This window comes from Hyperolius riggenbachi, chromosome 3 (genome assembly GCF_040937935.1).
Source record: "Hyperolius riggenbachi isolate aHypRig1 chromosome 3, aHypRig1.pri, whole genome shotgun sequence".
Lineage (NCBI taxonomy): Eukaryota > Metazoa > Chordata > Amphibia > Anura > Hyperoliidae > Hyperolius > Hyperolius riggenbachi.
The window spans coordinates 491,802,283-492,090,640 of record NC_090648.1 but is presented as its reverse complement, the minus strand read 5'-3'; the positions used below and the strand labels follow the sequence as shown (position 1 = coordinate 492,090,640).

At 46.8% G+C, this 288,358-nt stretch overlaps 4 protein-coding genes across 7 annotated transcripts in view; 1 reads left to right on the top strand and 3 right to left on the bottom strand.

Annotated features, from left to right (window-relative positions):
• Positions 1-18,358, bottom strand: part of FBLN1 (fibulin 1) — a 112,885-nt gene extending 94,527 nt beyond the window's left edge. Inside the window, exon 1 of one of the 2 annotated variants that reach the window (XM_068278207.1) lies at positions 18,245-18,358. In XM_068278207.1, coding sequence (XP_068134308.1) covers positions 18,245-18,302 — 58 coding nt within the window. In that variant the 5' untranslated portion in view covers positions 18,303-18,358. The remainder of the gene's footprint in view (positions 1-18,244) is intronic. The other variant, XM_068278208.1, reaches the window with a different exon arrangement.
• Positions 18,359-65,231: 46,873 nt separating this feature from the next.
• On the bottom strand, positions 65,232-98,915 carry RIBC2 (RIB43A domain with coiled-coils 2). 2 transcript variants are annotated; one of them, XM_068278204.1, is made up of 7 exons: positions 98,528-98,915; positions 91,127-91,208; positions 89,058-89,402; positions 87,029-87,147; positions 77,654-77,881; positions 74,320-74,486; positions 65,232-65,626 (listed from the first exon to the last, which is right to left on the bottom strand). In XM_068278204.1, the coding sequence occupies exons 1-7, from the start codon at positions 98,642-98,644 to the stop codon at positions 65,545-65,547; spliced, it is 1,140 nt and encodes a 379-aa protein (XP_068134305.1). In that variant the 5' UTR covers positions 98,645-98,915; the 3' UTR covers positions 65,232-65,544. The 2 variants fall into 2 exon arrangements, with proteins under 2 accessions (XP_068134305.1, XP_068134306.1); XM_068278205.1 differs by lacking the exon at positions 98,528-98,915 and adding an exon at positions 98,376-98,453.
• Positions 98,768-225,807, top strand: SMC1B (structural maintenance of chromosomes 1B). Its single transcript, XM_068278203.1, has 25 exons — positions 98,768-98,988; positions 117,278-117,463; positions 123,183-123,295; positions 124,389-124,592; positions 127,856-128,094; positions 132,776-133,034; positions 141,372-141,512; positions 149,897-149,979; positions 160,918-161,125; positions 163,710-163,895; positions 164,155-164,334; positions 166,776-166,922; positions 169,353-169,490; positions 171,021-171,137; positions 190,229-190,335; positions 192,318-192,459; positions 197,355-197,500; positions 200,349-200,502; positions 200,663-200,761; positions 202,642-202,798; positions 209,380-209,534; positions 216,973-217,124; positions 219,960-220,029; positions 221,082-221,192; positions 224,758-225,807. The coding sequence occupies exons 1-25, from the start codon at positions 98,880-98,882 to the stop codon at positions 224,842-224,844; spliced, it is 3,690 nt and encodes a 1,229-aa protein (XP_068134304.1). The 5' UTR covers positions 98,768-98,879; the 3' UTR covers positions 224,845-225,807.
• Positions 225,808-239,850: 14,043 nt separating this feature from the next.
• Positions 239,851-275,559, bottom strand: UPK3A (uroplakin 3A). 2 transcript variants are annotated; one of them, XM_068273077.1, is made up of 6 exons: positions 275,453-275,559; positions 261,404-261,538; positions 258,616-258,865; positions 254,977-255,056; positions 244,646-244,778; positions 239,851-241,317 (listed from the first exon to the last, which is right to left on the bottom strand). In XM_068273077.1, the coding sequence occupies exons 1-6, from the start codon at positions 275,505-275,507 to the stop codon at positions 241,185-241,187; spliced, it is 786 nt and encodes a 261-aa protein (XP_068129178.1). In that variant the 5' UTR covers positions 275,508-275,559; the 3' UTR covers positions 239,851-241,184. The 2 variants fall into 2 exon arrangements, with proteins under 2 accessions (XP_068129178.1, XP_068129179.1); XM_068273078.1 differs by lacking the exon at positions 275,453-275,559 and adding an exon at positions 274,470-274,524.
• Positions 275,560-288,358: the final 12,799 nt, after the last annotated feature.

Below are 288,358 nucleotides of genomic sequence, written 5' to 3'. Positions count from 1 at the left end.
CAAGGATCTGCTCATTTCAAGAGACAAAGGTCAATGTTCCATCTTGATTTTGCTTGACCGCTCAGCGGCTTTTGACACAGTTGATCATGAAATTTTGCTTAACATGCTACAAGAGTACTTTGACGTAGATGGCGTTGTTCTCCAGTGGTTCAACTCCTTCCTGGCTGACAGAACACAAAGGGTAGCCTTCCTCTTCAACCCTGTACCACTAAAATATGGTGCACCCCACGGCGCAATATTATCCCCTGTACTGTTCACCATATACATGCTGCCACTTGGAGAAATCATACAAAAACATGGCCTGACATATCATTGCTATGCTGATGACACCCAGCTTAGTTATCATTCAAACCTGGCGTCACAGACCCTACCCCACAAACGCATGTTTAGTTGAGCTTCAGGAGTGGATGAATAATAACTGGCTAAAACTAAATGCTGACAAAACTGAGGTTCTTGTTATCGAAGGTCAGCACTCGACTGCAAAGCAGCTCCAGTCCCAGCCAGCACCAGATAGGAAGCTCAGACCTGAACCACTCAGACTGTGTGCGCAGCCTGGGAGTACTGATTGATGGGAAATTAAGCTTCGGGAATCAAATCTCAGCTGTTGTGAAACATTCCTTCTTTCACCTGAGGGCTCAAACCCACTAGCAGCCTATTCTAAGCGCTAGTGATTTGAAAAAGCTCTCACTAATGCAATGCTAAGGGGGATTTCTATAACATCACATCGCTCAAGTGAGATCACACCCATAGCATTACATTAGCAAGAGCTTCTCAAATCACAAAGCGCTCAGAAAAGCGATGCTAGTGGGTTCCAGGCCTATGGAATATTGCAAGGATTAAACACCTCATTCCTTCAGAGGATCTTCCAACCCTAGTTCATACCTTCATTACATCTAGGTTGGACTACTGCAATGTTCTCTGCACAGGCCTTCCAAAGATAGACTTACGCCGCCTGCAATTACTACAGAATGCCGCCACAAGGCTGTTAACGAGCCAACACCGCCATTGCCACATAACACCAACCCTGAGCTCACTCCACTGGCTACCGATAACATGGAGAATTTTGTTTAAGATTGGCTTACTGACATTCAAATCCTTGCACAATCTGGGCCCTGAACACCTGAACTGCAACTGCATCACACCCCCCACAATCTTAGATCAAAAGGATATAATACCTTGGTCACCCCCATGAAAGCAAAAAGTGGACACAATGCAGATTTATTGCAGAATTTGTATCCGCTGCAACAAATACATGCTTTTCTTTAAAGGTTACTATGCTGCTGCTTATCTTTTAGAGCAGAGAGGAAGCTCTGAGTTCAGGTCCACTTTGATGACAAAATGACAGCAGGGAGTAACTTTGAGAGGCTCTGAAGAGCTGCATTTGGTCAAATTGGTCTTTGGGGGATTTTTGTCACCCAATCTGTTTACACAGAGAGGTGCTGAACTGACAGAAACATCAGGAGTATTTACTTTCCTTCTCATTCCAACCACACATCAAAGCAACACTTGTGAGAGCGGCTCCTGTCCTCAAACTACACAAATGTGTTCAGGGGAGGGGGGGGGGGGGAGACCACATGGGGGTCAGCTTCCGGACAGTGGATTCCTGGCGGATTCCCTCCTAGCAGATTCGATCACCTTGATCAAATGTGATGGGAATCGATTCCTCTGAAAAATCTGATTAATCTAATTTCAATTGATTTTGACCAAAAATTGTCCGAAAGTATCAATGGGACAGGATAAAAAAATCTGATTCATTAGTAGGCGGGGCAAAAGTCTATTGATGGGCCATAGCGGTGAACAGTGCATGGCTGCGGTTGGATCAGTTTGTAATGGATTACCTGCTAAAATCAATTGAAAATCGATGAGCTGTGTGTGGTAGGAATCAGTCCTGCTCTGAATCGATCTCTATTAGAGAGGAACTGATAATTTTGCCACATCTGGTGGCAATCTCTTAGGGCCCGTACCCACCACAAGATTGTTCCGGCGGCATTTCGCAACTAGCGACCATTTTCCATGGTATCACGCAACATATTGTAACATCCTTTAACTTAAATTAGTTGAACAATGTTTAGCGATGTGTGGTGGCAATCATGACCATCATGACGGTCGCGATCGCGGTCGACCTTTCCGATCCCCGTAGACTTGCACTTGTCTTGTGCCGTCGCGCATACCCACGGCAGAAGATGGATAGGGGAACAATCGTTCGTCAGATCGCGGGTTGCTGGTACTTCCCCAATCCATCTTCTGCAGTCTTCTTGTGGGTACACATCTTAAAGAAACCCAGAGACGTCAGCTATTAAAGCGATTAATGGGAGGACGGCGCATGCCTCCGTTAAGTGGCAATCAGTTCCGGTATTTGGCTCAGTCGGGTTCAGTCTGACTTAGTGACGTCAGCTGGGGTCTTCTGCACATGCTTAGAAGGTTCAGTCTGACTCAGTGACGTCATCCGGGGTGTTCTGCACATGCTTAGAAGGTTCAGTCTGACTCAGTGACGTCAACCGGGGTCTTCTGCACATGCTTAGAAGGCCCCCTGCTGACATCACTGAGCCAAATACCGGACCTGACTGCCGCTTAACAGAGGCATGCGGGACGACGGTGAGGGATGCATCCATGCTTATGGGGCTGGAGGAAGCCCTAAGTAAGTAAAAAAATAGCTGACGCCTCTGGTGCACTTTAAGAAGAACTGTAGTGAAAATAACTTAATAAAATTGCTTATTTTTTATAATATTCATTTATAGATTATTTAGTCACTAGTTGACCTAAGCCCGTTTAAAAATGGGCTCTAGGTCTCTTCACGCCACCGCCGCCAGTCAGTGTTCAAGCGCACCCGCCCGCCCTGCTCCCTGACCCATCATCCTGTCCCAACGGTCTGTACTGCGCACATGCGCCGTACAAAAAACCCACGGACACACAGGAAGGATGACGCAGGGACAGTTAGGGATTATTATAGAGGATTGTTTGCCCATTGTAAAATCTTTCCTCTCCCTGATTTACATTCTGAAATTTATCACTGGTGGTGACATCTTTAGTTCTACCAGGTGATCTGCACAGAATGTTCATTACTGAGAGTTCTATGCACAGAGGGAGATACTGCTTGCTTGGCAGATGGAAAAAGCCGTTATTTCCTACAATGCAGCGAAGTTCACAGACAGGAAACTGTCAGGACCACGGTCATGACATCACGCTGTGGGAGGGGTTTCCCCACAATATCAGCCATACAGCCATACAGACCACCCTGATGATCTATTCAAGAAAAGGTAAAGATTTTGTCATGGGAGAGGAAGTGTCGGAAACTGATTGGGATGAAGTTCAAATATTGGTTAAAGGACAACTGAAGGGAGAAGGATATGGGGGCTGCCATATTTATTTCCCTATAAGCAATACCAGTTACCTGGTTATCCTGCTGATCCTCTGCCTATAATACTTTTAGCCGCATAGCCCCTGAACAAGCATGCAGCAGATCAGGCCCGTATGCAATTATTATTTTTTTCTCCTCAGTTTTCTCCTAGATGATATTTTCAAACTTGTCAATAAAATGCCTTTTACGCCACCAAAAAGCATGAAAATACTTCAAATAAAGCACTTTTTAACCTATTTTAATTGCAGAGTCCTGAAAAATAGTTTAAATAGAAGATTAAAAATTAAATCCTAGGAGAAAACTCAGGTTAAAAAGTAAATTGCTTGTGGGCCCAGGCGTTTCTGACATTAGTGTCAGATCTGACGAGAGTAGCTGCATGCTTGTTTCTGGTGTGATTCAGACATTACTGCAGCCAAATAGATCAGCAGGGCTGCCAGGCAACTGGTATTGTTTAAAAGGAAATAAATAGGGCAGCCTCAATTTCTTCTCACTACAGTTGTCCTTCAGGCTGCATTTCCACTTGTGCGGCGCGAATCGCCGCAGTAAAAATTTGCATGCGGATGCGAATTTCGCATGCGGGTCCATGCGAATTTTCATGCGATGACGATGTATGCGAATTTAACCATGGCAGTGCTGGTGTGCTTTTCCATTGTTTCTATGCGAATTCGCATGAAAATTCGCATACCCAAACCTCATGCGAATTTCCTATTAAATGCATTGTATGCGATTCGCATAGCTGTATGCGGTATGCGAATTCTGATGGCTCTGCCATGCGAATTTTTTCTGCACAAAAAACCGCAAAGGAATCCTGACAAGTGGAAACAGTCCCATCCACTTGTATTGCTATGCGAATTTGCATGCGAAAAACCCATGCGAATTCGCGATAGTGGAAATGGGCCCTTAAAGGGAACCCGAGGTGAGAGGGATATGGAGGCTGCATTATTTATGTCCTTTTAAGCAATACCGGTTGCCTGGCTGTCCTGCTGATCCTCTGCCTCTCATACGTTCAGCCATAGCCCCTTAACAAGCATTCAGCAGATCGGGTAGTGACTCAGCTCAGGTGCTACTGGATTAGCCATATGCTTGTTCCAGATTTTTGATTCAGCCACTACTTATGCCAGAAGACCAACAGGGCTGCCAGGCTACTAGCATTGTTTACAAGGAAATCAATATGGCAGCCTCCATATGACTCTTACCTTGGGGTTCCCTTTACGTGTATGGCCAGCTTTAGGTGATGCTTCCATAGCCCTTAAAGTGCCCATTCACTCTGCAATATTCTCAATAGATTAGTTACGTTAGATTAAATATACATATTATTATTAGTAGTAGTAGTATTTATATAGCACCGACATCTTCTGCAGCGCTGTACAGACTATATTATCTTGTCACTTAAAGAGGAACTCCAGTGAAAATAATGTAATAAAAAAAAGTGCTTCATTTTTACAATAATTATGTATAAATGATTTAGTCAGTGTTTGCCCATTGTAAAATCTTATAAACCACTGATTTACATTCTGACATTTATTACATGGTGACATTTTTACTGCTGGCAGGTGATGTAGCTGCTGCATGGTTTTTTTGGCAGTTGGAAACAGCTGTAAACAGCTATTTCCCACAATGCAACAAGGTTCACAGACAGGAAACTGCCAAGAGTACTTACTCAGAATTTCTTTGTTGGAGGGGTTTCACCACAATATCAGCCATACAGCACCCCCTGATGGTCTGTTTGTGAAAAGGAATAGATTTCTCATGTAAAAGGGGGTATCAGCTACTGGTTAGGATAAAGTTCAATTCTTGGTCGGAGTTTCTCTTTAACTGTCCCTCAGAAGGGCTCACAATCTAATCCCTGCCATAGTCCTATGTCTATGTAGTGTGTGTCGTGACAGATAAAAATAGCGCACAGCGCCAGGGGAATGAAAATGGTGCCGCATAGACTTACATTATATAACGCTATTTAGCATTACAAGTGTTAAAAAAATGGCGCAGGCAGTGTGCCTTACACTTATAATGCTAAATAGCGTTATTAGTCTTAAAAAATGCAGAGACCAGAGGGGGTCGGTGGGGAGAGAGGCAGCGGACACTGGAGGGAATAGGCAGCGGGGGAGGATGTGTGCAATACGCATACATTACCTTGTCCTGGGCCGCCGATCGCTCCTTCCCTCCGCTCCTTCACTTCTTCCATTAGTTTGCTGTAGCCGGCCAATCACCATTGTGGTTACAGTCCCCGCATGGTGATTGGCCGGCTGCAGGACTACAGCAAATTAACGGAAGAAGTGAAGGAGCGGAGGGAAGGAGCGATCGCCGGCCGGGGACAAGGTAATGTATGCATATTGCACACATCCTTCACCTATGCCTATTCCCTCCAGTGTCCCGCTGCCTCTCTAAAAAATGCAGGGACCGGCTATAGGCAGCGGGGGTTGGGGGAACCCCCGCTGCCTATAACCGGTCACTGCATTTTTTAATAGCGCACCGTTCTGCAATAAATGTATCATAAAACGCTATTTACCGTTTTAATGTATTATAGCGTTTTATAATACATTTATTGGCAGAACAGTGCGCCATTTATCTCCCTGCGCCATTTTTAGATGGACGCGTGTGTGTATCATAGTCTAGGGCCAATTTAGGGGGAAGCCAATTAACTTATCTGTATGTTTTTTGGGGGGTGGGAGGAAACCGGTGTGCCCGGAGAAAACCCACACAGACATGAGGAGAACATACAAACTCCTTGCAGATGTTGACCTGGCTGGGATTCGAATTGGGGACCCAGCGCTGCAAGGGGAGAGCGCTAACCACTATACCACTGTGCTGCCCACTATACCACTGTGCTGCCCACTATACCACCGTGCTGCCCACTACACCACCGTGCTGCCCACTACACCACCGTGCTGCCCACTATACCACCGTGCTGCCCACTATACCACCGTGCTGCCCACTATACCACCGTGCTCCCCACTATACCACCGTGCTGCCCACTATGCCACCGTGCTGCCCACTATGCCACCGTGCTGCCCACTATACCACCGTGCTGCCCACTATACCACCGTGCTGCCCACTATACCACAGTGCTGCCCGCTATACCACCGTGCTGCCCGCTATACCACCGTGCTGCCCCCTATACCACCGTGCTGCCCACTATACCACCGTGCTGCCCACTATACCACTGTGCTGACCACTATGCCACCGTGCTGCCCACTATGCCACCGTGCTGCCCACTATACCACTGTGCTGCCCACTATGCCACCGTGCTGCCCCCTATACCACCGTGCTGCCCGCTATGCCACCGTGCTGCCCGCTATACCACCGTGCTGCCCACTATGCCACCGTGCTGCCCACTATACCACTGTGCTGCCCACTATGCCACCGTGCTGCCCACTATACCACCCTGCTGCCCACTATACCACCGTGCTGCCCAGATATCGAATCTATTGAAAGTCTAAAGAAACTGACCTTCTCAATCGATACTACAAACAATATACTACGGTGAAAAGAGATGCCATAAACTTCCTGCTCTCTGCACACTTCGCAACCAATGAAACAAAGACATAGAGACAGGGTAAATCGGGGTATCTAACACCAAACCACATACTGTTTCCATGGTTTCCAGCAACAGCTATAGCAACTGCAGTCTGAAGTTGAGAGACGATATTTAATGACATTAGTATGAGAATGACTATTATAGTGAGGATATATGTTCTATAGGTTTTGCAATGAACTGGAGTCACCCTTTAAAATACACCTGAAGTGAGAGGAATAAGGAGGCTACTATATTGATTTCCTGTTAAACAATACCAGTTGCCTGGCAGCCCTGCTGATCTTGTTGGCTGCAGTATTGTCTGAATCACACACCTGAAACATGCATGCAGCTAATCCAGTCAGACTTCAGTCCGAAGCATCTGATCTGCTGCATGCTTGTTCAGCGTGTATGGGTAAAAGTATTAGAGGAAGAGGATCAGCAAGACAGACAGGAAATGTGGATTATTTAAAAGGAAATACATTTGGCAGCCTCCATATTCCCCTCACTTAGGGTGTGTTTTAAAGGATACCCGAAGTGACATGTGACATGATGAGATAGACATGTGTATGTACAGTGCCAAGCCCACAAATTACTGCTGTGTTCCTTTTTTTTCCTTTCTCTGCCTGAAAGAGTTAAATATCAGGTATGTAAGTGGCTGACTCAGTCCTGACTCAGACAGGAAGTGACTACAGTGTGACCCTCACTGATAAGAAATTACAACTATAAAACATTTTCCTAGCAGAAAATGGCTTCTGAGAGCAGGAAAGAGATAAAAATGGTCAATAGTTCATAGATTTTAGCTCTGGCATACTTCAATGAATGTGTCATTGAGCAAAAATAATAAAACAGTTAAAACTTAAAAAGTAGATTTAAACATAAAATAAAACTGTGGAATATCTTAAAAAGTCATTTTTATTTCACTAGTTTATTTTTGCTTCGGGTGTCCTTTAAAGAGACACTGAAGCGGAAAAAAATATATGATATAATGAATTGGTTGTGTACTATGAATAATTACTAGAAGATTAGCAGCAAAGAAAATATTCTCATATTTTTATTTTCAGGTATATAGTGTTTTTTCTAACATTGCATCATTCTCTAATATGTGCAGATTACACAACACTCAGCATTCAAAATGATTCTTTCAGAGCAGTCTGTGAAGTAATGACCTCTCCTCTGGCAGAGAAAAAGTAAAAAATTAACTAACAGTTGAGATAATAAAAGTCAGAAAACAGCCCTCTCCACGACTTTGAAAGTCGTAGAGCTTAATGGCTTGTTTGCATAGAGATAACTGGAGTTTCTTAAATCTTCCTGTACTGGAAACAATTAGACTGATGTATCTGATCTTAATGTTTTATTTCTTAGCTGTACTACACATACAAATCATAATATAATTTTTTTTCCGCTTCAGTGTCTCTTTAAGTTATATCCCCCCCCCCCCCCAAAAAAAAAAAATCTAAAGTTTGGAGGAAAAATAATCTGTTATGAAGCAGGTGAGCTGATTACTGACCGATGGAACCCAAGCTGCTAACTGGGAGTGTCCACACATGAGCCGCGCAAACTCTGCTGAGGAAGATTTGAGGTATGGTGTTCGCCAACCATTGTACGGTTGTCATGGTTACAGGTAGGCATGTTCTGAACCAGCTGCCTTGTCTGGAGAGGCAATTGGAGCCCCAGGATGAAGAGGAAAGGTAAACATGCTGCAGAATAAGTTGTGCGACACAAAAAGTTTAGCTTCCCTTTAAATGAATCAGTTTCATATTTTTATAACTTCCAGAAGCCCCGCCTGCGAGAGAGTCTTCAGGAAGTTGATGTGGAGGATTCAGAATAAACGACATTTCACTAATAATCTATTTTTATGAAGTCCAGGAGCCGCGCGGCAGAATTCCTGAATGTTTTGAATGAGTTACACCCATCTTTCCAGCGACGAGACTCGGAAAATACTTTCTAATGCGGAAACAAAGCTTAGAGCACATTTCTGCCCAATGAACACAAATAAACTCTGGGGGAATTTTAAAGGGGTTGATGTCTGTAAATGATTCATGTAAAGCCCAGGAGGCAGCCAGTGTCCCCCAGACCATGCTGGCAACTTCCCAGGATGCTCTCCCAGGTATTGACCCCTTACTCTGATTCCCAGTACACCGGCAACTTCCCTCAACCCTCTCCCAGGCACTAACCTCCTTACCTTGACCCCTGGTACAGCGGCATCTTCCCAGGGCCTTCTCCTGGGCACCAACCCTCTCATCCTGACCCCCATATACTGGCATCTTCCCAGGGCACTCCCCCTAGCACTGACCCCTTGTACATTGGCAGTGGCTGGATAGTGTACTGGTTAAGGGCACTGCCTTTGACATGGGAGACCAGGGTTTGATTCCTGGCTAGGGACAGTACCTATTCAGTAAGGAGTGTAAGGCAAGACTCCCTAACACTGCAGGGTGGCCTCCTGACCACATCCCAGTAGCTCTTGAGCGCTTTGAGTCCGACAGGAGAAAAGCGCTATACAAATGTTCAGATTATTATTATTATCTCCCAGGACCCTCTCCCAGGCACTTACCTCCTTACCTTGGCCCCTGGTACATTGACATCTAGTCAGGACCCTCTCCTGGGCACTGACTCCCTTACCCTGACCCATGGTACACCAGCATCTAGTCAGGACCCTTTACCAGGCACTGGCCCCCTTACCCTGACCCCCAGTACACCGACAACTTCCCTGAACCCTCTCCCAGGCACTGCCCCCCTTATCCTGATCCCTGGTACAGCGCAGGGGTCGAGTCCTGCGTGGACGCGGGTGAACAGCGTTCACCCACTTTTTCTTCAGAGTGAACGCCGTTCACCCTGGCTTGTGTGGAGGGAGCAGAGCAGAGAAGGCGAGCTATGGGGACAGTGGGGATGGGCGGACATCTCCCCCCCCCCCCCATCCCTCACCTTTGTGCTCCCCTTCCTGCCTCTCCCCTCCAGCGTTGTTAAGTGTCGGGCCCGGCGGCGAAAGTGGGCGGAGACTTTCCGCCTTCTTCCAGCCGCAAGGGACGCTCCGCTCTGTGTGCGGCTAGAAGACCAGACTAGCCGCACACAGAGCGGAGCGTCCCTTGCGGCTGGAACGAGGTAAGTCTCCGCCCACTTTCGCCACCGGGCCCGACACTTAACAACGCTGGAGGGGAGAGGCAGGAAGGGGAGCACAAAGGTGAGGGATGGGGGGGGGGGGGAGATGTCCGCCCATCCCCACTGTCCCCATAGCTCGCCTTCTCTGCTCTGCTCCCTCCGGGTGGGGGCACACCTGGCTACCTGGGCACATATACACCTGCCTACATCTACTGGGGACATATACACCTGCCTACATATACTGGGGACATATACCCCTGCCTACATATACTGGGCACATATACCCCTGCCTACATATACTGGGGACATATACCCCTGCCTACATATACTGGGGACATATACACCTGCCTACATATACTGGGGACATATATACCTGGCTACATATACTGGGGACATATACACCTGCCTACATATACTGGCCACGCTGGGGAGATCGCCTGCACCCCCTGGCCTCCACCTCCGGGGTGCCGCTGTGTGGGTTCCAGGCGGTGAGAGTGCCTGGGACCCCCGCGGCCCCCCGCGGCCCCCCGGTTGTATGGGGGCAATGGGAAGCCTCCTCGTGGCGCCCCTGGATAGTGCTGTATAGCATGAACTAATTCCCGCAGGGCGATTGTTTTGCGGTTTTTGGTTTTGACCCTGCATATTTAGGCATGCGAAAGCAAATGCTTATTTGCATGAGCAATGTCTCGTGATTAGCCAATAGGCCAAATTTGCAAAGCCAGATTTGTCAGGTTCACTTGGTTGATGCACACATGCTTTTTCTCTGATTATAGTTAGCATTGCATTTCTTTCTTCTGAGGGCAGGTAGTGAGTGGCTTGTTTTAGGAGGTGAGAGCCCTGGAGCAGGCTATTTGCGCCTGTCCGCCCCTTATGTGTCGCGCCCAGGTTATGCGCATATAGCAGAACGCAATGGACGTTGAGGTAAGTGCCTGTTTTTAATCCTGGGAGGTGTGTGCGGGCGGCTCTTCCCGGTGCTGGCCACGCTGGGGAGATCGCCTGCACCCCCCAGCCTCCACCTCCGGGGTGCCGCTGTGTGGGTTCCAGGCGGTGAGAGTGCCTGGGACCCTTGCGGCCCCCCGGTTGTATGGGGGCAATGGGAAGCCTCCTCGTGGCGCCCCTGGATAGTGCTGTATAGCATGAACTAATTCCCGCAGGGCGATTGTTTTGCGGTTTTTGGTTTTGACCCTGCATATTTAGGCATGCGAAAGCAAATGCTTATTTGCATGAGCAATGTCTCGTGATTAGCCAATAGGCCAAATTTGCAAAGCCAGATTTGTCAGGTTCACTTGGTTGATGCACACATGCTTTTTCTCTGATTATAGTTAGCACTACATATACTGGGGACATATACCCCTGCCTACATATACTGGGGACATATACCCCTGCCTACATATACTGGGGACATATACCCCTGCCTACATATACTGGGGACATATACCCCTGCCTACATATACTGGGGACATATACCCCTGCCTACATATACTGGGGACATATACCCCTGCCTACATATACTGGGGACATATACCCCTGCCTACATATACTGGGGACATATACCCCTGCCTACATATACTGGGGACATATACCCCTGCCTACATATACTGGGGACATATACACCTGCCTACATATACTGGGGACATATACCCCTGCCTACATATACTGGGCACATATACCCCTGCCTACATATACTGGGGACATATACCCCTGCCTACATATACTGGGGACATATACACCTGCCTACATATACTGGGGACATATACCCCTGCCTACATATACTGGGCATATATATCCCTGGCTACATATACTGGGCACATATACCCCTGCCTACATATACTGGGCACATATACCCCTGGCTACATATACTGGGCATATATACCCCTGGCAACATATACTGGGCATATATACCCCTGGCTACATGTACTGGGCACATATACCCCTGGCGACATATACTGGGCACATATACCCCTGCCTACATATACTGGGCATACATACCCCTGGCTACATATACTGGGCACATATACCCCTGGCTATATATACTGGGCACATATACCCCTGACTACATATACTGGGGACATATCCCACTGGCTACATATACTGGGCACATATACCCCTGGCTACATATACTAGGCAACTATACCTCTGGCTACATATACTGGGGACTACTATACTCATGGCTACTTATACTGGGGACACCTATAGACCTGGCTACCTGGGGGTACTTATTTTGGGGGAACTGCTGTCAGATTTTCTGCATTTTTGTGCAACCGCTGTTATGTATTTTGGGGAACAGCTGCCAAATTATGTGTATGTTAGGGGAACGGCTGCTGCTAGATTACGTGTATTTTGGGGAACTGCTGCCAGATTGTGTATGTTTGGGGGACCACTACTGCCAGATTATATGTCCTTTGGGTGTTACGTGTATTTTGGGTGATCCGCTGCTAGGTTTCGCGTATTTTGGGGAACTGCTTCCAAATTATGTGTATGTTGGTGGAACTGCTGCTGCCACATTGTCTATTTTGGGGGAACCACTTCCATATTATCTGTATTTTGGAGGAACTTCTACCAGATTATGTGTCTTTTTGGTGAAATGCTGTCAGATTACATCTATTTTTGGGGGATGCACTACGCAGAGCTCAAACTTCCTCGGCAGACCTTTTACATCACTGCTAAGGTCATGTATATTTGGCCCCACCCATGACCACGCCCACAGTGTGCTTGACCACGCCCGTTTTATTGGCGCGACTGACTCCTTTACCAGCGTACCCCTCATACAATGGTATCTTCCCAGGAATCTCTACTTGGCACTGACCCCCTTACCCTGCCCCCCTGGTACATCAGCATCTTCCCAGGACCCTCTCCCTGACACTGACCCCCTTATCCGAATCCCTATACACTGGCATGTTCACAGGACCCTCTCCCTGGCATTGACCCCCTTATCCTGATCCCTGGTACACCGGCATCTTCCCAGAACTCTCTCACCGGGCACTGACCCACTTACCCTGACCCCTGGTACATTAAATCTAGTCAGGACTCTTCTAGTACACAAGGGTGGCCATAATCGGCACTGACAGACGGGTCCTTATGAGCTGAGACAGATCTGTGATAATTGCTTCAAGCAAGTCGCCTCTAATCACTACCTGAGGGGCTCTCTGTTCCCTAAATTGTGACTTGCCTTTGAAGATAAAGTAACTTCACATCTATTTTTTTGATCAGAGAGACAAGTCCAACAATGAGGGAGTGAAATAGTCTTCCCAGCAGAGTGCTCCACTTTAACACACTTTATCAAAGGGGGCTTTGAAGTGAGAGCAGGAAGTAAACACTTAACCCTGCCTTTAATTTTGCCTGGTATGAAGCCTGGATTTCCTCACTGATGGTGGTGGCATGTGGAGAGGGGTCATCAGGAGGCACTTCTCGCCCCTCCACCTCCCCAGCCCCCTGAGCACACACTGGCTTATGGTAATTACACACTGGGGCTGGAGAGGAGGACAGGGATTAGGAAACTTGTCACATTACATGGGTGTCATTCTTGGGGGTTTTGATGTGTGTAATTGGTGTGACAAGAAGATCACAGAGGCCACCAGAAGAAGAAGAAGCCATTAATTATGGGCAAGAGCTGGGCAGGGCTTCTGGGTAATGGAAGGGTGGTTGGATGTTGTTTGAGGCTGAATCAGAGGTTGCATCACCTGAATCAACATGATGCACATCACCTATTCCCATTATCCAAAGACATAACAACATAAGTTGTTTAGGTGAGACCTTGAATGACTAGACAATGACAAAGAACTGTACAAGAGTTCTTTGCAAGCTTTCAAAACTTGAAGTTTCTTCTTCAGGTATGTTAGAGAACTGGATCAGAGAAGAAGAAACTTAACGTTTCGAAAGCTTGCAAGGAAATCATGTACAGTTAGTTAGTCATGAAAGGTCTCACCTAAACAACTTTTGTTGTTATGCCTTTGGATTCTCTCCATGACTAACACAGGACCACACTGGCTATTTCCATTATTGCAAATAAACGAATGGCCTGTTTGGTATCAATAACATTATTATTTTTATTTAGTATTTACATAGCTCCCACATCTTCTGCAGCACATCTTCACTGCGATCAAGGGAATTTTCCGTCCTCCATTTTGAAAATGGCCATTACCAATAACAGCTTTCTGGTCAGCACACAGTTAAACTGTAACATTGCCCACTTGAACCATAGGGAAACATGGACATTACCTGGTACATCAGTTTTCCTCTCAGCTATAACTGACAGCAACTGATATTTTACTGACAGCAACTGATATATTTCAGATCTGACAAAATATTGTCAGAACTGGAAGGGATTATTGTCAGAAGAAAATGGTGAGCTTCTGAGAGGAACTGATGGCAAGGTAACTATGTAATGTTCATTTGAAGTTACCTCATGTGTTTATTTTAAATATTTTTACTCAGTACAGGTTCTCTTTAACTTTCCTTCAAAGGAGCTCACAATCTAATCCCTACCATAGTCACATGTCTATGTCTGTATCATGATCATGTAGTGTATGTATCCCAGTCTAGGGCCCGTTTAGGGGGAAGCCAATTAACTTATCTGTATGTTTTGGGGATTTGGGAGGAAACCAGAGTGCCCGGAGGAAACCCACACAGACACAGGTAGAATATAACATTAGACTCTGAGTTCTACCATGTCCGTCACAGCCGATGGCATCTGCATCAAAACTACTTCAGTACCGGAATACCAGCACCAGGCCTCACTTTCTGCCAGTGCCAACATTACACAGTAGTTAGTTTAGGGCCCTTTCACAATCGGGCGGCGCAGTGTGGTAATTTTACCGCAGCCTAATGAATGTCTCTGGGGCCGTTCATACCGACTGGGGTGCAGCACGATGCAATGAAAGTGACGTTTTCACCACATCCCTGATGCAAGGACAGATCTACGTTAGCACGCGGTTCTGCACCAACCTGCGGCAATGTGCGGTGGACCGTAAGTCATGTATGTCTATGGCGATGTAGGGTTGCTTAAAAATGTACGCACCAGCGACCCTCATATGTCTTCCCATCTCTAGACCCGCATGCTACTTCCCATCTCTAGACCCTCATCCTTCTTCCCATATCTAGACCCTAATCCTTCTTTCTGTCTCTAGACCCTCATTTTTTTTCCATCTCTAGACCCTCATCCTTCTTTCTGTATCTAGACTCTCATCCTTCTTCCCATCTCTAGACCCTCATCCTTCTTCCCATGTCTAGACCCTCATCCTTCTTCCCATCTATAGGCCCTCATCCTTCTTTCTGTCTCTAGACTCTCATCCTTCTTCCCATCTCTAGACCCTCACCCTTCTTTCTGTCTCTAGACCCTCGTCCTTCTTTCCATTTCTAGACCCTCGTTCTTCTTAGCATCTTTAGACCCTCATCCTTCTTCCCATCTCTAGACCCTCATCCTTCTTCCCATATCTAGACCCTCATCCTTCTTCCCATATCTAGACCTCATCCTTCTTCCCATATCTAGACCCTCATCCTTCTTCCCATATCTAGACCCTCATCCTTCTTCCCATATCTAGACCCTCATCCTTCTTCCCATGTCTAGACCCTCATCCTTCTTCCCATATCTAGACCTCATCCTTCTTCCCATATCTAGACCCTCATCCTTCTTCCCATATCTAGACCTCATCCTTCTTCCCATATCTAGACCCTCATCCTTCTTCCCATCTCTAGACCCTCATCCTTCTTCCCATGTCTAGACCCTCATCCTTCTTCCCATCTCTAGACCCTCATCCTTCTTCCCATCTCTAGACCCTCATCCTTCTTCCCATATCTAGACCTCATCCTTCTTCCCATATCTAGACCCTCATCCTTCTTCCCATCTCTAGACCCTCATCCTTCTTCCCATATCTAGACCTCATCCTTCTTCCCATATCTAGACCCTCATCCTTCTTCCCATCTCTAGACCCTCACATTTATTCCCATATCTAGACCCTCACACTTTTTCCCATATCTAGACCCTTATCCTTCTTTCTGACTCTAGACTCGCATACATCTTCCCATGTCTAGACTATGCCATGGAAGGGTGTTGTCACATATGGAAAAGGGAGGCTGCCAATGGGAAGGAACACATGGAAGAGAGGGGCTGCTGTACACGGAATGGAACAGAGAGGTTACTGTACATGGATGCTAGACATGGAAGAGGGGGCTTCACATGGAATGGGAGGGAAAGGTTGTTTCACAATGATCAGACACATACTGTAAAAGAGGGGGCTGCTGTACATGGAATGGTAGAGGGACTGCTGTACATGGAAGAGTGAGGCTGCTGTACATTGATGATACATATGGAAGAGGGGGGGCCGCACATGGAATGGGAGTGGGCTGCTGTACATGAATGTTACACATAAAAGAGGGGGCTGCACATGGAATAGGAGAGGGCTGCTGTACATAGATATTACACATGGAATAGGAGGCTGCACATGGAATGGGAGGGGGACTGCTTACATGGATGTTACATGTGGAAGAGAAGGCTACAAATGTAATGGGAGAGGGGGCTATACATAAATCCTATAACCATCTCCTATTGGCTATACATAAATGTCACACATGGAAGAAGGGGCTGCACATGGAATGGGAGGGGCTGCTGGACATGTATGTTACACATAAAAGAGGGGGCTGCATATGGAATAGGAGGGGCTCTGTACATGGATGTTACACATGGAAGAGGGGGCTGCACATGGAATGGGAGAGGCTGCTGTACATGGATGATACACATGGAAGAGGGGGCTGCACATGGAATGGGAGAGGGCTGCTGTACATGGATGTTACACATGGAAGAGGGGGATGTACATGGAATGGGCTGCTGTACATGGATGATACACATGGAAGAGGGGGCTGCACATGGAATGAGAGGGGCTGCTGTACATGGATGATACACATGGAAGAGAGTGCTGCACATGGAATGGGAGGGACGCTGCTGTACATGGATGATACACATGGAAGAGGGGGCTGCACATGGAATGGGAGCTGCTCTACATGGATGTTACACATTGAAGAGGGGGCTACACATGGAATGGGAGGGGCTGCTGGACATGAATGAAGAACCCATGGAAGAGGGGGCTGCACATGGAATGGGAGGGGCTGCTGTACATGGATGTTACACATGGAAGAGGGGGCTGCATATGAAGCAGGAGCAGCTACTGCACATGGTAGTATATGGTTCAATTTTCCATTTAATACAGAATTACACAGAATGATAAACCAGCTGTGATAATGGCAGTTTCCATATAACTATAGTTTATATTTATCTGTAAGATCAGGTTCTGCGCACACCCCCTGCTGCACTAATCTCTGCTGCTGTGCAGACGCTTATCTCCAGGACACACTGCAGCTCACAGAGAACGATTGCAAAGATCGATCAGCATGGCCGATGATCAAGTGGCTAATGACATCACGATCGACCAACCAAAAAACAACATTGCGGTTCATTGTTTTGATGAGAAACATTGATTATTTCACTATCAACGAAAACAATCTGTACTTCCTATCCATCAATTATAAAAAAAAATTCCAATCCACAAAAACTGCCGTTGAACACTCTCTTTAAGAATCATTCTCGGTCAACCGGGCATTTATTTTCTGCCAATCTGACCACAATTATCTGATTATTTGAAAGATTATTTGCTGAAAATTGGACCATTACTGACCGCTTTAAAATGCGATCATTCAATTCGATTTGTGGGATCGTCGGTGATCGGAAGTTAATTATCGATTGTTGCCATAAACGGGTGGATTAGGACACTTCCTTCCGACAATCCAATCGACCAAATTCTATATTCCAATGGACCACAGAATCGTTTTCTCCACAGATTGCATGGTTTCCTGTACAATTTTCTGTAAAATTCGATTGTAAAAATCTGATTGAATGATCTCATCTGAGGGAAGCATTGTACCGCTATCGAGCACCTTTCCATTCCCTTACTTCCTAAAAGTTTTCCCGTCTCCGCTCCCCAACATCCCCTACTGATTGTTCTTTGTTCACTTCTATCATACAGTACTAGGCACTGTTTGTGTCACTCTTTTTCCTGATCAGATCATTAAAAAAAAGTTCACTAAAAAAGTTATAAAGTAAGTTTATCTGGGGCAGGGAGGAAGGGGGGGGGGGGGTACTCTACAAAGGGGGAAGATTCCTGCAGGGATCCAGCTGGGATCCTCCTCACCCCATAGATCTGTGAGATCCCCCCTGAAGGAAAGAGCACCCCCCCCCTACCCCCCAGCCTCTGCCCCCTCCAGCTGCCCCTGCCCCAGGCACTCACCTCTGTGCAGCAGGATGGGCAGCAGGCTTAGTAGCAGCATCCTTTGTGTCAGGCTCATGGTGAGAATCAGTCCTGCCAGAGCAGAGAGTCAGCAGAGATTGGGCTGGGAGGAGGAGCTGCAGGGAAGAGGGGGCTGCCCAAAGCTCTCATGATTGGGAAAAAGTCAGGAGTGGTCTGTGCTGGGGGGACAGCCTGGGGTATAGCTGCCCTCTGGGGGTCTGACACCCCCTATCCCCAGACCCCCTGTTCTGCTACAAACTCACTGCACACCTAAACGCAGGACTTACTCCAGGTATCCTTACTAACAGGCAAAAAGAAGATTTTTATGGAGGGAAAATGCAATCCATGTGGTTCAGCTCTGCATTCTGAAAGGGTAGAAAACATTTATACCTGTATTTTGCCCTGCTTATTTTGTTTAAAGTGTGCATAAAGCACAGCCGTTCCACGGTGTTTCCAAAACAAAACCGGTAGTCAGGAGTTTTTAGATTTGCCGCCAGTCAGTAGATTGGTGCAGGTATTAAACGTGAAAAGCAATGGCTCCTGCTCTGTGTAATGTATTATACACCAGTACGGTTGCCATGGTTTAATATAAGAAGATTGAGCAGCAACTGTTTATATCTATAGGAACTTAATAATAAAAGTGTTATTAACCTTAAAATAAAGCCATTTCTGTCTTTATATTTTCTGCCTCTATAACCCTGTTCACACTCCTCTACCCCCCACTCTATAGCTGATTGTTTAAAAGGAGCATCCTGAAGTTGAAGCTCTAAAGGTACCCATACATCTAGCGACTTGTTGGCCGATTGACCAGTCTATAATTATTATTGAATCGGACCAAAATAGCTGCCGCCAAGTGCATGCCCGATCAACGATGCAACTGATTTCAAGACATGCTGCAAGATGTGGGGACGGCGTGGCAGAAACAGCAAGCGATATTGGGAGGAGCAAACGTGATGAAACACCCAGACGCTGTACCCCTAATGTTCAATGTGCCTTATACACTACCTATCCGCATCCGCCGCTGGCTCCTGGCTCCGTCCATACGCGCAAACCATGTGGTTGCCGGGGTAAACATGGGCGCTTGTGTGACATCACACATGCACCCATGTTACTCTGGCAACCACGTGGGGCACGCGTCTGCATGGAGCCCGGAGCCAAAGGTGAACACGGACATATAAAGTATTGTTCATAGGGCACGGGGAGGGGGGAACGCACAGTGTCGGGTTGGGGAGGCATCGGATGTGGCGTCACAAGGCTGTTTCTGATCGATTTCAGCATGTAATTGATCAGGAATCAGCCTGCAGTGTATGGGCAGCCGAAAGATCTCTCTCTGATCAGATTCGATCAGAGAGAGATTTGTCTCTTGGTCGAATCTGCCCATCATCATTAGATGTATAGCCACCTTAAAAGCGCTGTACATACGCTCGACCACCGTCTCCCAAAACAAACAAAGACGGGTCGGATGAGAATCGTTTAAAAAAAGTGTCCCAACGGTGGTAAAACACAGCGATTTTTATATATGTAGAGTAGACCGATCTGTCCTGGGAGATTGGTTTAGACCAGGCTTTCTCAACCAGGGTTCCTTGAGTACTCTGCAGGGGTTCCGTGGCATTTCCCCCCATCGTAAGGGGAAGTATGATAGAGCACAATAAAATAGGGGATACTGTAAAAAGAAGCACTAAATTGGGGGCAAAATAATAATAAGCACCTTAAGGGCTGGTTCAGACGGACGTTTGGAGGCGTTGCGTTTGCTGGCGTCGCGTTCAGCAGCGTTCGTGTGCGTTTGGATGCGGTCGCGTTTTTTCTTCCCCTAGGGGGACATTAGCCGTCGCGGTTAACCTCCCCTGGAAGCTACATGTAGCTTCCAGGGGCTCCTTGAACGCCAGGGAAAATCGGGACCCAAACGCCGCGTTTGTGTAAACGCGCTTGAAAGCTTGGTACAAACGCTCCCATTCACTTGAATGGGAGCGTTTAACACCAAGCCCTGAACGCTGGCTGTAAACGCTCTGCAAGCGTCCGTCTGAACCAGCCCTAAAGAGGAACTGTCGCGAAAATCTTAAAATTTAAAACACATACAAATAAGAAGTACATTTCTCCCAGAGTAAAATGAGCCATAAATGACTTTTCTCCTATGTTGTCATCACTTACAGTAAGTAGTAGAAATCTGACATTACCGACAGGTTTTGGGCTAGTCCATCTCTTTGGGGGGGAGGGGGGGGGACTTGGGATTCTCAGCATGGCCTTTATTCTTTATAAAGACATTCCCTGAAAAAGATTTATACAATGATGCTGGCCAGCTGCCCTGCTCACCGTACACTTTTTTGGCAGTTGGACGGAGCAACTGCCATTCACTAAGTGCTTTTAAAAATAAAGGAAACTCTAAGAACCCCCCTATGAGGAGATGGGCTAGTCCAAAATCGGTAATGTCAGATTTCTACTACTTACTGTAAGAGACAGCAACATAGGAGAAAAGTAATTTATGGCTCATTTAACTCCAGAAGAAATGTACTTCTTATTTGTATATGTTTACATGTATTTTACATTTTAAGATTTTCGCGAGGTCATTTGATAAAATGCACTAAAATAAGGAGACAGTATAATGAAGGACAGTGTAATGGGGGGCAGTGTAATAAACAGCCACAGCTATATTCTACAGTCCATGCCTCCTGCAAAATAAATGCAGGCGGTCCTTGAGATCCAAAAATTATTGGCAGGGTTCCTTCAGCATCACGCGGTGGGCAAAATAGGACAGAAATGTATAATTGCACAGACCAAGGGTGGTGTGTGTGGTGGGGGGGGGTGTACATTTACACATTAAAGAAAACCTGTAACAAGAAAACCTCCCCTGGGGGTACTCACCTGGGGTGGAGGAAGCCTCCGGTTCCTATCGAGGCTTCCCCCGCCCTCCTCTGTCCCACGGCGGCGGCGATAAAGCTCCCTGAATAGTGGGGATGTAAATATTTACCTTCCCGGCTCCAGCGCAGGCATGGCCACCTATACGCTTTATGCCCCACACACACTAGACAATTTTTGCAGAAACAATCGATTTGTTAAAGGATTGACTCACAGCCATATTTTGTGTCATCAGCAGCTGCTGAATCTTTGGCAACAAACAACCAGACGCCAAACGATTTTCCCCTAACCACAAAGCGAAGACTCCTGACTACATATGGCTTGGCTGAGCCCACCATGCAGGATTGTCACAGCATCTGCCTGCAGACTGTCAGCTGAAACGCTCACGAATTATCTTTTCGCTCAATAAACAGCAATGGCTATACAAGGCTTTACTGTGCTGTGTGATCAGTGAGTCACTGATCTGTCCAGCCTGCAAGGGTGCATACACACATCCAATTATGATTGGACTATCAATGACCAATTTTACCACCTCCATGTAATATAAGCGCCAACAGACTGAATACTATGAACAGGACAGAAGGAAAACAGAGAGAAATCCGCCCTGTATGTATTTAGAGAGTGTAGCCTGTCTAATTTCCCCTCATCTGTGTCTAATCACAAGTGTAATTTGATCTCTCAGCTGTGTCAGCTCAGGAATCCCAGCAGTCCTGCTAATTTTTAAACACAAGATGTTAACAATATGTCTGCTTTCATTACAGCAGGAAGTAGACACACTGCAGATTTATTGCAGGGTTTGTATCAGCTGTAACAAATAAATGTTTTTCTTTAGGTACAGACTAACCAGCAAGCTCATGGTGACCCAGAACTCATTGGAGTGTGTAAGGGACTACAATGGTTCTAAAAGCCCCCTTACTAAAATGCTAAGAAAAACAAAAGTTTGCTTTCTTAAAACAGAAAGAATTTGCGATAATTCAGGTTGGAGTGAGCTCGAGATGTCTCCCAGGGCATCACTGCTGGATATATGCAAATTAACCATTCTACCCTTAGAAGCTAAACACACCTCCAGAACCGCTGGAATGCAATGATGTGTCAGCTTGTTAATTAGTACAGAGCCATAATAATCCAACATGCATACAGACTGTTTCGGATTGTTTGAACCTCATCAGTGCATGGCATGGATTAATTTGGCTCTAAGGACCAGGGGTGTTTTGCAGGATCTGTGCTGCGTGGGCTCTCCAGCCCGCAGCACAGATCAGGATTTAGCCAGGGCGATCAGACTTACCCCCCTTTTTCCCCACTAGGGGGATGTCCTGCTGGGGGAGTCTGATCGCCGCTGGCTTGCTGCGCTTTGCGGGGGCTCTTCAAAGCCCCCCTCCGCAGCGTTTTCGGCGCTCCCTGCCTTCCCGTCCCTCCCTCTCCCTCCATGGGCTGTGCAGGACAGATATCCGTCCTGCGCATTGAAGGATAGGCTACAGCCTATCATATGCCGGCGATCCCCGGCCAATCAGAGGCCGGGGATCGACGATCTACGTCACGGCGCTGCTGTGCAGCAGCGCCGTATGATGTAAACAGCGGGGATTTCTTCCCCGCGTGTTTACATTTTGCCGGCGAGCCGCGATCGGCGGCTCTCCGGCTGCTCACGGAGACACCCTCCGTGAACTGACATGGAAAGGCCGCTCGATCGAGCGGCCGTTTCCATGGCAAACCACTTAAGACCTGCCGACGCCTATGGGCGTTAGCTGGTCGTTAAGTGGTTAATAGAGCCAAATGAATCCATGCCATGCACTGATGAGGATCAACCAATCCGAAACAGTCTGTATGCATGTTGGATTATTATGGCTCTGTACAAATTAACAAGCTGACACATCATTGCATTCCAGCGGTTCTGGAGGTGTGTTTAGCTTCTAAGGGTAACCATGGTTAATTTGCATATATTTAGCAGTGAAGCACTGGGAGACATCTCAAGCTCACTCCAACCTGAATTATCACAAATTCTTTCTGTTTTAAAAAAGCAAACTTTTGTTTTTCTTATGTTTTTCTTTGAAGCAGAGCCGGGACAAGGTCCTCCAGCACCCAAGGCTGAGACCCCAAAGTGCGCCCCTCCATCCCTGCCACCCCAGCCGTCACACACTGATTGCTATTAGACTAAGAGGCGCCACAGGGCCCACAACCTCCCCAACACCTTAATATGTAGTTATCTGGCTTGCAGTCACTTCCATGTATCCCCTTTTCTTATTTCTTTCTGCTTCAAACACTATTAGGAATGACAGCTGAATGAATTCTGCGCCCCCTTACACTGCGCCCTGAGGCTGGAGCCTCTCCAACCTATGCCTTGGCCCGGCCCTGCTTTGAAGGTTGTTATGCTGTTGCTTATCTTTTATTGCAGAGAGGAAGTTCCGAACTCAGGTCCGCTTTAATAGGTGAGTTTGTTTACCGCTGTTGGAATGTTATAAGTAAAACATCATAATAATAATTCTGTGAGTAGCAATTGTCAATGACATGCCACTAATACTGACTTACATGCAAATGTATGCAGCTGGGATGCTGGGCTAATTATTATTATTATTATTTTTTATTTATATAGCGCCAACATATTCCGCAGCGTTTACAAAGCACAATAAGACGACAGGGGGAACATAGATACTATTAACAAATGTACAGCAGAGTTCCAAGCAGCACAAATATTGTTACAAGAACAGTAAACATTAGGAGGATGACCCTGCCCTTGCGGGCTTACAATCTAATGGGTTGTGGGGGACACACTAGGTAAGGGGGTGGAGGATGGATGAGGCAGTGATTCTTTGCCTCTGATTACATTGTGACAGATAAGTAAATAAGGGCTATAGAATGTTATAAGCTTGTCTGAAAAGGTGTGTTTTAAGAGTGCGTTTGAAGATGTCCAGGTTTGGAGCATGACGTACAGGCTGTGGAAGAGAGTTCCAGATAAGGGATGATGCTCGTGTAAAGTCCTGGATGCGAGCATGAGAGGAGGTGATCAGCTTAGAGGCCAGGAGAATTTCTTTGGAGGAGCGGAGGTTGCGGGAGGGACAATATCTTGAGATTAGTGAGGAGATGTATGGAGGAGACAACTCGTGGAGGGCTTTGTATGTTAGAGTCAGGAGTTTGAACTGGATCCTCTGGGTAATGGGTAACCAGTGGAGAGAACGGCACAGTGGGGCTGCATCGGAAGAGCGTGTGGAAAGGTGAATGAGGCGGGCCGCTGAATTTAGAAGGGATTGGAGAGGTGCTAGCCTGTTTTTTGGTAGGCCACAGAGCAGGGTGTTGCAGTAGTCTAGGCGGGAGACGATTAAGGCATGAACAAGCATTTTGGTGGCTTCTTGTGTGAGGAAGGGACGGATACGGAATATATTTTTGAGCTGGAAATAGCAGGTGGTGGTTAATGAGGCAATGTGAGGTTTAAAGGAGAGCTCTGAGTCAAGTATAACCCCCAAGCAGCGGGCCTTAGTGGTTGAGGTTATTGGTGTGTTGTCTACCGTTATGGTTGCAATTGGTGGGGGTGTAGATAGCGATGGTGGAAAAATCACAATTTCCGTTTTAGTCATGTTGAGTTTGAGGAAGCGGGAGGACATGAATGCAGAAATGGCACGTAGACAGTCGGGGACTCTGGATAGTAGTGAGGACAGGTCAGGAGCTGAGAGATAGATTTGGGTGTCATCCGCATAGAGGTGATACTGAAAGCCAAAAGAGTTGATTAGTTGTCCCAGGCCACGGGTGTAGATTGAGAAAAGAAGTGGCCCAAGAACAGAGCCTTGAGGTACACCAGGCCTTGAGGCTAATCCAATGCTCTTCCACTGATTTTGACTGGCGCGATTTTCAGTATTCCCCTGGCCTCAGGAAAGATAGTATGATCCCAGGTCACATAGGTGATATATACTAGGGCTGCTCAAATCCGGATCCGGGAGACACCCGGATAGTTCTATCCGGATATCTCCCAGTTACCTGTGCGGGGTGGTCTATCTTACCTGTCTGACGTCTTCTTCGGTCCGTCCCTCGGCGCCTCCCACGATGCGTTCCAAGCGGCGGTCACGTGACTACAAACACTTCCTCCTTCCGGGTTGAAGGAGGAAGTGTTTGTAATCACGTGATACGCGTGGAGCGCATCGTGGGAGGCGCCGAGGGACGGACGAAGCAGACGTCAGACAGGTAAGATTGACCCCCTCCCCCGCCCACCTCGCACAGGTTTACTGGGAGATATCCGGATAGCAACTATCCGGGTGTCTCCCGGATTTGAGCAGCCCTAATATATACTGTATAACATGTATTACTACTAGGGTCTCCTCCGGGTGCCGAAACATCAGACAAAAAGCAGAGAGAAAAGCAACTTGTGACCTCAGACCCCAATTATCCCCAGATTTCCTGTTCCCCGCTGTGTGGGCGACGGCTGCCGGTTATACGCGGTGACCCTGAAAGAGCAAAACGCAGAGGATATATTGTGTGTGCAGAAATACCGTATGCAGGAATACAGTGATGGCTGCCTGGCTACACACAGTAGCAGTGGGGTATTGTACCGTGTTAGCCATCAGTAAGAGCAAGAGGTTTTGAATCAGGATGATGCCATTTATTGGCTGACTAAAAGGACCAATATCACGAAAATTGTAAAATTTAAAATACATGTAAACACATACAAAAAAGTGTGTTTCTCCCAGAGTAAAATGAGCCATACATCACTTTTCTCCTATTTCCCTGTCACTTACAGTTGGTAGTAGAAATCTGACAGAACCAACACATTTTGGACTAGCCCACCTGGTCATGGGGGGTTCTCAGAGTTTTCTTTATTTTCAAAAACACTTAGTGAATGGCAGTCGCTCAGTCCAACTGCCAGAATAGTGTGCAATCCGGCATTTTTATATAGATCCTTTCCAGGGAGTGTTTTGTAAAAAATAAATGAAATACTGAGAATCCCCCATGAAGAGATAGACTAGTCAAAAACCTGTCGGTTCCAACGGATTTCTACTATTGTAAGTGACAACAACTTAGGACAAAAGTTATTTATGGCTCATTTTAATCTGGAAGACACATACTTCTTATTTGTACGGGTTTACATGTATTTTACATTTTTCACGATAGTGGTCTTTTAAAAAAATAAGAGTAAGCTTTCGGTTATTCATCCTTCAAAAGACTCGAATCCTGTATGCCGACAAGTTGTTAGAGCACACAGCTATAAACAAGCAACATCAAACGGGGATACTTGGATCTTTTTGGAAACATGAATACACGTCATTACGATGCCTTAATTGAAACTTTGGAATTGAAAGACATCCAAATAGTGTCTTGAGAGGATGTTAGCTGATTTATGACAAATAGATAAGATCCTTTGTTTAGCCAATCTTCACATAACTGATACATCTGGCAAAGAGACATTTTAAATTCTGTGTCCAAGAGTTAACTACAAGCAGAGTGGATACAGTTTGGGCTGAAAAACAATTATGACATTTAAAGCGGAACTGAAGATTATCTTAAAACAAACAGTTTCACTTACCTGGGGCTTCTCCAAGCCCCCAGCAGCCGTCCTGTCCCACGGCGGTCCTGCACGATCCTCCTTTCTCCCGCCGCCAGCTAGTTTTACTACCGTTGACTTGTAAGTCAATGGCAACTGCGCCTGCACGCCCCTGGCCACGCGTATCCTTCTTCGCGTTACCGTCCTGCAGTTGACGAAACATGGCAGATTACAATTGTGATTAACCACTTCTGGATGAAATCTATGCCATTTGGGATCTGTTATCCCTGCCAGGGCGTATATATTTCAACTTTTCCGCTGCTACTGCTGATTGCCCGACTCTCCTGTTGCGAAAGCCCACTTGTCCTGCTGTCGGTATGACGGCAGAGCTCTGTGAGTTGGTCAGGAGCTGATTTCACTGGCTCCTGACCAGAGGCATAGCTAGAAACCATGGGGCCCAGTGTAGCGCCGCCTTTGGTTCCCACCTGCAATAGCATCCTATGCTATTAGCGCAGGATGTTATTGCGGGCTGGGACGCCAAGAGAGATATGTGTGGCTCGGGGCACGTAGGCGCAGTTGCTGTCGACTTACAAGTCGACGGTATGACCGAACCGAAAGTAGCTGGCGGTGGGAGAACGGAGGACCCCAGACAGAGCACCGGACAGGAAGGCTGCAAGGGGCTGGCAGAAGCCCCAGGTAGGTGAAACAATTTGGGTTTTTTTAACCTTTCAATTCCGCTTTAATAAATCCGCTCCATAAACTTCATAGGAACCCATGGTGAGGGCAGTGAGATGCTGGACGTATTTTACTAGGAGGAAAAAAAAATCTGGATCTCTTTAGCTTTTGGCGACACATCATAAAAGGTGAAGAGAGAGCTTGTAGGAAGTGGTGTGTCGCTCTTGTAGATGACATTTCAGTAGATGGCTCTCTGCGGTTGTAAAGATGTGTGTGAGGGTCTCAGAGCAGCGTACGCTGATTCTCCACGCCTGCCCCCCTCTCCCAGCTCATATTATAACCCTGAACCTCCCCGATCATTGCTGAGAGCAGAGATGGAGCCTCCAGATGTGTGTAATTGGCAGCAGACGCTGAGGCCTGACTTGTGGGCTGCTGAGGATTTGTAGAATGAAGCCCACTGTGTCATTAATGAGGGGAGCAGATGGACGCGGCCTGCCGGACTCTTCAATGGACACAATTTAGTCACTTCTGCAATCCGCTCTTACAGGAATCATATTAAAGACAGGGGGAGAATTTTGCAAGACTTACAGGGCCGCAGTTACAGAACTACAGTCATGCTTTTCTCAAACTATGCTTAAAGAGAATCTGTATTGTTAAAATCACACAAAAGTAAACATACCAGTGCGTTAGGGTACATCTCCTATTACCCTCTGTCACAATTTCGCCACTCCCCGCCGCATTAAAAGTGGTTAAAAACTGTTTTAAAAAGTTTGTTTATAAACAAACAAAATGGCCACCAAAACAGGAAGTAGGTTGATGTACAGTATGTCCACACATAGAAAATACATCCATACACAAGCAGGCTGTATACAGCCTTCCTTTTGAATCTCAAGAGATCATTTGTGTGTTTCTTTCCCCCGGCTTTTCTCTCATGCACTGAAGTTTCAGGCTGCTCTTTTCTTCCTGCAAACAGCTTTGCCCTGGTCTGTAATTCTTCAGTATGTGAAAGCCCAGCCAGCTCAGAGGACGATTTATCCAGATTGTAAAAGATAAGAGAGAAGAGAGAAGCTGCTCTAATCTAAATAACACACAGGCAGTGTGCATAGAGGGTCCTGGAAGGGCGGAGTTCATAGCAGAACCACAACACTGAAGAACTTGGCAGCCTTCCAGACACAGGCTGACAAGTCTGACAAGAGAGAGATAAGTTGATTTATTACAGAGACTGTGATAGTACAAAGTGCTGCAGTAAGCCAGAACACATTAGAATAGCTTTTAGAACTTGTAGGATGATAAAAAACAGGATGCAATTTTTGTTACGGAGTCTCTTTAAAGTGAACCAGAGACGAAGCACCCTCATGTATTTTACCATATATATCAGTGGGAACATTAGAGAAAACACCTACCCTGCTCTCTGCTTCATCCTTCACTGCTCAGTCTGCTTGTTATCAGCCCTGATAAAATCCCCTACTGAGCATTCAGTCTGGCTTTGCTCAGGAATCATTATAGCTGAGTCATTATAGCAGAGCCAGAAGGGGGCAGGCTTGGGCTTGAAAATACATCAGAAAAGACAGATTCGGCTATAATGATTCCTGAGCAAAGCCAGACTGAATGCTCAGTGGGGGATTTTATCAGGGCTGATAACCAGATAACAAGCAGGCTGAGCAGCGAAGAATGAAACAGAGAGCAGGGTAGGTGTTTTCTCTAATGTTCCCACTGATATATATGCAGGGCCGGATTTGTACTCTTTACCGCCCAAGACCACTGTCACCAGCCACCCCCCTTCAATAGCCTTTCCCTTCCCCCTCCCTCCAGTATAGGTAGCCAGATGACCATTCCCCCCTCCTCCATTTTAGATACCCTGATGCCCCCCCCCCCCTTCCCTCCAGTATAGGTATCCTGATGAGCCCCCCTCTCCAGGTTAGGCAGCCTGATTACCCTTCTAGTATAAAAAGCCAGCTGACCCTGCCCCCTTTTCCATATAGAGATAGCCAGATGACCCCCCTCCCTCCAGTATAGGTAGCAAGGTGACCCTTCTCCCCCAGCATAGTCTGCTGCCCACCCACCCTTGATCCTGTGGTGCCCTAAGCCATGGCCTATGCGGCCTTGGCTCAAATCCGGCCCTGTATATATGGTGAAATACATGAGGGTGCTTCGCCTCTGGTTCACTTTAAAGAGACTATAACAATGGCTTTCCATGTCTTCATGGCTTCACAGCATTACACCGCATTCCAAATTTTATTTAAAGAGGGGCTGTAGTGAAAATGACATAATGAATAAAATTTCTTACAATATTCATTTATCGATTATATAGTCAGTGTTTACCCATTGATAAAAATCTTTCCTCTCTCTGATTTACATTGAGAAATGTATCACTGGTGGTGACACCTTTAGTTCTGCCAGGTGATCTGTACGGAATGTTCATTACTGAGAGTTCTGTGCACACAGGGAGAAGTTGCTTGCTTGGCAGTTGGAAAAAGCCGTTATTTTCCACAATGCAGCGAGGTTCACAGACAGCAAAACGTCAGGACCATGGTCATGACATCACACTGTGTGTGTGTGTGTGTGTGTGTGGGGGGGGGGGGGGGGGGGGGGGGGGTTCACCTCACTGTCAGCCATACAGACCCCCCCCCCCCCCCCCCCCCTGATGAACCATTTGAGAAAAGGTAAAGATTTCTGGAGGGAAAGGCAGTATCAGCTACTGATTGGGATAAAGATCAATCCTGGGTTATAGTTCCACTTTAATAATAATAATTCCAGCATTTGTATAGCAATTTTCTCCTGGTAAGCTCAAATTCTCTTTAGCTGAAAACGAATGGTGCTTGTAGTCAGCCCAGTCACGTTTGAACTCTGGATTTACGATGTCTCCACATCACCCCGAGTCTGCTTTAAGTTATGTTATGTTAGTGGTTGGGTAGTGTAATGGTTAAGGGCTCTGCCTCTGACACAGGAGACCTGGGTTCGAATCTCGGCTCTGCCTGTTCAGTAAGCCAGCGCTTATTCTGTAGGAGTCCTTGGGCAAGTCTCCCTAACACTGCTACTGCCTATAGAGCGCGTCCTAGTGGCTGCAGCTCTGGCGCTTTGAGTCCGCTTGGAGAAAAGTGTGATATAAATGTTCTTTGTTTGTTGTTTGTATGTTTTAGGAAACTGGTGATCTTATCTATTTACCTAGCATGCCTGTGAGATCCTCCTGAAGTAGCAATTAAGGCATTTAATTACATTTGTTTATGTTTGCAAATGTTTCTCCTCTGAATGCCCAATGATATAAGCTGTGTTTTTTTACGTCTAGTCAGTATATCCAGGAACCAAGTCCGATGAAGGCTTATTAGCCAAAAGCTTACTTTTTATTTACCTCTAAGTTAGCCAATAAATGGTATCATCCTGATTGAAAACTTCTTGTACTTTCTTCCATGGTACAAAAAGAAGAAGCATGCTTTCCGTGACAATATCATCTTCGTGCATGACAATCCACTATCTCATGCTTAGGCCCCGTTCACATTACAAACGCGGACGGGCACGCACGTGGAACGCAACGCGTACGAACGCACGCCATCCGCGTTTGTGTGCGTTGCGTGGCTGATCCCATCACTGAAAAGTGAATGGGACAGCCATGCGTTTTTACAAAAAATGCATGCAGCATGCGTTCCCGGACTGCACAGGTCCGGAACGCATGCAGTGTGAACATCAGACATTGCACTCTATGCAATGTCTGATGTCGTGCATGTCGGCCACCTGCACGCATTTCCAAAACGCGGCTGGAAACCCGTGCAGTGTGAACGGGGCCTAAGGAATGTCCCTGCACCATAGGCTGCTAGCAGCATAAGGGCCCGTTTCCACTAGGAGCGGTGTCCTGAAACACATGCATGGCAATGGAAGAGTTTCCACTGCGTGCATGTTGTGCGGAGCGGTGCGGAGCGATCCGACAATCTGCAGCATGCTGCAGATAGCTGCAGATTCTCGCATCCGCCCGCAGTTGCGTCCCATCTCTTCAATTCACTTCCGCATCTGGAGATGCGGAAGTGATGCGGCCAGCGGCGGAAGTGATGCAATGCGGCTAGGTAGCCACATTCACATCACTTAGTAGTGGGAACGGGCCCTAAGGGCTGGTGCACACCAGAGTGGTTCTGAAGCGTTTTTTAAAACGCTTGCAGGGGAAAACCATTTGGCTAATGAAAGTGAATGGGCTGGTGCACACCAGAGCGGCTCGTTTTTTCCACAAACGCAAACTCGGGGGGCTGCAGCATTTTTTCGATTTCTGAGGCGTTTCTGCCTCAATCTTAAAGTATAGGAAAGTGGAAGGGCCATTTCACACCTAAGCGGGAATCGTGCGATTCCCGCTAATCGCTAAAGCACTAGCGTTTTTATAAACGCTAGTGCTATATTAGTCTATGGCAGTGTTCACACTTGAGCGATTAGCGATAATCGCGGGTGTTCCACGATTATCGCTAATCGCAAACGTGTTGCATGCAGCATTTTTCCGGCGATTTAGGAGCGATCGCCATTAGCATATATAGAAACGTTAATCGCAATTGCTCCAAAAACGCAAATTTGTACAGTGATTTTTCCACGGGAAATCGCAGAAAAATCACCCACAGAAAACGCTACCACAAATCGCTAGTGGCTAACTATTTTAGGTGTGAATTGGCCCGAAAACTGCTCTGAAAAACGCTAGATCAGAGCGGTTTCCAGGCGGTTTTGTTACAGAAGCTCTTCTGTAACAATATTTGAAATCTGCTACACAAAAACGCTCCAAAAAACGCTGGAAAAACTTTCTAATCATGCCTAGAATCGCTCTGAAATCTGCTTCAAAAACCTCTAGCGTTTTGCAGATCTGCTAGAGGTTTTTGGTGTGCACTGGGCCATAGTGTGGCCCTCATCCTCCCCTATTGAGAACCTCTGGAGCATCCTCAAGCAAAAGATCTATGAGGGTGGGAGGCAGTTTTCATCTAAACAGCAGCTCTGGGAAGCTATTCTGTCATGCTTTTTTAAAAACATGTCATTATCATTAGGAGGTTTGTTCAGGAACATTTGAATTATACTCTAGTGGTTAATGACTCAAAACTGATGCTGACGTCCACTTGCGTTGACTATTTAGGAAAATCAGAGAAAAATACCATTTGCATAATAATTTGGAATGCGGTGTAATGGGAGCACTCTCATGGAAGGGACTACAATGGGGGCATTATAATGGAGGAGGCTATAATGAGGGCACTATTATTATAATTATTACTACTAAACTTTATTTATAAAGTTACGCAGCACTGATATACGGAGGCAGCCATGTAAGCTCATGAAACAGCCAGGCCCTCGTCTCGCTCTGTTTCTTGCACTCTGATAATTATACTCATGACTTCCTGAATCCGTGCTCTGAATTCTCGCTGTGGTTGGGCTGTAAGGAGGATTTATTGGCGGGCGCTGCCGCTGCACAGGCCCCATACTGGTGCTGATGTCCGCAGTCCATAAATCCCCGGCACACATGAAAGCGCGCACATGTGCTCAAGACTGGTGGGCGACATCGGTCTGCATACAGAAGCAGCGCTCTTTATGCATTGCACAATCTGCAGCCACAAGCCGGACCCCTGCAAGCACTGATGAGAACAGGCTGCAAGACCGCCCGTCTGATGGAGGCATTTACAAGGTTTTCTAAGTAACGTTTTATGGGGTCCCTCCGCGGCTGTCAGCTCAAGTGTGAGAGGGGGAGGGTCTGACAGGCCGTTATGAGCTACCAGTGTATACCATTTATGATTTTGTAGGCATGCATAATTATTCTTCCTTGCTGCTATAACAACAGAACACTGTTTGGTGTACAGAATAGTGTTGTCCGGATCATGAACGATTCGGATCTTTGATCCGAATCTCTTTTGTGAGTCGAATCATCCAAATCATCAAAATGAGTGATTCAGATCGCAAAGGGGGTGGGGCCAGGAGCGACACGCCCCCTCGCAGCGGGGTCCTGGAAGCAGACCATAGATGGATCGCTCTGTTGGAGGGGAGGCAGCCTTGCAGGGACAGGTATATGAGAGAGAGGGGACATCGGTGCCACTGCCAGATATGTGTAGAGCACACATACTGGCTATAACGTGCTGCTGATTATAGGCTGTCTGTTCCGTAGTTGTGCACAGTGAACACATTGGAAGCTTTTGCCTCAGCTCAGCACAGCTCAGTAACTTTGCAGGCACTGTGATTGCAGCGCAATATGATCAGCTGCACTTCACTTCTGGGAATGCTTTGGGGAATGGGAGTTGGGAGTACACAGATGAACATATAGGTGACATATACCTAAAGCATATGATTGCAGCATGTGGGTATTGTGTGGAAACAAACATTTCTGCTCTCTGCTCGTCCCTCCTCCCATCTCTGTCCACTCCCTGCCCTCTGTCCATCTTCTCCCCTTCTCTGTGTGTCCACTCCCCTCCCCTTCTCCTGTCCTGCTAGTCATTTCACCCCCGAATGCTTCCCTTGTAAAATGATCCGAGATTCGGATCAAAGACTCGGATCTTTTCAATGATCCGATTCGAATCATCCGGATCATTGAAAAGATCCGAACTTCGCATCTCTAGTACAGAACATCTCCAAGTCTTCATTTCTATCATTGAGCGATTGGAACGGTTTAGGATGCGGAAAGTGAACCTTCTGGCACTCCCAGTATTTAGGGCTTACCCTGAGCAGCAGCTCCTTCTTTTTCCACTTGTTACAGCCCACCTCTTTCACAATCAGGCCCCCTGAAAAGCAGCTCTCTTAGGCCACAGCCTACATGTCCTTTGCTGAAATGCAGCAGTTTAGAGATTAGCAGACTTGCCTCTCCTGAGTGGTACTTTACAATGGACCAGCAGGATCCACCTAGCAAACTGTGGGGATCCTGCCATATAAACCACACCCCTATCCCACCCCCTGCAGACTCACACCCCACTTCCCCCAGCAGTAGAGGTTTTCAGCAGTGGCTACTCCCCTCCAGAAATCACCACTGCCCTGTAGGAAGGGGGAGGAGACAAGCCCATGCAGTAATTGACCGCACTGCTAATCTCATCACCTTATCTGCCACTGGCGGTTTCAGACCTGCTGACTGCAGTATGTTTCTGTGGTTATATCTTTCCTCTAGCTGATCTCTGCTGCCTCTTTGTCTTGCCTCTGTGTGTAGGCTGCCATTTTGCTGGTGATGTCAGCACTGTGCTCAAAACAGCGTACATGAAATGGCCATAAGAGATTTGCTGTTCTCATCAGCAGAAGAGCCAGAGGCGTCGCTAGGGTTGGTGTCACCTGGTGCCAGGGACGGATCTAGGGGGGGGGGGGGACAGGCGGGTCTCTTGCCCCAGGCGCAGTTTGTTGAATTCTTAAAAAGGCGGCAAAATTTGGATGGGGAATGGCAGTTTAGGCACCAAAACCTGACCTTGCCCCAGGCGCAACTTGGTCTAGATCCGTCCCTGCCTGGTGCAGAAATTCATGGTGTCACACCTCTCTTACCTTATGAGCCTCCAACCTCACCAGGCTAAACAAAATCAAGAGTACTTTCTTATGTAGTATCGTTACTTGTTACATTTCCTGAGAATGGGGTTGGGAAGGGGTTATACTGGACCCATTTGCTATAGGAGAGAGGGGAGTTGAGCAATAGCTTGATTTATATTTACATAGCCCTACTCCACTGATCTTTAGTCTGGAGCTTGTGTCACCCATCTCCCGGTGAGACTTGGTTCAGTCCGCACCTACCGCACCCCCATAGTGACGCCACTGACAAGAGCTGCACTGATGACATAATGAGCATGTGTATTTGGTGTGCAGTGTTATCTGAAATGTCATGTTGCTATTTTAAATTTGTAAAGTGACAATACATTTTGTTTTGCAGCACTTTGCATTGCTGTCACTAACTGCCCCTCAATTCTAATCTCTTACAATAGCCTTGGGCTAGTTTGAGGGGAAAGACAATTCAGGTAGCAGTTTGGAGAACATACAGCCTCCAGGTAGACAGTGTCCCGGCTGAGGACTGTATCTGGGACTGCAGCGCTGCAAGGCTCTGGCGTTCATTCATTCATTTATTGGGCCAAGTTGTTTTTTTTTTTTCTGCTTCGGCAGCAATAGGAAGACTCTGATGATTTCAGTATGTAGTCACCCTTCATTCCTGCAGTGACTATTCCGAAACTCAGGAGATTTATGACTCAGCCACTAGCTTATTATGTGAGGCTGAGGTTGGGGCCTCAGTGGGACTTCGCCGCCTGCAGATTTCACCTGAAAAGTTCTGAGAGGCTTCCGAGAAACATAGAGATGTGGCAACAACAGCTGATGTCATCTCCTGGCCTCCACACCAATGGGAAGGGGGGGATGGGGGATTATAAGTCCATAGTTGGATTGTTGTGGTACTAATGCTGCTGTATGTTTATGTGCAGCAATACTGTCATCCTTTGTATATACAGAAGAATATGAGCCATTGTATAGGATCAATAAAGTGCACACTTTATTACATTCTGAATTTCACTTTAAGAATTTCAGACTACGCTCCCCTGTGTGCCTGTGTCACTGTACTCTGCTGCATGTCCAGCTTCCCTGAGCGAATCCATGATATACCATGATATTAGGTCAGAAACTCCACAGGGAAGGCGCTGGCTTGGGATAGTCAGAGTGGGAACAATGCTAGGCAGATCCGTAACGAGACACTCTGTCCATAGCCCCACCTTCCAGGAAACAGGAAGCTCCCCATAGCTTCGCCTTTAAAGAAACAGGAAGCTGCCCATAGCCTCACCTTCCAGGAAACAGAAAGCTACCCATAGCTCCAACTTCCAGGAAACAGGAAGATGCCCATAGCCCCACCCTCCAGGAAAAAGGAAACTGCCCATAGACCCACCTTCCAGGAAACAGGAAGCTGCCCATAGCCTCACCTTCCAAGAAACAGGAAGCAGCCCATAGCCTCACCTTCCAGGAAACAGAAAGCTACACATAGCTCCAACTTCCAGGAAACAGGAAGATGCCCATAGCCCCACCCTCCAGGAAAAAGGAAACTGCCCATAGCCCCACCTTCCAGGAAACAGGAAGCTGCCCATAGCCTCACCTTCCAAGAAACAGGAAGCAGCCCATAGCCTCACCTTCCAGAAAACAGAAAGCTACCCATAACTCCACCTGGCTTCCAGGAAACAAGAAGATGTCCATAGCCTCACCTTCCAAGAAGCAGGAGGCTGCCCATAGCCTCACCTTCCAGGAAACAGAAAGCTATCTATAACTCCACCTTTCAGGAAACAGGAAGATGCCCATAGCCCCACCCTCCAGGAAAAAGGAAACTGCCCATAGCCCTTCCTTCCAGTAAACGGGAAGCAGCCCATAGCCCCACCTTCCAGCAAACAGGAAGCTGCCCATAGCCCCACCTTCCAGCAAACAGGAAGCTGCCCATAGACCCACCTTCCAGGAAATATGAAGCTTCCCATAGCCCCAACTGTTAGGAAACAGGAAGCTGCCCATAGCCCAAGATCCTGGAAACTCATCAGGGGGAGAGGTGGATGAGTAAAGCAGCAAGTCAGTATGGACTGGAGTGCTTATCAGGAGGTAAGGCGGGCGAGTACAGCATCACGTCACTATGGACTGAAGTGTAGAGCAGCTGAGTCAGTATGGACTGGAGTGTTCATCAGGGGGAGATGTGGATGAGTAGAGCAGCAGGTCAGTATGAACTGGAGTGCTCATCAGGAGAGGCGTGTGAGTACAGCATCAGGTTAATATGAACTGCAGTGCTCATCTGGAGGTGAATTGTGTGAGTGCAGCATCAGATCAATTTGGACTGCAGTGCTCATCAAGAGGTGAGTATAGCAGTGGGTCAGTAAGGACTGGAGTGCTCATCAGTAGGTGAGGTGGATGAGTATAGCAGCAGGTCAGTATGGACTGGAGTGCTCATCAGAGAGAGGAAGGATGCTGCAATACAAGGATGGAACGTGCTGGGTTTTCAGTTGCATCTGTGCAAATACCGTAACAGGAGAATGGAAGAAAGGTCTGTGAGACAACAGAAGAGGATTCACATGTTAATGACACGCCACAAATATGATCCGCTGTGAATTATTGTCGGTGTGGTATTACGACGGCATTCTTTATCTTATGAACCCTTTAGTGATCAATCATGATGACTGAAACAACCAAACCCAGTTATTAAAGGGGGCGTCCGCTACTATTGGCCACACAGCGTAGGTGGACGTCAGCATGGAGGGTTTACATCTGCGCAGATTTTCCCTAACTCTGAGTGATGAATGGCGTGCTGTATAAATCCATTCTCAAGCTGATGTGTGTCCGCACGCATCAAATCCTCTCTTCCCGAACTTTCCTTGGCTCTGACACCCCCTCCGTCTAGCCTGTGTTTACATCTCCTCCGAGCCAACCGCTAATCAGCCCTCCGGATCACGTCCAACAATTGTGTAATCCGCGGCCCAGCTTGAAGCGCTCAATGAAATTATACAAGCAGAAGTCTCTGGTGCATTCTGTCCAGATAAGACTTGAAAGAGGCAGAAGTGTTTTGAGGGGTAAAGTAAAAAATACTACCAAGACTCCTATTACAGCTCAGCTCGTTAACGCTTGCGACTCCGGTGTGGTCATGAATCCGCTCAGCTACAGCTTGTTAGGCATATGGCCTCGATTCATCATTCTCTTTGAGATAACTTTTTCCAGTTTGTTAAATTACCGAATTCGAAGTTTAGCGATTTCTAGTTGTATTCATCAAGGTTTTTCCTCATTCGGTGTGAATTCGATAACAATTCGGTAACCATTCGGTAACGTGTCAATATTTCCATTTTACAGTGGTACTTTAACACAAGGCCATAAGATTCCCATGGAATTGTGGGTAAAAGGCAGTCCTTTGAGCACTACGTAGCAACATTCTGAATAGGGCTTTACACCTGGACCAGGATTCTGAAAGTGGTTGGGACAATCCCACAATTTGATAGGAGCCTTTTCTAAAAAATTATAGTGCAGCTAGCATATTAGTTAACCCTGACACTGCCTGTGTTCTCTTACAAGATGATTCAAGAGAAATGCAGATGTCGTGTTATAGCAAATAAATCTATTCTCTTACAAATTTATATGGTTGCAGACCTTATTCTTGCCCTTCTGTGCCTTTGAATCACTTTCAGCTGATACATAACCACTTCAAATGGCTCCATCTTCTCGGTCAGCAATGATCTGACAGGAATAACGACAGAGCAGTGAAGGAGATAACTAATCCTAAATGGAACGCTAAACCACGCCCACTTTCTTTTTCATGAATTGCACTTTATTACGTTTTAGCGAATCGTTATCGAATCGCTACCGAATGCTCGCTAACAGCTGTAGATAACTTTGATGAATCCTGAAATGAAGTTAACAAATTCGGTATTTTACCAAACTGTTGTTAACAAATTTGCGAAGTGTTGATGAATCGAGGCCTATAGTTTGGCAATTTCAATTCGTTTTGACAAGCTCTCTTCAGCATCACGCATCACCCACTGCTGCAAATTCATTGCTCAGCCTGTGGACTGTGTGGATTTAACTCAGCTCTGCAGCCAAGGCCAGATGTATACTTGTTGTGCCCCTAGGCAGGCCTGGATTTACCTCACAGGAGCCTATAGGCACAGATGTCCTGGCACCATAGACTTTGCCTTCCATAAAACCTAAAAACCCCATCAAACTGCACCGCAAGTGTTCCGGCTGGCCCAGCTGTCACTTCTCCCTTACTTACCTTGCCTGTCATAGGTAGCTAGAGGTGCCCCTTAGTGTTACGTAGCCAGAGGTACCCTCAGTATTAAGTAGCAGTAGGGGCCCCAAGTATCATGTAGCTAGAGGAACCTCAGTATTAGGTATCTAGAGGTGCCCATGACAGGAGGGATTGTAATGCCAAGAGCTGGGAGAGAAAAATCTCATTAGGTCTCTGCATAGGGAAGGAGGGAGGGAGGAATTTGGGGAGGGTGCCTGTAGGCTTGTGCTTATAGTGCCTTATGGTCAAACCAGCCCTGCCCCTAGGGCTAGGCCAAGTATATTGTGGTTCCCTTTTCTTGTGCAGCAGTGCCCCTCCCATTCCATGTGCAGCCCCCTCTTCCATGTGTATCATCCATGTACAGCATCCCCTCCCATTCCACAAGCAGCCCCCTCTTCCATGTGTAACATCCATGTACAGCATTTCCCTCCCATTCCATGTGCAGCCCCCTCCTCCATGTGTATCATCCATGTAAAGCAGCCTCTCCCATTCCATGTGCAGCACCCTCTTCCATTTGTATCATACATGTACTGCAGCCCCCTCCCATTCCGTGTGCAGCCCCCTCTTCCATGTGTAAATTCCATGTACAGCAGCCCCTCCTATTCCATGTGCAGCCCCCTCTTCCATGTGTATCATCCATGTACAGCAGCCTCTCCCATTCCATGTGCAGCCCCCTCCTCCATGTGTAACATCCATGTACAGCAGCCCCTCCTATTCCATGTGCAGTCCCCATCTTCCATGTGTATCATCCATGTACAGCAGCCCCCCTCCCATTCCATGTGCATCCCCCTCTTCCATGTATATCATCCATGTACAGCAGCCCCCCTCCCATTCCATGTGCATCCCCCTCTTCCATGTATATCATCCATGTACAGCAGCCCCCTCCCATTCCATGTGCAGCCCCTCTTCCATGTGTACCATCCATGTACAGCAGCCCCTCCCATTCCATTTGCAGCCCCCTCTTCCATGTGTATCATCCATGTACAGCAGCACCCCTCCCATTCCATGTGCATCCCCCTCTTCCATGTATATCATCCATGTACAGCAGCCCCCTCCCATTCCATGTGCAGCCCCTCTTCCATGTGTATCATCCATGTACAGCAGCCCCCTCCCATTCCATGTGCAGCCCCCTCTTCCATGTGTAACATCCATGTACAGCAGCACCCCTCCCATTCCATGTGCAGCCCCCTCTTCCATGTGTATCATCCATGTACAGCAGCCCCCTCCCATTCCATGTGCAGTCCCCTCTTCCATGTCTATCATCCATGTACAGCAGCCCCCTCCCATTCCATGTGCAGCCCAATCTTCCATGTGTAACATCCATGTACAGCAGCCCCCTCCCATTCCATGTGCAGCCCAATCTTCCATGTGTAACATCCATGTACAGCAGCCCCTCTCTTTCATGAACAGCTCCCTTGAGAATCAGTTTCCCTTTTTCACGTATAGTTCCCATTTTAGCTTTCTCTTTCATATGCAGCAACCCCTATTTCACATCCAGGTGCCCCCTGGGCTGCAGCCACCCAAGGCCCGGGCCTTTGTGGCATTTCCAGAAATCCAGCCCTGTCTGCAGCCTTGGGTCTGTTGGGGTTCTTCTCTGCTGAAAATGGCTAATGAGATGCAAGGAATCCAGGCTTGCATGCTAATGTAATGTAAATTGTATGCAACTTGGGAAGGGGGGGAACAGTTTTAAGTAAAATGTCGCCCCCGCTATATCCCTCTTTCTTTTTGGAATCACTCCGGCCTCCATACCCTTCAGCGCCTCTCCTCTGTTCCCCGCAGGCATGGAGCTACGTATGTAACATGCAGGTGGGTCACATGGACAGAGGCGCTGCTGCGGGGGTCATGGAGACCGACACCCCGAGGCCTTGTTCACATCTAGGGCATTGTCAGCCTTTTTTTAAGCGCAGGCGATTTTCAGAATCGCCCACAAAACGCTTGTGCAATGATTCTCTATGAGAAGGTTCACATATCAACATGTTTTGTCTGCTTTGTGCTCCGCAAACCGGTGCCTGTACCATTTTTGGGGCGATTTTGCTCTAATGGAAGGTATAGAAAGAGCGATTAACGCTCACAAAATCGCTTTGTGCAGCGACCATGTTTTTAAGAATAAATACATTGCATTTATTTTTTTCCGGGTTAAAGAGTTCACATCCTAACTGAGGTCAGGAAGTGAAAAAACAGAATCGCTCTGCAAAAGCGCTTTGCACAAAATCGTAGCGCGCAGTGGAGCGTCGGGAGGGGGGGAAAAAACGTGCAAAAAAAATTGAAAATCGCTGCCGTCAGCAATTTTATTTTTAGATGTGAACAGAGCCTGAGGAAGGAACAAGATTATGTTCCATTGTGCAACAATCGGGGGTTACCATCAGATCACGACGCACCTCCACAGTGACTCCCTGTAATGAGGGAGACTTGGGGGAGGCGGGTGCTACAGACTCTAGGGCCCTGGGCAATTTCCCCATACAGGCATCGGTCATGGCTTAAGCCCCACACACACACTCAACAGCGGTCTTTTATGCAGCACAATTATTGAACAACTTTTGTTCTGAAACAAGTTGAACAACCCAAAAAATGTTGCTTGCTATTGTTCAAAGAACTGATAAGACGTCAATCCAACAGTTGGATTGACGTGACGTCTTATCAGTTCTTTGAACAATAGCAAGCAACTTTTTTTGGGTTGTTCAACTTGTTTCAGAACAAAAGTTGTTTGATAATTGTGCTGCATAAAAGACCGCTGTTGAGTGTGTCTATGGGGCTTTCGTGGACCAAACAAAATCAACAGGGAGTGCATTTGCATTTCCAAGATGAGTTTGATAATGTGTAAGGATAGTGACTGGATAGTGTAACGGTTAAGGGCTCTGCCCCTGGAGACCAGCGTTCAAATCTTGGCACTTCATGTTCAGTAAGCCATCACCTATTCATTAACCTATTTTGGTTCCTGGACATAGAAACTACGTCCAGGAACCATGCGCGCTACTGCGCGCTCCCACGGCCGATCGCGCGCGTGCACGCGCACTCCCGGCCGCAGATTCGGTAGCCAAGGAATCAATGTATCGGGCTATGGTGCCCGATCACTGATTCCTCTCCCCCGCTGAAAAAGCGACAGCTTCTCTCGGAAGCTGCGCCTTTTCTGGCCGTTCCCTCCCCGATGAGTCACTCTAAGCGTGTGTTACGCTTAGAGTGACGTCATGTAAACAAACTCATGGCCGCCATCTTGTGGCCAAAAAGTAAAACTACAACTAAAATTAAAAAAAAATTAAACATAACACACATTTACATTATAAAACTATACTTTACATCCCACCCTCCCAAAAATACCCAAATAAAATGTTTAATATAAAAAAAAAAAACCATTACAATAAAAAAAAAAAAAAACATGTAAATATTTACCTAAGGGTCTAAACTTTTTAAATATCAATGTAAAGATGAAATATTTCTATTTTTTTTTATTTTAAACTTGTAAATAGTGATAGATGCAAAACGGAAAAAATGCACCTTTATTTCCAAATAAAATATTGTCGCCATACATTGTGATAGGGACATAATTTTAACGGTGTAATAACCGGGACATATGGGCAAATACAATACGTGAGTTTTAATTATGGAGGCATGTATTATTTTAAAACTATAATGGCTGAAAACTGAGAAATAATGATTTTTTCCGTTTTTTTCTTATTCTTCCTGTTAAAATGCATTTACAGTAAAGTGGCTCTTAGCAAAATGTACCCCCTAAAGAAAGCCTAATTGGTGGCGGAAAAAACAAGATATAGATCAGTTCATTGTGATAAGTAGTGATAAAGTTATAGGCTAATGAATGGGAGGTGAACATTTCTCAAGTGAAAACGACGGAACCTGAATGGGTTAAGGAGTTCCTAGGCGAGACTCCCTAGCATGGCTACTGATGACTGAGCGAGTGTGGCTGCAGCTCAAGCGCTTTGAGTCCACCAGGAGAAAAGTGCAAAGGCAAAGCTTACCCTTGCCGCTGTATCAGCTGATGAAACTGATCACATGACTTCTCATGCAGACCAGCATCACTACTTTCAGCAAGCCTAAAGTGGCCCATACACTGATCGATTTCAGCCATCGATAGATTCGATGGAATCGATCGGAAATCTATTCTATCTAATCAGCCAACTGATCGATTTGCGGCTGATTTCGATCGATTTGATCTATATGACTGGACGGAAAATGTAGGTTGATAGTAGCATGGCCCATAGAGTTGCATTAGATCTAATGTTCCAATAATGCATTTAGAAATCTGTTTCTAGTGTGTAGCACACATCAGATAGATTCCTGTCAGATTTTACTTGATAGGCATCTGACAGAAATCTATCTGATGGTCGAATCTGCTGCAAATGTATGGCCACCTTAACTTTTGTCATCTAACAGCAGAAATATCCTGACTAGAGCCTTTAAAGGGGAACTTGGCCCAAAAAAAACATACTGTCATTAAGTTACATTAGTTATGTTAATTAAAATAAGATAGATAATATAATCTCTTGTTTTGCGGTTTTTGACCCTGCATATTTAGGCATGCGAAAGCAAATGCTTATTTGCATGAGCAATGTCTCATGATTAGCCAATAGGCCAAATTTGCAAAGCCAGATTTGTCAGGTTCACTTGGTTGATGCACACGTTCTTTCTCTGTTGTAATTAGCATTGCATTTCTTTTTTCTGAGGGCAGGTAGTGAGTGGCTTGTTTTAGGAGGTGAGAGCCCTGGAGCAGGCTATTTGCGCCTGTCCGCCCCTTATGTGTCGCGCCCAGGTTATGCGCATATAGCAGAACGCAATGGACGTTGAGGTAAGTGCCTGTTTTTAATCTTGGGAGGTGTGTGCGGGCGGCTCTTCCCGGCGTTGGCCACGCTGGGGAGATCGCCTGCACCCCCCAGCCTCCACCTCCGGGGTGCCACTGTGTGGGTTCCAGGCGGTGAGAGTGCCTGGGACCCCTGCGGCCCCCCGGTTGTATGGGGGCAATGGGAAACCTCCTCGTGGCGCCCCTGGATAGTGCTATATAGCATGAACTAATTCCCGCAGGGCGATTGTTTTGCGGTTTTTGGTTTTTGACCCTGCATATTTAGGCATGCGAAAGCAAATGCTTATTTGCATGAGCAATGTCTCGTGATTAGCCAATAGGCCAAATTTGCAAAGCCAGATTTGTCAGGTTCACTTGGTTGATGCACACATGTTCTTTCTCTGTTGTAATTAATATAATCTCTTACCCACCCTGTTTTAAAAGAACAGGCAAATGTTTGTGATTTAATGGGGGCAGTCATATTTTTCATGGGGGCAGCCATCTTTTTGGTTGAAAGGAGGTGACAGGGAGCAGGAGACACAGTTCCAACTGCCCTGTGTCCTGGTCACCCCTCCCAGCTGCGTGCGCTAGGCATCAAATCTCAAATTCAAAATAAAAAAAAAACAAATTTGCACCAAAACAGCAGAAGGAGAACTACATCAGAAATCCCATCATGCTTTGCTGAGCATCAGGGGGAAAATGCCCGGGCAGTTTTCTTCTGTGCAGCTAAAAATGAGGCTTGGGTAAGAAAAACAAAGTTCTGATTCTGTGAAACAGTTAAAGAAACACCAAGCCTTTTCAGTGCTGCTGAGTAGCTTTTTTAGTCTGGAGGTTCACTTTAAGATTCCTCCTGACTAGAATCTTAAAAAAATCACTCCAAAGGTAAAAAATAATACAAATATGGACATTTTTTTTAAGTTTCTCATTGAAGCCCTGCGTACGCCTTTAGACAGTGTACAGAGCCCCCACCCCAAGCCTCTTCTGAGGTCTCTCTTACATAACTTCCAAAATTCTAGGAAACAGACTACATTGAATAATAAAGACCTCACGACCTCCAGTTCCAGCAAACACATCTTGACATGGCCAGCGAGTCTCAGCTCCAATCTGAACGTTTATCTTAAACGAGTGATTATGTTAGCAGCTCTTGTTGTCTGGTGAGGTGGGCCAGGGGGGAGATACAATTTCACGGTCATTTTGGCTGCCTGTGAAATAAAATAAAGCATGTGGATTTCACAACTGTGTGGGATCGAGTCATACGAGATGGGTGAAGGCAATGTTTCTACTCCCAGCAGAAGTTTATTTTACGTTATTAATGACTTCTAGTTAAATTGTTTAATGGTGTGAGTGGCTGGATGAGGATCCAGAAGTTGCTGTCGGTGGAAGAAAAGCTTTGTCAGAGGTTATAGTGAATTTAGATAACTTGTCTTCTGCTGTGGTGGGACTGCATGTTCCAGTGATGTCTAACAATTCCTGTAATCAAAGCTATGGTCTTTCTGTCCACAGATGTCTTCCACCAAGTTTGAAGGACTTCTCTGAAGCTTCTAAAGGTGCCCATGCATCTAGCGATGTATAGGGCAGATCAACAACTCTATCTGTGATTGAACCTGATCAGAGAAGGATCTGTTGGTTGCCTATACACTGCAGACCGATTTCCAATAGATTTCAGCATGAATTCTATCCGAAATCGGCCTAGTGCCACTGCCTCGGACTACTGACTGGCTGTCCCTTAAGTATGAAAATGTTCCCCTGTGCCTATGCTTCCTAAAATCTCAGCTGTCTGCTGGCACGATTCCTAGCCTCCTCCACTGTCAACACCGTGTCCGCCTTTACCACGAGTACCTGTACCACGTGCCACCAAGCCGGCATGTCTGGTCACATGAGGCACAGGCACTCGGGGTAGAGTCGGACAAGTCGATGACGGCGAGTGGTGAGATTTTAAAACGCTGCACATGGGCACGAAAGGCATTGGCCGGGGGATCGTCAGGTACGTTGGTCGCCTCAATATTGAATGCTGCTACCACCGCGCATCCAATCGAGCACTTGTGACCGAGATTTTCCATTATGTCTAATTCATGCTTGTGGCCCAAAATCGATCAAATCATCAATTGGACGGACATGTTGCAACATCAATTTTCCAGCCTTGTACAGTAAATAGACAATGAGCCAACATACAGTATATAAGTACAAACTATATCACAGAGGGAGAGGGGAGGACCTGCCCAATCCAGCTACAATCTATGAGGGGGAGAACATAATAAGCAATAGGAAGGGAAAATTGTCGATAGACTGAGAAAAGTGGGTAGGTGAGTTTCAAGAGGTGGCATTTGAGGTTTTTTTTAAATGTGTTGAAGGTAGGAGCACAAGCCTAGCGGGATGAGGGAGAGGATGTGCATGTGGAAAAAAGGTGCCAGGTAATGCTGACATTTTACTATCACTTATTTACTATTCATGCCTAACCCTACCACCCCTACCTACACCTAACAGTTACCTATAGCAAAACCCCAGGTGCCCACTGCCCAGTTACCTACCCTCACCGCTGCCTCAGCCGATATCCGGTCTATTTTCGGTGCCCAAATTAATCTTAACGTAACACCGCTCATTCGACCGCCGGTGCCGTTACCATTAGCGCAATGACGTTGCTATTCGGAGCTTGGCCTAAACAATAGCCTCAGTTACCGCTGCATTCCCCACTGTTAGCCAGAGTTTGGTTATATAATAGCCAAACTCTGGCACATTGAGCCCAAATGACCCTGCTGGCACTGCCATAGCCGCTAATTACATTGTGGGCTACGGTGGTGACCTAATCACCAGGCTCGCCATTGCCCAAATCACCCATTTCAGGAGGGAAAGCCATAGAGAGGTCTAGGAAGAAAATTTGTATTGTCTTTTTCAATATTCCAGGTCTCTTAACTCTAGAGATCCAGGTCTCTAGTGAACTCCTCTAGCACTCCGTTTCAGATCAGTATATACCTTACTGTTATCTTTTTGCACTTTAACAGTCTTAGCAACTTAAAGGGAACCTAAACTGAGAAGTATATGGATTTTTCCTTTTAAAATAATACTAGTTGCCTGACTCTTCTGCTGATCCTGTGTCTCTAATACTTTCAGCCACAGCCCCTCAACAAGCGTGCAGATCAGGTGCTCTGACTGAAGTCAGACTGGATTAGCTGCATGCTTGTTTCAGGTGTGAGATCCAGATACTACTGCAAACACAGAGATCAGCAGGACTGGCAGGTAACTGCTATTGTTTAAAAGGAAACATCCATATCCCTCTCAGTTTAGGTTCCCTTTAAGATCTTAGAGGCACTAGACGTTGTGGAAGTTGTATGTCGGCCATAGATGGTGGCGCTTTCGTCCGTTACGTTCTTTCTGGAGGAGGGGTTCTGTATAAAGACCTCACGCACCTAGCCAGAGGGGGTATGTCCTAGACCAGGGCTTTTCAACCTGTGGTACGTGTACCACCAGTGGTACTTTGCTGTTGGCCAGGTGGTACACACCAGGTTTGCCTGCCACTTATCATCCCATCCTGCCTCCACAAAGTTCAGCTCCCCTCGCTCGCCCCTCGCTGTGCTGCCCTGCGGCATACTTCAGACCTCAGATCAGTGGTGAAGAGACAGCCAGGCAATCGGTGCACAGTGACAGTCGGGTTACTGCGGATCTGAGGTCTGAACTATTCTGCAGGGCAGCACAGCGAGGACCTCAGGGGCTAAAGAGGCTTCCACCTTCCTCCACAGTAGAGGGGATCCAGCAAAAGGACGCCCAAAGATCTCCTTGTCAGCATACCTGCATACGCCGTAGCAGCTCTCCACTTTGATTTTGGTGGAATCAGCAGAGCCTGATCGGGTCCGCTCTACTGCGCAGGCCCACGGGTGGTACTTCTACATTTTCAGGTGATAAAAGTGGTACAATTAGTGAAAAGTTTGAAAAGCCCTGTCCTAGACCACTGAAGAAGCACTGCGACAGATAAAGGACTGGGACTTGTTGGGACATGCTATTGGCTCTTCAGCTCACCAAAAAACGTAAATGTAAACTTCCAGGAAACAAATCTGATGTTGGCAGCTCTCCAGGAGGCCCCGTCCACTGCTGGTCTGTAGCTCAGTGGAGTTTACTCTAGCCTGAGTGTTTGCATGTGGCGTGACGGTCAGTGAGTGATGAGCCAGTAAGTGATTATCCCGTGTATAGCGTACATCTGCGATGACACATAACAAGTCTGTCTCCTCTCCACCTTGCCAAGAGTGAGAGCGCTCTTCTGGCCTGGAGGAGGACTGACGTCATTGGCCGGCTACGGTTTGTCCATTTATAGTAGTAAAGAACCCCTCAGCAATAATACAATTCTGCATAAAGGACTGGGGAGCGCTATTGGAGCCAAATTTCTATCACATCGAATAATCTACTGGTATATTGTGTTTTTCTTCCTAGAATTATATATATATTTTTTCCTTTATCTGATGGAGACGGAAGGCTGCAGAGCTCCATTGCAGGAAATGGTAAACTCATGCCAGATGTGAGGACTGAGGGGATAATTCTGGGACTCGTAGTGCTCCGTTTTGCCAAATGTCTCCTCGCTGAGTGAAGATGAGAACGTGCAGTGCGCTCAGAGTGAACGACCTGCTGAATCTGACTGACCTAATTCCAAATAGCATACAATTTGCATGCGAGCCAGAAATCTTACCACCTCACTGACCATGGCTGGTGGTAAGGCGGGACACCACAAAGCAGAGAGCATTTCTCCTAAAGCATACATGTCAAACTCCGGCCCGCCGGCCAAATCTGTCCCACACAGCCATCAAATTTTGCCCCGAAGTGGTTTCTCCATTTTGCATTATGTTTGGCCCACTGTAGGCCACCAGAAATGCTATATTGGGGGTGAAGCTCTAGATCACAAGGGAAGCAATATGGAAGAAGGAGGGGGAAAGCACTAGACACCAGGGAACAGTATAGGGGAGAGAGGACCACTAGACACCAGGGAACTCTTTAGGGGAGGATGGGTCACAAGACACCAGGAAATTGTATGGAGCAGGGGGGCCACTATACACCAGGGTACTCCATAGGGGAGAGAGGGGGCAACTAGACACAAGGGAACTGTATAGGAGAGGGAGGGGGCCACTAGACACCAGGGAACTGTATAGGGCAGTGGGAATCATTAGACACCAGCGAACTGTATGGGGAGGGGGAGACCATTAGACACCAGGGATCTGTATAGGGGAACCATTAGATACCAGGGAACTGTATAGGAGAGGGAAGGGGCTACTAGACACCAGGGAAGTGTATAGAGGAAGTGGGGGCATTTGACACCAGGGAACGGTATAGAAGAGGGAGGGGGCTACTAGACACCAGGGAACTGTATAGGGGAGGTAAGGGGCATTAGACACCAGGGAAATTTATAAGGGAGGGAGGCGGCCACTAGACATTGACGCTGGCCTGCAACTTGGTCCCAGTGTCATTTTTGGCCCAATTTGTATTTGAGTTTGACACCCTTATCCTAAAGTAACAGCTCATGTATCTCTACTTCTCTGACTGACTGGCCATGGTCATGTGATCACACCTTAGATTTGCTCCCTGGGTGGGCTGATGATGATCAGCCAATCAGAGGCTTACAGATGAATCACCTGATAAACAGACCATGGGCTTCTCCACAGCTGCTCCCACAAGGAAACATTCTTTGAGGACAGTGATCAGCACTACTGTGTAGCACTCTTACCAAAAGGACTTTACAAGCTCTTAAAACAGGACAGGAACGGGCAGCCATCACCGGGGCCATATTGGGTTATGGTGAGGGCCACTGAATGGTCAGTCAGTTAACAGTTGTATGGTGGCAGTCATGCACACACCCTCAGGTAGGGGGAGGCAGTACACTGTTGTAGGCGGTTTTTAGGGATGGTGGGAAGGGGCACCCTGCCATCTAGTTTCGCTCCCATACATTGCTGTTAGCTCCACCCATAGACAGATGAGACGCCTGGACTCCAGGAAGTCTGTGGTGGAGAGGAGTTGTGGAATCTGATTGGGGGTGGAGGAGTCATGTGATCCTCAGGGTTGTTAACCCCATGTAGGTGTATATGAGGTGGGGGACTTTGTTTTCAATGGGGGGGAAGGAAAGGAATGATAATATTTCTGGATATGGGGTATTAAATTTATAATCATTTCCTCTCATTCAGAAGCTGAACAAGGGTGGAGCAGTGAGGGTCAGAGACCACAATACAGTGCTTGTGTACAGCAGGTTTCAGAGAATAATTGCTAGATAATACAATTACATCTATGTAACAGCTACAAAATGTCATCCCCACCATACTGAAACCCGCATGGGGACTTTTCCCTGGACAGATTTACACCTTAACCTTCTGGGGACCGGCTGCCCCCTTAGGAGACCCAAGCAATTTACATGCGGGGGGGGGGGGGGGTGTCGGAGGGTTTAGATAGCCGGGTAGCCATATCGCCAGTATAGTTAGCTAGGCATCAGTGTCCCCAGTATAGCCAGGTGTACCCAGTATTGCCAGCAGCCACTACTCACCTCCCAGGGTCCTGCGATGAGCAGCTCAGCACCCTCCGCTCTGCCCAGCATACCCCTTCGCACTGACGCTAAGTTCCGGGTCCCGGCTTGATGAAGTCATCAAACCGGGACCTGACAGAGTCAGAGCAAGCAGGGATGCCGGGCAGAGCGACAATTACCATGGGAACGTTAGGAAGGCGAGTCCCATCCTGTTCTTCCCCTCCTACCGTCGCTGCTCAACAGTGATCACTATGATCGGCCGGCGATCGTAGTAATCACGTGACCAGGAGCCAATCGCTATAGTTCCTGATGAGTGAGGGGAGCTGTCATATTATAATAATAATCCAAACATTTGTATAGCGCTTTTTCTCCTGACTCAAAGCGCTCAAGAGCTGCAGCCACTGTGACGCGCTCAAGAGGCCACCCAGCAGTGTTGGGGAGTCTTGCCTTGAACGCCTTACTGAATAGGTACTGACCCTAGCCAGGATTTGAACCCTGGTCTCCCATGCTAAAGGTGGTGCCCTTAACCAGTACACTATCCAGCCACTGGATATGACAGCTTAATCTCCCCTCTCGGGTGCTCATGATCCTGGCGGGATCAGGTAAAGCAGGTGGCGTAAATCCTACGCAGCATCAGCCTAGGGCAGCCACAAGTGCAGCGTAGGATTTACTTGTGGCGGTCCCCAAAAGGTTAGAGAGGAACTGTGGTAAAAATATAATGAATAACATCGATAACTGTTTATAATATTCATTCATAGATTATTTAGTCAGTGTTTGCATTGTAAAGTCTTTCCTCTCCCTGATATACATTCTGAAATCTACTGGTGGTGACATCTTTAGTTCTGCCAGGTGATCTGTACGGAATGGTCATTACTAAGGGCCTGGGCCCACTAATGCAGTTGTGTCCGCTTCTCAGCATCTGTAACATTGATGTATAACTGAAAAGCGTACACAACTGTGTCAGTGAGCTAAGGCCCTAAGGCCCCTTTCACACTTCATCAGTTATTTTCAGTTAAAACTGAAAGAAAACTGTGCCATGTTTTCCTATGGCACAGTTCCCACTATACGTGGTTTAAATCTTTTTCACAATGCAATGCTATGGAAAAAACGCATACTAACGCACACTAACGCATACCACCTTATTAAGTGTAAAAGGGTCCTTAGAGTTCTGTGCACAGGGGGAGATACTGCTTGCTTGGCAGTTGAAAAAAAAGCTGTTATTTCCCACAATGCAATGAGGTTCACAGACAGGAAACTGTCAGGACCATGGTCATGACATCACACTGTGGGAGGGGTTTCACCACAATATCAGCCACACAGAGCCCCCTGATGATATATTTGAGAAAAGGAAAATATTTCTCATGTAAAAGGGGGTATCAGCTACTGATTGGGATGAAATTCAATTCTTGGTTGACGTTCCTCTTTCAATACCAAAGTTTAACCTCTAATCATTAGTTTATGTCACAGAGCACAGCCGCGTACCCTAACCTCAGAATTAATTAGCATCAATTTCCTGAGAGGTTTATCCTGAGCGGCGACTGCGATCTGACGGACTTTGTTCTTCCCTTATTAAAGAGGCCTCTCGGACAATTCATTCTGGTAAAAGGGGCTTTAATACACAACAAGAAGATATTTACTGACCTACTTTCTATGTGAGAAATATGTCTGTAATCCCAAAGTTAATTTCCTGCTCAGGATCAAAGGCCGATGTCATGTGACATCACAGTGATTAGCCCCCACTGCGCTCTGCCAGATCCAGAGATGATTTGTCAGGAGAACATGGACCGCTGACAAGAATCCGCGGGACGAGACGGCAAAAACAACCACCTGTGAGTACGCTGGGGCTTCCAGAAACCGCAGAGCCCGCCGTCACATGAGACACGCAGGGAGGAAGGGAGGGGGGGGGGGGGGTCACTGTCTGCAGCAAGCAGGTTCTTCTTATACACAGCTGTGCTCACTGTCTTACAATGAACTGATTTTAGCCCTGTTTTCAAATACTGACACTTTTCACTGAAGTGCTGATCTGCACAAGGATAATAAGGAGTGTAGAGCAGAATGTAAGAGGCAAGGAAGAAACACTTTAAGGGGCCCATACACCTAAGGATTTTCCCGCCGATGTACAGCCGTTTTCGATCACAGTGATCGAAACGGCTGTGAAATCGCCGCGCACACCGCTGACAGAACGATTGATTTCCGTCCGAAATCAATCGTTCCCGTCGCCCCATCCGTGCGGAAGATTTTTCGCGGTCGCCGGCGGGTCGGGAGTGCGTCGTTAGCGGCGTTCGAATGCCCGACGACCGACGCAATACAGCGGGTATACATTACCTGTTCCGGCCGGCGCGAGTCCCCTGGTCTTCTTCTCCGCTTCGGGCTCCAGACCGTTTCTTCTCCGCTTCGGGCTCCAGAGCTACACAGAACTTCCTGTCCCGGCAGGACGTTTAAACAGTGGAGCGCCCTCTACTGTTTAAACTTCCCCTGGACAGGAAGTTCAGTAGCCGGAGTGGAGAAGAAGACAGCAGGGACTCGCGCCGGCCGGAACAGGTAATGTATGCAGGGGGGGGCAGCAGCTCCACAGATTGTGATCGGTTTCAGGCTGAAATCGATTCACAATCTGTTTGCAGTAAAGGTGGCCATACGATCCCTCTCTGATCAGATTCGATCAGAGAGGGATCTATCTGTTGGTCGAATCTGATGGCAAATCGACCAGTGTATGGCCACCTTTAGAAGCAATGGCAACATTTTAAAAGCACATTATTCAAGCACTATGGGCACACCCTGCAGCTAGATTAGATCAGTACAGGCACAGAGTAAGGCCTTGTTCACATTATAGACGTTTTTGTAAAATTTTAAGTGCGGGCAATTTTCAAAATCGCCCTGAAAGCGCTTGTGCAATGATTCTCTATGAGAGAGTTCATATCAGAACGGTTTGTTTGCGATCCGCTTAGAAAAGCGGTGCTTGGGCCATTTTTTTAGACGATTTGCCTCAATGGAAGGTATAGGAAAAACGCAAAACGCTCACAAAATTGCTTTGGCAAGCGATTGCGTGAGCGTTTAAAAAAAAATAATACATTGTATTTTTTTTTTAGGATTTTTTTTCGGATGAAAAAACGGAAGCGCTCTGCAAAAGCACTTACAAAAACATAAAAAAAAAAAAAAAAACGAGCGAACGTGCAGAAAATTGCCGGAAACGCTTTAAAAAACGCGGATAGAAAAGCCCACCGCGGATGGACACGCAAGCCAAACGCAATGTGAACAAGGCCTCACAGCTTATGCTGTACACACTGGAGGCAGCAGAGTTCAGCACTAGTAGCGTAATGACCTAATTACCATTATGCGAAATTTCGCATAATTCGGGAATTTACGATTATAGCTGTAATCGAAAATGTGTAATTTCACAAGATTACGTGAAATTTTGCGTTTATGTGGAATTTCGTAATTACGATCGTTTTTGTAACGGAAACAAATCAGAATTTCGTGTTGAACGCGGAAATTCGTCCGTTCTCGAAATTGTGTTCCAGTCCAAAGCCTCCAGATACATTTAAAGTGACAACAGGTGCAGCGACCTTTGCATTGTCAGATATTGCAAGGCCCAAAACCAAGTGTCTCAGCATGATGCATGACCGCTAAGTGCACCTTGGCAAAGAGCACCTGTCTTAGAAGTGGCTGCAGGTAAAGCCCCCTGAGGGTAGGAATACACTAGGCAGAATCGCATACGCGTTTTCCATTGCACATAGTGGAAACCGTATATGCGATTCTAGTGTGTTTTTACCATGATACATTTAGGGTAGGAACACACTAGGCAGTTCAGAAAAGGTAGAGTTTTGGTAGCGTTTTGCTGCATATGCGGTTTTTATGTGTTTTATGTGCATTTTCTGTGTGTTTTGTGTTTTTGTTTCACACACGCATTTTTCTTGCTTTTTGCGTGCATTTTAATGCGTTTATGGTTTGAATATATAAATTGCATATTCGTTTTGTATGCATTTTGCATGTGTTTTTTATGCATTTTATGCAAATCACTAGAAAATCAACAGAAAGTGGAAATATATCATCAAATTTGATTGCCTTGCATTATGTGCATTTTCCGCAACGCAAGCGTTTCTGCCTAGTGTGTTCCTACTCTCAAAGCGGCAGCATGTGCAGGGGCCTTTGCATTATCAGCAATTGCAATCAATCAGTGACTTTCCTGCGTTTAGTAATTACTTACATTTGCATAATTACAAAAAAAATGAAATTACATCCATTTTCGTAATTAAAATAACTGTTTTTATAGAAAACATGAAATTACAAAATTTCAAGGTAAACACGAATTACGTGATGGAAATTTCGCTTACAGAATTCCGGATTACTGTTTGTATGGCAATTACGAAATTACGAATTTGCGACGTAGTGGCAAAAATTGGTGTCCGTAATTACGGAAACATGAAATTACGTAAATTTCGGCTCAACACTAATCAGTACACGCTGCAGCTAGTTTACTATCAGTACAGGCACAGAGTAAAAACTTATACTGTACATACTGGAGGCAGCAGAGATCCGCACACACTGCAGCTATATTACTATCAGTACAAGCACAGAGTAACAGCTTATACTGTACATACTGGATGTAACAGAGATAAGCACTCACTGCAGCTAGTTTACTATTAGAACAGGTACAGAGTAACAGTTTATACTGTACATGCTGGAGGCAGCAGCGGTCAGCACACACTGCAGCTAGTGTACTATCAGTACAGGCACAGAATAACAGCTTATACTGTAAATACTGCAGGCAGCAGAGATCAGCACACACTGCAGCTAGTTTACTATCAGTGCAGACACAGAGTAACAGCTTATACTGTGCATGATGGAGGTTTTATACCATTATCTCAAAATGTGAGTAATATCTATAATACAAATAGATGGCAATAATGATCAAGACCCCATGTTAAGCATGTGTAAGATTTGGTAGTACACTGGCATATTAAAGGGTACTCCACTTCCAGAGCTATAGTAATCATAATTTATAAATTATGTCAAGTAAATGTCAGTCTGTCACTGCTACAACTTTCTAATAATCACAACGAAGGAAAAGAGGCGCCCTGGTGTAATAAAACAGCTTAAAAATGAACGGTAATGAGGTAGCTTACCTCAATGACTAAATCTCTGTAATTAATACAAAAGATTTTTATTAGCACAGGCAACGCATTTCGCGGGTCTCAGCCCGCTTCATCAGGCCAGGCCAATAGCAGTGCCAAATGAAAAAATCAAGTGAGCGTAGGGAGCCTATCCTGTCCGAGGGGTGGTGCCAGACCACTAGTGGATTCTTCCACAGTGGATTCTGTCCCTTGTTTTCTTCTAAGAGAGCGACCATCCTTCTGGTTCTGGCTAGGACCACTCCGAGTGGAGTCGGGTTTGTTGTCTCCACCTGCTTTCTGTGGTTGGTTGCCCCGAGCAACCTCCCTTTGTGAGTAGTGCTTTTAATATGCTTACTTCCATTGTGACTACTTACATATTGCACTACTGGGCTCCCGTTCTTTTGTCTCCTGTACCTTTTTTCTACAGGGTGCTGAACCACCCCTACCACAAATCCTTTCTAATAATCAGGGAAATAAAAGTAAGTGAACCTCACCCTAGAGCATATCTGCATATATATTTACTGTATCTGTATATCTGTGTAGTACAGCTGGATAAAATACGAGGGGATGCTGATAGGTTCCTGGCTTTGCCTAGAAAGGAGAGAGACAAAGTTATGAAATGGCACACTTATTCAAAATATTCCCCCCTGAGACTGATGCACTTGGTACAGAATAGTTGCAGCTTTTCCAGACAGTTTAAATAAAAGTCCTTTGGTTGGGCCTCAAACCAGCTATCTGCAGCCTGTTTGATGTCAGAAATGACCACAATACGTTGCTCTGCAAAAAAAAATAAAAAAATGGGATCCTCTTGGTCAAAGTTCCACAGCATTTTGTCTTAAGGTGAATGGGAATCGCTTGTAACAAAAATAAACCAGATACCTACCTAAGGAGAGGGAAGGCTCTGGGTCCTAGAGCCTTCCCTTTCCTCTCCCGGTGCCCGTTCCTGCGTTGGCTCCCCCCGTAGCAGTATTCAAAAATTTGGTCAAATACTACTGTCTCCAACGCCAAAGGGAGGCTTCAGAAGTCTTCAGGAGCCCGAGTGCTCTCGAAGACAGACGACTCTATACTGCGCACGCGCGAGCGCCCTCTCTTGTGCGCGTGTGCCGTATGGAGCCGTCTTTCTTCAGGAGGACTCGGCTCCCGGAGACTTCCAAAGTCTTCCGCAGCAAGGGATTCAAACAGTGGAGCTGCCCCTGCAATGAGGGGACCGGGAGAGGAGAGGGAAGGCTCTATAGCAGGGGTCCCCAACCTTTTTAAGCCCGGGGCCCACTATCCCGACCAAACTTTTCTCTGCCCCCCCCCCCCCAGGGGGGGGGAGGCGTGGTTAGTGGCGGTGGCAGCCCCCCTCTTTCCTCTGATTTTGAGTGTAGTATATAGGCAAGTAGGTATTGCCCCCAGTATAGGTAGCTAACACAGTTGCCCCTGTATAAGGACTATAGTTGCCTAGTATAATTAGTTAGGTAGTATAGTTACCCCAGTATAGCAAGTACAGTTAGCCCAGTGTAGCAAGTACAGTTAGCCCAGTGTAGCAAGTACAGTTAGCCCAGTGTAGCAAGTACAGTTAGCCCAATATAGCAAGTACAGTTAGCCCAATATAGCAAGTACAGTTAGCCCAATATAGCAAGTACAGTTACCCCAGTGTAGCACGTACAGTTAGCCCAGTATAGCAAGTACAGTTAGCCCAGTATAGCAAGTACAGTCAGCCCAGTGTAGCAAGTACAGTTAGCCCGGTATAGCAAGTACAGTTAGCCCGGTATAGCTAGTACAGTTAGCCCAGTGTAGCAAGTATAGTTAGCCCAGTGTAGCAAGTATAGTTAGCCCAGTGTAGCAAGTATAGTTAGCCCAGTATAGCAAGTATAGTTAGCCCAGTATAGCAAGTATAGTTAGCCCAGTATAGCAAGTACAGTTAGCCCAGTATAGCAAGTACAGTTAGCCCAGTATAGCAAGTACAGTTAGCCCAGTATAGCAAGTACAGTTAGCCCAGTGTAGCAAGTACAGTGGAAGGAGGCGGGGTAGCGGCTTCCTGTAGCGGCGATACGCATCACCGTTACCATGGGAACCGCTGTCTCGGCTCCCTTGGCTCCTTACAGCAGCCGCGCAGGAAGCGCTGCTGTAATACGACATGCTGTAAAGAGGAGAGCCGCAGCTGGAGGAATATAAGGAAGGAAGCGGCCGCCCGCTCATAATGTAACAGGAGTGGCGGCCGCGGGGGGAGAGGTAGAAGCCGCGGCCCCCCAGAAATCTGCCCAAGGACCCCCAGGGGGCCGCGGCCCCCAGGTTGGGGACCCATGCTCTATAGCCTAGGTTCTCAACATGCGGTACACGTACCCCAGGGGGTACTTCTGATGGGTCCAGGGGGTACTCGGACTTGATATATTTAACCAAGAATAACAAATTTAGAGTTTTAGAAAATGATAGATCTTATTTAAACATCACTAAATTAGTATTTTAGCTAATATAAAGCAACCGTAAATTCTTGGACATTGTTTAGAACCAATTAGCATGTACTATAATTAAATGTATATTTGTCAAGGGGTACTTATGATAATATTTACTATGCTAGGGGGTACTTGGTGAGTACAGGGTTTTAAAAGGGGTACATACCAATAAAATGTTGAGAAACACTGCTCTATAGGACTCAGAACCTTCTCTCTCCTTAGGTAAGTATCTGCTTTATTTTTTTCACGATTCTCAATGACTTTAATTGCCTCCTTCAGCTGGTCCAGGAGACTATCCGCTGATACTAGAGCCCTGAGGTAGGTAGTCCACCAACAGAATACTGTCTTTGTACCTGAAAAAGGAATGTCATGACTTTTGTGGAGGATCTCTGGGTGTGGGGGTGCATGGGCACCCACTATGGTGCCATTTGTTTGGCTGTTCCTTGGTTTCACGATCATGGATGTGCAGCCAGGTTTCATACTCAGTCACTACACTGGCCAAAAACTCCTGTGCAGCTTCCAAATGGGCCAAAATGGCTTTGGATGCTTTAACTAGTTACTTCCTGTGATCGCTGTTCAAGCATTTCGCCACCCACTTCACTGAAAGCTTACGCATGTCTAGGATAGTGGCGATAGCAACCCCAACACGCTCCCATAAGATGTCCAGTATCTGGGCGGATATTTTTTGGGGGGGATACTTTCTGGTCCTCAATCAGCTCGTGGATTTAATTGCAGGTTGGTCAGATGAGGTTGGTGGGCGCTCACTGCAGAGCCGATCTTTAGCGGTGAAATGACCAGGCATGAGACAGGATATCCAGGCTGTGACAGTGCTGTAGGAAGGACACTTCTCCCCCAGTGTGACATCTCAGTGTGGATGTCCTCAGTGCTGACTTTCTTGGAGAAACAAAAACTTTGTGACGGCCCGTAACTCCAACGCCATGAAACTTGCTTGTGCCTCATCGCAGCTTCTCGCTAAAGGAACCGCAAACACCTGATATTTGCACAGTTACATACGAAGATATTGGCTGTCATATATCCCCACACACTCGCTTCTCTGTTTCATCTGGAACGGGGCGAAGCCAGGAACTTATCAGCACCCCTGGTATGATGTAAACTGGTGAGGACAGTTGTTTACTTAGCTGGATATACACTTTATAACCTAGCCTAGAGTTGTCCAGCAGATGCTGCCATGTTTAGGAGAGGAAGTCATGGGTGCGTGACCTATAGTTCTCCCTGGACCCGTCAGATCAACGCGTGATGAAATTCTGCACTGCAGTCATCCATTCCAGCATGCAGCTATATTTATTGTGAAATGAGATCACGTGATCAGTCCTCCGACGCGTTTCACAATGCTGGGATTGCCGGTTATATATTAGCCATGACTATTAACAGCCCTAGAGGTTTGCAATGTTGGTGGTGATTTTATTTGTAGCCTAGTGTAAAATACAATAAATGTCACAGTGAATTATTGGCATATGAATTTTCTAACACACGTCCCCATCCTACCCAGTGCCACATGTCAGTATGAATTGCAGCAAACACTGTACGATGATCTGGGACTGATATTCACCTTGTTACAAGCCTACTCAGAAGTGACGTCACATGTTAGAGAGCCACTTTGACCCACTCTTTCAGCGGCTGCACTTCCTCTTCAAGTTCAGTCGGTTGGTCTATGGCATACATGTCAAACTCCGGCCCATGGGCCAAATCTGGCCCTCTGAGCCATCAGATTTGGCCTTCAGCTGGTTTCCGCACTTTGCATTATGTTTGGCCCACTCTACACCACCAGGGAAGCCATATTGGAGGGTAAGCTCTAGAATTAGATCACCAGGAAAGCCATTAGGGAAGAGGGATAGCACGAGACACCAGGGAACTGTATAAGAGAGGGAAGGGGAGCAATAGACACCAGGGAACTGTGTAGGGGAAGGTGGGGCCACTAAACACCAAGAAACTGTAGGGAAGGAAGGACCACTAAACATCAGAAAACTGTACATGGGTTGGAGGAGGGCAGTAGACACTAGGGAACATTATAATAGAGTGAGGTGGCCACTAGACATTGAGGTCGGCCCACAACTTGGTCACAGAGTTCTATTTCGGCCCACTCTGTATGAGTACGACACCCCTGCTCTATGGAAAATCAGTAGAAGCTTCTTGTAGCAGCTGGAAGATTGGGGGAGAGAGGCACATACACTGAGATTTTCCATTGGGAAGTTATGTACAAGATTTTCAACCTTGAGGGCTGTGTGTGATCTGCGATACCCAAGCAGCAGAGTGCAGGGAGGAGGGCTGTGTGTGAGCTGTGAGGCCTGAGCAGCAGAGTGCAGAGAGGAGAGCTGTGTGTGAGCTGTGAGGCCTGAGCAGCAGAGTGCAGAGAGGAGGGCTGTGTGTGAGCTGTGAGGCCTGAGCAGCAGAGTGCAGAGCTGTGTGTGAACTGTGAGGCCTGAGCAGCAGAGAGGAGGGCTGTGTGTGTGCTGTGAGGCATGAGCAGCAGAGTGCAGATAGTAGGGTTGTGTGTGAGATGTGCGGTCTGAGCAGCAGAGTGCAGAGAGGAGGGCTGTGTGTGAGCTGTGAGGCCTGAGCAGCAGAGTGCAGAAAGGAGGGCTGTGTGTAAACTGTGAGGCATGAGCAGCAGAGAGGTGGGCTGTGTGTGAGGTCTGAGCAGCAGCGTGCAGAGAGGAGGGCTGTGTGTGAGCTGTGAGGCCTGATCAGCAGAGTGCAGAGAGGAGGGCTGTGTGTGAGCTGTCAGGCCTAAGCAGCAGAGTGCAGGGTGGAGGGCTGTGTGTGTGTGTCTCGCCTCACCAGCAGAGAGAAGGGCTGTTTATGAGCTGTGAGGCCTGAGCAGCAGAGAGGAGGCCTGTGTGTGAGGTCTGAGCAGCAGAGTGCAAAAAGAAGAGCTGTGAGGCCTGAGCAGCAGAGCACAGAGAGGGGAGCTCCACTGTGAGGCCTGAGCAGCTATGAATTATTAGCCCTTGTCTTGAACGGGGACGGGGCATTTTAGTTAAACAATGAGAGAGAAAAGTGCAAGGGGTGATCCCTGGGCAAGTTGAGGAGAATCTTAACTACAAGAGTACCAGCGCTCTCTGGCTCCTTAAAGGAGTTCTGTGGGGGGTTGCGGAGGAGAAAAACAGACACTTACCTTGGGCTTCTATCAGCCCCCTGCAGCGGTAATGTCCCACGCCGTCCTCCTCCCATCTGCCGTTCTCCGTCGCCGGCCCCGGTCTAAGCGGCATGGGATCCAACTGCGGCTGCGCTACAGTGGCCGCGCCCCCACTTGCTTCCGCCTGCATCATCGGAAGCTTACTGCGCAAGCGCAGTGCAAGAAACCGTTGTACTGCGCCTGCGCAGTAAGCCTCAGATGACGCGAGCGGAGGCACGGCAACGCGCATTATTCATCTGTGTGTCAGATGAATAATAGCCCGGTGCCGGCTGCGGGGAACGGCGGATGGGAGGAGTACGGCGTGGGACATTACCGCTGCAGGGGGCTGATAGAAGCCCCAGGTAAGTGGCAGTTTTTCTCCTCAGAAACCCCCACAGAACCCCTTTAAGGACCAGAGACTGTTGGTACAAAAGCCGGGGCTTACCGATGTCATGCGTCACTCTCTTGTCGCTGAAGCCCACTCGCTCTGCCGACGCTAATACTGCAGAGCTCCGTGAGCCGGTCAGGAGCAGATTTCATTGGCTCCTGACCCTGTGAGCCAATGTGATCTATTACAGTATATACATACCTGCCAACTTTTTGAGATGAGATAGAGGGACACTTAAGCCACACCCCTAGTCACCCCTTTCTATCCTGGTTCATTTTCCTTCATATTAACATTTTAAAATTAGTAATATATCAATTTAAAGGATGGGAATAAAATTTAGAGTCAATCAACACACATTTTTTAGTAGAGAAATATATATATTTACATAGAAAGAGGGACAAAGTCCTGAAATAGGGACATGTGAGGAGGAAAGAGGGACGGAGGGACAGAGGGACAGTTGGGAGCTATGGTATATATATATGAAGCTATGTGTGGATATTTTAAGGAATTGACTTGTTTCCATTGCAGGGCAGCTGAAGGTTGCGGTGACGATGGCTCCAGTTGGGAGAAGACTTCACAAGGGCGATGGTGTGCTCTCCTGTGTGTACCTCCTCCTCCTCCTCACTCTCCTCCTCTGCACTGTGGGATTTGTATGTGTGTTTATCTATGTCTATACATCTTATCTGCTGGCCAGCATCTGGTGAGATCACACTAACCTCTCTCTATATATATAAGAATATTATACTGAAATATTAACTCTGTATCACCGTTGTCAGGTCTTCACTGCCACAAATCTATACCTGTGTAACAGAAATCATGGAGATCTCCACTTGGTCAGATTCATCAGGCGATGGACTTGGAAGGCTCTGATTGGCTAGGATCACTTCCTGCTTTAGTTTACACAGGAAACAGAAGTGACATGTGACCATGAACAGCAAATCACAGCCTCACAAGTATCATGATCACATGTAGATCTGCTACATGACAAACAGGAGCTATCCACAACTTGCTGATATTGTTATAGCCATCTCCATCCAAGAAGCTGATATTACAAGGACTTCTTACCCATATGGCATCATTACCTCGTTCCATCAGTGCCGCCACATTCTACTTAATGCATCCATTCCACATCAAGCAGTTCACTCAACAACCTGTGTCGTATATCTCACTTCACTCATTGCAACTCACATGGCTCAATCTGCATTGCTTAAAGAGACTCCGTAACAAAAATTGCATCCTGTTTTTTATCATCCTACAAGTTCCAAAAGCTATTCTAATGTGTTCTGGCTTACTGCAGCACTTTGTACTATCACAGTCTCTGTATCAATCAACTTATCTCTCTCTTGTCAGACTTGTCAGCCTGTGTCTGGAAGGCTGCCAAGTTCTTCAGTGTTGTGCTTCTGCTATGAACCCCCCCTTCCAGGCCCCTCTATGCACACTGCCTGTGTGTTATTTAGATTAGAGCAGCTTCTCTCTTCTCTATTATCTTTTACAAGCTGGATAAATCGTCCTCTGAGCTGGCTGGGCTTTCACATAGTGAGGAATTACAGACAAGAGCAAAGCTGTTTGCAGGAAGAAAAGAGCAGCCTGAAACTTCAGTGCATGAGAGATGCAGGGGGAAAGAAACACACAAATGATCTCTTGAGATTCAAAAGGAAGGCTGTATACAGCCTGCTTGTGTATGGATGTATTTTCTATGTGTGGACATGCTGTACATCAACCTACTTCCTGTTTTGGTGGCCATTTTGTTTGTTTATAAACAAACTTTTTAAAACTGTTTTTAACCACTTTTAATGCGGCGGGGAGCGGCAAAATTGTGACAGAGGGTAATAGGAGATGTCCCCTAATGCACTGGTATGTTTACTTTTGTGCGATTTTAACAATACAGATTCTCTTTAAAGAGACACTTAAAGAGGAACTTCAGCCTAAACAAACATACTGTCATTAGTTATGTTAATTAAAATAGGTAATATAATCTCTTACCCACCCTGTTTTAAAAGAACAGGCAAATGTTTGATTTCATGAGGGCAGCCATATTTTTGGTTGAGAGGAGGTGACAGGGAGCATGAGACACAGTTCCAGCTGTCCTGTGTGCTGATCACCCTCCCAGTTGCTAGGCAACATTAACAACAACATAGGAAATCCCATCATGCTTTGCACAGCATCTGGGAAAAAAAAGCCCGGGCAGTTTTCTTTGAGGGGGGAGCTTAGCCAAAAATGCAGCTAAAAATGATGTTTTGGTAAGAAAAACAAAGTTCTTATGCTGTGAAATTGTTAAAGAAATACCAAGCCTTTTGAGTTCTGCAGAGTAGATTTTTAGTCCGGAGGTTCACTTTAAGCCTGCAAAATAAATAAGTCTTACTCACCTGGGGCTTCTACCAGCCCCCTGCAGCCGTCCCGTGCCCTCGCAGTCACTCACGGTTCCTCCTGTCCCCCACCGCCAGCTACTTTCACTTCACCGATAGGCCCGACAGGCATGGCCATGTGTAATCTTCTTCGTGTTCCTGTCCGCAATAGCGTCCTGTGCCTGTGCAGGGCGGTATTGCAGACGGGAACACGAAGAAAGAGACGCGTGGCCAGGCCTGCACATTAAAGGAATACTTTCGATTCACATATTTTTTTCAATTGACACAGGAATTGTTTGGGAAGTGCTGCTAAGTACTGGTGTATACATTTTAGTAGCAACTTCTTTGTTTACTGTTAGCAAAATACATTCAAAGTTTACTGATGCCAAAACTGAGGGCTGACTGAGCCATGAGGAGAGGGGAAATTGCCCTCACACTTGATCAGTTAACTCTATGTGTAGCTCTGTGTGTGACAGAGAAGAGAGCTCCCAACAGCTGCAGCTCCTGTGTCCTGTGTTTCTGACTGAAGTGTCTGAAGAGAGCAGAGGAAATGTAACTAATTGTCACAGCTTTTTCATATTGTTTTTGCTTTCAGAGTTTGATATGTTTGATATGTTTGATATTTGCTTCCTGTAGTCTGATATGCAACTCTGGCTGTGCATTGAAGCAGACACCCCTTCTGCAATTGATTTGTCCCAATATAGCTAAATCCTACCCTCAATAAATTACAGCTTTTGCCTCTGATATTTAACATGAAAAGTAGGAAAATGTTTACACAGCTACTTAGACATTATTTGTACATTGTCATTTTAGAACACTTGGGTATCAATAGTATTCCTTTAAGCCTGTCGGACGAAAACAAAGTTAGCTGGCGGGTGACAGGAGGAGCCGTGAGTGACTGCGAAGGCACGGGACGGCTGCAGGGGGCTGATAGAAGTCCCAGGTGAGTAAAACTTATTTTTATACACAGCTGAGGGATCAAATTACAATTTGTGATTAGTCACAGTTGAAGGGGGTATTAGACAGGCTAAACTCTCTAAATACATACAGGGTGCATTTCTCTTTGTTCTCCTTCTGTCCTGTGCAAGAGTTCAGGTCCACTTTAAAGCAGACCTGTACTCAGAACTTCCTCTGTGCTCAAAAGATAAGCAACAGCATAATAACACTGAAAGAAACACATTTCTTTGTTACAGCTGATACAAATCCTGCAATAAATATCTGCAGCATGTCTACTTCCTGTCTTCATGGAAGCAGACATAGTGTTAACATCCTGTGTTTACAAATTAGCTGCTCTGCCGAGGCAAAGAAGATTCCTGAGTGGCCACAGCTGAGAGATCAAATTACAACTTGTGATTAGTCACAGATGAGGGGGAATTAGACAGGCAAAACTCTCTAAATACATACAGGATGCATTTCTCTCTGTGTACCTCCTGTCCTGTGCAAGAGTTCAGGTCCCCCCCCCCCCCCTCCCGATCTCACTCCACATTTATTCACTAAACCCCACCCACACACACACACACACACACACACACACACACACACACACACACACACACACCATCTCACTACATCAATTCCACTGGTGCAACAGGAAATATTCAAACAACGACTCAGTGAATACACGATGCAGATGTGTAATTAGTGCTGAAGCCATGTTTCCAGTTGCACTCAGACATGTCAGACAAGGAGTTGTACATCCCGAAGTCTTCAGTATATCACGTCACACACATGGTAGAGATATCTGAAGAACAACGAGGGAAACAGATGTTCTCTATCGATACAGAAGATCCCTCACCAAACACTGAGCTTTGAGAATCCGCAGTCCTCTGCAGTAAAAGGACACTTATGCTGGCAGGAGCCGCACTGCCGACTACCGGTGACATCACTGCGTGCCAAGGACGCGCCGCATGTCAGAGCTACGCACTTCATCTTCATCGACTAGTCGTGTTAAACTGACCAAAGTAATTGTCTGATGGGGGGTTGGAGAAGACCTCTTTGTCGTAGTAGTTTTTTCTATGAAGAAGAAGAAGAAGAGGTCAGCATTGTTAGATATTGTCCATGAAGAAAACAATGAGATTCCTGTTCATTGAGTCACAAACAATATAAAGAGGACCAGTGAACTGACTAAGGCCCTACACAATATGTTTGTGTGATGCTCATGGGAAAAATTCCAACAAAAAATGAAGTCTAAAGATAATTTTGGACTATTTATTATGAAGGTGTGTTTGGTAGCTTAAATCATGCCAGAAAATGTATGTGTGAGACAGCAGACATAGCTCCTCCCTCCCATACACTCCCTGCACTACAAGCAGCTGAGGTTCTCTCACAGACCTCCGACCACCCATAAACTCTCTGCAGCACCATCAGCTCCTGTTCTCTCACAGAGCTCCTCCCTCCCTAACACTCCCTGCAGTACAAGTAGCTGCTGTTCTCTCACAGAGCCCCTCCCTAACGCTCACTCCCTGCACTACATGCAGCTGCTGCTCTCTCACAGAGCTCCTCCCTCCCATACACTCCCTGCACTACATGCAGCTGCTGCTCTCTCACAGAGCTCCTCCCTCCCATACACTCCCTGCACTATCAGCAGCTGCTGTTCTCCCACAGAGCTCCTCTTTCCCACTCTCTGCCCTACAAGCAGCTGCTGTTCTCTCACAGAGCTCCTCCCCCATACACTCCCTGCACTACAGACAGCTGCTGTTCTCTCACAGAGCTCCCGCCATACATTGTGGTATAGGAAAATAAAAGATTTGTGGACCAGGCAGCACCTGTTATATAATGGCTGCAGAAATGTCTCTTGACAAGTATAAAGGCACAGCATGTACAAATTGCATCTGCTTGTCAAAAGATGCAGGGACTAGACTAACTATACTGCTCTGCCCTGCAGGAGCCGGCCTATGCAAATTAGTTTGCATTTCAACAGGGGTGCCGTGTGTAGGCCTCCTCCTGCTCCCATGGAAGGGGAGCTGTGCAGCAGCACCCCAAGTACGCTCCTTGCCTGGAAGTTCCACTACTGTATCCTTGGGGAGGGAGCAGAGAATTGCAGACAGCCCCTCCCCCGAGCACGGCCACACTCCTTCAGACTATGGCAGGTATAGTTAGTTTAGGCCCTGCCTATTCTGGCAAGCAGATGCAATTTGCACATAGACATATCTGCAGCTATTATAAGATGCTGTTTGGTCCAAGCATAGGCCTCTGTTCCTTCTATGGAGTAGTCATTAATTTTCTTCTTTCTTGGTGGTGGTGCGGGGAGGGGGGGTTGTGGGGACGGCTCCCCTGGCTGGTGGTAGCACCCAGGAGGGGGCTTGCCCACGCGTCCTCCCCATCACTTTTGACGTTGTCACTCAAGTCATGCAGTTTGCATACCTTTGCAGTTGGATGTAATTCACAATAAGGTAGGGAATCTTTCCGTTGGGGGGCAACCATGAGCATCTGGATGGTGGCCGCTGTCTGTGTTTCTCTACCCCCACCCGGGGTAGAGTTGCAGTGCTTACAGGCAGCGAGAGTGTGCATGGGGCACTGGTAGTGCTGTCCCCCCCCCCCCTTCTTGGGGGCATTGGAGGCCTACATGCAGTGCCCTTCTTGAGATGCAAACTATGTTGCATAAGCTAATTCCTGCATGGCATACCAGGTATCGTTCGAGGCGGCTAATTTCGGTGCAGAGCTGCACCAATGGCTGGTGGGGCCCATTTGGGTGATCAAAATCGATGTTTGAATGGCGAGCTTTAGGTATTTTTTGCCTAGCTCAGGTGATAAAATTAAGACTAACTACTTCAGCATTAAGCAACAAATGTAAACATCAAAAACAGAACTCAGCGGCTTTTGAGCAGAGCATATTGTCCAAAGGATGGTGCTATTATTGAAGAAAAGTTACCTACAGATCTACTTGGCTAGTCTAGTTTGCTGGCATGCTTTTATCCTTACTTGCTAGAAAGCTGCTCCTGTGTGGACAGATCACAGACCAATCATTCCAGCCCCCAGCCTGTGGCTCACAACTCTACAAGCAAGGAGAGGGGGAAGAGGCAGGAGGGAGAGAAACACTGTGTATAATTCCTTAGTAGCTAAGCATTGCGGAAGACTAGAGCTTACATTTTACAGACCGGACACACCGAGCCTGGAAACACTTAACTGTATGTTACTGAGCAGGGGTAAGGCACTTGGAGGGGCACAGCGATTCCCAGTGCCCTAGTGTAGCACTACAAGCAGCGACTCCTGTCTCTCAGCCCCCCCCCCCCCCCCCTCCTTAGTCCTCTGTAATCCTGCCTGACAAAGACAGCCTACAAGCTAGTAGGCCCAGCTTTAGCCGCAACAATTTCACAGCAAAATACATTTTATTCTACAAGTACCAAAACATACTGGCAACAATGTACCACTATATTATTCTACAAGTACCAAAACATACTGGTACATCGTGCTTGCCTTCTCACACCGAATGGAGAGTACAATAAAATAAATAAATACTAGGACCACAAGATCAGCTGATATGACTTCTTTGATAACAAAGGAACTCTGCAAATTATACTGTAAATGAAACCCATTAATCAGAGGGTTATTGGAAAATTATGCAGCTTGATCTAAAATGCCCTCAGGAAAGCAAAATATGACACGGGATGCACAGCTGAAATATAGACAAGTGCCAAAACATTTGTAAGTTTGCTATGCCTGCGCTGCATGGCCGGAGGGAAGGGTGACACCGCTAGTTACAGCCTGCAGATCTGGGACTTCCTGTGTCACCGCCCTCTTTCCACGCTCTGTGTGTCAGCAGCTGCTCTGATCCCCGGCCAAAGATCTTTCTATTTCTCAAGTCTCATCACTCTGGAATCAGTCAGGTAAACGAGAAGCGAAGGATTCATCTAACACGATGACTGCATGAACTCTGATAAGAAGTTGTTGTATTAAAGCTGATCTGAACCGTGAGATCGTTAAGTATGTCAATGTAGATGTTTTGGCTTCAGCAGTTTGTTAGTCACATCTGCTACTGGTATTCAACCAGGGGTTTTTCCACAGGTAGTGATGTGTGTGGCCTCTCCTTCCTCTCACCAGCAGGGCTGTAACTATGCTAATGCTCCCTGATGTCCTAGCCAGGGCCGGATTTGTAGTCTTTACCGCCCAAGGCCACTGTCACCAGCTACCCCCCTCCTTCAGTCTAGGTAGCAAGATGACCTCTCTCCCCTTCCCTCCAGTATAGGTAGCCAGATGACCCTCCCCCTCCAGTATAGGTAGCCAGATAACCCTGACCCCCCCCCCCCCCTCCAGTATATAGGTAGTCAGATGACCCTGACCCTCCCCCTCCAGTATAGGTTGCCAGGTGACCCTGACCCTCCCCATCCTGTATAGGTAGCCAGATGACCCTGCCCCTCCCCCTCCAGTATTAGGTAGCCAGATGACTCCCTTATTCCCTCCCTTTCCCACCCCCCCTTTCAGTATAGGTAGCCAGCTCGCCTTCACACCGCAGCAGCCATCAGTGTCACTCACATCTCTGCTCGTCCCTAGCACAGAAGCTTCCTCTTCCGCTCTGTGTCCATCAGCCGCCGCTGTGCATCTGTCTCTCCAATCAGCGTCTCTCACGTTTGACTCACCGGCATGTTACAAGCGAGTCAGAGGGGAAGAGGAAGCTTTTACGTTGGAGATAAGCGGAGATGTGAGCGACTGGCAGCTGCTATTCCACTTCCTCCACTTGTTGCTTTGCAGTGCTGCCCAAGTCTGTAGCTGCCCGCCACAATGCCAACGTGCACAGAGAGCAGGCCGGCCACTGCACAGGTGGCTGGCAGCAGAGTACCACAGTCAGGCGCTTGCCTGATCTCCCTGCATTGCAGCATTTGCAAGCTAGCAAATGCTGCACCAGTTTAGCCTGCTGCTTTGGTGCACTTGCTTTTGGCAACATATCGGGGCGGCTACACACACTAGATTCCTGGCAGAGACTGGGTGCCGAGTTGAGACCAGTGTGTGCACCAGCCATACAGCTGTCTGCAATCTACTTCTTTCCTTTCTATATAAATATCAGACCTGATCTGTTGATAGCCGCTCATAGATAAGTTATGCTGCAGAGGGCAGAGTGTGGAGCGCAGAGGGCAGAGTGTGGAGCGCAGAGGGAAGAGTGTGGAGCGCAGAGGGAAGAGTGTGGAGCGCAGAGGGAAGAGTGTGGAGCGCAGAGGGAAGAGTGTGGAGCGCAGAGGGAAGAGTGTGGAGCGCAGAGGGAAGAGTGTGGAGCGTTGAAGTGTGGAGCAAAGAGGGAGGAGTGTGGAGCACAGAGGGTGGAGTGTGGAGCACAGAGGGTGGAGTGTGGAGCACAGAGGGTGGAGTGTGGAGCACAGAGGGTGGAGTGTGGAGCACAGAGGGTGGAGTGTGGAGCACAGAGGGTGGAGTGTGGAGCACAGAGGGTGGAGTGTGGAGCGCACAGGGTGGAGTGTGGAGTGCAGAGGGTGGAGTGTAGAGTGCAGAGGGAGGAGTGTGGAGCACAGAGGGTGGAGTGAAGAGGAAGGAGTGTGAAGTGCAGAGGGTAGAGTGTGGAGCGCAGAGGGCAGAGTGTGGAGCGCAGAGGGCAGAGTGTGGAGCGCAGAGGGCAGAGTGTGGAGGGCAGAGTGTGGAGCGCAGAGGGAGGAGTGTGGAGCGCAGAGGGAGGAGTGTGGAGCGCAGAGGGAAGAGTGTGGAGTACAGAGGGAAGAGTGTGGAGCATACAGGGCGGTGTGTGGAACACAGAGCATGGAGGGTGGAGCGCAGAGGTTGAAGTGTGGAGCAAAGAGGGAGGAGTGTGGAGCACAGAGGGTGGAGTGTGGAGCACAGAGTATGGAGTGTGGAGCACAGAGGGTGGAGTGTGGAGCACAGAGGGTGAAGTGTGGAGCACACAGGGTGGAGTGTGGAGTGCAGATGAAGGAGTGTGAATTGCAGAGGGAGGAGTGTGGAGCACAGAGGGTGGAGTGAAGAGGAAGGAGTGTGAAGTGCAGAGGGTAGAGTGTGAAGTGCAGAGGGTAGAGTGTGGAGCGCAGAGGGAAGAGTGTGGAGCAAAGAGGGCGGAGTGTGGAGCAAAGAGGGCGGTGTGTGGAACACAGAGCATGGAGGGTGGAGCGCAGAGGTTGAAGTGTGGAGCGCAGAGGAAGGAGTGTGAAGTGCAGAGGGAGGAGTGTGGAGCACAGAGGGTGGAGTGCAGAGGAATGAGGTGAAGTGCAGAGGGTGGAGTGTGGAGCAAAGATGGTGGAATGTGGAGCACAGAGGGTGGAGTGTGAAGTGCAGAGGGTGGAGTGTGGAGCGCAGAGGGAAGAATGTAAAGTGCAGAGGGTGGAGCGCAGAGGGAAGAGTGTGAAGCGCAGAGGGAGGAGTGCAGTGGAAGGAGTGTGAGGTGCAGAGGATGGAGTGTGGAGCACAGAGGGCACTGTGTGGAGCAAAGAGGGAGAATTGTGGAGAGCAGAGGGTGTAGTATGAAGCGCAGAGGGTGGAGTGTGAAGCGCAGAGGGTGGAGTGTGACGCGCAGAGGGTGGAGTGTGACGCGCAGAGGGTGGAGTGTGACGCGCAGAGGGTGGAGTGTGACGCGCAGAGGGTGGAGTGTGACGCGCAGAGGGTGGAGTGTGACGCGCAGAGGGTGGAGTGTGACGCGCAGAGGGTGGAGTGTGACGCGCAGAGGGTGGAGTGTGACGCGCAGAGGGTGGAGTGTAGAGTGCAGAGGGTGGAGTGTGAAGCGCAGAGGGTGGAGTGTGAAGTGCAGAGGGTGGAGTGTGAAGCGCAGAGGGTGGAGTGTGACGCGCAGAGGGTGGAGTGTGACGCGCAGAGGGTGGAGTGTGACGCGCAGAGGGTGGAGTGTGACGCGCAGAGGGTGGAGTGTGACGCGCAGAGGGTGGAGTGTGACGCGCAGAGGGTGGACTGTGGAGTGCAGAGGGTGGAGTGTAGAGCGCAGAGGGTGGAGTGTAGAGTGCAGAGGGTGGAGTGTAAAGCGCAGAGGGTGGAGTGTGAAGCGCAGAGGGTGGAGTGTGGAGCGCAGAGGGTGGAGTGTGGAGTGTGAAGCGCAGAGGGTGGAGTGTGGAGTGCAGAGGGTGGAGTGTGGAGCGCAGAGGGTGGAGTGTGGAGCGCAGAGGGTGGAGTGTGGAGCGCAGAGGGTGGAGTGTGGAGCGCAGAGGGTGGAGTGTGACGCGCAGAGGGTGGACTGTGGAGTGCAGAGGGTGGAGTGTAGAGCGCAGAGGGTGGAGTGTAGAGTGCAGAGGGTGGAGTGTGAAGCGCAGAGGGTGGAGTGTGAAGTGCAGAGGGTGGAGAGTGAAGCGCAGAGGGTGGAGTGTGACGCGCAGAGGGTGGAGTGTGACGCGCAGAGGGTGGAGTGTGGAGGGTGGAGTGTAGAGCGCAGAGGGTGGAGTGTGAAGTGCAGAGGGTGGAGTGTGGAGCGCAGAGGGAAGAATGTGAAGTGCAGAGGGTGGAGCGCAGAGGGAAGAGTGTGAAGCGCAGAGGGAGGAGTGCAGTGGAAGGAGTGTGAGGTGCAGAGGATGGAGTGTGGAGCACAGAGGGCACTGTGTGGAGCAAAGAGGGAGAATTGTGGAGTGCAGAGGGTGGAGTGTAGAGCGCAGAGGGTGGAGTGTAGAGTGCAGAGGGTGGAGTGTAAAGCGCAGAGGGTGGAGTGTGAAGCGCAGAGGGTGGAGTGTGGAGCGCAGAGGGTGGAGTGTGGAGTGTGAAGCGCAGAGGGTGGAGTGTGGAGTGCAGAGGGTGGAGTGTGGAGCGCAGAGGGTGGAGTGTGGAGCGCAGAGGGTGGAGTGTGGAGCGCAGAGGGTGGAGTGTGGAGCGCAGAGGGTGGAGTGTGACGCGCAGAGGGTGGACTGTGGAGTGCAGAGGGTGGAGTGTAGAGCGCAGAGGGTGGAGTGTAGAGTGCAGAGGGTGGAGTGTGAAGCGCAGAGGGTGGAGTGTGAAGTGCAGAGGGTGGAGAGTGAAGCGCAGAGGGTGGAGTGTGACGCGCAGAGGGTGGAGTGTGACGCGCAGAGGGTGGAGTGTGGAGGGTGGAGTGTAGAGCGCAGAGGGTGGAGTGTGAAGTGCAGAGGGTGGAGTGTGGAGCGCAGAGGGAAGAATGTGAAGTGCAGAGGGTGGAGCGCAGAGGGAAGAGTGTGAAGCGCAGAGGGAGGAGTGCAGTGGAAGGAGTGTGAGGTGCAGAGGATGGAGTGTGGAGCACAGAGGGCACTGTGTGGAGCAAAGAGGGAGAATTGTGGAGAGCAGAGGGTGTAGTATGAAGCGCAGAGGGTGGAGTGTGAAGCGCAGAGGGTGGAGTGTGAAGCGCAGAGGGTGGAGTGTGAAGCGCAGAGGGTGGAGTGTGACGCGCAGAGGGTGGAGTGTGACGCGCAGAGGGTGGAGTGTGACGCGCAGAGGGTGGAGTGTGGAGTGCAGAGGGTGGAGTGTAGAGTGCAGAGGGTGGAGTGTGAAGCGCAGAGGGTGGAGTGTGAAGCGCAGAGGGTGGAGTGTGAAGCGCAGAGGGTGGAGTGTGACGCGCAGAGGGTGGAGTGTGACGCGCAGAGGGTGGAGTGTGACGCGCAGAGGGTGGAGTGTGACGCGCAGAGGGTGGAGTGTGACGCGCAGAGGGTGGACTGTGGAGTGCAGAGGGTGGAGTGTAGAGCGCAGAGGGTGGAGTGTAGAGTGCAGAGGGTGGAGTGTAAAGCGCAGAGGGTGGAGTGTGAAGCGCAGAAGGTGGAGTGTGGAGCGCAGAGGGTGGAGTGTGGATTGTGAAGCGCAGAGGGTGGAGTGTGGAGCGCAGAGGGTGGAGTGTGGAGCGCAGAGGGTGGAGTGTGGAGCGCAGAGGGTGGAGTGTGGAGCGCAGAGGGTGGAGTGTGGAGCGCAGAGGGTGGAGTGTGGAGCGCAGAGGGTGGAGTGTGGAGCGCAGAGGGTGGAGTGTGGAGTGCAGAGGGTGGAGTGTAGAGCGCAGAGGGTGGAGTGTAGAGTGCAGAGGGTGGAGTGTGAAGCGCAGAGGGTGGAGTGTGAAGCGCAGAGGGTGGAGTGTGAAGTGCAGAGGGTGGAGAGTGAAGCGCAGAGGGTGGAGTGTGACGCGCAGAGAGTGGAGTGTGACGCGCAGAGGGTGGAGTGTGACGCGCAGAGGGTGGACTGTGGAGGGTGGAGTGTAGAGCGCAGAGGGTGGAGTGTAGAGTGCAGAGGGTGGAGTGTAAAGCGCAGAGGGTGGAGTGTGAAGCGCAGAGGGTGGAGTGTGGAGCGCAGAGGGTGGAGTGTGGAGTGTGGAGCGCAGAGGGTGGAGTGTGGAGCGCAGAGGGTGGAGTGTGGAGCGCAGAGGGTGGAGTGTGGAGCGCAGAGGGTGGAGTGTGGAGCGCAGAGGGTGGAGTGTGGAGCGCAGAGGGTGGAGTGTGGAGCGCAGAGGGTGGAGTGTGGAGCGCAGAGGGTGGAGTGTGGAGCGCAGAGGGTGGAGTGTGGAGCGCAGTGGGCGGATTACAAAGGGAGGGGCTGAAGGAGCCACAGCAGAATGTTTGCAGCATACGGTCTACTGAGGGGAAATGTTAGTAAGCAACAGGGAATCAGGGAGACTGCGTTCACATTGGCAATAAAAATATTCCGTTTAGCAGCACTAAACAGAATGGATCCTATGCAAAGCAATAGAATCAGACACATCAGTCCGTTCGTTCCATTAATACACTAATCCTATCCTATCCGTCTTGCAATCTACACAGCTGATATGAATATTCTGCTCATTTCTCCATACACGTGGAAGTTCCCGTACAGCGGCCCCCGATGGTGGTACTCACTGGGCTTTGTGGGCCTCGGCCAGCTGCCGGTTCATGTGGTCCTGTGCTTTGCGGAACTCCTTCTCCTGGCGCTTTTGTTGTCTCTCCAGCAGAATGACGGCCCGATCTTCCTGCATCCTCTGCCGGTCCCAGTCCGCCTGCCGCATCCTCTCCTCCTCCTTAAGTCTCTGTTCAATAAAAACACCCGCTCATGTCAAGTGGCTGAATACGCCGGAATACAATCTGTATTGTATGCCTCTGAAGAAGCAGGGTTCATCCTTGCAAAACAGCTGTCAGGCTCTTCATCCCCACGGCTTGTGACCCCTGTGTCTACCCAACTGGATTAAAGAGCTTGTACAGCAGTGCCTCACTGTCTCATTTCTTTCTCATTTCTTTATAATCTGTACTCCAAACAGAGAACTGTCGCCATGGTTGCGAAGAAAAGCAGTTTGAGCTGACTGTTATGAAAAGGGGCAGGAAAAAAAAAAATACATACCCTCCAGCTTGATCGCTTCATGGTCATCTCCCCCCACCCCCGGCTGGATCATCTGCAATTGGCCCAGGAAAGTCCTCCGGTCCTGGGCCAGTCAGGGCAGGTGCAGTCCAGCCATGCGCGCTCCCACGACGCACTTCCATCGCCGGTGCGCTGTGCACCTGCGCAGTAGTATTGAGCATTTGGCACAGGACCGGAGGACTTTCTGGGGCCAATTGCGGAGGATTCAGACAACGGAGGAGGACGGTGAAAGAACGATCAGGCTGGAAGGGGCTGGAGGAAGCCCCAGGTATGTATATTTTTTTTCATGCTCCATCTCAGGTTTACTTTAAAGAGAACCCGAGGTAGGTTTGAAGAATGTTATCTACATACAGAGGCTGGATCTGCCTATACAGCCCAGCCTCTGTTGCTATCCCAAACCCCCCTAAGGTCCCCCTGCACTTTGCAATCCCTCATAAATCACAGCTACGCTGCGGACAAACAGCTTGTCAGAGCTGGCTGTGTTTATCTCTATAGTGTCAATCTGCTGCTCTCCCCGCCTCCTGCAGAACTCCAGTCCCCGCCTGCATCCCTTCCCTCCCTGCTGATTGGAAGGAAGGGACAGGGGCAGGGACTGGAGCTCTGCAGGAGGCGGGGGAGCAGCTGAGACTGACACTACAGATGTAAACACAGCCTCACAGCACGGCTGTGATTTATGAGGGATTGCAGAGTGCAGGTGGACCTTAGGGGGGTTTGGGATAGCAACAGAGGCTGGGCTGTATAGGCAGATCCAGCCTCTGTATGCAGATAACATTCTTTAAACACACCTCGGGTTCTCTTTAAGGTGCTCATTAACGCTATAATATTTTCCTCAGATTAAATCAGATTTTTACAATAGAATTGGACAGAAAACCACACGGTATCTGAAGAAAGTCAACGTGAAACGGTTCTATGGTAGAATACAGAACTTTACACCATATAGAAAATTATATCTGGCCCTGTTCTTTCATATCATTAAAACCGCTTTATTCTAAACATGCTATGTTCTCTCAACATCACATATAAAAGTCATCTTAAGCAGGAGACATACCGGATGACGTGACCAGCTGTGGGCGGTAAGGGTCCGCCTGACAATTGTTTTGCTGTAGTGCGTCTTCAGAGGCTATGTGGCTATATAGCTTCTAAAGACACATCATCCGGTATGTCTCCTGCTTAAAGCGGTATAAAAGCCCGACATAATATTCAATAAAAACATGTTTTCCTACTTTTTATATGCCATACGGTTATCATATTTGCTTTTGTGCATACATATTATTTATTTAGAAATTAAAAGTTCCTAAAGTACACTTTTTTTTTTTTGCTCTGAGAGCTGACTTAGCATTTTATTCATAAATGTTGTATTCATCTTGTAATTTAAGCAGAAATGCTTTCTGATTGTCTGACTGTGTTCAGGAGAGTCTGCAGTGTCAGAGAAGTGTTTGTTTACATTCCTCACTTGATACAATTAAGTAAACACATGATAACATTATCTACAGTTCTGATGTGTCCAGCTTTCCTGGCAGGGAACTTCTAAAGGTGGCCATACACTGGCCGATTTGCCATCAGATTCGACCAACAGATAGATCCCTCGCTGATCGAATGTGATCAGAGAGGGATCGTATGACTGCCTTTACTGCAAACAGATTGTGAATCGATTTTAGCCTGAAACTGTTTACAATCTGTGGTGGTGGTGCTGCTGCCGCCGCTCCCTCCCCCCCCCCCCCCCTGCATACATTACCTGCTCCGCTGGCGCGACTCCCCAGGTCTCCGATGTCTTCTCCGCTCTGGTCTGGTCTCCGGGTCCGGCATGCTTCACTTCCCTGTGTGGGGGAAGTTTAAACAGTAGAGCGCCCTCTACTGTTTAAACTTCCTGCCGGGACAGGAAGACATGAAGCATGCCGGACCCGGAGACCAGACCAGAGAAGACAGCGGAGACCTGGGGAGTCGCGCCGGCGGAGCAGGTAATGTATTGCAGCTGTATTGCGTCAGTCGTCGGGCACTCGAATGCCGCTAGCGGCGCGCTCCCTACCCGCGGGCGATCGTCGGTAATTTCCCGCACGGAACGATTGACGGGATCGATCTATTTCGGGATGAAATAGATCGAAATTTTGCGTGTAGCGTGAACGATGTGACAGCAGATTCGATCCCAGTGATTGAATCTGCTGTCGATCGGCAGGGAATCGGCCTAGTGTATGGCCAGCTTTAGTCCTGTGTTTAACCCTTTGAATGCTGTTCTAGTAAAAAAAAAAAAAATGGTGGTTGAATATAATATGCTGTAAATAACACCCCTTCCCTAGTCTCCCCCTGGTACCCTTCTCCTGGCCTTAGGGCCCATCTCACAAGGGTCATAAAACAAGCATGGCCATCATGATCTTCACACCCATAACAAGTGTAGCCACAAACACACCTGATCAGAAGTATAGTCCCCTGTCCTGTATCGGAGGAAGGGAATTTTGGTAGTTGGGGCCCCCCACAGCTCTGGCCCCCTAGGATCACAGGGGCTGCTTCTCTCTAGTTACACCCCTGATAGAAGGGTTAGATTACTTGGAATGTTCTAGGAGATGGGAGTTCCTCTTTAACACTCATTTGTCATTGCTTTACTTCTACATTATAAATAGAGATGGAGATGCTAGGCATTCCGTCCGGATTGCATGCACACTGAATGCTGCATGGAATTAGACCAAACTAAAGTAAACTAGCAGGAAATGCTGTGATTGGCCCACTTTGCTTGAATTATCAGCATCTCGTTCACCATCTAGAATAATGAGTGAGTACATCACAAAGTATCTCACACGCATAACAAGATGTAAAATAGCAGAACGCCCTCATTATTTACCCCCGTACCATTTTTTCCTGTATCTGTTGCTGCTGAGTATTCTGTACGTCCTCCAGCTGATCCGGCGTCATTCCCTTCCAGCGGTCCGGCACTACGCGATGCGGGCCGAACGCGCTTGTGGCCTGAGCAGGATCTTCAGAGAGAAGGTCTCCTCCTATGAGATTGGAGATCTCCACCGAGTTGTCCTCTTCTTGCTGCTGTTTCTCAAATCTCCTTCTTTCAAAAGATTCTTCTGCCTAAATGTCAACAGAAAAAATGAGGCCGACTTTGTTTATGTCACAGAAGTCGTGAAAACAGTGCAAGCCAATGTAACATGCAACAAAGTGGCCAAGCCTAGAATAGCTGCAAAGTTACAGAAAAACCATCCATTGTGTTTTGCCTACCAAGACTATACTGATAGTAGCAGGAGAGCAGGAGAAATTTCACTGATCTGAGAACACAAAAAAACGGAGCCAATCAAAAGCCAATAGCTACTCTTCTGATAGTTGGCAGCCATTTTTTGTTTTTCTGTTTTGTAAAAAAAACTTTATTGAAACAGCTAAAACTGAACAAGGACACAGTCTGTCTCTGGGCCAGAACATACTCTGCAAACCATTAGTAGCTTTGGCTAGGAGGATACATCTATTTTGTTTTCTGGAGTTGAACTTGAAATGTCACAAATGAAAATGCGATATTTGTTTAGAGCAGGCATGTCCAAAATTCTGTCCGGGGGCTAAATGTGGCCCACTAAGCCTTCTCTGGTGGCCCCTGAAGCTCTCTACAGTTGTTAATTCCATGGGGCCTGCAGAACGTAGCTGAAGTGCCACATGCAGGGGCCACCTTGTATGGCTGCAGTGCCTCCCCCTTTGCTCATCACCACTGTAGCAGTAACAGCCACTCATTAGCAGCTACCACTATGCCAGCAGCAGTAACAGCGCCGATTAGCAGCCGCCACTGACAGCAGCAGTAACAGCCACTGATTAGCAGCTGCCACTGTGCCAGCAGCAGTAACAGCCACTGATTAGCAGCTGCCACTGTGCCAGCAGCAGTAACAGCCACTGATTAGCAGCTGCCACTGTGCCAGAAGCAGTAACAGCCACTGATTAGCAGCTGCCACTGTGCCAGAAGCAGTAACAGCCACTGATTAGCAGCTGCCACTGTGCCAGAAGCAGTAACAGCCACTGATTAGCAGCTGCCACTGTGCCAGCAGCAGTACCAGCCACTGATTAGCAGTCACCACTATGCCAGCAGCAGTAACAGCCACTGATTAGCAGCCGCCACTATGCCAGCAGCAGTAACAGCCACTGATTAGCAGCTGCCACTGTGCCAGCAGCAGTAACAGCCACTGGTTAGGAGCTGCCACTATGCCAGCAGCAGTAACAGCCACTGATTAGCAGCTGCCACTGTGCCAGCAGCAGTAACAGCCACTGGTTAGGAGCTGCCACTATGCCAGCAGCAGTAACCACCACTGATTAGCAGCCGCCACTGTGCCAGTAGCACTATAGCTGCATATTGAGGCCGGTTTTACACCTGGCTTGTGCACTGTGTGATGCCACGCCCCCCATTGCATCACACAAAATGTCAATTATATGACCCTGTGGCAAAGTGTTGTGCACTCCCCTCACCCAGTGATGTACTCCCGTCGTATTCCCGCCACCTCCAACATGTTTACATTTCCTGAGTCACCCATACACTTACATTACTTCCGTTGCTGCGGAAGTCTGAGGGTAACTGCGGATCAGGCAATTCTGGCGCAACGCGACAAGTGTGCTAGGCCCCATTGCCTTGCATGGCTGTTTACGTTACTCCGCGGTAAAACAGGGTGACGCACCGCAGGTTTGTAAGGCAGGTGTAAATGCGGCCTCAGGGACATGCTAACTGCACATGCTATTTATTATTATTTCTGGGGAAATGTTTTATTTGACAAAATGTCAAAGGCGTAGTGTATCTAACGGCCAGGGTTGCCATCTCATCCCTTTAAATACCGACACATATGAATTATACATGCTTTGTGCAGCTTAGGCACTGATTATGTGTGAGTAGCCCCAGAACCTGTATAACCTAGATGTGAGGGTATTTAAAGGGATAAGATGGCAACCCTGCTAAAGGCAACCGACAAAATTGTGTATAATTTCGCTAGTTCAGCCCCCTAGCACGCTTAAAGGAATCATCAGCCAAAATCCCCAAAATCCGCGTTACTTACCTGGGGCTTTCTACAGCCCCTTGCAGCTGACATGTCCCACACTGATTGCTCCATTCTCCGCCGCCGTCCCAGGGTCCCCGCACTGTGCAGAGGCCGACCTCGATGTCGTCCTTACTGCGCCTCTGTGAAGGGCCGCTATCAATCATGGCCACTTTGTCCGCAGCGTACTGCGCAGGTGCAGAACTACTGCGACTGCGCGGACTATGCACAATGTTGGCTTGATTGACAGCGGTGCATCATGCAGGCGCAGTAAGGACGACCTCAAGGCCGGCCTCTGCACCGTCCGGGGACCCCGGGACGGCGGCGGAGCGGTTAGCGTGGGACATGTCAGCTGCAATGGGCTGGAGAAAGCCCCAGGTAAGTAAAGCGGATTTTTAGGATTTTGGCTGATGATTCCTTTAAGAATGGCGAGATGGACCTTGGCCTCAAAGTATGGACACGCCTGGTTTAGAGTTCCTCCGGCTGTAGAAGCAAATACAAGAAAGGCTTAGATCAAACGGTTCCGCGGTGAATAGTAGTTCAGTTAAAGGACAACTGTAACAAGAGAAACATGGAGGCTGCCATGTTTATTTCCTTTACTCGTTTATCACTTCACTCCAAGGCTGTTTTTACCCTAACGAACAAGAGCGATTTTCCCCTTTCAGCGCTCATCCCTTTCATTTGCCAATAGCTGAACCGTCCTGGCGGTAAGCCCGAGCTGAGCTCGGGCTATGCCGCGCAGGAGGATTTCTCAGGCCCTGCTGGGCCGATTTGCTCACTTTTTTTTTTGCAACACGCAGCTAGCACTTTGCATTCCGATCGCCGCCGCTCCGCGCTCGATCGCCGCTGTTCGCTGCCCCCCCCCCAGACCCCGTGCGCTGCCTGGCCAGTCTGAGGGGTGGATCAGGTCTCCCTTAGACGTCACGACGTCCATGACTTCGGTGACGTCATCCCTGACGTCAAGCCCTTCAGGAAATCCCGTTCTTTGCACGGGATTTCCTGATCAAAGATCGCCGGAGGCGATCGAAGCGGACGGGGGGATGCCGCTGTACAGCGGCTATCATGTAGCAAGCCCTAGGCTCGCTACAGGATTTAAAAAAAATTAAAAAATTCAAAATAGTGCTGCGCTGCCCCTTGGCGGTTTCTAATAGACCGCCAGGGAGGTAAATCACTACTAATCACAATTAAATGATCTATATCTTGTTTTTTTCACCACCAATTGGGCTTTTTGGGGTTGATATTTGTTTTCAGTAATTACTTTATTTTCTATGCATTTTAAAGGGGAAAACAAGTAAAAAATGAAAAAAAAATACAGTTTCTCCAATTTCACCCCCTATATTTTTAATATAAACACTGCTACTGTACATAAAACCCACACATTTTATCTGCCTATTTGCCCTGGTTATCACAATATTTTAATTATGTCCCTAGTACAAAGCATTGTGACAATATAGTATTTGGAAATAAAGGTGTTTTTTTGGGGGGTGCTTTTTTCACTGTTTTCACGTGCACGTGTGCACGGGAGCGCGCACAGAAGCAGTGCATGACGTTTTAAAACGTCCTGGAGCCATTAAGAGGCTCCAGCAGGACATTTTAATACGCCTGCATGTCACTAAGTGGTTAATCAATACCAGTTGCCTGGCAGCTCTGCTGATATCCTGCCTCTAATGCTTTTATCCATAGCCCCTGAACAAGCATGCAGCAGATCAGGTGTTTCTGACATTATTGTCAGATCTGACAAGATTAGCTGCATGCTTGTTTCTGGTGTTATTCAGACGCTACTGCAGCCAAATAGATCAGCAGGGCTGTGAGGCAACTGGTATCGTTTAACCACTCTACAACCGCCTAACGCCAATTGGCAGTGGCAGACTGGCTCCCCCAGAACCGCCTAACGCCAAAAGGTGTCAAGTCCTGGGGAGGAGCTTAACGTGGATCGCACGTGCATCCCGCTTTAGTTACGGAGCTCCACTCCATAAACAGCCTGCTTGTCTGCGATAGTGGCTAGCAAGCTGATCGAAGAAAATAAACTTTTTTTTCTGTTTACAGTGCTGCGATCTATGCGCAGTGCTGTTTGGGGACAGCTTAGTGACAAAGTTGTCCCCTTGAGTGGCCCACAATGTGATCCCCTCTCATAGGCTGATGCCGATGAGAGGTGATCATTGATTGGATCTTGAAAGGAGCGAGGGAAATAAGTAAAAATAAAGAAATGTAATAAATTAAAAAAAAAGAATAAAATTAATAAAAGAAAAAAAAACAACAATCGCAGCAGCAATCAGATGCCACCAACAGAAAGCTCTGTTGGTGGCAAGTAAGGAAATAAAATTAATTTGTGTGCTCAGTGTTATGGCTTTGCAGTGAGCTGTTAAAGCTGAAGAGCACTGCATTGTAAAAAACAGCCTGGTCACTAGGGGGGTATAAGCCTGTGGTCCTTAAAGAACAAGCGACACCCATGCTAACCTAGAAATAAAAAACACATATACTGTATAAGTCTTCAGACACTCCCACGGAGGTCTATACTAGGAAGTGTGTTGTCTTATGTCATTAGGAGGGGGAAATAAAGGGAAGAGGAGGAATCCATTATAGCTAAAAAGACCCCCCAGCATGCGACTGTTTTGCCAGCCGTCGGCAATGGCAATTAAAGGGCCAGTGCTCCGAAGGTATGTGATAAGTCCAAACCATAACAGCAGAAAAAGTTTTGAAAGCAGGATTAGCCTCTTTATCACTTGATACACTCAGACCAGTTGCTGTTGAAATTTGATTTCTATGGTGAAAATCACACTTTAAGCGGTTAAAAGGACATAAATATGGTGGCCTCCATAGTCTTCTCACTTCAGTTGTCCTTTAAGCACCTACTTTTCAGTGCTAAACACACCATGTAGTGCAGGAATGGTGTTTTCCAGACAGCTTGAGAAAGAAGAACGTGTAAAGTTTTTACACTGGAGTAAGGAATTCTGCAGTCCGCCAGCGATTGGCCGCGTCTGGTAGAAGCTGCTCCGGCCGCTGTTAGCAGGGAGTATGAAAAGCGGACAAATGTTTCCATGGAAAAAGCGAGGAATGATTTTGCAGCGGCATCTATCGCGTCTGATAATGAGCATGCTGGAACGTTTAGGGTTTATGAGCAGCCGCAGGGCAGGAGGCGCGGGGGGCTGATTATAGCGCGACGCAGACAGACCTGGGCTCTGGAAAGCTTTTTGTTTATAGCTGACTCATTGGATGTAATTGCTGTTACTCTTTAATTACAAATACGTTGCCTGTTCTCTAGAAGAAAACAAGCAGCGTTGTGATCTTGTCTGCGCTCTCTCATTGGGCTGTCACTTCAAAGCGTTCCGCGCCGCACTAAATAACCTATTCCTGTGCGCGGGAGGGGAAGAGTGTGAGCTATAAACTGCCGCACACTGTTATCCTGAAATCTGCACTCCTCCATGCTGTCATCTTATAAACCAGAAGTGGTACTGAAACACACAATGCTTTATTATGGATTCTGGCTTCTTCTTTCTATTGACTGAGGGAACCAAGCACCACTTTACCCCCTTGGTTTCTAATAGCTATAGGGGCTGCCTTGTTCCCCCCTCCCCTTCTGGCTGCCAATTATTTATCATGGGGAAGGTGTGAAGATAGCATCTGTGACTTCTGTAAATCATTTGAAGCACAGTATTCTATCTACCCACCCCCAATGCTGATGAAAGCTTTTGTTTACTCTCTGCTAATGTATGCAATAAAATAATTACATCAGCCCTTATCTGCCTGAAACTTCTGTGGTGGGACAGGCATTGGAAATAGGATAATAAAAGCCTTTGCTAAACGTTTAAATGTAAAAAGAAGAGGTAAAATTGAAGCTTTTTTTTATTAATGAGTCACATTGTTAGTGTGCATATTCATTGTGCTACTGGGATGCCCTGTGTGCTAAAAACTGTGCTTGGCTCACTTTAACCACTTTTATTCCAGATGGAATTCATCTAAACAGACCTAAGCTCCAAGGGAAGGAAAGCATACTAGCTTATTGCTGAGTCTGACCCCTAAACTAAACCAGAAGTGTCATGGATAGGAGGACTGACAGGCTGTACTACTAAATTCAGAATTTCCTCTCTGCTCTAAAAGATTACCTACAGCATGATAACCTTTATGGACAAAGTTTAGAATTTGGTTTCACATTACAGCGAGCTCTGAAGGGGTTAAGCATCTGTGTTTACTGTATAGTGGAGAGCTGCCTAGGCAGAGCTCCTGCAGTCTATTTACAGCTTCTGATAGGAGCTTATTAGGCACTTTGATCTGGCTAAACAAGCACAGGAACAGAGCATTTCATCAGCAACTATGTGTAATTAAGAATTTTCATTGTGTGCTGTGCAAGAGTTCAGTTCCGTTTTAGCAAGCAATCTAACTGTTTCAAGGGGAGGTTTACAGTTTAGCAGTGGCTGTGAGGACATATAAAGGTGGAATTTGGGTATATAGCATGAGCAAAATTTGCCTTAAAAGCCATAAATGGCGCCCCCATCTCTCCTGACGTAGATCCCAGCTACACAGTTCTGACACCAGTGCTTGCATTATAGTTCACTGAGCAGTGGTCTGCTACGTTGGTGCCAGTGAAATGTAGAGAACAATGGAGGCTGGATCCTGTGAATGAGCAGCACTGCTTATCTACAATGACATCACTGGTGGCCACAGATCCAGGGGGACATGCCCATGATACGAAGGTGACAGGACAGGAAGGGACTCTGAGTGACAGGACTTTAGTGTGGAAGTGCAGATATCCTTCAGTGGATAGTTGATTCTAGTGTCCAGCCCTGCAAGTGACTCGATGTACAGATGTTAATGGGGTGACAAATGTTAATGGGGTGAGACTCTCTCATTGGCCAACCGCCACTAGATGTAGGTCCGTTCTGCCCATGATGCCAAGTGATGCGACTTCCTCAGGCAGCAGATATCTGGGGACAGCACCAGACAGAAACAGGAAGTGAAGAGAGTGCCTGGCCAATCTATACTGGGGGCAACTGTACCTGGATATCCTGTACTGGGGGCAATTGTACCTAGCTAACAATACTGGGGGCACCTATACTTGGCTACTGAGGGTGTTTTTTGGGGGCTCACCGCAGCTATAACGTGCCGTGCAAATTGTCTGGTGCTGTACGATCATTCCAATATGGGGGGGGAGGGGGGCGTGCTGCGCATCCTCGCAAGTTTGTCTCAGGCAGCAAAGAGTCTAGTAGAACCGTCCGTCACTAGATGGGTGTCCAATGACCCTGTTACAGTGGTGGCTCCAGGAATTTTTTTAGGGGGTGCTAAGCAGGTGCTGGACCAATTTCCGGGGGAGCTGACGACCCTTCGCGCGCCGCGGCAAAAAATGGGGGTGGCTACAACCTGCGAAGCGCGCCGCAGCGGAAAAAAAATGGGCGTGGTCATGACCGGATGAGGGCGGGGCTAACTGTAATTTAAAGTGAACCCAGGGTGAGAGTGATATGGTGGCTGCCATATTTATTTCCTTTTAAACAATTCTAGTTGCCTGGCAGCCCTGCTGATCTATTTGGCTGTAGTAGTGAACTGAATTACACCAGAAACAAGCATGCAGCTAATCTTGTCAGTTCTGACAATATTGTCAGAAACCCCTGACCTGCTGCATGCTTGTTCAGGGTCTATGGTTGAAAGAATTAGAGGCAGAGGACCAACACGGCAGCCAGGCAGCTGGTATTACTTAAAAGGAGATAAATATGGCAGCCTCAATATTATTCTCACCTCGGGTTCCCTTTAAAAGTGCAACGCAAAGACAGAGGGCCCAAGTATTGGTGCCCCTTTCCCCAGAAAATTCACATAATTGTGCATGTTTTCTCAAGAAAATAGACGTAATGTGCGCAGATTTGAATAAAAAACATGTTCAATAACCCCAATATGCACAACCGGTAGCAGATATGGCCCCAATATGCACAATCGGTAGCAGATATGGCCCCAACATGCACAATCGGTAGCAGATATGACCCCAATATGCACAATCGGTAGCAGATATGACCCCAATATGCACAATCGGTAGCAGATATGACCCCAATATGCACAATCGGCAGCAGATATGACCCCAATATGCACAATCGGTAGCAGATATGACCCCAATATGCACAATCGGCAGCAGATATGACCCCAATATGCACAATCGGCAGCAGATATGACCCCAATATGCACAATCGGTAGCAGAAATGACCCCACTATGCACAATCGGTAGCAGAAATGACCCCAATATGCACAATCGGTAGCAGATATGACCCCAATATGCACAATCGGTAGCAGATATGACCCCAATATTCACAATCGGTAGCAGAAATGACCCCAATAGGCACAATCCGTAGCAGATATGACCCCAATATGCACAATCCGTAGCAGATATGACCCCAATATGCACAATCCGTAGCAGATATGACCCCAATATGCACAATCCGTAGCAGATATGACCCCAATATGCACAATCCAGAGCAGATATGACCCCAATATGCACAATCCAGAGCAGATATGACCCCAATATGCACAATCTGTAGCAGATATGACCCCAATATGCACAATCCGTAGCAGAAATGACCCCAATATGCACAATCAGTACCACCTGAAAAAGAAAAGAAAAACCCATTTACTCACCTACAGCCAGAAGACCTTGTTTCCCGACCACTGGCACGACCTCCTTGTGGCGCGAAGCGCCCGCGCGCCCACGATCCTCTTCCTTCCCGACGTCACGACGAGACTTCCTGCTTGCATGCTGAGAGCAGGGCTACGGGAAAATGGCCGCCCGAAGTCTGCAGAACAGGGCTTCGGGCGGCCATCTTACCGTAGCCCTGCCTGCTGCTCCGTGCTGCCGCTGTGTGAACTGACTTGGCGTCTTTTAGACGCCTGAAGTCAGTTCACTCCAGGGGGTGCTTTGGGGGTGCTTGGACAATTCTAGGGGGTGCTCGAGCACCCCCAAGCACCCCCCTGGCGCCGCCCCTGCGCCTGTTACCAACATCACATGAATAGAGATAACGAGAGCTGTCTGGTGGGAGAAGTTTAGTGAGGAAGGAAGCGGGGGGCACAGTTAATATCACCCCATGCACGGTGTACGGAGACAGTCATGGAGCATTCATGTACACGGAGCGGCCAGGTGGACGGTGATTGGAGTCGGACACCTCTGTTATTTGAAATCAGTACCTGTGCTTTGTACATAGGGCGGCCCGGAGGAGTGTGATTGGAACCCTCTGTTATCTGAGATCAGTACCTGCGCTTTGTTGAATTCTTTTGTGAAACCACAAATCTCTCGTCTGGTTTGTTCTTCCATTCTCTGCAGTTCCATGGCTTTCTTGTCCAGCTCAATCCTCATTTTACCATACAGATCATCTGAAAGAGGAAGGATCGGAGGAGTTATACTAGGTACACACCATTCAATTTTCTGGCAGATTGTATGGTACAAGTCCGATCTGAATTTCAATCGATTTTTCGATTTTCCAATAGTTTTTTTAAAAAAAATGTTCAATCATGTTTTTATCGATTTTCATTCAGTTCTATGGAAATTGATAAAAAAAATTAACGAAAAAACTATTAAAAAAACGATCTGAAAATCGAAAAATCTATCGAAATTCAGATCGGACATTTTGGAAATAATCAATTGTATGGTGTGTACCTAGCATAAGTGACGGCAGTAAGGAAAATAACATTGTATTACCTGAGAATATAGCTTCTCCAAAATAATACCTCAAGCAGGCAGAGACCCCCCCTCTGTGCCAAATCTGATGGCTGGTACACACCGTACAATTTTCCTGTCAGATAAACAGGACATTTCCTGTTGCTTGAAAAATTCCAACATGTCTGATCTGCTTCTGATCAATAAAGGGATCGATTTCGAGATCAGTACTGCACAATATTGATCATTTAATCAATCGGCAGCAGATCGAGCAAGTTGGACTTTATCGAACAATGGGAAATTTCCCATCAATCTGATGGGAAAATTGTATCGTGTGTACCAGGCATAGCCCTCATTGCGGGTTCTGTGTACAGGGAGGGGGCCGGATTCAATAAACTCAACAATAATATCTTCAGCTTTCTGGACTGAGAGGTAAGCCACGCCCCTTCCTGCGCCGACTATGCCACTCCCACATAAAGGGAACCTCTGAAGTGAGAGGAAAATGGAGGGTGAATATGGAGCAAGCTCGGAACAGATCAGGCCCGGGGAGGATTGTGGAATAAACAATCTGCCTTTTAGGGTGCCTATCCATTATTCGATTTTTGCTGGCCAATCGACCTTTTGATTCAATAATTTTATCGGATCGAAGGAGAATTGTTATTGCAACATTGCCACCTGATCAATCTTTCAATTTATTTCTGGTTGGAATTGGTTGGCTGGATCAATCGGGAATGATGAAAAATCTCGGACACAAGGGCTCAATGGGGTGCACGGCAATAACAGCGTTCAATACGGACGGACGCCCAGCCGGTTTCCCCCGAGTGTATATGTGTCACCCCCCTGCTCATGTGCAGTGCTGAAGGCTAACCTGTGCTAATCCTGGCCTTCAGTGTTTGGCGTCACAGCGAGCGCCTGTACCATGTGACACTGGTGCATGTAGCTGCAGACACTTGGTACAGGTGCTTGCGGATACGCCGGATACCAACCAAGATTATCAGTGGTGGACAGATGAACTGCTCATAGGCACCGGGGGGCAAACTCTGTTAAAACAGTGCAGGAGATTTGGGCGCAGGCGGTGCCACCATAGACTGTAATAGGAATTAGGGCTAAAGCGGCGCACACTGAGTAACTACTGCGCTGTCAGAAGACTGACCTGAAGTTACTTTTAAAATACTGTAATTCGGCCGTCAGCAATAGCTGGAAGCCAAATTACATAATTCTCTATCATCCACGTGGACCTAGAGGAGGAATCATAATTAACACCGCCGGGACTTGTGCAGGAGCAGGGTAAGCTGTATATTGGCTGTATCCTGCGCCCAAATCTTCCGGCGGCGTATTCATAGGTACGCCAGGGGCGGGGGGTTAATAGCAGCAGAACGATTTCCAATAGATTTGTATGAAATTGGATTGCAGTGTATTATCAGGCAGAAGATCTATCTCTGATCAGATTCAACCAGAGACGGATCTATCTGATTAGTCGATCTGGTAGCAGTTCGAACAACTTATGACCACCTTTAACGTCCTGAGGTACAGTAAATCCTGTTTGCCATCTCTGTGTAGCTATTGTTCTCCACCTGTCGCAGCACTATGAGGACAGAAGGCTGCAGGACTCCGCCCTCTGAGTTACCTGCAAGCTTCTTGTCTTGCAGCGCTTCCTGCAGCTCCCGCTGTTGCTGGAGGCACCACTCCCTCAGCTGCTCCTGCTGCTGCCTCTTCCTCTCCTGCTCAAATAGATCCTCTCCCATCAGCCTCTGCACCCCAGAAATGCTGCAGCGGGGGTCATCATCCGACACCCGCGCAGGGAGATCCTTCTGTAACGCCTGCGGGTCGTACAGATCGAACTCTCGCCGGTCCTCCTTCTTCTGGAAGCATTGTTGGAACTCCCCGGTGGCTCTGTTCAGGTTCCGGATGTCCTCCTCCTGTCGCTCATCCAGTAAACAGGCGATCTTGTCATTCTGCACCATCTGGGAACCTGGAAGGGGAGAACAGCCGTGCCGACATTATACACACAAATGATTTCAGGCTGGTATAACTGTGAAAGTGGACTGCACATCAGGGAAGATGTACCAGAACCAGTGCAAGGAATACTGGAGCAGAGGCAGAGGTGGAGCTCAGATCCAGGACTCTCAGCACCTGGATCACTTTGGCACCAAACTTAACCTAATTTTCCTTGCACTGATGTTGACAAATCTCAGCCTGTGCGTCTGCATAATATGTTAGCGCTTTTTAAAAAAAGTTTAAATAATAAAAATAATCTTAACTAGTTGAGACTAAAGTTGTGACATGATGTGGGCCGGAAGTCTCCTGTCTGGAGAATATGCTGTCTAAACCATGCCCCCCACTCCCTGCAGTCTCAACCACTCTCCACACCACGCCCCAACTCCCTCCAGTCTCAACTATTCCCTAAACCAGGCCCCCCACTCCCTACACTCTCCACTACTACCTAAGCCACACCTCCACTTCCTACAGTCTCAACCATTCCATAAACCACACCTCAACTCCTTACAGTATCAACCACTCCCTACAGTCTCAATCACTTCCTAAACCATGCCTCCCACTTCCTACAGTCTCAATAATTCCCTGAACCATGCCTCCCACTCCCTACAGTTTCCACTACTACCTAAACCACGCCCCCACTCCCTACAGTCTCCACTACTACCTAAACCACGTTGCCCACTCCCTACACGCTCAATCACTTTCCAAACCACGTCACAACCCCTACCGTCTCAATCTCTCCCTAAACCACGCCCCCACTACCTACAGTCTCCCTTACTACCTAAACTACGCCCCCACTCCCTACAGTCTCAACTACTACCTAAACCACACCCCGACTCCCTACAGTCTCCACTACTACCTAAACCACGCCCCCACTCCCTACACTCTCAACTACTCTCTAAACCATGCCCCCACTCCGTACAGTCTCAACCACTCCCTAAGCCACTCCCCAACTTCCAACAATCTCACCCACTCTCTAAACCACCCACCTCTCCCTACAGTCTCAACCACTACCTACACCACCCCCCTCTCCCTACAGTCTCAACCACTCCCTAAACCACCCGCCTCTTCCTACAGTCTCAACCACTCCCTACACCACCTGCCTCTTTCTACAGTCTCAACCACTCCCTACACCACCCGCCTCTTTCTACAGTCTCAACCACTTTCTAAACCATACTCCAACTCCCTACAGTCTCAACCACTCCCTAAACCACGACCCAACCTCCTTACAGTCTCAACCACTCCCTACATTCTCAATCAAATCACACCCTACTGTCTGCTTTATACGGGCAAATGAACCAATGCAGACAAACTGGGAGAGGAGAATTGCATCTTTTACACCATTTTTTTTTTACTGTTGACATGATTTGCTGCAGGTTGACTAAGAAAGTTATACCAGCTGCAGACCATAGGTAATTTTATCCAGTAGGATTCTGTTACATAATGATTTTTGGAGTCATTATATTTATGATATAGATTGTCCTTCACATGACCATTATGAGTGACAACACTGAGGTCATATCTGCAGGTATCTCGGCCAATCATGCGGCAGAACATGTGTCAGATAATCAGCTCGCTGCACGGGATTTCTGCCGTGGTGACGGCTCGCTTTTAATATAACCGACCAGGATAAATAAGTTACTCTCAAACAGAGCATGCTATCGTTTATTCCTCAATTGCGCAGATCAAGCGGCTGCATACCAAACTCTTCTCGTCGCTTCTTCTCAATCTCCTCACGAACTCTCCGATCATGAATCTGGGCGTCCAAGGCATCCTTATCAACCTGCAAAATGACAGGAACAGAATAACATTCTATTACAACCTGACAATGAACACTCTCCATAGAGTAAGCATATTGCTTTCCAATGCTGACCACACATAACACAATCTGACTGTACAACTGCTGGGCAATCTTACCGCATCTGTGTAATGTGAAGCCTCACACAGGACACTTAGATTGCAAGCTGTGTGGCCTGTAGTACGTGGCCCCATTAGTATTATCAGAATACTAATCTACTGCATCTTTTTTTACAGACATAGGACAAGATAAATAAATGGTTTACTAAAAGATCATGTATTTATATAGCACTGACATCTTCTGCAGCACTGTACAGAGTACATAGTCATGTCACTGACTGTCCTCAGAGGAGCTCACAATCTAATCCTACCATAATCAGTCTAATGTCCTACCATATTATAATTATGTATTTATATAGCACTGACATCTTCTGCAGCACATTACAGAGTACATAGTCATGTCACTGACTGTCCTCAGAGGAACTCACAATCTAATCTTTACCATAGTATTCATACCTTAATGTCCTACCATATTATGATTATGTATATTTATTGCACTGACATGTTCTGCAGCAATAGCCCTGTCACTGACTGTCCTCAGAAGAGCTCACAATCTAATCCATCTAATCCTACCATAGTCATAGCTCAATGTCCTACCATAGTATTATGTATTTATATAGCACAGACATCTTCTGCAGCACATTAAAGAGTAGTCATGTCACTGACTGTCCTCAGCGGAACTCACAATCTAATCCTACCATAGTAGTCATTGCCTAATGTCCTACCATATTATGATTACGTATTTTTATTGCACAGACATCTTCTGCAGCACTTTACAGAGTACATAGTCCTGCCACTGACTGTCCTCAGAGGAGCTTACAATATAATCCATCTAATCCTACCATAGTCATAGCCCAACGTCCTACCATAGTATTATGTATTTATATAGCACAGACATCTTCTGTAGCGCATTAAAGAGTACATAGTCATGTCACTGACTGTCCTCAGCGGAACTCACACTTCACAATCTTACCACTTAGATGTAGTACATAGTAGGTAAACTGGGTGAATATACTGTGAATGGATATTTTAAGTAGCCCCATATATTACAAAGAAATGGTAAGATTGTACAACATTTTTGGAGGAACCAATTAAAGCGGACCTGAACTCAGAACTTCCTCTTTGCTCTAAAAGATAAGCAACAACATACTACCCTAAACATTTTTTACAATAAATCTGCAGTGTGTCTACTTCCTGCTTTCATGGAAGCAGACATAGGGTTAACATCCTGTGTTTACAATTCAGCTGCTCTGCAGAGACAGCCAGCAGTCACAGCTGAGAGATCAAATTACAACTTGTGATTAGTCACATATGAGGGAGAATTAGACAGGCTGAACTCTCTAAATACATACAGGGTCACTTCTCTCTGTTTTCCTTCTGTCCCGTGCAAGAGTTCAGTTCCACTTTAAGTTATCTGTGTGTTTTTGAGATGTGGGATGATGCTTACATGAATGTGAAAACACGTCAAATGTGAAGTACTCTGTGGGCTGTTGTTGCTAAGAATAAATTTCTACACTATGGAAAAATGTAAATCAACACATGTAATGAGAATGAGCCCCGAAGACAAGAATTATTATTTGAGAGTAGAATAACGGTGTAGCTCGCCAGTGCCATCTGCTGTTTAAAAATTCAGTTTCTCATTTTGGAAAAGCAGAACTTGTCTTGAGGCATTGAAAACAAGAAATATATACTGTAGAAGGAAACCACTATAATAGAATAGCTTTATAGTATCCTCCAAGGGACTGGTAAAAGTAGTTTACTGTATGAAAAGTTTACTGTATCAGAAATGGGCATACTCCAAGCACACAAAGTAAACCATAGTACTGGATCTTAATTCAGTCAATAAGGCTACATTTTCACTGAAGCATTACATTTTGGCATCCAAAAAAATCTTATAAGATTTTTCTGATTGCTGAAAATTCGCTTGTAAATGTTTACGCGTTTTATGCGAATTCTTGTATACGAAAATTCACATTAGTCAAATATAACATAATCTGCCTAGTAACAGCTTAGTCATGACTGCTGACAATTTCATGTAACCATAGATTTAATGTGAATTTCCAAAATTTGCATTGCTATGCGTTGCCCATGCAAAGCATTGTACGCGAATAGTACACGATATCCGGAAATATGATGCAGGAGATTTTTTCACGTGTACGAAAAGTCGCATTGCATGGAAACAGCCCAATTCACTACCAGTTGCCAAATCAATGCAAATTTTCTGAGAGAAAAATCTGACACAAAACGCACAAGTGGAAACCTAGCCTAATTGGGAGTCATTTTTTCTTTTCAATGCTTCAGCAAGCGAGCACAGACAGCATAGGTCTCACTAGTTAATGCAGATACGGTACTGATACTATGCTCCTCTGTCCACATTTCTGTGCAGCCTGGATGATGCTGTAGCATTGCAGCCATGCACAAGCAAGTCACAGATGATAAGCAATTCCCTCAGTAATCAGGCAGCGGCTTGCACAGGAAGCATAAGTCTCACCTGCTGGTGCTTTTAATTCAACCCACCCAGGCCCAGAGTAGCGCGCAGATAGCGAGCAGGCTACAAGTGGTTGCCAGCTCCCCCACCGACCATGTCTCATGGGTCTCTGACTGACGTATGAGGCATGCCCCCACCCACTTTCCACTATAGCAGGATACAGAATACTGCAGGGGTCAAAAAACAGGTTTACTATACAGTGGCGTAGCTAAAAAGCTGTGGGCCCCAATGCAAGTTTTACATTGGGATCCCCCAAGCACTCTATACATAACAATTGATACGGCGCACCAAAACCTGCCAAGGGCAACACAGTGTCAGAGATGCAAGAAGTGGAAGGGGAGCAGCTAGTAAATGATTACCACTATTCAAAGTATCTATAGAAGTGATTATTACTAGCGCAGGACCAATAGAGAGCTAATACTGCAGTTGAGGGAGGGCCCCTCCTGCCCAAGGGCCCCGATGCGGTCACAATCTCTGCACCCCCTATTGCTACGCCCCTGTTCCTATAACAGTAGTTCTAATATATCAGTTTACTATACCAGGTGTTACTCCCATATACTTAATGGTATATATAAAACCATAATACCAATATAAATAATGGTGCTTGGCTGGGACCTGGACACTTAGTTTACTAAACCCGAATGTTTACTATATCAGAGTTTACTATAATGAGAATGTACTGTATTGTAGTCATTTTTTGCTACGACTACGCTATGACTTTTGCTATGCTATAGGACTATGGTAAATGATTAGATTGTGAGCTCCTCTGTGGAACAGTTACGTGACAAGACAATATACTCTGTAAAGCGCTGCGGGAGATGTCGGCGCTATATAAATACTAAATAATAATCAAAACACTAAAAAGAATAAGAACAATACAGCAGGGGCATAGTAATGAATGAGCAACAGGCCCTGGTGATATAGACGTAACAGCAAAACCAAGGTATCATAAGAAATGACCATTTACAGTTAGAAATGCCTATATAAAAATATATCCTAAATGTAGCGCGGAGGGTGGGTAAAGTGGTAGTCCATCAGGACCAATAGCAGCAGGTAGCAGTGGGGTGACAGCAGCAGGGACCATTCTGCGTTTTGGGTTTCAGCCTGTCATTTCAGGACAGGCTGTCTGTCTCAGGCAGGGGACACGCTTGTCTTTCAGTTGTCCCCACGCGATTTCTGCACACCATGGGCTTGATTCACTAAGACAAATAGCATGCCTTATCCAAGTTAACACGCCTCGTCAGATATAACATGCCTTATCAGAGTAGCATAGCAAGCGCTACAAACTTATGCCTGCTAATTGCCAATGATGAGAGCTCCACTCGTCCTGCCCTGAGCCACTGCGGGTTAGTAGCGCTCGCTATGCTACTCTGATAAGGCATGTTATCTCTGATAATGAGTTTTAACTCGGATAAGGCGTGTTATCTCTGATAAATTGGCCCTAGACTACAGTACTTACACTACATAATTCATACATAGACATATGATAATAGTAGGGATTAGATTGTGAGCTCCTTTGAGGGACAGTTAGTGACAAGACAATATCTATCTATCTATCTATCTATCTATCTATCTATCTATCTATCTATCTATCTATCTATCGTACAGCGCTGCGTAAGATGTCGGTGCTATATAAATACTAAATAATAATAATAAGACGTGTTAAAGAGAGTCTGAAGCGAGAATAAATCTCGCTTCAGACCTCATAGATAGCAGGGGCATGTGTGCCCCTGCTAAAACGCCGCTATCCCGCGGCTTAACGGGGGTCCCTGATCCCCCAAATCCCCTCCGTACAGCCGGGGAGCGCTTCCGCATTGGGGCAGGGCTAACCGCTGAGAGGGGCGGGGGAGAGGCGGCGATGCGCCGCTGATAGACGCGACTGGAGGCAGGGCTGCAGCCGTTAGCCCTGCCTCCAGGAAAACGAAAATCTGCAACCAAGAAGACGACCAAGGTTTGCGGGGGTGAGTTTGGGGGTGAAGGGACCCCCGTTTAGCTGTGCAATAGCGGCGGTTTAGCAGGGGCACACATGCCCCTGCTAACTATGAGCTCTGAAGCGAGATTTATTCTCGCTTCAGAGTCTCTTTAACCTCCTTGGCGGTAATCCCGAGCTGAGCTCGGGGTATGCCGCCGGAGGTCGCCGCTCAGGCCCTGCTGGGCCGATTTGCTTTCTGAAAAAAGCAGCACACGCAGCCGGCACTTTGCCAGCCGCGTGTGCTGCCCGATCGCCGCCGCTCCGCGGCGATCCGCCGCGTGCAGCGGCGAAAGAGGGTCCCCCCAGCCGCCCGAGCCTAGCGCAGCCGGAACAAACAGTTCCGGCCGGCGCTAGGGGCTGGATCGGGCGGCTCTGACGTCAGGACGTCGACTGACGTCCATGACGTCGCTCCGCTCGTCGCCATGGCGACGAGGAAAGCGAAACAAGATAGGCCGCTCATTGCGGCCTATCTTGTTACTTTCGATTGCCGGAGGCGATCGAAAGTACGCTTCCGGAGCGCCCTCTAGTGGGCTTTCATGCAGCCAACTTTCAGTTGGCTGCATGAAATATTTTTTTTTTAATTTAAAAAAAAAACCCATTTCAGCCTCCCTGGCAAAATAAATAGACCGCCAGGGAGGTTAAGTCGGATAAGACATGCTATTTGTCTCAGTGAATCTTGCCCCATGTGTGTTTGTATGCAGAACGCATGTGTTTTTTCACAGCAGCTAACTGATAAAGAAAAGTGACAAAATGTGCAAAATAATACTACAGGATATAAGGTTTTTTTTTTCCTACCTGTGAAAAACGCATTCAAGTTCTCAGCTTAGAAACAGTTTTTCTGTGCAGAAAACGCACACAAAAATAGAAAAGTATTTCCCCTGCCTAACTGTCATGGCACTAAATTGCACTGCTTCTTTTAGTGTTTCTATTATGGACAGCACTTCATTTGCTACCAGATTCATCCCCATACTGCACTTTCTATTGATCCTGATGCACTAGCACTTTACCTACCCTCCGGGCTGAACGTGTGTGTATTTAGAGAGTTTAACCTAATTTCCCCTCATCTGTGACTAATCACAAGTTGTCATTTAGGCTGCTTTCACAGTGGGACGTTACAGGCGCACGTTAGTGCAGCCTGTAACGCACCCCACCGCACAGCAATGAAAAATCAATGTGCTGTTCACAGTGCCCACGTTGCGTTACACAGTAACGCTGCACGTTCGTTTGAAGTGCAGCATACTGTGCGTTCTAGTGGCTTAAGCCGCGTTAGACGGTTTGCACATTCTCAGTATGGGTGTTTTTTTTTATTTTGTGGGCGGAGAGGAGGCGGGGAGAGTCCGCTACATAACCAGGCACATGGCTACTTATTATTCACTGCACTTGCAGTGTTTACTTCCAGGAGCGGCCGTTGATTGGCTGGCGGGACCAGGTGATGCGGAGAGCTCCGCTCACGTGGTCTCCGCAGTGCATCCGACAGAGCAGGCGCACCAAGAGATGCTTTTAATGCGGCTCTTGGTAGCGTCCTGCTCCAACACCACCAGGCGTTGCGTTAGGGGCACGTTATGCGCCCTATAACGTCCCCTAAACGCAACGTCTTGGTGAGAAAGCAGCCTTAATCTCTCATCTGTGTTAACTGGCTTCCTCGGCAGAGCAGCTAATTTGTAAACACAGAATGTTGACCCTACGTCTGCTTCCATGAAAGCAGGAAGTAGACACGCTGCAGATTTATTGTAAGATTTTTATCAGCTGTAATGTTGCTTGAACCAGTCCAGTCCACAACTATGATTATAAGCTAAAGATATTAGGAAGTATGTTTCTGTTTTAATTCAAAGCCTGTTATGAATGTCCAGAACAGAGAGAAACTGAAAGTTCTCTTCTTCATTGTCTTGGAGTGGAGTATGGACTGTCCATAGCCCCCCATCCAATGATGATGTGCCCTCCACTTAACGGGGTTCTGTGGGGGAACCTGAGGATAAAAACCGCCACTTACCTGGGGCCTGTATCTGCCCCATGTAGCAGTAATGTCCCACGCCGTCTTCCTCCGCTCCGCTGTTCCCTGCCGCCGGCACCAGGCAATTATCTGTCTGTCATAGCCGAATAATGCATGCTGCCGTTCGCATCCTCGTAATCTTACTGCACAGGTGCAGTACAAAGTTTTCTTGTACTGCGCCTGCATAGTAAGCTTCCGTTTACACGGGCGGGAGCGAGCAGGCAGCGGCCACGTCCGCACAGCCGCAGTTGGACGGTGTGCTGCGCTAGACCGGGGCCGGATCGGAGGACGGTGTAGGACATTACTGCTACAAGGGGCTGATAGAAGTAAGTAAGTGGTGTTTTTTATCCTCAGACCCCCCCCCCCCCCCCCCCCCTACTGAACCCCTTTAAGCAATACCAGTTGCCTGGCTGTCCTGCTAATCCTCTACCTCTACTCTCAGCCATAGCCCCTGAACAAGGATGCAGATCAGGAGCACTGGCTGAAATGTGACTGGATTAGCTGCATGCTTGTTTCAGGTGTGTGATTCTGACACTACTGCAGCCAGAGATAAGCAAAACAGCCAGGCAAATGGCATTGTATAAAATGAAATCAGATCCCCTTTAATTGGAAATAAATATGGCCCCCTCCATATCCCTCTCACTGCAGGTGGCATCATTCTGGGAAGAGGGGGAGCAGTGATGGTGACCCCATATACATCACTCCTCAGCACAATGGTCACTATGGTTACAGTCCCAGTGAGTGATGATGACCCTCCCCCTCCTGATAGTTGCTATGGTTACACCCTCTCCTCACCCCGATAGTCCGCTCCCGGGTGTTGAAGACCCGGCTCTGCCTCTGTGTCTCGGCATTCCTCCTCCTCTGCAGCACGGCGGCTTCCTGCAGGTCCACGCTCCGCTCCAGCTTCTCCATGCCTGTCTATTCCTGCCCGGCAGCGTTACTATGGAGACCAAACACGCGCATCTCCTCGGCGACGCTCACGTGATCCGCCGCCAGAGCCCTGTGCCTGCGCAGTGACGTCACAAGAGAATGGCGGGAAGTGCGCTGTTGCCAGGCAGACTCTCGACGCCGCGTTCTCGCGAGATTCCCCGCCCCGCCCTGACAGACAGACAGACAGAGGCGGACAAAGAGACAGATAGTGGCAACTATGGGCTTCCTCAGTCGGCTCGTTCTGGAGAACTTCAAGTCCTGGCGGGGCCGTCAAATCATAGGGCCCTTCCGGCGCTTCAACTGCATCATAGGCCCCAATGGCTCAGGTAACCCCTCCCCCGAAGGTACTAGAAACTGCTGAGAGAGCCTTATCATAGGCCACAATGGCTCAGGTAACCCCTCCCCCTGGAGGTACTGGTAACCCCTCCCCCTGGAGGTACTAGAGTCAGCGGGGAAAGCCTTATCATAGGCCACAATGGCTCAGGTAACCCCTCCCCCTGGAGGTACTAGAGTCAGCGGGGAAAGCCTTATCATAGGCCACAATGGCTCAGGTAACCCCTCCCCCTGGAGGTACTAGAATCAGCGGGGAGAGCCTTATCATAAGCCCCAATGGTTCAGGTAACCCCTCCCCCTGGAGGTACTAGAGACTGCGGGGAGAGCCTTATCATAGGCCCCAATGGCTCAGGTAACCCCTCCCCCTGGAGGTACTAGAAACTGCGGGGAGAGCCTTATCATAGGCCCCAATGGCTCAGGTAACCCCTCCCCCTGGAGGTACTAGAATGGCTCAGGTAACCCCTCCCCCTGGAGGTACTAGAGACTGCGGGGAGAGCCTTATCATAGGCCCCAATGGCTCAGGTAACCCCTCCCCCTGGAGGTACTAGAAACTGCGGGGAGAGCCTTATCATAGGCCCCAATGGCTCAGGTAACCCCTCCCCCTGGAGGTACTGGTAACCCCTCCCCCTGGAGGTACTAGAAACTGCGGGGAGAGCTTTATCATAGGCCCTAATGGCTCAGGTAACCCCTCCCCCTGGAGGTACTAGAGACTGCGGGGAGAGCCTTATCATAGGCCCCAATGGCTCAGGTAACCCCTCCCCCTGGAGGTACTAGAAACTGCGGGGAGAGCCTTATCATAGGCCCCAATGGTTCAGGTAACCCCTCCCCCTGGAGGTACTAGAAACTGCGGGGAGAGCCTTATCATAAGCCCCAATGGTTCAGGTAACCCCTCCCCCCCGAAGGTACTAGAAACTGCTGAGAGAGCCTTATCATAGGCCACAAGGGCTCAGGTAACCCCTCCCTCTGGAGGTACTGGTAACCCCTCCCCCTGGAGGTACTAGAAACTGCTGGGAGAGCCTTATCATAGGCCATAATGGCTCAGGTAACCCCTCCCCCTGGAGGTACTGGTAACCCCTCCCCCTAGAGGTACTAGAATCAGTGGGGAGAGCCTTATCAGAAGCCCCAATGGTTCAGGTAACCCCTCCCCCTGGAGGTACTAGAATCAGCAGGGAGAGCCTTATCATAGGCCCCAATGGCTCAGGTAACCCCTCCCCCTAGAGGTACTAGAATCAGCGGGGAGAGCCTTATCATAGGCCCCAATAGCTCAGGAAACCCCTCCCCCCTGGAGGTACTAGAAACTGCGGGGAGAGCCTTATCATAGGCCCCAATGGCTCAGGTAACCCCTCCCCCTGGAGGTACTAAAAACTGCGGGGAGAGCCTTATCATAGGCCCCAATGGCGCAGGTAACCCCTCCCCCTGGAGGTACTAGAAACTGCGGGGAGAGCTTTATCATAGGCCCCAATGGCTCAGGTAACCCCTCCCCCTGGAGGTACTAGAAACTGCGGGGAGAGCTTTATCATAGGCCCCAATGGCTCAGGTAACCCCTCCCCCTGGAGGTACTGGTAACCCCCCCCCCCTGGAGGTACTAGAAACTGCGGGGAGAGCTTTATCATAGGCCCCAATGGCTCGGGTAACCCCTCCCCCTGGAGGTACTAAAAACTGCGGGGAGAGCCTTATCATAGGCCCCAATGGCTCAGGTAACCCCTCCCCCTGGAGGTACTAGAAACTGCGGGGAGAGCCTTATCATAGGCCCCAATGGCTTGAGTAACCCCTCCCCCTGGAGGTACTAGAAACTGCAGGGAGAGCTTTATCATAGGCCCCAATGGCTCAGGTAACCCCTCCCCCTGGAGGTACTAGAAACTGCGGGGAGAGCCTTATCATAGGCCCCAATGGCTTGAGTAACCCCTCCCCCTGGAGGTACTAGAAACTGCGGGGAGAGCTTTATCATAGGCCCCAATGGCTCAGGTAACCCCTCCCCCTGGAGGTACTAGAAACTGCGGGGAGAGCTTTATCATAGGCCCCAATGGCTCAGGTAACCCCTCCCCCTGGAGGTACTGGTAACCCCTCCCCCTGGAGGTACTAGAAACTGCGGGGAGAGCTTTATCATAGGCCCTAATGGCTCAGGTAACCCCTCCCCCTGGAGGTACTAGAGACTGCGGTGAGAGCCTTATCATAGGCCCCAATGGCTCAGGTAACCCCTCCCCCTGGAGGTACTAGAAACTGCGGGGAGAGCCTTATCATAGGCCCCAATGGCTTGAGTAACCCCTCCCCCTGGAGGTACTAGAAACTGCGGGGAGAGCTTTATCATAGGCCCCAATGGCTCAGGTAACCCCCTCCCCCTGGAGGTACTAGAAACTGCGGGGAGAGCTTTATCATAGGCCCCAATGGCTCAGGTAACCCCTCCCCCTGGAGGTACTAGAAACTGCGGGGGGAGCCTTATCATAGGCCCCAATGGCTCAGGTAACCCCTCCCCCCTGGAGGTACTAGAAACTGCGGGGAGAGCCTTATCATAGGCCCCAATGGCTCAGGTAACCCCTCCCCCTGGAGGTACTAAAAACTGCGGGGAGAGCCTTATCATAGGCCCCAATGGCTTGAGTAACCCCTCCCCCTGGAGGTACTAGAAACTGCGGGGAGAGCCTTATCATAAGCCCCAATGGCTCAGGTAACCCCTCCCCCTGGAGGTACTAGAAACTGCGGGGAGAGCTTTATCATAGGCCCCAATGGCTCGGGTAACCCCTCCCCCTGGAGGTACTAAAAACTGCGGGGAGAGCCCAATGGCTCAGGTTACTCCTGACCTGGTAACTCCCCCTCCTGGTGCTGGAATCCGAGGGGAGAGCCTTAGCATAAGCCCCAATGGCTTAGGTAACCCCTGGAAGTAATAGAGTCAGCGGGGAGAGCCAGTTGTATGTTTAAAAAAAACAAAAACTGACACTTACCTGGGGCTTCTATCGGCCCCTTTGCAGCTGTCATGTCCCGCCCCACCCTCCTACAGTCATCCGTTCCCTGCCAGCGGTCCAATTTTGGCTGTAACTTGGCTGCGCGGACGTGGCCACGCGCATCATCGGGAGCTTACTGCACAGGCGCAGTACAAGAAAACTTCGTACTGCGCTTATGCAGTAAGCTCCCAATGACGCGCGCAGGAGCGAGCGTTATTCGTCTAGTTAGACGAATAATTGGATCGGCAGCAGGGAACGGAGGATGGTAGGAGGACGGCGCAGGACATGACAGCTGCAAGGGGCCGATAGAAGCCCCAGGTAAGTGTCAGTTTTTGTTTTTTTAAACATGCCACGAAACCCCTTTAACAGCACAGCTGTAAGCAAAATAAAAAAAAAATCAACTTACCTGGGGCTTCCTCCAGCCCCTGGCAGCCTATCTGTCCCTCGCCGCAGCTCTGGTGCCCCAGGATCAACTCCGTTGCAGATGCCGACCTTACAAGGTCATCATCTTCTGCCCCTCGCGTTTGCTACTTTGCGCTCACGTGGCCTGAAGCGTTCTGTGCAAGCACAGTGCTTCTGCGCCTGCGCAATAACGCTCCAGGCCACATGAGCGCGCAGTAGATGCCGATCTAGTGAGGTTGGCATCTGCAATGGAGGGGATCCCGGGACAGCGGAGCTGCGGTGGGGACAGATAGGCTGCCAGGGGCTGGAGGAAGCTTAGGCCCCAATGGCACAGATAACCCCCTCCCACTGGTATCTCCTTCTCAATCACACAGGTAACCCATTCCCCAGGTAGCACCTCTTCTTGGTATTGGAATCAACCGGGAGAGCCTTATCCTAGACCCGAGTTGCTCAGGTAACTCCTTCCCTGGTATCTCCCCCCCACCCACTGTAATCAGCACGGATATCCTTATCATAGGCCCCAATGGCTCAAGTAACTCCTCCCCCCGGGACTGGAATCAGCAGGGAGAACCTTATCATAGGCCCCAATGCTCAGGTAACCCCTCCCCATTTACCTTTTCCTTGGTCCTGAAATCAGCACAAATGTCTTTATCATAGGCCCCAATGGCTCAGGTAACCCCCTCCCCGGGTAACCTTTCCCCTGGTCCCGGAATCAGCGCAGATTTCTTTATCATAGGCCACATTGGCTCAGGTAACCCCTCCCCCAGGCAACTAACCCCCTCAACCCCCCAACCAACTCGGAGGGAGAAGTAATTTGGGGTCTGGCAATGGTCAAAGCCGTGAAATGCCGCAGACTATAGCACTAGTGCTACAGTGGTGCCCAGCTCAAGCGCTACGCGGCCGGAAAAAAGCTCCTCCTTCATCTGGTTCCCGCGGAGAGAATCAGCCATGGTCAATGACATGCTAATAATCCAGAGTTGGTGCAGATTTCTGCAGCTTGGAAATGGCCTGGTCAGATAAGGCCGAGGTGGGATTCAATTATTCCATTTTTATTCTGCATATTCAAAACAGTATAGAGCCGTGCACGCTGTAAAATTCCAGGCTTTATTATTGTCCAAGAAAGGATTAGTGGCACATCAAAGGACAAATGATACACAGCAGTGAGGGTACAGATTGCACCTGACAGCCGTTTTGCGCACCACTTCTTCAGAGGCACTTATGCACTCTGCCTACCGGTACGACTCTTGGCCTCCTACGGTGTCCACAGTCACCGTGAGCGTGTGCCTGGTGCCATGTGGTGCAGATGCTTGAGGTGACAGTGAACACTGGAGGAGGCCAGGAGTCGCAGGTCCAGACAGGTGAAAACCCGAGATGAGGGGCATAGGTATTAGCACGCCGCGGGTGAGTTTGGGCGTGGGGAGAACTGAATGACGGTTCTGCCTGTTGCCACAAAACTCCTCGGCTGCGATACTATTCTCCATCAGAGTTGTCGGAGGGAGATGTAATTCGTGGTCCAGCAATCGCTGGAGCCCTGAATTACTCTTACGTGCCCTGCGCAGCATAACATTCAGCATCGGGAGCCAAAACCACCTTCTTTGTTTCCAGACCATGACCACCGTTTTCTCTCTCGCCATCCTCCCAGGTTCCTCTGTTAGCCTGCTGTAGGCCCCAATAATCTTTAGTTGGGCTCTTCTGCACATGCGTGAACGAAGAGCCTGGCTGACATGACTGAATCCGGATTACTGAATCCGGATTACCAGGGCCGATAGCAGGTAAACGGAGGCACTCGGGTAGGGCAAGGGATGCAATGGTGGTCATTGGGCTAGAGGAGGCACCAGGTAAATATGAATTCTTTCACCCCCACTCCCTCTTCTCAGGTTAGCTTTAAAGGATACCAGAGCCCAAAAAAATTATGAGAAACGGGCAGGGCTGTGGAGTCGGAGCAATTTTGGGTACCCGGAATCTGAGTCGGTGATTTCATAAACTGAGGAGTCGGATGATTTTTGTACAAAATCCACAGCCCTGCGAAGTATTAGACGTCGGAGCAATTTTGGGTACCTGGAGTTGGAGTCGGTGGTTTCATAAACAGGAGTTGGAAGTTTTTTGTTCCGACTCCACAGCCCTGGAAACGGGGGAGCAGGCATGGACGGTGAGCTGTCCTGATGCCCACATTTCTCATCAGGCAGGCAGCTGAGATGGCAGTACTAGACTGATTTTGAATAGATTTAATGCTGAAATCTATCGGGAATCTGCCTGTGGTTTATGGGCAGCCAACAGATCTCATATTTGATCAGAGAGGGTTCTGTCTCATGGTCGGCCTGCCCATACAGCGCTAGATGTATCGGCACCTTTAATTCCTATTTTTATTAGTAGGACAGGAAGTGACCGGGGTCTCATGGGAGTCACAGATAATAAAAACCCTGAATATAATGAATGTGCCAATCTGCCTGTGTCACCCCATCCTATGTTGATAATGAGAGGAGCTGCGCAGGATCGCTGCAATGTTATCTGTTCAGTAATACGATTGAACCAATCACGCAATCCAATGCTGAGTTTTCTCTCAATCTTTCCTATACAGAGTGGAGGTACCTCTTTATTATTGTGCTGACTGAATCCCCGGTATACTATAATCTCGTAATAGTAAAGTCTGAAATAGTAAAACTTCGGGTATAGTAAACTAAATGTCCAGGTCACGGTGAATATGGGAATAACAGCTGGTTAATTAAACCGTCATGTATCAGAACTTTTGTTATAGTTATATCTGTATGTTATAGTAAAGCTGATTTTTGGTCCCTGTACTATTCTGTATCTGGATATAGTGGAAAGTGGCCGGGCTGGCAGCCACTTGTAGGCTGCTTGCTATCTGCACAGTACTTTGGGTCTTTGTGGATTACCTCAAAAGCACCAACCTGTGAGCCCTATGCTTCTTTTGTAAGCTGCTGTCTCATTATTGAAGGGATTGTCTATCATCTGTGACTTGCTTGTGCATGGCTGCAACACTACAGCATCATCCATGCTGCCAGAAGAGCACACTATCAATACTGTATCCGCATTAACTGGTGAGACCTATGCTTCTTGTGTAAGCTGCTGCCTGATTATTGAAGGGATTGTCTATCATCTGTGACTTTCTTGTGCATGGCTGCAACATTACAGCATCATCCATGCTGCCAGAAGAGCACACTATCAATACTGTATCCGCATTAACTGGTGAGACCTATGCTTCTTGTGTAAGCTGCTGCCTGGTTATTGAAGGGATTGTCTATCATCTGTGACTTGCTTGTGCATGGCTGCAACACTACAGCATCATCCATGCTGCCAGAAGAGCACACTATCAATACTGTACCCGCATTAACTGGTGAGACCTATGCTTCCTGTGCAAGCAGTTGCATGATTATTGCATGCATATCTCTGCATATTGAGCACTATGTATTTTGATCTAGCTTAGACACTGTGCTCCCACGTGGAAGCATTGAAAAGAAATAAAATAACTCCTAATTATTGACTGAATTAAGATATGGTGCTACAGTAGTCTTTATGTGCTTGAGTATGACTATTTCTGATATACTGTAGTACCGTTTTTTTCGGACCATAAGACGCACCTAGGTTTAGAGGACAAAAACCAGAGAAAAATAAATGTACTAAACCTGGTGCATCCATGGTGCTGGGGAGTCTTGTGGAGTCTGTGCTGCAGTCTTGATGCAAAAGTTCCAATGTACGCAGTAGTAACTGGTACTACTACCTGTGACTTAACTTACAGAGATTCGGGCCACCTGGAACCACACTAACAGACTGAGACCACATAGACAACACTGATGACAAAAAACAGGTTCACACTGGCAAGAATATTCCGTATATACTCAAGTATAAGCCGACCAGAAAATAGACGACACACACACACACACACACACACACACACACACACACACACACACACACACACACACACACACACACACACACACACACACACACACACACACACACACACACACACACACACACACACACACACACACACACACACACACACACACACACACACACACACACACACACACACACACACACACACACACACTTTTACTGTAAAAAAAAAAAAAAAAGAGGAAAAAATGATTGAACCGAGTATAAGCCGAGGTATCTCCAGTATAGGTTAGCCTGCCATAGGTGCCCCAGTATAGGTTAGTCAGCCATAGGTATCCCAGTATAGGTTAGCCAGCCATAGGTGCCCTAGTATAGCTTAACCATCCATAGTTTGCCCCTGTATAGGTATCCCCAGTATAGGTTAGCCAGCCATAGGTGCCCTAGTAAAGCTTAACCGGCCATAGTTTGCCCCAGTATAGGTTAGCCAGCCATAGGTGCCCTAGTATAGCTTAACCAGCCATCGTTTGCCCCAGTATAGGTTAGCCAGCCATAGGTGCCCCAGTATAGCTTAACCGGCCATAGTTTGCCCCAGTATAGGTTAGCCAGCCATAGGTGCCCTAGTATAGCTTAACCAGCCATCGTTTGCCCCAGTATAGGTTAGCCAGCCATAGGTGCCCCAGTATAGCTTAACCGGCCATAGTTTGACCCAGTATAGGTTAGCCAGCCATAGGTGCCCTAGTATAGCTTAACCAGCCATAGTTTGCCCCAGTATAGGTTAGCCAGCCATAGGTGCCCCAGTATAGGTATCTCCAGTATAGGTTAGTCAGCCATAGGTACCCCAGTATAGGTTAGCCAGCCATAGGTGCCCTCGTATAGCTTAACCAGCCATAGTTTGCCCCAGTATAGGTATCTCCAGTATAGGTTAGCCAGCCATAGGTGCCCTAGTATAGCTTAACCGGCCATAGTTTGCCCCTGTATAGGTATCCCCAGTATAGGTTAGCCAGCCATAGGTGCCCTAGTATAGCTTAACCGGCCATAGTTTGCCCCAGTATAGGTTAGCCAGCCATAGGTGCCCTAGTATAGCTTAACCAGCCATCGTTTGCCCCAGTATAGGTTAGCCAGCCATAGGTGCCCCAGTATAGGTTAGACAGCCATAGGTGCCCTCGTATAGCTGAACCAGCCATAGTTTGCCCCAGTATACGTTAGCCAGCCATAGATGCCCCAGTATAGGTTAACCAGCCATAGGTGCCCCCACCCCATCCCCCGCAGGCTGGTGGGACTACAGAGAATGAGAGGGGAGCAGCGGCACAGTAGGACTCAGCTGTGAAGATGGGAGCCTGACTCCTTCCTCTCTTCGGGTCCCCCTCCATACTATTATTTATTTATATAGCATCAATATTTTCTGCAGTGCTTTACAAAGCACAATAAGACGACAAGGGGAACATAGGTACAACCACAAAAAGTGCAGCAGAGTCTCAAGCAGCACAAATATTGCAATAAAAACAGTAAACATTAGGAGGATGACCCTGCCCTTGCGAGTTTACAATCTAAAGGGTAGTGGGGGACACATTAGGTAAAGGGGAGGGGGTGGGTGAGGCAGTGAGCCTTTGCTTCTGATTACATTGTGAACAGATAAGTAAATCAGGGCTATAGAATGTTATGAGCTTGTCTGAATAGGTGTGTTTTAAGAGTGCGTTTGAAGATGTCCAGGTTTGGAGCATGACGTACAGGCTGTGGAAGAGAGTTCCAGATGTGGGATGATGCTCGTGTGAAGTCCTGGATGCGAGCATGAGAGGAGGTGATCAGCTTAGAGGCCAGGAGCTCTCCTCTCCATTGTTGAAATCATGTGTGGCAGCAGGGTGACTACCCTTCCGGGCTTCTGACGCTGTGGTGCACTCGTGATCGCTGTCCAGTCTGGGTCCTGGCGCTGTGGTGCACTTGCAGCCGCTGTCTAGTCTAAGTCCCGGTGCTGTGGTGCACTCATGCCCGTTCTCCAGTCTGGGTCTCAGCGTTGTGGTGCACTCATGCCCCCTCTCCAGTCTGGGTCCTGGTGCACTTGCAGCCGCTGTCTAGTCTAAGTCCCGGCGCTGTGGTGCACTCATGCCCGTTCTCCAGTCTGGGTCCTGGCGCTGTGGTGCACTCATGTCCGTTCTCCAGTCTGGATCCTGGCGCTGTGGTGCACTCATACCCGTTCTCAAGTCTGGGTCCTGGCGCTGTGGTGCACTCGTGATCGCTGTCCAGTCTGGATCCTGGTGCTGTGCTGCAGTCATGCCCGTTCTCTAGTCTGGGTCCTGGCGCTGTGGTGCAGTCAAGCCCGTTCTCCAGTCTGGTTCCTTGCGCTGTGGTACACTCATGCCTGTTCTCCAGTCTGGGTCCTGGCGCTGTGGAGCACTCATGCCCGTTCTCCAGTTTGGGTCCTGGCGCTGTGGGGCACTCATGCCCGTTCTCCAGTCTGGGTCCTGGCGCTGTGGTGCACTTATGCCCGTTCTCCAGTCTGGGTCCTGGCGCTGTGGTGCACTCATGCCCGTTCTCCAGTCTGGGTCCTGGCACTTTGGAGCACTCATGCCCGTTCTCCAGTCCGAGTCCTGGGGCTGTGTTGCACTCATACCCGTTCTCCAGTCTGGGTCCTGACGCTGTGGTGCACTCATGCCCGTTCTCCAGTCTGGGTCCTGGCGCTGTGGAGCACTCATGCCCGTTCTCCAGTCTGGGTCCTGGTACTGTGGTGCACTCATACCCGTTCTCCAGTCTGGGTCCTGGCGCTGTGGTGCACTCATGCCTGTTCTCCAGTCTGGGTCCTGGCGCTGTGGTGCACTCATGCCTGTTCTCCAGTCTGGGTCCTGGCGCTGTGGGGCACTCATACCCGTTCTCCAGTCTGGGTCTCGGCGCTGTGGTGCACTCATACCCGTTCTCCAGTCTGGGTCCTGGCGCTGTGGAGCACTCATACCCGTTCTCCAGTCTGTGTCTCGGCGCTGTGGTGCACTCATACCAGTTCTCCAGTCTGGGTCCTGGCGCTGTAAAGCACTCACACCCGTTCTCCAGTCTGGGTCCTGGCGCTGTGGAGCACTCATACCCGTTCTCCAGTCTGGGTACTGGCGCTGTGGTGCACTCATGCCCGTTCTCCAGTCTGGGTCCTGGCGCTGTGGAGCACTCATGCCCGTTCTCCAGTCTGGGTCTCGGCGCTGTGGTGCACTCATGCCCGTTCTCCAGTCTGGGTCTCGGCGCTGTGGTGCACTCATGCCCGTTCTCCAGTCTGGGTCCTTGTACTGTGGTGCATTCATACCCGTTCTCCAGTCTGGGTCCTAGCGCTGTGGAGCACTCATGCCCGCTCTCCAGCCTGGGTTCCGGCGCTGTGGAGCACTCATACCCGTTCTCCAGTCTGGGTCTCGGCGCTGTGGTGCACTCATGCCCGTTCTCCAGTCTGGGTCTCGGCGCTGTGGAGCACTCATACCCGTTCTCCAGTCTGGGTCCTGGCGCTGTGGTGCACTCATACCCGTTCTCCAGTCTGGGTCTCGGCGCTGTGGTGCACTCATGCCCGTTCTCCAGTCTGGGTCCCGGCGCTGTGGTGCGCTCATGCCCGTTCTCCAGTCTGGGTCCTGGCGCTGTGGTGCACTCATACCCGTTCTCCAGTCTGGGTCTCGGCGCTGTAGTGCGCTCATGCCCGTTCTCCAGTCTGGGTCCTGGCGCTGTGGAGCACTCATACCTGTTCTCCAGTCTGGGTCCTGGCGCTGTGGTGCACTCATGCCTGTTCTCCAGTCTGGGTCCTGGCGCTGTGGTGCACTTATGCCTGTTCTCCAGTCTGGGTCCTGGCGCTGTGGGGCACTCATACCCGTTCTCCAGTCTGGGTCTCGGCGCTGTGGTGCACTTATACCCGTTCTCCAGTCTGGGTCCTGGCGCTGTGAAGCACTCATACCCGTTCTCCAGTCTGGGTCCTGGCGCTGTGGAGCACTCATACCCGTTCTCCAGTCTGGGTCCTGGCGCTGTGGAGCACTCATACCTGTTCTCCAGTCTGGGTCCTGGCGCTGTGGAGCACTCATACCCGTTCTCCAGTCTTGGTCTCGGCGCTTTAGGGCACTTGCGGCCACTCTCCAGTTTTGGTCCCGGCACTGTGGTGCACTCGTAGCCACTCTCCAGTCTGGGTTACGGCGCTTTGGTGTACTTGCGCCTGCTCTGCAGTCTGGGTAATGGCGCTGTGGTGCACTCGCGCACGCTCTTCAGTGTGGGTTCTGGGGCTGTAGTGCAGTCGCAGCCGCAAGTGCTGCATTTTGGGGCCGATCACGATATGATTCTCGTTCTTTTCAATGGGTATCACAGACGCAAATCATTACAAAATTGCGTCATTTCTTGATGCAAATTGTCGATTTGCATTCTGATTCTGATTCAGCCCTAAAGGTGGCCACTAACAGTCTAATTTATAGCGAAAAATTGTTTGAGTGATCAGAAATTCTGATCGGATTGGTTGTAAATAATCTCAGTTTATGGGCACAATCGACTACGAACAATGATACAAATAGTCGTCTAATTGGATTTTCATCAAACCAAAACTTAGATTTTCTTGTTGGTTGTGATAGATAGGAAGCAAAGATTGGTTCGTTGATGGTGCAGTGAAAGATTTTTCTTCCAATCAGAATGATCTGATGGCTCGAATGATTTTTCGCTAGAAATTGGATCATTAGTTGCCACCTTTAGACTGACAACTATTTTTAAAAAAAAAGCTATTCGCCTGTGCCAGCTATTATTTCATTGAAAATGGGGATTCAATACAGAATTATTGTAATTATATTAAATTAGAATTATATTAATTCTATGCAGCTTGTAAATGAGCTAATCCAATCTTGGAAGCATAGGATTGGTCCATTTTCACGCTGCATAGATTTTCAGTTATATTTGCATAATTCTGCATAAACTTATTTGCATATCTCTAGCCAAGTGAAAACAGTGCTCTAACTTCAGTGAAGCGTAGTGAAGTGCAATAAACCATAAGAAGAAGACTTAGGGCCCGTTTCCACTTGTGCGGTGCGAATCGCCGCGGTAAAAATTTGCATGCGGATGTGAATTTCGCGTGCGGTTGTATGCGAATTTTCGTGCGAATTCGCATGAAAATTCGCATGGATGACGTTGTATGCGAATTTAACCATGGCAGTGCTGGTGTGCTTTTCCATTGATTTCCATGCGAATTCGCATGCGGAAATCTCATGAAAATTTGCATACCAAAGCCGCAGGCGATTTCCCTATTAAATACATTAGCGGCGATTCGCATGCATTCCACATGCAGGCGAATTCTGAGGGCTCTGCCGTGCAGAAAAATCCTGCACAGAAAAACGCTCAGGAAAACTGACAAGTGGAAACAGGCCCATCCACTTGTATTGGCTGTGCGAATCTGCATGCAGGAAACGCATGCAGAATCGCGATAGTGGAAACGGGCCCATAGAGGAGCAACATCGACTATGTTTACAGCACTCCCAGAGGAGCCAAGGTGAAAAAGATAAAGCATGAGAGTCCTCACTAGATGTCACATGATCTGCTTATGAACATTTTGTCAGATAGACAAACCTCTGATCAGCGCTGTGACAAGGTTACACTTCAGAATAGGCCGTCCGATTCACTAAGTGACATCTGTGAAAAGAACAAGAGGTCTATGATGCCAGTAAAGTTTGGACACGCCCACTATTTGTGCTGCCTGTCTGGATTGAGCGTGATAGTGCGGCCAACACTGCGGCACTTTTGTTATGGTGAGGGGAGTATGGATGACAGCACAGCGCGGTGCCACTTCTGTCAGCTGGGGTAAGAAGGGAAATGCACATGGGGGCATGCCAGATTGTTCCCATTCACCCATTTTAGTTCCTGTGGTTAATGACCACCAGCATCAATGAGCTGCAGTGGTCATTGACAAACAGTAAAAAGATATGCACAGGAAGATAAAGTTGGGGGACATCAAGTGGCCAAATAGTAAAAATACACCCTATACACGTTAAATTACACACTTAAATACCCATTAAAATATTGTCGCCATACGTTGTACTAGGTACTTAATTTAAAGGGAACCTGAAGATAGCTAAAAAATTAAAGCATTTCACTTACCTGGGGCCTCTACCAGCCCCCTTCAGCCGTTCTGTGCCCGTGCATAACGCAGGCGCAGTAGAGATTTTCTCGTACTGCGCAGGAAGCTCCTGACGACGGGAGTGCGAGCGGCCAGGGTCGCACAGGCGCAGTGGACTTCAACATCTAAGTCGGCAAAAGAGAAAGTGAGCAGCAGCGTGGGACCAGAAGATCGCTCCAGGATGGTGCAGGCACAGGTCGGCTGCAGGGGGCTGGCAGAAGCCCCAGGTATTTTCACGTCCTCTTTAAACGTTGTAATAGCCTGGACAAATAGGCAAATAAAATGTGCGGTTTTTATCTAGTGTAGCATGTTTTATTTTAAAACTATTGGTAGTCCGCGACTTACGAACGCCTGACTTACGAACGACCTGGCTATACGAATGGCTCGATCCCGTCGTGATGACGTCCTTTCCACATGGGGAAAGTTTGAAGAAGCAGCTTTAAACTTTCCCCAAGTGCCGGAGCGTGGCAGAGTGGCTAGATGGACAGCGTTGGACTCGTTCTGGAAAGTGAGTCCAGATCTGCTCAGAGGGGGAGGGTGGCAAATGGAGGCGCATGGGGGGCAAACGGAGGCACATGAGGGCAAACAGAGGAGGGACCAACAGAGGCACATGCAGGGTACACAGAGGAGTCCGCAATAGCAGCATAGGGGGCGATATACAGGCTGGGAACGCGAAGAATCACTCGCGTTCCTATGCCTGTTGGCCGGTGACGGGCAAACCGGAAGTGTTCGCCGGCGGGTCCTGGAGCGTCAGAGCGGGGCTGCGAGGGCACCGATCGGCTGCAGGGGGCTGAGGGAAGCCCCAGGTGAGTAAATCTCATTTTTTATACTTGACTTAAAGAGAATCTGTATTGTTAAAATCGCACAAAAGTAAACATACCAGTGCGTTAGGGGACATCTCCTATTACCCTCTGTCACAATTTCGCCGCTCCTCGCCGCATTAAAAGTGGTTAAAAACAGTTTTAAAAAGTTTGTTTATAAACAAACAAAATGGCCACCAAAACAGGAAGTAGGTTGATGTACAGTATGTCCACACATAGAAAATACATTCATACACAAGCAGGCTGTATACATCCTTCCTTTTGTATCTTAAGAGATCATTATACACAGGCAGTGTGCATAAAGGGGCCAGGAGGGGGGAGATGCATCACAGAACCACAACACTGAAGAACTTGGCAGCCTTCCAGACACAGGCTGACAAGTCTGACAAGAGAGAGATAAGTTGATTTATTACAGAGACTGTGATAGTGGAAAGTGCTGCAGTAAGCCAGAACACATTAGAATAGCTTTTGGAACTTGTAGGATGATAAAAAACAGGATGTAATTTTTGTTACGGAGTCTCTTTAAGGATCCCTTTAACCAGAAACTACCTTTATAATGGCGAAAACTGAGAAATCATTTTTTTTTATTATTCTTCCCATTAAAATGCATTTAGAATAAAATAAATTTTAGCAAAATGTACCACCCAAAGAAAACCTAATTGGTGGCAAAAAAAAACAAGATATAGATCATTCTGTTGTGACAAGTAGTGATAAAGTTATTGGCGAATGAATGGGAGGAGCGCTGAAATGTGAAAATTGCTTTGGTCCATAAGAGTAAAACCCCTCAGTGGTAAACTGGTTAATATACCATTGTGTTTCATGGGCAACCCTATCATGTTTACTAACATATCACACATGCTGGAGAGTACATTCTAAAAGCATAGGGTAAAGAGGAGGCACCATAAAGGGGTGATAAAAGGGTTAAAAAACAAGTATAGACTTACCCCAAAAGAGGTTTATTTGTACGCTCGAAAAGCTAGACAATGCATTTTGTGAGTGTCATCCCGCTTCCTCAGGTCAATAAAAACTGTCTGGACTGGAGACAAGTCTGCATGGGCTAAAAGCTCATGAATAGGCATCTTATTGCTTTTTTTATGCTGGAATGACAGGAAGACGTATATAGCACAGATCTCTGCGTCTGGCAATTTTACCTCAAGAGGGCTTTTAGAAGATAGAAAATGTTAAAGAGTACTTTCAGTACAAAAGGGTTAATAACTCCCCTGCTTGCCTGTAATTCATTAGACATGTGAAGCTCAGCCCTCCTCCTTGGCAATGCAGTCACGCCCATTTTTCCACCCCTGCCTGCATTACCATGACTGCCCCCAGCTTGGCAGCCACCAATTAGGCTGCAGCTGCTGAGTGAGCGGATTGGCTGCGGCAACACAGGTCGACTGGTCAGAGCTGTGGCAGACTTTTGAAAATAATTGTAAACCATAGCGGCTTTTCCATGGTAGAGGCGGAGCGTCAACTACTGAATTATGGGAGATCAAGTGAGTTACTAACCCTGAGACCCCCTGATTCTGGCAGCATTGAGGGCTGGTGCACACCAGAGTGGTTCTGGAGCGTTTTTAAAAACGTTAGCAGTTTGAAAACTGCTTGGGTAATGTATTGCAATGGGCTGGTGCACACCAGAGCGGTTCGTTTTTTCCACAAATGCAAACTCGGGTCCTGCAGCATTTTTTAGATTTCTGAGGCGTTTCTGCCTCAATGTTAAAGTATAGGAAAGTGGAAAACCTCTCTGAAAAATGCTAGCTCAGAGCGGTTTTCCAGGCGTTTTTGTTGCAGAAGCTGTTCAGTAACAGCTTTACTGTAACAATATATGAAATCTGCTACACAAAAACACCCCAAAAAATGCTAGGCATGATTAGAAAATCTCTCTAAACATGCCTAGAATCGCTCTGAAATCTGCTCCAAAAACCTCCAGCGGTTTGCAGATCTGCTAGAGGTTTTTGGTGTGCACTGGGCCTGAGACTGAAGGCTGATACAAACATCAGACTATAGTCTTTGGAAAATGAAAGATCACAGACCAATCTTACCACCCTTCATGTAGTATGAGAGCCATACTCTACACAGTCTTTTCTATGGAGCTGAACTCCACATCAGAAAAAAATCTTTGCGAGATGCTGCACACACAGATGCTGTACAGACACAAAAGATCAGTATCTGCAAAAGATCTGTTCCTGCCAAAAATCCATTCCTGCAAATTGCAATGATAGTCTATGTCGATCTGCAGATCATCATACACACATGATTTAACTGACATTCATCTGCAGATCAAGCAATCATCTGCAGATCTGAAAATCCATCCTGGTGGATCTGATCTGCAGATGAATGTCAGTTAAATCATGTGTGTATGATGATCTGCAGATCGACATAGACTATCATTGCAATTTGCAGGAATGGATTTTTGGCAGGAACAGATCTTTTGCAGATACTGATCTTTTGTGTCTGTACAGCATCTGTGTGTGCAGCATCTTGCAAAGATTTTTTTCTGATGTGGAGTTCAGCTCCATAGAATAGACTGTGTAGGTATGGCTCTCATACTACATGAAGGGTGGTAAGATTGGTCTGTGATCTTTCATTTTCCAAAGACTATAGTCTGATGTTTGTATGGGGCCTAAGTCTTACATGAGAGGTGCTGTAAAACCTGATTTCTGTGAAATGTGCTATGTGCAGTGCTAGTGATAAATGTATGATGTGGGATGCAATCACACTACAAAGACCTACTGTAGTGAAAATAACGTACTGAATAAAATTGCTTATTTCATTTATAAATAATTTAGTCAGTGTTTGCCCGTTGTAAAACCTTTCCCCTTGATTTACATTCTGACATTTATCACGGTTACGACATCTTTACTGTTGTTAGGTGATCTCTGTGGAACGTTCGTTTACTAAGAATTCTAAAGCCAGTAGAAAACACACCTGGGCCCATATGCAATTAATATTTTCCCTTGAGTTCTCTCCTACGAGATAATTTAAATTTTCTCTTTAAACTAAATTTTCAGCATTTTACAACTGAAAAAGTGCCCAAAAGTTGGTGGTAAAGTACCAGCAAATGTATTTTGAGTATTTTCTTGCTTGCTGCCAGCTTAAAGGGACTCCGAGCACCTCTCATGGGCATGCCTTTAAGACTCCGACCAGTACTGCAAAGTTCTTAAAGATGCATACCTTTGTGTAGCTTGTGCTCCCCTCTTTCATTTGATGCCTGAAACCGTTCTACACCAAATAGTTTTCATTCGATTTCACATAAAAAATTGGCTATGTTATAACTTCTGGGTCACTCCTGTCTTCTCTGTTAGAGAAGTGCATCACTGAATGAAGCAGGCAGAGGAAGTGACACGCGTGGCCATTGCAACATTACAAGAGGCTCTTCCAGAGGGATTATAAGCACGACTTTGTTGGAAGTCGTCTGGTGCTCGGAGTCCCTTTAAAAGGAATTTTATGGTGAGTTGTGAAAATATCAACTTGGAGAAAAACTAAGGAGAAAAGGTGAATTGCATATGGGCCCAGGTCTCTCAGAATGCTCTGAGAGGAGAATTCCGCATGGCTAAACAGCCTAGGCTGTGACCTCACCGAGAGGGTGGGGCTACATACCAATATACAGCAATATATAGATATAGGAAGTGTTTCTGATGCCAAAACCAGGACCATTACCATAAAAGTGGGTATCCTGAATAAGTTATTACGTTCTACTGTGTGTCACTACAGGGCCTCTTTAAATTGTACAATGCATATTATGTCAAGGATGTGCTATTTCCAACAGAAGCAGAGTTGTCATGTAAGCCAGGAATATCTGTACGCCAGGGAGAGACTAATCAGGGGTGGAACAAGAGCTCACTGGGCCCCATAGCAAACTTTTTGCAGGCTACCCCATCCCAACTGCCTATAGTGGTCGTCCCTCCATATAGCTTTCACTGGTGCTCTAATGGCCCCCTCTAATATTTCCCTAATAGTCTAGTGCCCCCCCCCCCCCTTCCCATATAGCTTTCCCTGGTGGTGTAAGAGTTTCTAGGAGGAGAGACAGGACAACAGCAAGGAAGGGGAAAACAATAATTTTACAACAAATCAAATGCTGGGACTGGGGTCCTCCCTGAGTATTGGCCCCATAGCAGTCGCTATGAACCTTACACCTCTGTCTATAATGTCTCTGGTTCTTTTGAAGGAAAATCCAACGTGATGGACGCTCTGAGCTTTGTGATGGGTGAGAAGGCGTCTAATCTGCGAGTGAAGAGCGTGAGAGAGCTGATCCATGGCGCCAATATCGGGAAGCCGGTATCGTCCACCGCCAGCGTGAATCTGGTGTACTGCGATAAGAGTGGGGAGAAGACCTTCTCCAGGATTATTGTCGGTACGGAACACGTGATTGTATATGGAGTTCTGTAGAACTTCTTAGCTGTAGATATGGAAACTTCTTCCCAAGACATTGTCTAGGAAGGCGGTGATTCAGTGCTTGAGGATTGAGCAGCACAGTCATTTACTGCAGCAGGGACAGCCATACTATCCCAGGAAAAAAACCTTATAAGTAGATAACTACTTGTTCTACTTACATATGTATTGTACTGTCCGCATTTTGATTTCAGTGAATTTTGTATAGTAATTAAAGAGAATTCTGTTCTTGGCATTTGCCATCTTAATTCTTTCTGGCTGAAGCCAATCCAGTTGTCATTTCCTCCCTTACTTTTTTTCCTCCTCGAAACTGCACTGTCATAGCCAGCTTGCTTTGTAAACACGTGAGAACAGCATAGATCAGATTTCAGCAGCTTCTCCCTTCTCAGCCTTGTGTCACACTGAACTGCCCCCAGCCAATCAGTGAGGAACAGGAATGTGGGAGGGTGATGACAAGCTTCCCTCTCGTTGCCAATGGCCAGGCTGACTGAGATAACATTACAGCAGAAACATTTCAGAATAGATCGGAGTGCTTGCAATGCAGGGTAAGGCTGCAGGTTGCATATTAAACACAGAACACACTACAGAACTGCCTCTCCCCCCCCCCCCCCACACCCCTGCTTGCACCCCCCCCCCACACACACACACAATAATGCTCGATGGCTGCCCCCGTACACAGTCCCATCCGCAGCCGACCCCCGCTGGCACTCCCGCCCACAGCAGCCCCCCCCCACACACACACACTCCCATCCACAGCCCTTCACCTTTGCAGCCCACCCGAAGGCTGCTCACCCACACACACTCTCATCTGCAGCCCCCCCCCCCGGACGGCACCTCCACCACACTACCATCTGCACCCTCCCCCCCAACTCCTACCGAGAGCCCTCCGCACTACTACTCACAGCCCCCCATCCTCCCGCCCACACACACTCCTGCCAGTATAGTTAGATGAAAGAATGGTCATATTCCATCAATAGTTTGCTTGTAAATGCCATAGTTCTGGTAGAGTTTTTGTAGCTTCAATGTATATATCAACTCTAGTGACTTATGTATTAGTTAGTATGCCCGATCCAATTTACTTTTTCTTTTAGGAGATCATTTTTCATCTTCAGTTTAAAATACCTTTTCAGCACTCTGGCATTGAAAAAAAATCAGGGCAAAAAATTATGTTAAAATTAGTATTTTCTTGCTTGTTGGTGGCATAAAGGGCATTTTATTGATAAGGTGTGAAAATATTATCTAGGAGAAAACTTGGGAGAAAAAGTGATTTGGATCAGGATCAGTGTGTATACTGTGTTCTTACCATCAGATGGGGGGGGGAGAGCAGAGGTGTAATGTAGAAGCACAAGAGTATTCCACAATCTGCATGTGGAGGAAACGGGTGGACATCCTGAGCCTTCCTGTGCCCAAGGCTGTGTCTTCTCTGGTATTGCATAGTAACGGTCTGTGGGATTTGTAGATGAAAAGCAACACAACTTCTGGAGGTTTTTTTTTTTTTTTTTTTTTGTCACTTATTTTTAAAACAAAACTAAATTCAAATTTGAATCCAGGCAAATTCTATAAGCATTAAAAACAATGGTGCATGAGCCAGCCTGGGGCCCCGGGAACTCTCACTGCCCGGGGCCCCAGAACCAGCATCTGACACCATATGTGAGCGCAGCCAAGACCTTGGAGCTGCCACATCCAAGGCCTGTCTCCTACTGCTCTAAAACTTACCAAACACACAATTGGAGAACCTCACTCCCAAACAGTTCTCTGCTGCTTTATAAAGCCTGCAGGCTGCTTATAAGCCAATGAGAAGTGCACACATAATACACCTAGCTTGCAGTGATAATCAAGCAAAAGCTGAGCAAGTCAGCCAATTAGTAGGAGAGGGCTTCAGTTGCATATAGACAATGGCTATATGACCAGCAGGGGGCACCAGCGTACAGGATATTCCCTCTCATCTGCCCCCCTCCTAACTAAACTGCATGGGATACTACAATAATTAAAAACAATGGTGCATGAGCCAGCCTGGGGCAAATTCTATAAGCAATCATGCTAATTGCAGCAGTACAAATGATAAATATTACATTTGAAAGTGAACTTTTTGGATCAGAAATAATAAATTTGCTTGCTGCGGTGCATCAATCCATAAAGGCCTACAGAGCATGGCTAGTTTCTTGTGGGAAAGTTGCTTACCACTTACTTCCTTTAAAGAGACTCTGAAGCTAGTCTCAATTCTCTTTTTTAACCTATATTAATGTTAAGCTCCATAAGCACAGCTAAACCGCTGCTATCCCGTGGCAAAACGAGGGGCTTATAACCCCCAAATGCCCTCTCCTGTGTCGGGGGAGCGCTTTCTGATTAAGGCGGTTCTACAGCCATAAGCTCTGCCTCAAGTACGTCAATCCCCGCTGATCGCCGCCTCTCCCCCGCCCCTCTCATCTGCCTTCACTGAGACGGGCGGGGGAGAGGCGGAGATCCGCGCGGCGATTGACGCGCATGGAGGCAGAGCTGCAGCTCATAGCTCTGCCTCCAGGAAGAGCAAAATCCACGACCAAGAAAGTTGTGGATTTTGCTTAATGTGTTAGTAATTAAATGTAGGAGCAGAGAAAAGTAAAGTTCCGGCACTCAGCTGAGGTTGCAACAGGAGGTCAGGCTAGGCTATGCAACGTTATGTACTGTGGAAGTGTGGATCCCTCTGAACTGCGTGCTCCGGCAGAAATGAAGTAGCAGATACGTGTATATGGAGAGAGGAGGCAAAGCCAGCACTGCAGTTAGGGTTCTTTATTTGTAAAAGGAATGGCACTTACAGTTAGGTTGCAGCCAGGTGTCAAGGCAGGTTAAGTGGGCGCCAGGTCTGTGTCCCCCTGCGGACGTCCGTTTCGCGCTAACAGCGCTTGTTCACCGCAACGGGGAAGGTTGGGGGCGGGCTGCATCGGCGTGGGTTACATAACCACGTCACGGCGGCACTTCCGCCTACGTTAGCTAGCCACGCCCCCAGTTGCTATGTCAACCCATGGCGCCCACTCGCCCCGCAGGAAGGACGGGAAGCGTCCATGTAGCCTGGCAAAAGAATACACCCACCGGCACGCCCCGCCACGCAATCCGATGCCCAGCCCCCCAGCAGAGGGATACACAGCGAGGGCTGCTGAGAGTAAACAGCAGCGCGCGTGTGTATATGGAGACACCAACTGTATTAGAGGTCAAGTGTTGAAGATAACCCAATGCAAGGGAGGATGTCGGCAGCGAAGCCCGGGGCAGGCGCGTCCGTGGGTGCAGCCCAGGGTGCCAGATCAGTTGAGCATAAAAGCAAATACCAAAAGGTATATGTATTAAAGACATACGGAGGGAGGAGAGAGGGAGGCGGAAAACAGGTAGCAATAGGTAAATTGAGCGGAGGCAGCCAAACCCAGTAAGAATTAAAGATGTATTATCGTGCAGATCCAAATTTGTCGTGTATTGCTTACTATGTCCATGTAACAGATATTACATTGGACAAACTACCCGAGAAATGCAAACAAGGATCAAAGAACACCTCCGCTCACTTAAATCAAAGGATAAACGCACCAGACTAATAATACACATGGCTCAGTGCCATGGGAGAAACCCCAACTGCCTGAGATTTTTTGCCCTAGAAAATGTATCCTTTGCACACCGAGGAGGAGATAGGGAACAAACTTTACTACAACACGAAGCCCGGTGGATAATGCGAACCAATGCACTTGGTCCCCTTGGACTGAACGATAAAAACGAACTAGCCTGCTTCTTAGAAAAGTGAACTCAAGATAATATTCTAACATGATGAATCCCTCTTAAATCTCCTGGCTTTGCCACACCTGTGGAACCCCACTCCTTGGTGCAGATCCTGACCTCTCTCCCCTCTTCCCCCTTTGAAACTTCCATCTAATCCGCATGCCCGTTCGGCGATGTGCGTTGGCCGGCGCCGCACATGCATGAACAACCTCACTATGCTGCACGTTCTTCCTTCCTCTCTGGGTTTGGCTGCCTCCGCCTCCGATGCAACTCGCCCCCAACCTTCCCCGTTGCGGTGAACAAGCGCTGTTAGCGCGAAACGGACGTCCGCAGGGGGACACAGACCTGGCGCCCACTTAACCTGCCTTGACACCTGGCTGCAACCTAACTGTAAGTGCCATTCCTTTTACAAATAAAGAACCCTAACTGCAGTGCTGGCTTTGCCTCCTCTCTCCATATTAGTAATTAAATGGATGAGTTGGCAACACTGGTTTGTTTAGAGTACATAAGGTTACAAATGACAGAGTCTGTAATGACAATCCCTGTCTGAATGAGGACGGAGGGTCGCGGGGTTAAATACGTATTTGTCCTGATGACTTTAGGGCACAGGTGACATTCTGCCCCCTCCTCAGCAGTTTGGTGGGGGCCATATTGCCGAAGTTCTTCGGAAGCCTCCACCTGCGTGGCCGCAGCCCCAGCTTGGCAGCCACCGTTCAGGCAGCTGCTGTAGGGGGGCAGTGGCCATGTAGGTGGGCACAGCCAGAGCCTTGGCGATGAATTTGGCAAAAAATTACCATGGCCCATTATTTGAGGGGGTGGGGCGATCACCTTCCTGGAGTGAAGACGTCAGGACAGGTAAATATGTAGCCCCACAACCCTGTCATGGCAGGCTCTGTCACTTTCGCTTTAGGTAATCTCAGGTACAAAATGAGATACCTAAAGAGAGGGAAGCCTCAGGATCCTATTGAAGCTTCCTTCCCTGCTCAGATGTCCCGTGTCACTGAGCGCGGCCCCCAGAAGATTATCAACAAGGCATTGTTGTTAATTTTATTGTGGTCGCACAACTCTTCTTCCTGCAGTGTGGCCGCACAATAGCCGACTGAGCCCAACATTGCGTGGCCACGCTTCAGGAGGAGGAGCTGCGCGATCCGGGCATGGAGGGGGCGCACGTTCATCAACGGGGGACAACAGAGTATCAAGGGAAGCCTCAATAGGGATCTGATTTTGATCCCGATTTTCGTCTCGGGATCACATTAAAGTGTACCTTAGATGGGACCACAGAAATAAAATATACATTCCTGGAGCCTCCTCCGGCCTGATCACTCCCACGCTGCCCTCTTCTGACTGCCTGTTCATCAGCAGCTGCCCCCAGAAAATCCTCCAGTTGGCGCAGGCGCAGTCTGGCCAAGCGTGCTCCCATGTCTCACTCCCATCTGCACCTGCACAGTAGTACTGCACAGGCACACAATGCTCCCAGCTATGTGAACATGGCGGTAGTGCGCGCGCAGCCGGGCCGCACATGAGCAGTTGGCCACAGACCGGAGGACTTTCCAGGGCCAATTGCGGGTGAACGGGGAGTCAGTAGCGGGCGGCGTGGGAGCAATCAGGCCGGAGGGGGCTCAGTGTTGCCGACTCATCCCTTTAATTACTGACACATCTAACTTATACAGGTTCTGGGGCTACTTGCACATAATCAGTGCCTTAACTGCATCTACCTAGTGACAAAAGGGGTGAGTTGGCAACGCTGAGGGGGCTGGAAGAGGCCCCAGGTATGTATTTTATTTTTGTGGCCCCTTTAAGCACTTTTGGTGAAAACAGATATTGTGTCCAGCACGTTGCCTCTGTGCACGCTTGATATACAGTTATTAGCCTGTTTGTTTTTGTCTTTCTTTGTCCAACTCTGGGTCTGGTTTGCCTTTAAATGTAACTATACATATTGCTAGGAGGCTCTTCTGAATATCGTCTGAATAACACACCGGTGGGACGTGCAGCTTACATTGCAGAGCTGGAAAAAATCGGTATTATTGTAAAGGCCAGAAATTGCCTCATTTTCCAGGTAAGCCGTTCCATTCCGCCTGATGTAAAGTGTTTTGTAATATGTGAAGTATGGTCCGGTGTTGACTCGTGGAGCAGAGATGCAGGCATCAAACCAACAAGCTTTGATTCGGGTGATACCTTGAATGACTGACAGTACATGGTTCATTACAAACTTTCCAAATGTTAAAGATACCCATACATCTAGCAAAAAATGGACAGGTATATGGATGGAGGACAGAGCACCGAGACATCAGTGGACACGTATTGTGCTCTGGGCACAGGGGGGCGCATTGAGCATTAGGGGGACAGCGTCGGGTCAGGGAGGGAGCGGATGCAGCGTCTCAAGGTCGATTCTGGATCGATTTCAGCATGAAATTGATTGGGAATCGACCTGCAGTGTATGGCAGCTGACAGATCTCTCTCCAATCAGATTCAATTAGAGAAAGATTTTTCTCTTGGTCAAATCTGCCCATCATCGCTAGATATATGGCTACCTTAAAGTGAACCTGAGATGGTTCCCTAGCGCTAATTTATACTTAACCTGCGGCTTCCTCCAGCCCCATAAGTACCGTGGTCACCCTCACCATCCTCACCGGCTCCTCCGTTACGCTGCTATGACTCCCAGTAATTTGTGCAGTCGCTGCCTTCTGCGCATGCACGCCTCAGCCGCGTGCCCCCGGGGACGGGAGAGGGATGGGTGTGTGCTGCCAAGCCACGCATGCGCAGAAGCCCTCGACTGGGCGTGACTTACCGGATTACCAGTAGTGGTAGCGCCAGAACGTAGGGGCTGAAGAGGATGGCGAGGGAAGCAACGATGCTTATGGGGCTGGAGGCAGCCCCAGGTAAGTATAAATTAGCGCTAGTGTACCATCTCTTGTACACTTTAAGTTTCATCTTCAGGCATTATACAGAACTGGATCGGAAACATACTAAAGTTCTGATCCAGTTCTGTATTACGCCTGAAGAAGAAACGTAGCCTTTGGAAAGGATGCAATAAACATTACACAGATAGTCATTAAAGGTATTCCATGAATCACCATCTGTTGGTTTGATGTCTGCATATTTGTAAGATACGCGGTTTTCCCCGTCTTCACCTCCCCATCTATTTCCAGGGAGAGGTGGAATCTATCGCCATCAAGAAGCCGAAGGAAAGAACGCACCTCTTCGAGCAGATCAGTAACTCCTTGGAGCTGGCGCAGGACTACGAGCAGAAGAAGAAGCTGATGTTGCAGGCCGAGGAAGACACTCAGTTCTGCTACAATAAGAAGAGGAACGTGGCGTTGGAGAGAAAGAACGCAAGGCTAGAGAAGGAGGAGGTAGGACGCTACTGAGCCTCCCCGCTGCAGATTGCTGACTAGACCTGGCCAGTGCATCTCATTTGCTATGATCACGTGTCCTGCACCGATCATGTTCGCCAGTACACATTGCCAGTCACATGTCCTGCCGCCGCTCGGTCTCTCAGTACACAGCCCAGAGGCTGGTGGGGGCAGATAGGAGACAATAGACCGAATCTCCCTAGAAACTGAGAATTTTCATTGGTCCACCATTAACCAATGAGAATCCTCCCTGTTGCTGTGGATTCCCAGTGGTCTTTTGCAGCCCAGTGGAGATCCCCATGCTTCTGCCAGGCACTGGGCTGTGTACGGGGAATGATCGGCGGCGGGACACGACACCTGAGTATTACGCCACGGTGGCAATCGAAATGGACATGGCGATTAGCCTAGTGAGAATGGACACAGTCCGTTCACATTTTCTTTCATTGCATATATTTTTCCGTCCGGTCCAGGAAAATGTGACTGTGTTCCGCTTAGCGTTACACTTGCATGGTGCAGCAAGCGAATTTGTTTAGGTTTTTTTAACAAGTGGTGGCGGATCCTATTGTTAACATTAAAGAGGACCTCCAGAGTAAATCCTAAACTCCGGCAGCCTGCAAGTAAAACAAAGTTATGTTTACCCGAGAAGCCTTGTCCCACGATGCCGTCCTGAAGTCCCTGCATCTCCCGACTTCTGGCGCCTGGCCCCGCCTCCTCTCTGCAGAGAAAAACGCCAAGCTATTTACTGTAGTAAATAGCTTGGCGGTTTTCTCCGGTGAGAGAGAGGAGGCGGAGCCAGAAGTCAGAAGATGCAGGGACTTCAGGACGGCATTGCGGGACAAGGCTTCTCGGGTAAATATAACTTTGTTTTACTTGCAGGCTGACGGATTTTAGGATTTACTCTGGAGGTCCTCTTTAGAATCCTGCATCAAGCGAAGCTTAAAAAAATGTCCCGAACAGGTATGTTTCTTTAAGTGTGAAACAGCCCTGAGTCTTATTAATTAATTTGAGCTGTGACAAAAATGTGTGAAGACCTCGGCCCTGGAGGACTGGAGTTCCACATCCCGGGCTACATGCAGAGCACTCTGTGGGGATTTGGGGTAACCCGTTGTAGCCGTCAGACTTCCAGTTCCTGCACAGCCGCTGCCTGCTGTCGTATCCATCATTACTGTGGTAATGTGACATCCTGTAATGACAAGACTGCGTGGCAGCCGATGCTAAGGGATGACTTGCAGGCCTGAGGGCCAGAAGGAGGAACTGTGTCTATACCAAACACCCCTAGTGTGCTCTGAACGCATAGCTTACATGTAGCAGGACCACTGCGGGGAGGGGACACCAACATGGTGGCAGAGTCCTTATTAGTGCCTGTATTTTAGGAGAGGCACAGTAAAAGCTTCCTTAGTTTATGGGCACGTCCCTCATTTTGTACGTGTTTTAGGTATAAATGGGGGCATCCGGTATCCAGCACCAGCGGTTATCGCCTGATACTGGATACATGTGCTTCTGTTTTACTTGAGCAACTGGCTGAAAAAACAAACATCCCTCCCTCCCCCCCAATAAAAATACTTACCGAGCCTCCAGCGACGTCTAGCAGCCTTTCTGGCTTCCTCCATGCACACAAGCCGGAGTGTCACCTGACCTGCATCGGGTCACGTGACTTGATGGAAGCCATTCATGAACGTCGGAAGCTGCTAGGAGCCCACTAGCCGCTGCTGGATACAAGTTCAAGGATCGGTCAGCACACCAGGCTTCTCACGAGCGAGAATGTCTGCACTGTTCTGAAGAAGGGGATCCTGAGTGGCCCAGAAACAATTATTAAAGAGAGTCTGAAGCCTCCTAAATTACCTTTTTTTTTTTTTTTTTTTTAGCCAGTCTTCTTAAAGTGAACCAGAGACGAAGCACCATCATGTATTTTACCATATATATCAGCGGGAACATTAGAGAAAACACTTACCCTGCTCTCTGTTACTTTTTTCACTGCTCAGCCTGCTTCTAATCAGCCCTGATAAATTCCCTGACTGAACATTCAGCCTGGCTTTGCTCAGGAATCATTATAGCTGAGTCTGTCTTTTCTGATGTCGTTTCAAGCCCAAGCCTGCCCCCTTGTGGCTCTGCTGTAATGAATCAGCTATAATGATTCCTGAGCAAAGCCAGACTGAATGCTCAGTCAATGATTTTATCAGGGCTGATTAGAAGCAAGCTGTGCAGTGCAGAATGAAACAGAGAGCAGGGTAGGTGTTTTCTCTAATGTTCCCACTGATATATATGGTAAAATACATGATGGTGCTTCGTCTCTGGTTCACTTTAAAAGAGTTATCAGGCTGTTTTTGTCAATCACCGCCACGTGGACCAGAACGGACTGCACAAATGCAGATCTACGGTCCACGTGGCGGTGATTGACAGAGCCGCTCGCGCAGGCGCAGTACAGGCCGACCCGGAGGTCGGCCTGCCATCATCGCCGGGGACCGGGAGGGAGCTGCAGCGAGGGACATGCTGGGAGCTTGGGGCTGGAGGAAGCCCCGGGCAAGTAGCACTTATTTTACTTAAAACAGCCTGATAACTCCTTTAAGCATTAATGGCTTAGCTGAAACGCTGCTATCCCACGACAAAACGAGGCTTTAATCACCCCAAAATCCCCGGGTCAAATTGCGGGGCTCCTTCCTGTTGGAGGCAGAGCTTTGAGCTGTAGCTCTGCCTCCTTTCGCGTCAATCTCCCACGGATCCCTGCCTCCTCCTGTCCCTCTCAGTGAAACAAGACTGAGAGGGGTGGGAAGAGGCGGAGATCCGCGGGAGATTGACCAGGATAAAGGCAGTGCTGCAGCTCAAAGCTCTGCCTCCCAGGCAGCAAATTCCATGACTTTGAAAGCCATGGATTTATGCCCCGGTATTTGGGGGTGATTAAAGCCTCGTTTTGCTAAAAACGACATACTCACTCATGAGAAGCCTGGTGTGCTGACCAATCCTTGGACTTGTATGCTTTAATCAGGGTGTTGTTATGCACCCAACCAATCCAGCAAGGAGTGCCACTCCAAACCTACCCTCTTTATAGGTGCTGCTGGAAGGCTGCTAGGCATTGCTGGAGGCTTGGTAAGTATTTTCCAAGCCTGCAAATCAGCCCAAAACGGTAAGTCCCCGTTATCCTTCAGGCATGCTGGCTAGTTGAGACTTCTGGTTGCCTAAGCTCCGGGTGATGGGGACTTTGATGTAGAAGTGAAGAGTTTTGTATTGCAGAGGATATGGTAATGTTTCTTTGTGCGTCACTCCAGGCCGATCGCTACAAGAAACTGCACCAGGAGCTCCTGAAGAGCAAAGTGCAGCTCCAGCTCTTCCAGCTCTTCTACAATGAAAGGAAAATGCAGGCTTTAATGGCGGAGCTAGAGAAGAAACAACTGGAAGCCAACAGGCAGAAGGCGCAGCTCACGTCTGCCGAATCCGAGCTGAAGACCGCCAAACAGAGTCACGGGAGGCTGACCAGAGACATGCAGAAGATCGATAACGAAGTCAAGTAAGCTTCTACTACATAGGTCATTTGCAGTGATAGGTCAGTGACATACTAATTATTCAGAGTTATGTAAATTTATGCAGCTTCAACATGGACTGGCCAAATGCAGCAGTGGAGTGTTTCCCACCCAAAACTCCTTCCCAGTTGTCATTTTGGATATATCAGGCGATAATGTCACTCAATGGCTTCAATTCAGTAAGCCAGTGTTTCTCAAACCTGTCCTCGTGACTTCCCAACGGTGCATGTTTTGCAGGCAGCCTCCCCTATGCACAGATGAGGTAATTAGTGTCTCAGCTGGTGGATTCCATGTAGCTGAGACACTAATTACCCCACCTGTGTATAGTTAAGGCTGCCTTCAAAACATGCACCATTGGGGAGTCACAAGGACAGGTTTGAGAAACACTGCACTAATGCGGATCCGAGATGGAAAACTAACTATAACAAGTAACTTGTCTATATATCTTATCTAAAGTATCGATAGTTTACACAGCAAATCTAGCTACAAACAGCTTCAATAGTTTATGATTATTTAGTCCTGTGATACAATGACAGCGGGCATGTTCTGTTTGTCACATGCTGAGGGCTGGAGATTCTATCATCTTGCCTGTGTGTACTGTGACAAATTCAGTCCCCTCTCCTCCTCCCCTCTGCCTCTGAAATCTCTGGCTAGTAACCTCCTCCTGCCCAGACTGAGCTCCCATAAGCCCTTGCTACAGTGCCAAGGCACTCTAAAAAGCTGTGGGCGAGGCTTATTTAGTTTATAGGGAATTAGAGTATTAAAACAAAACAAAAAAAGTATTTGGCTTGAGGAATGCCCTATAAATTATATGAAAGGAACACATTTATGCAGTGAGTAAACGTTCACCTCGGATCCACTGCATGCATGTGCATAAGCGCATCCGGTAAAGCAGAAATGCCAGTTCACTACGTTTGTTACCGCATGGAAAACTGAAATTACCGACTAGTGAGGTGAATACCTCATAAATGTCAATTCACAAAGATTAGAGCATGCGGTAAGGCCCGGTTCACATTAGCGTTCGCTATCCGGATTTTCCGGATCTGATCCGGACCGCATACTGTACAAACGGAACGTACATTCCGCATAGCAATGTAAAGGCTATGCGGACGTTCACACGTGTCCGTTCCGTACAGTACGGAGCCGGATCGGATCCGGACTCTTTTCCAACATGCGCTATTTTTTGGGTCCGGCTCTCCGGCCCACGCACCCGGACCGGAGCCGACCTGAGCCTGGCAGCACCATCCGGAACACAGAAACCAATGGGGAACGGAAGGCACAGAACACACTGCCTACAAAAACCTGACGTTCTACCCCAATTCCTATGCGTATCCAAGCGGCCATTTCGGATGGGGACACATGGGCCAAGCATGTCTGGAGTGGAGCAGCAGTGACAGACGTGCTGGAGCTGTTTGGCAGAATGTCGGAGGTAGAGGTGAGGCCTAAACAGCGGATGACCTGATTCTACAGGTGCACCTTCTGCTGACCCCCAACATTTTTTTTTTAAATTTCGCTATTTTTTGCCCACGGATCCAAATGGCAGCCTGATGCATGCCTGATGCAAACAGTCCGGATCGGAACCGTACGGTTCTGATCAGGATCAGGTCAGGATCCGATCAGGATCCGGTCCGTTTACTTGCCAAAACGCAAGTGTGAACAGGGCCTAACACAAGTGAGATGTTCAGTATCTCCAGCCTCGAGCTGTCAGTAATTAATAAACAGCCATTCAGAAGGTTATAGAAGGGCGGAAACAGAGCAGAGAAAATGGGAAAACTAATTACACTAGTCAGGAAAATAAGAAAGTTACTGTAATAATAAAAGCTTATTATTATTAGGTAGTAATTAATAGTTAATGATGGTTTTGAGTTGATACAAATTTTATGTTAATTTTATGTAGCTTGGACTTGCACTTTACCGTATTTTCTGGCATATAAGACGCTCTCTGGACTATAAGACGCACTAAGGTTTAGAGGGCAAAAACCAGGGAAAAAAAATATGGTACTTATCCGTTAGCCGGGCGCATCCGGCAGGTGGCGCTGTTGTAGCGAATTTCGATGCGCTGTTGTATCTAATTCCATTCATAGTTACTGAACGTAGTACTGTGTGAATGGAAGCGCCGCAGGTGGCGCTAATTTCATTGTTGATACGTAACGATACAGTGTGTTAATGTCAACGAATATACATTGTATTTGAAGTGGCCGGAATTAAAATGAAGGCGGCGGCAATGTAACACATGAAGCCGCCGCCTTCGTCTGTTCTTCTTCTTCTCCCCCTTTGCCCTCTCGCTTGTATACAATGCTGCCAGCCTGCGGGGACATGCGTGTCCCCCCAGAGTCGTTCGTCGCGGCAGGGAAGCCTGCTTGTTTCCTTGCGACGAACGACTGTGGGGGGACACGCGTGTCCCCCCCCCCCCCCAGCTGGCAGTGTTGTATAGAAGCGAGAGGGCAAAGGGGGAGAAGAAGAAGAACAGACGAAGGCGGCGGCTTCATGTGTTACATTGCCGCCGCCTTCATTTTAATTCCGGCCACTTCAAATACAATGTATATTCGTTGCCATTAACACACTGTATCGTTACGTTGCGTGTCAACAATGTAATTAGCGCCACCTGCGGCCACCTGTTACCATAGTAACTATGAATGGAATTAGATACAACTGCGCATCGAAATTCGCTACAACAGCGCCACCTGCCGGATGCGCTCGGCTAACGGATAAGTACCAAAAATATATACTAAACCTGGAGCGCCCATGGTGCAGGAGCATCCTAATAATTGTAGATGTTCTACCCCAATTATTGTGTCCCCTTCTATCTCCCAGTTTCTTCCTTTAGGCCTCTTGCACACTGCACGCGATTCCGATTCAGATTCCGATTTGCAGTGTGCAAGGAGCAAACTGTAAATCAGAATCTGAATCGGATGTAAAAACTGATTAAAAAGCGGAATCTGAATCGGAATCGCGTGCAGTGTGCAAGAGGCCTAACTCCCACTGTGTCAGCAATTCAAGTTCGGCTGGCACACCAGTATCAATAATCGAGCAGTTTTATTGTATGCACGACATGACAATTGTTTCGTGGCCACGGAGGGTCCCCTTCATCAGATAAAGTGCAGACATACACTTGATTATTGATACTGGTGTGCCAGCCGAACTCGAATTGCTGATACTGGACTGATGTTTGCTTCTGCATCAAGGCTGAGCACCCAAACACCCACGGCAAGGTGTGCCTATCCATAACCAGTTATTACTCCCACTTTGTGTCTCCTGTGTTCTCCTTTGCTCCCACCATGTGTCCCCTTTTGTCCTCCTTTGCTCCCCATGTGTGTCCCTTTCTGTCCCCCTGTGTCCTCCTTTCCTCCCCCCATGTGTCCCCCTGTGTCCTCCTTTGCTTCCCCTTTGTGCCTCCCTGTGTCCTCCTTTGCTCCCACTGTGTGTCCCCTGCGTTCTCCTTTGCTCCCCCCATGTGTCTCCCTGTGTCCTCCTTTGCTCCCACTGTGTGTCCCCGCATTCTCCTTTGCTCCCCCGATGTGTCCCCCCTGCGTTCTCCTTTTCTCCCCCCATGTGTCCTCCTTTGTTCTCCCTGTGTGCCTCCCTGTGTCCTCCTTTGCTCCCACTGTGTCCCCCCTGCGTTCTCCTTTGCTCGGGGGGTGTGTCCCCTTCTGTCCCCATGTCTTCCTTTGCTCCCCCTGCATGTCCCTTTCTGTCCTCCTTTGCTCCCCCTGTGTTTTTCTTACTGTCCCCCTGTTATTCTCCTCTGCTCCCCCCTATATCTCCTTCGCTCCCTGTGAATAAAAGTAGGTGGTGGCAGCATGGCTCCCCTCATCCAGCGGCGATCAAAAGACCTCTCCTGGCACCCCTAGTGCCAGCTTCTGCTGATCACATCATGAACAGAAGCCGGCACTAGGGGAACAGTGAAGGAGAGGAGAGGTCTCTTATCGCTGCTGGATGAGGTGATCCATGCTGCCGCTACTTACATTTATGCACATGGAGCAAAGGAGTCATGGGGAGGGGGGGGGGGGGGTCAGGGGATGACACAGGGCAACAGTATTGGGGGAGAAAAAGTGTGTAATATGCTAAAAAATACTATACTTGTCAAAATTACAGGCCTGTATCACATCTTTCCTTCATTTTCCCTGCACTGCAATACTCCAGCAAACACTGAACGAAATACTGCAAGAGGTAAACATCTTAGTGAATTGTCACACGGTTTTTTGGTAAATTACCAAACTATTACTGCATGTGTAAAAATCTTAGTGAATTTTGAACAAAAAAGTATTTTTTGAACAAAAAAAAAAACAATGCTGTATATTACAGACCTTTTATTTTGTTACCAAACATGTCTTTGTGAATTGAGGCCAGCATGGCCAACACACAGCAGCTGATTTTATAAAAGCCAGTATGAGGGAAGCTGGAGGGAAAGGGGAGCTGTTGTCGGGAGCAACCAGTCAGGCTTTAGCTGCTAAACACAGGGAGGACTGTGACTGGCTGTAGATTTTGTGCTGCTGGATAAACTAGCTCCACAGAGGCGGGCGTGGCATGGAGATCTGTGATTCTGCTGGAGGTCTGTCCCTTTCCGCAGTGGTGTACAAGGAAGCCCTGATTGCAGACTTGCTGCTTTGTCTGTAAGGAAATCGATGGTGAGTTTGCGAAATCTCTTCTTTTCATTTTGTCTTCCAGAGTTCAGGAAGCATCACTGAATCAACTGAGGCTTCAGTACATAAAGACAAAGGAGAACTCTGCTCACCACCTGAAGAAGGCTGACATGACTAGGTCCTCCCTGACGAGCAGCGAGAGGCAGTGTCAGAAGCTGCAGCAGGAAGTGGAGGAGCTGCAGAAGGAGATTGATGAAGTGCGGAGAGCCCGCAGAGCGTTTGAGAGAATCACTGAAGAGAAACGTTTAGAGAGACAGACTGATGTAGAGCTGGAGCAAAGTCAGGTAATGGAAACTCATTGTATCTAGTGATCCAATCTGTGCCCTTCTCTTTTTCTTTAGAGGTTACTGAGTTCTTAGCGCTCTTCGGGATCTGACCAGCCAATGTGAGAAGTGGGCGGGTGATGCGGTCAATGTGTGAAGGAACATGTGTGTAACTTACTTTATCAGACTTTGGCTATCCAGAAAGGGAAGTGGCAGAGCCTGGCCGGCCAAGTCCTGAAGACGCCTATCCTGAAGCGGTGAGCTGGGCCAGCTGAGACAGGAAGCAGAGGAGGGGCAGAGCGGAAAACCGGAAGGGAATGGCCATGTGTGACAGTTTGCCTTCCCTCTGCTCCTCTTTCTCCCCCCCCTCCCCCCACACCTGGCTTACTTCTGTCTCGCTCCCCTCTCCGCTTCCTGAGCCCCTGCTGGAAGAGAAAGTCAGGTGCACTTCCTCTGCTCCATGTTGCTTGTAACACAGACCGAAGCAGCTTCCTGACTTGGCCGGCCACCCGCAGCTTGTCAGGTCGTGTTGTGGCTGGTCTGAGAGTCCGAAAGGAGTGCTTTCTTCTTGTATTGTCCACTATGCGTATTGACCGGCCAGATCCCGAAGTGGCCATAAGAAATACAGAAAGAGCTGTACAACCACCAAAAAGCGAACACATTCCATTCATATCACGGCAGCACAGTGTTTGGGGATTTCCTTGTTCTGCAGAAGTAAATGTGCTGAATTCTGGATACTGCCACAGAACCAAGGCTGAACCACTAAGCACTAGAACTAGCAATATGCCTGTTTAGCACTGCTTACTGGTTGCTGCTGTTTGATTGGCTATGTGCAGTCAGCTGTTTCCCCTCTTGTCTCATTAGCTGGACCGGTACATTGATGCTGTTTGATTGGCTGTGTGCAGTTAGCTGTTCCCACCTTGTCTCATTAGCTGGACCGGTACATTGCTGCTGTTGCATTGGCTGTGTGCAGTCAGCTGTCTCCCCCTTGTCTCATTAGCTGGGCCGGTACATTGATGCTGTTTGATTGGCTGTGTGCAGTCAGCTGTCCCCCCTTGTCTCATTAGCTGGACCGGTACATTGCTGCTGTTTGGCTGTGTGCAGTCAGCTGCCCCCCCTTGTATCATTAGCTGGACCGGTACATTGCTGCTGTCTGATTGGCTGCGCGCAGTCAGTTGTCTCATTAGCTGGACCGGTACATTGCTGCTGTTTGATTGGCTGTGAGCAGTCAGCTGTTCCCACCTTGTCTCATTAGCTGGACTGGTACATTGCTGCTGTTTGATTGGCTGTGTGCAGTCAGCTGTCTCCCCCTTGTCTCATTAGCTGGACCGGTACACTGCTGTTGTTTGGCTGTGTGCAGTCAGCTGTCTCCCCCTTGTCTCATTAGCTATACTGGTACATTGCTGTTGTTTGGCTGTGTGCAGTCAGCTGTCTCCCCCTTGTCTCATTACCTGGACCGGTACATTGCTGCTGTTTGATTGGCTGTGTGCAGTCAGCTGTTTCCCCCTTGTCTCATTAGCTGGACCGGTACATTGCTGATGTTTGGCTGTGTGCAGTCAGCTGTTTCCCCCTTGTCTCATTAGCTATACTGGTACATTGCTGTTGTTTGGCTGTGTGCAGTTAGCTGTTCCCACCTTGTCTCATTAGCTGGACCAGTACACTGCTGCTGTTTGACTGGCTGTGTGCAGTCATCTGTTCCCCCCCTTGTTTCATTAGCTGGACCGGTACACTGCTGCTGTTTGACTGGCTGTGTGCAGTCAGCTGTTCCCCCCTTGTTTCATTAGCTGGACCGGTACATTGCTGCTGTTTGATTGGCTGTGTGCAGTCAGCTCTCCCCCCCCCCCCCCCCTTGTCTCATTAGCTGGACCGTACATTGCTGCTGTTTGATTGGCTGTGTGCAGTCAGCTCTTCCCACCTTGACTCATTAGCTGGACCGATACATTGCTGCTGATTGGCTGTGTGCAGTCAGCTGTTTCCCCCTTGTCTCATTAGCTGGACCGATACATTGCTGCTGTTTGGCTGTGTGCAGTCAGCTGTTTCCCCCTTGTCTCATTAGCTATACTGGTACATTGCTGTTGTTTGGCTGTGTGCAGTTAGCTGTTCCCACCTTGTCTCATTAGCTGGACCGGTACATTGCTGCTGTTTGATTGGCTGTGTGCAGTCAGCTTTTTCCCCCTTGTCTCATTAGCTGGACTGGTACACTGCTGCTGTTTGACTGGCTGTGTGCAGTCAGCTGTTTCCCCCCCCCCCCCCCTTGTCTCATTAGCTGGACCGGTACATTGCTGCTGTTTGATTGGCTGTGTGCAGTCAGCTCTTCCCACCTTGACTCATTAGCTGGACCGATACATTGCTGCTGTTTGGCTGTGTGCAGTCAGCTGTTTCCCCCTTGTCTCATTAGCTGGACCGGTACATTGCTGCTGTCTGATTGGCTGTGTGCAGTCAGCTGCCCCCCCTTGTCCCATTAGCTGGACCGGTACATTGCTGCTGTCTGATTGGCTGCGCGCAGTCAGTTGTCTCATTAGCTGGACTGGTACATTGCTGTTGTTTGATTGGCTGTGAGCAGTCAGCTTTTCTCCCCTTGTTTCATTAGCTGGACCGGTACATTGCTGCTGTTTGATTGGCTGTGTGCAGTCAGCTGTCTCCCCCTTGTCTCATTAGCTGGACCGGTACACTGCTGTTGTTTGGCTGTGTGCAGTCAGCTGTCTCCCCCTTGTCTCATTACCTGGACCGGTACATTGCTGCTGTTTGATTGGCTGTGTGCAGTCAGCTGTTTCCCCCTTGTCTCATTAGCTGGACCGGTACATTGCTGCTGTTTGGCTGTGTGCAGTCAGCTTTTTCCCCCTCGTCTCATTAGCTATACTGGTACATTGCTGTTGTTTGGCTGTGTGCAGTCAGCTGTTTCCCCCTTGTCTCATTAGCTATACTGGTACATTGCTGTTGTTTGGCGGTGTGCAGTCAGCTGTTTCCCCCTTGTCTCATTAGCTATACTGGTACATTGCTGTTGTTTGGCTGTGTGCAGTTAGCTGTTCCCATCTTGTCTCATTAGCTGGACTGGTACATTGCTGTTGTTTGGCTGTGTGCAGTTAGCTGTTCCCACCTTGTCTCATTAGCTGGACCGGTACATTGCTGCTGTTTGATTGGCTGTGTGCAGTCAGCTTTTTCCCCCTTGTCTCATTAGCTGGACCGGTACACTGCTGCTGTTTGACTGGCTGTGTGCAGTCAGCTGTTCCCCCCCCCCCCCCCCCCTTGTCTCATTAGCTGGACCGGTACATTGCTGCTGTTTGATTGGCTGTGTGCAGTCAGCTGTTTCCCCCTTGTCTCATTAGCTGAACCGGTACATTGCTGCTGTTTGATTGGCTGTGTGCAGTCAGCTGTCTCCCTCTTGTCTCGTTAGCTGGAACGGTACACTGCTGTTGTTTGGCTGTGTGCAGTCAGCTGTCTCCCCCTTGTCTCATTAGCTGGACCAGTACATTGCTGCTGTTTGATTGGCTGTGTGCAGTCAGCTGTTTCCCCCTTGTCTCATTAGCTGGACCGGTACATTGCTGCTGTCTGATTGGCTGTGTGCAGTCAGCTGCCCCCCCTTGTCCCATTAGCTGGACCGGTACATTGCTGCTGTCTGATTGGCTGCGCGCAGTCAGTTGTCTCATTAGCTGGACTGGTACATTGCTGTTGTTTGATTGGCTGTGAGCAGTCAGCTTTTCTCCCCTTGTTTCATTAGCTGGACCGGTACATTGCTGCTGTTTGATTGGCTGTGTGCAGTCAGCTGTCTCCCCCTTGTCTCATTAGCTGGACCGGTACACTGCTGTTGTTTGGCTGTGTGCAGTCAGCTGTCTCCCCCTTGTCTCATTACCTGGACCGGTACATTGCTGCTGTTTGATTGGCTGTGTGCAGTCAGCTGTTTCCCCCTTGTCTCATTAGCTGGACCGGTACATTGCTGCTGTTTGGCTGTGTGCAGTCAGCTTTTTCCCCCTCGTCTCATTAGCTATACTGGTACATTGCTGTTGTTTGGCTGTGTGCAGTCAGCTGTTTCCCCCTTGTCTCATTAGCTATACTGGTACATTGCTGTTGTTTGGCGGTGTGCAGTCAGCTGTTTCCCCCTTGTCTCATTAGCTATACTGGTACATTGCTGTTGTTTGGCTGTGTGCAGTTAGCTGTTCCCATCTTGTCTCATTAGCTGGACTGGTACATTGCTGTTGTTTGGCTGTGTGCAGTTAGCTGTTCCCACCTTGTCTCATTAGCTGGACCGGTACATTGCTGCTGTTTGATTGGCTGTGTGCAGTCAGCTTTTTCCCCCTTGTCTCATTAGCTGGACCGGTACACTGCTGCTGTTTGACTGGCTGTGTGCAGTCAGCTGTTCCCCCCCCCCCCCTTGTCTCATTAGCTGGACCGGTACATTGCTGCTGTTTGATTGGCTGTGTGCAGTCAGCTGTTTCCCCCTTGTCTCATTAGCTGAACCGGTACATTGCTGCTGTTTGATTGGCTGTGTGCAGTCAGCTGTCTCCCTCTTGTCTCGTTAGCTGGAACGGTACACTGCTGTTGTTTGGCTGTGTGCAGTCAGCTGTCTCCCCCTTGTCTCATTAGCTGGACCAGTACATTGCTGCTGTTTGATTGGCTGTGTGCAGTCAGCTGTTTCCCCCTTGTCTCATTAGCTGGACCGGTACATTGCTGTTGTTTGGCTGTGTGCAGTCAGCTGTTTCCCCCTTGTCTCATTAGCTATACTGGTACATTGCTGTTGTTTGGCTGTGTGCAGTTAGCTGTTCCCACCTTGTCTCATTAGCTGGACCAGTACACTGCTGCTGTTTGACTGGCTGTGTGCAGTCATCTGTTCCCCCCCCTTGTTTCATTAGCTGGACCGGTACACTGCTGCTGTTTGACTGGCTGTGTGCAGTCAGCTGTTCCCCCCCTTGTTTCATTAGCTGGACCGGTACATTGCTGCTGTTTGATTGGCTGTGTGCAGTCAGCTCTCCCCCCCCCCCCCCCCCTTGTCTCATTAGCTGGACCGGTACATTGCTGCTGTTTGATTGGCTGTGTGCAGTCAGCTCTTCCCACCTTGACTCATTAGCTGGACCGATACATTGCTGCTGATTGGCTGTGTGCAGTCAGCTGTTTCCCCCTTGTCTCATTAGCTGGACCGATACATTGCTGCTGTTTGGCTGTGTGCAGTCAGCTGTTTCCCCCTTGTCTCATTAGCTATACTGGTACATTGCTGTTGTTTGGCTGTGTGCAGTTAGCTGTTCCCACCTTGTCTCATTAGCTGGACCGGTACATTGCTGCTGTTTGATTGGCTGTGTGCAGTCAGCTTTTTCCCCCTTGTCTCATTAGCTGGACTGGTACACTGCTGCTGTTTGACTGGCTGTGTGCAGTCAGCTGTTTCCCCCCCCCCCCCCCTTGTCTCATTAGCTGGACCGGTACATTGCTGCTGTTTGATTGGCTGTGTGCAGTCAGCTCTTCCCACCTTGACTCATTAGCTGGACCGATACATTGCTGCTGTTTGGCTGTGTGCAGTCAGCTGTTTCCCCCTTGTCTCATTAGCTGGACCGGTACATTGCTGCTGTCTGATTGGCTGTGTGCAGTCAGCTGCCCCCCCTTGTCCCATTAGCTGGACCGGTACATTGCTGCTGTCTGATTGGCTGCGCGCAGTCAGTTGTCTCATTAGCTGGACTGGTACATTGCTGTTGTTTGATTGGCTGTGAGCAGTCAGCTTTTCTCCCCTTGTTTCATTAGCTGGACCGGTACATTGCTGCTGTTTGATTGGCTGTGTGCAGTCAGCTGTCTCCCCCTTGTCTCATTAGCTGGACCGGTACACTGCTGTTGTTTGGCTGTGTGCAGTCAGCTGTCTCCCCCTTGTCTCATTACCTGGACCGGTACATTGCTGCTGTTTGATTGGCTGTGTGCAGTCAGCTGTTTCCCCCTTGTCTCATTAGCTGGACCGGTACATTGCTGCTGTTTGGCTGTGTGCAGTCAGCTTTTTCCCCCTCGTCTCATTAGCTATACTGGTACATTGCTGTTGTTTGGCTGTGTGCAGTCAGCTGTTTCCCCCTTGTCTCATTAGCTATACTGGTACATTGCTGTTGTTTGGCGGTGTGCAGTCAGCTGTTTCCCCCTTGTCTCATTAGCTATACTGGTACATTGCTGTTGTTTGGCTGTGTGCAGTTAGCTGTTCCCATCTTGTCTCATTAGCTGGACTGGTACATTGCTGTTGTTTGGCTGTGTGCAGTTAGCTGTTCCCACCTTGTCTCATTAGCTGGACCGGTACATTGCTGCTGTTTGATTGGCTGTGTGCAGTCAGCTTTTTCCCCCTTGTCTCATTAGCTGGACCGGTACACTGCTGCTGTTTGACTGGCTGTGTGCAGTCAGCTGTTCCCCCCCCCCCCCCCCCCTTGTCTCATTAGCTGGACCGGTACATTGCTGCTGTTTGATTGGCTGTGTGCAGTCAGCTGTTTCCCCCTTGTCTCATTAGCTGAACCGGTACATTGCTGCTGTTTGATTGGCTGTGTGCAGTCAGCTGTCTCCCTCTTGTCTCGTTAGCTGGAACGGTACACTGCTGTTGTTTGGCTGTGTGCAGTCAGCTGTCTCCCCCTTGTCTCATTAGCTGGACCAGTACATTGCTGCTGTTTGATTGGCTGTGTGCAGTCAGCTGTTTCCCCCTTGTCTCATTAGCTGGACCGGTACATTGCTGCTGTCTGATTGGCTGTGTGCAGTCAGCTGCCCCCCCTTGTCCCATTAGCTGGACCGGTACATTGCTGCTGTCTGATTGGCTGCGCGCAGTCAGTTGTCTCATTAGCTGGACTGGTACATTGCTGTTGTTTGATTGGCTGTGAGCAGTCAGCTTTTCTCCCCTTGTTTCATTAGCTGGACCGGTACATTGCTGCTGTTTGATTGGCTGTGTGCAGTCAGCTGTCTCCCCCTTGTCTCATTAGCTGGACCGGTACACTGCTGTTGTTTGGCTGTGTGCAGTCAGCTGTCTCCCCCTTGTCTCATTACCTGGACCGGTACATTGCTGCTGTTTGATTGGCTGTGTGCAGTCAGCTGTTTCCCCCTTGTCTCATTAGCTGGACCGGTACATTGCTGCTGTTTGGCTGTGTGCAGTCAGCTTTTTCCCCCTCGTCTCATTAGCTATACTGGTACATTGCTGTTGTTTGGCTGTGTGCAGTCAGCTGTTTCCCCCTTGTCTCATTAGCTATACTGGTACATTGCTGTTGTTTGGCGGTGTGCAGTCAGCTGTTTCCCCCTTGTCTCATTAGCTATACTGGTACATTGCTGTTGTTTGGCTGTGTGCAGTTAGCTGTTCCCATCTTGTCTCATTAGCTGGACTGGTACATTGCTGTTGTTTGGCTGTGTGCAGTTAGCTGTTCCCACCTTGTCTCATTAGCTGGACCGGTACATTGCTGCTGTTTGATTGGCTGTGTGCAGTCAGCTTTTTCCCCCTTGTCTCATTAGCTGGACCGGTACACTGCTGCTGTTTGACTGGCTGTGTGCAGTCAGCTGTTCCCCCCCCCCCCCCTTGTCTCATTAGCTGGACCGGTACATTGCTGCTGTTTGATTGGCTGTGTGCAGTCAGCTGTTTCCCCCTTGTCTCATTAGCTGAACCGGTACATTGCTGCTGTTTGATTGGCTGTGTGCAGTCAGCTGTCTCCCTCTTGTCTCGTTAGCTGGAACGGTACACTGCTGTTGTTTGGCTGTGTGCAGTCAGCTGTCTCCCCCTTGTCTCATTAGCTGGACCAGTACATTGCTGCTGTTTGATTGGCTGTGTGCAGTCAGCTGTTTCCCCCTTGTCTCATTAGCTGGACCGGTACATTGCTGTTGTTTGGCTGTGTGCAGTCAGCTGTTTTCCCCTTGCCTCATTAGCTGGACCGGTACATTGCTGCTGTTTGATTTTCTGTGTGCAGTCAGCTTTTTCCCCCTTGTCTCATTAGCTATACTGGTACATTGCTGTTGTTTGGCTGTGTGCAGTCAGCTGTTTCCCACCTTGTCTCATTAGCTATACTGGTAAATTGCTGTTGTTTGGCTGTGTGCAGTTAGCTGTTCCCACCTTGTCTCATTAGCTGGACCGGTACATTGCTGCTGTTTGATTTGCTGAGTGCAGTCAGCTTCACACCCCCCCTCCCCCCCCCCCCTTGTCTCATTAGCTGGACCGGTACATTGCTGCTGTTTGATTGGCTGTGTGCAGTCAGCTTCACCCCCCTTCCCCCCCCTTGTCTCATTAGCTGGACCGGTACATTGCTGCTGTTTGACTGGCTGTGTGCAGTCAGCTGTTCCCCCCCCCCCCCCCCCCCCTTGTCTCATTAGCTGGACCGGTACACTGCTGCTGTTTTTTTGGCTGTGTGCAGTCAGCTGTTCCCCCTCTTGTCTCATTAGCTGGACCAGTACTGGCAGCTGAAGGAGGAAGCGGGGAAGAAGAGCGCCGTGCTGCAGCAGCAGCTGGAGAAACTGCAGTGGAATCAAAAGGCTACAGAAGAGAAGATGGCTGTGCTGGAGAGGAAGCAGAAAGAAGCCGAGGTAATTACACAAGTTTGTCAGTAGAGGTGGTCAGTGAAATGTTAGTGACTCCTGTTTACCTGGCAAATTTCATCCAAATTGTATGCAGTTTGGGGCAATCGAGAGAACTACTGCTTACCGATTTGGATTGATGCCATTCTAGGCTGCATACGATTTGCATTAGGCTCGGTTCCTGAGTGGATATGCTGTGTTCCATTACTCATCGTTGTGCATCTGTTGCACTATTGCCAACATTCAGGTCTCCACTGCTGTTATGGCGCCCTCTTTGTCGCTGGGCTCCACTGCATGGGACACTCGACCAGTATATAGATCAGAGTCATGGTGGAAGCAGGCTCCTATTGGATTCCAAAAAATGGAAATCCTGCTTAGCGACAGGGAGGCTTATCGTTGTTTTGCGGTCCAGTGGGAGCGTACTTCTGCCCGGTTTCCAATTTATATTCCGGGCGGGTGTCCCGCACAGTCGAGAGGAGCAATGAGGCCAGCAGCAGTGCAGAAGTGAAGACACAGCAGACAGGTGAGTAGAGCCGGAATGTACGCGGTGACCAGCCTAGTGATTAGGGCCACTGTCCATTCTCATACATCTGTTGGTCATCTGCTTCGTCGATATTTTGAAAATTATTGTGCAGGTTCCAAATTTGCATTCCGCTTACCGCAAACGGAGCTGTTGCAGACTGACAGTGGTCACTGATCATATACAGTCACAGTCTGCTTAAAGGGATACTGTAGGGGGTCGGGGGAAAATGAGTTGAACTTACCCGGGGCTTCTAACGGTCCCCCGCAGACATCCTGAGACCGCGCAACCGCTCACCGATGCTCCGGCCCCGGTTCACTTCTGGAATTTCAGACTTTAACCACTTGCCGACCGCCTTAAGCCGATGGGCGGCGGCAAGGGCTGGGCCCAAACGACCGCAATACGCCCATCGGCGGTGGCGGCGGCGGGCGTGGTTATGCGGCGATCGCGTCATTCCTGTGTACTGTATACATCTATCCCCCCTGATCACCTGCCGATCACCTGTCAATCACCCATCAATCACCCCCTGTCACTGCCACCCATCAATCAGCCCCTAACCTGCCCCTTGCGGGCAATCTGATCACCCACCCACACCAATACACCAATAGATCGCCCGCAGATCCGACATCAGATCACCTCCCAAGTGCAGTGTTTACATCTGTTCTCTCCTCTAAACACCCACTAATTACCCATCAATCACCCCCTATCACCACCTGTCACTGTTACTCATCAGATCAGACCCTAATCTGCCCCTTGCGGGCACCCAATCACCCGCCTACACGCTCAGATTGCCCTCAGACCCCCCCTTATCAATTCGCCAGTGCAATATTTACATCTCTTCTTCCCTGTAATAACCCACTGATCACCTGTCAATCACCCATCAATCACCCCCGTCACTGCCACTCATCAATCAGCCCCTAACCTGCCCCTTGCGGGCAATCTGATCACCCACCCACACCAATAGATCGCCCGCAGATCCGATGTCAGATCACCTTCCAAGTGCAGTGTTTATATCTGTTCTCTACCCTAAACACCCACTAATTACCCATCAATCACCCCCTGTCACTGATACCCATCAGATTAGACCCTAATCTGCCCCTAGGGCACCCAATTACCCGCCCACACCCTCAGAACGCCCTTAGACCCCAGCCCTGATCACCTCGCCAGGGCATTGCTTGCATCTATTTCCCCCCCTCTAATCACATCTTGAGACACCCATCAATCACCTCCTGTCACCCCCTAGCACACCTACCCATCAGATCAGGCCCTAATTTGCCCCGTGTGGGCTCTTGATCACTCGGCCAAACCCTCAGACCCCCTTCCGATCACCTCCATAGTGCATTGATTGTATCTATTTTCCCCTCTAACCACCCCCTGAGACACCCATCAATCACCTCCTGTCACCCCCCTAGCACTCCTATCCATCAGATCAGGCCCAATACAACCTGTCATCTAAGAGGCCACCCTACTTATGACCAGTTCCACAACATTTGCCCCCTCATAGACCACCTGTCATCAAAATTTGCAGATGCTTATACCCCTGAACAGTCATTTTGAGAAATTTGGTTTCCCGACTACTTACGGTTTTGGGCCCGTAGAATGCCAGGGCAGTATAGGAACCCCACAAGTGACCCCATTTTAGAAAGAAGACACCCCAAGGTATTCTGTTAGGTGTATGACGAGTTCATAGAAGATTTTATTTTTTGTCAACAGTTAGCGGAAATTGATTTTTATTGTTTTTTTCACAAAGTGTCATTTTTCACTAACTTGTGACAAAAAATAAAATCTTCTATGAACTCACCATACACCTAACGGATTACCTTGGGGTGTCTTCTTTCTAAAATGGGGTCACTTGTGGGGTTCCTATACTGCCCTGGCATTTTAGGGGCCCTAAACCGTGAGGAGTAGTCTAGAAAACAAATGCCTCAAAATGACCTGTGAATAGGACGTTGGGCCCCTTAGCGCACCTAGGCTTCAAAAAAGTGCCACACATATGGTATTGCCGTACTCAGGAGAAGTAGTATAATGTGTTTTGTGGTGTATTTTTACATACACCCAGGCTGGGTGGGAGAAATCTCTCTGTAAATGGACAATTGTGTTTAAAAAAAAATCAAAAATGTGTCATTTACAGAGATATTTCTCCCACCCAGCATGGTTATATGTAAAAATACACCACAAAACACATTATACTACTTCTCCTGAGTACGGCGATACCACATGTGTGACATTTTTTTGCACCCTAACTGCGCTAAGGGGCCCAAAGTCCAATGAGTACCTTTAGGATTTCAAGGGTCATTTTGCGGCATTTGGTTTCCAGACTACTCCTCACGGTTTAGGGCCCCTAAAATGCCAGGGCAGTATAGGAACCCCACAAGTGACCCCATTTTAGAAAGAAGACACCCCAAGGTATTCTGTTAGGTGTATGATGAGTTCATAGAAGATTTTATTTGTCACAAGTTAGCGGAAATTGATTTGTATTTTTTTTTTTCACAAAGTGTCATTTTCCGCTAACTAAATAAAATCTTCTATGAACTCACCATACTCCTAACAGAATACCTTGGGGTGTCTTCTTTCTAAAATGGGGTCATTTGTGGGGTTCCTATACTGCCCTGGCATTTTAGGGGCCCTAAACCGTGAGGAGTAGTCTTGAAACCAAATGTCGCAAAATGACCTGTGAAATCCTAAAGGTACTCATTGGACTTTGGGCCCCTTAGCGCAGTTAGGGTGCAAAAAAGTGCCACACATGTGGTATCGCCGTACTCAGGAGAAGTAGTATAATGTGTTTTGGGGTGTATTTTTACACATACCCATGCTGAGTGGGAGAAATATCTCTGTAAATAGACAATTGTGTGTAAAAAAAATATCAAAAAATTGTCATTTACGGAGATATTTCTCCCACCCAGCATGGGTATGTGTAAAAATACACCCCAAAACACATTATACTACTTCTCCTGAGTACGGCAATACCATATGTGTGGCACTTTTTTGCAGCCTAACTGCGCTAAGGGGCCCAAAGTCCAATGAGCATCTTTAGGCTTTACAGGGGTGCTTACAATTAGGCACCCCCCAAAATGCCAGGACAGTGAACACCCCACAAATGACCCCATTTTGGAAAGTAGACACTTCAAGGTATTCAGAGAGGAGCATAGTGAGTCCGTGGCAGATTTCATTTTTTTTTTTTTGTCGCAAGTTAGAAGAAATAGAAACTTTTTTTTTTTGTCACAAAGTGTCATTTTCCGCTAACTTGTGACAAAAAATAAAATCTTCTATGAACTCACCATGCCTCTCACTGAATACTTTGGGATGTCTTCTTTCCAAAATGGGGTCATTTGGGGTGTATTTATACTATCCTGGAATTTTAGCACCTCATGAAACATGACAGGGGGTAAGAATAGTCAGAGATGCCTGAAAAATAGGAAAATTCACTTTTGGCACCATAGTTTGTAAACGCTATGGCCCTGATTCACAAAGCGGTGATAACTCAGTTATCACGCCTAAAAGACTTTAGGCGTGATAAGCCGTGCAAAGCTGAGTTATCACCGATTTGTGCTGCTCTTCGCGCGAAGCTCCCGCGCGCAAAGTTTTACGCGCGTAGCGCACCGCGCTGCACGCGCAAAGTCCCATAGGGCTCAATGGACGCTGCGCGCGAAGCGGGAGATCGCGCGAGTTTCTTCTTATCACGCCTAAACTGAGCTTAGGCGTGATAAAGGGCTTTTCACAGGCGTGCAAACACTTTGCACCGCTTTGTGAATCAAGCCCTATAACTTTTACCCAATCCAATAAATATACACTGAATGTTTTTTTTTTTTTTATCAAAGACATGTAGCAGAATAACTTTCGCGCTCAAATGTATAGGAAATTTTACTTTATTTGAAAAATGTCAGCACAGAGAGTTAAAAAAGTCATTTTTTTGACAAAATTCATGTCTTTTTTGATGAATATAATAAAAACTAAAAGCAGCAATCAAATAGCACTAAAAGAAAGCTGTATTAGTGAAGAAAAGGAGGTAAAATTGATTTAGGTGGTAGATTGTATGACCGAGCAATAAACCGTGAAAGCTGCAGTGGTCTGAATGGAAAATAAGGCTCTGGTCCTTAAGGGGCGAAAAGACTGTGGTCCTCAAGTTTTTAAAGTCTGAAAACCACCGTGCCTGCGTTGCCATGTCCGCAATCCCGCTGATGTCATCAGGAGCGCACTGCGCAGACACAGACCATACTGGGCCTGCGCAGTATGCACCTGGTGACATTAGCGGGAGCGAGGACACAGCAACGCAGGCGCAGTGGTTTTCAGACTTTAAAGTGAACAGGAGCCGGGGCCGGAACATCGGTGAGTGGCTGCGTGGGCACAGGATGTCTGCGGGGGGCCATTAGAAGCACAGGGTAAGTTCAACTCATTTTCCCCCGACCCCCCTACAGTATCCCTTTAAACTAATACCTCACAAATAATTGAAACATTGTATTGAAACAGTATTAGTTTAAGCAGACTGTGACTGTCTATTGTTGTGACTTGATGAAGATCAGATGACATTTTGTGACCAATTTGTGCAAAAATCCATATACCGTATATCCTCGAGTATAAGCCGAGTTTTTGAGGCCAAAAAAGTGGCCCAAAAGTGGGGGTCTCGGCTTATACTCGAGTGCCCACCTCCCCGAGTGCACCTTCCTTCCGCAGAGTGTAAAAAAAAAAAAAGCTGAGCAGCGCTAATGGTTGATTAACTTCTCCCTCCCGCTCGCCGCAATGTATACAGTAACCCGCGTGTCCTCCTCCCCGCTATGTGTAAAGTGCTGTAATCCATGTGACAGTCTCTCCCCGGCAGACTGGAGTGTGTTGCCAACCTTGGAATTGTCCTCCGTGTCCCCCGAGTGTCACCATATGCAGTGCAGCTTTGAGTAACTCACAGTGATCCGCGCTGTGTTCGGATGCCTCTTCCTGCCTGTCGCAGGCTCGTTGCTATGACTCAATCACGTGCACCACGTGCGGCGTCATAGCAACGAGCCTGCGACAGGCAGGAAGAGGCATCCGAACACAGCGCGGATCACTGTGAGTTACTCAAAGCTGCGCTGCATATGGTAACACTCGGGGGACACAGAGGACAATTCCAAGGTTGGCAACACACTCCAGTCTGCCGGGGAGAGACTGTCACATGGATTACAGCACTTTACACATAGCGGGGAGGAGGAGGACACGCGGGTTACTGTATACATTGCGGCGAGCGGGAGGGGGAAGTTAATCAACCATTAGCGCTGCTCAGCTTTTTTTTTTTTTACACTCTGCGGAAGGAAGGTGCACTCGGGGAGGTGGGCACTCAAGTTACACATAGCGGGGGAGAGGGGCATGTGGGTTACTGTACACATTGCGGCAAACGGGAAGGGGGCACAGATTACAGTACACATAGCCACGAGCAGGAGGGGAGGGGGGAGTTATGTGATCATTAGTGCTGCTCAGCTTTTTTTCCCTTTTTTTTACACATTGCGGTGGGGGAGTGCAGGGGGGCACGCTGCCATTAGTGATAGCTTTTAACGCAGAACTCAGTACTTTCTCTCTGCTCTATAAGATACGCACCTTAAGATAGTAAAGAAAAACAATTCTTTGTTACAGCTGATACAAAATCCTGCAATACATCTGCAGTGCGTCTACTTCCTGCTTTCATGGAAGCAGACATATTAACATCCTGTGCTTTCAAATGAGCTTATTTACCTTGACAGGTGACACAGGAGAGTTCAAATTACAATTTGTGATTAGACAGATGAGGAGGAGGAATTATTTTTATTATTAATGCTGCTGCATTTCCTACCCTCGGCCTATACTCGGATCAATCATTTTTTCCAGGATTTTTTGGTAAAAGTTGGGGGGTCGGCCTATACTCGAGTCGGCTTATACTCGAGTATATACGGTAATTCCAAAGGGTTCACATACTTTTTCCTGCTACCGTCAGTAACATAGGAACCTCGAACATTTGCAGAAGCGGTCAGTTTTTTTGGCTAGTGGGAACTGGGCCTGAAGCCTGGGACCAACTAGCAGCACTTTTCTAAGCGCTTGTGCTTTGAAAAGCTCTTGCTAATGTAATGCTATGGGTGTGATCCCACTTGAAGCATGTGCTTTTTCAAAAATCCCCCATAGCATTGTATTAGCAAGAGCTTTGCAAATCACAAGTGCTTAGGAAAGTTCTGCTAGTGGGTCTCAGGCCTAACACTTGCATGTGAACTGGAATTATTGACATCTTAATGGCCATTCCTAGCCGCCTTCCACAAGAACTCTTTGAATGGCCTATTTACTGGGCACAAGTGCCATGGTACACTAGGATATAAGGGGCTGTACATTCAGCTGTTGGTGGCATGGCCTGCCGTGCCTCTCAGGGCAGGTGTCTAACTTATAAAGCTATGTAGATGCTTCTTGGGCAAAGCAACTGGTTCGAGACACTTCTGCTGAGACTCTAGCGCAGGGGTCTAAAACTCAATTTACCTGGGGGCCGCAGGAGGCAAAGTTAGGATGAGGCTGGGCCGCATAAGGGATTTCACAAAAAAAGTCAATCAGCAGTCAATCAGACCCCCCCCTCCCTTGCATTGATTTTTATTTCAAAATCAAATTCACACTGAAGCGAACTATTTTGCCTATTTTACCTTAAAGTTCGCTTCAGTGCTCCCATTACAAGTAATCCGCCGTGTCCCCGCTGCAAAACGAGGGCTGCAGAGCCCCCAAATCGCTCGGGGGGCAATCCGCCGGCATTTCCTGGAAGGGGCAGAGCTTTCAGCTTCAGCACTGCCCCTCCTGACGTCAATCGTGGCGCATCGCCGCCTCTCCCCGCCCCTCTCTGTGAAGGAAGAGTGAGGGGCGGGCAGAGGCGGCGATGCGACGCGATTGATGTCAGGAGGGGAAGCTCTGCCCCTTCCAGGAAATGCCGGCGGATTGCCCTTCGGGCGATTTGGAGGCTCTGCAGCCCTCGTTTAGCGGCGGGGATGCGGCGGATTATTTGGGAGCACTGAAGCGAACTATAAGGAAGCTTTTGCCGGCGCGGGCCACAAAATATTGTATCGAGGGCCGCAAATGGGCCGCGAGTTTGAGACCCCTGCTCTAGCGTGTGTGGGGCAGAACCCGACCTTTTCCTACCCCCCCCCCCATGCATCGGTGAGAGATCTGCCCCTCAGATCAGCTCAGCAAGGGCATTGTTCTCTCACTCACTCTGTGTTCGCTGTTTTGTTGGCTTTCCTCCATAGTACAGAATGTGTCAGTAGCCTGCAGACCAGTGATGCGTTTATACAGCCTGGAACCCAGAACTGCCACCCGAATGATTTAAAGAGAAACCGTAACAAAGAATTGAACTTCATTCCAATCAGTAGCTGATACCCCCTTTCCCATGAGAAGTCTTTTACTATTCACAAACGGATCATCAGGGGGCGCTGTATGGCTAATATTGTGGTGAAACCCCTCCCACAGTGTGATGTCAGGACTACCTTGCTGCATTGTGGGGAAAAAACAGCATCTCCTTCCACTGACATCACCTGCCAGCAGTAAAAATGTCACCATGTGATAAATGTCAGAATGTAAATCAGGGAGAGGAAAGATTTTACAATGGGCAAACACTGACTCAATGATTTATACATAATTATTGTAAAAATGAAGCACTTTTTTATTACATTATTTTCACTGGAGTTCCTCTAAGACCAAATCCATGCCGGACAACAGTACAGCATTCAGAATGGTCTCACTTCCACAGCCGCCGGGAACAATCGCACATCAGCTCCGATGCAGCGAGAGACATGGGCAGAATGTAGATACAAGCCCCTGACTTGCCGTTTATAGGAATAGGCCCCTATGTTATCATTATAAAGGACTGAAATTTCACAGAGATGTTTCCCTTTTTTTTTTCCTGCAGGGCAACAAGAAGTGTGTAGAGGAGCAGATTGAAGATTTCAACAGGAGGGCTGGAAAACTAGAGGATTACATCAACGCTTGCATGTATGTGGCCGCTTATTTACACTAAATTGATGGAATTACAGGTTGGCTTTTACTGAACATAAAATATGAAGGTTCGTCCAGCATCAACAGTAGAGATGCTTAAAGTAAACCTGAGATAATCGTAAATAAAAAAAAATATGCATAACTTCCTCTATCCCCCTTCAGGCTAATTGGTCCTTCTCCGTCCTCCTCCGCCGCCTGTATCCTCTGTTAGAAGACTCGGAAAGTCTGTGAATCGGAACATACTGCGCATGCGGTGCCTGGCCACGTGCGCTCTGTTGCGGCTGGAAGCGTAATGCGCCTGCACAGGACGCTCCCGGCGACGGGTAGTGTGCCCAGCAGGACTGCACCTGTCCCGACTGGCTGACTTAGTGGGCCGCCAGGAGGCGGAGGAGGACGGTGAGGGACTGATGAGCCTGAAGGGGGCTGGAGGAAGCACCAGGTATCAGGTACACTTTGAAGTGGACCTGAACTCAGAACTTCCTCTCTGCTCTAAAAGATAAGCAGTTGCATAATAGCACAGAAAGGGTTAAGCTCTTGTGTTTATATGTTAGCTTACAACTAGGTAGACAGCTGAGAGCTCAAATTACACCAGCTTATTACTTGCTGAGAAGGGAGAATTAAAGGGAATCTAAACTGAGAGGGATATGGATATTTTTTTTTTCCTTTTAAACAATACCAGATGCCTGGCAGTCCTGCTGATCTCTTTAGTTGCAGTAGAGGCTGAGTCACACCTGAAACAAGCATGCAGCTAATCCAGTCTGATTTCAGTCAGAGCACCTGATCTGCATTCTTGTTGAGGGGCTGTGGCTAAAAGTATTAGAGACACAGGATCAGCAGGAGAGTCAGGCAACTGGTATTATTTTAAAAGGAAAAATCCATCTCCTTCTCATTTTAGGTTCCCTTTAAGGCAGCCATACACTGGTCGATTGCTACCAGATCAACCAACAGATAGATCCCTCTCTGATCGAATCTGATCACATACACTGCATGAAATCGATTCACAGTCTGTACTGCTGCCCGCCGCTCCCAGCAATACGTTACCTCTCCGCTGGCACGAGCCCCAGCTGTTCCTTCTGTCCGCGCTGGGCATCTTCTACTTCCTGTCACGTCATGTGACCAGCGGAAGTTCAAACAGTAGAGGGCCCTCTACTGTTTGAACTTCCCCTGTCAGGACGGAACAGTAAGTGAAGAGAAGATTGTCAGCTGGAGAAGGGACATCGGGGACTCGTGCCAGCAGAGAGGTAACGTATTGCTGGGTCGGTCATCGACCAATCGAACGCCGCTATCGACACTCTTCTGACCCGTCGGCGATCAAGATAAATTTTCCGCTGGGACAGATCAAGGGGATCGCTCCATTTCGGATGGAAATAAGTCGATTGGTCAGCGTTTGCATTATCGATTTAACAGCAGATTCGATTGCAGTGATCGAATCTGCTGTATATTGGCGGGAATTTGACGCAGTGTATGAGCATCTTTAGGCAGGCTGTTCACTATAAACACATGCAGGGTGGACACAGGGTGGATTTCTCTGTGGTCTCCTTCTCTCCTGTGCAAAAGTTCAGGTCCGCTTTATTAATGAGATGCTAAAAAGTATGGATTCCATGCAAATTTAATGTTAATTCTACAGCTTGAAGCAATCCAGGAAGAATACTAAATACCCCGAATTTCAAGCTGTAAACAGTGTGCATAGAATTTTCCTGCCAAAATTATTTACATCTCAATAGCCAAAGGTAATCAAGACTAAAGGTGCCTATTAACAGTACAATTTTTTCACCAAATGCGATCTTTTGATTTGATTTTTACAATCGAAGTGTTTAGAAAATTTGCAGTTTATGAAGTCAATCGATAAGGAAGGATTCTTTGGTCAATTGCTAAATGGGATAGAATCGATCCGAAAGTTGGATTTTATGATCGAATTTGAAGAAAGAATCATTCAGTACATGTGAACAATCGATAATTGCTTTCCGATTAGTTAGGATCGTTCAAAATGCATCGAAAGATTGCATTTAGTGAAAATGGTACGGTTAATGGGCACCTTAACCACTTCAGGACTCAGCCTTTACCCCCCCTTAAGGACCAGCGCTGATTTCGCTGATCTGTGCTGGGTGGGCTCTACAGCCCCCAGCACAGATCAAATACCAGGCAGAGCGACCAGATCGCCCCCCTTTTTTCCCCACTAGGGGGATGATGTGCTGGGGGGGGTCTGATCGCTCCTGCCTGCGTGTGGCTGGCGGGGGGGGGGGGGCACCTCAAAGCCCCCTCCACCGCAGGATTCCCCCTCTCCCTCTCCTCCCTCCCTTCCCCGGAGATCGGAGGCTGCACAGGAACGGATCTGTCCTGTGCAGCCTCTAACAGGCTCCTGCCTGTCATGTGACAGCGATCCCCGGCCGCTGATTGGCCGGGGATCGCTGATCTGGTACAACGCTGCTACTGTTAGCAGTGTTGTACAAATGTAAACAAAGCGGATTATTTCCGCTTGTGTTTACATTTAGCCTGCAAGCTGCGATCGGCAGCCCACAGGCTATTCACGGAGCCCCCCGCCTTGAATTGACAGGAAGCAGACGCTTGCGCGAGCGGCTGTTTCCTGATTAATTAGCCTGCAGCCGGCGACGCAGATGTGCGTCGCTGGTCCTGCAGCTACCACTTTGCCGACGCGCGTTATGAGTGCGCGGTCGGCAAGTGGTTAAAGGCACTACCGGGGGATATAGATCACTGTGACTTTTACATCCCTAGTTTTAAACATGCTGCGCAGTTTAAACAAAAAGATAGGCTTGGTTGGGTGTGTCCTAAAGCTTTGTATCAGATACTCTCACTGTGAGAAAATCATTTGTGCTGCATTTTGCCACAGAGCCAGGAGGGGAGGTAATACTGCTTGCAATTGATTCCTTTTGCTGGGAGTAGTAAATCAATAAACGATAACATGATGGAGAACAATGTGAAAGATCACAGATCTTAGCAGAGATGAGCTGCTGTTTAGAGCTTTCTGCCTTTCCTCTATGCTGGGTAATAAATTGCCTCACTTCAGTCATCAGAGCTGCTTCTTAGATCAGGCAAATGCTGCCCACATTCAGGCAGCACACAGTGATGTCACTTTGAACACTCCCCCCAGAACAAGACAGTGGGCGTGTCCCTCAGGTGTGAGCCTCCAGCAGGCTGAATTGTGGTCAGAAGGGACTGTTTTATGTGACTGACATCCATTTACAGTATTAACACTGAAGAGTACATATAGGAGAAAATAAACACTCACCTAAAGGATTATTAGGACCACCTGTTCAATTTCTCATTAATGCAGTTATCTAATAAACCAATCACATGGCAGTTAATTCAATGCATTTAGGGGTGTGGTCCTGGTCAAGACAATCTCCTGAACTCCAAACTGAATGTAAGAATGGGAAAGAAAGGGGATTTAAGCAATTTTGAGCGTGGCATGGTGGTTGGTGCCAGACGGGCCTGTCTGAGTATTTCACAATCTGCTCAGTTACTGGGATTTTCATGCACAACCATTTCTAGGGTTTACAAATAATGGTGTGAAAAGGGAAAAACATCCAGTATGCGGCTGTCCAGTGGGCGAAAATGCCTTGTTGATGCTAGAGGTCAGAGGAGCATGGGCCGGCTGATTCAAGCTGATAGAAGAGCAACATTGACTGAAATTACCACCTGTTACTACCGAGGTATGCAGCAAAGCATTTGTGAAGCCACAACACGCACAACCTTGAGGCGGATGGGCTATAACAGCAGAAGACCCCACAGGGTACCACTCATCTCCACTGCAAATAGGAAAAAGAGGCTACAATTTGCAAGAGCTCACCAAAATTGGACAGTTGAAGACTGGAAAAATGTTGCCTGGTCTGATGAGTCTCGATAGAGTCAGAATTTGGTGAAAACAGAATGAGAACATGGATCCATCATGCCTTGTTACCACTGTGCAGGCTGGTGGTGGTGGTGTAATGGTGTAGGGGATGTTTTCTTGGCACACTTTAGGCCCCTTAGTGCCAATTGGGTGCCAGTTGGGCATCATTTACACGCCACGGGCTACCTGAGCATTGTTTCTGACCATGTCCATCCCTTCATGACCACCATGTACCCATCCTCTGATGGCTACTTCCAGCAGTATAATGCACCATGTCACAAAGCTCGAATCATTTCAAATTGGTTTCTTGAACATGACAATGAAATCACTGTACTAAAATGGCCCCCACAGTCACCAGATCTCAACTCAATAGAGCATCTTTGAGATGTGATGGAACGGGAGCTTCATGCCCTGGATGTGCATCCCACAAATCTCCAACTGCAAGATGCTAGCCTATCAATATGGGCCAACATTTCTAAAGAATGCTTTCATCACCTTGCTGAATCAATGCCACGTAGAATTAAGGCAGTTCTGAAGGCGAAAAGGGGTCAAACACTGTATTAGTATGGTGTTCCTAATAATCCTTTAGGTGAGTGTATATTGAGGTCAAAAAAACTCCTGCAGAATAATACAGCTCTAGTCAACTTGAGCAAGTTTTGTTCTTGCAGTACAGATTTTGTGGTTAGGATTGGGAGGATATATTTTCCAGCAGCACAGATGGCTTTTTATATAAGAACAAGTAATAATAATGACCTCTTTTAAAGCTCTTTGAGCGTGTTAATCCCACACAGGCCGTTATTCACACATTTGACTGGTCCCAGTTAGACGATTATAGTTGCGCCAGTTGTAATGAAATGTTTATAATGGCAGTGGGGTTTTATTCTTTAAATTGGACCCTTTTCCAGCTCAGTGATTGATTTACTCGCACATAGAAACCTGTTGATTTGAGACTCTTTATTATATCATTTATCTAATAAATCTAGTAAATGGGATGTAAATTCAGTTTTATGAGCATGAGTTCTAGTGACATATGCTGCTTTTCTCTTCCTCCATGTGGCTATTTTGTAATAAGATTTAGAAATGATAAAGCTCCACTCCGGCGACTCCCTCTAGCTGCACAGTTAATATTTTCTAGGCATGCTGAAGAACCAGATTCTGCTTCCTCCCAGCTAGGTCTCCAGAATTAGCTTAGGACACAGAAAATACCATATTTATCAGACCATTAGATGCACTCTTTCTCAAAGCAGTTGAGCGCCGAAGCTGGGCGCCATCATAGCTCTAGTGCTATGCTGTGCGCCCCACGCAAGAGTGATTCGGGTATCCGTTGATCGCCACACCCTGAATGACACCACTCTCGGAGGATGAAATCCGCCGGGGATTTGAGCGGCAGCATGGTGAGCTGTCATTCGGGCTCACCCTGCACCCAGCCCTCTGGCTACGCCCTAATATGTACGCCTTTTTCTCTCCAAAAAAGTGGGGTAAAAAAGTCAAAATACAAGTACATTTTGCAGTGTCTGCAGCCACCGGACCCCCTAATCACTTAGCCCTCTGTCTCCCTGTGTGTCCCTCCTACAGTGCAGGTCACTGCTACTGAAGGAGGGCAGTGATTGGTCCCAATGACGGAGCAGTGGTCTCCTCCCCTCGGCAGCACTATCCCGGGACTCAACTGTGCATTTACCCACATGTAAGGCTGTACTGTAGGAAGGACACACATGGGAGGGAAGAGAACACATGGAAAGAGGAGGACACAGGGATACAGCAGGACATGGGGGACGTAAAAGGTACAAGGAAGGCACAAGGGGGACAAGGAAAAACATAAGAGAAGATCCCACTGTACCATGGATACACTAGGTTTAGTATATTTGTTTTCCTTGTTTTTGTCCTCTAAACTTAGGTGCATCTTATGGTCAGGACCATTATATGATCTGAACAATAAAAGCACAACACTACGATTTTCATGGGATTCACCTATGTGGCATGAAATTCTGCCCCCTCCTCTCCCAAAAATCTAAATCATGCAGTGCATAACCATGATCGCACGAGAAATCACTCAGCAACGTATATCCTATCTATATCTTGTTTTTTTTGCCACAAATTAAGGTTATGGTGAGTGATACTTGTTCAATTCCATCCCCTATAGTTAGAAACTAAGCAATGCTACTATAAATAAAACCCACCAATTTTATTTTCCCACTAGTCCCGGCTATCACTACAATTAAATGATGTTCCTAGTACAATGTATGGCGTCAGTATATTAGTCAGAATAGCAGGCGGTGGTGATTGGATGGGTAATGATGCAGCTCCCACGCCTGATTGGCTGCACAGGGCTGGATCAAGCTGAAGCAGATCCCGGTGAGCGGAGACGAATGCGTGAATTCTCATCTTGTCGTGGGACTCCTGCCGTATCTTTAGCCATTTGGTAAGTATCCCTCCTTTATAGATACTGAGATATGCACTGAGGGCACATATGGGTGTACATAGGGCACATATGGGTGTACACAATGGGGCAAGGGTACGTTAGAGACGCGGGGAAGCAGGACATTGGGGACAAGCGACACGGGGACGGGTGACACAGGAGGGCAGAGACATAAGGAAGGAGGACATTGGGGACAGAAGATACAGGGAGGAGGACACGGGCACAGAAACCCCCTTTGTTGGGCACCTTTGGACCATAAGACGCAGGGACACTCCCCCACCCCTCGCCCCCCAAGAAAAAGTGCGTCTTATGGTCTGAAAAATACAATATATCAATTTTTTTAATAACAAAATCTGTGGTGTGTAATTCAACTTTTCTCCACTAGATGGCGCTAGAAACATTCCCTGGTTTACCAGGAAGTGTTTTGTTTTTTCACTTTCATTCACATTCATTCTTATGAATGGACATAGCCCCTTATCTGGGTCATGTCCATTCATTACAGGCGCTGCGATTGGTTCGGGGAAGCCTTGCTTCCCTTCCCCAATCGCCAAAAAGGAAAACCGCCAGAGTGCGCAGGGCCGCGGGCATGCGTGTGCACCACCGCTTAAACACTGGACAAGAATACTCGTCCAGTTTGCCTTTATCTAGGCTTAAGTGGTTAATAGATCATCAGGGTAGCAGATATTCTGGTGAAACCCCTCCCACAGTTTGATGTCATGACCATGGTTAGGACATTTTCCCATCTGTGAGTTTCATTGCATTGGAGAAATAACATCTTTTTCCAACTGCCAAGCAAGCAGTATATCCCGATGTTCATTTATATATCTATAAGGGCCTGTTTCCACTACACGCAGATTCTGGATGCAGAAAAACTGACTGAATACCTATGGACCTGTTTCCACTAAGCGCGATTTTTCTGATGCAGATTTCCCATAGGCATTCATTGGAGTCAGTTTTCTGCATCCAGAATCCGCGTGTAGTGGAAACAGGCCCTAAGAAAAAATCTAGCCTTTCGCTTTATTAGTGGGTGTGGTTATACAGGGTGGGCCATTTATATGGATACATCTTAATAAAATGGGAATGGTGGGTGATATTAACTTCCTGTTTGTGGCACATTAGTATACAGTATGTGAGGGGAAAAACTTTTCAAGATGGGTGGTGAACATGGCGGCCATTTTTAAATTGGCCATTTTGAATCCAACTTTTGTATTTTCAATAGGAAGAGGGTCATGTGACACATCACTTATTGGGAATTTCACAAGAAAAACAATGGTGTGCTTGGTTTTAACGTAACTTAATGCTTTCATGAGTTATTTACAAGTTTCTCATTGTTTACAGCCATTGACATGTCGCCAAGGTTAACACGTGAGGAGCGGATAGAAATTGTGTTGATGTCTGGTGAACGCAGCAACTTGGGTCATTGCAGCAGATTTCAATGCAAGACACCCTACAAGACCACCCATCTCCCATGCTATAGTTAGCAAACTGCTTGCTAAGTTTCGTGAAACTGGTTCAGTGTTGGATTTGCCAAAATGTGGACGCATGAAATCTGTCACTAATGAAGAAACATCAGTGGCTGTCCTAGCTTCATTCAGCTAGAGCCCACAGCGTAGCACTCGCCGCATGTCACTGGAGAGTGGCATTAGTCGAACATCCCTTCGGCGGATATTAGCTACTCACAGATGGCACCCTTACAAATGCCAGCTACTGCAGCATCTCAACGAGGATGACCCAGATCGGCGCACTGAATTTGCAGAATGGGCAAAACAAAAATTGGAACAGGACCCTCAGTTTAGGCAGAAGATTTTGTTCAGTGATAAGGCAAACTTTTATGTGAATGGTGAAGTTAACAAACAAAACCACCACTATTGGTCTGACACTAATCCACATTGGATAGATTACTCCAAGACTGTTGGAACAAAAAAATTGATGGTGTGGTGTGGTATATGGGGTACAAAGATAGTGGGGCCATTCTTCATCAATGGAAACCTCAAGGCCACTGGATATGCGAAATTGCTACATGATGACATGTTTCCCTCTTCATGCACTGAAGCTGGCACGTTCCCTGAGTTTTACCAGCAAGATGGTCCAGTTGAATGGCCCCCAAGGTCTCCCGATCTGACCACCTTAGACTTTTATCTTTGCGGTCATCTGAAGGCAATTGTCTATGTTGTGAAGATACGAGATGTGCAGCACCTGCAACTACGGATACTGGAAGCCTCTGCTAGCATTTCTCCTGCAATGTTGCTATCAGTGTGTGAAGAGTGGGAGAAGAGGGTTGCATTGACAATCCAACACAATGTGCAGCACATTGAACACATTTTATAAGTGGTCAGAAACTTGTAAATAACTCATGAAAGAATAAAGTTACGTTAAAACCAAGCACACCGTTGTTTTTCTTGTGAAATTCCCAATAAGTTTGATGTGTCACTCTCCCTATTGAAAAAAACAAGTTAATTTAAGATGGCCGACTTAAAAATGGCTGCCATGGTCACCACCCATATTGAAAAGTTTTCCCTCTCACATATACTAATGTGCCACAAACAGGAAGTTAGTATCACCAACCATTCCCGTTTTATTAAGGTGTAGCCATATAAATGGCCCACCCTGTACATTATGGAAGTTGGGGCTGTCTTTTTTTTCTTTCTTGTCTGTCAGTAGTAAAAATGATGATTAGCAGGCTCATTTTGGATTAAACATGAATGAATTACCTGGTGTGTATCAGTCATTTTTTGATCTCTCTTCTATTTTTTTTACTTCTCACTTTGCAATGTATTAATTTATCCCCCACCCCCTCCCACACACACTATTTTCAGTGTGGGTAATTTTCATGCAGGGGAACCAAGAACCTTTTCCTCATGTATAAATATAAAATAATGGTATGGATAAGGAGGATGCCACATTTCTGTGCACGAGCCTGGTCTGATCCTTTGCAGTCACACTCGGGCACCACTTCCTGCCATGAGCTGATGGGAATTACCTGTGTGCAAATGTAAGCAGAGTAAAGATGTGTATACATGCTAGATGACGCTCTGATATCACGTCCATTAAAGAGACACTGAAGCGAAAAAAAATATGTGATATAGTGAATTGGTTGTGTACTATGAATAATTACTAGAAGATTAGCAGCAAAGAAAATATTCTCATATTTTTATTTTCAGGTATATAGTGTTTTTTCTAACATTGCATTATTCTATAATATGTGCAGATTACACAACACTCAGCATTCAAAATTAGTCTTTCAGAGCAGTCTGTGAAGTAATGACCTCTCCTCTAGCAGAGGAAAAGTAAATAGTCCAGGAACAGTTGAGATAATAAAAGTCAGATAACAGCCCTCTCCACGACTAACTTATGCTGGATACACACTGTGCGTTCGCGCACTCGATTTTCCTGTCAATTCGTTTATTTCCAACATGTCCGATTTGGATTTCGATGGATCGTTAGGTCGATTCGCATGCAAAGTATGCCGAATCGACCTAACGATCCATCGAAATCCAAATCGGACATGTTGGAAATAAACGAATCGACGGGAAAATCGAGTGCGCGAACGCACCGTGTGTATCCAGCATTAGTCGGAGAGCTTAATAGCTTGTTTGCATAGAGATTACAACTGGAGTTTCTCAACTCTTCCTGTACTGGAAACAATTACACTGATGTATCTGATCTTAATGTTTTATTTCTTAGCTGTGCTACACATACAAATCATAATATCATCATTTTTTTTTCGCTTCAGTGTCTCTTTAAAGGAAACCAGAGATGAACGCTTTGGCACAAAATAAACATATCACCTGATAGATTTTACAAAATAAATACTATACCTAGTATTTTCACTTCTCTGGTGTGCCGCTTTTTGTTTTTTTTACTAAAACTCCATACAAAACACAGTTCATCAGAAAAGCATATTATTTAGTGGGCTGTGGGCAAAATGAAATTCTAAAAACCTCTTATGACTAACAAATCTAGATTAAAAAAAATTCAATATACAATAGCTCATTCCTCAGCAGCAGCAGCTCCTCCCATCTCATCACAGCTCTCTGTGATGCTGCCAGTATATAGAACAGGAAAGCAGAGCCAGAAGGGGGCAGGCTTGGGCTTGAAAAGACATCAGAGAAGACAGACTCAGCTATAATGATTCCTGAACAAAGCCAGACTGAATGCTCAGTTGAGGATTTTATCACGGCTGCTAACAAGCAGGCTGAGCAGTGAAGAATGAAACAGAGAGCAGGGTAGGTGTTTTCGCTAATGTTCCCACTGATATATATGGTAAATACATGAGGGTGCTTCGTCTCTGATTCACTTTAAACACCGTCTTGGCCAAGAATCTAGTGTGTGTACAGGAGTCTTTTGCCAGATGTTTAGCAACAAGGAAGTTGGATTGACCCCTGAACACTAAATTCTCCTCCTCGTGCTGCCTACAGAAATCTGCTCCATTGTGCCTCCTTCCCTCTCCATAGCAGCAAGTAGGTGACTAGCCTGTAGGCTTGCAATGCATCTGTAGAGCATTTGGGCCCAAAATTTAGCCCAAGTCCAGATCCTCATGAGCGACAGTACGTGTGGTAGATGCTGCAACATTTGATAACTTGCATTGTATATAATCTCCAGAGGATCATTCTCATGATGGAATTTAGGAATATTTTAGAAGACAGCGTGTGGGGTGTTTGTTTTTCAGAAAAGCGTTGGAGGAGCACAGGGTCCAGGAGGAGCAGCTTGTACAGGAAATAGAACACAGCAAGCAGAGGATGTCGGAGGTGAACGAGGAACTCAACGTCACCGTCAGCGAGCTACAGAACGCCAAGATTGACCACCACGAGGGCAGCCGGCAGAAGATGAAAGCCGAAATCCTGGAGAACATGAAAAGGATGTACCCGGATGCAGTGGTAAATACGTAGGCTCTTCTGCAGGAAATACAGTATTATTATTATTTTATCTATATAGCGCCAACATATTCCGCAGCACTTTACAAAGCACAATAAGACGACAAGGGGAACATAGATACAACTAACAAATGTACAGCAGAGTTCCAAGCAGCAGAAATATTGTTACAAAACAAGTAAACATTAGGAGGATGACCCTGCCCTTGCGAGCTCTCAATCTAATGGGTAGTGGGGGACACACCAGGTAAGGGGGTGGAGGATGGATGAGGCAGTGACCCTTTGCCTCTGATTACATTGTGACAGAGAAGTAAATAAGGGCTATTGAATGTTATAAGCTTGTCTGAAAAGGTGTGTTTTAAGAGTACGTTTGAAAATGTCCAGGTTTGGAGCATGACGTACAGGCTGTGGAAGAGAGTTCCAGATAAGGGATGATGCTTGTGTAAAGTCCTGGATGTGAGCATGAGAGAAGGTGATCAGCTTAGAGGCCAGGAGAATTTCTTGGGAGGAGCGAAGGTTGCGGGTGGGACAATATCTTGAGATTAGTGAGGAGATGTATGGAGGAGACAACTCGTGGAGGGCTTTGTATGTTAGAGTCAGGAGTTTGAACTGGATCCTCTGGGTAATGGGTAACCAGTGGAGAGAACGGCACAGTGGGGCTGCATCGGAAGAGCGTGTGGAAAGGTGAATGAGGCGGGCCGCTGAAATTAGAAGGGATTGGAGAGGTGCTAGCCTGTTTTTTGGTAGACCACAGAGCAGGGTGTTGCAGTAGTCTAGGCAGGAGATGATTAAGGCATGTACAAGCATTTTGGTGACCTCTTGTCTTGTGTGAGGAAGGGACGGATACGGAATATATTTTTGAGCAGTAGCTGGGCTCCTGACACCTCATCTGTGAGGGTAGCTGGACACTTATTATCTCATGAGCTTTCAGTTCAGAGAGGAGGGAATAAACCCTTCTGCAATAATCCATGGTAAGGAAAGCTGGTTATGACTCTGATACCTTTTCCATTACCACTGATGTCTCTTCCATTGCTTTAGTTGAAAATATGTCAGCGCTCCCAACACTTTGCAAGCCTGCAGCCACCCAGGTGCTCAAACACACAAAACAGGCGACCAAAACACAACAATCAAGGGAGATGAGTATTCTCGATGTAAATGCAATATTTATTTCAATCAATTGTTAAAATATACAAAAGTCAATACATTGTTGGTCCTGAACAACAGGGACCCACACAAATCAAATCCAATATAAGGCACTGCAAGTGCAATCGGTACAGAGAAGATTGGAGTCGTGCCCACTCTACGATTCCCGAACAGTTTCGGCGTGCTGCCCACTGACGAAGGCGGAATACCGAAACCAGTCGGGAATTGTAGAGTCGGCACTACTCCAATCTGCTCTGTACCAATTGCACTTGATGTGCCTCACCCCTCTGGCCCACCCTTGTATCCTATTTACCTCCTCCTTTGCCTCTCAGATCTTGCACATGTGCGCCTGCGCCGCTTCACTACAGTCCTCAGCAGCGAGATCTGAGAGACGGTAACAGGATAGGGGGTATCACCTGGCATCAATGACACCCGGTGTATAAGACGACCCCTGACTTTTCAGAAGATTTTCAAGGGTTAAAAAGTAGTCTTATACGCAGGAATATACAGTATATAAAGTTTTTGTTCAAACTATATTCACTCGTTTATCCTCTTACTACACAGATGTGGATTGTACAATCAAGGTTGTATCATTAACCACATAAGTACCACAGGCTTACACCCCCCTAGTGACTCAGCACACAAGTGATTCTCCCCCCCCCCCCCCTTTTCTGCCCACCAACAGAGATTTCTGTTGGTGGGCTCTGATCCCTACCGGCATGTTTGTTTACATTTTTTTATTTATTTGTGGGGTTTTGTTTTTAAATACCTTTTACATTTTTTTATTCCCGCCCCCCCCCCCCCCCCCTTTCCTCCCCCCGCCAGCCAATCACCGCGATCGGCTGTCATGGGCACCAGCCCATGACAGCCGATCACTCCTGTGCCTCCCCAGGGGATAGCTGAGTGGCATGACTGTCCCCAGTACAGCGCTGCCTTAGATCGCAACGCTGTACAGGGGGTAAATAGACAGCGGTTTCGCCGTCTAACAGTCTCCTAGCGGTGATCGCCGCTGGGAGACTGATGATGGAGTGGAGCTTCGTCACTCAAGCGGGGATCCGTGCACATCGGTGCACGCGATCCCCTGCAATCTCCGTCCCCATGACTTCACGGCAATTTGCGTTGAACGGTCCTGGGGCTAACGCTGCATTCACGCCAATTGGCCTGGAGCGGTCGGCAAGAAGTTAATGAGCACCTTCAAGATGGCCATACACTTACTGATTTTTTTTCATCGTTACCTGGCTGATTTTGATCATCAATACCGCAAATTATTCCTGATCGATTGATTTAGCGGTTCAGGGGCGCACAGCTAGGAAGAAAGGGGAGTTCTGCGGTTCTAGCATTGACCAGACATACATATTTTTGTTATTTCAACTGCATTTGTCAGCATCAGATTAAATGTGTGATGTACTTTACTTGTTTTACTTATGTTTGCTTCTCTTGCTTTAAGTTTGGCAGGCTGTTTGAACTTTGTCATCCAATCCATAAAAAGTATCAGCTGGCCGTCACCAAGGTGTTCGGCAGGTACATGAACGCCATTGTTGTGTCCAGTGAAAGGGTGGCGAGGGACTGCATCCGCTTCCTCAAAGGAGAACGAGCGGAACCGGAGACCTTCCTCTCGCTGGACTACCTGGATGTGAGTTTTATCAGCTTACAGTAATGCTCTGACTGAAGTGTGACTGGAATAGCCGCATGCTTGTTTCCAGTGTGTGATTCAGACACTACAGCAGCCAAAGAGATCACAGGACAGCCAGGCAACTGGAATTGTTTAACAGGAAATAAATATGGCAGCCTCCATGTCCCTCTCACTTCAGGTTCCCTTTAATCCTGACCAGTCTACCAGGTTGGCAGCGCAGGTGAGAAGTAACGTGCAGTAATCTGCTGTTTTTTTGCAGGTAAAGCCCATCAATGAGAAGCTGAGGGAACTGAAAGGCTGTAAAATGCTGATCGATGTGGTGCAGTGTCCCAGCGTCTCTCTGAAGAGAGTGGTTCACTTTGTCTGTGGGAACGGCCTGGTGTGCGAAACGGTGAATGAGGCCAGACACATGGCCTACGACGGTCCGCAGAGGCATAAAGTAAGGAACAACCCCTCACAGGTCACTCGAGCGATCTTATGTTTTTCCATTCTACATGGTTTAAAGAGGAACTGTAACCCAGAATTGAACTTCATCTCAATCAGTAGCTGATGCCCCCTTTCCCATGAGAAATCTTTACCTTTTCTCAAATTAATTATCAGGGTCGTCTGTATGGCTGATATAATAATAATACCTTTTTTTGTATAGCGCTTTTCTCCTGTCGGACTCAAAGCGAGGCAGCCACTGGAGTGCACTCAGTAGGCAGTAGCAGTGTTAGGGAGTCTTGCCCAAAGAGCTCCTTACTGAATTACTGGCTTACTGAACAGGAAGAGCCGAGGTTTTAACCCAGGTCTCCTGTGTCAGAGACAGAGCCCTTAACCAGTACACATATTGTGGTGAAACCCCTCCCACAGTGTGATGTCAGCACCTAGGTCCTGACAGTTTCCTCTCTGGGAGCCTTGTTGCATTGTGGGAAATAATGCCAAGCAACCAGTATCTCCCTCTGAACAGAAGTACCGTATTTTCCGGGGTATAAGGCGACCCCCAACTTTTCCAGTTAAAATATACATTTTGGGATATACTGTACTCACCATATAAGACTATCCCTCGTAACTGTTGGACATTTGTATACTGTACGGTATGTACTGGTGCTATCCTACCTAATAAAACCACACTGTCCCTGCGTCCCCTGTCCCTGTGTCCGTGCTTTTTGCCAGCGCGCAAGCGCGGCACACGGAAGTTACAAACAGGAGGACGCGGGCTGGGGGCGGCCGTTGGTGCACGTGGTGGGGAGCGCAAGCGTGCACGTGTGGCATGGAGCGCGAGCAGGCACCCTTTGGAAAGGGTCGCGCCCCAGCCCTAGCGCCCGTTTTTTAATGGGTGGGCTAATTTACTAGTACTGTATAAACAGGTACAGGTACTGGTGCTGTACTGTATGTGGTACCCAGTATACAGCAACCAGCCAATCACGGCAAGCGATGTACCTTACCGGCAATTGGCTGGTTGTTGTATACCAAGCCTGCTTGGATTGGTGAGCTATCCCTGTCTCCAAGACTATCAGAGTAGTAGCGCAAACACGCCTCTTTCACCCGTCTGGTCCGCCCTTGTATACTAGTACCTCCTTCTCTGCATCTCAGATCTCGCACATGCGCGCCTGCGACGCTTCACTGCAGTCCTCAGGAGCGAGATCTGAGAGGTAGAGAAGGAGGTACGATAATAGGATACAAGGGCGGGCCAGACGGGTGAAAGAGGTGCTTTTCTCTGGGCTACATCGCTGCTCTATCTCTTTTTTTTTCAAGTGACAGGCAGCCAATTGGGCCAATCAAAGTGCTGGGATCTCTTCCTACAAAGTCACTGGACCTGACAGGGTCCAGAGTGGGACAATTGGAGCAGCTGTTAGTGTTGAGGGGAGTGTGAGTAAGTTAGTAGTGCATGCTACAGCAGTAGCACGCCTACTTTGAAGATGTTACTTGCGCTGCCACACTAAGCTGCACTGCTTGAGCAATGTAGCTTAGTGGATAAACCCCTACTGATTTGTATGTGAGCCAGATGCAGCCATCAAAAGAGCCACATCTGGCTCCCGAGCCATAGGTTCCCTACCCCTGAGCTAGAGGCTTCCACTTCCCGCAGTAAGTACCCCCCAGAAATGTTTTTTTTTTCTCACCAATTTTCTTGAAGTCCACACAGTTTGTACATGAAAACATTTTGCCTCGCCATTGACAACTGTTGGTTTGCTCTGCACATCTGTTTTGCATGGTGTTACACTGGATTTGGTGTAAATTAGCCCTTTTTACACCAAAACAATCGCTGGTGCTCAACGATCATGATTTTTTGCAGCAATTTTTTTGTTGATTGTGTTTGCAATTCTCGTTCTAGGAATGAGAATCCCAGCACGAGCGTTCCTGAGATAGTCCTACATTCAGTGATTTTGCAACGCAAACACTGCTCTACAATGTGAAGGGTCTTATAGGGGGACACTGCATTAGTGATTTGCTGAATGCTGGTGATTGGCAATCGTATCCCAAATGTCCTCTAATCGCCCACCCCAGCGTGAAACAGCCCAAACACTCCACATTCCTGTTGCACTCAGAACCCCGTGGTGTCTGGGTTATACAGAATAGAGTACTGTTACTCTTTGCACTCTTTAGTCTACAAATCATTGAATACACCTCTCAGGGTCCCATCCTGGTGCCATCATTTGTCAGGAATAGGAGACGCTCGGAGTCGCAGAAGTCTTTGATCAGTCTTGTCGGATACTGTGGGCCGGGCTCACTGGAACGCATCACAGAGAACTGCAACAGTATCAGTTCACCTGCACAGCGAGTGTCTGGCAGGCTCAGTGCATAAGATTGATATTGCAAGGCATCATCCCCGTATGTCACGTACTCCCAGATTTCTATTATCACATGACTGATGGAGATAAATCTCTGTGTTTGTCTCAGACCGTTTCTCTAGATGGGACTCTGTTCTTGAAATCCGGAGTGATATCCGGAGGCTCGAGTGACTTGAGGTTTAAGGCAAGACGCTGGGATGAGAAGGAGATAAATGAACTGAAAGAGAGAAGAGATGCGTTGATGAGCGAACTGAAGGTAAGTGTCTCCTCCTAGTGGCCCTTTATAGGTATTACACATCAGATAATTCTGAGAAGCAGAGGGGATTAGGAGATGTGTTGTCGACTGATGCCGGTTCTGTTCTTTATATGTCTGTGGAAACACTTCTCCAATAAACAGTCGGAGGAAGAACGATCTAATGTGAAGCCTCAAATGTTTGTCTTTCCTATGGAAGTTCCAGCCTAAAGCCGAGTTCAGAGGCAATAACAAGGTTCCGTTTAGCGGAACGAAACAGAATGGATAGGACCGGATCCTATGCAAAGCATTTGAGTCCATTCAATTTGTTCCGGTGAACAGAGCGCAAGTTTGGGTCCTATACAACTTTTTCAGATTGACCTGACAAAGCGGGTGCCAATGGAGACGAATGAAATTAGTGCTAGCCTATGAGAACAGACTGTCCACCGAGAGCGTTTTTCACAAAATACTCATCTGCTGCCGTCCATTCGGGTCCCCGCATGCTATAAACGTTGGTATACCAATCCCAAAGCCCTATCAGAACCATCAGGCTGCAAATCGTTTGCAATAGACCAATGGGAATCGCCCATCCCAATGGAGGATTCTGATTGGTTTGCTGAGTAGTGGACCAATGAAAATGCTCTCTGTTGCTCAGGGAAAATTCCCTTTGGTCTTTTCCGAACCAATGGGAAACTGATGCTTCTGATGGGGCTCTCGGATTGGGATACGGGCATTTCTGTCAAGCAGAGGACTCAAATGGATGAACATTTGAGGTGGGTCCATTTTTCCTGATTCCAGGAAGTCTGGAGGAGGACATGGCAAGCCTCAGGGGAGGATCCAGAGGCTTCACTCTTCGTTTTTATTTTATTTATTTTTTATGCCGCCTCTGGTTCTCTCTAATGAGGAACTTCAGGTACTCCTAGAAAAATAACCTTCTGGGTTCCAGTTTCTTGTTTAATCTCACACTGTTGTGACAGCAGTGATCAGCCTACAGCCATGTTATTGAATATGACAGCCGTAATATTAAAAATAACAAATTGAATGATAATTATAAAATAAATAGTGTATGACAAGTTCTAATTTACATATCTGGAGTTTCTTCCAGCCCCTGTAGCCTTACAGGTCTCTCCGTTTCCTCCCGATCCACTTCGTTGTGCAGATATGCTCCTCCGAAAGATGAGACCACTGACTACACATACGCAGCCCCAGCTACGCGCCTCCTCGATCGCTATCCCATGCATGTGCATTTACAGTCTTTATGAATTGTCCATGGAGAGAATGCTTGCGGCCATGGGAGCGCAATGGAAAAGGTGCACAACTGTGGCTGTGCATGTGCAATAGCCCGAGACTGATCTAGTTGATGAGCCAGATAAGGAGGAAATCAAGGGACCTGTAAGGCCCCGTTTACACTTAATGAGTTGGTATGCGTTAGTGCACGTTGGTACGCGTATTTTCCACAGCAGTGCATTGGGAAGATTTCAGTTAAGTGTGAAAGGTGACATAGGAAAACATGGGCATTACTTTGAAAATCCGTTTTCTTTCAGTTATAACTGAGAGCAACTGAATAGTTGTAAAGGGGGACTTGGACCCCTTTTACACTTAATCAGTTGCTCTCAATTGTAACTGAAAGAAAACTGATTTTCAAAGTAATGCCCATGTTTTACTATGGCACCTCTCACACTTAACGTGTTTTAACTGAAATCTTTTTCCCATTGCAATGCTATGGAAAACACGAGTACCATCGCATACTAATACATACCAAATAATTAAGTGTAAACGGGGCCTAAGACTACGGGGGCTGGAAAAAGCCCCAGGTAAATAAAATACAACCACCCCCCCCCACCCCTTTCCCATCTCATGTTTACTTTAACCGATTAGGTACCCCTTATGGACCAGGGCCTTTTTTCAATCTGTTGGTTTGTAAACACGTTGATTGGCTCACAGTGATCACCTGGTTAGGAGCCAATGAATCTGGCTCCTTATCCATAGGAGGAAGCTTGGCTTACTTCTACAGCGATTGGCTCGGGACTGCAGAAAGCTGGGGCTTAGAATCTACGCCATATCAGAACTAGAGAGCGACAGATGCAATGTAGATTCTAACGTCTGCTACCCTGAGCCTGTTAAGATGGCCACCCTGTGGCTTGCCTCACCACTGGCTCTCTGTGGTAAGGCAAGAGGGTAGCTTTTATGGACTGGGCCTCCGCTCACTAAGACCTGAAGCTGTGCGGTGGATGGACATTGGAGGACGTAGGTGGTGCTGAGGAGATCACTGCTGTGCTGGAATGGAAATAAGAGGAGGATCTGGAACCAAAGGGAGATGAACTTGGGAAGCCACAGTGATTAATTTATGCTACTGTCCAGTACTGCTCCAATACCTGCTTTGTCTGTAATTAGGCATCTGATCCAGGCGGGGCCATGCATGTATTAAACTACACATTTTCCTCTTTGGTTTAGGAGTTAATGAAGTTCAAGAGAAAGGAGAGCGATTTAAACCAGCTCCACGCTCAGACGCAGGGAACGCAGACCCGCCTAAAGTATTCTCAGAACGAATTAGAGGTTATTAAGAAGAAGAATCTGGCCAACTGCTTTGTGGTAATATAATCTAAGAAACTGAGAAGTTAAAAACAGGAAACTATTTCAATATGGAAAAATAAAACACAGAATATCTCTGGTGCAGCAGAAAGCTGAACCAAACGAAAAAGCAGGTATATCTCTCGCTCACCTTAAAGTGGAATATAACCCCGCATTTCAACTTTGCTCTAAAACATTATTTACAGTATATTCTATGCAACCAGCATTTTTTTTTTCACTAGACCAGCATTGGAAGGGTTTCACAGAGCTTTAAAGTTCCTGGACAGAACTGCAGACGCATCGGAAGCTTACATAGATAAATTTTGTTTACATAAATGTATCAAAGTGTGGCATGTGACTCACTCTGACTGAGAAGGAGCTGGAGGACAGCCAAAGAGTGTGTAACATTTATCACTTGTTACATTCTATTTAGTTAAATGTATCCATCTGAACTTCTGCATATCTCTCCACGGAACTTTAACCTCTGTGTTTAACCCTCCCAATGCTGGTCTAGTAAAAAAAAAAAAATGCTGGTTGCATATAATATGCTGTAAATAATGTTTTAGAGCAAAGTTGAAATGCAGGGTTATATTCTGCTTTAAGCTCGGAGAGTGTTCGATCCTGGATCCTCAGTCCCAAAACACCAGCGGAACAAGGAAGGGTAATCACTGGTTATTTTAGTGACTACGTCACTCAGCTTTGAACATTGTGCGCAGAGCTGGAAAAAGGTCCTCCAGCACCCAAGGCTGAGACACCAAAGTGCGCCCCTCCATCCCTCCCACCCCAGTCGTCACACACTTATTGCTATTAGACTAAGAGGTGCCCCAGGGCCCCCAACTCCACAATCTCTAGTTATCTGGCTTGCAGTCACTGCCATGTATCCTTTTTTCTTATTTCTCTCTGCTTCAAACACAATAGGGGATTGATAGCTGAGTGCGTTGTGCGCCCCCTCCTACACTGCGCCCTGAGGCTGGAGCCTCTCTCACCTCTGCCTCGGCCCGGCTATGATTGCGCGGATCATTCCTTTGGCCACAGAAAGCTGTGCAGTTGCACAACTGAGCCGAAATCACATGGAAAATAACTGAGAATAGGTGATTGCACTGAAACCACTGAGAATTGGTGATTGCACTATTAATCAGGGCCCAGTTTTAAATGTAACTCAGCACCTATATATGAAAATATATAAAAAGAAAATCCCCATAAGAGAGGTTTGTAATAGAGTGGCCATTGGTGGGGAGGATTGGCATTACTTAGAGGGCTGCTCCTCTAACTCACACCCCTCTCCCATCTTGCTGGAATACGTACTCACATCGAAGAGCTACATCTCCCAGCATGCATTGCGGTCGTCAGAGGCGCTTCAAAATGCAGCTTCTGTGGTTCTCCCTGGAGAAGATGGCAGATCCAATATTAATGGGGTGACTTAAAATTATGGCAATTGCTAAGCTATCTAGGTTATGTTGGCGGCTTTTTGATAAACTGTTTGCTTATTTTTTTATTTACAAAAAAAAAAAATACAAATCAAAAACGGTAACCTAGATTTGATCCCTGCAGGAGAACTCCCGGCTGGAAAGTGAGGTGATTAATTTGGCCGCTCAGATTGCTATGTTATCACAGGAACTGGAAGGGCATAGGGAGAAAGTCGCCGACCTTCAAGAGCAAATGAATGAGGTTTGTGTGTTTATGAAACATCTCTGTCCCTCCTGTAATTGTCTCCTGTGGTATATGGCCTCAATTCTGGTAGCTGTGTGAGGTAAATATTTTTTTGTAGGTAAAATACCTCATGAGGCGTTTTCCTCCTCTTTTAGCAATTCTGAAAGATTTTTCTCCATTTCCGAACATGAGGTAAAACATGAGGTTAATGCATAAAGTTGTCACGCTTGGAGGTGTATTCTCCACGGTCAGCTCGTGATGCATAAGCTGACGTGAAGGAGGTACACACACCAGCACAAGGAATCAGGATATCCCCAGTTTAGTGGAGGGGAGGACTGACTCCAACAGGAGATTGTGGCGCACAGAGCCGGTGCAGATCTGACAGCCACAAACAATGCTTTCGCTATAACGCTGAGCTGAGCGCACAAACCAGAACTGAGGAGATCAGGACAGGTAAACAGAATGAACGCTTGCTAAACTAGCCACTACTTAGTGACAGCAAGCGTCCACAATAACACAGACTGGAATGAGGCAGCCAATGCGTTGCGGCGATGGCGTGCCTCACAAAGACAGGACAGGATATTCAGGAAATAGCAGGATCAAGATAGATGAACGTAACACAGATAAATATACAATAAGTATGATTTCCTAGCGTATTACAATTACAGCTATCAATGAAACTATTTGTAACGTCTGACTAACATATGTATATATCGGCAATGAACCGATATATGACATAAGCAGGAACACTGACTAGAACTGGAGCAATACAGGGAACAGGACTCAGAAGGATTCGCTATCTCTACGCAGAGATGAACGCAATCCACAAACAGGACCAGGAACAGGATAACTAGCTCAGCGTGCTGGAACGCTGACTAACGGAATACAGGATATAAACAGTTCGTGTACGTATATATCAGCGACACTGATGTATCAACGTAACACGAATACAAGGAAAATAATAAACGTGCAAGTATGCGTATATATTGGCGATTAACCAATATATGACACAAGACAAGCAAAGTAACAACTTCTAGAAACAAGAGCAGAACTAGGAGGACTCGCTGACCCCCTCGCAGGAGTCAGCGCAGTCCACACGGACTAGGAACGAGCTGGGGCACGGGCAGAGTAACAGACAGGATCTGAGACTATGGTAGCCCATGAGACATTGCAGGAAGCAGTTCTTTATACTGAGGTCATCCAATGGGAGCAGACCTGCAGATTCCCACACAAGTGAATGGTAATTAATCACAGGCTGATAGCAGGAAAAGGCAGACAATGATATGCAGCCTGCAGGAAAGGGACTGGCCCTCCACTGCAGCAGACAATGTTTGTTTACACAAGAGCATGTTAAACTGTCATTAATTTCAGAGTGACTGCAGATGGAATCAGCAACTAGTTTAAGTGCAAACCAAACTATGCAAGAAAATGCATGTAATGACATCAGAACTGCTTGGGTTACAATACCACTGCAGCCAGCAGTAAACGCTGCAGACATGATCATAACATAACCCCCCCCCCCCCCCCCCCCCCTTAAAAGCGGATACCAGACGCTTTTCAAAACTGAAATTCCCGACAAAACAATCTGACTGATAATTCATGATGACCGGGACAGCCCGGCAAGACCAAATTCCAGAATCAGGCCCCACAAGACTGGACCCATCAGAACCAGAACCATGCCCGTCAGCACTACAAGCCTCAGTGTGATACCCATCAGAACCACGACTTCCAGAAAAAAGCCCCCAGAAACTCTCTGAGCGATACCCACCGCCTTCCCGGGACTGTCCAAAAACGCCAAAGCCTTTGCAATGCCCACCGGAACTGTCCCTACCAACACAAAACCCACCGTTGAACCAGTCCAAGGTACCAGGACAAGTTTCCTCAGAGATCTCCCAGAACACTTGAAAGCTCCAAAGAGATCCCCACAGGTCAGAACGCCCCTTAGGCTCACATGGAGAACCATCAAGAACCCCTATGGAACCCAGGGCAACTCTAGAGTCAGGGTCACAAGGACAAACATCAAGATCAGGGTTTTTAGGGACCAGAACCATCTCCGGGCATGCAGGCCAACCGGCAACATCAGAACATGTCTCCACTAGGGAAGCGTGTGAGCACGCCAACACAGACACACTTGGGCACTCTGGCATACGAAGCACATCTGGGCACACCGGCACAAGAGAGACTTCTGGGCATGTCAAGGAACTGCGAACCTCAAAGTCAGTCAAGGCAGGACCGAAACCAGGACTGGGCAAAAAAAAATCATCATGACTAGACTTCACAGTTACTGGATTCTCACTAAAAAATGCAGGATCAGACTTAGATGTCTCTGATTCCAGCAAGGTTATTAACAAATCATGTTCAGGGGCATTTACAAGACAGGACAAATCTTCTGATGTATGCACCGAACTAGACAGGGTTCCCATAACTTCTTCTGGACTAGACAGAGACTCATCAAATACACTGGATTGGAGCTCATGAAGGGCTGCAAAACAAGTCAGTAGTGCAGCAATCCCCACTGAACTAGGCAAAACTGAGTAACTCACTGGACAGAAAGGGGACACTGGAACTTCTGCCACACCGGCCAGAGAACCAGAATTTTCCAGGATACAGGGCTGGGTTTCAGAAACACTCATTAACCCGGACTGAAATTCTGAGATTTCTATTATTTTTTCCAGTGAGTCAGAATTATCCATGTTACAGGGCAAGACTTTTAAAACATTCAGAGGACAGGGCTGGAGTTCCTCGGCTGTTACAACACTGGAGAGGGACTCAACAACATTGGTTAAATCAGACTGTGTACAGGGCAAGGTATCTAACACACTTGCTGACGAGGACAATATTTCAATGGCTTCTGCTTCGCTGGGCAGAAATTCATCAAGTTTTATTAGAGCAGACTGTAATTCCAAAACAGCTGCTAGACAAGTAAATATTACTGCAACACCAACTGAGGTAAACAGTGCCTCAGACTCCTCTGCTAGAGGGTTTGAAGTATCCAAAGTACTGGGTGAAGCATAAGACTCTGTGACCACAGCTTCACTGGACAGGATCACTGAACAGTCCATATTGCAGGGCAAAACCATGGAAGCACCTGCTGGACAGCATAATGATTCTGTGACCTGAGTTTCATTGGAGAGATCTACTGCACAATTCATGGTACAGGGCAAGTTCACTGGAACATTTTCTGAACACGGTAATAATTCTGCGATTTCGGATTCACATAGCATACGCTCTGAGTTATTCATGAAACTAGAGTGAGGTGTAGAAACAGGAAGATCAAAACACAATGTTTGCGCATCTGAATCACCATTCAATTGTGAAATTGGAAAATTCAGATGCTGGGGTTCTGAGGTTTCTGGACAGGATTGCTGGGACTCGGAAACTGATGTAGTGCATCTATTGGCATCTGCTGGATCAGACAGGAGTTGAACTTTATTAACACAGGTAATTTCTGCAGAAGTGTTTGCAGAGACAGGCAAGATTTTTCTGGTGTCTGTTTCACTGAACAAAGACTCATGAGTACTGGCTAGGCTGGACTCAGAAGTCAGCAGGACCTCTGGATTCTCTGCTGAGAAATGTGTGCAGGGCAAAGTTAAGAAAGTATCAGTGGCTTTTGTTTTACTGGGAAGTAACACTGAGTTATCCATGGTACAGGGTGGAGTTACAGGAACATTCACAAGACATGGCAGGGACTCAGTAACTGGAGAAGTGGGATAGTCTCCAATTGACAGTGTGTCTTCCCTGGTATCAACTGATTGAATCGCAAAAAAATCGTCCAAAATCATTTTCCACACATCGATCAATGGAGCCACAAGGTCATACCCACACAAACCAGTTTTTATTAGGTTATAGGCAGACTTAATGCATGCATTCAATACTAATTCACTTTTTGCACTGTAAAATTGACAAAATGAACCTGAATCATTCTTCCATTCATCGACCAGAGCTTCCATCTCTCCTTTCTCAAATGGAGGATTCCAAGCATACTTAACAGGCAGATCACAGTTTGCAAATGTGGTTTTGGCAGAAACATACATTGGATTATTTAACAGGCGATTGGCAGATTTCTTATTCCTAAGGATTTCCAATACCTGTAGCAAGTGTTGGACTGTAGTGTATGCAAATTTTTCTTGCTGCACGAATAGATTGATTTGTTCAATACTCTGTAATATATCCTCATAATCATACTCAGATAATTCTTTTAAACAAAAATCTTTAATTTCCCTAGCCAGTGATGAAAGTTCATTAGTAGTTTCATAAGTCCATTTAACTCCCCTGAAAGACAATTGCATTTCATTATCTGTTAATGGCAGAATCTCATTGCAGGTCTGATGCGCAGTCGCTAAACATAACGATTCTGCAGATTGGACACGTTTCTTAGAACGTTTACGTTTTGCCTTTGACCTTGCTGTTTTTGGTGATTTATTCAAAGCTGCAGGAAAATTATCAGTAACACTTTCTGCTTGCTGCTCATTCTTGCAAGCAATTGAAGGAGCAGCTGATTGGCCTGCTGCCAGGAGTTCATTAAGAGGAAAAGGCAATGGATCTATGCGCAACCAATTGTGAATTACAAAAGCTATAAATTGCAAAGGACTTTGTCTAAACTGAGTGTGATCTAAGACATCGATTGCCCAATCAAAAAGTTTGCCCTTAAAAAGAGCACAAACGATCCAATCAGAACAGGTAGAAATTGCAGAAGCCCGAAAGTCGGGATTGGCCAGAACTTTAACCAATTCTGATATAAATTTGTCTGTAACTTCAGGACCAAGCTTTTCAAATTTTTTAAAGGAGCAGGACCCCTGACAAACAGTGTCATAATTTCTGGAAATTCCCCCCACAATAGGGATTGGTAATGGGGCTACCATAATGTCACGCTTGGAGGTGTATTCTCCACGGTCAGCTCGTGATGCATAAGCTGACGTGAAGGAGGTACACACACCAGCACAAGGAATCAGGATATCCCCAGTTTAGTGGAGGGGAGGACTGACTCCAACAGGAGATTGTGGCGCACAGAGCCGGTGCAGATCTGACAGCCACAAACAATGCTTTCGCTATAACGTCTCAGCGCAAAGTAGCGCTGAGCGCACAAACCAGAACTGAGGAGATCAGGACAGGTAAACAGAATGAACGCTTGCTAAACTAGCCACTACTTAGTGACAGCAAGCGTCCACAATAACACAGACTGGAATGAGGCAGCCAATGCGTTGCGGCGATGGCGTGCCTCACAAAGACAGGACAGGATATTCAGGAAATAGCAGGATCAAGATAGATGAACGTAACACAGATAAATATACAATAAGTATGATTTCCTAGCGTATTACAATTACAGCTATCAATGAAACTATTTGTAACGTCTGACTAACATATGTATATATCGGCAATGAACCGATATATGACATAAGCAGGAACACTGACTAGAACTGGAGCAATACAGGGAACAGGACTCAGAAGGATTCGCTATCTCTACGCAGAGATGAACGCAATCCACAAACAGGACCAGGAACAGGATAACTAGCTCAGCGTGCTGGAACGCTGACTAACGGAATACAGGATATAAACAGTTCGTGTACGTATATATCAGCGACACTGATGTATCAACGTAACACGAATACAAGGAAAATAATAAACGTGCAAGTATGCGTATGTATTGGCGATTAACCAATATATGACACAAGACAAGCAAAGTAACAACTTCTAGAAACAAGAGCAGAACTAGGAGGACTCGCTGACCCCCTCGCAGGAGTCAGCGCAGTCCACACGGACTAGGAACGAGCTGGGGCACGGGCAGAGTAACAGACAGGATCTGAGACTATGGTAGCCCATGAGACATTGCAGGAAGCAGTTCTTTATACTGAGGTCATCCAATGGGAGCAGACCTGCAGATTCCCACACAAGTGAATGGTAATTAATCACAGGCTGATAGCAGGAAAAGGCAGACAATGATATGCAGCCTGCAGGAAAGGGACTGCCCCTCCACTGCAGCAGACAATGTTTGTTTACACAAGAGCATGTTAAACTGTCATTAATTTCAGAGTGACTGCAGATGGAATCAGCAACTAGTTTAAGTGCAAACCAAACTATGCAAGAAAATGCATGTAATGACATCAGAACTGCTTGGGTTACAATACCACTGCAGCCAGCAGTAAACGCTGCAGACATGATCATAACATAACCCCCCCCCCCCCCCACCCCTTAAAAGCGGATACCAGACGCTTTTCAAAACTGAAATTCCCGACAAAACAATCTGACTGATAATTCATGATGACCGGGACAGCCCGGCAAGACCAAATTCCAGAATCAGGCCCCACAAGACTGGACCCATCAGAACCAGAACCATGCCCGTCAGCACTACAAGCCTCAGTGTGATACCCATCAGAACCACGACTTCCAGAAAAAAGCCCCCAGAAACTCTCTGAGCGATACCCACCGCCTTCCCGGGACTGTCCAAAAACGCCAAAGCCTTTGCAATGCCCACCGGAACTGTCCCTACCAACACAAAACCCACCGTTGAACCAGTCCAAGGTACCAGGACAAGTTTCCTCAGAGATCTCCCAGAACACTTGAAAGCTCCAAAGAGATCCCCACAGGTCAGAACGCCCCTTAGGCTCACATGGAGAACCATCAAGAACCCCTATGGAACCCAGGGCAACTCTAGAGTCAGGGTCACAAGGACAAACATCAAGATCAGGGTTTTTAGGGACCAGAACCATCTCCGGGCATGCAGGCCAACCGGCAACATCAGAACATGTCTCCACTAGGGAAGCGTGTGAGCACGCCAACACAGACACACTTGGGCACTCTGGCATACGAAGCACATCTGGGCACACCGGCACAAGAGAGACTTCTGGGCATGTCAAGGAACTGCGAACCTCAAAGTCAGTCAAGGCAGGACCGAAACCAGGACTGGGCAAAAAAAAAATCATCATGACTAGACTTCTCAGTTACTGGATTCTCACTAAAAAATGAAGGATCAGACTTAGATGTCTCTGATTCCAGCAAGGTTATTAACAAATCATGTTCAGGGGCATTTACAAGACAGGACAAATCTTCTGATGTATGCACCGAACTAGACAGGGTTCCCATAACTTCTTCTGGACTAGACAGAGACTCATCAAATACACTGGATTGGAACTCATGAAGGGCTGCAAAACAAGTCAGTAGTGCAGCAATCCCCACTGAACTAGGCAAAACTGAGTAACTCACTGGACAGAAAGGGGACACTGGAACTTCTGCCACACCGGCCAGAGAACCAGAATTTTCCAGGATACAGGGCTGGGTTTCAGAAACACTCATTAACCCAGACTGAAATTCTGAGATTTCTATTATTTTTTCCAGCGAGTCAGAATTATCCATGTTACAGGGCAAGACTTTTAAAACATTCAGAGGACAGGGCTGGAGTTCCTCGGCTGTTACAACACTGGAGAGGGACTCAACAACATTGGTTAAATCAGACTGTGTACAGGGCAAGGTATCTAACACACTTGCTGACGAGGACAATATTTCAATGGCTTCTGCTTCGCTGGGCAGAAATTCATCAAGTTTTATTAGAGCAGACTGTAATTCCAAAACAGCTGCTAGACAAGTAAATATTACTGCAACACCAACTGAGGTAAACAGTGCCTCAGACTCCTCTGCTAGAGGGTTTGAAGTATCCAAAGTACTGGGTGAAGCATAAGACTCTGTGACCACAGCTTCACTGGACAGGATCACTGAACAGTCCATATTGCAGGGCAAAACCATGGAAGCACCTGCTGGACAGCATAATGATTCTGTGACCTGAGTTTCATTGGAGAGATCTACTGCACAATTCATGGTACAGGGCAAGTTCACTGGAACATTTTCTGAACACGGTAATAATTCTGCGATTTCGGATTCACATAGCATACGCTCTGAGTTATTCATGAAACTAGAGTGAGGTGTAGAAACAGGAAGATCAAAACACAATGTTTGCGCATCTGAATCACCATTCAATTGTGAAATTGGAAAATTCAGATGCTGGGGTTCTGAGGTTTCTGGACAGGATTGCTGGGACTCGGAAACTGATGTAGTGCATCTATTGGCATCTGCTGGATCAGACAGGAGTTGAACTTTATTAACACAGGTAATTTCTGCAGAAGTGTTTGCAGAGACAGGCAAGATTTTTCTGGTGTCTGTTTCACTGAACAAAGACTCATGAGTACTGGCTAGGCTGGACTCAGAAGTCAGCAGGACCTCTGGATTCTCTGCTGAGAAATTTGTGCAGGGCAAAGTTAAGAAAGTATCAGTGGCTTTTGTTTTACTGGGAAGTAACACTGAGTTATCCATGGTACAGGGTGGAGTTACAGGAACATTCACAAGACATGGCAGGGACTCAGTAACTGGAGAAGTGGGATAGTCTCCAATTGACAGTGTGTCTTCCCTGGTATCAACTGATTGAATCGCAAAAAAATCGTCCAAAATCATTTTCCACACATCGATCAATGGAGCCACAAGGTCATACCCACACAAACCAGTTTTTATTAGGTTATAGGCAGACTTAATGCATGCATTCAATACTAATTCACTTTTTGCACTGTAAAATTGACAAAATGAACCTGAATCATTCTTCCATTCATCGACCAGAGCTTCCATCTCTCCTTTCTCAAATGGAGGATTCCAAGCATACTTAACAGGCAGATCACAGTTTGCAAATGTGGTTTTGGCAGAAACATACATTGGATTATTTAACAGGCGATTGGCAGATTTCTTATTCCTAAGGATTTCCAATACCTGTAGCAAGTGTTGGACTGTAGTGTATGCAAATTTTTCTTGCTGCACGAATAGATTGATTTGTTCAATACTCTGTAATATATCCTCATAATCATACTCAGATAATTCTTTTAAACAAAAATCTTTAATTTCCCTAGCCAGTGATGAAAGTTCATTAGTAGTTTCATAAGTCCATTTAACTCCCCTGAAAGACAATTGCATTTCATTATCTGTTAATGGCAGAATCTCATTGCAGGTCTGATGCGCAGTCGCTAAACATAACGATTCTGCAGATTGGACACGTTTCTTAGAACGTTTGCGTTTTGCCTTTGACCTTGCTGTTTTTGGTGATTTATTCAAAGCTGCAGGAAAATTATCAGTAACACTTTCTGCTTGCTGCTCATTCTTGCAAGCAATTGAAGGAGCAGCTGATTGGCCTGCTGCCAGGAGTTCATTAAGAGGAAAAGGCAATGGATCTATGCGCAACCAATTGTGAATTACAAAAGCTATAAATTGCAAAGGACTTTGTCTAAACTGAGTGTGATCTAAGACATCGATTGCCCAATCAAAAAGTTTGCCCTTAAAAAGAGCACAAACGATCCAATCAGAACAGGTAGAAATTGCAGAAGCCCGAAAGTCGGGATTGGCCAGAACTTTAACCAATTCTGATATAAATTTGTCTGTAACTTCAGGACCAAGCTTTTCAAATTTTTTAAAGGAGCAGGACCCCTGACAAACAGTGTCATAATTTCTGGAAATTCCCCCCACAATAGGGATTGGTAATGGGGCTACCATAATGTCACGCTTGGAGGTGTATTCTCCACGGTCAGCTCGTGATGCATAAGCTGACGTGAAGGAGGTACACACACCAGCACAAGGAATCAGGATATCCCCAGTTTAGTGGAGGGGAGGACTGACTCCAACAGGAGATTGTGGCGCACAGAGCCGGTGCAGATCTGACAGCCACAAACAATGCTTTCGCTATAACGTCTCAGCGCAAAGTAGCGCTGAGCGCACAAACCAGAACTGAGGAGATCAGGACAGGTAAACAGAATGAACGCTTGCTAAACTAGCCACTACTTAGTGACAGCAAGCGTCCACAATAACACAGACTGGAATGAGGCAGCCAATGCGTTGCGGCGATGGCGTGCCTCACAAAGACAGGACAGGATATTCAGGAAATAGCAGGATCAAGATAGATGAACGTAACACAGATAAATATACAATAAGTATGATTTCCTAGCGTATTACAATTACAGCTATCAATGAAACTATTTGTAACGTCTGACTAACATATGTATATATCGGCAATGAACCGATATATGACATAAGCAGGAACACTGACTAGAACTGGAGCAATACAGGAAACAGGACTCAGAAGGATTCGCTATCTCTACGCAGAGATGAACGCAATCCACAAACAGGACCAGGAACAGGATAACTAGCTCAGCGTGCTGGAACGCTGACTAACGGAATACAGGATATAAACAGTTCGTGTACGTATATATCAGCGACACTGATGTATCAACGTAACACGAATACAAGGAAAATAATAAACGTGCAAGTATGCGTATGTATTGGCGATTAACCAATATATGACACAAGACAAGCAAAGTAACAACTTCTAGAAACAAGAGCAGAACTAGGAGGACTCGCTGACCCCCTCGCAGGAGTCAGCGCAGTCCACACGGACTAGGAACGAGCTGGGGCACGGGCAGAGTAACAGACAGGATCTGAGACTATGGTAGCCCATGAGACATTGCAGGAAGCAGTTCTTTATACTGAGGTCATCCAATGGGTGCAGACCTGCAGATTCCCACACAAGTGAATGGTAATTAATCACAGGCTGATAGCAGGAAAAGGCAGACAATGATATGCAGCCTGCAGGAAAGGGACTGCCCCTCCATGGCAGCAGACAATGTTTGTTTACACAAGAGCATGTTAAACTGTCATTAATTTCAGAGTGACTGCAGATGGAATCAGCAACTAGTTTAAGTGCAAACCAAACTATGCAAGAAAATGCATGTAATGACATCAGAACTGCTTGGGTTACAATACCACTGCAGCCAGCAGTAAACGCTGCAGACATGATCATAACATAACCCCCCCCCCTTAAAAGCGGATACCAGACGCTTTTCAAAACTGAAATTCCCGACAAAACAATCTGACTGATAATTCATGATGACCGGGACAGCCCGGCAAGACCAAATTCCAGAATCAGGCCCCACAAGACTGGACCCATCAGAACCAGAACCATGCCCGTCAGCACTACAAGCCTCAGTGTGATACCCATCAGAACCACGACTTCCAGAAAAAAGCCCCCAGAAACTCTCTGAGCGATACCCACCGCCTTCCCGGGACTGTCCAAAAACGCCAAAGCCTTTGCAATGCCCACCGGAACTGTCCCTACCAACACAAAACCCACCGTTGAACCAGTCCAAGGTACCAGGACAAGTTTCCTCAGAGATCTCCCAGAACACTTGAAAGCTCCAAAGAGATCCCCACAGGTCAGAACGCCCCTTAGGCTCACATGGAGAACCATCAAGAACCCCTATGGAACCCAGGGCAACTCTAGAGTCAGGGTCACAAGGACAAACATCAAGATCAGGGTTTTTAGGGACCAGAACCATCTCCGGGCATGCAGGCCAACCGGCAACATCAGAACATGTCTCCACTAGGGAAGCGTGTGAGCACGCCAACACAGACACACTTGGGCACTCTGGCATACGAAGCACATCTGGGCACACCGGCACAAGAGAGACTTCTGGGCATGTCAAGGAACTGCGAACCTCAAAGTCAGTCAAGGCAGGACCGAAACCAGGACTGGGCAAAAAAAAATCATCATGACTAGACTTCACAGTTACTGGATTCTCACTAAAAAATGCAGGATCAGACTTAGATGTCTCTGATTCCAGCAAGGTTATTAACAAATCATGTTCAGGGGCATTTACAAGACAGGACAAATCTTCTGATGTATGCACCGAACTAGACAGGGTTCCCATAACTTCTTCTGGACTAGACAGAGACTCATCAAATACACTGGATTGGAGCTCATGAAGGGCTGCAAAACAAGTCAGTAGTGCAGCAATCCCCACTGAACTAGGCAAAACTGAGTAACTCACTGGACAGAAAGGGGACACTGGAACTTCTGCCACACCGGCCAGAGAACCAGAATTTTCCAGGATACAGGGCTGGGTTTCAGAAACACTCATTAACCCGGACTGAAATTCTGAGATTTCTATTATTTTTTCCAGCGAGTCAGAATTATCCATGTTACAGGGCAAGACTTTTAAAACATTCAGAGGACAGGGCTGGAGTTCCTCGGCTGTTACAACACTGGAGAGGGACTCAACAACATTGGTTAAATCAGACTGTGTACAGGGCAAGGTATCTAACACACTTGCTGACGAGGACAATATTTCAATGGCTTCTGCTTCGCTGGGCAGAAATTCATCAAGTTTTATTAGAGCAGACTGTAATTCCAAAACAGCTGCTAGACAAGTAAATATTACTGCAACACCAACTGAGGTAAACAGTGCCTCAGACTCCTCTGCTAGAGGGTTTGAAGTATCCAAAGTACTGGGTGAAGCATAAGACTCTGTGACCACAGCTTCACTGGACAGGATCACTGAACAGTCCATATTGCAGGGCAAAACCATGGAAGCACCTGCTGGACAGCATAATGATTCTGTGACCTGAGTTTCATTGGAGAGATCTACTGCACAATTCATGGTACAGGGCAAGTTCACTGGAACATTTTCTGAACACGGTAATAATTCTGCGATTTCGGATTCACATAGCATACGCTCTGAGTTATTCATGAAACTAGAGTGAGGTGTAGAAACAGGAAGATCAAAACACAATGTTTGCGCATCTGAATCACCATTCAATTGTGAAATTGGAAAATTCAGATGCTGGGGTTCTGAGGTTTCTGGACAGGATTGCTGGGACTCGGAAACTGATGTAGTGCATCTATTGGCATCTGCTGGATCAGACAGGAGTTGAACTTTATTAACACAGGTAATTTCTGCAGAAGTGTTTGCAGAGACAGGCAAGATTTTTCTGGTGTCTGTTTCACTGAACAAAGACTCATGAGTACTGGCTAGGCTGGACTCAGAAGTCAGCAGGACCTCTGGATTCTCTGCTGAGAAATTTGTGCAGGGCAAAGTTAAGAAAGTATCAGTGGCTTTTGTTTTACTGGGAAGTAACACTGAGTTATCCATGGTACAGGGTGGAGTTACAGGAACATTCACAAGACATGGCAGGGACTCAGTAACTGGAGAAGTGGGATAGTCTCCAATTGACAGTGTGTCTTCCCTGGTATCAACTGATTGAATCGCAAAAAAATCGTCCAAAATCATTTTCCACACATCGATCAATGGAGCCACAAGGTCATACCCACACAAACCAGTTTTTATTAGGTTATAGGCAGACTTAATGCATGCATTCAATACTAATTCACTTTTTGCACTGTAAAATTGACAAAATGAACCTGAATCATTCTTCCATTCATCGACCAGAGCTTCCATCTCTCCTTTCTCAAATGGAGGATTCCAAGCATACTTAACAGGCAGATCACAGTTTGCAAATGTGGTTTTGGCAGAAACATACATTGGATTATTTAACAGGCGATTGGCAGATTTCTTATTCCTAAGGATTTCCAATACCTGTAGCAAGTGTTGGACTGTAGTGTATGCAAATTTTTCTTGCTGCACGAATAGATTGATTTGTTCAATACTCTGTAATATATCCTCATAATCATACTCAGATAATTCTTTTAAACAAAATCTTTAATTTCCCTAGCCAGTGATGAAAGTTCATTAGTAGTTTCATAAGTCCATTTAACTCCCCTGAAAGACAATTGCATTTCATTATCTGTTAATGGCAGAATCTCATTGCAGGTCTGATGCGCAGTCGCTAAACATAACGATTCTGCAGATTGGACACGTTTCTTAGAACGTTTACGTTTTGCCTTTGACCTTGCTGTTTTTGGTGATTTATTCAAAGCTGCAGGAAAATTATCAGTAACACTTTCTGCTTGCTGCTCATTCTTGCAAGCAATTGAAGGAGCAGCTGATTGGCCTGCTGCCAGGAGTTCATTAAGAGGAAAAGGCAATGGATCTATGCGCAACCAATTGTGAATTACAAAAGCTATAAATTGCAAAGGACTTTGTCTAAACTGAGTGTGATCTAAGACATCGATTGCCCAATCAAAAAGTTTGCCCTTAAAAAGAGCACAAACGATCCAATCAGAACAGGTAGAAATTGCAGAAGCCCGAAAGTCGGGATTGGCCAGAACTTTAACCAATTCTGATATAAATTTGTCTGTAACTTCAGGACCAAGCTTTTCAAATTTTTTAAAGGAGCAGGACCCCTGACAAACAGTGTCATAATTTCTGGAAATTCCCCCCACAATAGGGATTGGTAATGGGGCTACCATAATGTCACGCTTGGAGGTGTATTCTCCACGGTCAGCTCGTGATGCATAAGCTGACGTGAAGGAGGTACACACACCAGCACAAGGCATCAGGATATCCCCAGTTTAGTGGAGGGGAGGACTGACTCCAACAGGAGATTGTGGCGCACAGAGCCGGTGCAGATCTGACAGCCACAAACAATGCTTTCGCTATAACGTCTCAGCGCAAAGTAGCGCTGAGCGCACAAACCAGAACTGAGGAGATCAGGACAGGTAAACAGAATGAACGCTTGCTAAACTAGCCACTACTTAGTGACAGCAAGCGTCCACAATAACACAGACTGGAATGAGGCAGCCAATGTGTTGCGGCGATGGCGTGCCTCACAAAGACAGGACAGGATATTCAGGAAATAGCAGGATCAAGATAGATGAACGTAACACAGATAAATATACAATAAGTATGATTTCCTAGCGTATTACAATTACAGCTATCAATTAAACTATTTGTAACGTCTGACTAACATATGTATATATCGGCAATGAACCGATATATGACATAAGCAGGAACACTGACTAGAACTGAAGCAATACAGGGAACAGGACTCAGAAGGATTCGCTATCTCTACGCAGAGATGAACGCAATCCACAAACAGGACCAGGAACAGGATAACTAGCTCAGCGTGCTGGAACGCTGACTAACGGAATACAGGATATAAACAGTTCGTGTACGTATATATCAGCGACACTGATGTATCAACGTAACACGAATACAAGGAAAATAATAAACGTGCAAGTATGCGTATATATTGGCGATTAACCAATATATGACACAAGACAAGCAAAGTAACAACTTCTAGAAACAAGAGCAGAACTAGGAGGACTCGCTGACCCCCTCGCAGGAGTCAGCGCAGTCCACACGGACTAGGAACGAGCTGGGGCACGGGCAGAGTAACAGACAGGATCTGAGACTATGGTAGCCCATGAGACATTGCAGGAAGCAGTTCTTTATACTGAGGTCATCCAATGGGAGCAGACCTGCAGATTCCCACACAAGTGAATGGTAATTAATCACAGGCTGATAGCAGGAAAAGGCAGACAATGATATGCAGCCTGCAGGAAAGGGACTGCCCCTCCACTGCAGCAGACAATGTTTGTTTACACAAGAGCATGTTAAACTGTCATTAATTTCAGAGTGACTGCAGATGGAATCAGCAACTAGTTTAAGTGCAAACCAAACTATGCAAGAAAATGCATGTAATAACATCAGAACTGCTTGGGTTACAATACCACTGCAGCCAGCAGTAAACGCTGCAGACATGATCATAACAAAAGTGAGGTAAAACATGAGGTATTTCAGCGGTAAGCATGCAGTAAATAAATAATAGCAGTCTTTAATTGTCTTCCCTAAGTTAGGATAGTCTTTGGAAGATTTTTTGTGGGGAGGTGTATTTGATTATGTAGCAACCTATGAAAAGTATATTTATAGGCATCCCTTATAAAAAAAATCCAGTAAATATTTGAAGTTTTATTTCTCCTATTCTTTTCTATTACACAGCCTGAATAGGAACTCCACTAAAAAAGCAATAGGAACTCCACTTAAAACTGCAAAATGCATACAAATTGGCTTTACCTCTAGGTACAGGCAGGTCTTAAAGTGAACCTTAAGTGTCCAAAAAAAATTGAGTTTTACTCACCTGGGGCTTACCTCAGCCCCCTGCAGCTGATCGGTGCCCACGACGAGTCGCTCTGATGCTCCGGGTCCCGCTGGCGGCCACTTCCGGTTTCGCCGTCAGGACCCGTCAGGCTGGGGAACGCGGCTGATACTACGCGTTCCCAGCCAAAATAGCACCCCTATGCGGCCATATGTCCGCATAGGCACCCGTATGCGGACATATGGCCGCATAGGGGTGCTATTTTGGCTGGGAACGCGTAGTATCAGCCGCGTTCCCCAGCCTGACGGGTCCTGACGGCGAAACCGGAAGTGGCCGCCAGCGGGACCCGGAGCATCAGAGCGACTCGTCGTGGGCACCGATCAGCTGCAGGGGGCTGAGGTAAGCCCCAGGTGAGTAAAACTCAATTTTTTTTGGACACTTAAGGTTCACTTTAAACTGATTGGTAAATTATGTGCTAACATGCCCCCTAATTTCCAAGAGAATAGCTATTTTTGGTAAATTACCTCAGAAAAAACCTCATGAGGTAAAACATGATTAAAACCTATCAGAATTGCTAAATGTCATTACCTCACGAGGGAAATTACCTTACATGAGGTCATTTGTTTGATAACCCTACCAGAATTGAGGCCAATGCTCTACACACACAAATAACTGGCAGATACAGCAATTTAGTGATTGAGGTGTGTGCTTCTACCTGACATATCTGTCCCTCCTGTAATTGTCTCCTGTGGCATATAGTGTGCATGCACTACACACATAAATACAGTGGGATGCGAAAGTTTGGGCAACCTTGTTAATCGTCATGATTTTCCTGTATAAATTGTTGGTTGTTACGATATAAAATATCAGTGAAATCTATCATATAGGAGACACACACAGCGATATTTGAGAAGTGAAATGAAGTTTATTGGATTTACAGAAGGTGCGCAATAATTGTTTAAATAAAATTAGGTAGGTGCATAAATTTGGGCACTGTTGTTATTTTTGTAAGTTTCCTCCTTTTTTAATTTTCTCTGAAGAGAAGCAACATGGGGGGTCTCAAAACAACTCTCAAATGACATGAAGACAAAGATTGTTCACCGTCATGGTTTAGGGGAAGGATACAGAAAGCTGTCTCAGAGATTTAAGCTGTCTGTTTCCATAGTTAGGAACATATTGAAGGAATGGAAGACCAAAGGCTCAGTTCAAGTTAAGGCTCGAAGTGGCATACCTAGAAAAATCTTGAATAAACAGAAGTGACGAATGGTGAAAACAGTCAGTCAACCCACAGACCAGCACCAAAGACCTACAACATCATCTTGCTGCAGATGGAGTCACTGTGCATCATTCAACCATTCTGCGCATTTTACACACGGAAATGCTGTATGTGAGAGTGATGCAGAAGAAGCCTTTTCTCCACTAACAGCACAAACAGAGCCGCTTGAGGTATGCTAAAGCACATGTGGACAAGCCAGCTTCATTGTGGAATAAGGTGCTGTGGACTGATGAAACTAAAATTGAGTTATTTGGGCATAACAAGGGGCGTTATGCATGGAGGAAAAAGAACACAGCATTCCAAGAAAAACACCTGCTACCTACAGTAAAATATGGTGGTGGTTCCATCATGCTGTTGGGCTGTGTGGCCGGTGCAGGGACTGGAAATCTTGTCAATTTTGAGGGCGCATGGATTCCTCTCAGTATCAGCAGATTCTGGAGACCAATGTCCAGGAATTAGTGACAAAGCAGAAGCTGTGCCGGGGCTGGATCTTTCAACAAGACAACGACCCTAAACACTGCTTAAAATCCACTAAGGCATTCATGCAGAGGAACAAGTACAACAGTCTGGAATGGCCATCTCAGTCCCCAGACCTGAATATAATTAAAAATCTGTGGTGTGAGTTAAAGAGAGCTGTCCATGCTCAGAAGCCATAAAACCTGAATGAACTAGAGATGTTTTTGTAATGGTCCAAAATACCTTCAACCAGAATCTAGACTTTCATTGGAACCTACAGGAAGCGTTTAGAGGCTGTAATTTCTGCAAAAGGAGGATCTACTAAATATTGATTTCATTTCTTTTTTGTGGTGACCAAATTTATGCACCTGCCTAATTTTGTTTAAACAATTATTGCGCACTTTCTGTAAATCCAACAAACTTCATTTCACCAATGATTTATACAGGAAAATCATGGCGATTAACAAGGTTGCCCAAACTTTCGCATCCCGCTGTGACTGGGAGATACGGCAATTCAGTGAATGAGGGTGTGTGCGTCTAGATGACATCTCTGTCCCACCTATAATTGTCTCCTGTGGTATATAGTGTGCATGCGCTACACACACAAATAACTGGCATGCAAGGAATTCAGTATAAAAATTCAGAAAGCATGGCCAAACAAATGCTGATATTTCTATGTCAGGCAGATTTTATGCAGCTTGAAGAGGAACCCATCAAATACAACAGTGATTGCGATAGAGTTGCACAAAAAAGTACAATACTGTTTTTTTTGGACTAGGAAGGACTTTCTAGGGTACTCATATTTCACATATTAGATTAATCAGATAGAGACTAATGAAATTGGTCATTCATTTTTTTTTTTTTAACTTAATTTATTTAAAGTGAACCAGAGATGAAGCATCCTCATGTATTTTACCATATACAGTATATCAGTGGGGACATTAGAGAAAACACCTACCCTGCTCTCTGTTTCATCCTTCACTGCTCAGTTTGTTTCTTATCAACCCTGATAAAATCTCCGACTGAGCATTCAGCCTGCCCCCTTCTGGCTCTGCTGTAATGACTCACTTATAATGATTCCTCGGCAAAGCCAGACTGAATGTTCAGTCAGGGATTTTATCAGGGCTAATAAAAAGCTGGCTAAGCAGTGAAGGATGAAACAGAGAGCAGAGTAGGTGTTTTCTCTAATGTTCCCACTGGTTTATATGGTAAATACATGAGGGTACTTCGTCTCTGGTTCTTTTTAACTTCACAAGGACAAGTTAAAAACAACTAAATGTGGCACATTAGTCAACATCATTTGTTATACACGAGTATCCAAAGAGTGGAATACATTTCTGTATTTTTACAATATTCTAAGGAAACTCGGCCAGGGTGCTTTCTCCTGTTGGGAGGATGCATGCAGCATATGACGCCACTTCTATATCTATGGTCATGAGAAATAAACTCTACCTGTACACTTTAATGGAATTGCCTGGTGCAGTGTAATACTGATGAAGGTACAGGCCTCGCTTTGAGGAAAGGGGTTTGCCTTGTGACGAGTGGGCCACTGATGAGAATGGTTGTATCTGATATTTCTCTGTAGGTAGAAGACAGAGTGTTTAAGGGGTTCTGTGAGGAGATCGGCGTGCAGAACATCCGGGACTATGAGGAGTCCCATGTGAAGCAGCACCACGAGACTGATAAGAAAAGGTAAGTCACATGACATAAACCTAGAGTTCCTCTGTAGCCGGGATTATTTGTATACATTTATGTAGAGTTCCTCTGTAGCCGGGATTCTTTGTAAACACTTATGTAGAGTTCCTCTGTAGCCGGGATTATTTGGAAACATTTATGTAGAGTTCCTCTTTAGCCAGGATTATTTGGAAACATTTATGTAGAGCCCCTCTGTAGCCGGGATTATTTGGAAACATTTATGTAGAGTTCCTCTGTAGCCAGGATTATTTGGAAACATTTATGTAGAGTTCCTCTGTAGCTGGGATTATTTGGAAACATTTATGTAGAGTTCCTCTGTAGCCGGGATTATTTGGAAACATTTATGTAGAGTTCCTCTGTAGCTGGGATTATTTGGAAACATTTATGTAGAGCTCCTCTGTAGCTGGGATTATTTGGAAACATTTATGTAGAGCTCCTCTGTAGCCAGGATTATTTAGAAACATTTATGTAGAGCTCCTCTGTAGCTGGGATTATTTGGAAACATTTATGTAGAGTTCCTCTGTAGCCAGGATTATTTGGAAACATTTATGTAGAGTTCCTCTGTAGCCACAATTATTTGGAAACCGTTATGTAGAGTTCCTCTGTAGCTGGGATTATTTGGAACATTTATGTAGAGTTCCTCTGTAGCCAGGATTATTTGGAACATTTATGTAGAGTTCCTCTGTAGCCGGGATTATTTGGAAACATTTATGTAGAGCTTCTCTGTAGCTGGGATTATTTGGAAACATTTATGTAGAGTTCCTCTGTAGCTGGGATTGTTTGGAAACATTTATGTAGAGCTCCTCTGTAGCCAGGATTATTTGGAAACATTTATGTAGAGTTCCTCTGTAGCTGGGATTATTTGGAAACATTTATGTTGAGTTCCTCTGTAGCCGGGATTATTTGGAAACATTTATGTAGAGCTCCTCTGTAGCCAGGATTATTTGGAAACATTTATGTAGAGCCCCTCTGTAGCCGGGATTATTTGGAAACATTTATGTAGAGTTCCTCTGTAGCCAGGATTATTTGGAAACATTTATGTAGAGCTCCTCTGTAGCCGGGATTATTTGGAAACATTTATGTAGAGCTCCTCTGTAGCCAAGATTATTTGGAAACATTTATGTAGAGCTCCTCTGTAGCTGGGATTATTTGGAAACATTTATGTAGAGCTCCTCTGTAGCCGGGATTATTTGGAAACATTTATGTAGAGCTCCTCTGTAGCCGGGATTATTTGGACACATTTATGTAGAGTTCCTCTGTAGCCAGGATTATTTGGAAACATTTATGTAGAGTTCCTTTGTAGCTGGGATTATTTGTATACATTTATATAGAGCTCCTCTGTAGTCGGTATTATTTGGAAGCATTTATGTAGAGCTCCTCTGTAGCCGGGATTATTTGGAAACATTTATGTAGCGCTCCTCTGTAGCCGGGATTATTTGGAAGGATTTATGTAGAACTCCTCTGTACCCGGGATTATTTGGAAACATTTATGTAGAGCCCCTCTGTAGCTGGGATTATTTCGAAACATTTATGTAGAGTTCCTCTGTAGCCGGGATTATTTGGAAACATTTATGTAGAGTTCCTCTGTAGCCGGGATTATTTGGAAACATTTATGTAGAGTTCTTCTGTAGCCTGGATTATTTGGAAACATTTATGTAGAGTTCCTCTGTAGCCGGGATTATTTGGAAACATTTATGTAGAGTTCCTCTGTAGCTGGGATTATTTGGAAACATTTATGTAGAGTTCCTCTGTAGCCGGGATTATTTGGAAACATTTATGTAGAGTTCCTCTGTAGCTGGGATTATTTGGAAACATTTATGTAGAGTTCCTCTGTAGCCGGGATTATTTGGAAACATTTATGTAGAGCTCCTCTGTAGCCAGGATTATTTGGAGGCATTTATGTAGAGCTCCTCTGTAGCCGGGATTATTTGGAAACATTTATGTAGAGTTCCTCTTCAATGATGATCACATTTCCGTAGGCTGGAATTTGAAAACCAAAAGACTCGCTTAGGAATCCAGCTTGAATATCTTCATGGACAGTTAAAGAAAGAGGCAGAAAAAGCCACAAAACTGAAGGAGAATCTGGAGAAAGAGGAAGAGGAGATCACTAAACTGAAGAAGGTAACTTTTTTCCTGTATAAGATTTGACTCTTTTAGGAATGAATAGGTTACTCGCCAGGAATGTCAGATGCTTCTGAGATGACAGCCCCACCACTTAAAGGGATACTGTAGGGGGGTCAGGGGAAAATGAGTTGAACTTACCCGGGGCTTCTAACGGTCCCCCGCAGACATCCTGTGTTGGCGCAGCCACTCACCGATGCTCCGGCCCCGCCTCCGGTTCACTTCTGGAATTTCAGACTTTAAAGTCTGAAAACCACTGCGCCTGCGTTGCCGTGTCCTCGATCCCGCTGATGTCATCAAGAGCGCACAGCACAGGCCCAGTATGGTCTGTGTCTGCGCAGTACACTCCTGGTGACATCAGCAGGAGCGAGGACACGGGCGTGCAGGCGCAGTGGTTTTCTGACTTTAAAGTCAGAAATTCCAGAAGTGAACTGGAGGCGGGGCCGGAGCATCGGTGAGTGGCTGCGCCAACACAGGATGTCTGCGGGGGACCATTAGAAGCCTCGGGTAAGTTCAGCTCATTTTCCCCCGACCCCCCTACAGTATCCCTTTAACCATTTAAGGACCGCAGTGATTGAAATCTACGCCCTGTTTTGGTGGGCTTTTGGCTGGCAGGGCGTAGATTTCAATCACTGTCCGCAGCATGCATCCGCCGCTCCCTGCCGATCGCGCCGCTCAAACCCGACGATTCTCGCCGCATCTCACAGGCTCTGCCTGTCTCTATGACGGCAGAGTCATGTGAGCGGGTCAGGAGCCGATTTCATTGGCTCCTGGCCCTGTCTTTCAATGTAAGCTGTTCCCATTGGCTTACATTGAAAAACCGGGTCAGGAGCCAATGAAAGCGGCTCCTGACTGGTTCACATGACTTTGCCGTCATAGAGACAGGCAGAGTCTATGTCCTGGGGGTCCCGGCAAGCGGCGATGACGGCGGTTGCGACAGGTATGTGCTGCGATTCGTCGGGATTGGACCAGCGGTCTCTGGTCCTTAAGTGCCCAGAGACCGCTGGTCCTTAAGTGGTTAAAGTGTTAGTGTATTTACACTAAAGTGTGGTTTCAATTGCCTTGAAATGACACTCAAGTCCAGTAAATGTAAATTCCTGCTTTTAGCAAAAACTGGCTTGTCACGTTTATTGTTTACAATAATAAACGACTCATGATTCATGTTGCTCATAAGAGAACACTGGGAGCATTGCATGCAGCATTCGGGAATGTTCAGCAGCTTGGCTCTCAGCAAATCAGAGCTTTGCAAATCAATCAGCTGATTAAATCAAAACACATGCCCCTACATGACTTCTAGACATGACCATCACTACTTCTAATATGTTTAACCACTTGACGACCGCCCACTACCTATGGGCGTCGGCAAAGTGGCACGCCCAGGACCGCCTAATGCCCATCGGCGTCGGCTCCTTGAGCACTGAAATCCGCCAGCATTAGGCTCCGTCAACCCGCCGGCCAATTAGCAGAGCTGGCGGGTTGTTAACCCCCGATCTGCCGCATAGTAAGCGTATAATACGCTTTGTAATGTGTACAAAGCGTATTATACAGGCTGCCTCCTGCCCTGGTGGTCCCAGTGATTGAGGGACCACCAGGGCAGGAGGCAGCCCCCCTGGTAAGCACACACAAACACTGATCCTGCCCCCTGATCGCCCACAGCACCCCTCAGACCCCCCTCCCCCCCTGATCACCCCCTCAGACCCCTGTTTGCACCCAATCACCCCCCTAATCACCCATCAATCACTCCCTGTGACGATCTGTCAACGCTATGTTTTAGATTAGGTCCTAAACTGCCCCTGGGGGCTCCTGATCACCACCCCACACACCCTCAGATTCTCAACTCTTCCCCCCCCCCCCCCCTGTGTACTGTATGCATCCATCCTCCCCTGTAATCACCCACTGATCACCTGTCAATCACCCATCAATCACCACCTGTCGCTGCCACCCATCAGACCAGACCCTAATCTGCCCCTTGCGGGCACCCAATTACCCGCCCACACCCTCAGATCGCCCTCAGACCCACCCCCGACCACCTCGCCAGTGCATTGCTTGCATCTATTCTCCCCTCTAATCACACCCTGATCACCTATCAATTACCCCATCACCACCTGTCACTGCTACCCATCAGCTCAGACCCTAATATGCCCCATGCGGGCACCCAAACACCTGCCCACACTCTCAGATTGCCCTCAGACCCCCCCCCCCCTTATCACCTCCCCAGAGCATTATTTACATCTGTTCTCCCCTCTAATCACCCACTGATCACCCATCAATCACCCCCTGTCACTGCTACCCATCATACCCATCAGATCAGACCCTCATCTGCCCCTTGTGGGCACTCAATCACCCGCCCACACCCTCAAATCGCCCTCAGACCAAACCCCCCCGATTCACTCGCCAGTGCATTGCTTGCATCTATTCTCCCCTCTAATCACACTCTGATCACCTATCAATCACCCCATCACCTCCTGTCACTGCTACCCATCAGATCAGACCCTAATCTGCCCCCTGCAGGCACCCAAACACCCGCCACACCCGCAGATCGCCCTCAGACACCCCCTCCCCCCCCCCCCCTCCCGATCACCTCCCCAGTGCATTATTTACATCTGTTCTCTCCTCTAATCACCCACTGATCTCCCATCAATTGCCTCCTGTCACTGCTACCCATCAGATCAGACCGTAATCTGCCCCTTGTAGGCACCCAATTACCTGCCCACACCCTCAGAACGCCCTCAGACCCCCCCTGATCACCTCCCCAGTGCATTGCTTGCATCTATTCCCCCCCTCTAATCACACCCTGAGACACCCATCAATCCCCTCCTGTCACCACCTGTCACCCCCTAGCACACCTACCCATCAGATCAGACCCTACTTTGCTCCGTGTGGGCTCCTGATCACTCGGCCAAACCCTCAGATGCCCCTCAGACCCCCTTCCGATCACCTCCCCAGTGCATTGATTTCATCTATTCTCCATTCTAATCACCCCCTGAGACACTCATCAATCACCTCAGGCCCTGATCTGCCCCCTGCGGGCTTCTGATCACCCGGCCAAACCCTCACCCGCCCCACCGCAGTGACTGAATTTTTTTTTTCTGATCACTGCTGGTCTCTATGACATAATTGTGGCTGAGACCAACCGTTGTGCCACACAATACGCAACCGCCAATCCAAGCAGCTAACATGCCCAGCCTTTTCTGTGGAAACCACTCCAAGTTTCCGAACGTAACATTTTTTTGGGCCTTCTTCTTAACATGGGTCTAGTCAAAAAGAATGTATTGCGGTCTTATTGGTCTACGCACCCAATACATCACATGACCATGTTCTCTGCTGCCATGTCCAGGTCACGATTTGAGAACATCCTGCGCTTCAGTGCCAATACAACCTGTCATCTAAGAGGCCACCCTTCTTATGACCGGTTCCAAAAAATTCAGCCCCTCATAGACTACCAGTCATCAAAATATGCAGATGCTTATACCCCTGAAAAGTCATTATGTGGCATTTGGTTTCTAGAATACTCCTCATGGTTTAGGGCCCCTAAAATGCCAGGGCAGTATAGGAACCCCACTAGTGACCCCATTTTAGAAAGAAGACACCCCAAGGTAATCCGTTAGGTGTATGATGAGTTCATAGAAGATTTTATTTTTTGTCACAAGTTAGTGGAAAATAACACTTTGTGAAAAAAACAATAAAAATCAGTTTCCGCTAACTTGTGACAAAAAAAGAAAATCTTCTATGAACTCACCATACACCTAACGGAATACCTTGGGGCGTCTTCTTTCTAAAATGGGGTCATTTGTGGGGTTCCTATACTGCCCTGGCATTTTAGGGGCCCTAAACCGTGAGGAGTAGTCTAGAAACCAAATACCTCAAAATGACCTGTGAAATCCTAAAGGTACTCATAGGACGTTGGGCCCCTTAGCGCACCTAGGCTGCAAAAAAGTGTCACATGTGGTATCGCCGTACTCAGGAGAAGTAGTATAATGTGTTTTGGGGTGTATTTTTACACATACCCATGCTGGGTTGGAGAAATATCTCTGTAAATGGACAATTGTGTGTAAAACAATCAAAAATTCAAATCAATTGTCATTTACAGAGATATTTCTCGCACCCAGCATTGGTATGTGTAAAAATACACCCCAAAACACATTATACTACTTCTGAGTACGGCGATACGACATGTGTGACACTTTTTTGCAGCCTAGGTGCGCTAAGGTGCCCAACGTCCTATTCACAGGTCATTTTGAGGCATTTGTTTTCAAGACTACTCCTCACGGTTTAGGGCCCCTAAAATGCCAGGGCAGTATAGGAACCCCACAAGTGACCCCATTTTAGAAAGAAGACACTCCAAGGTATTCCGTTAGGTGTATGGTGAGTTCATAGAAGATTTGATTTTTTGTTCCGTGAAGTGGCAGGGAACGATCGCGCATTCGCGCGGCCGTTTCCTGGGAAACTGCAGCCCCAGGACTTGAAGCCAATTGGCGTGAGGCGATCTTTAAGTAGTTAAATGCATAATTAGGGGTGTGGTTAGATGTGTGGCAGGGGGTGGCTTAAGTGTCCCTCTTTCTGATCTCAAAAAGTTCATGCTGCCTGTATCCCATCTTTCCTCTATTCTCCCTGCACTGCGATAATCCAGCAAATACCAAATTAAATATAGCATGATTCCTTTAAAATGCCAAATAAAAAAAAAGCATGATTCCTTAAAATATCAAATTAAATACTGATCTATTACCCTGTGTGTTCAAATCTTAGTTCGGAGGGAAAAAAAACTAAAATACTGCATGAGGTAAATTACAGAACATGACATTTTTACCAAATGTGTCTTATTGAATCGAAGCACAACTGTCAGTGTGACTTGTGGAATAAATATCTCAGTAACTGACTGATGTTGTGTTGTGCAGGACGAACGGCGATCTCTGACCTCAGTCGAAGAAGCTCTGACTCAGCAGCAGGAACTGAAGAACCGTCTGACCCTTAAAAAATCGGAGGTCTCAGATGCGCAGAAGGTGATGGAAGAGACCCGGAAGAAGGTGCTGAACATTAACAGGTATTTGGCTGGCCCTATGTCATCCGCAGGCAGGTAGTGGTGGGGTTGCTCTGACATAGTGACATGGCATACAGGGACTTGTCAAAGCAGCTTGTTCCTGGCACACGTGGGGCAATAAGCAGGCTGACAAGAAGGCTTGGGAACCATTGGCGATCGCTGCTGTGCTTTACAATCATGCAACTGCTTTGTGCATTAGTCCCGGGATTCCAATTTGGAAGTGCTAAGTAATAAACTGTACAGTGCTTCCGATTTGTGGGGGAAGGGTTTCCTTATTTAAACTTGTGGAAAGAACTTTTAAGTACTTACCTGACCTTATTTCCGCCATCTTCTGGCCTGTAGCTCCTCCCCCTAGCACAAGAGGTCATGGGTGCTTCTCTAGCTCCAGTTGGAGGATCGCCTGTTGTGCTAGGGGCGGAGCTGAAAGCTGGACTTCGGGAGACTTGGTAATTATCTTAAACTTTATTAAAGAAAAATATGTGAAAAAGGTAATTAGTGCATCACCAGGCCGATACTATTTGGGTACCAACAGAGATGCACTGAGCCCCCCAGAGACCACAAACCCACCTTGAATCAAATCAAATCAGGAGGAGAGGGGATTAGGTTTTTTCACAGGCTGAGTGCTGAAGATGCAGATAAGCCTGCCTCTGTGTAATGTTTACAAACAACATGGCTGCTGTCATTGTATCACAGGAAGAACTAATCATATTCTGTTGAAGCTGTATGCAGCTAGATTTGCTGTGTAAACTATCTAAATTTTAGATAAGCTATATAGACAAGTTACTTGTTATAGTTCGTTTTTTAAGAAGTAGATTTCTTCTTAAACTGTTAGGAATAGGAAGAGTTAGGAAGGTCTCTCAGCCAGTGCAGTGTGTGAGGGAAATTGCTGAGGTAACCAACACATCTGCTGTATTGATACAGGCAAGCTCTGAACTGGGAGGAATTCAGCAGGGGGGAGGAGCACTTCACAAATCATGCCTAGCCTTCACTGCTGCACTACCTGTAGAACTGCTATTAAGCACTTAATCTGCAGAAGTTTTAGGAATGGATTTGCACTCTTCTTAAAGGAATACTGTAGGGGGGTCAGGGGAAAATGAGTTTAACTTACCCGGGGCTTCTAATGGTCCCCTGCAGACATCCTGTGCCCGCGCAGCCACTCACTGATGCTCTGCCTCCAGTTCACTTCTGGAATTTCAGACTTTAAAGTCTGAAAACCACTGCGCCTGCGTTGCCGTGTCCTAGCTCCTGCTGATGTCACCAGGAGTGTACTGCACAGGCCCAGTATGGTCTGCGCCTGCGCAGCACACTCCTGGTGTCATCAGCGGGAGCGAGGACACGGCAACGCAGGCACAGCTAGAATTTTAGACTTTAAAGTCTGAATTTCCAGAAGTGAGCCAGAGGCGGGGCCAGAGCATCGGTGAGTGGCTGCGTGGGCACAGGATGTCTGCAGGGGACCATTAGAAGCCCCGGGTAAGTTAAACTCATTTTCCCCCGACCCCCCTACAGTATCCCTTTAACTGAAGTGCAGCTCTGGAAATCCATGCTGCTATTACGTAGGATTTACGAAGTTTCTTATTATCAAGCAGAACAGTTCCTCTGCTGGTTAGAAAAGTTTAAAAGAAAAAACTGTTGGTAATGCTTTGATAAATCTGGCCCAGAGAGTACTTAATACTGTAAACTGGGGGGTCCATTCTTTCCCAGTGTCGCCCATCTCAGCGCTAGGTAAAGCTGAAAAACTGCTCAACCGCTCCTGCACAAACTCTGGGCCTGCGCTGATTATTATTCCCACTCCGAGTTGTAGCAACTCAGGGGGACTCGTAATCCAGCACCGGCCTTTGCCGGAGTCCGAATTGCTATTTTTTATTTACTAACTCCGGGCTACCAAATCGGACACGCAGGGATGCGCTGAAATCAGCTGGTTTGAAATGTCACGGGCACTTTGTCATGTGCGCTAGATTGCCCAGATATACCACTGATCCTAACATCCTGTACTGCAAGGTGTTAAAGAGCAAATTCAGAGTAAATTACACAACCTATTGATCCTCTTCTAATAGAACATTATAACTACCTGCCGGGTCTTTTTGTTCCGATTCCCTCCCTGGGCCCGGCGTCTGCTGCCTTCTGGCACGTAGCCCCTCCCCCTTGCAGTAAGTGACCTCGGTGCTTTCATTAACTCATGTAGAGAAAGCACCATGACACTTTTCTGCAAGGGCGGGGCTACGTACCGGAAGGCAGCAGACGCCGGGCCCAGGGAGGGATTCCGAACAAAAAGACCCGGCAGGTAGTTATAACTTTATATTACAAGAGGATCGATAGAATGCCAAACTTTCACAGAATTTGCTCTTTAAAGAGGAAAATAGTGAAAATAATGTAATTAAAATAATGCTTCATTTTTACAGTAATTATGTATAAATGATTTAGTCAGTGTTTGCCCATTGTAAAATCTTTTCTCTGCCTGAATTACATTCTGACATTTATCACATGGTGACATTTTTACTGCTGGCAGGTGATGTCACTGGAAGTAGCTGCTGCTTGCTTTTTTGGCAGTTGGAAACGGCTGTAAGCAGCTATTTCCCACAATGCGACGAGGTTCACAGACAGGAAACTGCCAGGACCATGGTCCATACAGTTTCCTGTGGGAGGGGTTTCACCACAATATCAGCCATACAGCATCCCCTGATGATATATTTGAGAAAAGGAATAGATTTCTCATGTAAAAGGGGGTATCAGCTACTGATTGGGATGAAGTTCAATTCTCAGTCACTCTTTAAGCTGGTAAATCTCAGCCATTTATCTGATGTAATATTGACCGGCCACCACCGATCATCCGTTACACGTTCTTGTTCTGCAGAGAATTGGCCAAGAAGCAGAAGGAAGCCATGACGGTGGAAAGTCTGATAGAGCAGAAAAAGCTGGAGAGACACAACTTACTTCTGGATTGTAAAGTACAAGATTTGCAGATCACTCTGCTAGCCGGCAGCCTGGAGGACATCATGGAGGTTGATGTAAGTTTCTGGAGACCAGTGTGGCTATAGAATACCATTACGATATGCACATTATTTTGCTAAGTAGTTACTGCGGGCATATTATCTGCTTTCCGCAGCATACACTGTGTGCTGCTTCTGGTTATTGATACACTGATGAAGATAGTCTCTTTGTGTTTAGCTGAAGTCGGATAGTGAGAGCACTCACACTACTGCAGACATCTATGAGCGAGAAGGAAACATTCACATAGACTACATGAACCTGCCAGACCATCTCATGGTGAGTTATACTGTACTTCTGCTAGATGCTATGCTCCGTGCAACCCTTTCTCCCAGCCTGTCACTGTATGTAAATGCTGCCTATGTTCAGGGTCGTAACTAGAAATCACGGGGCTTCACTGCAAAACTTTGGATTGGGCCTCCCTCCCGCCTTCTCTCAATGCCCAGTCTCCTCCAGTATCACTACAGGACACAGCAGTTGGGGGAGGGGTAGAGCAGGCTGTACACAAGACCCTGCTGAACACTGAATAAGGAGTGTCTACAAATCTTTGACTGCAAAACATTGTGTGATTCCTTATCAGTGGCTGAGCAGATGCAATTATTAGAACAATTGTGCAAAGAGCACAAAACACAGAAATGTGTTTCCCTCCTTGCCCTTAGTGTGGCTTCTGGGCCCCCCTGTGGCTGCTTCCCTTTCAGGGTCTATTGCGACCCCCCTGAGTATGTTAGAGCATCAGTGACTGCCTCACCGCCCCTCCTTCTGCAGTGTCACTCCTAACCTGGGCTCGGTAATCTGCAGGCAGTCTTAGAAGTCCCCTTCTCACTCTTCCAGAGTATAATGGACTCAAAACGTTCCCAAACGTGTCAATGTGTTTATTCATATAAAAAATGATAAAACTCACATTATACCTTTGTGCAAATTGGCAATAAAATCCACATAAAACTAGCGTGCTCTCCTCCAGTATATGCTGGCTCAGTCCTGCGTCTGACTGGACAACTGAAGGGGAGTGACTAGTAACAGAGGCTGGAGATTGTTGAGGCCCATACACACCCCTGACTTAAAGAGATCTGTATAAAAAAATGCCCCTGGGGGTACTCACCTCAGGAGGGGGAAGCCTCCGGATCCTATCGAGGCTTCCCCCGTCCTCCTTGGTCCCAGGTGGTCTTGCTAGTGGACCACGAACGGCGGCCATGTAAATATTTACTTTCTCCGGCGCAGTTGCGGCTCTCGGCTCAGAAATAGACGGAAATAGCCGATCCCAGTCGGGTCCGCTCTTCTACGCAGGCGCAAGATGCCTGCGCAGCAGAGCGGAACCGACTGGGATCGGCTATTTCAGAGCCGAGAGCAGTAACGGCGCCACCCGCTGGAGCCGGGGAAGGTAAATATTGCACAGCCTGACAAATTGTCGGCTGTGCATTGCGAGGGCCAGAGCCAGACCACCGTGGTGCGGAGGAGGACGGGGGAAGCTGCAATAGGATCCGGAGGCTTCCTCCTCCCGAGGTGAGTACTCCCCAGGGGTATTTTTTTTCAGTACAGAGCCTCTTTAAGTCAGCTGAGGTGGCCAATAATGACCACCACAGATGATAATCAGGGGTGTGTGCGGCAGCTGCCATCAACCAACCCGCGATCGATCCGTCTGGCCGATCTATTGAACCCCAGCGACGCAGATCCCATTGTTTGTGCCGCTCCCCGCCATGCGACATCATGCATGCACAACTCGTCATCCCTCCTTCATCAGCTACACAGCCCAACGATGTTGCCCAAGGGCATCCCCTCCTGATCCCTGATGGGTGACATCAGTAGCCAATGTGTACACGACCTTATAAACGTGCATTACTCTCACTGCCCAAGGACGTTACATTTTATCATCCATAATGTATAGCCCTGATTCCCATTGTCACCTCTGCTAAGTTCATGTACATTATTTGGCCACACCCACAAACTGTCCCACCCACGCCCATATCTTGCCTCTCCAGAGGTGCCCTGGATGTACTGGGGCCTTAGTAAAAAGCAGCAGAGATAACCAGTGCAGACAAACAAAAAGAGAAGGAAGATTTTACAAGCAGTGGGGGACACATTAAACTGACATATGTTCTTGCACTGCATCCAGATGCTGCTTTAACTGCGTATCCCATTTCATTTATCTACCAATACTTCAGAGCTTAACGACAGATAATGAAATCTCAGCGGAACTTATGAAATTGCGGCAGGAATGCATGGCTCATGAGAATAATCTGCTGAAGACGAGCGCGCCCAACCTGAGAGCGCTGGAGAGATTGCAGAACATCAGCGGCAAGTTCCAGGAGACCACAGACGGTAACTACGCTGTTATACTGTATGACTAGAAGGGCCTGCTGTACATCTGTAATCCATGGCTTATTTCCTGTGCTCTATGGCCTCTCTGTTCCCTCTGAATTGTGACTGGTTGTCTGGCGGTGAACGACTCACATATGTGAGCAAATCTCTCAGACAGATGAGGGGGTCTCCGGCTTGTGTCTGGACTCGCTTCAATGGGCTTTACTGAAAACCGCTGCAGCCCCAATACACCTTGTGGAACAGAGATAATTACTCATGCAGGAAGAGGGGAATTAGTCCTCGTTCACATTGCATAGTGCACGCGCTATTGCCTGCGCTGAGCGATTTTGTTTGTTTGTAAATCGCTCTGCTCTGCGTGTTCTAAGCGCTTTAGCAGAGCAATTATTTAAATCACTTACTGACGTCAGTCGGGAAGTGATTACTTTGCCCCGGAAATGAATAAATACAATGTATTTATAAAGCGCTGGGGAAATCACTATACAATTGCTTTTTCAAGCGCTTTGCGATTTCCTTCTACCTTCCATTCAGGGCAAATCGCCTTGAAAATGGGACATGCAGCACTTTTGTCAGCGGCAAGCAAATGGAACGCCCCAATGCGAACTATCTCATTGGAAAGCATAGTGGAAGAGCTGTTAGGGCGATTTGTACAAATCACCTGGGCTTAAAAATTCCAAAAAAACACCTCTAGTGAGAACGAGCCCTTACTGGGTTCTCAGCACAGGCTATCCCAGCGCAGGGTAAAACTTAAAGAACGGTTCATCCTGCTCCTGCACAAACTCTGATCACTTTTTCCCTTCCTAGTTGTGGGAACTCATAGGGACACGTAATACGGGCACCGGCTGTTGCCAGAGGCCAAATTACTCTTTTTTTATTTATTTTTTTTTACTAATTTGTGCACCCAAATAAGGCACGCAGCACCGAAATCAGCTGATTCGAAATTACTGGTCAGTCAGTATTTGTGAGAGAAAGGAAAGAGTATATACAGTGAGAGGGATATGGGGGTGGCCATGACTATTACCTTTCAAACAATGCCAGGTGTTCTGGTCCTTCTGGCTTCAGTATTGTGTGAATCACACCTGGAAGTAGCATACAGTCGGTGTGAGAACACCTGGACTGTATTCTCCATCTGAATCAGTTGTTTGAAGTATTAAGCTAAGTACACACACAGAATCAAACTCTGATAAACTCTGACTTAGGCCGGTTTCACACTGCAAACCGGCGGGCGCGCCTGCCACACCGCACCGCCAAAAGCAGGCGTTCAGTATTCCCCATCTGGTGTTACAGGGCCCTCCAGCATAAATCTAGCATGTATACAGGTGCCCCCCACCATTGCATAACTATCTGACATGCCCCCCGACCGACCTTCCAGCATATTGTTCTTTCACTTACTCGACCCGCCGCAACCTGCTCCATGGTGCGCAGCGCACTATCCCTCCTCCACAGTAACAGACGCGTCACTAGCCTCAAGGCTACTGACTGCTTTGACTGCTTTTTACAGAACCAGAGGAACCGACTCCTGATCTAAGCTAATGACTGTAATGTAATGTGTGTGCATAGTATTACAGGCACAGGATCATCAGGACAGCCAGACAACCTACATTGTTTAAAGGGATTTAATCTGGCAGCTTCTATATCTCCCTGTCTGCAACTTTGAGGTCTTGTGGTGCCCATACATGATACATCAAGTGATTTTGAAGCTCCGCCGACCATTCAATTCAATTATCGAATCAAATTATTTGATAGATTTCATACCGAATTGGTTGAATGTATCGATGGAGCATGCTGGAAAATCTCGGTTCGATGTGGTCGTCCAGGTGCACGGCGGTAACGGCGTTCGATATCGTGATGACTGTCTGCTGCCCCCTCAAGTGTAAATGTCCCTCCGGTGCCCGTAGTCAGTGTCTTGTCCTGACACCCATCCTGCTGGCGTGACTCCCGGCCTCCTCCACCGTCGCCCCCGTGATGTTACACACGCCCCACGTGGTACATGTGTCGCATGATGGCGCTCGCAGTAACAGCTTGCAGGGGGTGACAGCCGAGGAGGCTGGAAGTCGTGGGACAGGTGAGAATTTACAGTGCCAGGGGGGAGGGATTTTACATTTGGGGGATGGCCAGTGTATGGGCAGACAATAGATCTCTCTCTGATCAGATTTAATCTGAGAGATCGCTCTCTTGGTTGATTTGACCATACATTGCTAGAGGTATTGGCACCTTTAGAGATAATCTGTCAGTCAGGCCTGAAAAGCAATGACAGAGGGACTCTGAGAGAGAATCTCTTTGCTATTGGTTTTTCTTCTAATTGGCACTGTGATTGGCCTGAGGAAGCGGCCTGAGAACAGCGAAACTCGTTGCCTGTGCTAAATAAAATTCTTTGTTCATAAATGAATTTCATTATTGAGGTAAGCCATGTCATCTTTTTCGGTGTTAAACTGGTTTTAATCCATTTTTTACATACCAGGGTGCCTCTTTCCCTTTAACTGTGCTGAGAGAGAATGATTGCGTGTAATGCACGGAGGGCATAGGAAGGTTGGGGCAATGTCTACTCACTCAGACAGCTTCTAGAACAGAATTGCAGTCCTTTGTTAGTGCTCGATTATACTGAATGACCATAAGCTTGCTTCATATTATTCAGCCATAAATATACAGAGGATATGAACGCTAGCCTAGTGTACATTTATTGAATAGAAGAAGTTGTTTAGCAATATCCAGCTTGGGTTGAAAATTACAAGTGTTAAAGTGACCTGAACTCAGAACTTCCTCTCTGCTCTAAAAGAAAAGCAACAGCATATTAGCCATTAAAGAAAAACATTTCTTTGTTACAGCTGATACAAATCCTAAAATAAATCTGCACAATTTCTACTTCCTGCTTTCATGGAAGCAGACATATTGTTAAGGCAGGGAACACACTTGTCTTTTAGTTTTCTGCGCGCGTTTTCCTGCATACTTTTTCTGCACACCAAGTGTGTCTCTATGCAGGAAAACGCGCGTGTTTTTTCATAGCAGCTGATGTAATTGATACAAAAAACTGACAAGATGTGCAGAATCAGGATGCAGAATGTCAGGTTTTTTTCTGCGCGCGAACAAAATATTAAGTGTGTACTAGCCCATTGATTAACATGAGTTCTCAGTTTTTCTGTGCAGAAAACGCGCACGAAAACGGTCAAGTGTGTTCCCTACCTAACAACCTGTGTATACAAATGAGCTGTTCTGCCTTATCTAGCGTGGCAGTCAGGTAACACAGGGGAGAGATCAAATTACAACTTTTGATTAGTCACAGATGAGGGGGAATTAGACAGGCTAAACTCTCTAAATACATACAGGGTGCATTGCTCTGTGTTTTTCTTCCGTCCTGTGCAAGAGTTCAGGTCCACTTTTGCCATTTAAATGCATTACTCGAAAATGCTGTTTAAATTGAAGCACAGTTAAAGCAGACATCCAGGCATACATGGATGCCCCCCGAAACCCTCCTATAGCCCAGAGACCACCAGCTTTGGGCACATAGCCCCGCCCTCTTGCTAAAAAGACGCCATTGTGTTTTCTCTACTCAAGTCACATTGTATGCTATATATATATGTATATATATATATATATATATCCCATTGTATAGCAGCATGTCTGATGTATTGCCTTGTCACATTGTAGCACTACTGCAGTGATTATTTTAACAAAACCTGCCTGTTTATCATCGTTTTTGAAAATCTTTTGTTCTGTAAGAATTTCAAGGTCTCCAGAAAGGCGTTCAGTAAGTCATGTTGTGTGATTTAACCACTTTATGACAACCTGACTTATAAAAAAAAGTCCTGCTAGAGCCTCTTAATGGCTCCAGGATGTTTTTATAAGTCAGACAGTGCTGCTGCCGCTGTGCGCGGGTGTGCGCGTGTGCGCTCCCGCGGGTGCACATGCATCCCCGTGCACGTGCAAATTGTGAAAAAAAAGTACACCTTTATTTCGAAATGATATATTGTCACTATACTTTGTACTAGGGACATAATTAAAATCTTGTGATAACCAGGACAAATGGGCAGATACAATGTGTGGGTTTTATGCACAGTAGCAGTGTTTATATTAAAACCATAGGGGATGAAATTGGAGAAATAGTGTATTTTTTCCTTGTATTTCCCTTTAAAATGCATAGAAAATAAAGTAATTACTGAAAACAAATATCAACCCCAAAAAGCCCAATTGGTGGTGAAAAAAAACAAGATATAGATCATTTCATTGTGATTAGTAGTGATTAAGCTATTGGCAAATGAAAGGGATGAGCACTGAAAGGTGAAAATCGCTCTTGTCCGTTAGGGTGAAAACCGCCTTGGGGTGAAGTGGTTAAATTGAACATTAAGGAGAATCTCCGGTTTCTTTCATTTTGGGAAAGAGTCACAAAACATTGGTAAAATGTATGTGCGCAGTAGTCACAATGCGTACGTTGCTTGCAGGGCTGTGGAGTCGGTAAAACAATCATCTGACTCCAACTCCGACTCCTCAGTTTTTGAAATCACCGACTCCAACTCCAGGTACCCAAAATGACTCCTACTCCTCAACTCCGACTCCTTAGTCTAATACTTATCAGATCTAAGGATTTGGTACAAGAATCATCCGACTCCAACTCCAGGTACCCAAAATTGCTTTGACTCCAACTCCGGCTCCGCAGCCCTTGTTGCTTGTATAATGGGCATTGCGCAAATAGAAAAACACATAATACTTAGTGTGCATGATGCCGTGTTTGTAACACAGTTACTGAGTAAGTTTGGGGAGTACGTCCATCAAGTTGAACCAGAAAAAGGAAAAAAATCTCCATCCTGCTCCCACACATATCCAAGATGATCTAAGGAAAGGTGAAAACCCCTTAAAGGGAATCTGAAGAGAAAATAAACTGATAATATAATGATTTGTATGTGTTGTATAGAACATTAGTAGCACCAATATGAGTCTAATATTGTTTCCAGCACAGGAAGAGTTACAAAACTTCACTTGTTATCTATGTAAAAGAGCTTCTCTGAGGGCTCCTGCTACAGTACTGTTTTCTAAAGCACTTGTACATCACAGAAACAGTGAGACACAGCTTCAGATGAGGTTTTACTGCAGAGAAAGAGTCATTAGTTCTGCTCTGTTTCATAGTTTAAAATACATAGTGTAGTTTGAAAAGCTGCAAATGTTAGAGAATGATGCAATGTTCTAAAAAATCAGCAATATAACTGAAAGTAAAAATATGAGACTCTTTTCTTTGCTACTAATGTTCTATTAATTATCCGTTCTACACATACAATTCATTATATCATACGTTTTTTTTTCACTTCAGTGTCACTTTAAGGTGGCCATACATCAGGCAATGTATGGGCAGATCGACCAAGAGACGGATCTCTCTCGGATTGATTCTAATCAAAAAGAGATCTGTTGGCTGCCCATACACTGCAGGCCGATTCCCAAACCATTTCAGCATGAAATCTATCAGGAATTGGCCTTCCGCCTCTGCCTGCTTGGCCATCCCCCAAATTTTAGTGTGCGAACCCTAGTAGTTCTGCGCCTGCGCAGTAGAGACCTGATGACGTCTCTGCACCACGTGACCCCCCGCCGTGGAGCGCACGGAAGCCGACCTGGCAGGGTCGGCTTCTTCACCGCTGGACGCCTGGAGGGAGAGAAGCTGCGCCGAGGGCACCGATCGACTACCAGGAGCTGGAAGAAGCACCAGGTGAGTGCAGTTTGTTTTTTTTAGTACCGTGAACCTTCCCTTTAAAATCATATGGGAGCTTGAGTGATGAAGAGGTAGCAGCTGGACCCGATCCAGCCAGACAGGTGATTGGCAATCTATTAAAAAATATCAGCCGGATATTTACCTAAGGAGAGGGAAGGTTCTGGGACCTATTGAGCCTTCCTGCTCCTTTCTTGGTCCCCGTTCCAGGGATGGCTCCCCGTAGCAGTATTCAACCAATTTGGTCAAATACTGCTCTCACTGCCACTGAAGGGTTTTCTAATGAACCGCGCATGCGCAGGACTGTCACGCTGGCTGCCGTGATGACGCGTAGCGGCCAGTGTGATGACGCGGAGCGTCACGGTTCAGGAAGCGTTGGGCCGACACTCGGCTAGAGTGTCGCTTGGAACGGAGCCACCAGGGGGATCGGGAGAGAAGCCAGGAGGACGCCGAGGGACCTTGCAGCCTACGGTGGGCTGGAAGAAGCCCTAGGGAAGTACTGATTTTAAATGTAACCCACTGCTCAGGGTCCCTTTTACAGGAAATAAATATGGCAGCGTCCATGTGTCTCTCGCCTGTGGTTCCCTTTAACCCAACGGCAGCTTCAAACAAAAGGTCAAATGCTTGTGTAGTTATATTTACCCGCTCCGGACGGCTTCTTTTCCTCCACCGGCAGCTCTGAACTTCTGGGTCCCGATCACATCTGATCACATGATATGACGTGATCGCGATCCAGGAGACCGTGTCAGCTTTACAGCGCCGCCCGGTGGTGGAAGAAGGGCACTGCCAGTCTGGGGCATAGCTGTGTAAGAGCTGGTCATGCTGTAGTATGGGTTGCTATGTAACGTGCAGTCTGCGGTCAGCCTTACAGCCAGCCTGTTTATTTCTTTCATAGCTTTTGAGGCCAGCAGGAGGAAAGCCAGTCTGTGTAGGAAGGAGTTTGAGCAGGTCAAGCAGAAGAGATATGAGCTGTTTAGCCAGTGTTTTGAGCATGTTTCTGTAGCTATCGATCAGATCTACAAGAGGCTCTGCAGAAATGCCAGCGCTCAGGTTTGCTTGTTAACATTTTCTATGTAAATGTATATAGAGTATGTATATAGAGCTCACAGTCTACTCCTGCCATAGTCATAATCTAATGTCCTACCATATTATTATTATGTACAGTATTTATTTAGCCCTGACATCTCCTGCAGCACTTTACAGAGTACATAGTCATGTCACTGACTGTCCTCAGAGGAGCTCATAATCTAATACTACGGTAGTTATAGTCTGATGTCCTACCATATTATTATTATGTGTTTATATGGCACTGACATCTCCTGCAGCACTTTACAGAGTACATAGTCATGTCACTGACTGTCTACAGAGGAGCTAACAATCTAATCCTATCATAGTCTAATTTCCTTATATCCTTTCCACATTATTATTATTATTATGTATTTATATAGCACTGACATCTTCTGCAGCACTTTACAGAGCACATACAGTGATGTGAAAAACTATTTGCCCCCTTCCTGATTTCGTATTCTTTTGCATATTTGTCACACTTAAATGTTTCTGCTCATCAAAAACCGTTAACTATTAGTCAAAGATAACATAATTGAACATAAAATGCAGTTTTAAATGATGTTTTTTATTATTTAGTGGAAAAAAAACCTCCAAACCTACATGGCCCTATGTGAAAAAGAAATTGCCCCCTGAACCTAATAACTGGTTGGGCCACCCTTAGCAGCAATAACTGCAATCAAGCGTTTGCGATAACTTGCAACGAGTCTTTTACAGCGCTCTGGAGGAATTTTGGCCCACTCATCTTTGCAGAATTGTTGTAATTCAGCTTTATTTGAGGGTTTTCTAGCATGAACCGCCTTTTAAAGGTCATGCCACAACATCTCAATAGGATTCAGGTCAGGACTTTGACTAGGCCACTCCAAAGTCTTCATTTTGTTTTTCTTCAGCCATTCATAGGTGGATTTGCTGGTGTGTTTTGGGTCATTGTTCTGCTGCAGCACTCAAGATCGCTTCAGCTTGAGTTGACGAACAGATGGCCGGACATTCTTGTTCAGGATTTTTTGGTAGACCGTAGAATTCATGGTTCCATCTATCACAGCAAGCCTTCCAGGTCCTGTAGCAGCAAAACAACCCTAGACCATCACACTACCACCACCATATTTTACTGTTGGTATGATGTTCTTTTGCTGAAATGCTGTGTTACTTCTACGCCAGATGTAACGGGACACGCACCTTCCAAAAAGTTCAACTTTTGTCTCGTCAGTCCACAAGGTATTTTCCCAAAAGTCTTGGCAATCATTGAGATGTTTTTTTAGCAAAATTGAGACGAGCCTTAATGTTCTTTTTGCTTAAAAGTGGTTTGCTCCTTGGATATCTGCCATGCAGACCGTTTTTGCCCAGTCTCTTTCTTATGGTGGAGTCGTGAACACTAACCTTAATTGAGGCAAGTGAATCCCATTCCTACGGTAACTTGAAAAATCTACTGACCCTATCACTCCTCCCCAATAACCAAAAAAACAACCTACCCCCAATCATCAATGTAACGATACAAATGTGGACAGACTTAATTAATAAATCTCCACTAGACCAAGAAATATGCAAAATCCCTATCAACGTCTCAGCTCTGGCAGGACATATCCACCATTTTGCATACCAAAAATGGCTCGATTTAGGCATAACTTCGTTAGCGGACATTTCAGAAAACAAGAAATTAATGTCTTTCCCCTCGACAAATAAATTCCCTGGATTTGAACATACAAAGTTTCAGTATCTCCAGCTAACACACTGGATGCGAACAGTTCACACCACAGAAATTATCATTCGTAAACTGCTGAGAAAAGAGAATTGGCTCTTGGGTGCATAAGAAATTACAAATAATCTTTATTATTTCTATATGTATATATATTAACACACAAATAAATAAATAGATATATATAACCAGAATCCCCTTTAAAAACAGTGAAAGCTCCCACTGGGCAAAATATTAGGGATAGTGAGGCTGCAGTCCTCACAGTACCCAAAAAAAAAAAAAAAAAAAAAAAAGGAGAGTTCCACTCTACATAAAAAATCCAAGGATGATAAATGTGAGCAAAAATTAGCTGATATGAATCCACTTATAGGAGAGAAGCTAGCTAGGCCTTAGGATATCCAATCACATCACAATGAAGCTAGTTGTTGAGCACATGTCAGGCACCCACATCATAAAGGGGTGTATGCTTATTGTTATGCTGTGACATGTAGCATTCAAACGAAGGCCCCCCTGGAGCAAACCAGCGTGAAAATGCAGGTCCAAGAGTCTAAATCAAGGACATGTGGCAAGGAAATGGAAAAGCCACCCAATGTTTCTGTATGCTGACATGGGTTGTAGTTTCGTGGTCCCCCAATCGCAGGGATGCAGAGCTTTGAGCAGGGATGGAGAAGGCACAATATAGCAGGCCAGAAGCCCAATACGTAAATTGCCAGCAAAGGTTCAACAAGCAGCAGATGACAGGCAGGCCATGCAAAGCTTCATAGTTACCATCCTGTTGTACATGAAGTGGATCCAAATGCTGAGACGTGGATATGGAGAGGCTCGGTTGTGTATGCCCAGGGGAGATGGCTGCCAAATCCGCCTTACATGTTTCGCCGCACTAGCGGCCTTTTCAAAGGCAGGCAGCAGAAGAAAGCGAAATTATCATTCCCCGACAGATACAAGCCATGATTGATAGCCCACTCCAATATAAGGGGGGTATCTCAGCCTGGTACCAAATTCTCACACAGAACCAAGCGACCCTGTTAGATAAATATGCTGCCTTCTGGTCAACAGAACTACACACCCAGATCACGACAACTGATTTTATTAAAGCGCACAATTCACTCAGGAAACTTTCCAGATGCTCCTTACACCTGGAGACCTCCAAAAAAATAATCTATAAGTGGCACACCACCCCCAGACTACTAGCCAGCTTCTCTCCCTGCCACTCCCCACATTGCTGGAGAAATTGTGGCAACCAAGGCACTATATGCCACCTTCTATGGGATTGCCCCCTAATCCAGAAACTATGGTCATCCATTGCAAAAATAATGGAATCACTGGTTGACTCACATTTTAAATTACCTCCTGAATTAGCTCTCTTCCGGATTGGAATAGACAAAGTCCCACATTACCACAGGAAAATAGTAGCTCATATCATCTGTATGACCAGACAAGCTATCCTATCCAACTGGAGGTCAGATTCCACCCCATCAATCCCCAAAATCTTACAAACCACGCAATACAACTTAGAGATGGAAAACTCTCTAACCCATAATAACAAACCTAACTATACCCCTCCAACTATTAACATAGACTGGGAAAACCTAGTAAAAGAAATAATTTAAGATCTTCCCTTGGCATATCACATATACAGTATATAAATGCAGAGTTTAAAGGCTATAACAAATCTCTTAAATCTCATAAGTAGTTCTCAATCAAACCAAAACAAGTTCCTCATACCCTACCTACCCCGTCCCCTTTCCCCACATCCTGACACTCTCCGTCCCCTGGCCACACTGCTGAGGCAAATTGCTTTTACCCCTGTGACCTACCAAGGACTCAATAGGGTAGGCTTGTCAAGGGTAAGATACCTGAATGATATGTAAAGAACCTCCCTAGGTTCAACTTCCTAACCTCCCAAACTCCCTTTGTTATAGTAGAGTAGGAACTTTCCGGCAGTAGGCCTATAAGTTCATGTGTGTTATAGTTGTTTTGTGAAGGCCAATACTGTGTACTAACATGATGGACTATAGATATTTTAATGTGAAGAAAGGTCTTCAGATGTTGTAAGTACAAATCAATACATCTTTGTCACCAGTCACCCAATGTCTACAAGGAATCAACAACCTAATGGTGATATGATAGGTGAAGGAGATCCGCACAATGTCTCAACAATCCATACGTTTATTCAGGGCTATGATTAAGAACCATGTAGGTTCGAAACATGTCAGTCGGAGTACCTCTTTTTTATGTGCATGGGATACGTCCTGAATAAACTTATGGATTGTTGAGACATTGAGCGGATCTCCTTCACCTATCATTGAGTCCGGGCTGGGCAGCCCTAGTTCCAGCACTGTCTCCGTTTTGTGAGTCGAGCGGTATATTTTTTCTTGGTTCTAATGGTGACATGTTATATGATCTGTTAAAATGCTATGTTAAATTTTAATAAAAATTTATTGATAAAAAAATTGAGGCAAGTGAGGCCTGCAGTTCTTTAGATGTTGTCCTGGGGTCTTTTGTGGCCTCTCGGATGAGTTTTCTCTGCGCTCTTGCGGTAATTTTGGTCGGCCACTCCTGGGAAGGTTCATCACTGTTCCATGTTTTTGCCATTTGTGGATAATGGCTCTCACTGTGGTTCGCTGGAGTCCCAAAGCTTTAGAAATGGCTTTATAACCTTTACCAGACTGATAGATCTCAATTACTTTTGTTCTCATTTGTTCCTGAATTTCTTGGGATCTTGGCATGATGTCTAGCTTTTGAGGTGCTTTCGGTCTACTTCTCTGTGTCAGATAGCTCCTATTTAAGTGATTTCTTGATTGAAACCGGTGTGGCAGTAATCAGGCCTGGGGGCGACTACAGAAATTGAACTCAGGTGTGATAAACCACAGTTAAGTTATTTTTTAACAAGGGGGCAATCACTTTTTCACACAGGGACATGTAGATTTGGAGTTTTTTTTTTCTCACTAAATAATAAAAACCTCATTTAAAACTGCATTTTGTGTTCAATTATGTTATCTTTGACTAATCGTTAACAGTTTTTGATGAGCAGAAACATTTAAGTGTGACAAACATGCAAAAGAATAAGAAATCAGGAAGGGGGCAAATAGTTTTTCACATCACTGTAGTCATGTCACTGAGGAGCTCCCTACCATAGGCGTAGTCTAATGTCCTTCCATATTATTATTATTATGTATTTATATAGCACTGACATCTTCTGCAGCACTTTACAGAGTACATTTATAACTTGGGGACACAGTGCCCGGGGTTTCGTTGCTCCGATTTCGCTTGCCGTTACCGCTGTGCACCCGATCGACTACGACGGCCTGACATCTTGCAGCATGTCTGACTGATTAATGTGACCAATTTTGGCCTAAAATTGGTTGCATCGTCGATCTGGCATGCACTTGGCAGTACCAATATCATCTGATTCAATTATAATAATGAAATCGGATGGTCAATATGTCCGCAAGTCCCTGATGTAAGTCCACCTTACAACAAGATAGGTAAGATAATTAAGGAAGTCTTGCTGGTTTTCCTGTCAGACATTGCTGCTAACTGACTGACAGAGCGGCAGTAGTACAAAGTGACTGCACAGCTTTGTAGTGCATTGGGTAGTCCAATGCTAGGTACACACGATACAATTTTCTGGCAGATTTACCTGCCAGATCGATTTTTTTTTTCAACATGTCCAATTTGAATTTTGATCGATTTTCCGATCGATTTCCATTCACTTTTATGGAAATCGATCAGAAAATTGATCGAAATTCAGATTGGACATGTTGCAAAAAAATCAATCTGGCAGGTAAATATGCCAGAACATTGTATCGTGTGTACCCAGCATAACGGTGCAATCTATAATGGGTCAGATTTCTCCTGAGATCTGATATTGAGTGACAGACCAGACAAACAGCTGATATGAGAGAGATGTAGAACATCTGTCTTCTGATCCTCTACAAATCAAATTCCGTTGCATATGACCAGCTTACAAATAACCAGAGACGAAGCACCCTCATGTATTTTACCATATATATCAATGGGAACATGACAGTAAACACCTACTCTGCTCTTTGTTTCATTCTTCTCTGCTAAATCTGCCTGTTACCAGCTCTGATAAGAATCCCCAACTGAGCATTCAGTCTAGCTTTGCCCTGGAATGATTATAGCTGAGTCAGTCTTCTGTGATGTCTTTTCAAGCCCAAGTCTGCCCCCTCCTGGCTCTGCTTTCCTGCTAGGAGGAGACATAGCAGGAAACAGAGCCACAAGGGGCAGACTTGGGCTTGAAAAGACATCACAGAAGACTGACTCCGCTATAATCATTAGGGGGCAAAACTAGACTGAATGCTCAGTCGGGGATTCTTATCAGAGCTGGTAACAGGCAGATTTAGCAGAGAAGAATAAAAGAAAGAGCAGAGTAGGTGTTTACTGTCACGTTCCCATTGATCTATATGGTAAAATACATGAGGGTGCTTCGTTTCTGGTTCTCTTTAAAGTGGATCCGAGATAAACTTTTACTCATTGCATAATTATGTTCCTTACATATAGTTTATAGGGTATTCCTCAAGCCAAATACTTTTTTTGTTTTGTTTTAATACTCTAGTTCCCTATAAACTAAACAAGCTTAACCCACAGATTTTTCAGAGTGCCTTGGCAACTGTAGCAAGGGCTTATGGGAGCTCAGTCTGGGCAGGAGAAGGAGGAGGTGTTACTAGCCAGAGATTTCAGAGGCAGAGGGGAGGAGGAGAGGGGACTGAATTTGTCACAGGCTGATGGCTGGAGATGCTATCAGCTTGCCTGTGTGTAATGTGACAAACAAAACATGGCTGCTGTCATTGTATCACAGGAATAAATAAATAATGACATACTGCATGACAGCCAAAATCTCAGCATGACAGCCAGACAACTGGTATTGTTTATAAGGGAATGCAGATGTTATCCTCTATATCAGTGATCTGCAAACTTGCCTCTTTAGCTGTTAAGGAACAAGTCCCACAATGCATTGCAGGAGTCTGACAGCCACAGTCATGATTCATAATGGCAAATGCATTGTGGGACTTGTAGTTCCTTAACAGCTGGAGAGCCAAGTTTGCAGATCACTGCTCTATATCCTTCTCTCTTCACCATTACCAAATGGAAAGATTTCTTAAAGAGAACCCGAGGTGTGTTTAAAGAATGTTATCTGCATACAGAGGCTGGATCTGCCTATACAGCCCAGTCTCTGTTGCTATCCCAAACCCCCCTAAGGTCCCCCTGCACTCTGCAATCCCTCATAAATCACAGCCGTGCTGTGAGGCTGTGTTTACATCTGTAGTGTCAGTCTCGGCTGCTCCCCCGCCTCCTACATAGCTCCGGTCCCTGCCCCCATCCCTTCCCTCCAATCAGCAGGGAGGGAAGGGATGCAGGCGGGGACTGGAGTTCTGCAGGAGGCGGGGAGAGCAGCAGACTGACACTATAGAGATAAACACAGCCAGCTCTGACAAGCTGTTTGTCAGCAGCACGGCTGTGATTTATGAGGGATTGCAGAGTGCAGGGGGACCTTAGGGGGGTTTGGGATAGCAACAGAGGCTGGGCTGTATAGGCAGATCTAGCCTCTGTATGCAGATAATATTCTTCAAACCCACCTCGGGTTCTCTTTAAGTCACCCACAGCAGCAGATGGTAATGTTCATGATGACTGTAAGTGTGTTTGGTTTGTTGGGAGGTCAGTGCCGTGTATTTTCCATCTCTGTGTAACTCTTGCCATACTCAGGCCTTCCTCAGCCTGGAGAATCCGGAGGAGCCGTACCTGGCTGGCATCGGGTTTAACTGTGTGGCCCCAGGGAAGCGATTCATGCCCATGGATAACTTGTCTGGAGGAGAGAAGTCTGTCGCTGCACTGGCTCTGGTCTTCGCCATCCACAGGTGAGTCTGCCTTCCCTGTGCCAAGCTGTTTAATGCATGCAGGTGGGCATCAATGCCAACTGCGGGAGCATCATATCATCTCTAGGTGTTGCTTTTAGGCAACTTGTCGATTGAAAAGGTGTTTAAAGAGGAACTGTAGTGAAAATGATGTAATGAATACAATTGCTTATTGTTTACCATATTCATCTATAGGTTTTTTAGTCAGTGGTTGCCCATTGTAAAATCTTTCATGTACCATTTACATTCTGAGATTTAACACTGGAGGTGACAACTTTAGTTCTGCCAAGTGATCTGTGCAGAATGTTTGTTACTGAGAGCTCTGTGCACAGAGGGAGATACTGCTTGCTTGGCAGTTGGGAAAAGCCGTTGTTTCCCATAATGCAATGAAGGTCACAGACAGGAAACTGTCAGGACCATGGCCATGACGTCACACTGTGGGAGGGGTTTTCCCACAATATGAGCCAAACGGACCCCCTGATAATCTATTCGAGAAAATTTAAAGATGTTGAGTGGGAAAGGGGGTATCAGCGACTGATTGGGATGAAGTTTAAACCTTGGTTACAGTTCCTTTTTAAAGTGAACCAGAGACGAAGCACCCTCATGTATTTTACCATATATATCAGTGGGAACATTACAGAAAACACCTACCCTGCTCTCTGCTTCATCCTTCACTGCTCAGTCTGCTTGTTATCAGCCCTGATAAAATCCCTGACTGAGCATTCAGTCTGGCTTTGCTCAGGAGTCATTATAGCTGAGTCTGTCTTCTCTGATGTCTTTTCAAGCCCAAGCCCGCCCCCTTCTGGTACTGCTTTCCTGTTCTGTATATTTTCAGCATCACAGAGAGCTGTGATGAGATGGGAGGAGCTGCTAATGTAAGGGTATATTTTTATCTATATTTGTTAGTCATAAGAGGTTTTTAGAAATGGTGATTTCATTTTGCACACATCCCACTAAATAATATGCTTTTCTGATGAACTATGTTTTGTATGGAGTTTTAGTAAAAAAAAAAAAAAAAAAAACACTAAAAACAGCACACCAGAGTGGCGAAAATACCAGGTATAGCATTTATTTTGTAAAATCTATCAGGGGATATGTTTATTTTGTGCCAAAGCATTCATCTCTGGTTTCCTCTAAACATGCAGAGAGCGAGGTGCACATGTTACAAAAAGGGGGAGGGAAAAGGGAACATGTTCTTACTGGATTACAGGAGCTACTGTATTAGAGGTCCCAGTAATTAACCTCCTTAGTGGTATGCCTGACACTGTGTCGGGCATCCCGCTCTCTGGCCCCAGGAGTCCCCCATAATGAAATGATTTGCTCACATTGCTGTAAAACCTATAGCTAGCACTAGGCTAGCTAGTAAAGGTGTTCGGCACCCCCGGATCCCCCCCCCTGATCTCCCCCGATTATACGTTACCCAGCCTGGATCCAGCGAACGCGCAGCCTCCCTGCACACAGCTCTGGTCTCTCTATGGGGAGGATCGGGTTTGCGCATGATGTCGGCGACATCATGACGTCATGTGTGATCCTCCCCATAGTGAAGACCGGAGCTGTCCGGTTAGGCTGCGCGTTTCCTGGATCCAGGCTGGGTAATGTATGAACGGGGGATTGGGGGGTGCTGGACACCTTTACTAGCTAGCCTAGCTATAGGTTTACAGCCATGTGAGCAAATTATTTCATTATGCGGGCAAAAACTAACAAAATCTCCTGAGCAGCGTAATGCTCAGGAGGTTAACCTTCGCCCAAGAAGCACCAATAAAGTCCAGCAATGCTGTCCCTGTGTCCAGGCATAAAACAGACCGTGCATCGGACAACTGCATATGCATAAAGCCATACTAAAGTAAACGTGAAATAGCCTGAAAAAAAGTTAGTTACTCACTTATGTAGCGGGAGGCTCTGGGTCCCACAGAGCAGGCATATTCATAGTCCGGCCCGGTAGCAAAATGCGGCCGCCAAGCCATTTCTGGTGGCCCCAAATCTCTCTACGGTTGTTAATTATGTTGTGCAGGCCATAGCTGCAGTGCCACCTGCAGGGGCCAGAAATACAGCCACTGCTAACTGCACACGGTATATGGGTTATTTCTTGTGGAAATGTCTTATTTAAACTGTCACAGGCTTAAAGAGACTCTGAAGTCTCCTAAAAAATGAGGTTTTTACCTTAAAAACCTCTTTTACATAATTGTCCCTCCCAAAACGCCTCATCCCCACGGCTGAAAACTCCATAAATCACCAATAACTCTTCCGGCAAAATCCACAACTTTCTTGGTCGTGGATTTTGCTGCCCTAAGGAGGCAGAGCTTTGGGCTTTAGCTCTGCCTCCATGCACGTCAACCCGCGCGGATCTCCGCTTCTCCCCCGCCCTTCTCAGTGAAGGAAGACTGAGAGGGGCCCCCACCCTGATGGACGCGTGTAGAGGCAGAGCTGCAGCCAAAAGCTCTGCCTCTACGCGGAAGGAGCCCCGCGATGTGCCCCAGGGAGTTTGGGGGGGGGTTATGGAGTTTTCAGCCTCGGGGATGCAGCGTTTTAGGAGGGGCAATTATGTTAAAGAGGTTTTTAAAGTAAAAACCTCATTTTTAGGAGACTTCAGAGTCTGTTTAAATTTTACTGATATTCTAATATCAACTATCTCCGGGGACCCACATTTCCTGGCGCCTTTATTTCACGTACACGTCTTGCTCAGTCCTGTAGCTGTTGGTGCTACATTAGCTGTCATCCAGAGGGCTGAATCAGGTCCTAAATCCGGTGTGTGACTGGGGGGTGAATCCTAACCTCTGCAGTGTGTGGTTCTGTATAAAGCAATGCACAGATTACAGGAGAGTTGGTTCTTGTTTCCAGCTATCGCCCGGCTCCGTTCTTCATACTAGATGAGGTAGACGCCGCTCTGGACAACAGCAACATCGGCAAAGTGAGTCCCTCCATGAAAGAAAACCTGAGGAAAATGTGCTGACTGGTGTAGCTCTGACGACAGTCACGTGATTAGCTATTCAGGTGTGGAGGGGTGGGACTTTTAGCCTAAAAAGAAGAAACTTATGGATAGTCATTTTTGGCACTCTGTGATAGGGAGAGAGGTAAGGAATTTAGTTCACAGCATTTATAATTTGTGGGAGTTCAGGAAACCCCAAATAGTTGTGCTTAGAGCTGGGCTTTCAGTCTGTTTACCAAAAAAAAAACCGTAAAATCTGTGTGTCTTGGAGTTTATGCCCAGTAGCAAAAGAGTTGCAGACAACTTTTCCCCTTGTTTTCTTCCCATCTTAGAGTTTGGAGCAAGTGACTCATGCTGCCAGCTCACTTTTCTAATCAGGGCCTATTTAAGCAGCACGGGGGCCCAGGGCAAAGGTAAACTTGGGGCCCCCTACCCTAAGGCAAAGTCAGTCACATATATAGGCAGAGTGGTGCCCCCCTGTATAGGTAGTGCAGGGTCCCCAATACAGGAAGTAAGGTGCCTCCAGTATGGGCATTAAGGTGCTCCCAGTATGGGTAATGTGGTGTCCGCAGTACATGAAGTAAGGTGCCCCCAGTATAGGTATTAAGGTGCCCCCATTATAGGTAGTGTGATATCCCCAAGTATAGTTAGTAGGGTTTGTATTGGTTGTGTAGTACGGATAATTACTAGAACATTAGTAGCAAAGAAAATAGTCTCATTTTTAATTTCAGTTATATAGTGTTTTTTTTTCTAACATTGCATCATTCTCCAATATTTGTAGCTTACACACTACTCGGCATTCTAAATGATTTTACAGAGTATGCTAGTGAACTTTTAAACTATCCTCTGGAGAGAAAAAGAAAATACAGTGACTGACAGTTGCGATAATAAGCTTCAGAAGACAGAGCTCTCTGCGACTTTGAAAGTGGAGGGGAGGGAACAACACAGTTTGTAGCTATTAGAGGGAATGGGGGGGGGGGGGGATGTAGGTGTTCTTATCCATGAGGTTATTATGTGACGTGTTCTCTCCACAGGTGACGAGTTACATCAAGGAGCAGACCAGAGAGAACTTCCAGATGGTGATCATTTCCCTGAAAGAGGAGTTTTACTCCAAGGCAGACGCTTTAATTGGAGTGTGTGTAGAGGTAAGATTCCGGCTGGCCACTAGAGGGCACTAGTGTAGCAGTGATGCTCTCCTTTATCAAATCAAAGATAGCTTTATTGGCATGACCAAGATTCATTACAGGTATTGCCAAAGCAAGGGGAAATAGGGGACATGGGAGGGGGTGGGGGAAATAGGGGACATGGGAGGAGGGGGTGGGGTAGGGGGACAATGGCTAAGCCTTGCTGACAACATGCAGCACCTGCTGCAATGTACAGTATAACTGCTCAGAGCACATGTTATTTAGTTCTGCATTTATAATGTAAGAGGCCCTGTTAGTGACCTAGAGTAGAATGCAGTAAATTATTCAGGATACCTGGTTTCAGCATCAGAAACACTTCCTATAGCTGTATATTATTATTTATATAGCACCAACATCTTCCATAGCGTTGTATATAGTACAAAACAAATATTGGGGAACAGATATACATGACAAGACACTGTACAGTCATGACATCCAGTAATACAAAGTGCAAATACATACAGTTAGGGCCAGTGCAAGCCAAAAACCGGTAGCATAAAACGCTTTAGCACTTTTTGAAGTGATTTTTAAGGCGATTCTAGGCACGTGCCTAGCGATTTTCTAAGCTTGCCTAGCGATTTTTGGAGTGTTTTGGTGTAGCATTTTTTATATTTTGTTACAGTAGAGCTGTAACTGAACAGCTTCTGTAACAAAAATGCTTGGAAAATCGCTCTGATCTAGCGCTTTTCAGTTCAATTTCCACTTTCCTATATTTAACCACTTAACGACCGCCTAACGCCGATATGCAGGTCGAAGTGGTGTTACCATGGAAATGGCCGTTCCATGTCAGTTCACGGAGGGTGTCTCCGTGAACAGCCTGCGAGCCCCCGATCACGGCTCGCAGGTTAAATGTAAACACGCGGGGAAGAAATACCCTGTGTTTACATCATACTGCGCTGCACCGCCGTAAAGGAGATCAGCGATCCCCGGCCTCTGATTGGAAGCCGATCGCCGTCCTGTGGCGCCCATAGCAAGAGGGAGGGAAACATTGAGGGCGGAAATCGCTGCGGAGGGGGGCTTTGAGGAGCTTCCCCGCGCTAACCACAAGTTGCCGGCGGCGTTCAGACCCCCCCAGCAGGACATTCCCCTAGTGGGGAAAAAAGGGGGGGGAAGTCTGGTCGCCCTGGCCTCCCCACGATCTATGCTGTGGGCTGGAGAGCCCGCTCAGCACAGATCACCGCAAATGAGCCCGGTCCTCAAGTGGTTAACATTGAGGCTAAATCGCCTCAGAAATCAGCAGAAATGTTGCAGGACACGAGTTTGTGTTGGGGGAAAAAAAGCGCATCGCTCTGGTGTGCTCCATCTTATTCAAATACATTAGACAAGCGCTTTTCAAAGTGCAAACGTTTTTAAAAACCCACAGAAAAAGCTCTTGGTGTGCACTAGCCCTTAAAGTGTGGATTGAGATATCACTAAAATTTGTATACGTTCATATTGCAAATTACAGCAAAATAAGAAGCTATAGGGGGAGGTCCTTGCCCTTGGGAGCTTACCATCTAGAGGGTAGTGGGGTGGAAACAATAGGGAAGGAGACACAAGGGTTAGTGGATAGGGCGGTGAATTTTCAGTGCTACCTATAGCAACTTATAGGCTTGTCTGAAAAGGTGTGTTTTGAGAGTACTTTTAAAGATTTCCATGATGGACAGGCTATGGGAGAGAGTTCCAAAGAAGAGGAGCCACTTGTGAGAAGTCCTGGATGTGAGAGGAGGTGGCCAAGCTAGAGGGTAAAAGGGTCTCCTGGGAGAAGCGAAGGGTCTGGATGGGATGGTATCTAGAGATTAATGAGGAAATGTATGGAGGTGACAGCTTGTGTAGAGCTTTGTGTTCAAGCGTGAGACGTTTAAACTGGATCGTTGGGTAGGTAGTTGGTAACCAGTTACCAGTTGGTAACCACTGCTCTGCTTCCACTACTCCCCTCTGCAAAGCTCTACACTGGTTCCCTGTGTTTCTGGATCAGTTATATAATATTTTATGCCTGGCCTACAAATCTGTGCACAAGACCTGCCCAACCTACATTTCTGAGCTCATCCAATGATCTATACCTGCCCACCCCCTCCGGTCCTCTAATGATCTCCGTCTGACCTCTGCATGCATTTCTCACTCCCATGCACGCCTACAAGACTTCTCAAGAGCTGCCCCCACCCTATGGAACTCCCTTCCATTCCCCCTCAGACTCGTGCCTTCCTTCAGCGCCTTCCAGCAAGCCCTCAAAACACATTTCTTTAAAATGACCTACCCCCCATCTACCACACTTTAACTCTTTGTCAAGCACCTTTTCCACAGCTCTACCTTTTGTGTCCCTCCCCCACCCTTTAGATTGTAATCCTTTGGCAGGGTTCCCCGCCCCTTAGTGTGTCCTTCTTAAAGTAAAAAAAAATAAACTAATGAAATAAACGATTGTATCTATCTTCCTTCTCCTAAAAATGACTTTTTAATATATTCCACAGTTTTATTTTATGTTTAAATCTATTTTTTAAGTTTTAACTGTTTTATTGTTTTTGCTCAATGACACATTCATTGAAGTAAGCCAGAGCTGAACTCTATGAACTGTTGACCCTTTTTATCTCTTTCCTGCTCTCAGAAGCCATTTTTTGCTAGGAAAGTGTTTTATACTTGGAATTTCTTATCAGCGAGGGTCACACTGCAGTCACTTCCTGTCTGAGTCAGGACTGAGTCAGCCAATTACATACCTGATATGTAACTCTTCCAGGCAGAGAAAGAAAAAAGGAACACAGCATAGTTATTAGTGTGCTAGGCACTGTACATACACATGTCTTTCTCATCATGTCACTTCGGGTATCCTTTAATCTTGCTACCCCAGCAATGACACCCTTCTTGTGGACAAACTCGGACTTGATTTGCTGGGTCTCTGTAAAACGCATTTCATTCCCTGTTTGCATGTATAACCTTGTGCTATGTTGTATAACCGTTTGCTGCCTCTCTGTCTGTCACCCCTTGTTTGCAATGTATGTATCCCTATTTATTATTATTGTCCAGCACTGTGTAATATGTTGGCGCTTTATAAACAATTAATAATAACCAATGGAGAGATTGGCAGAGAGGAGCTGCCTCAGAGGAGCGGGAGGAGAGGCAGCAGAGTTCAGTAGGGACTGGAGAGGTTCCAGACTGCGTTTGGTAGACCACAGAATAGGGTGCTACACAAGTCAAGACGGGATATGATTAGAGCAACGGTTCTTTGTAGAAGGGAGATATATTTATCTTCTTTGTGAACAGACAGAAACTGCTGTAAAAAGAAAGTGGCTGTATTTTCTAAACAGATTGGAACTGCTGTGAACAGAAAGCGGCTGTATCTTCTGAACAGATTGGAACTGCTGTGAACAGAAAGCGGCTGTATCTTCTGAACAGCTACCGCACAGGTGTTCACAAATATCAGTTTTCAGTTTTGTGTTTTCCTTCTGTTGTCTCATTTGGGAAGTTTTCCTGTAACGGGAGACATATGTTACTCTCTCTTGTCTTGCCTGATTTGATGACTGATGGTTTTCTTTTACTTTTCTCGGTTGTGTAGCTGGGTGAGCTGTGCAGCAAGGTCCTCACGCTGGATATATCGCTCTACGAGGATGACGAAGACACTGAAAGTGATGGGAATAAGTAACGGGAAGAGTTCATCTATTCAGCACTTTTATGTGACGTTAGGAAGGACGTTCCTCCCTTGTTTAAGTTTTATGAATGTTTGTTGTTGTTTTAGTTGGTTATTTTACTGTCCTTAAAATGAACCTGTGTTAGACGCCACTTCTGTGCAGCCGTACCTCGAAGACAATGAAATCAGGCGGCCGGGGCTTTGTGCTATGGCCACACCCTTCGTCAGACAGCGCCGGTATATATGGTTTGTTTCCACTAGGGGCAGGCGTTCTTGGTCTGATGAGGTGTTCTGGACGCATGCGTACAATTGCAACATTCATGTGCGTCGCACCTGTCATCACTATATTCCTCTACAGAGGAACGTACACATCTGGGAAAACTGGACGCGAAATGCGTGTGATTGCCCAATGATTTTTAATGGGTTGTTACACCGAATTTCACTTGAGTTTGTGTCCGGACTTCACATCCAATGGAAACAGGTCCCCAGTCAGATGGGTGGGTGTGGGTGTGGCTACACTTACAAGGAAGTATTAACTATAAAAGCCCTTGTTCGGTTACAGCAGCACTGTAGAGTGGGTGGGAAGGTTACACTGAATGCTGCCTTACCATTCATTAGTGAGCTCTGTGTCACGTCTGATACCATTCTGCTTTAATGCAAATCTGAAGTGACCTAAAAAAAAAATGACTTAGATACTTACCTAAGAAGAGGAAACCTTCTGCATCTCATAGAGCCTTTTACGGTCCTCTCTCCATGCCCTCCTTCCATTGCTCGGAAGTACGACCCCAAGTGCTTCCAAAGATGAGCGCATCATTACTGTGCGACCCTCTTCGAAGATTGCCGAGGACTCCCGAAGGCGTGAGTTTTCAATTGGGCACAGTGGTGGAAAAAAAAAACAGGGAGGCTGTGGCTACTATAGAACCTGATCTTCTCTCTGCCCCCTCATTCCAACCAAGAGATGGAAAAAGCGAAAGATTTGATACATACCCGGGGCTTCCTCCAGCCCCATAAGCTCGTCTGAGTCCCACGCCACCCCCCTGCGGTCTGCCGTTCAGCCGCAGTAACCGGCTCAGTCACGTCCTGCCTGGGTCTTCTGCACAAGCATGGACCTCCTGCGCATGCGCAGTAGCCCCGGACTGACGCAACTGAGCCAGTTACTGGGGCTGAACGGCAGAACGCCGGAGGACGGTGTGGGACTCAGATGAGCTTATGGGGCTGGAGGAAGCCCCGGGTACGTATCAATTCTTTCATATTTTTTTTCATCTCTGGGTCACTTTAAGCCTTCGGGACTCCCAAAGATGGGTGCATTCGTACTGCGCATGCATGAGCCTGGACTCGCGTGTGCACAGTACGGATCCTCTCATCTTCTGAAGGCAGCAGAGGAGTCACAAAGTCGTCAGATTTCATCGGGGGACAGCGGTGGACCGAGGGCGAGGAGAGAGCACCAGAGAGGCTCTGTGGGATCCAGAGCCTTCCCAATACATAGGTGAGTATCCATTGCCTGGTACACACCATGCAATTTCCCATCAGCATGATGGGTCGAATTGATAATTTCCGATCAACTTTCTGATCACTTCTTAATAAAATCAAGCAGAAAATCAGATTGAACCTATCGGAAATTATTGATGTGACCTGTCGATCTGACGGGGAATTGCATGGTGTATACCAGGCATAAGTCTTTTTGTTTTTAGGTTGCTTCAGATTTGCTTTAAGCAGTGTGAATGTTTTTTCATGTCGTATCTCTTTTATATTTATTTTATTTTGAAAAAATGTCAGCTCTAGTAAAAGAACTAAAATGTTAGTAATAGAATTTGGTGAATACCTGACCAGGAAGCTGACATGTGAACACTGCCTATGTCATACGGTTATCTTACATTAACCCTGCGATGACCCTTGGCGTGATTTCTGTGCATGTGTTCAGCCGGGGAGACCCTGTATGGGGTAATGACACCTGCAGAGGACAGTGCAGCATCTGTTACCCCAAATCACAGCTGCCTCTATTGTGTGTGACTGTAATACTGTCCTACAACACAACCCGCTGCAAAATACGGGCTATTTACTCATTACAAACGCCAAATGTTCTGTCACAATTTATTTTGTTATCATACAAAGACTGAAGTGAATTATCAGTTGATTAAATGTTTGAGCATTTCAATATTGTGTCTGTTTTCTTTTTTTTTCACAACTACCATAGTACTACTAAGCAAAATAAGATTGGCTGGAGAAAATGGATAGTGTGTACCTATGGAAGGCCTAGGGATGTCCTCAGTCTTATTAGAACTGAAGATGTGTACAGGTAGGAGCAGTGAAATATCTGCTAGAACACTAGAGATCTTTTAGTATTCCTCTCACAGATGCTGCTCAGTTTATGATGCAAAGGTACAGACTACCCAGCAAGCTCATGGAGAACCAGAACTCCTAGGAGTGTGTAAGGGGGCTACAAAGGACCAAAAAGCAACCTTACTAAAATGCTATAGAACACAAAAGTTTGCTTTCTTAAAACGAAGTATTTGCGATATTTCAGGTTGGGCTTTTTGGACCATTGTAGCCCCTTACACACTCCAATGAGTTCCGGTTCACCATGAGCTTGCTGGTTAGTCCTACCCCATAGAGCCACATTAATCCATGCCATGCACTGATGAGGATCAACAAACTGAAACATTCTGTATGCATGTTGGATTATTCTGGCTCTGTACAGATAACAAGCCGACACATCATTGCATTCCAGCGGTTCTGAAGGTGTGGCTAGCTTCCTGGGGCAACAATGGTTAATTTGCATATTTCAGCAGTGATGCATTGTGGGGGACATCTCGGAGCTCACTCCAACCTGAATTATCGCAAATACTTTCTGTTTTAAGAAAGCAAACTTTTGTTTTCCTGATGCGAAGGTATAAGCCATAAAGATCAATGGACAGGCATAAAGGGTTGCTGTATTTAGTTTTGACTACTAGGGTGTGCTCTAAGCTGAAACACAGCAGTATGCGCTGGGCGGAGCTGTCTTTGCTGGGTGTGGTGGGGAATTCCAAAGGGTACGGGCAGCATGACAGAAGTCTCTGGCTCCAGTGGTTTTGAGGTGCACTCTGGGAGTGACCAAGTTTGTGGTCAGGTTTGCGCTTGTAGTGCCGCATTACTGGAGGAACCTTGCTTTGCCGTGGTTTGTCCTCTGGAGAACCCGGAAAATAAGAAATGTATTTTTGTCCTCTCAGGCATCCCACCCGTCCGGTGTCACCACATGCTGATAGGGGGACAGCCACATTGTCACGTAGTAAAATGGGCAGAAATGTATTCAGTAGGAAGAATGCAGAGCAGGTAGAGCCACATTCTTATCTCTCTGGAAGGCAGAAGTCTTGCCAGGGGTCATACAGGAAGGAGAGTTTCAGTAATACTCACCTTATCACAGAATCAGCAAGCACAAATATACAGCAGCGGCAACAACAAACCCACTGTCACTGTTACAGCATTTCTGAGGTATGAGAGGAATTTTTCATTTTTTTTCACTGGAGAACAAATACTGCTGAAGATCCGGCTTGTATTTTTCACAAATTGCCATTAGGTGGTGAAGATTTGTATCCCCCCACATGGGCCATAGTAGATCATAGCACGGGTTGTGGAAAGGTTTTGTGAGATGGTGGTCGTGTGATTTCAGCCATGTGCACGTTCCCAGAGAAGACTTGGGTCCCCTTTACACACCCCGCACATGCCACCAGAAGAAATAGTCAGGCCAAGTGCTGCAATTAAGGCAAGGGGGGGGAGGGGGCAATTGTCCATAGGGGCCACCCCCTTTGCCACTTTATAAATGCATTTTGTCCGGCTACTGCAGTGCATGTGCGGAGTGGTGGTGAAAGTAAGGCGGTGTAACAAAAACAAAACTAATATGAATAATAAGAGGTGCAGCCTTATATGCAGGTACCAGCACTGGTAACAATTATAAAAAACCAGAAGAAGAGAACAAAAACCAGTATATGCTGCTCGAAAACTGCACTTTATTGTAGATATATTTAATAAAAAGGCACACACATGTATAATCAAAATATGTCAGGAGTTGGCCTGTCATAAATTATGTATTGTTGGAAGACAATACTATGTGCTGCAACTGTCAGGGACAGTAGGAGAAGGTCCCTACTAGAATAGCATATTGGCAAAAGTAGATCGGGTCACAAATAACCACCAAAAGCTAGTCGCACTTGACTGATCACAGGTTGGATACCAAGGATTATAAAGCCCAATAGGATAATTCAGTAAACCATAGAGTTAGGCATGCTTATAAATCCTAAGGCAACCTATATTTTGAGCCTTGGCAACGCCAATATCAGGCACCCGTGAGGAGACCCAGTTGTGGAATGAAGGTATGGTCATAACCACTCACAGAGGGCAAAATATGGCGCAACCAATATGATCAAAAGGTGGGGCTAATAATATCACAACCATATTGGCATATTAGCAGAAGTGGATCAGGTCACAAATAACCATCAAAAGCTAGTCACACTTGACTGATCACAGGTTGGATAACAAGAATTATAGGGCCCAAAAGAGTAGTTCAGTAACCCATTCGGTTGAACATGCTTATAAATCCTAAGGCAACCTATATTTTGAGCCTTGGCAACGCCAATATCAGGCACCCGTGAGGAGACCCAGTTGTATAATAAAGGTATGGTCATAACCACTCACAGAGGGCAAAATATGGCGCAACCAATATGATCAAAAGGTGGAGCTAATGATATCACAACCATAGAGGGTAGAGAACCCAATGTATAGTAAACTTATTGGGAACACCCTTGGCCAGTCACTGTGAGGAAACCAGCATATATTAAGGAGATATGGTTATAACCACTCACAGAGTATAGAAGAGTGTGACCAATGTGATCTAATATGCTATTCATAGAATATAGGGAGACCGGGGACTGATAGCCGCAGCCCTAAACCACTAATTGTGTATAGAGCCTGTACCGCATGGATAATTACATAGAGATATAATGAATGGAACCATAGGCAGCAAGAAGCATTTTCAAAGGTAGCTGCATTAAACACATGTCCATAGAGCCAAACCCTGTCACAAAATGGTTAACAGGAAAAAGATTACTTCAGTTGTAGGATCAGCAAGCCATAATGTCATTGCATGTAAATCATTTCCATGGGCAGTATACAGATGTTAAGAATATATATGAGGTAGAGCCATCCAAGACAGAGCATATGGAAATCCCATTTAATGCTGTATGTAAGGAATCTTGAACTGAACATCCATCACATCCCACATGAGTATACACGTATATAGACCTGCCAGCCAGATGCACATAGGTCTGCAGCCATATATGTGGCCTGTAGGTAGCTGTATAGTATTTCCAAAAGACTGCTATAAAGAACACAGTCCCATCAGACCGCCTGAAGTGTGGCGCAGTATAGGCAAAAATCACATATAGGCAACTAGAGGCACTCATATGGCAGTCATTGTCCCATATATACTGGCAGAATCACTTATCTGATCCGATGATGATGCTGGATATAGCAGACTGTATAATGAAAAAGCAGCTCGTGATGGCTCCAGGCCGACGCCTGGGTGGAACTCTCACATCCAGAGATGGCTGCGGCCTGTATCAGTCAAGCAGCTCGTATTGGCTCCAAAGTGGCGCCCAGGCAGGGCTCTCACCTACGAAAATGGCTACAGTCTTTATCAAACAGCTCGTAATGGCTTCGAGCTAGCGCCCAAGCAGAGCTCTCACATGCGGAAATGGCTGCAGCATATATCAAGCGGCTCGTAGTGGCTCCAAGCTGACGCCCAAACAGGGCTTTCACATGCGGAAATGGCTGCGGCCTATATCAGTCATCCACGGCTCCCATTGTCGTATATCGTAGCATGGCGTCTACGCGTTTCGCCCCGCCCACCGGAGCTTCGTCAGAACGAGCTACGTAATCACGTAAGCTGTCCCGACCCCCTTGTATTTATATGTCGTCCACCTGGCACTATTCCAAGGAGACTCCATCTAGTGGTGGAGGTCGGGTAACAGCTACAGATGTATAATGGGGACATCTTGTGGCCAAAAGCAAACATGGCAACCTATGAAACAACATATGGCTTAAACATCAATACCAATTAGGCAATTAACAATCCCGAGAATTGATTAATAGTTTATAGTATGAACTCCTATTTCAGGAACACCTTTAAGTTTAGGTCAACATTTAATCCTAGGGGCACCAAAGTTTTTAACTGGTAAATCCCAAAACTTTCTTTTTTAATTAATTGGGCCCTCATATTACAATATCTGATTCCCGGATCCAAACGATAAATGGCCTTAAATTTTAATCCAGTTGGATCTGAGTTGTGGAATTCAGCAAAGTGTGAGGCTATAGGGGTTTTATCTCTCTTTTCCTCCTTTGCTGAGTCCACTATTGACCTTACATGTTCTTGTATTCTAGTACGCAGTTCCCTTTCTGTTTTACCCACATAATGCTTATTACAAGGGCAGGTCAACTGATATACTACATATGTGCTTAAACAATCAACAGGATTCCTGATGGTATATAGCCGATCTCCGGAGGAGTTAGTAAAAGTATCCGTTTTGTCCACATATTGACATACTGAACATTTTTTACAAGGTGTCATTCCATTACGTTTTTTAAAAAAAGGCATTTTCTTACTTTTGTATTCTGATTGAGTAAGGATATCTGCAAGATTTCTATTTCGTCTTGCAGTGAGTAAAGGTCGTGGACCGATTATACCAGCTATTTTCGTATCATTCAGTAGAATTGGCCAGAAACGTTGCAAAGTATCTCTGAACTTATTCCAATGAGGGCCATATGTGGCTACAAGCCTGGGATGGAATTGTACATTGGTACGTGGTTTTTTGGTTAAAAGGTCGTTGCGCTTAGTTTTAAGGGCCCTATAGTAGGCGGACTTTAGGAGTTTATTTGGATAGCCTCTGGCTTTTAGTCTCAACTTTAATTCCAAAGCCTCCTTTTTAAATGTATCTGTATCACTACAATTTCTCCTAAGGCGCAGAAATTGTCCAATGGGGACCGCAGATTTCTGTGAAGTTAAATGAGCACTCTGATAGTGTAGGAGCGTATTGCCTGCAGTACTCTTTCTAAAAGTAGAGGTTGAGATGTTCTCACCCTCCCTCCTAATTCGAACATCCAGGAACTCTAATTCTAGGTCACTTGACTTGTGGGTCAAAAAGATATTGTAGGCATTACTGTTCAGACGGGATATGAAGCCATTCAGGTCCTCCAAGGACCCAGTCCACAGCAAAAATACATCGTCCACATAGCGCAGCCAGAGGGCGGCATGCTCCCGATACGCCCGGTCCACATAGACCACCTCCTCCTCCCATGCGCCCAGGTGGAGACAGGCGTATGAGGGGGAGCAGGCCGCCCCCATGGCCACGCCCCTCCGCCGACGATAATACCGATGATTACCGAGGGAAGGGGGTAAAGCTGCAAGGATCATACATTACCTGGTCCGCTGTGCCGATCGATGTTCCCCTGGTTACCTTCCTGGTGGTGTGTCACACTGGCCATCGTGGCACTCTTCTGCTGTAGCTGCTTTGGGGGAGAGAGGGGGGAACCACTATGGCTGGCTGGGAGGGGATTACTTATGGGGCACCATCAGTAGACCGCCACCACTGTGGGGATAGGGGTCCACTAGGCCACAGGGGAATGTTGTACTGGAAGGGAGGTGAAACATGAGGGACTGCTGCTAAAGCTGGCTGCGAGGGAATTACTTTGGGGGGGGAATGGACACAACCACTACTGGAAACACTATGGAGAGGGGGGGAAGAACACGATGTATGGGTGAATTGTAATAACTCGCCTGTCAACGGAGCATGTTGATCCTCCGCCTTCCTCTTGGCTGCACGCCTCTTCACCATGGCCCAGCGCAGGTTAATTACACATAATATGTGCCACCAGTGGCATAACAATTGGAGTGCAGCCTCGGGGGCCCGTGGGGGAGAAGTTCATTTACCCTGTGCTGAGAGACTAACAAATAAGGGTGCGAAGAGAAAAGGCTTTCTGCTCTCTGCACAATTGTTTTAATGACTGCTGGTGGGTGGGTGCTGATGGAGGGTAGGAGAGGTCAGTGGGTGCTGGCAGAGGGTAAGAGAGGTCAGTGGGTGCTGATGGAGGGTAGGAGAGGTCAGTGGGTGCTGATGGAGGGTAGGAGAGGTCAGTGGGTGCTGGCAGAGGGTAGGAGAGGTCAGTGGGTGCTGGCAGAGGGTAGGAGAGGTCAGTGGGTGCTGGCAGAGGGTAGGAGAGGTCAGTAGGGCTGATGGAGGGTAGGAGAGGTCAGTGGGTGCTGGCAGAGGGTAGGAGAGGTCAGTGGGTGCTGATGGAGGGTAGGAGAGGTCAGTGGGTGCTGATGGAGGGTAGGAGAGGTCAGTGGGTGCTGGCAGAGGGTAGGAGAGGTCAGTGGGTGCTGATGGAGGGTAGGAGAGGTCAGTGGGTGCTGATGGAGGGTAGGAGAGGTCAGTGGGTGCTGATGTAGGGTAGGAGAGGTCAGTGGGTGCTGATGGAGGGTAGGAGAGGTCAGTGGGTGCTGATGGAGGGTAGGAGAGGTCAGTGGGTGCTGATGAAGGGTAGGAGAGGTCAGTGGGTGCTGATGCAGGGTAAGAGAGGTCAGTGGGTGCTGATGCAGGGTAAGAGAAGTCAGTGGGTGCTGATGGAGGGTAGGAGAGGTCAGTGGGTGCTGGTGAAGGGTAGAAGAAGTACACACATCCAATTTGATTGGCCTACTATACAACCTCCACGTAGTATGAGAGCTTTCCCTAAACGCTCAGCTACTGTTAGTAATTGGGCTAAATTCCACGGGAGCGATTACCAAAATCGCAAACGCAGGACATGCAGCATTCTTAGCGATTAATGTTAGCGTTTCTGCAATGTAAAGTATATAAACGCTGGCATAATCGTTCAAAACCTTCACAGAACGATTTTTCAACATGACTGCACACTGTAAAAAAATTTAAATTAATTGAAAAGACCAATCAGAATTGAAACCGCTAATCGCTGGCAAAAAGCTGACACTTTTAAAACGCTACCGTAATCGCTCATGAAATCGCTTACAAACCGCTCATACAAAACACTGGCGATTAGCGATTTGTAGTGGGTTCCAGGCCTCACGATCATTGTAGCAGAATTATCAGAAGCAGTGCAAGCAAAATGGGGGCAGCAGAGCGACCAATCAGAAGCCTCCATGAAAGGGGCATAGCAATAGCCATAGCAACAGCTATGGGGCCAAGCCGGTGGTATTTAGTGTATTCACCATTTCCTTTCCTGTGTTTCTCTACCCTCTGACTTTGTCTCAGTGAACTATGTGCAGTGTTGATTGTATGAGAATGTAAATTGCCCAATTATCTCTCATCCATAAGGCAGGGGCAGGTGGCATTGCTTACGAGTGGCTACATCTGAAGGCCCCATGATCTCTGGCTACACCACTGCTTCCATGGGGCATCTGCTCCACTTTTTGCACCAGTTTTTCTTGTCCAAAGTGATTGGTGACTACAGAACAGCAGCAGTATTGATGGATGCCTCTCTTTTTCACAGTATATGTGGGTACCAGGCAATATGGCACATCTGGTGAGTGGCCGGCCCACACGGTCAGCTCTCTGCAACCACGTCTTCCATCCATGGTAAATAATATACTTGCAGAATGGTCTGGATCTTATAAGTAATGTGCATATTGCAGCTTCAGGACGCACCAGATCAGGAATCAATCACTTTTTTGGACTGAAGGCAGGGCTGGTTCTAGACTTTTTGCTACCTGAGGCAAACTTATGAGGATACCCCCCCCCCGATTTTGAATGGTCACACCCAACAATTAACTGGTTCATTTTATTGTTCTCAGTCAGAAACAGGGCTTATGCAACAACTTGAGACATAACATGCTCAGCTCAACACAATAACATACTAACTGGCTGCAAGTCTGACAAACTGCTCACCCTCAGCCAGTCGGCCGTCCTCCATTCCTCCTCAGTCAGGACAGCACCACCTTCTCCCTTCTGCTGTGCAAGTCAAATGAAACACTACTGCTCTCCTGCCTCCCCCCTCCTCACACAGCTCAACAAGCACCTTGCTCACTCTCTCGTCCTACTCTGACTGCATGCTGTTTCTGTAAACACAATACAAACCGGGTGCACCTGATGCTAGTGTTTCACCTTACTTCATGAGAGAACCGGCCCTGACTGAAGGCTGCATTACCCATTTTTCATAGCGCCCAACTGACAGCAGGGCTCTGAAAGGGACATACTGGGGAAGAGGTGGCAGAGGACATCCAGGATGGTAAGCCCACTGTTTGCAAGGGATCGTGGTGGGGGAGGTAGTTGGGTGAATGGCATATCCCATGTCGAGCATTTGTGGGTTCATGAAGCAGAAAATCCTGACAAACATGGATTCACCCTGCCAAACCACCAACTCCAGTAGCCTCTTGGTACAGTAGAATCTCCTTATAGTAAACTTTGATATAGTAAGCCTCTGGATATAGTAAACTCAGTCCTCAGGTCCCAGCAAATGCATTCGTACAAATATACAATTCTGATATAGTAAACTTGTTCTGGACCCTTGTAATTTACTATAAAGGTATCCTACTTAAAGAAAACCTGTACTGAAAATTAAAAGTCAAAATAAGCATACACAAGTCATACTTACCTTCCATGTAGTCTACTCCTCAGTGTCTTTCTCCTGTCCCGCATCCTATTTGTTCACTGTGATCAAGGGAATTTTCCGTCCTCCATTTTGAAAATGGCCATTACCCATAACAGCTTTCTGGTCAGCACACAGTTAAACTGTAACATCGCCCACTTGAGCCATTAGAAAACATGGACATTACCCGGTACATCAGTTTTCCTCAGCTATAACTGACAGCAACTGATATTTTATTGCCAGCAACTGATATATTTCAGATCTGACAAAATATAGTCAGAACTGGAAGGGATTATTGTCAAAAGAAAATGGTGAGCTTCTGAAAGGAACTGATGGCAAGGTAACTATGTAATGTTCATTTGAAGTTACCTCATGTGTTTATTTTAAATATTTTTACTCAGTACAGGTTCTCTTTAAGTTCAGCTTATGCCCATGGATGTGGTGGGGTTTACGTTTCAGTCCCTCCTGTTTAGAGTCTCTCTGTTGGGCAACTGGCAGACACCAAACAGGATAAAAAGATAGGTCTGCAAATGTTTTATACAGTTCTGTGTGTTTTATTTATCAGTGTTTCTGAACATGTTTTTGGGTCCATGATCAACAACTTAAAGGGCAACTGAAACGAAAGGGGTATGGAGGCTGCCATATTTTTTCCTTTTAAGCAATACCAGATGCCTGGCAGCCCTGCTGATCCTCTCCGTCTAGTACTTTTAGCCATAGCCCCTGAACAAGCATGCAGCACATCAGACGTTTCTGACATTGTCAGATCTGACAAGATTAGCTGCATGTTTGTTTCTGGTGTGATTCAATTAGCTCAGCAGGACTGCCAGGCAACCGGTATTGCTTAAAATATAAGAAAATATTGCAGCCTCCATATTCCTTTCGCTTCAACTGTCCTTTAAAATGGGATAACCATACAGTCACCATAATCAAGAAAGCACAACAGGGGATGTACCACCTATGGCAGCTGAAAAAGTTTGGCCTACCCCAGAAATTAATAGTGCAGTTCTATGCTGCAATAATCAAATCCATCATATCATCTTCTTATGACTAGTTCGCTCTTGCTCAGTACAGCAGTCTCTCCTCTTTTGGCTGTGCTGGAAGGCAGTAAAATACAGAGCTTCCAGCAATTTGTAGCAGCCTCCCTGTACCTCCTTGCGGCTTCCAGCGTCAGTGTACAGAAGGCGGCGGGTCACATGATCCAATGCGGGTCAGCTGATGCCCCAGCTTCCGAGCACTGGGGAAACCAGAAAGCCGCTTGGAGCCTGCTGGAGGCTGCAGAAAGCCTGCTACACACTGCTGAAGGCTGGGTAAATATTTAGGGGGGGGGGGGGGGGTGAAGGTTAGCGCTATTCCAGCTGGTTGCACAAGCAATCGGCAAGCACAGGTGTTTGGTGTCAGGCGATCCCCACTGGTTCCAGATACTGGGGACTGTGCTGTACTAGGAAAGGTGAGACTGCAGCACATCATCTGATCAGCAGAGAGAATAATTATAATTGACTGTAGCTTACCTTCAAGCCAGGGTCACACTTGGGCGGGCGGGCACACAACTCACTCAGAAATAAGAGAAGGGGATACATGGCAGTGACTGCAAGCCAGATAGCTAGAGATTAAGGTCAGGTGTTGGGGGCCCTCTCAGTCTAACAGCAATCAGTGTGTGACGGCTGGGGTGGGAGGAATGGAGGGGCGCACTTTGGTGTCTCAGACTTGGGTGCTGGAGGACCTTGCCCCGGCTCTGCTGGCCATTCCCTGCAGGATTTTTAGTAGCAGATGCAGAAAGTGAACGACCAAGGATTACCTCTGACCCTCTCACTCCACATTCCCAAGCTTGCCTCCAACCCCTCATGCAGCTAATCCAGTTACACTGGAGTCAGGGAACCTGATCCGCATGCTTGTTCAGAGTGTATGGCTAAGAGAATTAAAGACAGAGGATCAGGGCAGCCAGGGAATGTGCATGGGCAGCATGGTAACGTAGTAGTTAGCGCTCTCGCCCTGCAGCGCTGGGTACCCAGTTCAAATCCCAGCCAGGGCACTATCTGCATGGAGTTGGTATGTTCTCCCTGTATCTGCATAGCTTTCCTCTGGGCACTCCAGTTCCCTTCCACACCCCAAAGACATACAGGTATGTTAATTGGCTCACCCCTAAAATTGGCCCTAGACTACAATAGACATGACTTTGGTAGGGAATAGACTGAGCTCCTCTAAGCGACGCTTAGTAACAAGAACAAAACTAAGTGCTGTAGAAGATGTCCGCGCTATAGAAAATAAAGGAAATAAATACAGCAGCCTTCATTATCCTTTTCACTTCAGCTGTGTTTTAACCACTTAGGAACCGGCCACTTAGCCCACCGCCCCCCCCCCCCTTTCGAGACCAGAGCAGCTTCCGTGGTTAAGGTGTCCCCAGTTTAGATAGCCAGGCAGTGATATTCCCAGTATAGCTAGCTAGTAATAGGTGTCCCCCGTATAGGCAAGTGTCCCCAGTGCAGGCGTCGGCCATTACTCACCTCCCTGGTCCTGCAATGAGCAGCTCTCCTTGCTTCCCCTCTCCCCAACATGCAGCCTCGCACTGCCGGCAAGTTCTGACCCGGAACTGAGCGACAGAGCAAGGCTGGATGCCTCTGTGCTTTAGTGATCATGACGATTAGCGGCAATCGTAGTAATCACATGATCAGGAGCCAATCAACATGGTGGCTGTTATGACAGATGATCCTCCTCCACCGGGACTTTAAGGACATTACCATTATGTCCCATTGGCCACAGACAGATGGTGTAAGGCCTCGTTCACATTGCAGGCGTTGCCGTCCGGACTTTGGCAACACGTGCAGGAGGCAGACACGCATAATCAGAAGTGCACAGACTGCACTGTCTGATGTTCACACTGCATGCGTTCCGTACCAGTGCGGTGCTCAAACGCATGCTGCACGCATTTTTTCCCAAAACGTGTGGCTGACTCAGCCACACAAGGCATACAAATGCAGATGGCGTGTGTTTGTATGCATTGCGTTCCGATCGCACGGCCATATGTGTTTGATAATGTGAACAAGGCCTCACTAACATTCTTGGTCCCAAAGAGGTTAAACATTTTACTCTTCTACAAAATGTAAAGCATATCAGGGGCAAACGCAGGATTTTTATGTCCTCGAGTGCTTCCGAATACAGGTGGCTCCATACTGCCCATGCACAAAAGTGCGCTGGCGTATTACGGAGCTGCCTATCTTTGGAAGTACTCAAGGTCACGAGTGTTTCTGAGGGATTCTGGTAGCAGCAAATTTGAATGGGGTGCAGCGCTGGAACAACTCCCCGAGAGGAACGGGAGATTTAGTTTGGACAATTCAGTGGAATATGCTACATAGTTTCACATAGCGCAAGCGATACCCATATGATGCAGGGATATATGCATCTGCGGAAGATGGCGGCGCTATATAAATACTAAATAATAATATTTTGCCTCACCAGAATTGCACTTTTATTTAGCTTTCCTGTATGACAAGAAGACACAGCCAGCTCTAGGGGAAGAGGGAAACAAAAGGTGAATGAAGGAGGCTGGTGCACACCAAGAGTGCTTCTGAGCGTTTTTCAAATCAACAGTGATTTGAAAAGCGCTTGGCTAATGTTACCCTATGAGGGTGTTCCCACAGCAGCGTTGTGACTTTTTCAAAATCGCAGGTATACTGCATGTAGCACGTTTGAGCGATTCATTCAAAAATCGCTCTGAAAATCGCTTCACAAAATCACACTCACAAATTGCTAGCGATTGCTATTGTCATTCTGGCGTTGCACTAGCCCAGAGAGAGGAGTGGAGAAATTGAGAATAGCCTGAGATGGAGCAGAGAACTTATCTGTATTGCAGTCCCACATCAGACAGGCTACTTGCCTGTAATAGGATTCCTGTCCCTGTCAGTCTCTCACACAAGTCAGAAAGAAGCCCTCCTGGAGTCTAGGGACTGTCAAAAACTTTTCAACTTGTTTAACACCTTATCCACACATGCAGTCATTATAACAATAGGGAGAGACCAGACAGATGTTTGCCCACAGACCTTGAGTCCAGGCAAGCTCTGCAGCATGCTGTGCATATTTACCAGCTTGCCTTCCCTCTAAATGCATCATGTCTGACTCTTCTGTGCTGTGGGGAGTTGGGGACTCAGGAATCAACATTCTCTCACTGCAGGCTGCATCTTCTTGTAGGGGAAGCTCGTCTGCCTCTCTCATTCTATTAGCTGGAGGGAGGCACCAGAAGTAAGAAGGGAGGGAGAAGGAGGCAGTTTATATTATGCAGGCTTCCCTGGCTGAATACACAGCTCAGTGATGGGGGGGGGGGGGGGGGGGGTTCCAGACACCCAGAATAGCCCCCTCCGTTCGCCAGTGCATATTACACGGAGAAAACCCAGAAGACAGCTCTCAGATGTACGGTACTTTATTTAGAAAAATCACAGCATAAGAAAATTCAACCATTTCTTAAAATCAGTGCAGAAAGGCGATCTTCCCAATATCACCAAGTCGGCGAGTTTCCCTCAAACAGCTGGAAAACAAAGCCAGCGGAACTCCTTGTAACTTCAATGGGAATCACACTTCCTCTCCGAAACCCGAAAGAAAATTGGGGGTCAGCGGCTTACACTAACGGTACAAAAATTTTCCTCAGATGCAACAATTCTATCAGATTTTTATGATCAAATTGAACAGAAAACACTGAAGGTGGAGAAAAATAGACATGAAACGATTCTACGTTGGATAGGATTGCAATACATAGTCGATCAGATACGATTGTAAAATCCAACATTCTGAAGTGAAAACGTTCCCTAAATTGACCTGGATATGGGAACAACTGCTTATTAACTTCCGCTTACTATCCCGCAAATCTGAGGAAAAATGTTGCACCTTAACAGAAATAGAATCTACAACATCTATTTAAGCTGCATTACCTATAGAAAATGGTGTCATTTTTAAGCAGTGAAAAAAATAAAAAATAAAAAAATTTAAAAAAAAAATGTACAAAAACACAATATTAAAGAAGATAAATGGCCATCAAAAATCGAGGGACCAAGTCTTTCACAATTTCTACAAACAATTTGGCGATATAAGTAATGGAAGTAGGGATGATCAATGAGATGTAAATTCTTCCAAAATTATACAAATGTATGCAGCTTGGAAAAGGACCAACCAGTTTAAACGTGTTTAAATTGATTGGTCCACTTTAAACGGCCTATATTTGCATCAACGCAGAAGAATTTGCCCATCTTTGATCATCCCTAAATGGAAGATGTGAGTGCACATTGGATTTAGTCTGGGTAGAACTCAGAACATTCACAGCTTACAGGACTATATATATAATAATAATATGCGTGGAACGCAGTCAGGAGGTGAAGATCAATCACAATAAACAAACAATGCAAAATGTCATCAGTCTACCCGGCAGAGGAGACTTCAGCTTGCATGACAGCAACAAACCCTCAAGAATTGTCCATGAAATCCTATTTACAGGAAATCTCGATAGAGTAAAGAGAGACATTTTTAGATCTTACACCTCTACAATTTTATTTTTTTCCCCCCAAGTAAAGAGCACCTTTTCTTGAGCACACTGTGACATCACAGAGGCACGAGCACTACTTGCAATGCCTCAGTTAGGTCATGGTTTGCTTGCAGCCTTGGATGTCGTCTCATCACAAGATCGTGATCTCCACGCATAATCGTGCCGCTTGGAGCCAACAAGACATTTGATTGGTGCAGGTGAATTCTTAGACTTGTGGATTGACGGCGTAGCGCTCTGCAGTCCCCGAGGCCACCTCCTCGATGCCCTGCGCTTTCTGAGGGACCGTGTGACTCGACCGAACTTCGTGGTGAGTAGTCTGTATGTGGCCTGAAGGACTCCTGCGCAAGTAGAAATAGATAAAGCAATTTTAGTGCAACTTAAAGAGGAACTGTAGTGAAAATAATGAGTTAGAGATATATGGTTACTGTATTGTACTGGCCCAAGCCCTATTAATCCCTGTCATGTATGGAAGTGACCAACAGTCCAACACAGGCTGTCTGCATGTGGGGTTGATGTGGCTCTGTAAAATTTAAAGGTATAGGCTTGCTAGACACCAGCGGTTCAGGATGCAAGCCTGGCTTCTGGGGCATAAAGGAGGTAATTTGCATATTTAGTAGCAGTGCATTGTGGGTAACCACAGATGTTCAATTTAAGCTGAATTATCGCAAAGTCCTTCCTTTGTTTTAAGAAGGCAAACCACACTGAGGCCTCTTGCACACTACAGGCAATCTGATTCCGAATTTAAAAAAAATAATAAAAAAATAAATAAAAAAAATAAATAAAGTATTGCTACGTTTTTTTGATCAGAATCAAAAATCAGATGTATAAAAAAATGAATAAATATCAGAATCGCATGTAGGGCTTGATTCACTAAAGCGTGATAATATCACGGACATTTTCGCACAAAAATCGCGTTTGCACGAAAATGCGCGTGAAAACAGCCGTGATATGAGATCACAGTTTAGTGAATCCAGCCCGCAAGAGGCCTTAGATAGGTAGATAAATAGATACCATAATATGTATGTCTGTTTACCAAGAAAAATTATAAAATTTGGCATCCTGAATAATTTACTACATTCTACTTTGTCACTTACAGGGCCTCTAACTAAAAATGAAAAATTTTACATAATCTGTACCAGTTCACTCAGAATACAGGGTTATGAGAAACCGCCAACAAAATCAGTTGTGTATTAACTTCTGCAATCCTATTAAGTGTTTGTTACATTTATAGAGCCGTCTCTTGTAAACACTTGAAATTGGGCCAATCAAAACTTCGAAACCAAACCAATCATGAATAAAATAATTGAAAACCCAGGAAAAAAATAAATAAATTTGGAACTGTACATCAAATAATTGAAAACACATACACACACACACGTCTGAAATGTCCAACATGTTCAATCTCCATAAATAGGGAAATTCGATCGGATTTATCGATCCAATTTTTTGCCAATTCGATAATTTTGAGCTTTTAAAGTGAACCTCCAGACTAAAGCAACTCAATAGCACTGAAAAGGCCTGCCGTTTCTTTAACAGTTTCACAGCATCAGAACTTTGTTTCTCTTATACAAGCCTCATTTTTAGCTGCACAGAAGAAAACTGCCCGGGCATTTTTCCCCTGATGCTGTGCAAAGCATGATGGGATTTCTGAGGCTCTCGTTTTGGTGCAATTTTTTTTTTGGGGGGGGGGGGGGGGGGGGGGAATTTTGAATTTGACATTTGAAGCCTAGCATGTGCAGCTTGGAGGGGTGATCAGGACACCGGACAGTTGGAACTGTGTCTCCTGCTCCTTGTCACCTCCTTTCAACCAAAAAGATGGCTGCCCCCATGACAAAGATGGCTGCCCCCATGAATCACAAACATTTGCCTGTTCTTTTAAAACAGGGTGGGTAAGATTAGATTACCTATCTATTCTAATTAACATAACTAATGTAACTTAATGACAGTATGTTTGTTTAAGCTGAAGTTCCCTTTTAATTATATGGTGTTTGGCCACCTTATGTGAGAGCAGGGAGCTGGGGAGAGCCCTCATTATAGGGCCAGCTGAGCTGACGGAGTTAGGGGTTCATGTGTGTAAGGGGGGGGGTGGGGAAGGAAAGAAGACTAGGTGAGCGGATAAGTGAGGAGGAGGAGTAGGCTGTGGTGTGGTCACCAGAAGGGGAGAAGTCTGCGGCTGTAGGAGACACGTGGTCCTTCATTGACTCATTGCAGCAGGCGCGATTAAGGGCTTGGTCGAAAAACCTTGGTGGTAGAGTGAGAATTTGCCCTGGTATGTCTAGTGAAGGGTCTCTTCAAAGAGCTATAGTGGTAAACAATGGCATGCAGCTGTCCGAGTCGGCGGCTGCGACTGGGGGCCGGTTCCAGGGCTGCATGCCTGCTATGGTTCTTTACACTCCAGGTCCCTTGCCCTGGTTAATGTGGACGTTGGTTTTTCATACATCATTGTTTTATTGATAAAGAAGGACTGTCTTGTCCTTTGAAAATATCACAAGGATTACTTGTATAAGTTGGAATTTTTAGAGGCATAGCTATGGGTGGGAAAAGGGGGGGGGGGGGGGGGACATGACCCCGGGCGCAAAAAACGTCTTTGTCCCTGGGCGTTGAAAAGCTTAGCTATGCCTCCAGTTATTTTATAGTATATTTAATCTACCTGCCAGTATTAAACTATGCCCATATCATGCATTTGGCTGGTCCAATGCCATGCTGCATACAGTTTGCATGAAATTTGCCGATAAATGTTCATTTACTGCAAGCAAGCACATATTCCCGGCTTTAGGCAATCCGCTGAAGATCCAGATTTGACGCCACTGAGCTGTTACCAGGGCTGATCGCGGCTGAACGGCAGACCGCGGGAGGACGGCGAGTTACTCAGATGAGCTTATGGGGCTGGAGGAAGCCCTGGGTAAGTATCAAATTTTTACTACTTCTGATCTCTGGTCCACTCTACAGGGATCTGTCCTACTGTCAGGGCTGGATTTACCATACGGCACAGCAGGCACGCGCCTACAGGCGCCTGATGGAGGGGCGGCTCACCCCACTCCCCTAGCGCCTCCCTCCTTCCCTATGCTGAGTCCTGAGCAGAAAGTAAATGAGAGTTTAGTCACCTGGCTCTCGACGTTTCACTAACAAGATCTCCCTTCAGTTGGTGCACCACTAGCTGGCTACCTAATGCTAAGGGACACCTGTAGCTACCTATGACGTGAAGGAGAAGTGACAGTTGGTTCAGCCAGCACACTTGCAGTTCAGCGGGGGGTTCTGGTGGGCGGAGTTCAGGGTACCAGGACATCTGTGCCTATAGGCTCCTGTGATGTAAATACGGGCCTGCCTACTGTTAAAAACGAACCCATGTGTTTCATATCTGTTTGAACAGGTTTTTTTTCCCACCAAAATAACATAGACGTCTGTCTTGTGAATAAATTACTACCAAGCTTCAGTGCAGTGTGGTTTTGTATCTCCCGGCTGGAGAGAGAGAATATTCACTACAAAAGGGAGTTGAATCCAATGGGTTGCAGGTCTGGGATCTGAGTGCCGAATCATCATGCAGCTACCTCTGATGAGGAGGAGACTGAGCTATCAAACACCACGGAAGATGACAGTATATAAATAAGAATAGTACTTGTGGCTCTACTGCAATCACTAGACTGTACAACAGGAAGTAAGACTTACATAAGGCTTGTGATGATGGCCGCCACAAGACCCGCCAAGACAAAGAACGTCAAGACGCTGAGGATGGAGGTAATGACGATCATACCACCGCTCCTCCTGCCGGGCCACAGGTCAATGTTGTCATAAGGGGTAGCTGGAAATAAAGAAAAAAAGTGCATAAAACTGGTACCGATAAATACAACGGTTCAGGGACACAAAAAAAAAAAAAATTCTCTGTAAGGCTAGTTTCGGCGTTTTACAGCTAAGACCATAGTTTGAGTTTTCCGAGGTAAAAAAAAAATATGTCCATAGATTTTCAATTTACCTTTCACACCTAAAGCAGCTTTTTTGGGCGTTGCTACCTGGAGCTTTTTCAAAGCCGTTTACAGCCGGAGTCGGCTTTTCACGATTCAATGATAGTCAGTGGAAAAGGCCTACTACATTTTTTTTTTTTTTTTTTTTTTTTTTTTTTTTTTTTTTTTACAGCTTTTTCAAAGAGTTTTACAGCTGACTTGTTGAAGAAGAAAAACGGCACACAGTAACGCTATTTATCAATAGTGCCGTTCATATGCCAAACAGCAGACGTTATTGCGCACAGTAACGTTATTTATCAATAGCGCCCTACATAAGCCAAACTGCAGATGTTATTTAAGTGCAAAACTGTGAATGGATTTAATGTAGCTTTCAAAAATTCTAAAGATGTTGCAGATCGAGGATTTAAAAAATATTAAACGTTAATGTTAACTTTTTTCAAGTAATGTGCAGTACTGTAAACGTAAACTAACGTTATCAACTTTGTGCGAGTAATGTTCACTAATATTAATACACTAACTGTGCAGAATTGGAGTTTAAAGGTAGAAATTGGCTAACAACTTAACATTATTATGATTTTTTTTTTTTTTTTAAAGTACAGTACTCATAACGTTAACTAACTATAATACACTTTGTGCAGGATCGGACTGCGCACTGCATTACAATTTTAAATATAACTAAAATGTATTATACTGCAATGTGTTTATATGTAGATAAGGATTTGAAAATAAAAAAATTGCAATTAATCCAGTTAAAAATAGTAAATTTAAATGAAGACAACTATCATTAACGTTCGAGTTATTCATACAAATCCTTAAAACACATTAACTTTTTTTTAAGGAGACAATTTAACGATTAACTTAACATTACATAACAAGCGGAAGACGGATTAGCGGCATCACTGTGCGCCATTATTCGCAGGCGCCATTTTTCATATGGATCCTATGGAAAGGCTACAAAAACGCTGACAGCAAAAGGCAGCCTTTTAGCCTTTTCTACCACAGCCTCTAGTGTGAAAGAGCCCTAAGCCAGAGACATCACATGTAGCATTTCAGTTAACCCATAGTAAGTATCTTCTGAACAGCACACCTCACTTGCTACTGCTACAGATCCTCCCTGCGCGGTCCAGTCTGTATGGCTATCAGACTAGAATTCCAATGAACAAGTCGACCAGCAGTGAAGATTTTGAATTTGCAGTTTTATTCACAGAGATGGTGAATACATAGCCGTCACCCCAGTGTTGGAATCAGGGGTAAGTATAGCTCTCAGATGTATAAAGCTCTCAGATGCTCACAGTGCCGTTTAACGGTCTCGAAAGTGCACTGCACTTGACAAAGAGCGAGAGACCTCTCGAAACGGCAACTGTCCGTTGTGCTACTTTGCCCAGCTGCAGTGTAGATACACTCGCTTCCAAGGGGACCCTACAGCGCTGTGAGCATCTTAGAGCTGTATACATCGGAGAGCTATACTTACACCTGATTCCAACATTGGGTGACGGCTATGTATTCACCATCTCTGAATAAAACTGCAAATTCAAAATCTTCACTGCTGGTCGACTTGCTTCATTGCCTTTCAGTTTACCACAACTATTAAAGGTGGACCTGAACTCTTGCACAGGACAAAAAAGGACCACCTAGAGAAATGCGCCCTGTATGTATTTAGAGTTTAGCCTGTCTAATTCCCCCTCATCTGTGACCAATTACAAGTAGTAATTTGATCTTGCAGAACAGCAATTGGTAAACACAGGATGTTACAAATACGGCTGCTTCCATGAAAGCAGGAAGTAGACACTGCAGATTTATTGCAGGATTTGTATCAAAAAAAAAAAAAAAAAAAAAAAAGAAAAGGGGGGGGGGGGGGAGCAGGGGCGTTTCTAGCCTTTTTGCCACTTCAGGCAAGCGGTCCCGTGTCACCCACCATGTGCCGTATAGGGAGGATGCATAATACAGGGAGTCCCGGAGATACAAACTGATTCTGTTGCATTTTGTTGCAACCCCGTCCTGCACTACCCCAGCTAAGGCCCCATTCACACTTGCAAAACGCTAGTGCCTTTGTTGGCGATTTGCTCTGGCAATATTTGGCGATTAACGCGAGAAAAAAAAAAAAAAAACACCATTCACACTTGGCTTCTAGAAGCAGTAAAGTGTTGTACCGTGTTAGCCATCAGTAAAAGCAAGACGTTTTGAATCAGGATGATACCATTTATTGGCTAACTTAGAGATGGATAAACAGTGAGCTTTCGACTTATAAAAAGCCTTCGTCGGACTGGTTCCTGACCAAAACTGAGAAACACAGCTTCTATACACTGACATACAGAGGAGAAACATTCTTTAGCAAACAAATGTAATTAGATGCCTCAACTGTTACTGAGGAGGCTTTCCCAGGCATCCTATCTAAATTGATAAGATCAATAGAATCCTCAACATGACATAAAGCAGACTCTGGTGATGGGGAGACATCGTAAATTCCGAATTCAAATGGTAACTGGCCTGGTTACATGCACCATTAATTCTAAGCTTAAGAGAATTGTGGCATTTAAAGCCAGCACCTGAAAGCAAATAAAATGAATAGTGACAGTGAATTCCATCTTACACAGCATATGGCACAAAAATGAATGAAAAGATAGAAAAATTAAAAGAATTGTGGCATTTAAAACCCATCGTACCAGCACAAGAAGTTAGAGTCCTTGTTTAAACCATCTTCTACAGTTTTGAACCAATGTATAAACTTAGTTTCTTGTGTTAGTCTCATGTTTCCTGATTTGAAGCCACCCATTAATACAGTGACGCGAAAATCGCTTAAACTGTGTCCAGGTAAATAAAAGTGTGTTGGTATTGGGAGATCAGTATATTTTGTAATATCCTTTTTCCTGCTGTTAATAGTGGATCTGGATCTGTGGTGTGTCATGCGATCACGCAGTGGTTGGCTTGTTTCTCCCACATAAATTCCTTTGGGGCATTTTGCACACATGATCACGTATACCACATTAGATGAGTCGCAGGAAAAGGTGCCTTGTACTTTGTATTCCTGTTGTGTACCCGGTATTAGTATCCTGTCAGTGGAATGGATGTGTTCACAGGTCCCACACGTTTTCCCTCGGCAGGGGAATGTTCCATTCTGTTCTTGCCCATTTAAGGCACTCCTCACTATCATCTGCTTAAAGAGTAACTGTCAGGCTGCAGAAGCTAATTTAAACCTCTATTCTCCTGTGTTAAACAGTTTAGAAGGAAGCCCAAAAGCAATTAGTGAAGATAAAAATCTCAGTTACCTTTGATGTGTGCTTATCAGCAAGTCTGTTATTCTTAAGAAGACGCAAGCCGCATACCATACTGCAAAGCATTCTGGGGCTCTCCCCTCGGCTGCTAATGAGACGTTACAGCAGCTTGTAATCGCGTAGCACTGATAAATCTCGGGCAGAGTACACTGCAGGAGTCAGCTATTGTTCCTAGCCACATGGCTCATTAATATTCACTGCACACTGTGTTGTTCAAGTAGGAGCTTATCTGTGATCAGGAAGCAGGCAGGACATGACGACACATTTGACAGAAAAACATGGAGCCTGCCATGAGCTGTCAGGAGCATCTATCTCTGCATATACTATATACAAATTCTGTGAAATCCAAACGTGGACAGTGAAATGCATATGTAATGTAAGTACAGCCAATCTTTAGCTACTGATATATGTGTTTATTTTCTCTGAGACCTTATACCTAACAGCTCCTCTTTAAGATTGGGTGGCCGTTGGAACGCAAGGAGGGGAGGTTCAGGGAATATCTTTTTCAGTCTCTGATCCTTGTGTAGAACAGGATGAAGTTCTTTTGCAATCTTTCTTAAGATTTCCAGGCGTGGGTTGTAGGTTACTACCAGTGGGACACTGCTCTCTTCCTAGCTCTGCTTGTACTCCAGGAGCTGAGTCCTAGGGATGTTAGCTTTCTTGATTTGGGTATCAGCCATTAGAGGATTGTATCCCCGTTTTATGAAATTCTTCTTCAGGTAATCCAGGTGTTTGTCATCCTTGTCAGAACAGATCCGATTGCATCTTATTGCCTGGCTGTAAATTATGGAATTCTTTATATGTTTGGGGTGGAAACTGTCATACCTGATGTATGTGAGACGATCCGTCGGTTTGCGGTACATGGACGTTTGTAAGCTGTTCTCTCTGATGTATATGGTGGTGTCAAGAAAGTTAATCTCCTTGTGAGAGTAGCTCAATTTCAGTTTGATTGTGGGATGGAAGGCATTGAAGTTCCTGTGAAATTGGACAAGATCCTCCTCACTTGCAGACCAGATGATCAAGATGTCGTCGATAAAACAGAAGTAGGCCATATGACAAGTATTCCGGTATTCTTCTTCAATCTTTGCCATGAAGAGATTTGCGTACTGCGGTGCAAACCGGGAGCCCATTGCCACTCCCATTTGCTGTAAATAGAGGTCCTCCCCAAAACTGATCTCCCAATACCAACACACTTTTGTTTACCTGGACACAGTTTAAGCGATTTTCGCGTCACTGTATTAATGGGTGGCTTCAAATCGGGAAACATGAGACTAACACAAGAAACTAAGTTTATACATTGGTTCAAAACTGTAGAAGATGGTTTAAACAAGGACTAACTTCTTGTGCTGGTACGATGGGTTTTAAATGCCACAATTCTTTTAATTTTAATTTTTCTATCTTTTCATTCATTTTTGTGCCATATGCTGTGTAAGATGGAATTCACTGTCACTATTCATTTTATTTGCTTTCAGGTGCTGGCTTTAAATGCCACAATTCTCTTAAGCTTAGAATTAATGGTGCATGTAACCAGGCCAGTTACCATTTGAATTCGGAATTTACGATGTCTCTTCATCGCCAGAGTCTGCTTTATGTCATGTTGAGGATTCTATTGATCTTATCAATTTAGATAGGATGCCTGGGAAAGCCTCCTCAGTAACCGTTAAGGCATCTAATTACATTTATGTTTGCCAAGAATGTTTCTCCTCTGTATGTCAGTGTATATAAGCTGTGTTTTTCAGTTTTGGTCAGGAACCAGTCCGACGAAGGCTTTTTATAAGTCGAAAGCTCACTGTTTATCCATCTCTAAGTTAGCCAATAAATGGTATCATCCTGATTCAAAACTTCACACTTGGCTTCTATAGCACTAAACGCGATTGCCGAGAAATCGCCTGAAAATGGTGCAGGATACAAATTTGCGTATGGAGATTTGCGTTAAATCGCCGGCGATTAACGCAAATCGCCCAAGTGAGAACGGGCCCATAAGGTATTATGGCACTAGCGCTTTAAAAAGCACTAACGCTTGAGCATTTTGCCAAAACCGCCAGCAAAACGCTCAGACGTGAACGGGGCCTGTGTGTAAATGCAGAGTATAGCGCAGCAGAAGCTGTGCTCTCACCTCTCTGCTGGAGTCCAGTGCTGTGCTTCCCCCTGTCCACTCGCCCTAGTGCTCAGCATCTCCTACCGCATGTAGCACGATTACACACTACATGAGGAGAGTGAGGTGCCAGCACTCCCAGAGGGGAGGTGAGAGCACAGCTTCTACTGTGCGATACTCTGCATTCACACACTGCACAAGGGGAATGGGAACAGATAGTGGGCAGCAACGAGCTCCGGATGAAATCCGAATGGAGTTTCACTCGGATTTAATCCAGATAATTAGTGCACCTGATGTGGCTGGTGAGTGGGTGTTACCCAGAAGCCATCTTCTTTAATCCGTCCCACACAGCATTCTTGTGACTACCCCGCCTCCTTCCGGGTTGAAGGAGGACGCGTAGTAGTCACGTGACATGGCTTGGAATGCGGCATGGGACGGATTAAAGACGACAGCTTCTGGGTAAGGTTAACCCTCGCTCACCAGCCACATCGGGTGCAGTAATTATCTGGATTAAATCCAAATGAACACGCGTGCATGAAAAAAGGGCGCAGCTGGATAATGAAATCAGATAACGATAATCATTGTAAAACTTGGTTAACTATAAATAACGTTAAAACAGATGGGAAATAACGAAAAGATAACGTTAAAATATTTTTTCATAATTCAACAATACAGCTTAACCCAACCCTACTCACAGAGAACCCTCCCCTGGTGGTGCCTAACCCTAACCACTCCCCCGGTGGTCCCTAGCCACCCCCTCATGTTGCCTAAAACTAACCGCCACACGCGTGGTGCCTAACCCTAAACTCTCCCCCTGGTGGTGCCTAACCCTAACCACTCCCCCTGGTGGTGCCTAACCACTCCCTCTGCAGAAACACTTTCCACATAGAAACGATAATATCTTTGAGAATGTAAAATCTGTACATACAAACTAAATATGATAAAAACTATAACGTTGCAAGCTTCTAAAATTATAAGATACTTCAAAAACTTTAATATTCTAATGTTAAAGAGAATCTGTATTGTTAAAATCACACAAAAGTAAACATACCAGTGCGTTAGGGGACATCTATTGCCCTCTGTCACAATTTCGCCGCTCCTCGCCGCATTAAAAGTGGTTAAAAACAGTTTTAAAAAGTTTGTTTATAAACAAACAAAATGGCCACCAAAACAGGAAGTAGATTGATGTACAGTATGTCCACACATAGAAAATACATTCATACACAAGCAGGCTGTATACAGCCTTCCTTTTGAATCTCAAGAGATCATTTGTGTGTTTCTTCCCCCCTGCAGTTCTCATGCACTGAAGTTTCAGGCTGCTTGTTTCTTCCTGCAAACAGCTTTGCCCTTGTCTGTAATTCTTCAGTATGTGAAAGCCCAGCCAGCTCAGAAGATGATTTATCCAGCTTGTAAAAGATAAGAGAGAAGCTGCTCTAATCCTAAATAACACACAGGCAGTGTGCATACAGGGGCCTGGAAGGGGGAGTTCATAGCAGAACCACAACACTGAAGAACTTGGCAGCCTTCCAGACACAGGCTGACAAGTCTGACAAGAGAGAGATAAGTTGATTTATTACAGAGATGGTGATAGTAGAACGTGCTGCAGTAAGCCAGAACACATTAGAATAGCTTTTTGAACTTGTAGGATGATAAAAAACAGAATGCAATTTTTGTTACGGAGTCTCTTTAACCCCCTTGGCGGTATGAAAAATACCGCCAGGGGGAAGCGCAGCAGTTTTAAAAAATTTTTTTTTTTTTTTAATCATGTAGCGAGCTGAGGGCTCGCTACATGATAGCCGCTGCTCAGCGGCATCCCCCCGCCCGCTTCGATCGCCTTCGGCGATCACAGATCAGGAAATCCCGTTTAAAGAACGGGATTTCCTGGAGGGCTTCCCCCGTCGCCATGGCGACGGGGCGGGATGACGTCAGCGACGTCGGGACGTCATTGGGAGACCCGATCCACCCCTCGGCGCTGCCTGGCACTGATTGGCCAGGCAGCGCTCGGGGTCTGGGGGGGGCCGCGCGCCGCACCGGATAGCGGCGATCGGGCGCGCGGCGGCGATCGGGGTGCTGGCGCAGCTAGCAAAGTGCTAGCTGCGTCCAGCAAAAAAAAAAAAAAAATATGTAAATCGGCCCAGCAGGGCCTGAGCGGCACCCTCCGGTGGCTTACCCCGTGTCACACACGGGGTTACCGCCAAGGAGGTTAAACTATATTTATTGCACCCTTTTTTCAGCTTTTTTTGCCGTATTAACAATAATTGCATTAAAGTCTATAGCAGCGCCCTTTTCGTCCTGCGCCTTTTTTTTCCTGCTACTCTCATACGGATTTGATCCAGAGCTCCTCGCTTATAGTATGGAAAGGGAACAGAGGGCGGCACAGTGGGATGCACACAGAGCTGGATCATCCACAAGGCAACTTAAAGGAAACAGGCAATTAAAAAAAAAAAAAAAAAAAAAAAAAAAAACAGCTTTACTGGGGCTTTCTCCACGGCGTACTGCGCAGGTGCAGAACCACTGCGCCTGTACAGTACGCCGCGGACAATGTGGCCATGATTGACAGCGGTGCTTCACGCAGGCGCAATAAGGATGAGGTCGGCCTAGGGTCTGGAGCGAGTCTAGGGGCCCAATTTACGCTAACCTCCCACAAATCTTGCAAAAAAAAAAATGAATCTAGGTGACCATCAAGGGTAGGTTGCTTGCCTAGGGGAGGCACCCCTTCACCTTAATCCATCTCTGGATGCACAGGGGGGCAGAGATGGCACAAGGAGACAGAACGAGACACAAACATCCGTGGGAGGCGTAGTGTCACTTGGGAGGTGGGGCTTAGTTTGGGGGCATGGCGTCCCCCAGGACCAATGGCACTCCAGGCAGTGGCCTGGGATGCCCATGAACTAAAATTGCAACTGCAATACGGATTGCCTGGATGACCTGCTGATCCCGTGCCTCGAATACTTTTAGCCATAGACTAGGGTGACCAATTTTTTATTTTTGGAAATTAAAAATAAGGACGATCGGCACGGCCTCCAGACGAATTCAGACAAGCTTCTTGGTGGTTGGTTGATGAACATTATTATACTTCCAGGGGCAAACCCAGGATTTTCAAGGGGGGGGGGGGGGGGTTAATTCTTCAAATGTCTCCCTCAGCCACACACAATACAGTATAATAATATGGTAGGACATCATGCTGGGTACAAATAACGCAAATTCCCATCTGACCTGACCAACCAACAATGGGATTGATCAGGAGAAGTTTGAATACAGATAATAATGAGGACAGACAGAGTCTGTAATGAAGGGGAAAGTGAAGCATCCACACAGTAGGGGCACAGGGCTGTGCTCATACCTGACTGTTAAAGGGGAGCTGAAGTAAGAGGTATACAGAGGCTGCCATATTTATTTCCTTTTAATCAATACCAGTTGCCTGGCAGCCCTGCTGGTCTATTAATCTGCAGTAGTATCTGAACAACACCAGAAACAAGCATGCAGCTAGTCTTGTCAGATCTGACTTAAGATCTGACTAAAGTCTGAAACACCTGATCTGCTGCATGCTTGTTCAGGGGCTATGGCTAATAGTATTAGAGGCAGAGGATCAGCAGGGCTGCCAGGCAACTGGTATTGCTTAAAAGGAAATAAACATGGCAGCCTCCATATACCTCTCTCCAGTTCCCCTTTAAGTTCCACAGACCCAGAGCTGCTCCATCCTCTGTACACACACTGCTACTACATACAAAGTCAACTGTAGCCAGGTAAGAAAGGGGGGCGGTGCTGTGAGCTGCAGATATTCTGGTGTTTCAACTTGTCTGTCCCCAGACACTGCACCGGACTTGGTCTGAGGGGGGGGGGGGGGGGGGGGAGGAATTCAGGCCAGCTGTAATCCCCCCCCCCTACGTTTGCATAAGACTTCAGTCTGTGTTGCTCTCTGCTCTGATCCCTGGCCTGTCTGCACTGTCTGTGTCACAGATTGTGCAGCTCTGTTGGTACTGCGCATGCTCTTGCACAACATGCGTGCTACGTCATCCTCCACCGCAGCGCAGCAGCGTATAAATCTTACTGCTCCCACAGGCAACCCAGCGTGACTAATACACTAATACTCCACCCCTCGCCGCCGCCCCTCTACTCCACAATTTGCTCATTACACCGGACATTTTCCTGAATTTCTAAAACCCGCCAGGACGCCCCGGACAGGACATGTCCGGGCAAAAGAGGACGCTTGGTCACCCTACCATAGACCCTGAACAAGCATGCATATCAGGGGCTATGACTGAAGTGTGACTGGGTTAGCTGCATGCTTGTGTGACATCACCCTCCAATTCCTGTTCCCTTTGCCATTACCATTCAGCCTCAGATCATGTGGCCATTCTGAAGGCATTCAGCACTGCAGGCAAGGTAACCTTTTGGATTGGTTGGCGAGTCCACACACAATACAATTTAAATTGTATGTACAATCAAAACAATCCACCATGTCAGCTGCCACCAGGTCGCATCAGCGTGCGAATATGCAAGTGTAACTCTAGGTAGTCCTATAGGGAAACCAGTTATTTCAACAACCTTTCTCGAGATAGAAAGATATAAACGATATCAAAAAGCTGGAGCAATTTACACCCTCGTCCCGGCCCTGTGTGCAATTTAGCCTAGAAACTACCCTAGAAGTGAGAACCATATAATCCTTACCTTTCGGTGTTGTAATTGGCTGTGACCAGGCAGTCTGGGTCAGCACAGCCTGAGTTGCACCAAGAAATACATATAGAAACCTAAAAGTAGGAAGGAAGGAAAAAAAAAAAAAAAAAAAAAAAAAAAAAAAAAAGTGTAAGTCGGGGTATAGCTTCAAATCATGCCCCCCCCCCCCCAACAAAACTGATGTGTGTCCCCAATATTGACACCATTTCCTTTACCCCCACCTCGGTGACCCTCAGCCTGGAGGCCCAACTTGCAAGGGGGAAAATTAAATATAAAATTATATACACACATACATAATGCTCACACTCACAAGTACAGCCACAAAAACACTTGATCGGAAGAATGGACCCATCAGAGAGCATGAATAGTTGGGGGTCCCCCCTGTAACAGTTCTGGGCCTCCCTGTGGCTGCTCCCCTTAGTTAACCCCACCCCACGGGTGCAGCTAAGGTTTTTGTGGCCCCAGACTGTAGGAAGTGGCCCTATCCTGCGGCACGCGAAGCGGTGAAAAATGGGTGTGGCTATCCCGCGTAAGTGGGCGTGGCCATGACATGTGGGTGGAGCTGGAGGGCGGATGGGGCGGGGCTGTTTGCGGGGGAAATGGATGTGGGGGTGATTGAGGCGCGCGCAGATGGATTTGGCCATGACATTATATGGGCGGAGCTTAACCGTAGCACAGCAAATATAGCCAACTATGACCATTAAATAATAAATGCAGCAACAGTTAACCCAGACACCAGAAAATAAAAACGCAATTTGTGCAACATTTTAGCAGAAAAACAGAATTTTGGCCACATTTTCAGCAGAAATCAAACGCAATTAGGGCCACATTTTCAGCAGAAATCAAACGCAATTAGGGCCACATTTTCAGCAGAAATCAAAAATTAATCAGGGCTACGGGAAGATGGCCACCCGAAGCCCTGTACTGGAGGCGTATAAATAGTCTCCAGAGCAGGGCTTCGGCGGCGGCCATCTTCCCGTAGCCCTGCCCTGCTGTGCTCTGCCAGCCCCGCGGGGCTGCTGGGAAAAACAGTGATGTCACCGAGCCGCCGAGGCTCCTACGATCTTGAGGCCCCAAGCGACCGCTTGGTTCGCTTTATGCCTCGCGGCGCCCCTGCCCCACCCCCAAGCGGAGAAGACAAAATTAGAAGAGTGGCTATGTCAACCGACATGAAGTTGGGGGAAGCATAACTAGCAACTGTCCCTCTTTCAGGGCTGATGTACAACTCAGTGTATGTGAATGTATTTTTCTACTGAAAATGTGTTTGACTCAACTGTACTCCCATCCTTTAACCTTTTCCACTCGGAGTTCTTTTTTTTAAAGAAATGCACTCTCCCTCTCATTTTAACATGGAACATAGCATCGTAACATGGTATACCTTATTTTAAAGAACACATTGTAACGTTTAATTTGATACCTTATTTGGACAGTTTGGCATCTTCTATTGGCTGGTAGCAGAGGAGAAAGGTATGGTAAATTGAAAAAAGAGTTTCCTGGGTGTAATCCGGGCCTGAGTGAGCAAGTGTCGCAATAATAGGTGGTTTTATGCCCGCCACCCGATGTCTTACTGTCCCTACACAATGCAATCGTTGGTATTTCGATTGGGCAGATTAGCAATAAAATACTGGCTACTATTTGCACCCTCCCCCAGTAAATCCCATAGGATGCCATTGATTATTGAATAACTTTGCAGGCAATCTGCATAAAAAATTTAATCTGCAATTTTTTTATTTTTGCAGAATGAAATCTGAAAAAATGAATCTACAGCCATTTTAAGAAAAAAAAAAACCCCACAGGAAAGAAACGGAAGTGACATTTAAATCTAAATGTCACTTCCTTCTAGCGATGATGGGGACGCCAGGTATGGGGCTGGGGGGGCATATACTATTACATGCCCACAAACCGGCGCACACAGATCGGCGGTTTGCGGTAGTCCCGATGTGCTGCAAAGCGCCGCTGCAGGGACATACGAGTGCAACACGGAATTCGCGATGTCCCGCTCCCGACATACGAGTGGAAAGGTTTAAAATGCTATACTGTATTTCTTATTTTAAGTATGTTAATATGAAGGAAAATTAATCAGGATAGAAAGAACCAGTGTGGTTTGAATTATAAAAGCATATCTTTCTTATGAAATCTATATGGTATCGTGACTAGCATAGCTCCCAACTGTTTTTTTTTTTTGTTTGTTTGTTTTTTTTAGAGGGACAGTTCCTCTTTGGGAAACCTGTCCTAAACAAAGAACATTTATATCGCGCTTTTCTCCTTGCGGACTCAAAGCGCCAGAGCAGCAGCCACTAGGGGGCGCTCTATAGGCAGTAGCAGTGTTAGGGAGACTTGCCTAATGTCTCTTACTGAATAGGTGCTGGTTTACTGAACAGGCAGAGCCGAGATTCGAACTCTGGTCTCCTGTGTCAGAGGCAGAGCCCTTAACCATTACTCCATTCAGCTACCTCATGTGTCCCTTTTTCAAGGCTGACACACAGACCCAGGGCCAGAGCTACCATAGGAAAAAATGGGCAATTGCCCCAGAGCCTGTAGGGGCCCTCAAGGTGTTGCTCCCCAGGGACTCTGCAGAGTCTTTGGCAGAGTAGCGTCTCATCTGTGCTGGCGGACAGGTGAGACACTACATTGACAGACACTGCAGAGGTCCTAGGAAGCACAGTTAAGTTGGAAAGGGTCAGCAGCCAGAGCTCCGGGGCCCAGGAGGGAAATTTGGCTGCAATAAAAGGCCCCTAATGACGCTTTTTGGTGGTGGTGGGGGGGGGGGGGGGGGGGGTCTGTTGCGGGCCCCCACGCTAATTTTGCCCTAGGGCCCAATTGTTAATTGAACCGGTCCTGAACAGACCCGTTTAATTATATGTAATTTTCTACTGGTCCTTTCTATCAGCTGGCTGTAAACTTTATTCTAATCATTGAAATTAATATAGTTCTTATTTTCAGATGTTAAAATGAAGGAAAACTAATGATGACAGAAAGAACCAGTGTGGTTTAAATGATAAAATTATCTTTTGCTTTTGAATTCTTTGTTATATGCGCGATTAGAGGTGCGGCAGGAGTGTGGTTTTAAGGTGCGTACACACGCACTACTGGTTAGGACGGGTCCTTCAAACCCTCCCGCTGGGCGGATCGTTCAGAAACAGCCTTATCAGTCTGCGGACCCATCGTTCTAACCCAAGCATGGGCAAACTTGGCCCTCCAGCTGTTGAGGAACTACAAGTCCCACAATGCATTGCAGGAGTCCGACAGCCACAGTCATGACTCAAAAGGCAAATGCATTGTGGGACTTGTAGTTCCGTAACAGCTGGAGGGACGAGTTTGCCCATGCCTGTTCTAACCAGTAGTGCGTATGTATGCACCTTAAGTGTTCTCGTTCAGATCTCAAAAAGTCTGGCGGTATTGGGAAGTGATGTTGGATCGGTGCAGTGATTTCTGAGATGGGAGGTTGTGGGGAGGTCTCTGTCAGTACAGAAGAACATGAAACAGTCAGGATGATGGTGGAGGTTTGCTCGGGGGATGGTGGCACTGAAAGTATAGAGCTGGTTTTGGGGGTTACAATAGATTTGTGAACGATAGCAGGAGGGATTCATTAGAGAAGAATGGTGAATAGGGGTTTCTTAGGAGGAGGTCTACCTGTATGTAGTGCCGTCCTGGAGAGGTCCGTTACAAACAGGAGTGTTAAAGCAGGAGGTACTGTTTCCGATCCGGATTACATACTGATCTAGTGTCAACTGCACCAGCCCCAGGTCGTTCAGCTGAGCTAGAGATGGAGGGTTTGTGCAGCTGGGATTAGGAAAATTGACAGCTAAATAGGGGGCAGTGGCTCCGATGTTTGTTGAGGCGTATGTATTAGTAGTGAGGACTGTCGTGGTGTCGGCAGCATCTGAAAGAAAACCAAAAATAAATGACAGGCTCTGTTCCCAGGAGATTGCACATTGAATTTTAAGTGACTTCACGTTACATATGGTCAAACAGGGATAAAGGATTATATCAAAGTTGAAGTATAAAAACTACTTACAGTTTATACAATGTAATAATATGTTATAAAGGAAAAAAAAAAAAAAAAAAGCCAAAATACAGATATATTTTGCACACGAAGACAACTTTGAAGGTATGAAAAGTTGTAACTGAAGGTTTGTAAGTAGGAGACTGGCTGCATTTATTTCTGCCACCATCTATAGATCGTGTGTAAAATATAGGAAATGGGACAGGCTGAACAAGGGAATGAAAATATACAATGCAAGAAGGAGGAGCAGTGCGCTACCTCAGGGTGGGGGGGGGGCGTATTGGAGGGTGCCCCGGCATAGGCTAGCCAGCTACCGGTGCCCCGGCATAGGCTAGCCAGCTACCGGTGCCCCGGCATAGGCTAGCCAGCTACCGGTGCCCCGGCATAGGCTAGCCAGCTACCGGTGCCCCGGCATAGGCTAGCCAGCTACCGGTGCCCCGGCATAGGCTAGCCAGCTACCGGTGCCCCGGCATAGGCTAGCCAGCTACCGGTGCCCCGGCATAGGCTAGCCAGCTACCGGTGCCCCGGCATAGGCTAGCCAGCTACAGGTGCCCCGGCATAGGCTAGCCAGCTACAGGTGCCCCTCCTATGCTCCCCCTCCCTCCGCAGAGTGTGAGTGGAGCGGTATTGAGAAGAGACTCACTGACTACTGACGTTCCAGCGATGACGTCTATTCAGCATCGGCAGAGAGTCCAGCGCCGGTCTCCATAGCTACAGTGGGTCTCTGTGCGTGTGACCCGGTGGCTCACAACAGCGAGTCACATAAGTCATGTGCCTTCCCTGTTACGAGACGCTGGGTCACATGCAGAGTGAACCGCTGTAGCCATAAAGATGGCGCTGGATGTGCTGCCACATGACAGTCATCACTGGAATGTAGGGAGCTGGCGAGTCTCTTCTCATTACTGCTCTGCAGAGGGAGGGGGGAGCAGAGGGGCCACTTTGGGACATCCAAAAAGTTGCCTTTTATAAATGTGCTGCCTACAGTGCCTATGGGTAAATCCAGCCCGTAGCAGTGCGCTACCTCTAGGATGGGGGGGGCGGGGAAGCAGTGCGCTACCTCTAGGATGGGGGGGGCGGGGGAGCAGTGCGCTACCTCTAGGATGGGGGGGCGGGGGAGCAGTGCGCTACCTCTAGGATGGGGGGGCGGGGGAGCAGTGCGCTACCTCTAGGATGGGGGGGCGGGGGAGCAGTGCGCTACCTCTAGGATGGGGGGGCGGGGGAGCAGTGCGCTACCTCTAGGATGGGGGGGCGGGGGAGCAGTGCGCTACCTCTAGGATGGGGGGGCGGGGGAGCAGTGCGCTACCTCTAGGATGGGGGGGCGGGGGAGCAGTGCGCTACCTCTAGGATGGGGGGGCGGGGGAGCAGTGCGCTACCTCTAGGATGGGGGGGCGGGGGAGCAGTGCGCTACCTCTAGGATGGGGGGGCGGGGGAGCAGTGCGCTACCTCTAGGATGGGGGGGCGGGGGAGCAGTGCGCTACCTCTAGGATGGGGGGGCGGGGGAGCAGTGCGCTACCTCTAGGATGGGGGGGCGGGGGAGCAGTGCGCTACCTCTAGGATGGGGGGGCGGGGGAGCAGTGCGCTACCTCTAGGATGGGGGGGCGGGGGAGCAGTGCGCTACCTCTAGGATGGGGGGGCAGGGAAGCAGTGCGCTACCTCTAGGATGGGGGGGGGGCAGGGAAGCAGTGCGCTACCTCTAGGATGGGGGGGGGGCAGGGAAGCAGTGCGCTACCTCTAGGATGGGGGGGGGGCAGGGAAGCAGTGCGCTACCTCTAGGATGGGGGGGGCAGGGAAGCAGTGCGCTACCTCTAGGATGGGGGGGGCAGGGAAGCAGTGCGCTACCTCTAGGATGGGGGGGGCAGGGAAGCAGTGCGCTACCTCTAGGATGGGGGGGCAGGGAAGCAGTGCGCTACCTCTAGGATGGGGGGGCAGGGAAGCAGTGCGCTACCTCTAGGATGGGGGGGCAGGGAAGCAGTGCGCTACCTCTAGGATGGGGGGGCGGGGAAGCAGTGCGCTACCTCTAGGATGGGGGGGCGGGGAAGCAGTGCGCTACCTCTAGGATGGGGGGGCGGGGAAGCAGTGCGCTACCTCTAGGATGGGGGGGCGGGGAAGCAGTGCGCTACCTCTAGGATGGGGGGGCGGGGGAGCAGTGCGCTACCTCTAGGATGGGGGGGCGGGGGAGCAGTGCGCTACCTCTAGGATGGGGGGGCGGGGGAGCAGTGCGCTACCTCTAGGATGGGGGGGCGGGGGAGCAGTACACCACCACGAGGTGAGGGAAGCATACACAGCAGGCAGCAGTACTCCTAGATATCGGAGTAACTGGACCCTTCTGTATATGTGGCAATACAGAATAAGACCTTTTAATGAGAGCACAACTATGTTTCCAGCGTTGTAGAGAAATACCCGGCTAGTACTCACCGTTCCTCACCACAAATACATTTACAGAAGCCGCGGCGGCGACACAGAACGGCTTTTCCAAAGTAACTGTAGTCTGGGTGGGGTTAATGGGGACATACGCTGTCTTTGCCAACAGCGGCACCACCTGAGCCATGCCTGAAGAAAAAGAGAGAAAGAAACAATAAGATAACTGTGTGGCCTGGAACTTATGTTAATAACTAAAGCAGGACTTAAGGGGAATCTGAAGTTGGTTATATAAAAAAATAAATAAAAGCTAGGGAAAGGGAAGGCTTTGGGTGCTAATAAGCCTTCTATTCCTCCACTGGTCAACCCCCCCCCCCCCCCCTCCAGTTCCAGCACTGGATCCCCGATGGGTGGGAGACTGCTCTCTGCTGCTGCCAAAGGCTTTGGGACCCTGATTGGTCCCGAAGATGGGCCAATTCGTACTGCACTTGCGGGTGCACAATGCCGTCGGGCTACCGAGATTTGAACCAGGGATCCAGCGCTGGAACCGTGAGAGGAACGGGAAAGCACATTAGGACCCAGAGAGCCTACCCTTTAAGTATCTGTAAAAAAAAGTAAGAAAGAAATAAATTAAAAAAAAAAACAAAAAACCCTACACCTTTTAGACTCCCTTTAAAGAGAAGCCTGTACTGAAATAAAAAGGGCCCCTGGGGGGTACTTGCCTCAGGAGGGGGAAGCCTCTGGATCAGACTGAGGCTTCCCTTTCCTCTTCAGTCCCACAGTGTTCTCTCTAGGCCCCGCCGAAGCCTCAGCCAACAAAATTGTCAGGCTGTGGCGCAGAAGCGCCTGCAATATTTAGCGTCCCTGGCTCCAGCGCAGACTCAGTAGTGGCTCTCATCAGGCAGAAATAGCTGATCCCAGTCGGATCCGCTCTACTGCACAGGTGACTTGCGCCTACACAGTAGAGCGGACCCGACTGGGCTCGGCTAGTTCCACTTGATCTGAGCCAAGAGGCGAGAGCCACTACTGCGCCTGCTCTGGAGCCGGGGAAGGTACATTTTTACATGGCCACTGTTTGGAGCGGCTTAGAGAGACCACCTTGGGACAGAGTCGGAAAGGGGAAGCCTCAATCGGATCCAGAGATTTCCCCCTCCGGAGGCAAGTAACCCCACAGAGGCCCTTTTTTTCAGTACAGATTCTCTTTAAAGGACACCTGAAGCAGTGGCGTAGCTAAGGAGCTGTGGGCCCCGATGCAAGTTTTACAATGGGGCCCCCCAAGCACCTTATACATAACAATTGATACTGCGCACCAAAACCTGCCAATGACAACTACAGTGTCAGAGGTGCAAGATGGGGATGGGAAACAGTTTATTAATGATCACTACTATTCAAAGTATCTATAGAAGTGATTATTATGAGCACAGGACCAATAGAGAGCTCATACTGTAGTTCAGGGAGGGCCCTACGGGGCCCCTCTGGTCAAAGGGCCCTGATGCGGTCGCAACCTCTGCAACCCCTATTGCTACGCCCCTGACCTGAAGTAAGAGGGATATGGAGGCTGCCATATTACATTTTAAAACAATACCAGTTGCCTGACTGCCCTGCTGATCTATTTGGCTGCAAAAGTGTCTGAATAATACCAGAAACTAGCATGCAGCTAGTCTTGTCAGATCTGACAATGTCAAGAACACCTGATCTGCTGCATGCTTGTTCAGGGTCTATGGCTAAAAGTATTAGAGGATCAGCAGGCCTGCCAGGTAACTGGTATAGCTTAAAATGAAAAAAAAAATATGTCCTCCATATCATTCTCACTTCAGTTGTCTTTTAAGGGTTTTTCCCCTTAAAAACCAGAGCAATTTTCAATTTGTTTAGTACTGTGTCCATTCATTCGGCAGTAACTTTATCACACCTAAATGATCTATACATTTTTGCAGACTTCCTGTTAAAAGCAGGGCTTCAAATATGCTGACCAAGCGGTACATTAACCACTTGCATATCAGCAGTCTCACATACATGGTACATTCAGAGCCGGGACAAGGTCCTCCAGCACCCAAGGCTGAGACACCAAAGTGCGCCCCCCCATCCCTCCCACCCCAGCCGTCACACAGGCCTAGTGCACACCAGAGCGTTTAGGCTGCGGTTTGCGATCCGCTTGCGGGTGCAGATCTGCTTGGGTAATGTATTTCAATGGGCTGGTGCACACCAGAGCGGGAGGCGTTTTGCAGAAACGCATACTCCCGGGCTGCTGCAGATTTTGGATTGCGGAGGCGTTTCTGCCTTAATGTTAAGTATAGGAAAACCGCAAACCGCTCTGAAAAACGGCACTTCAGAGCAGTTTGCCAGGCGTTTTTTGTTACAGTAGCTGTTCAGTGCAAACAAGTGGTTTGACCCAGCACTCTCAATGGAGACAAGCGTGCTATAGCTGATCAGAACTTGTTGCTCATCAAGTTCAAAAATAGCAAAAAAAGAGATATCAGCAGCACCGCTACAGTGAAAAAGTTAGCTCTTTTATTAGTGCAATAAAATCATGTGGCAAAGATAGAGCTGGAGGCAACTACAGCCCGCTGTTTCGAAGCGACATGCTTCTTCTTCAAGTTGCAAGCTCATAATGACAAACAATGTTCTCATACCTTCTTAAATATGGCCACACATTCAAATGTCAGCCAATCCACAAATGAGACTTGAGAAGTGACCAATCAGAGCAGACCAAAAGAATGGAGGACCTGATGGGGAACTTCAGTACACAGGAAGTACAACCCACAAGTGACCTCACTTCTCAAAAAAGAGTATCCAGCTACTCCCACTTTCTATATTCTTCCCAAAATTCACAAGAATCCACGCCGGCCACCGGGGCGACCCATTGTGGCCGGCGTGGATTCTGTGTTTGTACCTTTAGCAGTTTTCTTGGATAAACTTCTTCAGCCTTTAGTTATTGGGCTGGATTCACATTTAAGGGATACTTCGATGTTTCTTAGTAGATTGAGTTCATTAGATGTTGGGGATGAGGATGTTCTTGTTACGTTGGATGTTGAGAGCCTCTACACCTCCATCCCACATGATGGGGGTGTAGAGGCTGTCGATTGGTTTTTATTAACACATTCTGACTTACAGACTCCGCATAGGAAGTTCGCGGTTGAATTATTACGCATTATTCTTGAGGAGAACTATTTCTTCTTTGGTGGGAATTTTTATAAACAGTTGAGAGGAACGGCAATGGGCTCTAACGTGGCCCCCTCCTACGCTAATCTTTTCATGGGCCTCTACGAAGAGGCATTTGTATACCAAAGTATGTATTTCCGCCGACACGTCATGATTTTATTGCACTAATAAAGGAGCTAACTTTTTCACTGTAGCGGTGCTGCTGATATCTCTTTTTTAGTAGCTGTTCAGTAACATCTTTACTGTAACAATACATGAAATCTACTACACCAAAACCGCAAAACGCTAGCTGAAAAATAAGAAAAAGCGTTTCAAAATCTGCTAGCATTTTGCGGATCTGCTAGCGGTTTTTGGTGTGCACCAGGCCACACTGATTACTTTTAGACCAAGAGGCGCCCCAGGGCCCCCAACACCTTAATCTCTAGTTATCTGGCTTGCAGTCTCTGCCATGTATCCCTTTTTCGTATTTCACTGCTTCAAACACAATAGGGGAATGATAGCGGAGTGAATTGTGCGCCCTCCTACACTGCGCCCTGAGGCTGGAGCTTCTCTCGCCTCTGCCTCACCCTGCGCCCCTCCTACACTGCGCCCTGAGGCTGGAGCCTCTCTCGCCTCTGCCTCACCCTGCGCCCCTCCTACACTGCGCCCTGAGGCTGGAGCCTCTCTCGCCTCTGCCTCACCCTGCGCCCCTCCTACACTGCGCCCTGAGGCTGGAGCCTCTCTCGCCTCTGCCTCACCCTGCGCCCCTCCTACACTGCGCCCTGAGGCTGGAGCCTCTCTCGCCTCTGACTCACCCTGCGCCCCCTCCTACACTGCGCCCTGAGGCTGGAGCCTCTCTCGCCTCTGCCTCGGCCCAGCCCTGGTTACATTAACATATAAACAGTACATTAAGAAATGCCATACAGGGAAAAAATAAAAAAGTACATCATTATAGAAACACCCATGAAGGAAGGACACGTTTTTGACATAGGCTTAACCGTATGCTACAAATTTTGAAAGAGATCAGTTTTTCACAAAATTGATTTTAACATGCGATTCCTATTTATAACCGGTACAGCATGCTGATTTTATTTTTTTTTTTTATTTTTTTTTTTTTTATTATAACATCCAGGAATCGCAAATCGGATTTGCAGTGTGCAGGGGCCCAATGGTGAATACACGGTTCGTTCCAGCATCGAATGCGCCGCTCGATTCCCCAGGATTCTATTTCCGAACATTTCCGAACGCATTTCGATGATTTTTAGGTCGATTGCCATGTAAAGTATGGCAAATCGACCTAACGATCCATCGAAACGCGAATCGGACATGTCGGAAATAAACGAATCGACGGGAATTGAGTGCGGGAACAAACCATGTGTATCCAGCATTAGATGGATCCAATCCGCATCCCACTCTAGTGTGAACTGGCCTTTACAATGCAATGATTACTGCTGCTTGTTGCAACACTACTCATTGTCACTTTAGACACGCAGATTGGTGAATGTGAACATATGTTCCCAAAACCAATCTGTGCACTACTGCGGGAGGCAGTGGACACGTGCATGCAATATAGACAGTGAGGAATGAGTATCTACACCCCTGGGATCTCTAGTGTGGTTAACAGGAAGTAGCGTGTGTATAAGCGGCTAAGCAGGTGGAGATCAGCTGCAAGTGAGCGGCAACTGAAACAAACAGGAAGGCTGTGCTAACTCTGCAAAGGGGGGGGGGGGGAAAAGAGTACAGAGCGGAGCCCTGGGAAGAGGGAGGGAGAAGTAGGGCTCCTCTCCACGCAACTGAGTCTCAGTGTGGCCGCGGCTCCCCCCATCCACCTATGTGGGGGTGGGGGGGGGGTGCACCTATCTCTGTAACTAACTAACCCAGGCCTGGGCATACTTGGCCCTCCAGCTGTTAAGGAACTACGTCCCACAATGCATTTGCCTTTATGAGTCATGACTGTGGCTGTCAGACTCCTGCAATGCATTGTAGGATTTGTAGTTCCTTAACAGCTGGATGGCCAAGTTTGCCCAGGCCTGAGCTAACCTATACTGAAAGCACCTATACCTAACTGCTTATACTGAAGACAACTATACCTAGCTAACCTATGCTGGCTACACCTATACCTAGCAACCAATACCTAGCCAACCTATACTAGCTGAACCTATACCTAGCTACCTATACAAAAATCACCTATAGCTAGCTATCTATACTGGGGGTTCCTACAGCTTGCTACCTATACTGAGGGAGGGGGTTGTGTGTGTGCAATTTTTACACCCTCGCCCGGGTGCAATTTAGCCTAAAAACTGCCCTGGCCAACTCAGAGCAGGAGGAGGATGGTGCAGCAAGGTTCCGAGTGGAAGGGTAGAAGATGGGGTGTGATGGGACATTATTCTAGGGCTCCAGGAAATCACAGCAGCACGACCCCTACAACCCCTGCGGTGTGGCCTGCCTGTCTTTTTTAATACACAATATTAAAATATCAAAAATACCTGCCAGTGAGGAACTGATTTGTCACTTGACGCAGGTCAGGTGACAGATGGGTTTACATCAGTGGTCCTCAAACTAAGGCCCGCGGGCCGAACGTGGCTCCCTGAGGCTTTTTTACCCCCCCCCCCCCCCAAAATGTATTACTTATAGATGCGGTCAGCTACATCTTTAAATATTGGTGCTCCGCATATAGAATAGCAGTGCTGGCACCACCCATCCACATGGAAGCCAGAAAGCAGTAAGATAATTTGCTGTGACTCAGATGACTTCACTGGATTAGCCATATGCTTGTTCCAGACACTATTTATGCCAGAAGATCGATGGGGCTGCCAGGTAACTGGCATAGTTTCCAATCAAATTCCACATCAGGTGATACTGCTGTCCAATTGGACTGCGGGTTGTCACCTGAGTATGCTTCACTGTCTGGCCGGAAAAGACTTCTACATCATTTCATGTATACTCTGGCCCTCCAGCAGTCTGAAGTATATTGACCCGGCCCTCGACCCAAAACGTTTGGGGACCCCTAGTTTACATACACTATCTGCAACAACCACTTCACAGTATAAGGGGCAGTAGTGGTTAGATACTAGATGATGCCAGTATTGGTGGTGAAGGATTATTGGGTTATTTAGTCGGCACGCTACTAAGACCACCCTCAGAGCGGTCTCCAAAGGCTAACGTGTTCACTGGTCTGGCCATTGACATAGCAAGCAAGAAAAAAAATAAATATAAAACCAGCACTTCTCCAGCTCCGGTACTGGTCCCGTAAGTTCTGTCAATTGCAGCCAGTCTGCGCAAGAAAAGTGCACCCTCTACTTATCTCTGCAACGACCGCCCCCCTCTTGGTAGAGTAAGCGCAGCGGGAACCCTCGTATGAGCAATCACCTCTCTTCTAACTCTAATCACCAATCACTTGCCGCTGGTCTCCTCTGTCTGCATAGCTGCTTATACACTACTTCCTGCTAATCAGCAAGTGATTGGCAATTGGAGTGGGAAGGGAGGCGAGTTGCGCTTACTCTGCCAAGAGGGGGGACCCTGTGGGGGGGGGGGGGAAGGAGTCGGGCTCCCCTCCCCACGGCTGAGTCCCAGGGTAGCATCGGCTCCCCCCTCACCACCTATACGGCGGGGGGGCACCTATACCTAGCTAACCTACACTGGCGGCACCTATACTTAGCTAATCTATAGCTGGAAGTACCCTCAATATTACATAGCTAGAGTATTAGGTAGCTAGAGGTGTTGCAATAAGGGGTGCAGAAATTGCGACTGCACCAGGGCCCACTCTCCACTGCAGTATTAGCTCTTTATTGGTCCTGTGCTGGTAATGATCCTTCTATAGGTGCATTGAATAGTAGTAATCATTAAACTGTTCCCCTTCTTGCACCTCTGACACTGGATGTCCTTGGCAGGATTTGGTGTGCCATATCAATTGCTATCAAGCTCTTTGGGTGGTGGTTGTCATGTGCCTACAGTGCCTGAGGGCTCGTTTCCACTCGAGCGAATCTGCATGCGTTTCCTGCATACAGATTCGCTCAACCAATACAAGTGGATGGCGCAGTTTCCACTTTTCAGGAATTCTGTGCGGCTCGCTATGCAGAAAATATCTGCACAGCAGAGCCGTCAGAATTCGCGGTTTTCCCGGCGTTTCCACGCGCGATTTCGTTTAAAAACCCATGTCAATGCTTGCCAGCATTGACATGGTTAAAATCGCGTCATTAAAATCACGAATTATTCCGCGTGAAAATCCGCATGGAAACGTCAACAAATCCGCAACCGTATGCGGATTCGTTGACGCGTTTTCCGCAAGCAAATCGTGCCACACAAGTGGAAACGTACCCTTATGGTTAATCCGGATCTGCAGTATAGCCATACCTTGTTGATGAGCCATCTTGGAGAAAAAAAAAAAAAAAAAAAAAAAAAAAAAAAAAGAGCAGATTGCCACCTAGTGGTGAATTTGCAGATTGCATCTCAGCAAATACAGTTGTGAGGGAGATATGGAGGCCAGATGTATTTTATTTTAACCCTGGCACACACTTTCAATTGTTATTGGCCACTCACTGACCAATTTTACCACCTCCATGTAGCATGAGGGTTTAACTACACAATCTGCTCATAGTATTTTATATCTGTTGACACTCCTACTACATGTACGTGGTAAAGTGTGTTACAGGCTTAATGCCAGTTGCCCGACTGTCCTACTGATCCTCTGAGTTCGACCGGGCAGGCAGTGAATGGACTCTGATGGTAGACCCTGAATGGGTCACTGGGCAGTGGTGCCAACGTACCACAGTAATGCCCCACGCCTCGACACTAAACTCTCAGTGAAAGCAACTTTATTTTATTCTTACGCCCAGTACACACTTCCAATTATGATTGGCCAATCACAGACCAATTTTCGCACCCCAAATGGTCAGTGATTGGCCAATCATAATTGAAAGTGTGTACCAGGCTTTAAGATTGCATTGTTAATTGGGCAGCTTAAACTTTAAGCTTCTCATTAACAATGCAATCTTCTATGAACGATTTTAAATTTTGATCCAGAAGAGGGACGAAGTTGCCCGAGTCCAGAAGGAACATTGATTCTAAAACGATTACATTATCGATAGCTTAGAACACATTTTGTTGATCGTTGAGGCAAATTTTATATTTTGTGACCAAATTTTATTTTGACCCCTCAATGTACTGTAAGTTTTGAACGATAATCCCCTTCAAGCTCAATGGATTGCTACAATTACATTGTACTGTTAATGGGCACCAATGCACAGGTCAATTCACAGATCAGATCTGCAGCTGAGGCAGTGAAAGTGACCCGTTCCGTCACACGCATCCAGGGAGGAAACGCGCAGAAGGATGTGCAGCTGTTGCAATGGCTGATGGCGATTGTTGCATTTCTGGATATTTAAATTACCGCACAGTGGGGAGTTGGGACCCCAGTGCAAGTGTTACAAGGGGTCCCTCAAGCACTTTGATATGAAGATATAAAACCTACCAAGGACAGCTGCAGTGTCAGAGAGGTGTAATCAGAGTAATGAAAGTTTAACGGACACCCGAGGCGAAAATAAGCTAATGAAATAAACGATTGTATCCATCTTCCTTCTCCTAAAAATGACTACGATATTCCACAATTTTATGTTATGTTTAAAGGGACACTTAAAGAGAAACTCCGACCAAGAATTGAACTTTATCCCAATCAGTAGCTGATACCCCTTTTACATGATAAATCTATTCCTTTTCACAAACAGACCATCAGGGGGCGCTGTATGACTGATATTGTGGTGAAACCCCTCCCACAAGAAGCTCTGAGTACCGAGGTACTTCTGGCAGTTTCCTGTCTGTGAACCTTGTTACATTGCGGGAAATAGCTGTTTACAGCTGTTTCCAACTGCCAAAACAGCAAGCAGCATCTACATGACTTGCCAGCAGTAAAAATGTCACCATGTGATAAATGTCAGAATATAAAATCAGGGATTTAAAATAGGCAAACACTGACTAAATCATTTATACATAATAATTGTAAAAATGAAGCACTTTTTTATTACATTAGTTTCGTTTTTTTTTTGGGGGGGGGGGGGGGTCTTCATGCACAGACGCAGGATGCTATTTCGGATGAGAGCGCAAAGAAAAATACGCGTAGCCAGGCCTGTCGGGCCCAACAGCAAAAACGAAACTAGCTGGCGGTGGGGGACTGGATGCTCTGTGAGTGACTGCAAGGGCACGGGACAGCCGGAGGGGGCTGGTAGAAGCCCCAGGAAAGTAAATCAGATGATTTTATTCCTGGCTTGTGTCCCTTTAAAAAGTACTTTTTAAGTTTTAACTATTTTATTGTTTTTGCTCAATAACATTCATTGAAGTATGCCAGCAGTAAAATCTATGAACTAATGACCCTTTTTATCATTTTCCGGCTTTCAGAAGCCATTTTCTGCTAGGAAAGTGTTTTATATTTGGAATTTCTTATCAGTGAGGGTCACACTGTAGTCACTTCCTGTCTGAGTCAGGACTGAGTCAGCCTCAGCCACTTACATACCTGATATTTAACTCTTTCAGGCAGAGAAAAAAAAAAAAAAAAAAACCAAACAAACAACAGAGCCTAGTTCTTTGTGTGCTTGGCACTGTACATACCCATGTCTATCTCATGTCACCTCGGGTATCCTTTAAGGATTACCTCTATGCAATGCACATACAGAGGTGATCATTACCAGCATAGCACCAATGAAAAGCTAATAAGATGGATGAAGGAGGGACTCTACTGGGACCCTCTGGTCCTAGGCCCCTGGTGCAGTCAAAAGCTCTCCATCAGTCACCTGCTACCGCAACATCAAAACGCAACCGACAGATGGAAGGAATTCAGAGCAATATTAGCTGCATGCCAGCAATTCCTCACTAGGGCGGCGCTATCTCCTGGGGGACATATTACACATGCCGGGGGCAATAAATATGAAGAAACATCCGTCACCACTACACTGGTAATAATACACAAACAGCACAACCTGAGGCAAGGCAGGAAGACGTACAACAGCCAGAAACACAACTACAACGTGACAACACGAGAAAGTCATTTACTGTGCTGCATTTTACTGTCAGGATCGACTTGCAGCAGTGAATTTAGCGATGTAAAAAAACAAAAAAAACAAATAAGATTTCTACTCTCATTGTCCATCAGTTGGTGGAAAGTCGTGCAGCTACTGCATAGATCAAAAATCTCACAGATGCAATGTCTAGCCGATTGCTATCAGCCTCCCTAGACGTTACTGGATTAGACAGAGCTGTCTGACCGATAAACTCCTGCGAACGCCGCGCACACAGCGGCAACTCACAGGCAGTCATCTGACCCCATTTGCCACACATTGGCTGCCATTCACAAGTTATTGCATTCGGTAACAAAATGTCTGAAAAGTACCGACTGAACTATGACCATGTTCACATTCACAATGGATTCCACCAGAAATTACCATTTGCGGGAAAAAGTGCAGTAAAAAACAAAAAGGTGATAAAAATGCAGCAACATGTTGGTAAAAACAAAAAAAAACAAACAAAAAGAAAGTTATTTATGACAAATTTCGCAAAAGAGATTAATAAGGGGAAAAAAAAAAAAAAAGAAGTGTATTGTTTTGTTCATTACCAATTTTTATCACCTGTACGTACCTGGTGCCATTTGTCAATACACATCCAAAAATGTACGCATGTATTCCACATTTTTAGCAAACGTTTAATTTTTTTTTTTTTTAAATACCATTAGGCCAGAAACCCACTAGCAGCCTTTTCTAAGCACTAGCGATTTGAAAAAGCTCTCGCTAATGCAATGCTGTGGGGGATTTTTATAAAATCACATCACTCAAGTGAGATCACACCCATAGCATTACATTAGCAAGAGCCTTTCAAATCACAAAGCGCTCAGAAAAGCGCTCCAAGTGGATTTCTGGCCTTACCGCCATGTTACAGAGCTTTACTCACAATTTTTTTGCGAATGTGGGTTTTTTTTTTTGTTTTTTTAAATTAAATTGCTAGCGATTTAAATCACTCCCTAAAACTCAAAAAAAAAAAAAAGCACTCTGGTGGGTCTAACCCTCACATATAACAGCCTTATGTGGGGTATGAGGGCTGGAACCCACTGGAGCGCTTTTTTGAGCGTTTAGGGAGCGCTTTAAAATCTCTAGCACTTTCCCTAAACGCTCAGCTAATGTAAATATATGTAACAAATTCCACAATACAATTGCAATGAGCAAATCGCAGGACATGCAGCGTTTTGGGAGCTTTGGCGCTTCAAAGTATTGAAGCGCTGGCAAATTGCTCATAAATCGTTACACATATCGATTTGTGTGTGATTTTATATTACTGCAAGCTGTAAAAAAAAAAAAAAAAAAAAAAATCTAATAATTTGAAAGGACCAATCAGAATTAAAAATGCTAATCGCAAACCGCTACTCAATCGTTTGCAAAAAGGTGACGCTTTAAAATCGCTACCTAAATCTCCAGAAAACGCTCATGAAATCACTTACAAAACACTCATTAAAATGCTAGCGATTTGCGATTTGTAGTGGGTTACAGGCAGTGGTGTAGCTAAGGAGCTGTGGGCCCCGATGCAAGTTTTACATTGGGGCCCCCCAAGCACGCTATACATAACAATTGATACGGCGCACCAAAACCTGCCAATGGCAACTACAGTGTCAGAGGTGCAAGAAGGGGATGGGGAACAGCTTGTTAATGATTACCAATATTCAAAGCATCCATAGAAGGGATTAACCCTCCTGGCGGTATAAAAAATTCCGCCAGGAGGCAGCGCAGCAGTTTTTTCTTTTGTTTTTTGTTTTTTTTTTTTAAATCATGTAGCGAGCCCAGGGCTCGCTACATGATAGCCGCTGCTCAGCGGCATCCCCCCGCACTCTTCGATCGCCTTCGGCGATCTCCGATTAGGAAATCCCGTTCAAAGTACGGGATTTCCTAGAGGGCTTCCCCTGTCGCCATGGCAACGGGGCGGGATGACGTCACCGACGTCATTGGGAGTCCCGGCCCACCCCTCAGCGCTGCCTGGCACTGATTGGCCAGGCAGCGCAGGGGGGGGGGGGGCGGCACAGCGCGACGGATAGCAGCGATCAGGCGCGGGGCGGCGGCGATCGGTATGCTGACGCAGCTAGCAAAGTGCTAGCTGCGTCCAGCAAAAAAAAATAAAAAAAAATTACGCGAATCGGCCCAGCAGGGCCTGAGAAAACCTCCTGCGCGGCTTGCCAGGAAGGTTAATATGAGCACAGGACCAATAGAGAGCTAATACTGTAGTTGAGGAAGGGCCCTTCGGGGCCCCTCTGGCCCAAGGGCCCCAATGCGGTCGCAACCTCTGCAACCCCTATTGCTACGCCCCTGGTTCCAGGCCTAATAAGAATCAACGTTACTTGCTGGAAATACAGATACCGTAATATGAGCACATCGCTGCAGACCTGGCCTAAATGTTTGCAAGCAGAGGATCTATTTATCAAAGAACGGCCCTTATGCATTTTACTTTTTCGCCTTAGTTTTCTCCTAGGTGGTATTTTAAAAATTGCCAATAAAATGCCTTTTAAAGGCAACCCAAGGTGAGAGAGGTATATGGAGGCTGACATGTTTATTTCCTTTTAAACAACACCAGTTGCCTGGCTGTCCTGCTGATCTAATACTTTTATCCATAGACCCTGAACAAGCATGCAGCAGGTCAGGTGCTCAGACTGAAGTGTGACTAACTGGATTAGCTGCTGCAAGCTTGTTTCAGGCGTGTGATTCAGACACTTCTGCATCCAGAGAAAATCAGCAGGACTGTCAGGCAACTGGTATTGTTAAAAGGGAAATAAATATGGCAGCTTCCACACCTCGGGTTCCTTCTAAACCACCAGCAAGCAAGAACGTTTTTCGGCCTACTTTTTGGAACTTTTTTAGTTGCAAAATTCTGAAAAGTTATTTTAAATAGAAGATGAAAAGTGATCTAGGAGAAAAAAAACTCAGGAAAAAAAGTTAATTGCATATGGGCCAGTGGTTCTCACAAAATTGATTTTTTTTCTCAGAAGTTTTCTCTTAGGAGATAATTTGTCATCTGCTGTTTAAAATAGCTTTTCAGCACTCTGCCACTGAAAAAGTATCAAAAACAAAGTGAAAAGGTAGCTGGCAAAATTACTCTGAGTTTTCTTCTTCTTGCTGGTGTAAAAGATATTTTGGGCTCTATTCTCAATGATTTTCCACATGCGGAAATGCACTTGCGGTAAATTCCCGACTGAAAAAAAAAAAAAAAAAAAAAAAAAACACACCACACACACACACACATCTTGACATTCACAAATGTTTACACATGAACTTAACCGCATGCGTAAAATTTTACACATTACCCGCATGCGTAAAAAATGCGGTAAAAGTCCGCAAAAAAGTCTGTAGTTTCCGCAAAAAATTCCAAATTCACAAAAAAAAAAAAAAGAAAAAAAAAAGGGAGGTGCCTTATTTAAGACTTAATTACCGAATTTTTATCACCTACTAGTACTTGGTGATATATTTCGCTACCCATTGACTTAAATGGAGTCTGGAGCCTTGAGTGATGTGTTTGGTGGACTTTAATTTTTTTTTTTTTGGGACAAGCTTTTTTATGCAACTTTTTTTCCGCATGATTTCCGCACGTTTACTATGTAATTACGGAGGTTTCCCGAAAATTTTTACACATTGTCCCGCATGCGCGGAACATTTTTAGTGAATGTGGAAATTTTTCGGTGTTTTCCGCAGGCGGTAAGTTTACGACCAAAAAAACATTACCGCACATGGTTTTGTGAATAGAGACCAATATCTCTAAGGTGTAAACTAATCACCTAGGAGGAACCGTAAGAGAAAAGGGGAATTGAATAGGGGCCGATAAGTCTGTTTTTCACAAGATAGATTTTGTTTCTCCTTAAACAGCAAAAACATCACAAACATATACAATAAAAACATATACAGCATTTATATAAATATATATATTTATGTAGAATAATAAGAGGATACTCACCCAGATGGCTCTGCGATAACCACGCAAACAACACCAAGTATCTGAAGACCACCATGGCTACAATGATTCAGAGGGCTGCCTGATGCTCTGTTCAACTGAAACTACCAAATAAATTCCAATGACTAATCTCCTACAGGTGTATACAAAAAACCACCTGCAACTCCTGGCCCCGCCCCTTCCATCAGCCAATCAGGGGAGGCTGCGAGAGGTCAGACAGGTAAGGTGAGTTGTGGCCGGTCTCTCTGGAGGAAGGGAAAGATGTGTAAAGTGAGAGATCGACACAAAGATACAATGGAAATGCTACTTTTGTGTTTGATATGGACATAAAGACTACAAAGCTATTATTGCATCTGTGTGTCTATCGCTTGTGTGCAATAATATTACAGAATGATATCACACAGGCACATGCTGAAACCGCCCGCCATACAAAGGACTATTTACATTATATCAAGGAGGAAACCGAGGATTTGACGTTTTTTCACCAATAAATATTGATATATCTTTTTTCCCTCCCCCTTACAGTTTATACAGAAAAACAAAAGTTTGCTTTCTTAAAACAGAAAAAATTTGCGATAATTCAGGTTGGAGTGAGCTTGAGATGTCTCCCAGTGCATCACTGCGATAAAAGTGACAATAGTATCACCAGTTAGGACTCATTCACACCTAAAATCGAAAACGCAAGCGTTTTGTGTTTTTTTCTCCCTCCCGGTGCTCCACTGCACTTCTGGTAAATCGCTTTTCTAAGCGCTTTTCCAGAGCGGTTTAGTAATTCACTCCCTGACGCAAGTCAAAAAGTGAACTCTTGACCAGGAAAATAATAAATACAATGGGCTCTATTCTCAAAGAGCCAAAAGTACCGCAAAATTTTAGCGCTAAATTCCCGCCAGCGGTAAACTCCGCATTTTTTCAGCATTCACTAACATTTTCCGCATGTTTTCCGCATGCGGGAAAAAAGATGCGGAAACAGGCATTATTCATGCGGGAATCATGCGGTAAAAAGGTCGCATGAAAAAGTGTTTAAAAAAAAAAAGTTAAAGTCCACCAAGCACAGCCCTTAAGCCTCCACACTTCATTAAAGTCAATGGGATGCGGAATATATCACCTACTACTTGTAGGTGATAAAAATTCGGTAATTAACGAAGAAATGATGCGCCTGAACATCTTTGAGAATTGATCTTTTATTGCGGAAAATACCGACTTTTGTGGAAATTTTACCGCATGAATCCCGCACTTTTATCACACTTTTTCCGCATGCGGAAAAAACATGCGGAACATTTTGAGAATCCCAACTTGCCGGTATTTTGGGTGCAAACTTCCCGCATGTACTTTACCGCATGCGGGAAGTCTTTGAGAATAGAGCCCAATGTATTTATTCTTAAAAACGTTCATGCAATCGCTGCATAAAGCAATTTTGTGAGCATTTTGCGATTTCCCTATACCTTCCATTGAGGCAAAAGCGCCTCAAAAATGGTACAGGCAGCGCTTTGCTGAGCAGATCGCAAACGAACCGCTCAGCTGTGAACTCTCCCATAGGGAATCATTGCACAAGCGTTTTGTGGGCGATTTTGAAAATCGCCTGCATTTGAAAAAAGGGCAAAAATGGCAATCATGGCTATTTTGCCGCAATTTTAATGTGAGTCAATGGAAGCATTTTTTAAAAAAATGAAAAGGACCCGCAAAACACTTTTTGGTGTGTCAGGGCCCATACTCAGTGCAAAAGTACCCTAAAATGCAGACAGTTGGGAAAGTTTTCAAACACTTGTCAGCAGTTTTGGAGTTTATCTGCAGTTTTTTCAGCAGTGTCAGTGTGGTTTCTGTTAATCCATTTCAAGTTCTCCTAGGTTTCTTTCTTTCATTTGCATTTGTGTGCTACTGTTCATATTCATCAAGTGAAATGCATGCATTTTAAAGAGACTCTGAAGCGAGAATAATTCTCGCTTCAGAGCTCATAGTTAGCCCCTGCTAAACCGCCGCTATTGCGCCGCTAAACGGGGGTCCCTTCACCCCCAAATCCCCCCCCCCCCGCAAGACTTGGTCGTGGATTTGGTCGTTCCTGGAGGCAGGGCTAACGGCTGCAGCCCTGCCTCCAGTCGCGTCTATCAGCGGCGCATCGCCGCCTCTCCCCCGCCCCTCTCAGTGAAGGAAGACTGAGAGGGGCGGGGGAGAGGCGGAGATACGTGCTGACAGACGCACGTGGGGCAAGGCTGCGGCGGTTAGCCCTGCCCCAACCAGGAAGCGCTCCCCCGCTGCACCGAGGGGATTTGGGGGATCAGGGACCCCCGTTAAGCCGCGGGATAGCGGCGTTTTAGCAGGGGCACACATGCCCCTGCTATCTATGAGGTCTGAAGCGAGATTTATTCTCGCTTCAGACTCTCTTTAAGGCACGTGCTTTTCTGCGCTTTCAATTTGCATTTTTGTATGCTTTGCAGTTGCATTTTGTGTTTTTCTTGCATTTTTCACGCGTATGCATTTTAAATAATCTCCCCTTTTCAACAAAAGAGAAAACACAGTATCAAATGTAAATGTTACAAAATGCATCAATGATACCTATGACAGCCCATCGCGGTGATTGGCTGGCAGGGTAAAGGTGCGTACACACATGCGACTATAGTCGTTTGAAACGATCGTTCCCCAATCATTTAAAAAAAACCTACAACGATCATTAAGTCAAACGATGGACGAGCTAGATCGTTAAAAACGAAAGTTCTGCCTTGGCGAATTTTTTCAAACGATGATCGTTTGCAAAACTAGTACATGGTTAGAAAACGGTCGTTCGTACTAGGCTTGACATGCGCATTTCACTATATCTCCATATAACTTTTCAATCTAATGCGCAAACGTAACACGTGGTTTTCATTATTTAACGTTCATTCTATGAATGTTTCCTGTGACACGCAAAATTGCTCCATGATTATACCATAATTGTCATTTTAATGGACACTAAAACAGGACAGAGTTTTTTGTTTTTTTTTAATGTGTTTTCAACGCTGTATTATCTAAATGCTCTACCTACATACCTACATTATGAGTTCTCGTACTGTAATGTCATATACGTAACGTTAGTTTTATAGTGTAACGTACGTTTTGAACCGTTCATTACGTGCGGGCGGAACTTCCTATGATGTCACTTCCAGGAACAGTATGTGACATCTTCACTGTACAGAAGATATATAAATGGCTAGACATGAGCCCATCGCAGAGGACATGCATTTTCCTGTATTCTACTGTGACGTTGTTCCAGATCGTTCGTTAGGGCTCTTTCACATTACGGCAGACTTTGTACGTTAACGCAAATGGAAGCCGTTTGCGTTAACCAAGGTAAGATGAAAGTCCATAGACTTTCATTTTACCTTTCACACTCAACGCTGCGTTTCAATGCTTTGCGGTTCCGACGCACCCGGGCGCAGTTTTTCCTCCAACGCACCCGCGAGCCGGCATTTTCCGTCGGGTTTAATTACCAGCTACCGTCGCTGATTGCGTCGCACCGCAGATACCCGACGACACGCCGCAGGCAGACAACGCGTGCAGGAGAACGGCTCCTGTTCGCGTTGTCTGATGTGAAAGAGCCCTTAACAAACGATCACATCGTTACACACTTTTAAAATCTACTTTTTGCTTGAGTCGCTCTTTCATCAATTAAAAGATCATTCGTCGTTCACAACGAACGATCGTTGTCGTATGTGTGTACGTAGCTTTAAGGCCGTGTATTAATAAAAAATAAAAAAAAATTGTCAAATTTATTTAAAAAAAACAACACAAATAATAAATAAACATGCCGGCAGGGATCAGAGCCCACCAACAGAAATCCCTGTTGGTGGGCAGAAAAGGGGGGCCGGGGGGATCACTTGTGTGCTGAGTTGTGCGGCCCTGCAGAGAGCCCTTAAAGCTGCAGTGGCCTAAATTGTAAAAAAAAATTGCCTGGTCACTAGGGGGCTGTAAGCCTACGGTCCTGAAGTGGTTAATATTATGCATTGAATGACTGTTGAGTGCTGAGATCCTTGGCATTACATTTATACTGCACATTAGTGATTGGCTTCCAAATAGCCCTGCCGTTCGTAAACGTAATTTCGATTACGTCTTGCTGGCTGCAGCAGAGGGGTGATAACTTCTCCATGTTGCCGCCTATAGCTGATGTGCTCCACATCGTGTTCACTCATGTTCCTCATCACTCCAATGTTTTCTCTTTCAAATCCGGGAGGAAGCAATGGAGTGACGTACAACGCAACATGGACCACATCGGCTATAGGCGGTCACATGGGTAAATGAACCCCCCTCTGCCACCGCCAACAAGATGTAATCAAAATTACGATTATGAACGGCGGGGCTATTCACAAACCCATCACTACTACCTATACCAAGTGACTGCAGGGCTATACTACACATACCGAGTGACCGCAGGACTATTCTACACATACTGAGTGACCGCAGGACTATGTTACACATACTGAGCGACCGCAGGACTATGTTACACATACTGAGTGACCGTAGGACTATACTACACATACCCAGTGACCACGGGGCCATAACATACATACCGTGTGACCGCAGGGCTACACTACACATACCGAGTGACCACAGGGCTATACTACACCACCCGAGTGACCACAAGGCTATACTACACATACCGAGTGACCACAGAACTATACTACACATACCGAGTGACCACAAGGCTATACTACACATACTGAGTGATCACAGGACTATACTACACATACCGAGTCACCGCAGGTCCATATTACGCATACCGAGTGACGGCAAGGCCATACTACACATACCGAGTGACCACAGGGTTATACTACACATACCGAATGACCACAGGGCTGTAATACACATACCGAGTGACCGCAGGGCTATAGTACACATACCGAGTGACCGCAGGGCCATATTACACATACCGAGTGACCGCAGGACCATATTACACATACCGAGTGACTGCAGGGCCATATTACACATACCGAGTGACTGTAGGGCCGTATTACACGTACCGAGTGACCGCAGGGCCTTACTACAAATACCAAATGACCACAGGGCTGTAATACACATACCGAGTTACTGCAGGGCTATAGTACACATACTGAGTGACCGCATGCCCATACTACACATACTGAGTGACCGCAGGGCCATACTACAAATAACAAATGACCACAGGGCTGCAATACACATACCAAGTGACTGCAGGGCTATAGTACACATACCGAGTGACCGCAGGGCCTTACTACACATACTCAGTGACCACAGGGCTATACTATACATAGCGAGTGACCGCAGGGCTGTACTAGACATACCGAGTGACCGCCGACTATGGTACACATACTGAGTGACCACAGGGCCATATTACACATACCGAGTGACCGCAGGGCTGTACTACACATACCGAGTGACTGCCGAGCTATACTATACATACGAGTGACCGCAGAAGTATGGTACACACACTGACCTTCTCCATGTTCAGCAGTTCAGCAGAGCGACTTCACAGATTCCCATGTGAGCCGACACTGAGCAGTGAGTCCTCTGTGTCTGTCATGTGACCTCTGATGTCACTGCTGGCATGCTTGGGTGGCCATTACCAGATCAGGGTAGAATCGATGACTCTACTGTACAGCTCTGTATACTGTGCGAGTGTGTGTGTGTCCCAGTGTGTGTATATAGTGAAGGGAGGGGGAATAAAATGAGGAAGATGGACTGTACACACATTCAGTTAAGATTGGCCAATTTTATCCCTTCGATGTCATCCAGTATGTGGACCAACAGATTTTGAATACTATGAACAGATTGAGTAGGTAAGCTATCTTACTGCATGGAAGTGGTAAACTGGCCAATCAAAATTGAATGTGTGTATGCGTTCTCCTTTCTGCCCCCGCTATCTACCTAAATGCCCCCCAGCAGCCTCTTCCGGGTTGCCGGAGTCGGACACGGCTGCACAGGCGCCGGCCGAGCTGCGCACATCCTACAGCGCGTGCTTGTGGCCAGGAGTGTTCTGCACATGTGTATGACATCACTACGCCATGCGCGATTTTTTCGCGATCGCGTTTAGCACTTCTATAGCACTGAAACGCGATCGCCGGGAAATCGCCTGAAAATGGTGCAGGCTACACGCTTGTGTTTGGCGATTTGCGTTAATCGCTGGCGATTAACGCAAATCGCTCAAGTGAGAATAGGCCCATAGGGTATTATTGCACTACTAGCGCTTTAAAAAGCGCTAGCGCTTGAGCGTTTTGCCGAAATCGCCCGCAAAACGCTTTAGTGTGAATGGGCCCTTAGAGTGAATTAAACACCTTTTCAGTAGAAAAATACATATATTTACTCCGATTTGTACATCAGTCTTGAAAGAGGGACAAATGAGGAAGCAAGAGGGACAGAGGGACAGGGCTCCCAAAGAGGGACTGTCCCTCCGGAAAGGGACAGTTGGGAGCTATGGGTATTGCAAGGTCCATATTTGTCAGGATTGCATGTGTGTGGGATCAGAGGCCAATCGGTGGATAAGTGTTGCACTCTCTTTATTCTGGTCAGCCAACAGGCAGAAATCTGCAGGGGTATGGAGGGGCCATCCGGCCACATTATTATATTGTGTGTAATGTGGACTCTACACACATAGAATAGGGCTTGTATCAGGAGGTGTCTCTGAGCTGTGGTATTGGCTCCGCCCCCTCGCTCCACCAGTTTCAGGTGGATGGATGGAATGTGGTCTGTCCAGTGCTTTTTTTGTATCTCTCTAGTGGTCGTCCTCACCCAGCGGGTTATTCCACTGCAACAATGCTGAGCTGCTCAACCACATTCTGTGTGCAGAAAGCAGATGGGCGATATGCCTGTCCCTTACACAATGCTCTGTTATCCTCATCCTCCATCCGTATCTGCCAGTGGTGTAGCTAAGGAGCGTTGGGCCCCAGTGCAGGTTTTACATGGGGCCCCCCAAGCACTCTATACATAGCAAATGATACGGTTCACCAAAACCTGCCAAGGAGAACGCAGTGTCAGAAGTGATCATTACCAGCTCAGGACCAGTAGAGGGCTAATACTGCGGTTGAGGGAGGGCCCCTCTGGCCCAAGGGCCCCAATGCGGTCACAAATCTCTCTGCATCTCCTATTGCTACGCCACAGCAATCTTCATCCTCCATCCACATCGGCCATCCTCATCATCTGCTGCCTCTACGGTCATGTTAATCGATAAAGTTGTCTGATCATACATACAGCTTCTAGCAATATTTTACTGCAGAATTTATGTACAGGAAGGAAGTCCAAACTTTACCACAGTCTGTGTTCCAAGAAAATGGCAATTACTGCACATTCCAGCATGTAAACTCTAATGGTGGCATCACACATTACAATTTTTAAAAAAGACACTTGTAACCAATGTACCACACCCATATGCTTGATTTTGACACAATCACGACAAAAACGATCAAATAAAATACATAAATTAGATGTAATATATACATTTTCATTTATAAATGTGCATGGTGTGCTCTGTGCCGTCACTGCTATGTATAAAGACACACAACACACAACCAACCTTACAAAATGGCCTCAATTCACTAAGCTTATCTCCTGTCTTTAATAACTCTTCTAGAGTTGTTACCATGGTGATAAGGCATGTAGTATTCAGGAAACATTTTACCTCAGGAAAACCTAATGTTAACTCTTCTGTCTTTAAGTTAACTCTTCAATCCTTAAAATAACTCCAGAGTTAAAGACAGGCTGTTCATTAACTGCATGTGAAAATAACTACAGAGGAGGTAACATAACTACAGAGGAGGTAACATAACTACAGAGGAGGTAACTTAACTACAGAGGAGGTAAATTAACTACAGAGGAGGTAAATTAAATACAGAGGAGGTAAATTAACTACAGAGGAGGTAACTTAAGGAATGAAGAGATAAGATAACTCTTACTGTGTGGAGGTAAGTTTTCTCTTGCCTTATTATCTCCAGCATGATCTTAGTGAATTGAGGCCAAAGTACCTTACATTATTATTATTTAGTATTTATATAGCGCCGACATATTACGCAGCGCTGTACAGTGTATATATATATATATATATATTGTCTTGTCACTAACTGTCCCTCAATGGAGCTCACAATCTAATCCCTACCATTGCCATATGTCTATATTATGTAGTGTTACATACAAATCGATTCCTCATTTATTTTAATCAACAACGCTACATTTATTGTAGTGAAGAAATACATTCTATCTAATGTGTCAATGGGTTTGTATTGTGTTTTGTATTAGTTTTTCATGCGTTTTTATATGGTTTTTTTAATTGTTTTCTGATGTATTTCCGCTTCCTGTTGTCTTCCTAGTGACTTGCATAAAACGCAATGTAAAAACACATTGAAAACGCATACAAAATGCAAATGTATTTTGTATATGCGAACCGCAATCACGTAAAAACGCGCGCAAAATGCTAGAAAACGCATATGCAGAAAAAAACCCGCAAAAACACCGCACATGACAGAAAACGCAACCTTTCACGCTTTGTTATGTGTGCACCCAGCCTGAATGTAAACTGAAAATGTATTGGGTCGACTGACTTTTATACAACCCACCACACACCATTCAATTTCTGACAAAATTGATCTGATTTTTTTCCAACCTTTCCGATCGATTTTAATCAAGAAAATTGACGATTTCGATGAAAATTATCAATCAAAGAGAAAAATTCCCTTGATCTTCTCACACGATTGTTTTTATTGAATTGGGGTAAAATCGAACAGAAAAATTGTAACATGTGGCCACTATTAGGCTTGGGACACACTGGAGCTGTTTCAGTAGGGATTTTTGCTTTCTAGGAATTGCCGGTGATTACAGACGCATTAGGCTAATGAAAGCCTTTGGCAGCGATTCCATAGGAGCGATTTGCTGAAATTGCAATTGCGGTGCATACAGCATTATCATTCATGCTGGCTGCACACATAACATAACACGAAAGGCTGCGTTTTATGCCATGTTTTTTTGAGTGTTTTTGCTGCAGTTTGGTGTGTTTGTGTTTTTTTTTTTTTTTTTTTTTTTTTTTTTAACGCAGATGCATTTTTCAAGCAATTTGTGTGCGTTTTAATGCGTTTGCAGTTTGCATGCACAAAACGCATATGCGTTTTGTATGCGCTTTTCATGCGTTTTTATATTTCCGTCTATGCAAATCACTAGGAAGACAACAGGAAGCAGAAATACATTACAACATTTTTTTGGGGGGGGAAAAAACGTATATAAAAACGCATGGAAAACGCATACCATTGTGTTCCCATTGATTACCATCATGTGTGTTTTTAATGCGTTTTTGAATTTTATGCAACAAAACTTGCGTTTTTGAAAACGCACGCATATAAAACACATATGCGTTTTTTATATGCGCTTTTTTCCTGCGGTCCATAGACTTCCATTAACGGCACCTAGCCTCAGGGAACGGAGGGGCCATTCCCCAAGGGGGTGCTACAAATGATGCTACCACACCCAGTCTCCTGGGACATAGCAGGTTATGGTGGGGGAGGGAAGTGTTAGGAGGGCACAGAGAGGGGTGTAGAGTGTGTGGGTTGGGGGTATTGTTATTCAGCACTGTAGAGGGAGGGGGATAGATGTGAGGATTCTCATGTACTGGGAGGACTGGTCACTCTGGTCTGTGGTATTTAGTATTCATTAGTGTGACTCCGACATAAGTCACAGGTCTGGTTTGGGCGGATTGACCCTCTGTCTGTGATTTCATTGATCCTTGTCTGAGGCTGCAATCGCAGTGGGACGCTCACAGTGCGATGTTAGATTTGCATTGTAACGTGTAGCATTATGGTAACACTGCTGCAGTGCGTTACCTCTAAACGCACACATTACCAGGCACAGGGAAGCATACTTTTCATTGCCTGTATGCTTTACTGTAACTATTGTATGTGACGGTAAAGCAGGATTAATGTAGTACGTTACCACCTTTTTTTTGCGACTTTAACGTCGCATTACAATGCAACGTCCCACTATGAATGCGACCTCAGACTTGTGCTATTTTTCACTATTATGTCATATGTGTCTCAGGTGCACCTCTTGACCTGTGCGCAGATCAGGTGCATCTCTCAGTCTGTGGGCAGATCAGGTGCGTCTCTCAGTCTGTGGGCAGATCAGGTGCGTCTCTCATGCTGGGTACACACGTTGCGATTTCCCGTGCGATTCGCGGGATCGATTCAATCGATTCGATTATTTCCAACATGTTCGATTGGGTTTCGATGGATGCAGCAGTCGATTTTGCATACTAAGTATGCAAAATCGACGGCTGTATCCATTGAAACCCGATCGAACATGTTGGAAAAAATCGAATTGGTCCAATTGATCCCGCGGATCGCGTGGGAAATCGCAACGTGTGTATCCAGCATTAGTCTGCGGGCAGATCAGATGCGTCTCTCAGTCTGTGGGCAGATCAGGTGCATCTCTCAGTCTGTGGGCAGATCAGGTGCATCTCTCAGTCTGTGGGCAGATCAGGTGCGTCTCTCAGTCTGTGGGCAGATCAGGTGCATCTCTCAGTCTGTGGGCAGATCAGGTGCGTCTCTCAGTCTGTGGGCAGATCAGGTGCATCACTCAGTCTGTGGGCAGATCAGAGATCAGGTGCATCTCTCAGTCTGTGGGCAGATCAGGTGCATCTCTCAGTCTGTGGGCAGATCAGGTGCATCTCTCAGTCTGTGGGCAGATCAGGTGCGTCTCTCAGTCTGTGGGCAGATCAGGTGCATCTCTCAGTCTGTGGGCAGATCAGGTGCATCTCTCAGTCTGTGGGCAGATCAGGTGCATCTCTCAGTCTGTGGGCAGATCAGGTGCGTCTCTCAGTCTGTGGGCAGATCAGGTGCATCTCTCAGTCTGTGGGCAGATCAGGTGCATCTCTCAGTCTGTGGGCAGATCAGGTGCGTCTCTCAGTCTGTGGGCAGATCAGGTGCATCTCTCAGTCTGTGGGCAGATCAGGTGCGTCTCTCAGTCTGTGGGCAGATCAGGTGCGTCTCTCAGTCTGTGGGCAGATCAGGTGCATCTCTCAGTCTGTGGGAAGATCAGATGCATCTCTCAGTCGGTGGGCAGATCAGGTGCATCTCTCAGTCTGTGGGCAGATCAGGTGCGTCTCTCAGTCTGTGGGCAGATCAGGTGCGTCTCTCAGTCTGTGGGCAGATCAGGTGCGTCTCTCAGTCTGTGGGCAGATCAGGTGCATCTCTCAGTCTGTGCGCAGATCAGGTGCATCTCTCAGTCTGTGGGCAGATCAGGTGCGTCTCTCAGTCTGTGGGCAGATCAGGTGCGTCTCAGTCTGTGGGCAGATCAGGTGCGTCTCTCAGTCTGTGGGCAGATCAGGTGCGTCTCTCAGTCTGTGGGCAGATCAGGTGCGTCTCTCAGTCTGTGGGCAGATCAGGTGCGTCTCTCAGTCTGTGCGCAGATCAGGTGCATCTCTCAGTCTGTGGGCAGATCAGGTGCATCTCTCAGTCTGTGCGCAGATCAGGTGCATCTCTCAGTCTGTGGGCAGATCAGGTGCGTCTCTCAGTCTGTGGGCAGATCAGATTATTTATTATTTTGGGGCTTTAGTTACCATTTACTATCGGAGGATTGCTGTGACAGGGAATAGATTATGCTAGCTACACACTATGAGATTATCTGGCAGATTTGCTGTTAGATCGTTTATTTCCACCAAGTTTGATCTGATTTCCGATCAATTCCCGATCGTTTTCCGATAGAAGTGAATGGAAAACAGTCAGAAATCGAACGGAAATCAGTTTGGACTCAATAGAAATAATTGATATGACAGCAAATCTGCCAGAAAATCTCATAGTGTGTCCCTAGCATTATGATAGGTACACACCATACAATTTTGTGTTAGATAATTCGATAGATAATTTCTGACATGTCCGATCTTATTTTCGATCGTTTTTCTGATCGATTTCTCATAGAAGTGAATGGAAGTAGATAAGAAAAGATAACAGAATGGAATCGGAAATCGATCGGATGGAAAACCGACCGAAAAAACGCATCGTGTGTACCCAGCATTAGATCGGTGGTGGTTGTTAGGTTGGCAGATTCATTATTGGTCATTCAGGCCCCCGCACACTGCAATTCCGATTTGCGATTCCGATTTTCCATGGATGCGATCAAAACAAAAAGAAAACAAAAAAAAATCCGCACGTAGTACCTCTTAAAAATCACGAATCGGAATCACATGTAAAATCGCGTCAGAATCGCATGTAGTGTGCAATTAGGGCCTTTTTCCACTGCCCAGCTGAATCGCAAAATCGCAAATCGCTAGTGATTTTTACATCGCTAGGGTTGCTACTTTATCATAGAAATCAGGAGAAGTATTTTCCACTATAGTGATTCGATTTGTAAATCGCAAATTGCTTTCTGGAGCGATTTTAAGAGGGATAATGCAATGCAAATGAAAAATCGTAGTCGCATAATAAAATTAACGAAAAATCGCAATTGCTGGCATTTGTGATTTGTGATTGCGATTACTAGTGGAAAAGGGCCCTTTTGTAACACAGCATGCTGCATGTTAACTGTGACAGTAAAGCATACTTTTTTGAATGTATGTTTCAGTGTATTTGATGCAACGCGGGGATAGCATGCGGCACCGCTGTCCAGATGTGTTGTGTGGGAACACAGTGTCCACAGTGAATGACGCCTTAAAGTAATCTGAAGCAGATTTAAAAAAAAAACACATACCTAAGGAGAGGGAAGGCTCTGGGTCCTATAGAGCAGTGTTACCCAACCCTTTCCTCAAGGCCCACCAACAGTGCATGTTTTGTGGAAATCCGTAGTGGTAATTAATCAGCTCTGCTGAGACACTAATTACCCCACCAGTGATAGTGTGTGGTTTTCTGCAAAACGTACTATTAGCGGGCCTTGAGGACAGGGTTGGGGAACTCTGCGATAGAGTCTTCCCGTTCTCAGTGGACTCGTTCCAGCGCT

Coding starts and splice junctions, on each gene's coding strand:
- RIBC2 (XM_068278204.1), bottom strand. CDS start 98,644: ATGGAGAAGCTGGAGCGGAGCGTGGACCTGCAGGAAGCCGCCGTGCTG. Junction 91,209..98,527: donor CCCGGGAGCGGACTATCGGG/GTGAGGAGAGGG, acceptor GTCATTTTGCAG/GTTGATAAGGATGCCTTGGA. Junction 89,403..91,126: donor GAAGCGACGAGAAGAGTTTG/GTATGCAGCCGC, acceptor CTCCCCTTCCAG/GTTCCCAGATGGTGCAGAAT.
- SMC1B (XM_068278203.1), top strand. CDS start 98,880: ATGGGCTTCCTCAGTCGGCTCGTTCTGGAGAACTTCAAGTCCTGGCGG. Junction 98,989..117,277: donor CATAGGCCCCAATGGCTCAG/GTAACCCCTCCC, acceptor GTTCTTTTGAAG/GAAAATCCAACGTGATGGAC. Junction 200,503..200,662: donor AGGACATCATGGAGGTTGAT/GTAAGTTTCTGG, acceptor CTTTGTGTTTAG/CTGAAGTCGGATAGTGAGAG.
- UPK3A (XM_068273077.1), bottom strand. CDS start 275,507: ATGGTGGTCTTCAGATACTTGGTGTTGTTTGCGTGGTTATCGCAGAGC. Junction 255,057..258,615: donor CAGGACGGCACTACATACAG/GTAGACCTCCTC, acceptor TCCTACTTTTAG/GTTTCTATATGTATTTCTTG. Junction 244,779..254,976: donor GCCAATTACAACACCGAAAG/GTAAGGATTATA, acceptor CTTTATTTCCAG/CTACCCCTTATGACAACATT.